The sequence below is a fragment of the Pelophylax lessonae genome, assembly GCF_965119305.1.
Source record: "Pelophylax lessonae genome assembly, chromosome: 11".
Taxonomy (NCBI): domain Eukaryota; kingdom Metazoa; phylum Chordata; class Amphibia; order Anura; family Ranidae; genus Pelophylax; species Pelophylax lessonae.
The window spans coordinates 68,444,464-68,732,821 of record NC_138778.1 but is presented as its reverse complement, the minus strand read 5'-3'; the positions used below and the strand labels follow the sequence as shown (position 1 = coordinate 68,732,821).

The window sequence follows — 288,358 nt, the reverse complement described above, 5'->3', positions numbered from 1 at the left end:
GTCATACCCTGCTTTAAGTAGACTCACTTTATATACAATCGTGAGTAAGGACACAGCTTGTTCAGCTTGCCATGACACTGCTCACAAACCATAAGTGACAGGGATAACAAACTTAGGGAGCAACGAGAGGGTACCCAGGTACCCAGAACTACACCATATCCATTTTGTGGCTGGCCAGCTTGTCTAGGTAATCTATCATGTCATAGTCCTGGATCCCCTTAACATGCTCCCACATGGTTTGGGAGCAAGGCCATGTCAATGTGGCCAAAATTTACAATGGAGCTGGTGTATTTTCATGCATTGAGAAAAGAAAAAAGGGATTGCTTCACTTTAAGTACATTTTCGGTTTACATACATGCCCTGGTCCCATTGTGTACTTAAAGTGGGGTATGCCTGTATATAGATAGATTTGATTCGTTTCTACTTTTACACAAAATGAAACACAATTATCTGTGACAGATTGCTCTGACGCTTTGGAATCTGTCTAGATAAAGACAAATGTATTTACCCTTTTCATATATGCAAGATTAGAAACATTATATTCCCTAAATACATAATGCCAAAAATTATTGCCTTACATACATCCATACACACTGCAAGCTCTGCACCGTTTGTCTTGTCGGAGACTCGCCATCATAAGCTGGATCTGCACACAGCAGCTAATTTGTTCACCTGAGATGGAATCAGTGCTCACAAAAATATGGACTGGTCATGTCTTCAAAGGATTGCATTGGACAAATCACCTCTAAACGAAATACATGAGTGTATAATCACTTGTCTTAATGGATCACATTCCCAGCACACGCATCTCACACCGCCATATGTGTTTCAATGGGGGTGTCCATTGCAAGTTAAATACGCCCCCAGATCCCATTGCTTTGTTAATTTACAGATATAACTGGAATCTGATGGCACTGCTGTCCACCACTATGCCATCAAATTCTGCTGGGGAACTTTAAAAAGGATTATGTGTGATTGTGTGGATAATTCTGACGCATTAAATTCACATCTCCCACATCCCATGTGCTCCTCTTGCAGGAATAGCGAATCCAGGGTAATTCAGCACAGCATAATGAACAGACACACCCAATCAGACAGCTCATGTTAAAAGGGACCTGAAAAGCAATCTGCATGGCTTGCTTTTCCAAGCATTGGCTAGTTTAGTGAGCCTGGACTAATAACAGTCACTGTAATGCTACCCATACTGCTGTCCTTTTAACATGGTGACAAAAGTTGATACTTATGCTACATGTGTGTAAAGTTACTTGCACCCTGCTAAATGGACAGCAATAAGGTTGTAAATACAGTGACTGTAATTAACATGCCAAGGGCTATGAATTGTACATGTATTCTAGCTAAATATAGCAGCTTCATTAGGAAATATTTAATTTACATCTCTCTTATCTCCATCTCTGCTGCATGTTATTTTGGCAGATGAATTCTATCCCATTAGCAGAGGAAGCACAAGGCTGTGCAGTGATGGACAGTGCACCCTGTGTACCCATTGGCTAAGGAGGCAGCAGGAAGTGGATCAGCCTGCCTCCTGTTACCTCCTCAGCCAATGAGTAGCTGAAAGGCTCTTAAGTCCCTTCCTCCTAACATCTCCTGAGTCCCAGGCCTTCCAGCTAGTTTAGTGTGCTTACTATGCATTTATCCTTCGGCGCTTCTCCTGCCTTATGTGTCAACTGGCTACTGTCTCCTGCACACTTCATGGATGGTGGGTCAGGGGCCCCTACAGGCACTCTGGCCCCCTACATGTGTATTGGCTGCCCCCCCCCTGATGGCGGCCCTGGGTGTGTAATGAAAGGACAATTGTCAAAATGTCTAGATCATGTAGAGGAAATCATCAGTTGGGGCAACCTATGTCATGGAGGTGGATTTTGACATCGATGTCTATGTATCCCCAGAAATGGTATTCTTTGTTCTACAAAATCTCAAAGACGACCTAGCATGTTTTTGTAAGACTGTACTTTTTTGGACATACTTGGACTCAAACATACATTGCTCTTTCCACAGCTCCTCCTCCTCTGGGGGTATGATCAGGTGAACGTGCATCTTCACCAAAAGTACAAAATGATGTGTCGTCTCCGGATGAGGCTGCTGCGGAGATTCAACTTCCTACCTCTTGTGGTTGATCTTCAGCGGGCCTGGAGTGATGCCAAAAGGCGCTCACCCAGGCTCCTGAAAAAGGCTGTGGAGCAAATCTCCGGTAAGTAAAAATATACATGACATGTGACCAGATAGGTTATAATTTTGTGGGTAGGTGGACATGTGTTTAGGTATGCAACAACACAAATACCAACAACCCCCCCCCCCCCTCCCCTCCCTCTCGCTCCTACCTTTCCTACCTCCATCAAGTGTCTCTTCACAACCTTTAATACTACTATGTACAGGATTTTTTTTAATGTTTATTTTTTCTCTTCTGCTTCTAGCAAAAGCGGACGGGCGACACCCTTTTGTACTTTTGGTGAAGAAGGGGAGGAGGAGGACTGCCACATTGAACTATGCCTTCAGACGCAGCGAGCCATTTGAGCTGCTACAAATTGTGGATCGTAAGTAGAAAAATTTACATTTTAGAAATGTCTAATCTCTAATCCCATTTCCCAGAGCCCCCTTTACATCGGAGTCTCCAGACTTACTACACTGTAAGAGGGAAGTGTGAAGTCTCTGATGTAAGGAGAGTTCAGGGAACCATTATTTGAGTGGGAAAGCTGGGAACTCTGGTGTAAAAGGGAACTCTGTGGTCACCAAAGCTCCCCCATACATCTGAGCTTACACAGACCCCCTTATACTTCCCTTCCTCAGTCCACCACAGTCAAGGGCACAACAAGTCCCAACGCAGAAGACTACCTGCTTGGACTTGTACTGCTCTCTGTAGGGGACTAAGGAACTACTGCCTGCTATGCTAAGACTTGTAGTGCCCTCTGTTAGGGACTAAGGATTCCTCAGTCCTCCACATTCTAGGGCACTATAAGTCCCAGCATAGTGGGCTGTCATACCTCAGTCCCTCACAGCTCAGGGCAAAAACAACAGAGTTAAACATCTAAAGGACAACTCCAAACCAAACTAACAATAATGGACAGAGTCCATATGCTCTATAATGTCAAAGACCCGCTACCCCTCACCTTCCACCTCGGGTGCTGTCATTGTGTAGGGCAGAGTGCTCCATCTCCACCATGTTTGGCTTTCATGTCAGATATGCAGGACTTGCTCAGCTCCACACTCTTCCCTGGCAACTGACTCTGGCGTCATTGGGGGTCTTTCCTCCTCTAGAAAACACCCAGGGGCCCTCTCCTTGTCCCCCAGCCACCCAGGGCCTTCTTCTCCTCCTCCTCCACCAACCATTTTCGGACTCTTTCAAATTCCCTGGGGCTACTCACCCCTTTGCATAGTAGACACCACAAATCTATGAGCAGCCTGCAAAATATCAAGTCTGGGCCTGGTTACCTGTATGTTACGGGTCCAGGGCGGAACTCTCCTCCCAGAGCAACAACCGATGATAGCAGAGTGAGTTGACCAGGCAGTAACTTCCTACTGGTGCAGGTACACACCTACCGATTCCTCAACATCTTAGGATAACATGATCAGACGGCCAATCCCCAGTCAGAGAAGGAGGAGTAAGTGTCAGTGGACAACAGACACCTGGCAGACGCAGTGAAGGGACTGCAGCACACTGCTGCAACTTTTAGATCCGAGGATTGAAAGCAATCTTTGACTTGGGCAATTTCCCTGACTGTGCCCTTCGAAATGTTGGTGCTCCGCCACTGGCTGCAAGGCCCCTGTAGGTGCGAGCCCTTAGGCGACCGTTTAATTTGCATGGTGCCCTCCTGTTTTAAAACATGCTCAATGCATCTCATTGGTGTAAGTGCACTTCTATGTTCTGAATTGTAGGGGCATTGAGTATGGTGCTAGCATGATGAGAGGTTACTGCCTATTTGTGTCCATAAATAATATATAATGTATTATTTTTGTTGTTTATTTTTTGGTTTATTTTTGTAGAAACCAGTGATGAGGATCTGGAGCCTCAGAATTCTCAGGCCCAGTGTAAGTAATGTGGATGTGCTGTTGTGTTGTGTATTAGGTCGAACTTGGAGGAATGATTGTTTGTTTTGTTTTCTTTTGTGGTTGATGTAACTTCAGCAAGAGAGGAGCCTCAGGCAGGGCCAAGTCGCCTGGATCCGGGCCAGGAAAAAACTGTTGGCCAAGAAGAGGCCAATTGGTCGGACTCGGATGAGGACCTGGGCTCTCCTCAAATGGGAAGTAAGTATTCTACATGTGTTTGTGTGTTCAATGTGTCCTGGGAAATATAAGGGCTGTAATATATATATTTTGACATTGGGGTTTTGTAGCAGCTGACATTGAGGATGTTTGTTGTGGAGGACTGGGGAAGAGGGGCCACTGCTTACCCAGTCCACTGTAACTACTACCTTCAATGTTTCCAAATCGATCAAATAGCTTTTGTTCAAGGATTGTATCCGTGTCTTTGTGTTTCTAGGAGATACGACACCATCCCCCCATGAAGGGACACCATCCCCCCATGAAGGGTCTCCCCCATCCTCCCCCACTCCAGGCTCCCCTGAACTAGTCTGTAAGTACCTAAAATTAGATTCTCACATGAATTATGTGTGCTAGGATGATGTGTATCTAGGATAATCTAAGTTGGAGTCAAAGCAAGTGTAGTTTTGCTATATGTGACAGGAAGGTTGGTCATGAAACACTCTTGCTTAACCTTCATGTTTAAAAGGTGGTTTTGGGGAGCATTACAGGACATGTTATATTTTGTAAGTTATCTCAAGCCACCCTATTCTAAATTGGTGTTAGTTTCTCTACATTGGAAATGGTGTGCTTTGTACTTGTAAATTTATTGGGGACATTGTAATTTAATCATGTCCTGATTTAGTCAACACTGAAAATGTGTGTTTATCAATCTTTCATAAATACTCTTCCTCGGTAATGTACCACATTCCAGTTCACAATTTGTGTTCTTTTTGTGCAGTTTCTCCTGAGCCAGCAAGCCCATCCAGTTCGGGGGCCCAAAAAAAACGTGATGATGGTAAGTTGTGTGCTTTTGCAGTAATGTGTCTACTTAGTAAGTGGAGAAATGCTAACTGTGTATGTCCCCGATCAGGCTTCAAGTTGTTCTAAAGGCAGCAGGTTCTTTATGTGAATGCATTCTATGCATTAGTATTCCAAGTGATAGGTGTGCATATTCCCCCTAAGACTTGCTGGGACCATTTTCTTACTGTCTAAAATTTTGCACAAATACTTGTCTGGAACAGACTCCCCCTCCTCCTTAACTGAGGTTACAGCATGCCAATATTGCCTCCTGATGCTGTCACTCCTAATCATTGAGACCATCGGAAGGGAGGGGGGCAAGGCTGGCTCACAGCCTAGTGCCTGAACAGGCACAGGGTGCTTGGCTTCATCTCATATCTCATGTGCCTCCATAGCAAACTGCCTGCTGTGGGGTCAACCAACAGGAGGGAGGTGCCTAGAGGTGTGTACAGGGGCCATGTAAAAAGGAGGATTGTTATTTCTCTCGTCCCCAAAAACCTAGAGAGTGTAAGTCTAACCTGATTAGTTTTCCGCAGCCCTCCAAAAATGATGTTTCCAAAACTTAGAACAGGCAGGGCTGAGGCACCAAAAACATCCGAAAAACACAATCAGCACAAAAGCAGGGAGTACGTATCCTTAACGCTACAAGCTTCACCCAGAAGAATGACGCTTGCACTGTACAAATCTGCATCACCACCATATCAAAGTCTAAATAAAACTTTCAGGGAAATGTGGAGGGGTAATGAGTGGGTGTTAGAGCGTTTTCATGACAGCGTAACCTACAGTTAGCGTGAGTCCATTTGTTGATAAACTTTTTCTTCTCTCTTAACACAGCTGGGATGGCGGAAAGGAGATCAGGGGAGCAGACACATCTGCTCCGTCCAGAACTGGCCCTCAAAATTCCTAAGGGTGAGTCTCTACTATGTGTCAGGTTCAATCTATAGACAGTAAGAGGGAGAGAGAACGCTCCACAGATTCCAATGGTGATAGAGATAAATGTGTGCACATGTATCGTGTTGACCAATTGAACCCAAAACACCTTACATTCTTCAAAATGATTGCTTGTGTTTACATGCAGAAAAGCCTTTTACTTAGCTTTGGTGGAACTGCTACTAACATTCCAAGCCATCTTATGTAACCTTTTGAACAATTTGCTGTGAAAGTTTGAGTTTAAGGTTTACAACAGCAATTTAGCATATTTGCTTCAGAGTGTTGATAAAAGCCAACCAATAGACTCCTAAGCATATTTGTTGAGGCACATTAATTACAATCCTTGTTTGGATCATTTTGCATAAAACTAATTGTCATGTTTTTTTCTACCCAGGGCACACCCACCTCACCTACGAGGTCCTCCTGGATTACATGAGGTGGTGCGGAGACCGAATTTTATATTTGGAACACCTTTGTGGCATGGATCCAGACCCTAAGGAGCCATTCGTTAGGAATGTGACACCTTTAAAAAGATCCTAGTTTTTTATTTTTTTATTTGTTTGTTTACTTTTACAAAGAAATGTCACATTTGTCCATTATAAACAAAAATCTAACAAAAAAATTACAAAAAAACCCTTGTTTTTGGGACCAAAAAAATTAAAAAAAAAAAAACCCTTGTTTTTGGGACCAAAAAAAATAAGAAAAAACCCTTGTTTTTGGGACCAAAAAAATTACAAAAAAACCCTTGTTTTTGGGACCAAAAAAATAAAAAAAATTACAAAAAAACCCTTGTTTTTGGGACCAAAAAAATTAAAAAAAAACCTTGTTTTTGGGACCAAAAAAACCAAAAAATATTTAAAAAAAAACCCTTGTTTTTGGGAACAAAAAAAAACAAAAAATTTTTACAAAATACCCTTTTTTTTGGGAACAAAAAAAACAAAAAATGTTTACAAATAACCCTTGTTTTGGAAACAAAAAAAACAAAAAATGTTTACAAAATACCCTTTTTTTTTTTGGAACAAAAAAAACAAAAAATGTTTACAAATAATCCTTGTTTTGGGAACAAAAAAAGCAAAAAATGTTTACAAAATACCCTTTTTTTTTGGGAACAAAAAAAACAAAAAATGTTTACAATAAACCATTTATTTTGGGAACAAAAAAAAAACAAAAAATGTTTACAATAAACCCTTTTTTTTAGGAACAAAAAAAACAAAAAATGTTTACAATAAACCATTTATTTTGGGAACAAAAAAAAAACAAAAAATGTTTACAATAAACCCTTTTTTTTGGGAACAAAAAAAACAAAAAATGTTTACAAATAACCCTTGTTTTGGGAACAGAAAAAACAAAAAATGTTTACAAAATACCCTTTTTTTGGGAACAAAAAAAACAAAAAATGTTTACAAATAACCCTTGTTTTGGGAACAAAAAAAACAAAAAATGTTTACAAAATACCCTTTTTTTTGGGAACAAAAAAAACAAAAAATGTTTACAAATAACCCTTGTTTTGGGAACAAAAAAAGCAAAAAATGTTTACAAAATACCCTTTTTGGGAACAAAAAAAACAAAAAATGTTTACAATAAACCCTTTTTATTGGGAACAAAAAATGTTTACAATAAACCCTTTTTTGGGAACAAAAAAAACAAAAAATGTTTACAAATAACCCTTGTTTTGGGAACAAAAAAAACAAAAAATGTTTACAAAATACCCTTTTTTTTTGGGAACAAAAAAACAAAAATGTTTACAATAAACCCTTTTTTTTGGGAACAAAAGAAACAAAAATGTTTACAATAAACCATTTATTTTGGGAACAAAAAAAACAAAAAATGTTTACAATAAACCCTTTTTTTTTGGGAACAAAAAAAACAAAAAATGTTTACAATAAACCCTTTTTTTTGGGAACAAAAAAAACAAAAAATGTTTGCAAAATACCCTTTTTTTGGGAACAAAAAATGTTTACAAATAACCCTTGTTTTGGGAACAAAAAAAACAAAAAATGTTTACAAAATACCCTTTTTTTTGGGAACAAAAAAACAAAAATGTTTACAATAAACCCTTTTTTTTTGGGAACAAAAAAAACAAAAATGTTTACAATAAACCATTTATTTTGGGAACAAAAAAAACAAAAAATGTTTACATTAAACCCTTTTTTTGGGAACAAAAAAAACAAAAAATGTTTACAATAAACCCTTTTTTTTTGGGAACAAAAAAAACAAAAAATGTTTACAAAATACCCTTTTTTGGGAACAAAAAAAACAAAAAATGTTTACAAATAACCCTTGTTTTGGGAACAAAAAAAGCAAAAAATTTTTACAAAATACCCTTTTTTTTGGGAACAAAAAAAACAAAAAATGTTTACAAAATACCCTTTTTTTTGGGAACAAAAAATGTTTACAAATAACCCTTGTTTTGGGAACAAAAAAAACAAAAAATGTTTACAAAATACCCTTTTTTTTGGGAACAAAAAAACAAAAAATGTTTACAATAAACCCTTTTTTTGGGGAAAAACTAAAAAAAATTGTAAAACAAAAAAAATTTATAATAAAAAAAAAAAAAAAAGTATGTTGCTCGTTGCAACACAAATGTTACATTGGAAATTTAGTTCATTCTATTATATATTTTAATATATTTTTTGTACGCTACAGTTGGTAGACACCTACATGTGTTATTAAAAAGAGTTTCTTTTATTATCAAAGTTTTCTTTTTTGTGTACACATCGAATGTCTTTTGTGTTGTATTTGTTTAGTCGAGTGGTGTGGTCTGTAATTGTTAGTATGTTGGCTTTGGTTTATGTTAGCCTTGAGACTTGTTTTGAAGCTACATTTGAAGGGAGACCTTTTCTTGGGTCATTATGTGAACATTGTGTTTTCCAAATTTACATGAAATCATATGTTTGGAGATAGAGAAGCACGTGTGTATAAATGCCTACATTAACCAGGGCCATTACTTGGCCACCAACACTCCTAAAAAACCAAAGATCAAACACAAACTAATCATTTTGCATAAAATTTAATTTCATCACCAAAATAAACACTATAAGAAATCATATTGTGCCACCCTCAAATTAAACAAAAAAATGGCCCCACAAATTGGCCAATGTAACAATCATTAACAAAACTAACACAAATAAATAAAACAAGATAAAATTAAGTTGGCTGTGGTGGTGGTGGTGGTGACTGAAGCAGTGTGGTGAACACTGGAAAGGTTCCTGCCATCAAATGGTGGGCCAATAGTCCCATCTGCTCTGGGGTTAGCCTTAGAGTTGTGGTGTAGTGGCCCATTAGGATCAGATCTTGTGTATGAGGCTGCTGCTGATGCAGGGTGTTGAACCCTGGAAATGTCCCAGACTGAAGATCTTGTGCCAATAGTCCCATCTGCTCTGTGCTCAGCCTAAGAATTTGGGGAACGTGTGCCATTACCATCAAATTTGTTAGTTTCTGCCCCGAGGCTATTTGATGCTGCTGGTGGTGCAAGGGTTGTGAAGATGTGTGGGGAGTGGTGGTTGATTGGTTGTTGTGGTCCACGGTGCGGGGGGAAACGACATGTCGCATTGGTGAGAAAAAAGGAGGACGGCCTGGGGAGGAGTGAAGTGATAAAGGTGTGTAGGGAATGTAGTCAGGTGGAAGGGGTATTGTGGAACCAGTGCGCATTGAGAATGTGCTGGAGGATTGCTCATTGAGGGGTGTGGGAGTCCGAACGGAGTGTGAAGTGCTAGGAGTGGCTACAGGAGGAATTGTCCCATCCCCAGCTGCCTGACAAGTGGCCAACACTGGCATTACCCTCCCACTACCACAACCTGCAGTGGCAGGTGAGTGAGATGTTTGGGAGGGCTCTGCCAATGGGGCATCTTCAGATCCAAACAGGCATTGGCGTGTGGCCAGCACCTGAGTGTCAACACTTTGCCGATCCCGTTGATGCTGGTCTGCTAAACTTACCAAGCTGTTACGCATATCCTGTTGAACCTGTACCATTGTTGCTACAGATTCCTGTATGAGCCCGAGCAGACGTACTACCTCAGTAGATTGCTGAGCACGCCTCCTTAACTCATTTTGGATCTGATACTCATCAAGCAGCCTCTCGGCTACATCCAGCATAGATGGACGAGGTTGGGTAGGTGACAATACCTCTGCATCGAAGGCTACCTGAAAGCAGAAGAAATAGACCAAATCATTATCAAACATCATGACTAAATATTTCAGATTAGTTTGACAACTTAACACCCCAAGCAGAACGTTGAAAAGTTTGATGTGCTTCTAATAAGTACTTGTTCATTGTAATATTATCCAAGCTAGCAACACTTCTGATAATGGGTACATATTATATTGGTAGGACTAATATGACAAAGGCACAAAAGTTTCGACATGAAGGTGTTCCCAATTAACCCTGGTGTGGTAGGTTGTTTATGCTTTTGGTAAATCTGTTACTACACCAATGACTTTCTACATCTACGTATGTTGTCTAAAATCTTGCCATCAATCGGCTACAGGACAACCCAACCAAACGATACACATGAATTTGGACCTGGAAAATCAAAGACTGGCCGGACTTTAAAGGTCCTGGATGTTTTTGGAACATTAGTGGCACACCAAATTATAACATAATTCCCTGATGGTCAAGATAGAACTCTTGTTGTGCTGGTGCATCGCCAGAATGTCATAGCACTAATTTAACACACACAATGTAAGCCACATCTAGCCCAAAATCATTACTACCATTGAAATGTTACATGTGCACCTTGTTCCCTTATATCACATACCACAGCACTGGATGCAGAATCGTCGCCAGCTCCTGATCCAACTCCAGCTGCTACGTCAAGAGGGGCCTGATGTTCTTTGAAAAAAAAAAAACATGTTTAGTACATAACCTTAGGCAGTAATGATTATGGCCAGATTGCCCTCCTAGCGTCAGGAATGAAGCATTGAGGCCAAACATTCAAAAGTGCTTTCCTGGGCTCATAGGACACTTGCTAAACCCTCCCAAAGGTTAAGAAGGCTTGGTCTGCCTACTAATGACGGCACCCATTAATGCTGTCAACGGTGTTTTGCAGGGTAAACATCTAAAAGGCAACACTCTTTCATAAGAAAAAACATGTGTGTTAATGGGGTTAATAAGATTCCAAAAAACATTATTTTGCTAGACATACCAACACCTTCCTCCAGGCCTTGCTGCACTGGGTGTGTTCCCTGCTGCGGATCTTCTGTAAAGGACATAGCAATATGAGCTATCTTGTAAAGAATAAAATATACATCTACATTGTTTGGCACAGTATGATATGGGACCTACCAGGAGGAGGGTCAGCACTGATGTCAACACCTGTGAGTCCGTCTGGGTCGCCAAGCTGCATGGACTGTGGAGGGGCTGAGATCCGTGCTACAGATGAACAAATTGCAGGTTGGGGAAAACCAAAAAAGGACAATTGGAAGGGCAAGTATCAAATTTATTCATGTCACACATAGGATAGTAGTTCATCTTTTCAAAACAACTCACACAATTGACATCCAAGATAATATCCTACCTCGGTGCAAAGCATCCGAATCTAAGTCCTCTCTGGGAAAGATGGTATCGGGTCCTATGATCTGCAAGAAAGGTAATTGATAATCCCAGAGAGAACTTCGTGCACGTTCATCCAGCCGACCTTGTCGGTCATAAAGACCCTCCGCAGCCCATGCAATTAGCTTCCTCCGAACGGACAAACAGATGTCGCTGACCTTCTTCCGCACACTGTCACGATGGCGAGGTGCTTCACCCAGTGCATTTACAGCATCCCGGATTTCATCCCACAATCTGTGCTTCTCTGTTACCGAGTGAGCCGCGGCCCTGGTCCCATGTATCGCCTGATATCTGGCCATATAGGCGTGGACCAGGGCACAGCACTGATTGTGGGTGAAACGGGGAAGCCGGGATAATGTGGACAAGCTGACTCTGGTGGACGGACCCTCTCCAGGACTACTGTCAGAAGAGCCAGCTTGTCCACTTGGTGTGTTACCACCTCCCCCGGCTTCCTCCTCCGGGATGGGGATGGTGGACTCCCTCATGGATACAGCTGGAGCCTCCCTCACACCAGAGCCAGACGATCTGCCCCCCCTGGCCACCCTGGCCACCCTGCCCCCCCTGGCCACCCTGCCCCTTCTCCTCAGCCTTCCAGTGGGTGGGGCCATGGGAGCACGAGGTGGGCAGAGAATCTGGCTGTCCAGCAGCAGCAAAGAGCCCCAAACTCCTAAATCTGAAATGACAAAAGAGAAAACAGAAAAAAACATGATTTGCAGATTGCTCTTCATATACAGTATAATTAGTGAACAGTTACAGAACACACTTACCTAATGGCACAAACAGACTTGGTGGAGGTGGTGGTGGCACAAAAAGCAGAAGAGGCTGCAAAGAAATGGGAAAAAAACACATCAGAAAACGCATATGGGCACAAATCACACGAGGCCCTCCAAACACTTACCTAATGGCACAAACAGACTTGGTGGTGGTGGTGGTGGTGGTACAAAAAGCAGAAGAGGCTGCAAAGAAATGGGAAAAAAACACATCAGAAAACGCATATGGGCACAAATCACACGAGGCCCTCCAAACACTTACCTAATGGCACAAACAGACTTGGTGGAGGTGGTGGTGGTACAAAAAGCAGAAGAGGCTGCAAAGAAATGGGAAAAAAACACATCAGAAAACGCATATGGGCACAAATCACACGAGGCCCTCCAAACACTTACCTAATGGCACAAACAGACTTGGTGGGGGTGGTGGTGTAATATTTTATAGGCCAAAGGAGGCTGCAAACATTAAACATACATGAGAAATCGTATGACCTACATACGTGCACATAATAAATTACAGTTATCAGGAAAGCAAAAATGGTGTATTTGGAAGCTGGGAAGGTAAGGGGGCAGGTTTAGATGCCAAATCTAGACTGCACACCTTTAACAAACATGAGAAAACACATGTCAAAACCACATGCACATGGGGCCAACTGCCAATGATTAAAAGACACTTGAGGGGTTCTCAAGCTATTTTGGGTTGGAGGGGATTCACCATAGACAACTTAAGCACACCCAAGATAAGTACAAATTCTCTCCTTCAGTAAACAATAAAGGTGAGCAAGAACACACAAACAGACAGATCTATATATATATATAGATATATATATATATATATATATAGATATATATATATATAGAGAGAGAGAAATTTTTTTCTTTTTTTTGTGAGAGAGAGATACAATTGTCTTACCTCCAGATAATGTACGTTGTGGGTCGCAGGGTCTTGCTAGCACATAAGAAACATCGATCTATAACATCCAGCAGCCATATTGGCCATGTGCTCCTTTTATAGCTGGCTCACAGGTGTGATAATTAGCGGCCGTTTCTATATATATCTGCGCATTCGCGAATTTGCGCGTTCAAAATGGAGGACGATATCCCAGACGCATTAGATGGTGCAATGTTGGCTTTCATCGGTGCCTTATTTGAGGAGGCCCTAGCACAGGAGGCAGCAGAAGGTGGGGAAGCAGCAGCAGCACCTCTAGCAGCACCACCTCCAGCAGCACCTCCAGTCCGTGTGCCCTTACCTCGCCAGCCACGCATTTTTGCTCCAAGGATCTATTTGGACAAGCTGCGGGATTCTGATGTCAGGAGGAAATTCCGGCTCGAGCGAGGAACTATTCTCCACCTCTACCAGCTCATAGCAGACAAAATTGACCCGGACACACAGCGCGGCCATGCGGTGCCCGGCATGGCCAGATTGCTGGCCACTTTGTATATTTTAGGGCGTGGCAGCTTCCAAGCCACTTCGGGAAGTATCATGGGCATTAGCCAGCCCACAGTTTCAAGGGTGTTCATGTTGGTCATTAATGCCCTAGTCGATATACTGCCCAATTTTATCCACTGGCCACAGAATGAAAATGAGTGGAATGACGTCAAGTTGGGTTTCTACCTGCGGGCACACATGCCGCAAATCCTAGGGGCAATCGATGGCACCCACATAGCCATTAGGCCATCAAGGAGCCACGAAGTGGAGTATCGCAACCGCAAGCAGTACCACTCCGTGAACGTCCAATTAGTTGGTGACGCCAAACAGCGCATCATGAGTGTCAACACTGGTCACCCAGGGTCGTGCCAGGATTCCAGTATGTTAAGAACAAGTACTCTGTACGAAGTGTTTGAAAGTGGCCAAATGCCCCAAGGGTGGCTTATTGGTAAAGTATTTTGTCTTAACAACATAAAATGTAAGATTACATAGACATAGGAATAAGCTACATCGTTGTACACCCTGATTTAAGCATCATCTAAAGTCACATGATATGAAGAACTAATTTATATTTTTCTTATTTTTCAGGGGATGCTGGTTACCCGCAGCTGACGTGGCTGATGGCTCCAATCAGGTACCCCCAGGGCCGAGCAGAAATGAATTACAACAGGGCCTTGCGGAGAAGCCGGAGTATCATCGAGATGACCATAGGTCTTCTCAAATCCCGGTTTCTCTGCTTGGCCCAGCCTGGGGGTGAACTCCTGTACTCTCCTACAAAGGCTTCCAAGATCATCCTGGCGTGCTGCGTGTTGCACAACATGTGCGTTGCCCGGGATGAATCTTGGGAGCTGACGGAGGAGAGGGAGCCAGAGGTCCGTCAGCCGGCGGCCCCCAGGCGGCGGAGCACCGCTGCAGGTATGGCCACCCGGAATACCCTGGTTGCTAGCCACTTTACATGTAAGTACTGTAACCGGTCAAGATAGGGCATGTGTATTAATTTGCTAGTTAGCAGAGGTGCCACTCACAGGGAGACAGAGGGTAATTATCATCTGCCAATGACACTTGCCATTGTAGATAAAGTGTAGTCAACATTGGTAAAATTGTGTTACTGGAGGAAAAACATGCACCTCTAACCATAAACATGTTGGTATTGTGAATAGTGGAAAGGGCTGAGAAGAGCTGGCAGGTGTTTATTTGTGTCTATGCCACCTGTGTAGTTATTGATAACATGAACGGCTGCTTGGTATCTTATGGTGTTCTAATTTTCCAGAACGTGCACATCTTGGAATCATGGCACGTACCATGAGAAGCCTGTGGTGATGGGCTGTCTGGCGTCACAGGTGTGTATTCAAATGTTTACATTAATGATTTCTCGTTTGTGTAAGTTGGCAGAAAATGTGTTATTTCACTCATGATGTCGAAATTAAATGAAGTTCTGAATAAAGCAAAAAGGCATTAAGATGTGATTTTCATAATGAAATGTGTTATCCTTTGTTTTATTTTTCCAGGAGTGGTACTGCTTACGGTTGTAGGTGGTAGAAACCCACCTTGATGGACTCCACTCATCTTCTTTTGTGGTCAGTGGATATTTGGTAAGGCACATGGCCAAAAGCAGCATTGATGACCAACATGAACACCCTGGAACTTCCAAAGTGGCTTGGAAGCTGACCAGCAACCTGGCCATGCCTGTCCCCTATGAGCTGGTAGAGGTGCAGAATGGATTCTGAACTCTGCCTGAAGTTGTGGAAGACATCAGAATCCCGTAGCCATGGAGCAAAGATCGTGGGCTGGCGCTGTAAAGGCACACGGACTGGAGAGTGACAATATTATCTTGCTGCCTTATGCTGTCATTCTATAATAAATAAAGAGTTTAGAATTGAACATGTGTTTGTTGTTTTGTGTGGGTGCCTACAGACAAAAGGGCCATACACACTGTAAGATTTAGAGAAGACTTTATCCTTCAGATTGACATTTTCTATCTAGTGCAAGGGCCTGCCTGATTGCATACAAATTGAAAGTGTTGAGGTTTGACCTCATATTATATGGTTTGGTTAAGTCTACAGGAAAAAGTCTTGAAAAATTCTTAGTGTATGGCCCATTAAGCTGCCAAGGCCGGAGCTTTGCACTTTGCATGCTGCTTGTACTGGTGATGTGAGGGGTTGTAATGTAGAGTAGGGATGTGACAGTGTTGTGTTGAGGTGTGAGGCAAATGTAGTGTTGGACTATGAGGGGCTGTGTTGTTGAAATATGGAGAGAGTCCAATATCAGACACCTATGTTTATTGGTCAAGAAATTGTAAGAACCATGGTAAATATGTAAAGAATTGCATCTCAAGAAAACTAGGACCACACTCCTAAAATCAAAATTGTGTTGGTTCCATTCATGTGCTTGAAATTTGGGTAGGACACCCCCCCCCCCTCCACCCCCCCCCCCCCAAATTCCAGATAATTTAAAAAAACTGTAAAAAAATATGAGAGTGAAAAGAGATCCCAAGTGTAGTGATTGTTGGGATTTGAACCCATGACGTTGTTAACTGCAGTGAAGTTGCAAAGCACTTAGCTATTGTGCAGAATAAAGCTGTATGGAGGAAAAAAAGGAGTGTGTTAAGGCTAAAAAGCACATATAGCTAAAGTACTAAACATTGTATGGAATCTGGGAAAAAGACCATGGTAAAATTGTGAGGTTTCATCTTGACCTGAAGTAGTGTAGGGGTTTGGTCACTTGCCTTTGCTATTTTCAATCATAAGATCGATTCGACACACAGACAAGATCATAAAACCACTTAAAATGCTGTAAGTTTGCAAGCGCTTCTGAGTGTAACATTATTTAGCAATATATATGATGTAATCCGTTACATTTTTGAAATATAAACAAAAAAGAAAATAAAAAAGTTAGGTGGAGATGGTAAGCCTCGAACCTACAGCAGAGGGAGATGAATTACAGACGTGATGTGTGCACTAATCCACTAGCCCACATCGATATGTGAAACTGCTATAAGCACGAATACATAAGTTTGCGAATTTGCGAAGCCGCGATCGTAAGTGAATACCGCTGACGGCGGGATTCATTATTGCTATTTCACTAGCCAATTCGCCGCAGCGCCAGTTAATTGATTTCAAAGCGGCGAAACTGAAACACGTCATGGATGTCTGAAGCTGCAGTTTCTTTAAATCCGGCCCTTAGTCTCCAGTTGTTCATTTTATACTGTTTCTCTGTCATCTTAATCTCCATTATCACGGGCACGTGGTCTGAGACTGTTTTCACTTCAATTGATGGTTTACCCACCTTATCTAATAATCTATGTTCAACAAATATGTAATCCAACCTTGAGTAAGAGTCATGCATGGGGGAGAAGAAAGTATAATCCTTTATATTTGGATGTTGAATCCTCCATATATCAAAAAGTTGATATTGATGTAACCATTTCTTCAATATTTTTAGTTGGCCCTCTCCCCTCCTCCGTGCATGGCCCGATGTATCCAACGTCGGATACATCACAAAATTTAAATCCCTAGCTATAATAATCTCGCCCTCTCTAAATTCCATAAGATCTTTTACTATCTGTTTTAAGTAGTATATTGGGTCTTTTTTTGGGCAGTACACATTCGCCAGCGTATATTCCGTCCCATCTAATGCTCCCTTCAAAAACATGTATCTACCATCCGGGTCTATCTTTCTATCTTTTTCCTTAAATTTTTAATTTTTTTGCGTATCCCATTGCTACTCCTTTGGCTTTATTATAATCCGAATCCCCATAATACCATATTGGGTAATCCTTTGAATATAGTTTTGTTCTAGATTCACGGGAAATATGAGTCTCCTGTAGGAAGACAATATCTGCTAAGTAATGTCAGAGTTCCCTGAGGATTTTATGTCTCTTTGCAGGAGAATTAAGACCTTTGACATTATATGTCATAACCTTCATCTCATTCATGACCATTTTAAATATTTATTCCACTCTATTTCTATCTCCTCGTCCATTTTCTTCTTTCATCAGGCCAGGTTCCTCAAACCAAACTGAAAGCCGAGGGATATCTCCTACTAGGAGACCCCTCGGGAAGCACTCCCTTCTATCTATATTTATACTTAGCCTGGCCATAGTGTCATGGTCTTACCTTCTTGCTGTTCTCCTTCGTTTGACATGTGCTGGCGGCCATCTTGGTTTCTGGGTTTCTTGTAGCCTCCCACTCTGCGGCTCCTGCTTCCCACTGGGAGGAGCTGGATGCCTAGCTCATATATATAGGAGGTCTGTGGCTTCAGTTCCTTGCTTGGTCCTCCTGTGTTCACATGCTTCTAAGACTGCTGCTGCTTCTGGTTCCTGATCCTGGCTTCGTCTGATTACCCTGCTGGTTCCTGATCCTGGCTTCGTCTGACTACCCTGCTGGTTCCTGATCCTGGCTTCGTCTGACTACTCTCCTGGCTCCTGACCTCTGGCTTCGCAAAGACTCTGCTTCGGTTTTGCCATCCGTTTGGACTTTTGCTTTACAGCTTGATTTTCAATAAAGCCTTCTTATTTTCACTTATCTGTTGTTGTACGTCTGGTTCATGGTTCCGTGACATTAGGACCAAGCCATGAATTCTGACGGTACAGGGCCATCCTCGCTACCCACGCTGGTTGCCAGACTTGATCAGCAGGATCACCTGTTGGGTCAGTTCGCCGTGGCGTTGCAAATCCTGCTTGAACGCACGGCTCATTTCGCTCCCGTTGCCGATGGGTCGGTTGTCGCTCCTGGGCCCGCTCCTACTGCCGCTCCGGTTGTTGCGCCAGAGTCTACCCCGACACCTGTTGTTGCGCCTGCGGTGTTTCGGGGTATGACCGGTTCTACCCCCCTTCCACAGCGCTTTGGGGGAGAGCCAACTCAGTGCCGAGGTTTCCTCAACCAGGTGGGCATTTATTTCGAGTTGCTGCCACATGCCTTTCCTACTGAGAGATCAAAGGTGGGCTTCTTAATTTCGCTGCTCTCGGACAAGGCCTTGGCCTGGGCCAGCCCTTTATGGGAGAACAACAATCCGGTGGTTGCCGAGTTTTCCGGTTTTGTTGCTTCTCTTCGGAGGGTATTCGATGTGCCGGCTCGTGCTGCCTCTGCTGCGAAGCTCCTTATGTCCATCAGACAGGGTTCACGATCCGTAGCTGAATACGCCATTGAGTTTCGTACCCTGGCAGCAGAGGTGGGCTGGAATAATGAGGCTCTGGTCGCTGCTTTCTCTCATGGTCTCTCGGATGCCTTGAAGGATGAGGTTGCAGCTAAGGACCTACCAGTGGAGCTCGAGTCTCTTATTTCTTTCCTGATTTTGATTGACACCAGACTCAGGGAGAGACCTTCCTTTAAGGAGAGTCTGCGGAGGCCTCCTAACAGATTGGCGCCTACCTTTGCTGTCCCACCCGTGCCTCCCTCTCCTCCCACGCCTCCTGGGGTTGACTTGGCTGGGGGTGAACCCATGCAGCTGGGCTTTGCTCGCCTGTCCGAGGGGGAGAGGGTACTCCGAAGACGCGAGGGTCGATGCATGTACTGTGGTCTCGGTGGGCATTTTCGGTTGGCATGTCCGAACCGTCCGGGAAACGCTCGCACCTGAGATCCTGTCGGGGGCAGATCTTGGGTGGAGTCTCCTCGTCCCTGGTTTCCCGTGTTGACAAACCACTGATCACTGTTGTCCTCTCCTGGGTCAGGGGCTCAGTGACGACCCAGGCGTTGGTGGACTCTGGTGCTGGTGGTTTGTTCATTGATAGTGTGTTCGCTGCCGCCAATTCCATTCCTCTGCAGGCCCGAGGTTCCCCACTGGCTCTTGAGGCGATAGACGGCAGACCCCTTCTGCCGCCACACGTGACTCATGAGACCCTTCCAGTGGGGATAGCCATTGGTGCCGTTCACAGAGAGTCGGTCTGCTTCCAGGTTATTTCGTCTCCACACTACTCGGTGGTCTTGGGGTACCCCTGGCTCCAGAAGCATAATCCGACTTTCGATTGGAGATCGGCCGAGATCCTCTCGTGGTCACCACAGTGTGGGGCTAGTTGCATCCATGGGCCTGTCAAGTTGCTGTGTACTTCCTCGGACTCTCTGTTGCCTCCTGAATACGAGGAGTACCGGGATGTATTCGATAAGGTGCGCGCAGTTGCCCTACCTCCGCACCGCCCATACGATTGTGCCATCGAGTTACAACCTGGTGCCGTTCCTCCTCGTTGCAAGGTCTATCCACTGTCGGTAGCGGAGAATGAGGCCATGGAGGAGTACGTGAAGGAGGCGCTTTCACGCGGACACATTCGCAAATCCTCGTCCCCGGCAGGGGCTGGATTTTTCTTTGTGAAAAAGAAGGGCGGTGAGTTGAGGCCTTGCATCGATTACAGGGGTCTCAATCGCATCACGATCAAGAACGCTTACCCGATACCCTTGATTTCCGAGCTGTTCGATCGCCTTAAAGGGGCCACGGTCTTTACCAAACTCGACCTGAGGACGGCATATAACCTCGTAAGGATCAAGGCGGGCGATGAGTGGAAGACCGCGTTTAACACCAGGACCGGTCATTATGAATCCTTGGTTATGCCCTTTGGGTTGTGCAATGCGCCCGCAGTCTTTCAGGAATTCATCAACGATGTTTTCCGTGACCTGTTGCAGCAGTGTGTGGTGGTCTATTTGGATGACATCTTGGTATATTCTGAATCCATGGAGACCCACATTCTGGATGTCAGATGAGTGTTGCAACGGTTACGAGAGAACAAGCTGTTCGGTAAGCTTGAGAAATGCGAATTTCACCGATCCCAGGTAACCTTCTTAGGTTACATCATTTCCGCTGAGGGGTTCTCCATGGATCCTGAGAAGGTTTCGGCTGTCTTACAGTGGCCCCAGCCCAGTGGTCTTCGCTCCCTGCAGCGCTTTTTGGGCTTCGCCAATTATTATCGGAAGTTCATCAGGGACTTTTCCATGCTAGCCAAGCCTCTCACGGATCTGACCAGGAAGGGCAGTAATTCCCAGGTCTGGCCGCTCGAGGCCATCCGAGCTTTTGAGGCTCTAAAGTCCGCCTTTGTGTCGGCTCCGATTCTGTCGCATCCCAACCCTGGGTTGCCCTTTGTCCTCGAGGTGGACGCGTCTGAGACGGGAGTAGGCGCCCTTCTGTCTCAGCGTAGAACACCAGAGGGTCCTCTGCTTCCTTGTGGGTTTTACTCCCGGAAACTGTCTTCCGCGGAGTGCAACTATCAGATTGGTGACAGGGAGTTATTGGCCATCGTGCAGGCCCTTAAAGAATGGAGGCACTTGCTCGAGGGTTCGGTGGTTCCGGTCCTCATCCTGACGGACCACAAGAATCTAAACTACCTTTCTGAGGCCAAGAGATTGACACCACGTCAGGCCAGATGGGCTCTGTTCTTGTCAGGTTTTAATTACGTGGTCTCCTACCTACCCGGTTCCAAGAACATCAGGGCGGATGCCTTATCACGGCAGTACTCCGACCTGTCCAGGGAGGAGTCGATTCCGACTTCGGTCATACCTCCGAATCAGATCCTGGCCGCCATTCGCACCAGCCTAACCTCTCCCCTGGGTGAGCAGATTTTGGCGGCTCAATCTTGTGCTCCCTCTGGGAGACCCAACGGCAGATGTTTTGTGCCTGAGGAGTTGCGCACTCGGTTGTTGCGAACCTACCATAACTCCAAGATCGCGGGGCATCCTGGAAAGAATCAGCTGTCCTGGGCTGTTTCACGTCTGTTCTGGTGGCCTTCCCTACGTTCCGACATCGCCGCATATGTAGCGGCATGCTCCGTTTGTGCCCAGAGTAAGTCCCCTCGGCACCTTCCGTTGGGCCTTCTGCAACCCATAGCCACCAGGGAGCGCCCATGGTCACACCTGGGGATGGATTTCATTGTGGACCTCCCTGCATCCCGAGGCCATACGGTCATTCTCATGATTGTGGATCGGTTTTCCAAAATGTGCCACTGTGTTCCTCTCAAGAAGTTACCCTCTGCACAGGAGTTGGCCACGATTTTTGTCAGGGAGGTTTTCCGGTTGCACGGTTTGCCCAAGGAGATTGTGTCGGATCGGGGGAGTCAGTTTGTGTCCAGGTTCTGGCGCGCCTTTTGCTCCCAGTTGGGGATTCATCTCTCCTTCTCCTCGGCCTACCACCCTCAGTCCAATGGGGCCGCAGAACGATCCAATCAGGCCTTGGAGCAATTCCTTCGTTGCTATGTCTCCGATCACCAAGACAATTGGGTTGACCTCCTGCCTTGGGCTGAGTTTGCCAGGAACACGGCGGTGAACTCTTCCTCTGGGACGTCTCCCTTCATGGCCAATTATGGGTTCCAACCTGCCGTGTTACCGGAGGTATTCTCTCCCCAGGATATTCCGGCTGTGGAGGATCACCTTTCCGTCCTACGTGCTTCTTGGGTACAGATCCAGAAGTCCCTTGAGGTCTCTGCGCAGCGCCAGAAACTCCAGGCTGATCGCAGACGAGCGCCTGCTCCTTCCTACCAGGCCGGAGACCGTGTATGGTTGTCCACCCGCAACCTCAACCTTCGAGTGCCCACTCCCAAGCTGGCGCCTCGCTTTGTTGGTCCCTTCCGAGTGCTTCGCAGGGTAAACCCGGTAGCCTATGCCCTTGCGCTTCCTCCTGGCATGCGGATCTCCAACGTGTTTCATGTCTCCCTGTTGAAGCCACTGGTGTGTAATCGTTTCACTTCCTCGGTTCCTCGGCCTCGTCCGGTCCAAGTGGGCAATCGTGAGGAGTATGAGGTGAGCAATATCCTGGACTCACGCCTGGTCCGCGGTCGGTGCAGTTTTTGGTTCATTGGCGTGGTTATGGTCCAGAGGAGCGTACCTGGGTTCCCTCCGCAGATGTCCATGCTCCTGCCTTGCTCCGTGCCTTCCACGCATGCTTCCCTCAGAAACCGTTCTTTACTCCGCGGAGGAGGGGCCCTTGAGGGGGAGGTACTGTCATGGTCTTACCTTCTTGCTGTTCTCCTTCGTTTGACATGTGCTGGCGGCCATCTTGGTTTCTGGGTTTCTTGTAGCCTCCCACTCTGCGGCTCCTCCTTCCCACTGGGAGGAGCTGGATGCCTAGCTCATATATATAGGAGGTCTGTGGCTTCAGTTCCTTGCTTGGTCCTCCTGTGTTCACATGCTTCTAAGACTGCTGCTGCTTCTGGTTCCTGATCCTGGCTTCGTCTGATTACCCTGCTGGTTCCTGATCCTGGCTTCGTCTGACTACCCTGCTGGTTCCTGATCCTGGCTTCGTCTGACTACTCTCCTGGCTCCTGACCTCTGGCTTCGCAAAGACTCTGCTTCGGTTTTGCCATCCGTTTGGACTTTTGCTTTACAGCTTGATTTTCAATAAAGCCTTCTTATTTTCACTTATCTGTTGTTGTACGTCTGGTTCATGGTTCCGTGACACATAGACTCCAGAGGGAAAAAAGAAATGCCGGGTAATCTAATAAACACATCTCATCTAATATCTCAGGGTAGGGGATTTTTACTCTCCTCTTTCCCCCCTTTCTTCCTCTCTCCCATCCCCCCTCTCCCCCCCTCCCAAAAGGCCACAATATAACCCTGGAACCAGCAGGAGATCCACATTTTTTTTCTCCGCCATTGATTCCTATAGTTGGGATATTACTCTGTCCACGTACGCCTGTTGGGTCCCCTCGAACCCCCCCCCCTCCAATGTGGTTACCTTTCTACTGAACCAAGGATTGACCCTCCATCACCCCTATCTTCTGGTCCCCATCATCCCTTGCCAGAGATGAAAATGAGGGGAAGAACAGAGAGCCAAACCCTGAGCAAGCAACGTTAAGAACAACACAAACAGTCCCCACTTTTTTCTTCCCTTTTCTCCTATACCTATTCCCCCTGTCCCCCTGTCCATTCTCCTACTTCTTTTTCTTGTTTAACACTTTCAACCATGGCCCACGCCCTCCTCCCTCCGCTCCAAATGTTTCATTTTCTGTCCATCCTGGTAATGTCGTACTAAACATGCCGGAAAACCCCAGCTATATCTTATATATCTTATATTTTTTTCCCGTAATTGTTCCAACAGAGGTTTCAAGGTCCGTCTTCTTGCTAATGTCTCAGGTGCTAGATCTGTAAAGATTTTTAGCTTAGCTCCTTCATAGTCCACCATTGGAATTCCCCTCAATTTCTCTCCAATTTGTACTTTATCTTCAAAATATTGGAATCTAATAATTATGTCTCTGGGTAATTCCGTCGGTATGTTTTGGGGTTTACGAATTCTATAGATTCTTTCTATTTTAATAATTTTCAGGTGGTCTATCCGAGAGTTGATTGAACCATTTGCTCATTTTACTCCTCGAGTACCCTCTTTCTTCCTCTGGAAGACAATGAATCCTCAAAGTCTGTTTCCTATTACGGTTCTCTTGAGCTTCTACAGTATCTTGTAACTTATTTTTTTTTTTTCTAAGTGTAAACTTTTTACCTGTTCTCTTAATTCGGTTACTTCAGTCAAGTATCGCTCATTTTTATCCTCAACCTCTTCTATCCTTTTAATCATATGGCCCATATCTTCTCGTAGAGTCATCATTTCCTCTCTAATAGTGATCTCCAGTTTTTTAAACATCTTAGATATACCAATTTTTGTTGGTAATTGTAAATTTCTATTCTGTTCTTCTATTCTACTCCTTTCCAACTCACTCTCAAGTTAAATTTCTGATGTTTGATTTGGGGATTCATCCTGAGGTTGATTCACTGAAGCTTCATTAATATCCAAAGTTCTTTTTCATTCAGTCTTTTATTACATATATGAAAAATGTTATAGGAGAGTTACAAAATACCTGCATTCTCAGAGGGGTATGGGCCATTTCTATACAACAAATTAATCAGGGCCTCCTATGACCACATTAGAGCAGCTGGAGTTGTAACTGCAGCATTTGATAAGTCAGGGAAAAACCACGCATGTATATGTGTTAACTGAGCTTACCAGATAATAGCACTGCTAATCTGGTAACACGAATCTCCTGCTTTGAGTAGGTAGTTGAAAAGTAACTAAGGATATTCTAGCCAGGCCCAAACCCCATATAAAATACGAAAGAAGGGCATTGATCTCCACAAAGATAGTTTTGGGGAGGTATACCGGAGCCTAATTCAAAACAGAAAAAGGTAGCCCCACTGCTCCACTGCCGCACACCTCACCCAGCCCGGGTGGTAAGCAAGTGAAAGAAGCCTCAGCTCAATTCATCCAGACCTCAACTCCAACATGTTTTACCCTGCCCCCAAGGCTTAACCACTTAAGCCCCTGAAGATTTTACCCCCTTCCTGACCAGGGCCTATTTTGCGATTCGGCACTGCGTGACTTTAACGGACAATTGCGCGGTCGTGCGACACTGTACCCAAATGAAATTAACGTCCTTTTTTTCCCACAAACAGGGCTTTCTTTTGGTGGTATTTGATCACCTGTGTGATGTTTTGATCATGCGCTATAAACAAAAAAAGAGCAACAATTTTGCAAAAATAACAATATTTTTCAAACTTTTTTATATGAAATTCCCCCCCAAATAATGTAATAATCTAAATTTTTTAACACTTTAGGCCAATTTGTTTTCTGCTACATATGTTTGGTAAAAAAAATCGCAATAAGCGTATTTTGGTTGGTTTGCGCAAAAGTTATTGCGTTTACTAACTAAGGGAAAGATTTCTGTCATTTTTTTTTTTAACGAGTAATGGCGTCGATCTGCGATTTTTTTTTGCTGGACTGCGACATTGCGGCGGACAGATCGGACCCTTGACTGACATTTTTGACACATTTGGGAGTACCAGTGACATTACTACAGTAATCAGTGCTATAAATATGCACTGTTACTGTAAAAATGACACTGGCAGGGAAGGGGTTAACTTTATTGGAGAAGGAGGGGTTAAGTGTGTCCCTAGGGGCGTGCTTCTAACTGTGCAGGGATGTGGCTGTTTGTGTAACAGCAGAGAAATGCGATCCTGCATAGCAGGGCCGTATGATCTCTGCTCTTACACAGGGGAGAATGACAGGCAGCTTTGTTTACATTAGCCGCCCGCCTTTCTCCCGCTGCATCCGACGATCGCGAGTGACCGGCGGACATCGGGTCCATCGGTCACACGCGTGGACTGCTTAGGGAACGAGCGGGGGAGGGAGCGCGCCTCCGGCGGTGCGCGCTCACCCCTATTGGCTCACAGGCTAGTGACGTACCGGTACGTCACTTTGCCTGTGAGGGGCTGACCGCCACCGTATATAGTCGTGCAGCGGTCGGTAAGTGGTTAATAGTGGAGATGAGGGTCTGCTAATGGCAGGGGAATAAATACCATCATCAGCCACCTGAATATTGATGTGGGTAAACCACTCAAAAAATGGAAGGGACAAGTAACTGAAAAAATCCACTGTTTGGCATAAGTCCAAGCCCCTGAAAAGCAGCCATAGACAGGAAATTCATGTATGGTATAGCAATAATGAGAACTAATAGATAATTTAGAGGTATGCATGTACTGGTGCAAAAAAGTAAATCAAAGCTAAAAACAATGGGTAGAGAAAAAAATAATTTTGTTGCATATGAAATGCAAAAAAGAAAAACATTTCCAGAGACTACCAGAATAAATTTAACAAGCGGGGCAAGTAAATAATTTTGAATATGTTAATTCTACCCCGTAGTTTCAAGGGTAAATTAGACCATGTGAGGAAAGTAGGCTTAAGCCTTCGTATCAGAGGAGAAATATTAATTATTATATAAGATTGTAAAAGCTGCTGCACCTCTACCCCCAGATATCTAAATGTAGGGACCACTTGGAGGGGGATCAGTGGGGGCAGTACCGTCTGGTACATTACATGGTTCGAAAGAGAATATATTGAACCTGCTTCAGTTAACCTTAAAGCCGGAGAATTCCCCAAAATGAGTGATCATTTCCTACGCTGTAGTTAAAGATTTTTTGAGTCTGCTAAGTATGGAAGCATGCCGTCTGCATATACATAAATTCTTTCCTCCAAGCTACCAATTCTACACCCACGAATGAGCGGATTTTGTCTAATCAACACTGCCAATGGCTCAATCGCTACTGCAAATAGAAGGGGCGACAACGGACGCCCTTGCCCGGTACCACGGTGAACGGAGATGTAATGTAGTGTAATGTAATGTAGTTGTTAACCCGAATTCGAGCAATTGGTTGATTTTAATTCATTTTGACCCATGTAATAAACCTTCTACCAAAACCAAACCATTAAAGGAACGCAAAAAAATAGGGCAATTAAATCGAGTCGAATGCCTTGTGCGTGCCTTGCATGACAATTCTAGTATCAGGAGGTTCCATGGGAATCTACAGATTAGTAAACAGATGACAAAGGTTTATTGCTGTCGACCGACCTGGTATAAAACTGGTTTGATCTGGGTGTATTGATTACAGAGTTGAGGTGTCGTGCCAATACTTTAGCCAACATTTTTACATCAACATTGATGAGAGATATCAGTCTGTAAGACTCACAGTACCTTTGATCCTTGTTTGGTTTTGGTATCAGGACTATTAGGACCTCACAAAGTGAGGCAGGTAGTAAATTCTGATCACAAGCTTCCTTGTACATGAACAGCAGTTTAAGAGTGAGATATTCAGCATATGTTTTATACCATTCCATGAAGTGTCCGTCTAGACCAGGGGTTTTATTAGAGGCAAATGTGGAAATAGCTGCATCAATTTCTTCCGTTATTAATGGGAAGATCCAGTTTGGCAGCATCATCACTGGATAGACCTGGAAGTGAAACACTATTAATGTACGACAGCAGCTCTTCTTAAGTGTATGGGCTCTGGACCTATATAAATCAGTATAAAATTACATAAATATTTGGGTGATTGTCTAACATAGTCACAATGGAGGTAGGAGGGTTCTCAGCTTGAGATAACTAGGCAAGAATTCTGCTGTTTTTGTCTCCAAATTTGAAGCAACGTCATTTCTGGTACAATAGTTTTTTGGGTCTTTTCTATCAATACCAACTCTAATTGTCTGTAGCACATTCTCCGCTTCTGATAATTAGGGAAAGAGGGATTTTTAATGTATTCCACCTCTGCAGCCATAGACTCCATTTCATGAGTTGCTACTTTCCAATCTCTATCATCTCTGAGTTGTTTTATCACCCCTGCAATGGAGCCCCTTAGGGTTGGTTTAAAAGCATCCCATGCTGCGCTCCCTGGATGTGCCAACCTCATTTACAGACCAATAGTGCCAAATTTCTTTGGCTGTAGTGCGGGTAAAAATCTCTTCTATTATCCACAACAGCCTCAGCCGCAACGCCTTATAACCTTCACAGGCCAGGAGGCTGAACCGCAACAGCAATGGAGAGTGATCTGAGATTGCGCTTGGTAGATAACAAATCTTAAGCACCCTAGGTAGTAATTTAGGGGAACTAGGCACACATCAATACAGGAGAGGGAGGGATAGCTGGCAAAGTAGCAAGAATATTCCGGAGTATTTGGGTACTTTCATCGCCAGCAATCTACCAGATTATACTTAGCTACACATGAGGCTAGAGGCGAGGGGGCTGTAAGATCAGCTTTAAACCTATCCATAGCAAGGGAGAGCGGTGCATTAAAAACCCTGCTAGCAACTGGGACATTGATACCTCCCAAAAATTGATTGTGAAAGGTGGGGATACATATACATCGAAAAAAAGTGTATAGTGAGTTATCAATTTGCAAGACAACAATTACATATCTACCATAAGGGTCAGTAACCATTGTTTTGCGCGAACAGCATAGGGATTTAGCAATTAATATCGTCACCCCTTCTTGCATAATTAGAGTATGTAGAGTTAGAATCCTAGAACCAGGAAGATGTGTCTCTTGAAAGAAAATTGAATGTGGTTTGAGTTTCTGCACATAATTGAAAACTAGGGATCTTTTAATCTTTGAGTTAAGATCAGGTATGTTCCAAGAAAGGACTATTAACATGGTTAAGGTAATTTATTAAGCATATTACACATACACAGTAGAACATTATACCGATAGAGGCACCTAGGCCCTCCATCTCTATATTAACTGTGCTCCTTTCAAACCTATGTGCAGGTATATATCCATCAGACCCCAGCAGCATAAAAATAGCAAATAAAAAAACAGTACTATAAACAACAACCAAAAACTATGCAGTATGCTACTCCACCCACCTGGCTCATAAACCCAACTTTTACGAACTTTGTCCCTCGACGTACAAACCAAACTTGGGGGATAACGGTTAGCATCCTCCTACTGAAGGACCATTCAACACAAGAAAAAATAAACAATTAAGTACAGTGTAGGCCTCAGGTACTGACATAACTGCAAAAGAAATAACAGCAGCCCCCTCTGCGCTGAAAGGATGTATACAAAAATGTTTCAGCACCAAAATCCGAGGGTCTGTAATAATGTAGGAGTCAGTGGAACAGTAAACTTCACCGACACTCATGATACAGAGCAAAGGAAGAGCACATCGATTTGTATACTGCCTCGGTAACGGCCCAATGAATCCAGCCACTGATTAGCCTCTCCCAGAGTAGAGAAAATTTGCACCACCCGCAGCATAGCTGGGTACAGAAGACTATAGGGAAGATGTCGCTCCCTCAGCCTCTTCTTCACACCCTGGAATGCTGCTCTCTGCTTCTGTGTCGCTGCCGAGAAATCTGGAAAGATAGTGATCACATTATTATTGTAGGTAAGATTCGCTAGCTCATGACCCTTCCAAAGAGTCGCATAATATTTGCGGAAATTAAGAATTCATGATAGAAGAGGTCTCAGTTGACTCTCCGGGGGGGCTCAAAAGGGGACCCTGTGGGCCCACTCAATTGCGAACAGTTTGTCAGAAATTCTTCGGGTTGTCTGTCTTCCGAGCCTTCCACGAAACCCCATGAAGCGTAGATTATTCAGGTGAAGCCAGCCCTCTAAGTATCCAGACCTGGCTGCCTGAGATTTTTGTTCTTCCTGAATATCTCTGTTAGTGGCAGGAATAGGGAACAATTATCCTCAACAGAGCTGATGCGCTGCTCAGCATTGGTAATGCATTGCTGCAACTTATGCACATCTTCTTTTAGCAGGGAGAAATTGACACGAATAGTCTCTATGTGATTATTGAGAGATGACTGACATGTTTTAATAGCCTCCATAATTTGTGACAGAGTGGGCTCCTTTACCTGCAGGGAAGATGCCTCCACCTCCTACTCTAGGGGTCCTGCAGACAAATCATCCAGCAGGGGTGAAGCAGGAGAGTCTCCTTCCAGGACTCTGCATGTGCTTGTTGAGAGCAGCCTCCGGAGAGCATGCTGTGGCCGCCATCTTGGCTCACCTACGCAGCTGAGGCCACTTCTCCTCGGGTGCTGGAGGCATGTCTTTCCCCTTAACCATACCAGGAGGTGGGCAGGAGTACACCAATCCAGATAAGGTAAGAATCGGAACTAGATGCGCAGGATCACTGCAGGATTTGGAGTCAGTCAGGGACCTGAGAGAGAACTCTCCTCACATCCCGAATGCTGGACATGCCCCCCCCCCCCTCAATTTTTTTAAGCACTTTTAGCAGCTGATTTAACTGCTTTAATACTGGGCAATACTTCACCCCCTTCCTGTCCAGGCCATTTTTTAGCTTTTAACAATGTTGCACGGTAATGCAACACTGTACTCAAACAAATTTTTAATAATTTCCTTCACACAAATAGAGCTTTCTTTTGGTGGTATTTAATCACTGCTAGGTTTTTTATTTTTTGCTAAAAAATACCAAAAATTCTGAAACCAAAAAAGGTTTTGCTTAGTTTCTGTCAGAAAATTTTGTAAAGTAATTATTCTCCTTCACTGATGTGCGCTGATGAGGCTGCACTTATGGGCACTGATAGGTTGCTCTGATGGGCACTGATGAGGCAGCACTGAGGGGTACTTATGGGGTGTCACTGATGAGGAGGTACTAATGTGCAGGACTGATGGGCACTGATAGGTGGCACTGATGGGCACTGATAGACAGCACTGATGGACAGGCACTGAAAGGCAGCACTGATTGGCCTAACTGATGGCCACAGATTGGCTCACTGATGGGCACATACTGGTGTCACTGATGGGCACAGATTGGTGTCACTGATGCGCACAGAGTACCATCACTATCGGGCACTGCTGGGACTGCATTGTAATCAGGGCACTGATGATCAGTGCCCTGATTACCTTTACACATCTTCCCTGTGAGGAGAAGCCGCTGATCAGCTCTCCTCACCTCACACTCTGTCAGTGTGAGGCGAGGAGAGCAGATAAACGGCACTTCCTTGTTTACATGAGATCAGCTGTGATTGGACACAGCCGATCACATGGGCAAAGACCCGTGACCGTGGCGTGTCCCAGGATCGCAGCTAAACTGGGCGCCGTCATATGACGTTGTGACAGAAAGAGAGCTGCACCGATCCGCCGTTATTTGACGGTGAGCGGACAACAAGTGGTTAATCACTTAGGCCTGATTCACACTGATGCAATTTCAGATGCAACTTGGGTTGCATTGAATTGCATGACAATAAAAAATAACATTGCTTCCATGGGTGCCTGTTCACATCAATGCAACCCTGCTGTGATGCAATTTGCAAGAAAAGAGTTCTGTGCTACTTGGTGCATTTTACAGTGCGATTTGGCCCCAGAGAATATCCAAAACACAACCAAGGTTGCATCAAAGTCACACTACATAATTGCTCTACAAATTGCATCACAATTGCACTGCAGTAGTGTGAACTGAGCTTTACTGAGTATGCAGATTCTTAATCTTTTAATCTTTGCCTATGTTCCAGCTGGACCTTGACCACTGCCCCAGGTTTCTTTTTCAGAGTGGCTTTTTTTTTTTTTTTGTGCTCAATGTGTAGCAACCTTTCTAGTTAGGTTCTGGAGAGAGATTATAATTTGAAATTCTTTCTGTTTACCAGATTGATTGCAGGTAAATCTATATTGTTCTCTGCCTACCAGATAGCAGGATCTGCTAGTGAGGTCTGCTCAATTTGCTCAGGTGCAACTCAGTTTCTCTGCAGACTGTTTCACACTGGTCCAATAGGGAGGCATATTGGACAGTGGGAGGAAACCTGACAAATGAGTGCATAGGCGTTTAATACAGCCCTGAGCTGAGCTCGAGCTGTTTTGCAAGGAGGAATGGGCAAAAATTTCAGTCTCTCGATGTGCAAAACTGATAGAGACATACCCCAAGCGACTTACAACTGTAATCGCAGCAAAAGGTGGCGCTACAAAGTATTAACTAAAGGGGGCTGAATAATTTTGCACGCCCAATTTTTCAGTTTTTTATTTGTTAACAAAGTTTGAAATATCCAATAAATTTCGTTCCACTTCATGATTGTGTCCCACTTGTTGATTCTTCACAAAAAATTACAGTTTTATATCTTTATGTTTGAAGCCTGATATGTGACAAAAGGTCGCAAAGTTCAAGGGGCCGAATACTTTCGCAAAGCACTGTATTTTTTCACTTCATTCATTGTATTCACTGGCCAGACATGGCCCTGTACATATGTTATTTCCCTTTTCCCCCTTTCCAAGTTTGTTGGACACTCCACGTACATTTTTGTATAGGTGTTTTTGTAGGGACAGATGCCCAGAGCCAGTGAAGACATGGCTCAGTTTGGCGGGGATGGTGGGTCTTTCAGCTGGAGAGCAGACTCCCGGAGCGAGGGGGCGGCTGCCTCCCCCTCTGTAGAAGTGCCATGCGTCCTCAGGTGGTTGACCTGAGGGCCTAAAGAACTAGAGAGGAACTGAACCCGGAGGTCCTGTAAAGCTGACTGGAAAGGGAGACACTGGAAGAATCTGATTCTGCAGTACAGTGAGTTCAGATCTGTGTCAAGAGACCTGAGGGGGGGCACCCCTGAAGCTAGAAGAGTTAGTGGATGGGTGTCAATAAAGGGGATGCTAGTGAGTATCCTGAAGAGAATGTACATCACCAAGTCTTGCTGGAGAAAGTGCAATTAGACTTAACCCTTTCCATACATGTTTAAGCAGCGTGACTGCTTCCACAAGCAACCTGGTGAGGCCAAGTGAGAGTTGTCCTTTTCCAATGTACATAGTTCCAGTTGGAGTATTCCACGATTCCCTACTCGCATCCAAGTTCCACAATAAATACTAAAACCAATACCCCTGGAGACTGTTTATTGAGCAACGAGCCATTGGGAGTAAGGATGAATGTGTGAACTGTACCCTAAGTGACTGCTGGTAATCAAAGGAGGTCCAACAAGTCATCATACAGCAAGCCCTACGGGGACAGTGTTACAAATGTGTTAAACTAAAAAACCCTGAGGGTTTTATACCAATATAACACATGCTAAAAATACTAAGCCCTATTTTTTTACATTTCATTCAAGGAAGTCCTAGAATTACATATTGTGTATGGTCTGCTTTCTCAAAGGATTTATATTTTTGCTTTCTTTAGCCTGTTCCAGAGCTGCTATTTCCCCTACTCCTGTCCTTGGATATCTCCTTTAGCTAGATCGTCCAAAAGGAGATGCCTGTACATATGGGCTCCAGGGTGAGGTTGTGACAATCCATTAAAACACACAGCGCCTGGCAAACTATGACCCATCTTCCTCCTTCCAGTTCCTGACAGACAGCTGCTGGAGCCAATATATCCCTTATTCCCACATTCCCTCTGCAACCAGGAGGATCAGGGAAACAGCAGTTTGTTTGCGAAGGGCTAGAGATGAGTACAATAATGACTGTCTGCAGGCAACAGTGAAGCCTGGTAGATGTACCTTGCAAGTTTGGGGCAGAATTTCTGCAAATGGAGTTGGAGAATTGGTCAGGATCAATAGTATCCTCAATGCTGAGAAATACAGGCAGATACTTATCCATCATGCCATACCATGAGGGAGCCATGTGATTGGCCCCAAATGTATTCTGCAGCAGGACAATGTAATGGGAGTGATGTATTGGCCCCCATAAAGCCTTGATCTTAACATCATCAAGTGTGTCTGGGATTACATGAATAGACAGAAGAACTTGAGGCAGCCAACATCCACAGAAGATCTCTGGTTAGTTCTCCAAGATGTTTGGAACTGCCAAGCTCCTTCAAAAATCGTGTGCAAGTGTACCTAGAAGAATTGATGCTGTTTTAAATGGAAAGGGTGGTCACGACAAATATTGAATTGATTTGGATTTCTCTTCTGTTTATTTAATTTCCTTTTTTTTTTTTAAATTAAAAAACTATTAACACTTTCTGAAAGCATTCTTCATTTACAGAATTTTTTCACATCTGCCTAAAACTATTGCACAGAAGTGTATACGTGTTACAACTTGAATAACATTAAATGATCTATCTAGACAGTCACCATACTGCCTCAAACAGGTTAAAAAAAGACCAGGATCTAAGTTTCTCAAATGGGAAATTCCACCGTTGTGCCATTAATCCATCCACAGATTAGTGGCATAATTTGCGTAGGAGAAGGTTTTCATTTCGCTGTTATACAAGTAAGGATTAGCAGTAAATATAATGGGGAAATCTGCTGATCTAGCGCCTGTACTAATAAATACAAACCTTAGATTCTCCTCAAGTATTGCAAGCAGACATGACTCACAGTGTGACGAAGAAAATAAAATTGGATTGTATGTGTATGGATAGGAAGGCCAACTGGGGCGACTGCCTGTATAAATAAGAGAAACAAAAAAAACAATAGAGCATGATGGGTGTATATAACTTTGGAATAGCAGCAGCTGGAACATGATTTTTTCAGTTCCATTAAAGTTTTTTATCACATTCAAGAATTTCACAGTTTTTCACAAATTTTGGTGGGTTTAGCTTTAGCCTGCGGTAACACCAGGTACAATTTAAAGTAGTGCGATTTAAAGCCCAACTTCAACCACCACTTTAGCAGTACTTCTGTGAGATTTGTAACAATTTGATATGACTTCAATGCTACTTCAGTGAGAGGGGATGTCCATGTCACAGGGAGGAACAGTGATATTATGAACAAAAGTTTAACTAGCAAAAGGTTAATATTTAACTTCTTTCAGGCTCAAGTAGTACTGATATAGACACAGGTACGATTTGCAGAACGATGTACATTATAGTCTATGACAGTGAAATTGTGCTGAAGTTCTGAAAAAAGTAATACATGAATTACTTCTCAAATTGCACTACTTGAAATCATACCGGTTAAGACACTGCCATAGAAACACATTCGATGCTACTTCAGGTACGATTTGTAACTTGCATGTCGTACTTGAAGTCGTACCAGTGTGACTGGGGGCTTAGAGACAGTCAGGACACCTGAAACATGCTGCATGTATTTTCAATATCTAGTAGGTGCATGATAAGTAGGTAGGATAGGGTAGAATAGAGGAGGCTTAAAACCTTCCCTACCAGGTTAGTGTTTCCTGTTTGTGTATAATTCAGAACATTTTATTTCATTTTCTGTCCCAGAGATGTAACAGGACTTTTGAGGAAATGTCCCCAAGTGAGAGAAATTCCCTGTTCAGACAGTTGTCCCTAGAAAAGGTGTCCCCAGTGGAAGTTTTCTAATTACTATTTGTCCTGGGGAAAACTCTAAAAGTTTTGGATTTCCCCTCACTTTCTGTTTTGGTGACGGTTCTTACCAGTATAAATAGAGTGGTTAACTTCTCCAGTGGGGAAAAAGGTAGTAATAAAAACTTGACAGAAGGTATGACCCTTCCCCACTTTATCAAAAACTAAAAAAAAAAATGTTTTGCCTAGAAACACAATTTAAAGAGACCCTGTTATAGATATAACTTTTTGAAGTACAACTTAAGGCAACATTTTTTTTTTTTTTTAGTTTTAGGATGAAAAGGGATTGGAACACCTATCATGTTTTTATTGCTGTCTGTGACCCCATTAGAAGAATTCACTCTCTTTAGTTCTCCTCTCTTTTCTGGTTTAGGTTGTGGGACAGAAAGTGAAGGGTGCTGTGTTCCCAATGTGACACAGATGACAAAAAAAAATGATAGGGGTATAACTAGTGATCAACTGATATCGTTATTTCGTTGCCGATACCGATATTTTAGGGATCGCATATCGATACCGATATTGGCCGATATTTTTGTACATTTAAAATTTTGCAAAATAAACACAAATTTCGACACAAATCTCTTACTGAACATGTTAATCTGTATTTATTAACATTTTTAAAATTAAGGGCTCGTTCTTCACACCTTAACTGCATGAAAACTGATAGAAAAAGTGCACTTGCAGGGATATCAGTTTCACATCATCTGATTGTGCATTAATGCATAATAAACTGCGGCAGTAGTGCACTCACTCACTGCAACTGCAATTTGAAATCACTACTGCAGTGCAGTCAGTGCAAAACTGCTAGAAAAAAAAGCTAGGCAACAGCTAGACAGTGGACTGGATTGGAGTCAGTGTACTACCGCTGCAGTAAGGCACTCACTGCAACTACTGCAGTCAGTGCAAAACTGCTATAAAAAAGCTAGGCAACAGCGAGACAGTGGATTGGACTGGAGTCAGTGGACTACTGCTGCAGTAGGGCACTCATTGCAACTACTGCAGTCAGTGCAAAATTGTTAGGAAAAAAGCTAGACAACAGCTAGACAGTGAATTGGACTGGAGTCAGTGGACTACTGCTTCAGTATTGCACTCACTGCAACTACTGCAGTCAGTGCAAAACTGCTAGAAAAAAAGCTAGGCAACAGCTAGACAGTGGATTGGACTGGAGTCAGTGGACTACCGCTGCAGTAGGGCACTCACTGCAACTACTGCAGTCAGTGCAAAACTGGTAGAAAAAAGCTAGACAACAAATAGACAGTGGATTGGAGTTGGACTGGAGTCAATGGACTACTGCTGCAGTAGTGCACTCACTGCAATGATTTACTGCAGTCAGTGCAAAACTGCTAGAAAAAAAGCTAGGCACTACACTTTTCAATACTCCCAGTTAAGTAGAACAATATTATACTGCAGAAAGCAGAACATTTCAGCATGTCCATGGTCACCTGTTAAACGGCTTCTGTTTTGTTCATATAATGCTGCCACTTCATTAACATGCTCAGGAGGAGAGGACGGAGGAGCAGAGAGAGAGAGGTTTCTCTTACGTCTTCCGACAGTCGCCGCCTCTTCATATTCGTCACATATGGGGGGTATTAGACTTTGCTCCGAAGGAGTAGCTAGGCAACAGAATATGTTAACATTAAAGCTTTTAACATATCCCACCCTCAAGGGGTGGTCCCCTCAGTCAATACCCTCCTACTTCCTGCAACCATATCTCAGTTTCAATGTCTAGCTTGTCAGGAGTGGCTGGCTCTCTCTGTGCTGGGGCTTTGTGCCCCAGACTCTTTCTTCTTTTTTGATTTTTTGTTTGAGTTTTCTCTCTACCTTTACTTAGCTGTTCTTTTTGTCAGCGTTAGTTAGTTCTTCGGATGAAGAGGATCATCATGCGGGCTGGGTCTCGGGCTGATCCCCCTGGTCGCAGGTCGTGGGTCAGTGGCTTCCCAGCCTGCCATCGAGCGTTCAGCCAGGTAACGCTCCTGGCACAGTGAACGACCCATCCCTGTTCGGTGCAGGGATGATTGGTGAGGTGGCTACCTCACTGGACGCTGTGCGGTTTCTTAACCCCCATTCTGTGCGTCTTGTATGCGACTCTCCCTGCCTCATGTGCAGCGGCTTGTTCGCCTGTGCGGGTCCCCCACGCCATTGTGAGGTAAGTGTATCTATGTGGGGACCTGTCTGTCTGGGGGGGTGTCAGTCTGGGACTGTGTAACCTGCCTCTGTTCACACTGTTTGTCTCCCTATCACTCGGCTGCATGCTGTGGGCTGCAAGGGGGGGGGAGCTGTATGACACTGTGTGTGCCAGCCTTGTCAGTGTGAGAAGCTGTGTGCTGTGGGGCATGTTTTGGGCATGTTTGGGCACTATACAGCGATCGCTGCGGCGATCTGACATGTTTTTTTATACATGGATGACATGTGTGCATTACTGTACTGTGGAGCGGCGGTTACGTCGCCAAACGGCGCCATTTTGCCTACACTCGCTCCGGCCGCATGTTCTACATGCATGGCGGCCATTTTCTTGTAGCCTCCCATAGGCTTTCATAGAGCGCCCTGGCAGCATCACTTCCTCTTCTCCAGGAACACCGATCGAGGCAGCAGCGGCGAGGGTCTCCTCAGGTTATATCCTTCTTATCCATTGCCTGTGTCAGTTTTATTGTCCCTGTGGGGGTCTCATTGTGCTTGTGTGTGGTGCGGTGGGCTGCGCTCGCCGCGCTTGTTAAAGGGGCAGTTAACCCTTTATTATCCGGCATTTGTAATAGGGGCAATGGATTCTCAGGAGGGCAAATTTCCTACCGCCTTGGTGGAAAGCCAGGGGACCGCTGTTTCCCCCCCAGGGGGGGATTTAGCCAATATTGTGGCTGGCCTTGCTGCTCAGGTGCAGATGCTGGTGGCTGCTCAATCTACTAAAAGACCCAGAGTTTCTCTTTCCTCTGATTCTGAGGGTGAAGGTGATGGGGCTGTTATGGCGGGGGCCTCCTTATCGGGGTCCCGCTCCTCCCTGGACCTAGTGGGGTCAGAGGTGGAGGCTGAAGTTGAAGGGGTTGATAATTCTCCCCCTGGCTCGCCTGAAGAGCTTGCAATCATGGATGAATTGATTGCTTCCATAAAACAAATGCTGCGTTTGCAGGATGAAGTGTGTCCCCCCGCTGCCTTGGCGGCTTATGGGACGCAGAGAAAACGCAGGACGCCGCAGGTTTTTCCCTGCAATGATGATTTTCAGCGCGCTGTTAAGGAACAATGGCGCAATCTGCGCAAACCTTTTGCTGTACCAAGTAGGTTCAAGCTGCGTTATCCTTTTTCGCCTTCCACTGATGAAAGGTGGTGTGTGCCACCCCCAGTGGATCACGCAATTGCGGTTTTAAACAAATCCACTGCGATTCCTGCAGAAGATTCCCCTGTGTTCCGTGATGCCACGGATAGGAGATTGGAGTCTCTTGCCCGTCATACTTATTCTGTTACGGGTTCTATGCTTAAGGCTCTGTTTGCCTCTCTCATGGCGGCCCAGGCGGTCGCAAGTTGGACGCAGATGCTTAGGCGCGTCCTAGTGGCCGATTCGGCCTCGCCGGCGACCCTGGATATGGTGGATCACATCCTCCAGGGTGTCATGTATCTGTGTGATGCGGACTTGGACCTAGTCCCGTTGGCTGCACGTGTGCACAGCGTGGCGGTGTTGTCTCGCCGCCTGGTTTGGTTGAAATGTTGGTCGGTGGACCAGTCTTCACGTAAGACCTTAGCCAATCTGCCTTATGATGGGTCTCGCCTTTTTGGGGAGTCCTTGGATGTGTTGATTAAGGGGATCACCGGAGGTAAGAGCACTCTCTTGCCCCATTTCCCCAAGGCTAAGGGGGCTTCTGGGAAGAAGCATGCTAATTTTCGGCCCCCTCAGGGGTCCTTTCATGCCTTTCGGTCGCACTACAAGGGCAAACCGTTCAAAGGTCAAGGCTCTCAGAAGAAGCCCTGGTCTGGAAAACAGAAGTCCGGTCAATCCGGATCCGCAGCCCATAACAGTGCGGCCTGAAGGGGCGCCCTCACCCAGTTTTGGGGTGGGGGGACGCTTGCTCGGTTTTCTTCAGCCCTGGTTGGCCCGCGTGCGGGACAAATGGGTTCAGGAGATCGTTCGATCTGGTTACAAGATCGAGTTTCTCTCTCAGCCGGAGAGCAGATTTTTTCCCTCAAATCTTCAACTGTCTCCAGAGCGTTTACGGGACCTGCACCTGGCGGTGCGGGACCTGAGGGCTCAGGGAGTGGTAGTTCCGGTGCCTCATCGGGACAGATTTCGGGGGTTTTATTCCAATCTGTTCACCGTGCCCAGAAAGGAGGGCAAGGTTCGTCCAATTCTGGACTTGAAGGCTCTGAACCGCTCTGTGCGGGTTCGCAAGTTCCGCATGGAATCCCTGCGGTCAGTGGTGGCTGCCCTGGTTCCGGGGAAATTCATGGCCTCCATCGATTTGAAGGATGCGTATCTTCACATCCCCATTTTCGAGGGTCACCAGAGGTACCTTCGATTTGCCATTGCGGAGGATCACTACCAGTTCGTGGCGTTGCCTTTTGGTCTCGCCTCGGCTCCGCGGGTCTTCACCAAGGTGCTTGCACCGGTTCTGGCATTATTGAGGGCCCAGGGCATTTCTGTCCTGGGGTATCTGGACGACATTCTGGTTCGGTCTGCGACCAGCCAGGGTCTGGAGAAGGACATGTCTGTCACGATGCAAACTCTACAGGAGTTTGGTTGGACGATAAATTTTCCAAAGTCGACACTGAGTCCGTCGGTTCGTCTTCCCTACCTGGGAATGATTCTGGACTCGGTGCAGGCGAAGGTCTTCCTGCCGGAAGACAAACTCAGAACTCTTCAGGAGGAAGTCAGGTCCCTCAGGGACGTTCCGCACTCATCTCTGCGGACGTGCATGAGATGTCTGGGATTGATGGTCTCGGCCTTCGAGGCGATTCCCTTCGCCCAGTTTTACACGCGGGGTCTCCAAGCGGAGATCCTGTCCATGTGGGACGGGCGTCCTCAATCTCTGGATCTTCAAATCTCGTTGAGTCATCGCACCAGAAGAGACCTTCTGTGGTGGCTCCAGTCCCCGATGGTGTCCGGGGGCAAGTTGTTTCGTCCTATCTCGTGGACGGTAATCACCACGGATGCCAGCCTGTCGGGCTGGGGTGGTGTTCTGGGCGTTCTGTCCGCCCAGGGGACTTGGTCGGAGGGGGAGTCCTCCCTTCCGATCAACATTCTGGAATTGCGTGCGATGAATCTCTGTCTTCATCGCTGGACGGACCAGCTGCAGGGCTGCCCGGTTCTGGTGCAGACGGACAATGCCACGGCGGTGGCCTACATCAACCACCAAGGGGGCACCAGGAGTGCCCGAGCGGCTCGAGAAGTGGCCGACATTCTGTCTTGGGCCGAGACTCATGTCCCGGCGATAACGGCGGTTCACATTCCGGGGGTGGAACTGGCAGGCGGACTATCTGAGTCGCCAGACCCTGGATCAGGGGGAATGGTCTCTTCACCCGGCTGTCTTCCAGATGTTGTGCGCGAAGTGGGGTCTTCCAGATGTGGACCTATTCGCGTCTCGTCTCAACAACAAGGTGAGGAGGTTCGTGGCAAGGACGCGCGACCCTCGGGCAGACGCGTCGGACGCGTTAGTGGCCCCGTGGCATCAGTACAGGCTGATGTATGCGTTTCTACCGATTCAGTTGCTGTCCAGGTTCCTTCGCAGGTTACACTCGGAACGCAGCGCGGTGATTCTTGTGGCACCGGACTGGCCTCGCCGGTCCTGGTACGCAGACCTCGTGAATCTGGCGGTCGACGCCCCGTGGCGTCTGCCTCTTCGAGACGATCTCCTGTCTCAAGGACCGATATACCATCCTGCTTTACAGTCGCTGGCTTTGACGGCCTGGCTGTTGAGACCGAGGTCCTGATGGAGAAGGGTCTCTCCCCAGAGGTCGTTCATACCTTGATCAACGCGAGGAAGTCTTCCTCGGGGAAGGTTTATTACCGTACTTGGAAGGCCTATTTTGCCTGGTGTGAGTCCAGGGGGTTTTCACCCCGCACGTACTCGGTTTCCCGAGTGCTGTCCTTCCTTCAAACGGGTGTCGATCAGCGTTTGGCGCTGGCTACGATGAAGGGTCAGGTGTCTGCGCTGGCCGTTCTGTTTCAACGTCCTGTGGCTTCCAACTCCTTGGTTGGCACTTTTGTTCAGGGAGTGCGGCATCTGGTTCCTCCTAGGAGGGATCCTCTGCCCCCTTGGGACTTGAATCTCGTTCTATCTGTGTTACAACGTGCTCCTTTTGAACAGATCAGGGAGATCTCGTTGTCTATGTTGTCCAAAAAGGTCGCCTTTTTGGTTGTGATCACTTCAGCTCGCAGAGTGTCGGAGCTGGCGGCTTTGTCCTGCAAGTCTCCGTATCTGGTTGTTCATTTGGATAAGGTGGTCTTGCGACCTAATCCTTCTTTTCTTCCGAAGCGAGTTTCGGAATTCCATCTTAATGAGGATATTGTCTTGCCTTCGCTGTGCGCGAAGCCTAAACATCCAAAGGAGGTGAGATTACATTCTTTGGATGTTGTTCGGGCGATAAGGGTTTACCTTAAATCGACTGAGTCTTTTCGAAAGACGGACTCCTTGTTTGTTCTCCCAGAGGGTCCTCGGAAGGGCATGGCGGCGTCGGCCTCTACCATCGCCAAATGGATCAGGCAGACCATTGAACAGGCCTATGCTTTGCAGGGGAAGGTTCCCCCTGTGCCTGTGAAGGCGCACTCTACTAGATCTCTGAGTACGTCTTGGGCCTGTCGTCATGGGGCTTCTGTAGCCCAGGTGTGTAAGGCGGCGACCTGGTCGACCGTGCATACTTTCACAAAATTCTACAAAGTAGATGTTCAGGCATCGGCGGATGCTTCCTTTGGCCGCAAGGTTCTTAGTGCGGCAATTCCCTAGGGTCCCTTGTTGGGGACCTCTGGCTGTTGGGATAAGTTTTTTATCCCCTGGTTATTTGTCTTTTCCTGGGTTGTTGCTCCTGTTGAGCACTTGTTTTTCCTGTAGCCCAGCTGGTTTCCTTCCTTTGGTAAGGTTCCTTTCTTTGATGCGGAGACTGGATTGCCTTTCGGCGCGGATGCGTTTCCCACCCCTCATGTTTGCACTGCTTTGGGACGTCCCCATATGTGACGAATATGAAGAGGCGGCGACTGTCGGAGGACGTAAGAGAAAACGGAATTTTTGTAAAATCTTACCTGTAAAATTCCTTTCTCTGAGTCCTCCGACAGTCGCCGCCCCCGCCCCTCTTTTGGGGTTTGGTTGTATAGTCTACTGCTATTCCACTGAAACTGAGATATGGTTGCAGGAAGTAGGAGGGTATTGACTGAGGAGACCACCCCTTGAGGGTGGGATATGTTAAAAGCTTTAATGTTAACATATTCTGTTGCCTAGCTACTCCTTCGGAGCAAAGTCTAATACCCCCATATGTGACGAATATGAAGAGGCGGCGACTGTCGGAGGACTCAGAGAAAGGAATTTTCCAGGTAAGATTTTACAAAAATTCCGTTATCTTCTAGCATGGGAAGCAAGTCTTTTGTAGCGTGCCTCATTCCCTTTCTACCACTGAAGAGGATCACTTCTTCTGTCAATTACTGGTTCCTTCAAATAGAGATGAAGTTCATCATCCAGGCTCATTATTGCAGATTCAGAAGAAATTGAATCCTCCGCATGAGGCCCCAATAAAACACTGAAAATGTCCTGATCAATATGACCACAATGAAGATGATTTGTGATATAATTACTCGCGCCAAGATGTAAAAGGTCAGATATGGGAAAGCTGCAAGTATTCAAAGACACTAACTAAACAGGTAGTAGTCTCAAAATTTTTTTGAGCACGTTTATTGCACTTTAAAGAACTTTCCACGGACTATCCTCTGATGTATATTTATTGAAAATTTTATGGAATTTTTTATGTCTATTTTCATTCATTTTTAAGTCATATGTTTGCACTATTTCTCAAGTTTGCACTTGTAATTTAGTGGAAGACACATCACATTTGGAGTCTAATGTTTATACCTTACAATTTATTTAATATTTAATATTTATTTATCACTGAAGGTTAATCACATTTTAGCACGTGCACTTTCTGGGTTTAATTTCATAAGGTTAGCGCAATATATACACCCATTCACCTATCAATGAAGATGATTCTCTTCTGTTTGTTGACATATTTTTGGACGTTTTTCAGTTTTTGCAGCAAGCTGCTCTTTCAGATTATAAAAATGGTGTTCTGGACTTGTCTTTTTGGCAGGAACCTCCTGCACACCCTGTTGAATATCTTCTGTCAGCCATTGTTTTGCCTTAGCCACTACATTATCAGAAGAGAAAGCATGGTTCTTGTATCGAGGATTCAAAAGACTGCAAGCACAACATTTTTAATCTCTTCATGCTTCTCAAAACTTATATCAATCAAAGCTCTTTGGCTTGACAGACCATCATTTGAAAGTTGGAGGGTGTTGTGTGACATGACACTGATATCTGACATATCAGAAAGCCTCATTCCTTTCCGCATGTTTGTGTCAGGATTACCTGATCCGAGGCCGAGGTGCTGAGAAGGCTCCCCTTGCGGCTCAGTGCGGCACACCCCTGGAGATGGTACAGAGGGTGTAGCGCTCCAAGTGGCACGGGTTACCTTGTGCCAAGGAATAGTCTCTGGTAGCGGGAACCGTGGTAAGCCGAGGTCATGCACAGGAGACAACCAGAATAGCCGAGGTCTTGAAGCAAGCCGGGGTCATACACGGTAGGTAACTGAAGCACGGTCAGAGGAAGAAGCCAAGGGTCAAACCAGGAGCAGGAGATCAAACGGAATCAGGAACAAGCCGAGGTCACAACAGGAAGTCCAAAACAGGAAGCACAGGAAGCTGAGAGGTAATCCAGCAATGAGTCTGATCCTATGGCCACCTTTTTATAGGCCAGCAGAGGGCAGTGTCAATTGAGGCAGGAATGACCATTGCTATTACTGGCAATGTTGCCAGTTCTCCTACAGCCATTTCCCTGACGGGCCAGCAGAGGGCTGTGTCGATTGAGCCAGGAGCGTCCATTGCTATTACTGGAAATGTTGCCAGTTCTCCTACGGCCATTTCCCTGACAGTGCCCCCCCCCAAGGGGCAGCCTCCGGATGCCCAGATGGGCCAGTCTCTCTGAGTGTCTGTTGTGGAATTCCCGGATCAGTCTAGGAGTGTGTACATTATCTGCAGGCTCCCAGGAATTTTCGTCTGCAGAATACCCCTTCCACTTGATGAGGTACTGGGTTTGTCTACCCTTCTTTCTGAAGTCCATTATGGCCTCCACTTCATACTCCACTTCGCCTTCCACCAGGACTGGAGGAAGAGGCAATTCATCCCTACCAGAAAAAGGGCTGGGTACAACTGGTTTTAGCAGAGATACGTGAAATACTGGGTGAATCTTATAAGAGTTGGGTAAAACCAGTTCAAAAGCCACAGGATTGACCTCCCTTTTGACCTCAAAGGGTCCAACGAATCTTGGACCCAGTTTCCGGGATGGGCAGGAAAGTTTAAGATTGGCTGAGGAGAGCCACACTTTGTCCTCTTTTTTAAAGGTAGGTTTGTTTCTTTTCTTTTTATCATAGAACCTTTTGTAATCCGTTTGAGCTTTCTGGCTGGCCTCCTGATGGAATAAGTAGTTTGTCTGGATAGAATCAATCCGGTCTTGGACTGCAGGGACAGATGCTTCAGGAAGGGTATTGGGCAGAAAAGAGGGATGGAACCCATAATTCGCCCAAAATGGGGACTGGTTAGTGGCGGTATGTACCGAATTGTTGTATGCAAACTCCGCACATGGGAGAAGGGATATCCAGTCGTTTTGGGCAAAAGTACAGAAACAACGAAGATACTGTTCTAGAGTCTGGTTTGTTCTTTCTGTCTGGCCATTGCTTTGGGGATGGTAAGCAGAAGAAAGACATATTTTAATGGACAAAGTCTTACAAAGATCCTTCCAGAATCTGGAGGTGAACTGTACTCCTCTATCGGAAACAATATTATCTGGAAGCCCATGTAGTCTGATTACTTCCTTGATGAAAATGTTCTGGGGCTGATGGGGTGCCAGTCATGGGCAGGAAGTGGGCCATTTTGGTCAGACGATCCACTACCACCAAGATGGTAGTAAAACCCCCAGAGGAAGGTAAGTCAACAATAAAGTCCAATGAGATCATCTTCCAGGGTTGCTCAGGGATGGGTAGAGGCCTTAACAGACCCCAGGACTTGGTGTTGGACCCCTTGTTGCGCTGACAGACAACGCAGGAGCTAACATAAGACTGGCAATCCTTCCTTAAACTGGGCCACCAGAAAGAGCGCTGGATAAGCTCAAGGATCTTTCGTACACCAAAATGTCCGGCCAGCTGATGGTCATGGAAAGTCTTTAGAACTTGGAGTCTGATTGGTTGGGGAACGAAGACTTTGTCCTGGTGCCAAAGAAACCCGTCTCGACTCTCCAAGGGGGGTATTCCTGTGTCTGAATACTGGGTGGATGCCTGTTGAATTGAAGATTTTAATTCTGGCTGAATCAGGAAAAAATTTTGTGCTGACAAAATGGTACTTGGTTCCACAGGCTCGGGGGTATCAGGGAACATTCGGGAGAGGGCGTCTGCTTTCCCGTTTTTGGAGCCTGGTCGGTAAGTTATGTGGAAATTAAATCTCGAGAAAAATAAAGCCCACCGGGCCTGTCGTGGTCTTAGATGTTTAGCGGCCCTCAGGTATTCTAAATTTTTATGATCCGTGAAGATCATAATTGAGTGGGCAGCACCTTCCAATAAATATCTCCACTCCTCCAAGGCGGTTTTAATGGCCAACAGTTCTCACCCACGTCGTAATTTCTCTCTGAGGGACTCATCTTTTGAGAGAAAAAGGCAATAGGGTGGAGTAGGGCCTTAGGTCCTTGGCGCTGAGACAAGATGGCTCCTGTGGCTATTTCTGAGGCGTCTACCTCTAATACGAAGGGTAAAGCCGGATCTGGGTGCTGTAAGACTGGTGCAGAGGTGAACAGTCCTTTGAGCTTGTCAAATGCTGCCTGAGCTTCCGGGGACTATTTGAATCTGGTCTGCGTTGTACACCCTTCTTGTCTGAAGGGGCTGGCCATTCAAGGATAGCTTTCACCTTTTGTGGATCCATTGCGATTCCTTCGGTAGAGATGATAAGACCCAGGAATTGGATGGAAGTCTTTTCGAATTCGCACTTTTCTGCTTTTATGTATAAACCGTGCTTCCTTAGAGTCGCAAGGACTTTTTTCACGTGGGCTCTGTGGAGATCCAGGGTAGCAGAGAAGATGAGGATGTCATCCAGGTAAACGATTATCAAATAGTCCAGAAATTCCCGGAAAATATCGTTTACGAAGTGCTGGAACGTGGCTGGGGCGTTACATAATCCGAATGGCATAACTAAATATTCAAAATGTCCGAACCGGGTCCTGAAAGCTGTTTTCCATTTGTCCCCCTCCCGGATACGAACAAGATTGTAAGCGCCCCGTAGGTCAAGTTTAGTAAAGAGTTGGGCGGTTCGGAACCTTTGGAAAAGTTCAGGGATGAGGGGAAGTGGGTATCGGTTTTTAATAGTGATTTTGTTAAGTTGCCTGTAATCCACACATGGCCTTAGTGAACCATCCTTCTTCCCGACAAAAAAAATTCCAGCTCCAGCGGGGGAGGAAGAAGGGCAGATGAATCCCTTTTCAAGGTTCTCATTAATATACAGCCGTAAAGTCTCTAGTTCAACCTCGGATAATGGAAATATACGCCCGAAGGGTATCTCGGCAACGGGAAGCAGTTCAATGGGGAAGTCGTAAGGCCTATGAGGTGGGAGAACATTAGCCTTCTTCTCATCATAAACATCCAAAAACTCATGATAGACTGTAGGTATAGTCTGACCAACATCTGGAATTGATTGGATGGTTGAACAACTGGCGGGACTGCTAACCCCGGGAACGAAGCAGTGTTGCAGGCAGTAGGAAGAGGGAAAGGAAATCTCCTTCTTGGCCCAGTTGATCTGTGGATTATGGGCCTGCAACCAGGGAATTCCCAGGATGACGGGGAACATGGGAGAGCAAAGGATGTCAAAACAAATGAATTCCTGGTGGCCAGAGTCTGTTATCATAAGGATGGGCTTAGTTTCCTGGGTGACAAGTCCAGAGCTGGGTAGGGAACCATCGGCCAAATGCACTGGTCGCTGACGTTTATTGCAGAGGGGTACACGGAGTCTTCTTGCCAAAGTCAAGTCCATAAAACAGCTGCAAGCCCCCGAATCAACTATGGCTAGGAGCTGGACCTCCTCTTCCGCCACCTGTAGTGACACAGGAAGAACCAGATGAGACGGAGAAGATCCTGAAACTTGGAAGTAAGAAGAACTTTGTGGGAGGAACTTACGGGGTCTCACAGGGCAGTTTCATAGGAAGTGTCCGGACCCTCCACAGTAGAGACAAAGATTGGCTTGTCGGCGGCGTTGTCTTTCATCTGCACTCAGTGAAGAACGCACCAGGCCAATCTGCATTGGTTCATGCGCTGCATGTGTAGCTTGAGAAGGTGTTGGTGCTGGAGTGGAGTAAAGGGGTAAGGGCCCCTAGGCAACATCCAGGTTGGGCGAGAAGTCTGTGAGCGCTCAGACTGATGCTCCCGGAGGCGCCTATTGAGCTGGATAGTAAGTTGAATCAGTCCTTCCAGTGCAGGGCAGTGACCTGCTGGCACAGAGCCTCGAGTGGGGAAGCACCTCTGTCGGCCTCTGACATGGCTGGAATATACTGTCAGGATTACCTGATCCGAGGCTGAGGTGCTGAGAGGGCTCCCCTTGCGGCTCAGTGCGGCACACCCCTGGAGATGGTACAGAGGGTGTAGCGCTCCAAGTGGCACGGGTTACCTTGTGCCAAGGAATAGTCTCTGGTAGCGGGAACCGTGGTAAGCCGAGGTCATGCACAGGAGACAACCAGAATAGCCGAGGTCTTGAAGCAAGCCGGGGTCATACACGGTAGGTAACTGAAGCACGGTCAGAGGAAGAAGCCAAGGGTCAAACCAGGAGCAGGAGATCAAACGGAATCAGGAACAAGCCGAGGTCACAACAGGAAGTCCAAAACAGGAAACAGGAACACAGGAAGCTGAGAGATAATCCAGCAATGAGTCTGATCCGATGGCCAACTTTTATAGGCCAGCAGAGGGCAGTGTCAATTGAGGCAGGAATGACCGTTGCTATTACTGGCAATGTTGCCAGTTCTCCTACAGCCATTTCCCTGACGGGCCAGCAGAGGGCTGTGTCGATTGAGCCAGGAGCGTCCATTGCTATTACTGGAAATGTTGCCAGTTCTCTTACGGCCATTTCCCTGACAGTTTGCTCCACTGTCTCAAAGTAGCACAAGCATCACTCTGTCTTTGTTGATTCCCCACTCTTCAAGCATGCCTAGAAACATTTCTCTACTGTACTCAGTGTGGGATCCTTGCATCACTTTTGTATTCAACACCAATTGCCTTTTTGTCCATCCGCTGTCAATGAAGTGGCATGTAAGAATCATTAGTGACTCTGACTCTGTTTGTCCTGATGACCAGCAGTCAGTCATGAATGAGAGTGAGTTGAAAGTAAATGGTGCGCTAAATCCAAGTAAATATGAACAACTCAATGTACATAAATAAATATGAATAAATATGACCAAAACATAAAATGTTTTAGGCCCAGGGGCCACAACATAGAATGGGACACATATAAATAACAGTTAGACCATAGCCAATACATCCTAATTTTACACAATAAGATTTGTAGTTTTTAGGCTCTTAATAAACATAAGACATCTAGTAAACATATAGATATTTTAAACATTTTAAGGTTTTAATATTTTAACATCCGAATGTTTTTTATAATATTTGAATACATTGATGGATTCATTAGAATACATCTTATTGTGTACTGATCTACTATAGATCTACTATAGATTGTGTACTGATCTCACTATGTGCTGCAGCCGGACACGAGCACTATAGGAATTCCTCACTGCTTCATTGTTTGTTTCATGCGATATCAAGTCAGCATACATGTAAGTGCATTTGTGTATATAATAAATGTTTTAAAAGGGTAATGCACTATTAGTGGTTATTACTTTACATGTCCATGCTGGAATTGATGATAATAACCCTGTTGAATCCTGCCAACTGACCGCATTGATTCACCTGGAAAGAGACAGTTGGACTATCTCCAGGAGTTTGCAGAGTGCTGTTTACACACCGTTCTGGTAAGAGGCCATGCTGGCTATTGCATACACGGTGAAGAGCACTATTTCTTTTGTGTGGGCACAGGAAATTGGTTTTTGAAATACTTCAATGATTGGCACTTACTTTATATCCGTCCGGTAAGGAGGAATTTCACCAGGTGGAGGGATTTCAAAGTCACCATTTGAATTTATCACGATCTGTCAATATTTGCGTATCACCAGAACATATAATTTGAAGAGTTACATCACGTTGTGTTTGGGACTTTTTTATGTTTTGGTCATATTTATTCATATTTATTTATGCACATTGAGTTGTTCATATTTACTTACATAGTTACATAGTTAATGAGGTCGAAAAAAGACATCAGTCCATCCAGTTCAACCTATGATGTGTGTGTGTGTTTGCTTTTAACCGTACATTGTATACCCCTGTATGTTGTGGTCTCTAAGGTGCCCATCTAATAGTTTTTTGAAACTATCAATGCTCCCTGCTGATACGACTGCTTGTGGAAGAGAATTCCACATCCTTACCGCTCTTACAGTGAAGAACCCCTTACGCACTTTAAGGTTAAACCGCCTTTCCTCTAGTTTTAGTGAGTGGCCACGTGTCTTATTGTATCTCCTTTCTCTGAATAGTTTGTTCCTTATGCTAGGGTCGCCAGTACAGTATTTGTACATTGATATCATATCCCCCTCAATCGTCTCTTCTCCAGAGAGAATAGGTTCAGTGCTTGTAGCCTTACCTCATAGCTGATGTCCTCCATTCCCCTAATCATTTTTGTTGCCCTTCTCTGGACTTTCTCCAGTTCCAGCACATCCTTCCTGAGGACCGGTGCCAAGAACTGGACAGCATACTCCAGATGTGGCCAGACCAGAGTCTTGTAGAGTGGGAGAATAATCTCTTTATTTCTGGGGTGAATCCCCTTTTTTATACATCCCAGTATTCTGTTGGCTTTGCTTGCGGCGGCTTGGCATTGCATGCCACTGCCAAGCCTGTTGTCTAGCAGTACCCCCAAGTTCTTTTCCATCCTAGACTCACCCAGAGGTTTCCCCCCTAGTGAGTAGCTTGCTTTCTGTTTTCTGGCAGCCAGGTGCATTACTTTACATTTATCAACATTAAACCTCACCTGCCATGTGGTTGCCCACCCCGTTATTTTGTTCAGGTTCGCTTGCAAGGTTTCCACATCCTGCATAGAAGATATTGGCAAGCTTAGTTTAGTATCATCTGCAAATACTGAGATTGTACTAGATATCCCCTCCTCTAGATCATTTATGAATAAAGTAAACAGGATTTGTCCCAGGACAGAACCCTGGGGGACCCCACTTTCCACACCCGCCCAATCCGAGTACTCCCCATTAATCACCACCCTCTGGACTATCCCCTGGAGCCAGTTCTCTATCCAGGTACTCACCTTATGGTCCATACCTACCTTCCTTAGTTTGTACAGTAAGCGTTTGTGGGGAACGGTGTCAAAGGCCTTTGCAAAGTCCAGATACACCACATCCACAGGCTTTCCTTTATCTAGGTGGCAGCTCACTTCATCGTAGAAGGTTAATAGATTGGTTTGGCAAGAACGATTTTTCATGAATCCATGCTGATTACTACTTATAATACCGTTTTCATTACTAAAGTCTTGTATGTGGTCCCTTAACATCCCCTCCAAAATCTTGCAGACTACTGATGTTAGGCTGACCGGCCTATAGTTACCCGGGATACATCTCGGCCCCTTTTTAAATATTGGTACCACGTTGGCTTTTTTCCAATCAGCTGGCACCATACCCGTCTGTAAACTATCCTTAAAGATCAAGAATAATGGTCTGGCAATCACCTGGCTGAGCGCATTAAAAACCCTCGGGTGCAAGCCATCCTGTCCCGGTGATTTATTTGTTAAGTTTCTCTAGTTTAGCTCTAAGTCTATCTTCTGTTAGCCATGGTGGCACTTCCTGAGGTGTATTATTTAGTTCGGCCTTACAAGCAAGGTTCGTGTAGCCCCCCGATTCTTTTGTGAAGACTGAAGAGAAGAAATTATTTAACACTTCCGCCTTTTCTCTGTCCTCAGTGGCCATATTTCCTTTGTCATCTTTTATGGGGCCAATGTGTTCTGGCCTCCCTTTCTTACTGTTTATATACTTAAAGAATTTCTTGGGGTTCTTTTTACTCTCCTCAGGAAAGGGGGGGGAGGGCGGGACTTTAAATGAGGCACATGGTGGGGTGAACCACGTGTCTCCATCCCTAATTTCATTTAGAAAAAAAGCCAAAAGGCAAATTGTTGGGACTTTGTATGAGAGACATGACAGTGACAAGGCTGGTAGGTAAAAATATAGTATTTATTAATTGTATATATATATATATATATATATATATATATATATATATATATCATATAGTTATAATATACAAGATAAACATAATGCATGGTATATATAAAAACTGGAGTAGTACAAATGATGAATGGTCCCCAAGCCAGCTTGAAAGAACCAGCATAGCGATAAACAATAATAGGAGTAAATTGAGTATAATCATTACATCCATAACTGACGCATTTCGTGGCCTAATATCGCCACTTCTTCAAGAGTAGGTGTATGATCCATATCTATAGAAAAAATAATACGTATAAAAGTATTTTGCAATTTTGCATAGCATGATGGTCGTTAAAAGCTGAGAGGGGAGGGGAGAGGGAGGGAGAAACCCCCACAATCTCACAACTTACATGGTGGCTCCGGCAGTAGCTGGCAATGACGGTGAGACATGAACCCAATGCCTCCTCCTCTCCTCCGCTATATGTCTCTCGTATTCTATTTTAGCCGCCCTGATTTCATCTTTACATTTCTTATTACACTCTTTGTAATGCTTAAATGCTGCCAATGACCCCTCAGTCTTGTATTTTTTGAAGGCCTTTTCTTTAGCACTAATATACATTTTTATGTTGGAGTTTAGCCACCCACGGTTTAGTTTTGCTCTTTTAAATTTATTTCCCTTTGGAATGCACTGGCCAATCCCCTTGTTAAGTATGCTCTTGAAGCACTCCCATTTTCCTCCGTGTTCTTTGTTTCCAGGGTTCTATCCCATTTGATATTTTCTAGCAGCGAGCGCAGTTTAGGGAAATTGGCTCTTTTGAAATTCAGTGTCCTTATATTACCCTTGTGTTTCCTATTACTGTAATTAATACTGAAACTAATTGACCTATGGTCACTGTTTCCTAAGTTGTCCCGTATTTCTATATCCGTGAGCAGGTCTGTATTGTTGGTAATCAGTAGGTCAAGTACCGCATTGTTTCTTGTCGGTGCATTCACCATCTGACCCATGAAATTGTCCTGCAAAACATTTAGGAACTGCCGAGCCTTGGCTGAGTGCGCGGTTCCTTCTGCCCAGTCTATATCTGGATAATTAAAGTCCCCCATTATAATGACATTTCCCATCCTTGCTCAGGAAAAGTGGTTGTTGGGCGCTTCTGACCAGGCAAGAGAGAAGGGAGTCCACCGCTGTAAGGGGGGCGCAGGGGATGCTCCAGATTCTTGTTAGGAGACTGTCCTGAATGACAGGGTACGAGGCAGCACTGGCGGGAAAACTCCGAGGAATCCGCTGGCACAGGTAGAAAGAAAAGAACAGGCGCCACTGTAAATAGCCAAACAATTTATTGCACAAAATACATAATGACTTACACATAGGTAAGCTGCAATCCGTATCGCAGCGTCTCCAGCGCACGATCCGGCCGTCCACCGGTCCGGAGGTGACGTCACAGGAAGCTGGTCAAAGACTTGGTTACACCGGAAGCCGCAAATGGAACGCAGGCTCCCGGAAATGACGCAACGCGTTTCGGAGCATGCGCACTCGGCTCCTTCCTCAAGCGTAAGTGACTGCCACCTGGTGCCAGGTTTAAATACGGCAGTCTACGATCAATTAGCATTAAAATCAACACAAGGGGCGGCGCAATACTCTGCAGGACCAGCTACACAGCCAGCACTTCTGGAGAGTCCGCACAATACATTTATAGACTGCCGTATTTAAACCTGGCACCAGGTGGCAGTCACTTACGCTTGAGGAAGGAGCCGAGTGCGCATGCTCCGAAACGCGTTGCGTCATTTCCGGGAGCCTGCGTTCCATTTGCGGCTTCCGGTGTAACCAAGTCTTTGACCAGCTTCCTGTAAAGTCACCTCCGGACCGGTGGACGGCCGGATCGTGCGCTGGAGACGCTGCGATACGGATTGCAGCTTACCTATGTGTAAGTCATTATGTATTTTGTGCAATAAATTGTTTGGCTATTTACAGTGGCGCCTGTTCTTTTCTTTTTTCCCATCCTTGCTGCCAATCCTATCTGTAACATGAGGTCCGCCTCACCCTCCTTCCTCTGGTTGGGGGGCCTATAGCATACGCCCAATATTACCTTCCCCACCGTGCCTTCCCTTTGAAGCTCTACCCATAGGGATTCTGCCTCATCCATAGCTCCATTATTAATATCATCCCTCATATTTACCTGTATACTGTTCTTAATATACAGACATACCCCTCCCCCTTTTTTACCTTCTCTATCCCTGCGATAAAGGGAATACCCCTGAATGGTCGCCATCCAGTCATGGGAGCTGTCAAACCAAGTCTCAGTTATCCCCACAAAATCTAAGTCCTCCTCAAACATCAGCAGCTCCAGCTCTCCCATCTTGTTGGCCAGGCTTCTGGCATTGGTATACAAACCTCTTAATTTTGATCGGTTACATATATCCTCATTTGATGTTTTTAGGCTGCTCTCTTGATTTTTACCCATACCCACCCTGGGTTTAGGAGCTCCGAACACCCTACCGCTAATGCCCCCAATTGTGCCCTCTGAATCTTTCTTTCCACTGGCTAATTCTACAACTGTACCCTCCCCCCCGTCACCTAGTTTAAAAGCCCCTCTAACTTTGTGGCCATCCTCTCACCCAGTACGGCTGCACCCTTCCCATTTAGGTGCAATCCGTCACTACCAAAGAGCCGGTGGCCGACTGAGAAGTCGGCCCAGTTCTCCAGGAACCCGAAACCCTCCTTACTACACCAGCTCCTCAGCCACTTGTTAACTTCCCTAATCTCCCGCTGCCTCTCTGGTGTGGCTCGAGGTACAGGTAGTATTTTGGAAAATACTACCTTGGAGGTCCTACTCCTCAACTTAGCTCCTAAGTCCCTGAAATCGTTTAGGACTCTCCATCTTCCTCTGCCTATGTCATTGGTACCCACGTGTACCATGACAGCTGGGTCTTCCCCAGCCCCACCCAATAATCTGTTCACCCGATCCGCGATGTGCCGAACCCGAGCGCCCGGCAAACAACAGACTGTTCGGCGCACACGGTCTTTGTCACAGATTACACTGTCTGTCCTTTTAATAATTGAGTCCCCTACCACCAGCACCTGTCTTTCCTTTTCCTTTCTCCCGGCCTCACTGGAGGAGTTCTTCCCCTGGCAGCTAGGGGCGTCGCTCTGCTCCAGCAATGCTGGTCCCTGACTGGTTTCCCCAACATCACACAACGGGGCGTATCTATTGGGGTGCTCCAGCCCAGGATCAGCCTCCTTGCCTTGTCCCCTTCTACCCCTCCTAACTGTCACCCCTCTACTCTGCTCTGATGCCTGCACCTCCGATACTCCGCCCACCTCTGTGCAGACCCCTGCCTGCACCTGACTGGTACGATCCTGGCTCTCCTCCGGTATGGACATTCGTCTCAGTGTTGCCAGCTGCGTCCCTAGATTCAGGACCTGAGCTTCCAGGGAAGCAACGGGCTTACATTTTGCGCATTTGTATTCACCCTCGATCACATGTCCGAGGAACGCATACATATTACAAGATGTACACTGCTTCCTAACTCTACCTTCTCACCCTCTGGTACTCCGCTACACTCGCTTGACACTCAGTTGCACAACACTCACAATCTCACAGCCCGGTCAGTCGCACAACACTCCCAGTCGCACCACCCGGTCAGTCGCACAACACTCACAGTTGCACAGCCCGGTCGGACGCACAACACTCAGTCTTACAACCTGGTCAGTCGCACAACACTCACCGTACACTCAGGTAGCAATAGGTACTCCCAGACACTCAGGTAGTAATAGGTACTCCCAGACTCTCAGGTAGCAATAGGTCCTCTCAGACACTCAGGTAGCAATAGGTACTCCCAGACACTCAGGTAGCAATAGGTACTCCCAAACACTCAGGTAGCAATAGGTCCTCTCAGACACTCAGGTAGCAATAGGTCCTCCCAGACACTCAGGTAGCAATAGGTCCTCCCAGACACTTAGGTAGCAATAGGTACTCCCAGACACTCAGGAAGCAATGCGTACTCCCAGACACTCAGGTAGCAATAGGTACTCCCAGACACTCAGGTAGCAATAGGTACTCCCAGACACTCAGGTAGCAATAGGTACTCCCAGACACTCAGGTAGCAATAGGTACTCCCAACACTCCGGTAGCAATAGGTACTCCCAAACACTCCGGTAGCAATAGGTACTCCCAGACACTCAGGTAGCAATAGGTACTCCCAGACACTCAGGTAGTAATAGGTACTCCCAGACACTCAGGTAGTAATAGGTACTCCCAGACACTCAGGTAGTAATAGGTACTCCCAACACTCCGGTAGCAATAGGTACTCCCAGACACTCAGGTAGCAATAGGTACTCCCAGACACTCAGGTAGTAATAGGTACTCACAGATACTCAGGTACTACACTACACCCTCAGTCACTGTTCAATCTCAGTCACCAGTCTTACTTACCTAGTGTGTGTCCCTTCAAGCCTGTCACTAGCAGTTCCTGACAGTGATTCCTCTCTGTCGGTCAGTCTCCTCTCAGCACCCCGCCTCCCTCGGTCACTTCCCGGTCAGCTAGTCTCCTCTGCTCCTCTCTGTGGGGAGGGGGGGGTTCCCGCACCGCTCGCCGCAAGGGAGGGTCTACTGCATGCCGCCCGCAACAAGGGGGAGGTTACCGCACCACTCGCCGCCCGCTCTTACTTCGGTGGGGGGGGTCTTAGCACCGGACGCCGCCGCCGCAACAAGGGAGGGGGGGTTACCGATCCGCTTGCTGCCCGCTTCCTTTCAGGGGGGAGGGGGGTTCTAGCCCGGACTGCCGTCGCTCTTCTGAGGGGTGGGGGGTACTCACACACACGATCTGTCACACACCCGCTCCTCTCACATGCACGCAGCCACTGATCCCGCGCGCTCTGGTCCACAGCACCACCTGCCGGTTTGGATTTAGCGCACCATTTACTTTCACATCATTTATTTATATTTTTCTGGTAGCAGCTTTATCACAGACCAGCGCACTTTTCTTTTTTACACAATGAGAGTGATTTGCCAGCATTCTCTGGTTGAAGCATAGCCTTTACTTTCTCAATAACCATAGAGTTTGCTAAAGACAACAACATCATCAGCAGTAATCAGCACGGGTTTACAAATGGGCGTTCTTGTCAAACCAATCTCTTAACATTCTCCGAGGAGGTGAGCTGTGAGCTAGATAGGGGGAGACCAGTGGATGTGGTGTACCTGGATTTCGCTAAGGCGTTTGATACAGTTCCCCACAAGCGCTTAATTTATAAAATAAGGTCTGCAGGTATCGACAGCAGGGTTTGCTCTTGGATACGGAACTGGCTAAAAGGGTGTATCCAAAGGGTGGTAATAAACAGCGCATACTCAGACTGGTCTGAGGTGGTAAGCGGGGTCCCCAAGGCTCAGTCCTGGGACCAACCTTGTTCAATTTATTCATAAACAGCATTGAGGACGGGATCAGTAGTTCGATATCAGTTTTTGCAGATGACACAAATTTGGGCAGGGCAATAACTGCACAGCATGAAGCAGATATCCTACAGAATGACCTGGACAAAATAATGGAGTGGGGAACGACATGGCAAATGAGATTTAATGTGGAGAAGTGTAAGGTTTTGCACTTGGGGACTACTAAAAACATAAAAGCACAATACACGTTAGGGGGGGAACCCTTGGGGGAATCAAAAATGGAGAAAGATCTGGGAGTCTTGGTCGATGATAGATTAGGCAATAGCATGCAATGTCAAGAGGCAGCTACCAAAGCCAGCAGAATATTAGCATGCATAAAGAAAGGGATGTATTCCAGAGAGAAGACTATAATCCTTCCACTTTATAAAACTCTGGTCCGACCACATCTGGAGTATTCTGTCCAGTTCTGGTCGCCAGTCCTCAGGAGGGATGTGTTGGAGCTGGAGAGAGTCCAGAGAAGGGCAACTAAACTGATTAGGGGATTGGAGGACCTTAATTATGAAGAGCGTCTGCAATCACTTGATTTATTCTCCCTGGAGAAGAGACGCCTGAGGGGGGACATGATAGCAATTTATAAATATCTCAATGGGGATCTCGGCATAGAAAAACAGCTATTCAATCGAAGGGATTGCATGAGGACTCGAGGGCATACAATGCGATTAGAGGAGAAGCATTTTAACCTCAGGCAACGTGGGGGGTACTTTACTGTTAGGGCTACAAGATTGTGGAATTCTCTACCACAAGAGGTGGTTTCTGCGGGTAGTATGGTGGCTTTCAAAAGACTCTTAGACGTACATCTCAAGGATCAGAACATTCAGGGCTATGTGAGATGATTACAGCCACACACACCTACACAGGTGGAACTGGATGGACTATTGTCTTTATTCAACCTCACCTACTATGTAACTATGTAACCTTTTGGTGAATCTTTCCCAGCATTTCGGTTCGATAATACTTCTCGCTCTTCAGTGTGTAGCTGTGTAGCTTGGCTCAAGTATGGACATCAACCGCTTAAATCCTGAGTCAGACACCATTGTAGATGGCTGGTTATCAGTGACAATCATCTCTGTGATTACTCTGTTATTGATGCCTGGGATAGTGGAGGAGGTATTTCTAAATCACATTGATATTCATTTTGTTTTTTCTGTGCTGCATGATATAATTGATTATGATGAACTCTTAGATGGGCCCAAAGATTTGATGTATTTTTGTTTTTTGCAGTTACTGATCCCATGCTAATATTGTTTGTGCATGTGTTGCACACTGCTGCTTTTCCTGGAGATGGTTGAGATGAGAAATAGTCCCATACCACACTTTTACTTTTTCTATCCTCAGCCATCTCCATTGCAATTTGAAAGAGACAAAAAAGTAAAAAAAAATGGCCGGCTGGCTGCTGGCACCCTGCCCTGCTGTGGGTGGCTTGCTGGCACCCTGTTGTGGGTCGGTCGGTGGCTGACGACTGGCAGTGTGGGTGGCTTGCTGGGACCCTGTTGTGGGTCGGTGGCTGATGCCTGGCAGTGTAGGTGGCTTGCTGAGTTGCTGGCACCCTGTTGTGGGTAGGTGGCTTGCTGGCACCCTGTTGTGGGTCGGTGGCTGACGCCTGGCAGTGTAGGTGGCTTGCTGAGTTGCTGGCACCCTGTTGTGGGTAGGTGGCTTGCTGGCACCCTGTTGTGGGTCGTGGCTGACACCTGGCAGTGTGGGTGGCTGGCTGGCACCCTGTTGTGGGTTGGTGGCTGACGCCTGGCAGGGTGGGAGGCTTGCTGGCACCCTGTTGTGGGTTGGTGGCTGACACCTGGCAGTGTGGATGGCTTGCTGAGTTGCTGGCACCCTATTGTGGGTCGATGACTGACGCCTGGCAGTGTGGGTGGATTGCTGGCACCCTATTGTGGGTCAGTGGCTGATGCCTGGCAGTGTGGGTGGCTTGTTGAGTTGCTGGCACCCTGTTGTGTGTCAGTGGCTGACGCCTTGCAGTGTGGGCGGCTTGCTTGCTAGCACCCTGTTGTGGGATGGCTGGCTGCTGTCACCCTGATGTGGGTCGGTGGCTGATGCCTGGCAGTGTGGGTGGCTGGCTGGCACCCTATTGTGGGTTGGTGGCTGACACCTGGCAGTGTGGGTGGCTGGATGGCCTGGCACCCTGTTGTGGGTCGGTGGCTGATGCCTGGCAGTGTGGGTGGCTTGCTGGCACCTTGTTTTGGTCGGTGGTGGCTGACGCCTGGCAGTGTGGGTGGTTTGCTGCCTGCTGGCACCCTATTGTGGGGTGGCTGGCTGCTGTCACCCTGTTGTGAGTTGGTGGCTGATGCCTGGCAGTGTGGGTGGCTTGCTGGCACCCTGTTGTGAGTCGGTGGCTGATGCCTGGCAGTGTGGGTGGCTTGGTGTCACCCTAATGTGGATGGCTGGCTTGCTGGAACACTGTGGTGAGTGCCTGGCTTGGTGTCACCCTGTTGTGGGTGGCTGGCTTGCTGGAACACTGTGGTGGGTGGGTGTATTTCTTGCTGGAACACTGGTGGGTGGCTGGCTTGGTGTCCTGTTGTGGGTGGCTGGCTTGCTGGACACTGTGGGGGGTGTGGCTGGCTTGTTGTCACCTTGTTGTGGATGACTGGCTTTCTGGAACACTGTGGTGGGTGGCTGGCTTGCTGAAACACTGTGGTGGGTGGCTGGCTTGCTGGAACACTGTGGTGAGTGGCTGGCTTGGTGTCACCCTGTTGTGGGTGGCTGGCTTGCTGGAACACTGTGGTGGGTGGCTGGCTTGGTGTCACCCTGTTGTGGGTGGCTGGCTTGCTGGAACACTGTGGTGGGTGGCTGGCTTGGTGTCACCTTGTTGTGGGTGGCTGGCTTTCTGGAACACTGTTTTGGGTGGGTGGCTGGCTTGCTGAAACACTGTGGTGGGTGGCTGGCTGGCTTGCTGGAATACTGTGGTGGGTGGCTGGCTTGGGGTCACCCTGTTGTGGGTGGCTGGCTCGGTGTCACTCACCCTGGCTTGTTGTGGGTGGCTGGGTTTCTGGAATACTGTGGTGGTTGGCTGGCTTGCTGGAACACTGTGGTGGGTGGCTGGCTGGCTGGAATACTGTGGTGGGTGGCTGGCTTGGGGTCACCCTGTTGTGGGTGATTGGCTTGGTGTCACTCACCTTGGCCTGTTGTGGGTGGCTGGCTTGCTGGAACACTGTGTGGTGGCGGGTGGCTGGCTTGGTGTCATCTGGGTGGCTGGTTTGCTGGAACCCTGTTGTGGGGTGGTTGGGTGGCTGCTGGCACCCTGTTGTGGGGTGGGTGGCTGGATGCTGGCCGGCCTGGCACCCTGTTTTGTTGTGGGTCGGATGGCTGGCGGCTGGCACCCTGTGGTGGGTGGCTGAGGCCAGAGCCTGTGGGTGGCTGGCTGTGGCTGGCACCGTGAGCACCGTGACCAGACTGCAGCTGGCTGCACATGAGCTGTCCGAGGCGCGGTGTGGTGAAATTACGTCACGTATGTGCCGCGCAGGCGCGGGAGGCGGTCTTAGAAGGCAGAACGTGTGCAGCGCAACATATGCAATGACGTCACGAAAATATCTACAATATCGGCAACTTCAGAGGCCGATTACGATATATCGGGGAAGGTGCATTTGCCGATTATCGGTTGATCTCTAGGTATAACCCTTCTTTACTTGATTCAAAATGAAAAATAAAATTTAGCCTTTAGTTCTATTTTAACCAGTTGCCAACCACTCGCAGCAGTTTTACTGTGGCAAGGTGGCTTGGCTGTGTGAATCGGCGTACCTGTACATCGGTCACACCCACGGGTAGGAGGCGCGCACACCTGCAGTGATAGGCTTCGCTCCAGGACCGATTACTCGTCAGGTCCAGGCCAATGATTTATGGCCTGGACCTGCTGACCTGGACTGGACAAAAAAAAAAAAGAACATTGCATGTATGCCCATCATTAGAAGTGGGGGAAGCTGGGAGTTCTAATGGTGGGCATAACCACACACTTTCTGGCAGAGATTTCTTCATCCCCATCAATCGATGTGAATGGAGAAATATGTTAGGTTCTCTTTTTTAGTTCAGCCCACAGGCTGCATGAAAAAAAGAGAACCTTACAATATACAGTGACTCCGGAAAGTATTCACAGCACTTCACTTTTTCCAAATTTTGTTGTTACAGCCTTATTCCAAAACGGTTTACATTCATTATTTTTCTCAACATTCTATAAACAATACCCCATTATGACAACGTAAAAGAAGTTTGTTTGAAATCTTTGCAAATTTATTAAAAATAAATAACTAAAGAATCACATGTACATAAGTATTCACAGCGTTTGCCATGACACTCAAAATTGAGTTCAGGTGTATCCTGATTCCACTGATCATCTTTGAGATGTTTCTACTTGATTAGGGTCCCACTGTGGAAATCTCAGTTGATTGGACATGATTTGGAAAGGCACACACCTGTCTATATAGGGTTCCACAGTTAACAGGGCATTTCAGAGCTAAAACCAAGCCATGAAGTACAATGAATTGTCTGTAGGCCTCCGAGACAGGATTGTATGGAGGCACAGATCTGGGGAAGGTTACAGACATTTTTTTCAGCATTTAAGGTCCCAATGAGCACAGTAGCCTCCATCACCCGTAAATGGGAGAAGTTTGGAACCGCCATGACTCTTGCTAGAGTGGGCCGCCCTTCTAAACTATTTGTAAATGTTTGGGATAGAAGGGCCTTAGTCAAGAAGATGACCAAGAACCTAATGGTCACTCTGACAGAGCACCAGCATTTCTCTATGGAGAGAGGAGAACCTTCCAGAAGAACATCTCTGCAGCACTCCACCAATCAGGCCTGTATGGTAGACGGAAGCCACTCCTCGGTACAAGGCACATGGAAGCCTGCCTGGAGTTTGCCAAAAGGCACCTGAAGGACTTTTAGACCATGAGAAACAAAGTTCTCTGGTCTGATGAAACAAAGATTAAACTTTTTGGCCTGAATGGCAAGCGTCATGTTTGGAGGAAACCAGGCATCGCTCATCACCTGGCCAATACCATCCCTACAGTGAAGCATGGCGGGCATGTTTTTCAGTGGCAGAAACTGGGAGACTAGTCAGAGGATTGAGGGAAAGATGAATGCAACAATGGAATAAAGTTGTAGAATAAAGTTTTGGAATAAAGCTGTAACATAACAAAATGTAAAAAAAGTGAAGCCCTGTGAATAGTTTCAGGATTGACTGTATGCCCGACAAGGACCAGCAATGTACTGGTACGTCTCTAGACTTTGAATGGTCATAATGGAATGATGCCTGCAGGTTTATGCATCATCTTGGTATTGTTTTTTACAGCTGGCAGTCGGCTTTCATGTATATGCAATCCTAGCGGCTAATTAGGCGCTAGACTGCTTTTACGCGGCTTTCCACGGTTTTCTCAGGCTCTCCTGTCCCTCCGGGTAACCCGAGACTGCAGCTGGTGGTTCCGTCAGCTGACCATAGAGCTGATCAGAGACCAGAATGGCTCCAATCATCTTTATGGCCTAAGATATCGGAAGCTTTGAGCATTTCATGACTTCGGTTTCACCGGATATAAACAGCACCTTTGGGAAATTGGGAAAGCATCTTATCACACCAATCTTGGTGTGGTCAGATGCTTTAAGGGCAGAGGAGAGATCTAGAGTCTAAAAGTAACTACCTATGCCCATGGCTCATCTATGCCATGGGTATATGTGGAATTACACCCAAAAATACATTCTGCTGCTTCTCCTGAATACAAGGGTACAACATGTGTGAGACTTTTTGGGAACTTAGCCGTTTTGCGGGACCCTGAAAACCAATCACCGCCTTCAGGCTTTCTAAGGGCGTAAATTGCTCATTTTACTTCCTCACAACTTGTCACAGTTTTGGAGACCCTTAAATGTCAAGATGACATGGCATCATTTTTTTTCACCCTTTTCCCAAAACTTAAGGCAAAATATAAAATATTCCATGGAATCAACATGCCTCTGCATAATACACAACATGCCTCTCAGAAAATAGCTTACGGTGTTTACTTTCTAAAATGGGGTCATTTGTAAGGATTTTGTGCTGTCTTTGCATTTCATGGCCTCCAAAATTGTGATAGGTAGTGAGGAGTGAAATCAACAATTTACGCTCCTCAAAAGCCTGAAGGGAGTGATTGGTTTTCGGGGTCCTGTACACGGCTAGACTGCCGAAAAGTCTCACACATGTGGTATCTCCGTACTCAGGAGAAGCAGCAGAATGTATTTTGGGGTGTCATTTCACATATACCCATGGCATGTTTGCGCAATATATCATTTAAGCAACAACTTTGTGTAAAAGAAATAAATAAATTTGTCATTTTCCTGAAACTTGTGGCAAAATATAAAATATCCCATGGGTTCAACATGCCCCCCAGCAAATAGCTTAGGGTGTCTACTTTCTGAAAAGGGGTCATTTGGGGGGGAGGGGGGTTTGTGCTATCTTGGAATTTCATGGCCTCCAAAACTGTGATAGGTAGTGAGGAGTGAAATCAACAATTTATGCCCTTAGAAAGCTTGAAGGCGGTGATTGGTTTTTGGAGTCCTGTATGCAGCTAGACTACCAAAAAGTCTCAAACATAGGGTATCCCCATACTCAGGAGAAGCAGCAGAATGTATTTTGGTGTGTAATTACACATAAACATGGCATGTGTGAGCAATATATCATTTCAATGACAACTTTGCGTAAAAATGTATTTCTTTTTTTTATTGTAATTTTTCAAACACCTGTAACAAAAAAACTGAATATTCAATGGGCTCAAAATGCCTGCCAGCAAATTCCTTGGGGTGTCTAATTTCCAAAAAGGGGTCATTTGGGGGGGGAGGGGGGGTTGTACTACCCTGCCATTTTAACTCTTCAAGAAATGATGCAGTCAAAAAGTAAAAGCTGCGTAAATTCCAGTATATACACCATAGTTTGTAGATGCTATAACTTTTGCGCAAATCAATAAATATATGATTTTTTTTTGTCAATGACATGTAGCTAAATACATTTTGGCCTAAATGTATGACAAAAATGTAGTTTATTGGATATTTTTTTATAAGAAAAGTAGAAAATGTAGGCTTAAAATTTTCATTCTTTCTTTGTTTAAATCGCACAAAATAAAAATCCCAGTTGTGATCAAATGCCACCAATGGAAAGCTGTTTGTAGGGCAAAAAGGACATACATTTTGTTTGGGTACAGCATTGCATGACAAGCAGTGCCAAATTGCAAAAAATGGCCTGGTCATCAAGGGGGTAAAACCTTCCGGTCCTTAAGTGGTTAATCCTTGTAATAGTAGAATGTGGTTCTAAAGGCTGAATTTAAAAACTTTCTGTGTGCAATGGAACTCCCCCCAATCCTTACCTGAGCTCCCTTGGATCCAGTGATATTCACGATAGCCTCGGCTGTCCCGGGACTCAACCTCCCCATTAGCTGAGCAATCCAGGAGCTTTTGAAGGAAAAGAAGTAGAATATTCTGCAATGGCAATGAGTCAATCACCTGATCTCAACCCGATTAAGCATGCATTTCAACTGCTGAAGGCAAAACTAAAGGCAAAAAGACTCACAAACAAAGAACAACGGAAGACAGCTGCAGTTAGAGGCTGGCAAAGCATCAGAAAGGAGGAAACTCAGTCTTTGGTAATGTCCATGGGTTCCAGACTTCCGGCAGTCATTGCCTGTAAAGGATTCTCAACAAAATATTAAAAATGAACATTTTATTTATGATTATATTAATTTGTCCAATTACATTTGAGCCCCTGAAAATGGGGGGACTGTGTAAAAGAAATTATTGCTGTTCCTAAAGTTTGTACTTGATATTTATGTTCAACTCCTTGAGTTAAAGCTGAAAGTCTGCACTTCAAATTCATTTGGATTTTTCGATTAAATTTTATTCTGGTGGCATACAGAGCCAAAAGTATGAAAATTGTGCCTGTGTCCAAATATATATGGACTGTAACTATAACTGTATGTCAAAATTCAATAACTGTACAGGAGCACTTCAACACAGCTGTCAAATTTTGCTGTGTGGGTGTGTCCACACAGCCGCTGCATCCGCAACCACTTTCATAGGCTGCCTGCATACAGCAATAGTTCCACAGAAAATATTTGCTTAAGAAAACTGTATACAATTGGACATGATACAAAACATACTGAAAAATAGATTTTGGGTTTACATGTAGTTTGAGGCCTAGGGCATCATTGTGTCCTTTATGGATAGGACTATGGACATAAGTGTAACTACCTGTCAAAGTGTTTTACAGCTGATGTCCTGTACTGTGTAGCAGGGTACTGTTGGCAGCTCTAGTGGCACAGACTGCTGTTAACAGTGTTACTGGATTAGTGCTTCTTATAAGATATACAGTATATTTATTAAAAAAAAAAAAAAAAACAAGATAAACTGTAGCTAACTGAACTTTGGAGCACCCAATTACAGTGTATCTTTTTTTTTTTTTTTTTATTACCTGGAGTTGCTGAACTAAACCTGAAAGCAGAAGAAAAACAAAAATGTATTTTTTGCTGTTTTTTTTCCTATATACTGTAGGTAGCCCTATTTAACCTCTTCTATTTTTTTCTCTCCTGGTTTACTTCCACTCTAAAGCAGAACTAAAGTTCCACTGTAAAAAAAACTTTGAACAGGCAGGATTTTATTTCAGGAGAGACATGCAATGTCTCTTCTGCAAAAAAAAAGGACCTACCTGACTACTTGCTGTCTACTCCAGCACTTTAAACATATGCAGCTCAGCTTTCTGTGCAGAGATGACGGCATCCTGCGCAGGAGTGACATCATTCCCCAGCCGGTCAATGAAGAAGCCCAAAGACTGACACTCAAAAGAAGATGCCGGTGCTGACGGGGGACCATTGGACAGGTAAGTACGCAGAAAAAGTATAATGTACTAAAGTATAATAAGCTAGATGGAACTATAGTTAGGCTTCATGTACACACAGACTTGGTTGAGCGCCGGCTGTGGGAAAACGCAAAGCGCAGCAAAATCGTTTTGCTGCCGGCTGTCAAAGCGTTCCTATCCTGAATGAGATTCTTCTGCATTCAGAAGAAGGAGGTTAGGGGAGGTTGAACCTCCTCTAACCACAGCAGCTTCTAAATTGTAAAAGCCTATGTGTACATGGACTTGTAGGCTTTTATAGAGTTGAGCAAAAAAAACGCCAAAATCTCCTAAGCTTACATTTAGAAGCTATAGTGTACATGAGCACTTAGACTGCTGCACTTTAATCAACTCTGAATACAGGATAAAACAACTAAGATAATAAAATGAAAGAAAAATGCACTGTCTGATAATAAACCAAAAAATATCAATATTGAGATATTATTCATATACTGCACAATAATACTATAGAAACAAAATGTTCATCTCCCCATGTGCAAAAAAGCAAATGAATGTATGGAAAACAATTCATCAAATACAAGAGGAATAAAGAAATTTTAGATAACTGTGCATATAATCATCTCATATTTAAAAAAAATTCTGATATGATCTGATATGGCCACAAACCTGGGCTGTGGTTTTGAGGGTCTGTGGGCAGGGGGCTTATCGGAATCTGAAAGCCCCCTTTAACAAGGGGGCCCCCAGGTCCCGGCCCCCCCCTATGTGAATGAATATGGGGTACATTGTACCCCTACTCATTCACCAGAAAAAGTGTTGAAAATAAATTAAAAAAAGACACAGTTTTTGACAATTCCTTTATTAAAAATAAAAAAACAATGGCCCCTGATGTAGATTCATTGTCAAGCACAATGCCCACTTCCACTGTTGGACCCAACAAAAGAGAGAAATTTCTCCACCCACAACAAAGGCTAACTGTTGTGTGCCTGCTCCGCCATCTGACAATGATAAAATAGGTAAGGGGGGGCACCTGGCGACGTCACCTGGTGGCACTGCTCCCATGTGACATGACTGATCCAGCATGCAACGTTCAGTGACATCACACGGGGGCGGTACCACCAGGTGTACCCCATGCTCATTCACATGGGGGGGACTGGGATCTGGGGACCCCCTTGTTGAAGAGGGCCCCCAGAAGAGGGCCTTGTCCCCATTAACACCCCAAAGCACCCCCAATGTTGAGGGCATGTGGCCTGTTATGGTTCAGGAAGGGGGGCTGCATGCTCGGATAAGGGTCTTGTATGTTTTTTGGGGGGGGCCCCATGCCATTTTTTTTTCTTAATTTTGGCATGGGGTTCACCTTAAAATTCATACCAGACTCTAGTATGGCTTGGAGGGGACCCCCAACCATTTTTATTAACATTTTTGTTTTGCCGGAAATGGTATCTTTTTGCCTGTAATTCAAATGTCATTTTTCTTTTTTCCATATACATGTCAGTTTTGCTGCAGCAGGTTCTACACACAGTACAGATACAGTACTTTACAGGTAGACTAAGGGAACCCCCCCAAGGCACTATATTTAAAGGAATTATTCATTTTTTATTATTTTTCTTTAAGGATCATTAAAATCACTGCTCATGTAAAAACTATATTTAAAAAAAAAATGTTTGCATTGAGGTCCCCCAGGTCAGTTACTGGCCCCATACCCTTTTTATGACCAATAAGTTGCATTAAAGCCTTTAAAATGGGGACTTTCATTTTCAAGTTCAGGTCTCATAGACTTTATAGGAGTTCACAACTCAGGTCTGAACTTTTAACATGTTCGGGAGTTCTGGTGCAAACCCAACCGGGGGATGTTCGCCCTGACTCTAATCCTGAGCCAACAGGTAAGAATATAGGACACATTTTACATTGGCTCATAAAGTTTGTCAAAACATTGGTTTGACATGTTTTACTGTGAGTTAGTCTAATGTGCAATATTATTTCATGAAATATAAAAATACATTTTAGAAATTCATGAAATAGCAACTTTCCGTTCTGTGTTCATGTATCAGTTAGGATGTAATGGTCATACCTAAGAACTCTGCAACACTGTAAGTCTGAGATTCTACTGGGGGCTAACACTATTGAAATATGTTTCACCGAATTAGGGACATGGCCATAATTTGAGGAAGGAGTTGATAGTGAGCAGCTCGAAGACTTAGGCTCCTTTAACACGAACGATCCGATCAGATCCGCCTGTTGGTTTTTTTTTTTTGCGGATCTGATCGGATAATCCATGCATCCCTATGGGGCAGCGGATGTCAGCGGAGACATGTCTGCTGACACCCACTGCCATCCGCATCCGATCCTGTCCGTGAAATCCATCCAGGTGATCGGATCGGATCGGATGAGAGCGGACAAGCGGTCCGCTCTCATCCGATTCCCCATAGAGAGCAGCGGGGCTCTGACACCTCCCTCTCTGCACACAGTGCAGAGAGGCACGCAGCGGACCGTGTGAAAGAAGCCTCACACAGCTTTATATTATTCATAGAGCATTCTATACACCCAAAAGATCATCTCAATTTGGGCGACGGCCAGGCGCATCCTGCCCTAGATGTAGGGTTGCAATAGGAGATTTGATTCATATGCTATGGATGTGCCCCAAGTTGCATAGATACTGAGAAGGGGTATTGGATAAAATAAATATGGTATATGAATTAAACTTGCAGATGGACCCGTTATTATGTATACTGGGACATCTGGGGTGGGATGTGGAGCCAAAACCCAAATGGATTGCAGTGTTAAGATGTCTACAAGAAAACAACAAGAGAAGGGTGCACTGATCTTTTGCATTACCACTAAAAAATGTATTAAAATCAAAGAAGGGTAGCGTACAATATACTCACTGGTAAAATTTTTAAGTGGTAATGCACAAGGTTGGTGCGCCCTTCTCTTGTCGATTTCTTGCAGTGCCTTTTGGATAACCTTTTGGATAACCTTGGTCCTGAGGGGGGCAGCAAGACCACTTCATTTGTGCCATAAAACCACCTAGAACATTTACCTTCCTGCATACCACTCGAGCACAGGAGAGATATTGTTCTTTTGTTAACATGTCTATACCAGGCAAGAAAGGGAATTACATCAAATTGAATAAAATCGAAACCAGAGGAGAATAAATAATACAATAGTGAGGGAAAAAATATTTTATAAGAGGCGGGGTGATATAATAGGATTTAAAAAAATATGGAGAGTATGGATTGCTACCTGAGGTTGAAAATGCATAGTAAATCTGTGTTGTGGTTAAACAATTTCTGATTGGTGGGGGATGGGGGGGGGGGGGGATGAATCCGCAGCATTGTTAGATATGTTATTTTTTAATGTATTGTATGGAAATGTTGTATATTGGTAAAAAAAATAAAGATGAATTGAAAAAAAAATATTGATCCAATACCAAACAGCACTAAATTGTTTTCTATATGAGCAAATATGCGGGCAATAATCAGTCAACTGTGACAATACATGGGCAACAAATGGGCAACTGTGGTAATAAATGGGCAACAAATGAGAACCACAGTGCCCTGTTTTAATATGGCACTGTAGACTTCTTCGTCACTGTACTTGTACAAGTTTAAAATAAGTTGATCTAAATTCATTTAAAAATTTAGTTAATGCGTGTTTACCAATTACAGTTGTTTTTAGGTAATGTATCCAATAGGATTTTATTTGAAAACTTTGTTAAGGGAACTTTCACCCTGCCCATTCAGAGCAAAGTGACAGTGTCATTGTACCGGGCTCCAAAACTCGTGGCACTTACCTTGTCAGTGTTCCCCCACCACTCCTACCTTTTTTGCAGTTGGAAACAATACAACAGCCGACACAAGGAATTGTATTGTCAGCTGCAGGAACAGGCAAGGTGATGGTTTCTCTTTAAAGGTTCATCTGTACTGAGAATACACGTAGGTTGCCATTGCTGGCCCCTTCCTAAAATGTTATTTGCATGACCTCCATGTTGAACCATCAGCTGCCATTCGTCTACGTCTTGACCCAGAGGCAGCATGTAGACCAAAAGTTATAACTTCCCTTTGACTTCACTGGTTTCTTGTTCCAAAAAGAGGACACTGGTGCCACAGACAGCTAGGCAACTAGCTAGCAATAATAGCCTCCATATTTTTATCAGTAATTTTTGCTTTTCAAAGTGTGTTCATACAGTATCTCACAAAAGTGAGTACACCCCTCACATTTTTGTAAATATTTTATTTTATATTTTCATATGACATTTTAACTTAGGGGTGTACTCACTTTTGTTGCCAGTGGTTTAGACATTAATGGCTGTGTGTTGAGTTATTTTGAGGGGACAACATATTTAAACTGTTATACAAGCTGTACACTGACTACTTTACAATGTAGCAAAGTGTAATATCTTCAGTGTTGTCACATGAAAAGATATAATAAAATATTTACAAAAATGTGAGGGGTGTACTCTTTTTTGTGAGATACTGTATAGTAGAACTGTTAATAAACTGTCCAGAATTAGCCCTTTTACGATATACATTAGAGCAGTTGTAATAGACGAACTCTAACAACCCTGAATAAGCATAGCAATATTAACAGAAGGTATTTCGATTGCCTTTTATATGAAGAGGCTATATGTGACTGGACCTCCATCTGCCAAGTCATGGTGATACATGTCATAGGTGACACATGTCATCTGCCAAGTCATGGTGATACATGTCATAGGTGATACATGTAATCTACCGAGTCATGGTGATACCTGTCATAGGTCTGCACTCAATACCCAAAATAGAGAAATATAATAATTACAAAATGGTGGTACAGCACATAAATTGCACTCAATTGTTTAAAGACTGAGTTGTTGTTGCAGTAGTACCTAGCAATTGCTAGAGCAGGGCAGCCACAGAGTGAATCAATGCAGCCAGTGGGATGTCTTTTTTCTGGATTGGGATGTCTCTTTGCTGAGTATTTTAGAATGTCTCTTTGCTGAATATATGCGTCCATCTCTTTGCTGGATTGGGATGCCTCTTTGCTGGATTGGCTGTCTCTTCGCAGAATATATGAGGATGTGTCTTTGCTGGATTGGATTCATTTTCATATATTAAGTTGTAAGAGTGCTAAAATAAAAGTGGATGCACTGAAGGACTTGGGGGGATGGCCAGTGGGTGGATTTAGTGGGATGGCCATTGGACCGGCCCTGGGGGGCCCAGGCCTAAAGATGTGTAAGGGGCCAAAAGATTTCTGATGGCTTCCCTGCCTGTGGTATTAGACAGTGGCGATGGCCTATCAGGTTCTTAGTGCTTTCTGGTGCATTGCTAGAAAGATTTTACTTCAATTCCTGTCCTGCTGACAACAATTTTTTAAACAGGAAATGAGGGGGAATTCTCCAACGGGTACACTGAGAGAAACAAAATTACCTTTCTTTATTAAAGCGGAGTTCCGGGCACAGAAACCATTTTTCAACAAACATACCCCCGGGACAGTCAGGGCTAGTACATTCCACAATGGCTAGCCTCTGATCTGTCCCGGTTCGCACTTACCTTTTAGAAGAAATACTCACTTTTAAAACTTCTTCTCCAGCGTTGCCATCTCTGTTGTGGGCAGCTGAAGCCAGCGCGATCCTCTTCTGCGTCCTCTTCCGCGTCTTCTTGTCCCAGAATGCGCCTGCCCCTCTTGTCACTTCCGGTGCGGCGCCGCATTCCTCCACAGCTTCTGGGCATGCCCAGAAGCTGTTTAGCGGGGAATGCGGCTTCGCCCCAGAAGTGACGAGCGGGGCCGGTGCCGTCACATTGATTCATGGGAGCGATGACGTTCAGCTCCCAGGAATCATCGCAAGACAGGAAGTGACGTCGGAGCCGCGGCACCGAGGGAGGAAGTAGAGAATAGGTGAGTATATTCAATCTCCAATTACAAGGTGAGTGAAAAAAAAATGCCTAACTCTCCAATTCCTTTTCAGGTGAGGGAGACCAAGCGGATGGGCACAAAAAAAAAAAGTTTGTTTTTGTGCCCGGAACTCCGCTTTAAATTAGAAGGCTAGGAGCCCTTTATCTAAATCCTAGTGAAGGACGAGTCCCTATCATATAGTTACATAGTTAGTGAGGTTGGGAAAAGACATCAGTCCATCCAGTTCAACCTATGATGTGTGTGTGTGTTTGCTGTTAATCGTACACTGTATACCCCTGTATGTTGTGGTCTTTAAGGTGCCCATCTAATAGTTTTTTGAAACTATTGATGCTCCTTGCTGATACGACGGTTTGCGGAAGAGAATTCCACATCCTTACTGCTCTTACAGTGAAGAACCCCCTACGTATTTTAAGGTTAAATCGCCTTTCCTCTAGTTTTAGTGAGTGGCCACGTGTCTTATTGTATTCCCTTTCTCTGAATAGGTTTTTCCATATGCTAGGGTTGCCAGTACAGTATTTGTACATGGATATCATATCCCCCCTCAATCGTCTCTTCTCCAGAGAGAATAAGTTTAGTGCTTGTAGTCTTTCCTCATAGCTGATGTCCTCCATTCCCCTATCCCCTATCCATTTCCCTATCCTACTGTTATTAATTCACATGCACAGTACCATATAGATAGATCTGTGCTACTGTATGTGTGAAATGGACAGCTTTCAGTATATTAGTAGGTGGACCTGTTTATTAAAATAGAATGTATATGCAGCTTTAGTAACTTTCGTTATACTTAACCCTGCCCCTATTGGTCTGGGATTCTATAGCTAGTTTTAGCTCAGGGCTCAAAAACTAGCATAGGCTAGAGCCAGGTTAGGTATCCAACAGCCCATTTGGTAGTTAGAGGTCTGGTTGCATGGCACATTAAAAATTAGGACTAAGATGCAGAGAAGATAGGCTGACCTTATGATACTGGAACATCCCTTTTTTCAGGCAGACCCCCAAAATGTAAAGCCATGCCGACAGATATTCTTCTGATTGGATGATGTCACAGGGCTTCCCCCAGCCAACAATTTAAGGCTTGCAATGGCAGGAGTAATCCTCCTGCTGACTTTTCAGAGCTATCTTCAGACTTGATGAGAAGCCAAGTGGAGTTCCCACATGGGATTTCTTTCATGTGCTCTGCCTGCATTTGTAATGTGAATGAACCATTTTTAACTTTTACTTATGGAATAACAGAAAATTGTATCAAATACCATTATTTTCCTTTCCTGATGGCAAATTATGGCAGGATACATGTGATATAGCTCTGCCCCATCTCCACCCACAGGACCAGTTTTAATCTATAAAAGGAAAGCTAGAGCAACCTTCCACCATACTCTGTAAAAAAAAAAACAAAATCAAAAAAGGGAGGGTTTGCAACTGGCATCAGGAAATGAAAATTATGATTAGTATTTGATTTTCTGTTTTCCTGACACCAACATGGCAGCATACATGTGATAAATAAGATTCTAAACAGGGATGGCTAAAATGTATAATCAAACTATACTACAATGGACATGGAAGCCTGAACCGGCATACCTTTGAAGTCCACTGACATACAAGCCCCTGGATCTTCCCTGTAGTGGCTGAGGCAGGTTCACTGTGGCAATCAGTCTGCTGCTTTGCAAATGGTCTCCAAAGCCTTTTGCATGCGCTGCCCCAAACATAAAGACATAGATATGGACCTAGCTGAATGAGAGTTTACCACTTCCCAAGGCTCTTGCCTGGCCACAATGTATGTTTTCTGGATGACCTTAACATTTCAAAATGATAAGGTTTTGCTGTAGCTTCCTCCTCCGAACTTGCCTGATGGAAACAGGAACAGCCTCCCTGAGGCTAGCAAGAGGCTTGAAGTTAACCATTTTAGACACTTGGCACATCCAGCTTGTGTAGAATAAGTATTGTCTCTGCTGGAAAGGATAGAATTGCCACTTTGTAAGATGAAAGCAGAAGCCACTTTGGGAACAAATGTGTTCGAGGGGCAAAGTCCCCCACTTGTCTGGAAGGAGTACGATGTCGGACTCTAAAGCTCTAAGTGCTTGCAGATCTGATATACTGCCCCCTGAAATTATCGGCTTAAGTTAATATTGGCTGAAGTTACCAATGGGGAACATTATTCCTCATCAAAGTCTCAGGACCGACCTAAATGCATTCCACTGGAAGCTCTCACCCCCATTTTTCCTGGTGAAAGCTGAAATGTCTGAAATTTGAGCTCTTACAGAAGTAGGCTAAGCCACAAATTCAGATCAGTGTGAATAAAACAATAGCAACTGGGCAACCTCCGGGTTTCGAGGATGGAAATTCAAATGCAAAGACTGTGAACCTGTTCAAGACTTTTATAGTATATAGCATTTTTTATTGGCAACATTTCTGGAATAATGCAAGGCTTAAACCATTGCCAGAGAATGTCCCAATTCCTCCAATCCTTACCTTTCAATTTCCAGTCCATCCTGGGACAAGTGTTGTGGCATCACTGATATCTGAAGTGCTGGGTCTAGACTGGGTTCCATGGTTAGGTAAATCCAAGGCCTGTGGGCCAATTGGGCATGCCTGCTATCCCAGTGAGACTCTCTGACAACAGTCTCCTTTGGAACTTCATGGCCAAAAGCAGTAGAGGAGAGGCATCTGCTATTCCTTGAGTGAGTGAGAGCATCCACTTCTTCCACCAACGGGGGAGGGCAGCGAGAGAGAGGCACCTTGTTAATGGATAGGGATGCAAACGGGTTCAGCTGAGGGAGGCTCCATATTTGAGTGATATGGACAAGAACCGTCCATTGGGAACCAAAAACACCTGCTGCAACATGCCCTTTCGATATTCTGGGTGCCCAGAAGGTACACTGTCTTTAGCCCCTGAAGATTACTTTTGATCAGGGATATGATAGTTATACTTCTTTTGGAACCTGCCATTGGTTCTCCTTTGTTTCTGAGTATATTACACCGATGCTCTGTTGACCCATGCAACTGCTTGTATTTTCTGTACATTGTTGACTACCCTGTCTGCCTTGCATTAAAAAATGACTGCAGGTGGCGATCCACCCTGTAGCACTGGCATTGGTGATGAGAATGGTCCAGAATAATGGATCTACTGGACAGGATCAAGTGAGAGTCCCCTGACATACCCATTACAAGAGGCTCCTTCGTATCTGAGGAGAAGCACTTTCGGCTCAGGTGCTGCCTTCTGTGTTGCAAAAGGGAAATTTTTTGCAACATCCAGAGAATCCATTGTGCTTAGGGTAGGATAGGGATGCAAGACACCATTGTTTCCAGGAGATGCACTGGGAAGCTGACCACACTGACACTCATTTTCACACTCTGAAGACTCTCCTTGCTGCTTTGCCCATCCTGAAGAGGAGAATAAAAGTACTCGCTTGAGCACTGAACTGGGCTTCCGTATCGATGACTGGTTGGGCCTGCTCCAATTGTCTTGACACCTTCTATGCAGCCTAAAATTCTTAGGCTGGCCAGAAGAATCCACTTAATTAGTAGGTGATCTGGACTATAGGTCAACAGTATAATACCATCTAAGTAATGATGGATTTAAAGCACCCCATTTTCCTCAGAAAAGCTACACAGAGATTAGGACCTCCGTAAAGGTCATCAGTGAGGTGGAGAACTCTGAAAGGAAGGCACAGACTGGAAATGTCCATTTCCCACTGGGACTGTTTATTTAAATTGAACACTGGTCTCCAGCCTCTGGTCTTCTTTGCACGGGACACCAAGGAATAAAAGCTTGTTAATTTTTCTGAGAGAAGGCTTAAAATTATTGCAATTTGCAGTTCTATAAAATTCATGTACTTAAAGAAAGAAAAATATATAAAAAATAATTCCCACACTACTATCACTTCTAGTAGTATAATCCAATACCAAAAAAAAAAAAAGTGAGAAAAAACCCATAGGGAGCTGCTGCCACTAGTTATTGCTAGATATGCTAATCACTATACCAAAAAAAATATACTGACTTTAAATTGGGAAGCCCTCCTTATTCCAAAGTACCATACCATACAGTGGGATAAATCATAAATGAAAACCTCCACAATAATGCAAAAAAACATAATTTTTTATGATTTAGGTAATAATCTTTTGTCACATTACTGTGGAGGTTTTCAGGTATGATTTATCGCACTGTATGGTATGTTACTTTGTAAGGCCTCACTATTTTAAGTCAGAATATTGATGTACTGAGAGAGAACTTCCACCCCTAAGGGGAATATGCTACACTGGCCAGAATGAAGAAATGCTCTGGAGGGTGATGTCTAAACCATGAAAAGTAACCGCGTTTTATCGCAGAAGGCACCCATGGATCCTAAAAATTGGCTTTACCATCTGTGCGCACACCATCCTTCCTGTAGGGGATGAAAGGACCATGCCTGTGCATCCTTCAGAAGGGTGCCTTTGCAGACTCCTCCATCTGCTCTTTAAGTTTTCCAATCTTGAAAAAGGCTCTTTAGTCCGGGAATGTAAATTGGGCCAAGAACTCACCAGAGCCTTCACCTCCAGTGAGGAGGAAGGCCAGACTAACCACTGATTACTCTTGGAGAAGTCACATCCAACTTCTGGTCAGAGGAAAAAAGCCTGACACCATAAAAACACTTACAACCACCCTGTCTGAGGATGGGTTTACTGGCCAAGGTCTGGGCTTTATAGCCCTCTTCATTGTCACTGATTTGGAGATACATTGATAACACCAAATGCTACTTCATCCATGAAAAATGCTGAGCACTTGAGTTTACCAAGAGCACTAATAACCTGCTCTTTTGACAATACATGATGATGGTGACCTCGAAATTCTGGTTCTCAAGACTCCCAACTGCAATGCTCTTGCCATGCAGTCCTGCGATCAATGGCTTACAAGTGCCTCCTGCTTCTCGACATGAATCTCTCAGATCTCCATCAATTCCTAGATCGAAGATCGCCAACAGAAACTGAATCTTCCCTAGGAAGAATAACACTCCTGACAAAATTAATAATGACAGCATCCACACCTTTTGCAGTAGGGTGCAGTGCTGTAACGTGTGTGTTACTTGTTTCCAAAGATAGTGTTGCGCTATCACATAAATTATCAATTAATAAAGAGTGCATAAATCATAATATTATCAAAGTATAGAGAAAAATTCAAACTCAGACAGTCCACCTTAGACAATGAAAGCAGCTTACCAAACATTTAGACCCCACATCTCAAGAGTTCTAACAGCACTTTAGAATGATAGATCCGCCTGGATTGATAGCTCCAGCTCCCTCTTTCACAGTTCAATGTGCCTCAAGCCTGAGTCTGTTGTCCCTGGAAGACGTCCTGTCGAACAAAACATACGCAGGGCAAAGCGATACGAAAAGAAAAAGGCAGCGCTAACTCCAGCACCAGGATTCAGCTCAGGTGCGCAAAGAAACACATGCAGCATGGACTCCAGCATTCAAACACCAGCTTAAGTGCACCACTAGAGGTTTTGACATCTCTCTCATTAGAGGACTCCTCAGCCCCAAAAGACTACCAGCAGGGGCTCCCCACCTTTTTGGTGGATTTAGCAACCTAAGATGCAGGACTATGCCTGGGAGAGGCTCAACCCAGGTGGATTCTGACTAACTCGGCAGGTAGGGACTTATCACAATATCACAGTCTTGCAGGTGTAGATCCTAATAGGTTGGGGGGTTGCTTTAGCTTTCCTTTTATAGATTTTAACAGATCCTGTGGATGAAGATAGGGCGGAGCTATATTACATGTATGCTGCCATGGATTAGCGTCAGGAAAAAGTTTTACAATACTGCAAAAAGCTGCACCATCTCTGTTCCTTTTCTTTTGCAGACATCTCTTATCTCTAGAGGAGCGGCAGCCAAACAGCAAAACCCTGATTGAGACTCTATCCAGCATGTACCAGATTATTGATTTCCCTGGGAAGAGATACCTCATGCCTGGACTGTTGTGACCTGTTGTCTGTGCTGTGATGTTGTTTGTGTATGTTTTCATACACACATTTGCTTCCTATTTGTGTAACACCTAGCCTCCTACAAGACCAATTGACTGCCGACATGTTTGCTGGGATTTAGGGGGTGTCAGTAATAGCTGTTGTATCCTATGTGGTGCATACAACTTCCACAGAACCAATTTTATTTGGATGACAAAGGGGTGACAGCAGAGCCCACACCCTCTTTGTACACATTGAATCCTGGGACTCAGGAATTCCACTGCAGCAGTTGCTAGTGTTGTTCAGAGAAGTGTCATATGTAATAACATCTTTAACTAGAAAATGTACAATTTCTGGGGAATTTGTGTGAAGTGTTCTTGCTGTGTGTTTGGGAGTGGCAGCAGATTGTGTGGTAGGTGTGTGGGGTGTGTGTGTAGTGTGGTGTGTGTGGTGGATGTGTGTGGAGAGTGTGTGAGTATGTGGTGGTGGGGGTGTGTGTGTAGTGTGTGTGTTGTGTGTGTCTGGGGGGGGGGTGGTGTGTGTAGTGTGTGTGTTGTGTGTGTGGGAGTGGCAGCTGTTGAAATTTTGGCAGTTGGAAACAAACTGTCACAAATTCAAAATTAGATTTTAAATAGGGCAGAGACGAGCGGTTAAAAGCAAACTGCTCAAAATTGCTCACTTTACTGGCAGTTGCCATCTTAAAATGGTTGTACTTTTAAAAACTATAGATCCTACATCCAAGAGCTTTATATTGTGAGAATCACAAGACCCAGACCTACATTTTGATGCATAGTATGTCTCTGAAATATTAAAAATGAAGGCACAGTCACAGTTTAGAAATTGCCCTTCAAATTTGAGGTGGCTAGAGTGGAGTTTCAATGCAATGGGCAGCGTGAGTTGCAAACAAATGGTCATATTGTGAAAACTATCAGGACTATGGCTTAGCCGTGGAAGCAGGGATAGCTGAACGTTTTGATATAAGATTTGTGTAGGTGGGCTTGAAAATGAGGGAGTGGTGGCAGTTTAGAAATCATGTCCTGATTTGTCAGCTCCCACTCTAGTTTTGAACATTCCGCCATTCATTCCTATGGGACCAATTTTGCCACAAAAACGCCGATATTTCGTGAACCATTCGGCGAAACGTTCCACAAAGTAATAGCACACCAGGGATGTTAGCATTTGCCAGTGACTTTTGTAAGTCTTTAGCTGATACTCTAGGATTCTTCTTCACCTCATTGAGCAGTCTGCACTGTGCTCTTGCAGTCATCTTTACAGGACGGCCACTCCTAGGGAGAGTAGCAGCAGTGCTGAACTTTCTCCATTTATAGACAATTTGTCTTAACGTGGACTGATGAACAGCAAGGCTTTTGGAGATACTTTTATAACCCTTTCTAGCTTTTTGCAAGTCAACAATTCTTAATCGTAGGTCTTCTGAGAAATCTTTTGTGCGAGGCATCATTCACATCAGACAATGCTTCTTGTGAAAAAGTAAACCCAGAACTGGTGTGTGTTTTTTATAGGGCAGGGCAGCTGTAACCAACACCTCCAATCTCATCTCATTGATTGGACTCCAGTTGGCTGACATCTCACTCCAATTAGCTCTTGGAGATGTCATTAGTCTAGGGGTTACCATACTTTTTCCACCTGCACTGTGAATGTTTACATGGTGTGTTCAATAAAAACATGGCAACATTTCATTCTTTGTGTGTTATTAGTTTAAGCAGACTGTGATTGTCTATTGTTGTGACTTAGATGATGATCAGATCACATTTTATGAACAATTTGTGCAGAAATCCATATCATTCCAACGGGTTCACATACTTTTTCTTGTAGCTGTATATGTGAGATAACAGTAAGTGGCCTTGCCAAGCAAGAACACATTATTATCTGGATAATAAAGAGTTATCTACCAGGGGTAATTTTGTCAACGAACATATTTTCATCATAATTTTCATCAGCGGCATGTTTCCAGTGACAAAAACGAAACGGACCCCAAATTTTCGTCAATTTACAAAAAACTGACGAAAATCAATTCCAATTTTCATCAACGAATGAAAACGTAACCAAAATATGAGGGATGGGCGCTTACCCACTCCCGATTTTCTCAGAGCTTCGCCTATAAAGCCCATGAGTGTTTCCCCTCTCAGAAAGCATGGTAGCGACCGTAGCGTGCTCAATGGTGTGGCGTACTTAGCGCGGTGCAGCATTACAGGCCTCCTCAGATGACCATCCAGAGCACTGTACAGCATTTACAGGCCTCCTGACCATCCAGAGCACTGTGTGTAGCATTACAGACCTCCTCAGACCACCGTTTAGAGCACATTGTGCACCATTACAGGCCTCCTTAGATGACTATCCAGAGCACTGTGTGCATTACAGGACTCCTCAGACCACTGTCTAGAGCACTGTATGTGCCGTTACATGCCTCCTCAGATGACCGCTCAGAGCACTGGGTTTGCCATTACAGGCCTCCTCAGACAGGGCCGGACTGGGAATAAAATCCAGCCCTGGAAATAATTTCATACCAGCCCCATAGTATTATTATACCGGCCCAACAGCATAACGCCATTATTTTCTTGTTTATAAAAGGGAAAACCCATGCATTTTAAAGCACATTTGAAAAGTGTATTATATATAGATAAGACAGATATGTTCTGGCAATATATGCTACAGCATAGCAACACAGGACAGATGGTCAGAGGCTGCATATTGGATGGAACAGGAGACATCTTAGGCTGTGCGGACATTATACAGGAGAGGTCAGGGGCTGTGCGGACATTATACAGGAGAGGTCAGAGGCTGTGTGGACATTATACAGGAGAGGTCAGGGGCTGTGTGGACATTATACAGGAGAGGTCAGAGGCTGCGGACATTATACAGGAGAGGTCAGAGGCTGTGCGGACATTATACAGGAGAGGTCAGAGGCTGCGGACATTATACAGGAGAGGTCAGAGGCTGTGCGGACATTATACAGGAAAGGTCAGAGGCTGTGCAGACATTGCACAGGAGAGGTCAGAGGTTGTGTGGACATTATACAGGAGAGGTCAGAGGATGTGTGGACATTATACAGGAGAGGTCAGAGGCTGTGTGGACATTATACAGGAGAGGTCAGAGGCTGCGGACATTATACAGGAGAGGTCAGGGGCTGTGTGGACATTATACAGGAGAGGTCAGAGGATGTGAGGACATTATACAGGAGAGGTCAGGGGCTGCGGACATTATACAGGAGAGGTCAGAGGCTGTGCGGACATTATACAGGAGAGGTCAGAGGCTGTGCGGACATTATACAGGAGAGGTCAGAGGATGTGAGGACATTATACAGGAGAGGTCAGAGGATGTGAGGACATTATACAGGAGAGGTCAGAGGATGTGAGGACATTATACAGGAGAGGTCAGGGGCTGCGGACATTATACAGGAGAGGTCAGGGGCTGTGCGGACATTATACAGGAGAGGTCAGAGGCTGTGCGGACATTATACAGGAAAGGTCAGAGGCTGTGCGGACATTATACAGGAGAGGTCAGGGGCTGCGGACATTATACAGGAGAGGTCAGGGGCTGTGCGGACATTATACAGGAGAGGTCAGAGGCTGTGCGGACATTATACAGGAAAGGTCAGAGGCTGTGCGGACATTATACAGGAGAGGTCAGGGGCTGTGCGGACATTATACAGGAGAGGTCAGGGGCTGTGCGGACATTATACAGGAGAGGTCAGAGGCTGCAGACATTATACAGGAGAGGTCAGAGGCTGTGCGGACATTATACAGGAGAGGTCAGAGGCTGTGCAGACATTATACAGGAGAGGTCAGAGGCTGTGCGGACATTATACAGGAGAGGTCAGAGGCTGTGGACATTATACAGGAGAGGTCAGGGGCTGTGCGGACATTATACAGGAGAGGTCAGGGGCTGTGCGGACATTATAGAGGAGAGGTCAGAGGCTGCGGACATTATACAGGAGAGGTCAGGGGCTGTGCGGACATTATACAGGAGAGGTCAGGGGCTGTGCGGACATTATACAGGAGAGGTCAGAGGCTGTGCGGACATTATACAGGAGAGGTCAGAGGCTGTGCGGACATTATACAGGAGAGGTCAGAGGCTGCGGACATTATACAGGAGAGGTCAGAGGCTGTGCGGACATTATAGAGGAGAGGTCAGAGGCTGCGGACATTATACAGGAGAGGTCAGAGGCTGTGCGGACATTATACAGGAGAGGTCAGAGGCTGTGCGGACATTATAGAGGAGAGGTCAGAGGCTGCGGACATTATACAGGAGAGGTCAGAGGCTGTGCGGACATTATACAGGAGAGGTCAGAGGCTGTGCGGACATTATAGAGGAGAGGTCAGAGGCTGCGGACATTATACAGGAGAGGTCAGAGGCTGTGCGGACATTATACAGGAGAGGTCAGAGGCTGTGCGGACATTATACAGGAGAGGTCAGAGGCTGCAGACATTATACAGGAGAGGTCAGAGGCTGTGCGGACATTATACAGGAGAGGTCAGAGGCTGTGCGGACATTATACAGGAGAGGTCAGAGGCTGCGGACATTATACAGGAGAGGTCAGAGGCTGTGCGGACATTATACAGGAGAGGTCAGAGGCTGCGGACATTATACAGGAGAGGTCAGAGGCTGTGCGGACATTATACAGGAGAGGTCAGAGGCTGTGCGGACATTATACAGGAGAGGTCAGAGGCTGTGCGGACATTAAAGTGGAGAGGTCAGAGGCTGCGGACATTATACAGGAGAGGTCAGAGGCTGTGCGGACATTATAGAGGAGAGGTCAGAGGCTACGGACATTATACAGGAGAGGTCAGAGGCTGTGCGGACATTATAGAGGAGAGGTCAGAGGCTGTGGACATTATACAGGAGAGGTCAGAGGCTGTGCGGACATTATACAGGAGAGGTCAGAGGCTGCGGACATTATACAGGAGAGGTCAGAGGCTGTGCGGACATTATACAGGAGAGGTCAGGGGCTGTGTGGACATTACACAGGAGAGGTCAGAGGCTGCGGACATTATACAGGAGAGGTCAGAGGCTGTGCGGACATTATACAGGAGAGGTCAGAGGCTGTGCGGACATTATACAGGAGAGGTCAGGGGCTGTGTGGACATTATACAGGAGAGGTCAGAGGCTGTGCGGACATTATAGAGGAGAGGTCAGAGGCTGCGGACATTATACAGGAGAGGTCAGAGGCTGTGCGGACATTATACAGGAGAAGTCAGGGGCTGTGTGGACATTATACAGGAGAGGTCAGAGGCTGCGGACATTATACAGGAGAGGTCAGAGGCTGTGCGGACATTATACAGGAGAGGTCAGAGGCTGCGGACATTATACAGGAGAGGTCAGAGGCTGTGCGGACATTATACAGGAGAGGTCAGAGGCTGTGCAGACATTATACAGGAGAGGTCAGAGGCTGCAGACATTATACAGGAGAGGTCAGAGGCTGTGCGGACATTATACAGGAGAGGTCAGAGGCTGCGGACATTATACAGGAGAGGTAAGAGGCTGTGCGGACATTATACAGGAGAGGTCAGAGGCTGCGGACATTATACAGGAGAGGTCAGAGGCTGTGCGGACATTATACAGGAGAGGTCAGGGGCTGTGTGGACATTATACAGGAGAGGTCAGAGGCTGCGGACATTATACAGGAGAGGTCAGAGGCTGTGCGGACATTATACAGGAGAGGTCAGAGGCTGCGGACATTATACAGGAGAGGTCAGAGGCTGTGCGGACATTATACAGGAGAGGTCAGGGGCTGTGTGGACATTATACAGGAGAGGTCAGAGGCTGCGGACATTATACAGGAGAGGTCAGAGGCTGTGCGGACATTATACAGGAGAGGTCAGAGGCTGCGGACATTATACAGGAGAGGTCAGGGGCTGTGCGAAGTTAGTTTGGATAAAAAAAAACGAGGGCTGCAAGGAGCCGCTAACCTGCCAAAGGTCAAATACACATTTCTAGCTTTGCAGAGGAAAAAACTTTTATTTTCACATTGCCCACCCTGATGGGGCCGGTACAGAGCTGGCGACATCTAAGGGGACAGCAGTAATGCACACTCTCAGGCTCACCTGCAATCACCATCATGCTGCTGCTGCTGGCGCAAGAAGTTTTGTGTGGGAGGAGGGATCGGTGTTGGTGCGCCCATGTCAGTCTTGCAGGCACAGGCAGTCAGTTGATCCACCCCGCCGCGCAGCCTCTCTGTGACGTCAGCCGCTGTAGAAGAGTAAATACGGACAGACCGTCCGTCACTCTATCTGGAGCGCAGCGGGGGCGGGGCTGCATCGGCATCATCACAGCGGCGCGGCCCCGCCCCAATGCTTAAAGCGGCGCTGCGGCACTATGTTAAAGCGGCGCTTCGGCCCCATGTTGAAGCGGCCCCAGGGCCGGCGGCCCAGCGGGAAAATTCCCGGTATCCCGGTAGGCCAGTCCGGCCCTGTCAGAGGCTGTGCGGACATTATACAGGAGAGGTCAGAGGCTGCGGACATTATACAGGAGAGGTCAGAGGCTGTGCGGACATTATACAGGAGAGGTCAGGGGCTGTGTGGACATTATACAGGAGAGGTCAGAGGCTGCGGACATTATACAGGAGAGGTCAGAGGCTGTGCGGACATTATACAGGAGAGGTCAGAGGCTGCGGACATTATACAGGAGAGGTCAGAGGCTGCGGACATTATACAGGAGAGGTCAGGGGCTGTGCGAAGTTAGTTTGGATAAAAAAAAACGAGGGCTGCAAGGAGCCGCTAACCTGCCAAAGGTCAAATACACATTTCTAGCTTTGCAGAGGAAAAAACTTTTATTTTCACATTGCCCACCCTGATGGGGCCGGTACAGAGCTGGCGACATCTAAGGGGACAGCAGTAATGCACACTCTCAGGCTCACCTGCAATCACCATCATGCTGCTGCTGCTGGCGCAAGAAGTTTTGTGTGGGAGGAGGGATCGGTGCTGGCGCGCCCGTGTCAGTCTTGCAGGCACAGGCAGTCAGTTGATCCACCCCGCCGCGCAGCCTCTCCGTGACGTCAGCCGCTGTAGTAAATACGGACGGACCGTCCGTCACTCTATCTGGAGCGCAGCGGGGGCGGGGCTGCATCGGCATCATCACAGCGGCGCGGCCCCGCCCCAATGCTTAAAGCGGCGCTGCGGCACTATGTTAAAGCGGTGCTGCGGCCCCATGTTAAAGCGACCCCAGGGCCGGCGGCCCAGCGGGAAAATTCCCGGTATCCAGGTAGGCCAGTCCGGCCCTGTCCTCAGACCACCGTCCAGAGCGCTGTGTGCGCCATTACAGGTCTCCTCACACCACTGTCCAGAGCACTGTGTGCATTTGCGGGCCTTCCCAGACTGTCCAGAACATTGTGCATTACAGGCCTCCTCAGGCCAGTCTTTTAAGTTACTTAACTGTACCTCTATCAAAAAAACTGGAATTGCGCTGGCTCCTGCATTGCACAAGTGTAAACCCAGCCTGAAGGTAACAAAAATTTAAATATGTGTTAAAATAGGCAGAAAACTGCACAGCAGGCAGGAGTAAATATAGAAGCTGTGCATTAAATCAAAATTTATTACAAAAATAGCACGCTTTTATTTACCTCATCTCATGTGGTTGCTTATATTCCTTACATTGCAGGGTGGAATGAGGTGTCTCCATTATCTTGCCCACCCTTTGCAGGTAGTGGATGATCATTGTAATGTATAATTCAAAGCTATTACAATGATTCTGCCTAATGACAACTGAGATAAGATATCAACCACACAGGGAGTTGGAGCAAGTTGGCCAATTCATAGACTTATGCTGGCCATACATCTGATGAAAATTCGTTCGAAAATCTGTCATTTGGTCCGATCGTCCGTTTTTCGTCCAGTTAATGTGCACAAATAGAAAATCATTTTCAACTTTTTAGAGCTGAAAAATCGAAGGAACAGTTTTGAAAATCTGCCGGCCGAACGATAAACGAACGATAAATTGAAAGGTTAATGTGTTTCTCGGCCAACCTGTTTACACTAGGTATATGTGACCAACTGAATTAATTTATGTCCATTGAACGATTTATCTTTCGAAATTCGGTCATTACATGATGGCATGATCGATTGGCTCTCACTCCTGAGTTTTCATTTTTCGAAAATGAGTACGTCCAATATTTCGGCTAGTGTATGGCCAGCATTACACCGTGAGAAGGAGTATTAAACCCCACTACTGTGTCTTGCAAGCATAACCTGCCTAAGTGATGCCTACCCACATGTATCTATTCCCTTACAAATATATACAGAAGCAAAGACCTTTAAGCATGTATATTATGTTTACTTACTTCAAGCTGTTCCCTTTTACAAGTTTATTTGATAAAATACAGTATTAAAAAGACTTTACATTACCAAATAGACTTTCATCCCATTGTGAAGGGAAGCCCTGGGAAGAAGCTGGATACAAAGTAGTAAAACATCTCACACATAACTCATTTTTGCTGCAGCTCTGCCTCTTCTACAAATACATCCTTTGAATGCTTTGCTTTGAAATGGGAAATTATCTAAATTCCCTTGTATTTGTGACAAATAGCTAGAGGCTCTAGAAAGCTGCTCTCAAGCCAACATCTCAGAAATGCTCAAAAATTAGAGTTTTTAGCTTACAGTAAGGGAAACTCACATACTGCAAATCATGATTTTGTATTTGTTGACATAGACCACATTTTCACTTATCTCATCTCTCATTGTGCTATGTTTCGCGTTGACAACAGCTATTTATTTTGCAAGTCATTGAAGATGTCATGCTTTGCCTATTTTCCTTTCATGTGCTGAAATCCCCCCTCCCCCCCCCCCCCTCATATATACAGCACTCTCTAACGCTGTTTTTTGTTGGGAACTTTGGCACAACTATGAAAATCTGGCTACAATGCCGATCCTAGGGTCACAGATGCCTGGGTGCAGAAAGATTTCTTGCGCCCCCACATGGATGTGGTATTCTAACTCCTCCCCTTACAAATGGTTTTATAGCAATGACTGCAGCCTCACCAGGGCCCATGAATGCAGCCTCATCAGTGCAGCCTCACCAGTGCCCATCAGCACAGTCTTATCAGTGCCCATCAATGCAGCCTCACCAGTGCCCATCAGCATAGCCCCACCAGTGCCCACCAGTGCAGCCTGATCAGTACCCATCAGCACGGCCTCATAAATCCTGGGCACCACCGAGCTGGCCAACAAGGGCTGGAGGAAACTGGGAAGGGGGTGAAGTAGAGTGGGCAGGGACTCCCAAATCCTGTCCACCAAAAAGCTAATCTCCTGCTATGCAGCTGTTTAGAAAAAAAAAACTTCTCCAGGTCCCCTGTGTTTAGTGGGGACCTGGAGACAGAAAGTGGACTATTTCATCACTTATGGCTTTAGGCAGATTAATCCGCAGCAGCTCTCGCGGCCGGCCCCATTGTAATGATATAGAAGAGGCCAGCCTTCAACTGTGTAGCACGCTGCTGCAGAATAATCCACCTAAAGCCGAAAGATGGGCGATCTGCCCAGTGCAGGAGGGTTGGCGATCCTCCAGTGGCCCTGCTGACACCCTCCCCCCTAATGTGTGGCACTCAGGAGTGACCGCCTCCCTGTTGGTAAACCAATGCTTATAGAACAGCTATCTGAGAAGACAATTCTTTACTCTAATTCTTCAGCCAGCTAACTTGGGGCCTAGTCTTACTGCTGGTGCACAACAGTACAGTCCTGATAAAGTCTGCATGTAGTAAATATGACTGCTTGTTAGATGGCCAGTCCCTAAGTCCTCTCTTTCTGCTAGAAATCATAGATCAATGGCAGCAATGCCCTCTCACCAGTCTCAGTAATACAGCAACTTGGGTCTCACTGTTCAGATTTAAGCTCACTTCTGGATCTGCCTAGAGCGAATCTGATCCTCATTCCTCAGCACACAGGTTAACAGCACTTTGGTTTCTGACTCAGGCTAAATGCTTGTAGCAGGTTAGTATGCACTCAGGAATAGCAATGTGCACACTCCAGTCTCCTCACAGTAAGAGAAAGTTATTTCTCTAATGTTAAGAGTGTGTCTGGCAGTAGAAGTCCATACTCCATCTAGCAAGATCCTCTTCACAGACTACACTTCCCAGAGTTTAGTGCAGCCTGCATCAAAGTCTCTAAAGTCCTTTATGGACACTGGCTCCCTCTGCTGGATAGATGCTGAACTGAACTGATAGCCAGCATAAAAGTCTTGTATAGAAACACAGAGCAGCTGAATCGCAGTATCTTTATAATGGCTCCTTCTCTAGCCTATTACATGGCTACACAGTTAAATTAAAGAGGAAAGAGAAAAAATCACAGTATTTATCAATGTTACAGAACAAGGGTCCACGTTTAAAAAGAGTTAAGTTTAATATTCCCACTTGACGTTGCATTGTCACCAGACTTGTATAAAGTACTCGAAATTTCTACTTGAGTAAAAGTACAAGTGCTCGATCAAAAAGTGACTTAAGTAGAAGTGGAAGTGCTCGCAGAAAAAGTTACTTAAGTGGAAGTACTAAAGTATTCAACATTTTTTTTACTTAAAGCGGAGTTCCACCCAAAAGTGGAACTTCCGCTTTAGGGAGTCCTGACCCCCCGACATGCCACATTTGGCATGTCATTTTTTGGGGGGGGGAGCGGGTACCTAGTTTTGACAGGTACCGGCTCCCACTTCCGCTCGGAGCGCCGCGGCGCCCTGAGCGGAAGTTCTCCTCTCCCCCTCCCTCCCTGCAATCTTCTGGGACACGTCAGAGGTCCCAGAAGATTGCCGGCCAATCACGGCGCGCAGCGCGACTCGCACATGCGCAGCGGGTACCCGGCTGTGAAGCCGCAAACTGTAACAGCCGGGTGCCCACAGCAGTGATGCCGGCGCCGAGGGAGAGGATCGAGGCTTCCGGCGGCCGCATCGCTGGACCGTTGGACAGGTGAGTAAATGGCTGGAACTCCGCTTTAAGTATTGCAAGTAGTTTTTTCAAAAAAATTGCTACTTAAGTACTAAAAGTAAAAAGTATCAGTAGTTTTGAAAAAAAAATTCTACTCAAGTACTGAAAGTAGAAGTAGAAGTACTGTGTTATGTAGTTATTAAAGAAAGAAGTCAAAAGTTTGAACATCATATTGTTTTTTATTATTTCAAATGATTTATTCAAATGATTAACCTAAAGGACAATCACAATTCCTTAGGCTGTAACTTTTTGTAAACAAAAAACAGATAAAGTATGTCCCTCCCTTCCCCTTTTAAAGCATCCCGCCTTCTCTTCCCTGCATGTTTTTTTTTTCTCCACAGCTTATTGGTGCGCAAAATCATATATAAACCAATGTAATATACAACAATATATTCCAATAATGAAATAAAGGAAGAGTGTATGAAATCTAAGTCAATAAAAAGTTCAAAATATTGTGAATCTTCAAATATATTTATGTGACAAAACAAGATGAATATAATTTCATATCTGCTGTTAATGGGAAAGAACCTCCCAACCAGGGCCGGCCTTAGGTGTTCAAGCGCCCTGTGCGAGCTGATCCTGTGGCGCCCCCACCAGCACCCTGCACATTTTTTCTTGCACTTTTTTTGCACTTCATTTGACTTTTCTTTTTATGATCACTACAAACTTAGCCCCCCTTACATTAGAGACCCCCCTTACATCAGAGACCCCCCAACGGAGCCCCCCTTACAACAGAAACCCCCCAACGAAGCCCCCTTACAACAGAAACCCCCCCACAGAGGCCCCACTTACATCAGAGACCCCCCACACAGAGCACCCTTACAGCAGAGACCCCCCAGCCCCCACAAAGAGCCCCTTTTACATCAAAGACCTCCCACACAGAGCCCCCCTTACATCAAAGACCCCCCACACAGAGCCCCCTTACATCAGAGACCCCCATACAGAGCCCCCTTTACATCAGAGACCCCCCACACACAGAGCTCCCCTTACATCATAGACCCCCCCACAGAGCCCCCTTACATCAGAGCCCCCCCACACAAAGCCCCCCTTACATCAGAGACCCCAACACAGAGCCCCCTTACATCAGAGACCATCCCCACACAAAGCCCCCTTACTTTAGAGACCCCTCACACAAAGCCCTCCTTACATCAGAGACCCCAACACAGAGCCCCCTTACATCAGAGACCATCCCCACAGAGCCCCCCTTACATCAGAGCCCCCCCATAGAGCCCCCCACAGAGCTCCCCTTACATCAGAGCCCCTCCACACAGAGCTCCCCTTACATCAGAGCCCCCCACATCAGAGCCCTCCCACACAGAGTCCCCCTTACATCAGAGACCCCCCCACACAGAGCCCCCTTACATCAGAGACCCCCACACATCAGAGACCCCCCACACAGAGACCCCTTACATCGGAGACCCCCACACAGAGCCACCTTACATCAGAGACCCCCCACACAGAGCCCCCTTACATCAAAGACCCCCCACACAGCGCAACCTTACATCAGAGACCCCTCACACAAAGCCCCCCTTACATCCAGAGACCCCAACACAGAGCCCCCTTACATCAGAGACCATCCCCACAGAGCCCCCCCTTACATCAGAGCCCCCCACAGAGCTCCCCCTACATCAGAGCCCCTCCACACAGAGCTCTCCTTACATCAGAGACCCCCCTTACATCAGAGACCCCCCACACAGAGCCCCCTTACATCAGAGACCGCCCACACAAAGCCCCCCTTAAGTTACATCAGAGACCCCCCCATGTTTCCCTTAACCAAGATGGCCGCCAGTGCCTCGATCGCACTGCGCATGCGCACGTGCCTCTACTGCGCGGCCGCCGGAATCCCCGCCTCCCAGCGCTGAGACGTCAGCGAATGGAGACAAGGAGGGGAGGAGCGGAGTGGCCGAAGGCCGCCACACATGTCATAGCGCCGAGAGGCGCATGTGGGAGCACTCCACGCCGGCCCAGCGGAAGCCTGGAGCGGAACAACGCTACCCAAATGGCCAGAGACCAGGTACCCATGAAAAAGGGGGGTATCTTTACCTTTGCCTTCCTATAGAAAAGGGGAGGGGAGGGGGGAAGGCAGAATAGGGAGGATAATTGAAAGAGTAGGAGAGAGCAGTAAGGAGGGAAACCAAACAAAAAAGAAAAAGGGAAAGGCAGAGAAAAGTAACGAGTAACGATGCAGCACAAAAAAAAAATATCGGAGTAGAAGTATCAAAATCATCGAAAAAATGTAGTGAAGTAAAAGTAGAAGTAGGAGAAAAAAATTCTACTTTAGGAAAGTACAGATACCGCATTTCGGTACTTAAGTACAGTACTTAAGTAGTTCTAGTTCGTTACTATACATCTCTAATTGTCACTACTAGTTACTAGAGTTTGGCGAACAGTTCGAGCTGAGCAAATGTTCACCTGGAACATGGCCTGTTCACCTGTTCCGCGAACACACAGCGGGATGTTCGCACTGCACAGTGCATTTTAAGCCGTTTGGGCCAAGCTTTGCACAGTAAATAGATAGTTAAGGAGCGGGCACCTTTAACAACGGATGAGTCATCAGCTGCCAACAGGCTTCCCCATTGACAGCTATATGAAAAAAAAAAAACTATTGCTGGGAATAGAAATATGTTTAAAAAAATGGCGTGGGAGTCCCCCCCCCTCCCCACCCCCAATTCATACCAGACCCTTGGGGAATGCCAAAATTAAAAATATAATCAATACCAGACCCTTATGCAAGCATGCAGCCTGGCAGACCAGGAAGGGGGGGCACATGCCCCCCCCCCCCGCCTAAACCATTCTAGGCCACATGCCCTCAACATGGGGGGTGGGTCGGGGGCATGGGGCGCTCTGCTCCTCCACCCAAAAGCACCTTGATCCCATATTGGGATGGAGACAAGGGCCTCTTCCCTACAAACCTGGGCTGTGGTTGTGGGGTCTGGGGGCAGGGGGCTTATCAGAATCTGGAAGCCCCTTTTAACAGGGGGGCCCCCAGATTCTGCTTCCCCCATGTGAATGAGTATGGTATCCATTCACCAAAAAAAGCATCAGAAAGAAATGAAAACAGAAAAACAATTCCCTTTTAAAAATAAAAAACAATGTCCCCCGATGTAGATCCATTGTCAATCATGATACCCGCCGCCACCGCCGAACCTGAGAAGAAAAAAAAGCTCTGCCCATAATAAATGCACCAGATTCTGACAGGCCCCCTGCCTGCAGAGCCCCACAACCACAGCCCAGGGTTATTGAGAAGAGGCTCCAGTCCCCATCAACATGGTGACAAGGTGCTTTGGGGTGGGGAGGACCCCACATAATTTTTTTTTTAATTTTGGTGTGGGGGCTCCCCCTCCCCTTTGGGTCTGGTATGGATTGGGGAGGGGGAACCCCCACGCCAGTTTTTTTAACATTTTTCTATTGTTGGCAATTTAAATGTCATTTTTTTTCTTTAAATGTCAGTTTTGCTGCAGCAGGTTCTATACACGGTACAGATGCGCCACTTTACAGGCAGACTAAAGGGACCCCCCAGGCACTATATTTGAAAGGAGTTTTTCATTTTTATTGTTTCACTTTAACCCTCCTCTTATGTTAGGGTCAGAACCGACCCCTTTTTAGGTTTTGAATGTCTATAAGTATCACATAAATTTGTTTATTGCATCAAGATTTTTTTACTTTGTCAGGAACAGTGTTGGTCATCTTACTTTAAAAAAGTAATTAGTTACAGTTACAAATTACTTCTCCCAAAAAGTAATTGAGTTACTGACTCAGTTACCACATTGAAAAAGTAATTAGTTACTCAGAAAAGTAACTGCGACTTTTTTTTACTATTCTATAATGCAATTACGTTCTATGAGATCTTTAATAGTTGTGGCGGTGTGGCACACTGTGGGGGTCTGAGTCCTGAGTCCTCCTGACTGTGAGTAACTGTATTTTGTTTTGTTTTTTGGTACCTGCTGCCTGGAGTGGCTGGGGGTGGTGGCGGTGTGGCACACTGGTGGTGGTGGCGGTGTAGCACACTGGTGGTGGTGGCGGTGTGAAACACTGGGGGTGGTGGCGGTGTGAAACACTGGATGTGGCGGTGTGGCACATGGTGGTGGTGTGAAACACTGGTGGTGGCGGTGTGGCACACTGGTGGTGGTGGCGGTGTTGCACACTGCTTGTGAGTGTCCTCCTGACCTGACTTAATTTTTTTTTTTGGTATCTGCTGGCTGCTGCTGTCTCAGTCTGGACTGGCTGGCTGCTGGTGTTGGTGGCACACCAGTGAGTGGCACACTGGTGGTTTTGGTGGGGGTCCTGACTGTGTCTGTGAGTGACTGAGTCTGTAAGGTTTTTTTTTTTTTTTGGTACCTGCTGTGCTGGTGGTGTGTGGCACACTGTTGTTGTCCGGGTCCCTCTGGGCCTCTGGCTCCATCCTCCTCCAGGCCTCAGGCCTGCCTGTCTGTGCCTCAGCCTCTCTCCTCTTCTGGTGTGTGCGTTGGTGGAGTCGGTGGTGGACTTCTTGCTGCCCTGTTGTGGTGGACCGGTGGTGTTATATATATATATTATATATCGATGACCTGTGCAACAAGCCGCTTGGCTGCCTGGTCGGGTCGCCGATCCGCCGCCCGCCGGACTCTATGGCCTGCCCTCTATGGCGCGCTGCCTGTTGGCCTGTTGCTGTTCTCCTGGCTGTGACTGTCCCCCGACGAGACGATCGTGACTCACTCGCTCCTGAGTCTCCTCCTCTTCTCTCTCCACTCCAGTACCGCGGACAGCGGTCATAGAGGAGAGGGGAATACAATTACATCTACTGCCATCTAGTGGCGGTAGATGTAATTGCAGTAACGCAGCCGAAAGTAACGACAACGGCGTTAAAGGGAAAGCAAGAGTAATCTGATAGATCACTCGTTACCCTGAAAAGTAACTGCGTTAAGTAACGCCGTTTACTTAAACGCAGTTACTTCCAACACTGATGACAACCATATGGTTGTCACCAAAATGGGAATAGAGGGGAAATCGCCCAGTAGTTCTGGTGACCCTGGTGACAACCAGGTCAGATGTTAAAAAAAAATCACAGTAGTTAAAACCCTCACTTACTCCATCCAAGATGAAAATAATGGTTTGCATTGCCTCTATTTTCCCTGTGCCACCACTAGAGGGCAACTTTGATAACACCTTGAAGATCTTCACCTTCACAATAGGAATGGGTCTGCTGACTTGCTCTGCTTTTGTAAAGGTCTCCCACTGTGAGAGTGAGCAATAAACAGCATATCAGGATATTATGCAAGTGCGGGATATTTTCTCACCTGCATCCAGCCCCCTATCTTTACAGCTCGTCAGCTTTCGTCTCAGTTATTTCCTTTGGTTCCTTTATAACATTACTGTTACGCTGTATACGTTTAAGAAGAAAAGTGTTTTTTCCTGTTAAGTCATGTGCAGCTGGTGGCTGTCCCCCGACGAGACGATCGTCGTGACTCACTCACTCCTGAGTCTCCTCCTCTTCTCTCTCCACTTCCTGTACCGGATAGCGGTCATAGAGGAGAGGGGAATACAATTACATCTACTGCCATCTAGCGGCGGTAGATGTAATTGCAGTAACGCAGCCGAAAGTAACGGCAGCGGCGTTAAAGGGAAAGCACGAGTAATCTGATAGATTACTCGTTACCCTGAAAAGTAACTGCGTTAAATAACGCCGTTTACTTAAACGCAGTTACTTCCAACACTGGTCAGGAACCTCTATTTAAACAATGTAATAGAAAAATAATCCTTTTCACTAAATTATAAAATACTGTGGTGAAAATTAAGACGTTCATGGTGTTAGGGTCAATTCTGACCCAGTTATAATATAGGATTTTAGGACACTAATAAGTGCCAAAACTGAAATCATAAACACTCTCTCTGCTTAGTAACACTAACAGCCAATCCCCTCTCAACCCTGTGAGCTGTAGTTAGGGAGGGGCCTTTTCCTGCTTGTCTGCTTCTCTAAATAAAGTGAAGAAACATAGGACAAATACATTTCAGAGTTGCTGACTTTATTTTACCATTTTTTAAATTTAAAAATGAGAGGTATGCTATCAAAAGAAAGGTCTAAGGGGTCACACCAAAAATATTAAAACCAATATTTTCAAGGATAAAGAAGCCTAACAAGGTAACCAAGAGGTAAGAAACAAATTTGATGATAAATAATTATTCAGAGGGTATTTTATGGCTGATTTAAAACACGGGTCAAAACCGACCCTAAACATCATGGATAGTAACGGAATTCTAATATAAGAGGAGGGTTAAGCATCATTAAAATCGCTGCTTGCCTGGGCTGGGCTCCCACTAGCTCCTGATCACTGGCTCATCTGACTTCCCATTTTGGCTTCTAACCCCTGGCTTATGTTTTGACTACGTTTACTGTTCTGTACCATTTTTTACCATTACATTAAAGGTGTGATTTCATTGCATTTCTGTCTTAGTCTGATTCATGGTTCCTGACACTACTCCTGTAAAAATGATCTTTTAAAAAAAAATGTTTTTTATTGATACATGTCCCCCATGGCAGTACCTGAGCCCCCATACCCTTTTTATGGCCAAAAACTAGTATATTAGCATTCAAAATGGGATCTTTGGATTTTTCAAGTTTGGGTCCCATAGACTTTAATAGGGTTTGCGGTTTGGGTCCAAATTTTTTACATGTTCGGGAGTTCTGGTGTGACCTGAAGCGGGGGGTTGTTCGGCCCAACTCTACTAGTAACACACACTGAACATGAAAATACAACATCTTAATTTTGTGTGCAATGATTTCTACTATTACTTTTTCTCTGTCTATTATAAAAAGCAATGGCACATGCTATATATAATGTCACATTGCAGGCAGTTTGATTCCAGCTAATGTTAATATCATTGTACTATAAAGAAAAACAATGGGCTTAATTTACTAAAGGCAATTAGACTGTTGACGTTGCATGTACAGTTGCACTCATTTTCCCCAGAGCTTACTGAATGTGGTAAAGCTCTGCTAATTTTCACCATCCACTCATGTGCAAACAAAAATGCTGTTTTTGTTATCTTCCTTGCACGCGATTGGGTATTCTCTACAAAATGAAGCTTCACCACATTCACTATACTCTGGGGCAAATGAGCACAACTGCACTTGCAAAGCGCACAGTCTATTTGCCTTTAGTAAATCAACTTCTGTGTATCTTCTCATTGCAAATCTAAAGTAGTCCAGCAGAAGAAAGATGTATGCAAGTTCTCAACTGAATATTCAGCAAAGAAATGTAGTTAAAATGTATTCAAATGTTTAACATGTATCTGTAGCACCCTCCTAGGTAGGTGCTAGAGAAAAAGTTAGTTATGAGTCCTGTCTGCTTACCAGAAGGACTGCAGGTGAGGCAAGGTAAGATGCGACTGCACTCTCCGCTCACTTCTAAACCCCCCCCCCCCCCCCCGTTCTCTGTTCCCCTCTCATCCATGTCTCTCTCCCCCCTTCCATCCATCTATTTATCTCATTTTCCTTCATATCACCCCCCTTCCATCCATGTCACTCCCCCTTATGTCTCCCTTCCACCCATATCTCCCCCCCCCCGTGTCTCTCTTCCATCCATGTCCTCCTTCCACCTTTCCATCCATTTTTCCTTCCCTAATTCCATCCACATCTCTCCCCTTGCCAAGCTCCCCCTTTTCATCTATATCTCTTCCCCCTTGCCAAGCTCCCCCTTTTCATCCACATCTCTCCCCCTTGTCAACATCCCTCCTTTCATCCATATCTCTCTCTCCCTTGCCAACCCCACCTTCATCTATATCTCTTCCCCCTTGCCAGCCTCCCCCCTTTCATCCATATCTCTCCCCCCACCAACCTCCACGCTTAATCCTTATCTCCCCCCCCCCCTGCCAACCTCTCCTAAGGTTCACGCATGCTCCAAAACCGGTTACCGCCCCCCCGCGTCATCACATTCATGCGGCCCTCCAGTGAGGTATGCGCTTTACCACTGCCTCGATCTGACTGAGTCCCCTTCTTGGTTCTCCCCTAGTGTCATCTCCCGGCTGCTGGGCAGCCTCAGGGACGAAAACACTGCGGACCCGGAAGGACACTGAGCTATGAAGATAGACGCTTACCTCCATGTAAGTTTTTAATATGCGTCAATAAAATGATTTACATCTGCTACACTGAGTGACACCTTTCTCTCTTTTCTGCATATTCGAATATACAGTGATTGTGAAACAAATTTCCATTACTTTTCCAAAACTTTGTGGGTTAAATTATTTTCCAAAACTTTTCCAGGCCTGGAAATTGCCATTTTAAAATTCCATGACTTTTCCAGTTTTTTCATGACCATACGAACCCTGGGGAGGGAACATTGGCATTGATGAGCACAGAACAGAAATGGGAAATTTTCAAAAAAGACTTTATGCAAACTCACTGCAAAGTATATTCCCATGGGTAAAAAGTTTAAAAAGCTAAAAATAAAACCTATGTGGCTCACGGCTAAAGTTAAAAAAGCTATAAATAAAAAGAAAAAGCTTTTAAAAAATATAAAAATGAAGGAACACTATCATTGTTTAATTGTTACAAAGAATATAACAGAATATGTAAAAAGGAAATCAAGGTCGCAAAAATTCAAAATGAAAGACAGATTGCAAAAGATAGTAGGACAAACCCCAAAAAATTCATCAAATATATTAATAGTAAAAAGGTTAGGTCTGAGCATGTAGGCCCTTTACAAAATAATCAGGGTTCAATTAATTGATCTCTACCATGCTCATGTGACCAAGGAAAGCAATGAAAACTTTCTTCTACCTCTAAAAATATTTCTTCTGTTTGGGGGAAACACATACACTGATCAGTCATAACATTATGACCTCTGACAGTTAAAGAAAATAACATTGATTTTCTCATGACAATGACATCTGAAACTGGGTGGAATACATAAGGCAGCAAGTGAATGTGTTGTCCCTGAAGTTGATAAGTTGAAAGCAAAAAAGTGAACAAGTATGAGCATTTGAGTGACTTTAAAGTGGATGTAAATCCCATTCATGAAATTTGGCCTGGGCACATATATCTGTAGTGTTTACTTATCTCTCTCCAACGCCCTAAGTCCTGTGTCTTTCTGCAGCTCCGTTCCTTTGGTCTAGTGACTTTCCTTCCTGGTCTATGGGGGGGGGGGGGTAGGGTTGGGCCTTTCTTCCAATCAGCTGTCAAAACAGCCCTGGAAATTATTTCATACCAGCCTCATAGCATTATTACCAGCCCAAGAGCTTAACGTCATTATTTTCTTGCTCATAAAAGAGAAAACCATGCATTTTAAAGTACATTTGAAGAGTGTATTATTTATAGATAAGACATATATGAAAGCATATAGGGCTTTATAAGAGCAAATGCTGGTACAGGAGGACATGTCAGAGGCTGCGGACATGGTACAGGAGTAATGGCGGCAATCAGCGATTTTTAGCGGGACTGCGACACTGCGGCAGACAAATATGACATTAAGTGACACTTTTTGGGGACCAGTGACACCAATAAAGTGATCAGTGCTAAAAAAATGCCAGGTTTTTCCTGATGCGCAACGAGGTTGGGGGGGGGGGGTTAAGCATGATTCCCTACCATCCTAGGGGTTGGTGTCTGGGTCAGGGATGTGCTCTGGGCTCCCTGCGGTGGTTGTTGGGCTGGGGGAACGGATAGTTTCGCATCTGCAGTTACGCGCCTCACGTGACCGGATTCGGCCACAAAATCAGGCCGCGGCTTTGCAGGCTACTAGTCTGAAACTATAGGAGGCGGCCCCTATGAGAGTGGCTGAAGCCACTGCCTCCTGTTTGGGCATCCGCCCTCCCCTCCGCTGTTCCTGGGTGGTCGGCTCCACTAGGGCTCATGTCCAAGCTGCTGGGCACCCACAAATATTTAGGTTGCGGCCAAGTCGGGCGCCTCCGATGGGGCGGGGGGGCAGCCCCAGTGTGTTTTTTGCTGAAGCCCCAACTCTTCCTTTGGGCATCTGCCGGGCTGGGATCTGTCCACTTAGGCTAGCCCTCCCCAAAAATGTAGGCCGTGACTTGCAGCCTGCTAGGCCCTGTGGTAAGCTTTGCGCCTCCCTTGTAATGAGTTGCGCTGTGGGGGCGCTTCATTATTTTTTTTTTTTTATGACAGCCTTGCCACCATTATTGTGTGGGGCACCTGCCCTTTTAGCACTAAGGGACCATCAGGGTACCCTTCCTGCGCCTCCGTGTCACAGCGGGTGGCCACCTTTTAAGGGGGCTTTTTCCAATTATGCTCTCTATGCAGGGCTCGGAGGGCAACCCCCCCCCTTGTTTTTTTGCGGGGTCCAGTGGGTGGTCCATTCGTGGGCCCTTGGTCAGCGTCCCCTTTGCGGGATCGCAGTTGGCTGCCTCCCCGATTGTTATGTCTTCTGGGTGAGCTTAGTATATGGCGACCCTACTAAATCTGTGTCCACACACCCTGAGTGCTCAGATAGTGAGGTTAAATCCTCTGCTCCTATTGCTGTGCATAGAAGGCACTAGTGGATGCACTGTTTGTGTCAGTGCTTGACACTTACAATGGAGGTTGCGGGTGATGCTGCGTCAGAGGCGCCATTCCCTTTTCCTTTTACTTTGACAACATTGTCACAAAACAGTGTGGTTGTCCAAAACGCAGTGGTTCCTAAACGTTTTTTGCTTGCGGTGTCCTTATGAGGATTACCTGTGTTAAAGCTGGACGGTCCCACTGTAGAGGACTCGTCGGTTTCCAGGTTACATAAAGCTACCTTCATTCCGGTTGAGGAGTCCCCGGCCTTTGAAAATCCAGCTGATGGGGGAGGGGGTGGAGGCTCTGGCTCGGCATATGTTCGCTGTGGCTGCTTTGGCACTTAGTCAGGTATTTATTATTGCCCTGGTGTCGCAAGCTCTGACCGAGTGGGCTAAACTTCTACGTCGGGACCTGGAGGGGAAACTGCTTCCCCCTGTCTTGTGGAGCTGGAGGATCAGTTGGTTCAGGGGCTACAGTTTATCTGTGATGCCTCTTTGTATGCGGCTCCTTTGATTTTTAGGCTGTTTGTATCAGCAGTGGTCCTTTGGCGTATTATCTGGCTGAAACACTGGTCTGCGGACCAGACTTCTAATAAGGCCTTATCTGATCTCCCCCTTTTCAGGGATTGCTTGTTTGGAGTTTCCTTGGATGACCTCATTAAGGGTCTCACGGGGGGGGGGGTGGAGTACTCTACTTCCACAGGCTACCAAGGGCAAGGAGCCCCTGTTGTAGAGGTGGGCCGTACTCCTCAGTTCATAAGAGGATTTTTCATCCCTCAGGGTCTCAAGAAAAGGGATCAAAAGTCAGGGCCTCCACCAGTGGTTCCGAGAGGACCTGGTCTGGCAAGCCACGAGAAGGCTCTTCAAGACCTGTGGACAAGGCTGCTTCTGCATGAAGAGGTGCCCTCACCCGTATTTGGGGTGAGGGGACGTCTTCGCTGGTTTCCAGATCCATGGACCTCTCTGGTATAGGACACGTGGGTCCACTAAGTTATTCGGTCAGGCTACTAGATCGAGTTCAATCTTATCCCTTGGAAAGGTTCTTCCCTTCCAACCTGCACTTGTCCCCAGATCACTTACGGGTCTCTTTGGGGTAGTGTAAGACTTGTTCCTTCAATGGGTGATTGTTCCGATTCAAAACCGTTTTCAGGGGTTTTTACTCAAACCTCTTTACAATTGCCAGGAAGGAAGGCAAGGTACGTTCAAATCTGGACCTCAAGGCGCTAAACTGCTTGTGCGAGTGCAGAAGTTCCGTGTGGAGTCCATTCACACGGAAGTGGCCTCCCTACGTCAGGGGGATGTTTTCTGGTTTCTATCAACATCTAGGACTCCTACCTGCACATTATAATATATGCCAGTCACCAGCACTTCCTCTGTTTTGCCGTGGGCGAGAAGCATTAACTGTTTGTGGTGTGGACCTTTGGTCTCACCTCCATTCTTTGGGTCTTCACAAAAGTGTTGGCCCCGGTGCTGACATTGTTTGAGTCGCCAGAGGATCGCGGTACAGGGGTACCTGGATGATCTTCTTCTGTGGGCTGAGTCTCCGGCTGCTCTGATGGACAACTGGAGATTGTGCTGCATACTCTGAGGGAGTTTGGTTGGATTCTGAACCTTCAGGAGTCTGCTTTGGTTCTGTCCACCAAAATTGGACTATCTGGGTCTGACTCTTATTTTGGAATGAGCCAGTGTGTTTCTTCCTCTGGAAAAACTTCAGACATTGCAGGAGGAAATTCAGCTTCTGTTGTTTAGCAGACGGTCATCCCTTCAGGCTTGCATGTGGGTTCTGGGCCTGATGTGTCCACCCTCGAGGCGGTCTGTTTGCACAGTTCCACACAAGATGTCTGCTAAAGAGATTCTGGTGAAATGGGACAAGGATCACCGGTCTCTGGAGGTGGCTTCGTTCTCTTGCACTTCGACAGGGAAAATCCTTTTTCCCTCTGTACTGGACGGTTGTCACCACGGCTGCCAGCCTGTCCGGGGGGGAGGCGTTCTCAGCACAGATGTGCTCAGGGGGTCTGGACTTTGGCATGGTCCAGACTACAGATTAATGTTCTGGAAATCCAAGCGATCAGCCGTTGTCTGGTTCATTGGACAATTCGTCTTCAGGGACGTCCAGTACAAGTAAATTTGGACAATGCCACGGTCGTGGTCTATATCAATCACCAAGGGGGCACAAGTAGTGTTCTGGCAGCTATGTAAGTAGCTGGCATTCTAAGGTTGCCTGACCGGTTCATTCCAGCCCTCTCAAATTTCTGCCATGACTCCTGTGCAGGATCAAACAGAAGGGATTCCGTCCAGACTGACCTCACCGGTCTTGGTACGCCGATCTGGGTACAGCTGGTCATCGATGCTCCTTGGGGACTTCCTCTCATGGAGGATATGCTGTCCCAAAGACCGATCTTCCATCCTGCTTTACAGTCGTTGGCCTTGACAGCTTGGCTGTTGAACGCCAGGTGCTGAAGGATGGAGGTTTGTCTGAGTCAGTGATTCCTACACTGTTAAAAGCTAGGAAATCTTTTAGTAAGATCTACCATTGTACTTGGAAGATGTACATTGTGTGGTGTGAGTCACTTGGGGTTCATTCTCGCTCCTTCTCGGGGGGGCTTGGATCTTAACCTTCCTTCAACGGGGGGTTGAACAGAAATTTGCCTGGAGTACCATCAAGGGCCAGGTATCGATTTTGGCGGTCTTTTTTCCAACAACCTTTGGCCTCACACTCCCTGGTGCATACCTTTTTTCAGGGCGTCCGACTTTTTATTCCTTCAGTGCAGGCTCCGTTGCCGCCCTGGGATCTTAATGTGATGCTTTCCGCTCTACAGAAGCCTCCCTTTGAAAATATTCGGGAGGTTTCCCTGCTCGTGCTGCCCCAGAATGTCAGAGAAATGGCTGTGGTGAGACTGGCATTTCCGCCAGTACTTGTGATGGGCACATCAGGTGCATTCCCGCACACATGCGCACCGGCAGAAGATTGGCGAATGGGCATATGCAGGTTTGCCGTGGTGTGTGTTTGAACGTGCATGCGCAATGGTAAACGCATGATGTCATAGATTTGTTGGCCTATATAAGACCTCAAGTTGCTGGATTGTCATCAGCCTTCCTGTGTCCTGAGCATCTGCTAACCTACCTTGGATTTCCTGTTGTGACTCGGCTTGTTCCTCACCTGTCTGCTCTCCTCTCCCGGCTCCGACTCTTGGCTTGTCTCACCTACCTCGCTCCAGTTGGCTCAACAGTGAATGACCTCGGCTTGGGCTACAGGCTTGTTACCTATCTGCCTGCCCTCCGGTATATGACCTCTGCTTGTTTCACGGACTCTGCCATTGCCTTCTACCTGCCTTCCTGTTGTGACCTTGGCTTAAGTTCCTGTTTCCGCTTCCTGCCTGTGCCCTCGGACTGATTACCTGTGCTTGACCCTCAGCTTGCTTCTACACCTGTTTCCTGGCTGCACTAGTTATCGAGTCCATTTGAAGACTTCCAGAAGACTTCTGTTCAGCATCCTTCAGGTGACCACCAGTCTACTCCGCTGACCCTCTTGGCAACCAGTGCTTCTTTGGCACTCCTGTTCCATCCTCAGGGGTGTATCGTACTCAGCCGCAAGGGGAGCCCTCTGTGCATTTCGGCCTCGGATCAGGTACTTGACACAGAAGATGGCCTTTTTTGGTGACTATCACCTCTGCGCACAGGGTGTCAGAACTGGCAGTGGTATCCTGTCCATCTTTTTGGTGATTCACAAGGATAAGGTTGTGCTTCGCCATTCCGTCATTCTTTCCTAAGGTGGTCTCTGACTGTCATTTGAATGAAGACATTGTGTTGCCTTCCCTGTGTCCCAGGCCAAACATCTGAAGAATGTGGTCCGGGCAATTAGGGTGTACCTGGCAGCTATGGAGTCTTAGTGTCTCCTGGGCTTCCACCATCAAGCGTCAGTGGCGCAGGTTTGCAAGGCCGCCACCTGGTCGTCGGTGCACACTTTTAGTACATTTTTAAAAAGTGAATGGGTTGGCATCTGCGGATTCTTCTTTTTGCCGCAAGGTTTTGCTGGCTGCTGTTTAGAGGACCTGGTCCTCTTTGAGGGTATATTGCTTATTTCATATGAGCTCCAGTTGTTTATGGTTTAGCTCCATGTTACCTGGTTGGCTATGGTTAGCCTTGGAAATTTTTTTCTGCTTTTATCCAACCATTAATGTTTAACACTGCTTTGGGACGTCCCAATGGTTAGGAAGAATCAGGAGCTGTGTCCCCCAATGAACGAAAAAGAAAATGGTATTTTTGACTTTGCGTAAAATCCATTTCTCCGATGTTTATGGAAAGACACAGCACCCACCCCTCTGTGGTGTTGGCTTTCTTCTGACACTGCTTGTAACAAAACTGAGTGCCTATAGCTGAGAATAGGTGTATACCCCCGGGACAGCCCATAGGCGTAGTCAAGCTTTTTCCTGCCTAGTGTCCTACTCCTGTAGGGGGTAGTATAACCCAATGGTTAAGACGAATCAGGAGCTGTGTCTGTCAATGAACATCAGAGAAATAGATTTTATGGTAAGTCAAAAATCCCATTATCAGTTTTCTGTGTCCATTTTCATTAGTATGAGGACCCAAAATAGAATAATTCTCATACTGTTATTTTAGCCTCATTTTTTTTTTTTTTTTTAATAAAAAAATGCACTTACAATCTATGAAAATTGAATTTGCCTGTGTACATTCCAATAGATGCAGCCTCTGTGTACCTTTGTACCTCCAACAAAATACATTTTTCATACATTGTGGGTGCATCTTTTTATTTATTTTTATTAACCACTTGCCTACAGTGCACTTTCACCCACTTCCAGCCCAGGCCAATTTTCAGCTTTCAGCGCTCTCACATTTTGAATGACAATTGTGCGATCATGCTACACTGTACCCATATGAAATTTGTATCATTTTTTTCACACAAATAGAGCTTTTTTTTGGTGGTATTTAATCACCGCTGGGTTTTTTATTTCTTACAAAAAAAGACAGTAAATTTTGAAAATATTTTTTTTTTCTCCTTCATTGATGTGTGCTGATGAGGCGGCACTGATGGGCACTGATGGGCTGCACTGATGAGGTGGCACTGATGAGGAGGTACTAATATATTGCACTGATAGACGGCACTCAGCACTGACGGGTGGCACTGAGGCGGCACTGACGGGTGGCACTGATGAGTATTGATGGGCAGCACCATCAGAGCCCACAATCAGTGCCCATAGTGCTGCCAGTCAGTGCTCATCAGTGCCTAGATGAGCAGGCACTGATGGGCACTGACTGGCAGCATTATGGGCACTGATTGTGGGCACTGATGGTGGGCACTGCGGGCACTGATGTTGGGCACTGATTGGCACTTTATTTTGATTTTCTGTAATCAGGACACTGATTATCAGGTGCGCCGTTATATGATGGCGTCTCAGAACAATGGATACACCGCTCCGCCGTCATTTGACGGCAGGCGGGTAAGAAGTGGTTATAACATAACAGTAAGCACTATGAGAATTATTCTTTTTTGGGACCTATACGGGAGAAAAACCTAAGAGGAACCAGTATGACAACGGATTAACATTGAAGAATCCTATGCACCAATAATGAGAGATCCTTATTAACTTGAAATGATACATACAAAAGAACATAATAACCCTATGTAAAAGGGTAAAAGAGTGTTTTGACCTGATATATATTACTGCATCATGCTGCATGGTGAGTTGGTGTGGAAGGGGGGCCCCATAATATTACTAGCAGCAGCACTAAGATTATGCTGCATGGTGACTGGGAAGGTGAATGAATACAGAATGAGAACTATTCAGTGGGGAGTTATTTGATAAGAGGCATTTACCTTTGATCCAGGAGAATGGAGCTTTATAATACAGAGAGAACTCTCCACCATGCTTTCCAGAGGCCTTAACAAGAACAGGAAGTGAGAGTTGAAAGCTTACTCTCTAGTTCCTGCTGACCACTTTCTCCCACAGACCTGCTTTACTCTGAGTGCAGTTTCTGCTACTCATGCTGTTTGGTGAGTTTTCCCCAGGGCTGGATTTACATTTTTGGAGATGTAGGCACAGAAATCTGATTTCTCCTTCCCCACCCCACCTCAATAAAAAGAATGAAAAAAGAAATTGAAGAAAATTGTTTTTTTTTTTTTACATGTAAGTAAGTGATGGGAGATGCATTTTATATATATATATATATATATATATATATATATATATATATATATATATATATATACACACATACACAAAAATGCAGCTCTCATCATTTATATATTTATCTTCCAGGCCTGCCTAGTAATGGCACGTGGCAGCAGTGCAGCTACAGGAGTGGCAGGGATATAACACTTAATATCCCGATAACTCTTAATTGGCTACTGAAATTCTCTCCGCCCCATTACCCTTCAGCAGGTACAATGGACTGGGAAAGAAAAAAAAACGTATTATATATATATATATATATATATATATATATATAACAATTGTAAAGACAGGCACCCTGTTATGGAGTGCACTTATAGACAGATGCATACTGTGTTGAGTCTGCCACTGTTTGGTATATGTCAGTCAGAATTATATCTGTTTGTTTACAGCCAAGCTTAACATGGGCCCATCAGCCTTTTTGAGCAGTTGGAATAAATTAAAAGTGTAGTGAATGTTGAACCGAAGAGGCAGCTGCTGTGGGCCCCTGGATATGATTGGGTCATGGGCAGATCAGCCACTTTTGCTCTATAACTAGCCTTGTGTATGAAGAGCTAAGAATGGGTTAGCTGGGAGCTTGGAACAAAATAAGTTTGAGGGAAAAAAGAAGGAACAATTGTATATAAGCCTTGATGCTCAAACCCAAACAAAGCTATCTAGCCAGGGCAGTGAATAGAAAATATAACTAGTACAGGCAGCATATTTGTGGAAGCAAAAAGAAAAAAAAACAAACTTTAAACCATAAATATACTAACACAAAAAAGCAATGTTTCAGGTCACACGGATCCTTCCTCAGGCTGGGAGCATATGTATCAAACTTAATATTCCATGTGGACTCTGTGGTCACGAGGATAATGATGGATTCAGCAATAAGTGTACAAGGCTATAAACGATATTTAACTAATGCCAGTGTTCAAGTTTCTAAACAAACTATACGACGATGGAGAGTCAGGTAAGCCACATGATTGGAGGGTATAGTAATGAAAGATTTATTGACCATATAATTGGGTATTAAAATAATATGGACTCTGCTTTCCTATTAAAAAAACAGAACTGCTAAGCATGAACATCTTGTTGGAATAGTTGATGATGCTACCAATGGATCATCAGGTCAAAAGCGAATGCCCATCTACAACAAAGGCAAAATATGTTTTCTTTGGCAATACCAACATTATAGGTACAATCATACTACAAAAAACATTAATATAACTGCTGAATGAGACAAAACATGATAAGTGAATTGAGCTCTCCATTTGTGCACATTTGGATATAAACTTAAGGGTCTTTTCTATATCCTTCATAGTAAGAATTAAACAAATCTCATTGGAAATATCTGTGGAAATCAGGGCCGGATTCCCCACAAGGTCACAAAGGCCGTGGCTTTGGGGCAGCAGGGAGTAGAGGGGCCGCACAACTTGACAGTCTATTAAATAGATTCCACCAAATCTCCATCACCTCTGCAGTTATTAGAGATCTCAATTCCGCAGGTAGAGCACTGTCAGCGAGCAGGATTCCCACCTGACAGTGCTGCATGTAAGCATTAGCCAACAGTGGCCCCCCTCCACTCCCCGCTCCAACACTGCATGGAAACATTAGCCAACAGTGCCACCCCTCCACTCTCCGCGCTAACGCTGCATGGAAACATTAGCCAACAGTGCCACCCCTTCACTCCCTGATCTAACGCTGCACAGATATATCAACATAGCAAACAGTGCTTCCCCTCCACTCCCCGTTCTAACGATGCATGGAAACATCAGCCAACAGTGCCACCCCTCGACTCTCTGCACTAAAGCTGCATGGAAACATCAGCCAACAGTGCCACTCCTCCTCTCCCTGCTTTAACGCTGCACGGAAATATCAGCCAACAGTGCTGCTCCTCCATTTCCTGCTCTAACTCTACAATGAAACAGCAGACAGTGCTGCTCCTCCTCTCCCCGCTTCAACACTGCAAGGAAACAGCCCACAGTGCCACCCCTTCACTCAATTTCAACACTGCACAGAAACGTCAGCTGACAGTGCCACCCCTCTACTCCCCACTCCATTGCTGCATGGAAACATCAGCATCGTTAAAGCCCCCAATCGCCATGGAGGTAATAGAGATTCAGTGCGATCCACCCAAAAGACCGAAGCTGTCAGTATTTAAGTGGCTGCCCATAAAATAAATCCATGACTATCACCTGCAGTGATTAAAGGCCTCAATGCTGCATACATTGAATACAGCACCAAAGCAAGGAGCAGAGGGGTGGCATCTCAAAATTCCACCTACTGACAGCACCCAACTACCGCAGGTTTGGTGGGAAGGGGGGAGTGCTGAGGAACCTGGCTTTGGGGCATTGGGGCAGCAGAGAGATTAAACCAAACCCACCCCCCCCCCCCCCCCGGAATGAGTAAGGGGTAGTAGTAACCCCCTACTTCTTTACCAATTAACAGTGAAATGGTAAATAAACACACCTCACCATACTACAAAGTCCTTTATTAAAAAAAACAAAAAAAAAAAACACCCGAATGTAAACAAAAAAGTAATACATTTATATTTCTTATATACATATTTAGCCTGATTTATACAGACTTTTAGAATAATTTTGGACATGAAGCAAACTTTGTGTACACTGCACCATTAGAAAACTTAGATATTACAACACATTTTGCATCATTTCTCATATCAGTTTTTGAATAAGGGATACTCAGCTAGTATTAGTATTTATGCATTTTGTTAATGCTATTTGTATGCTCTTAAATACACTTCAATTTCGCTATGGTTTGTTTTATAGAAAGGAGTGACAGTGTTACCAGTTCTGCTAGAGGAAAGAAAAAGAAAAGAATATGACTATGAACAGGTAAAAGCAGTGAATGGCAGCAGCAATGGTTTTAAAAGTAAGTTTATTGCACAGAGAAGTGTAGCAGAATTCCCAGCCATTTTGCTGGATATGGGTCCGCCAGGGTTACCGCTAGCAACAGCAGCACAGTTAGGCATATTCTCCAAGTGTAAGCACTGAGACAAGAATCAGTCCAGTATCTTTGGGTTTTTAGGTATATTGAGAACTTGGATGGGAGAAGGGATGAGTGGGATACTCTTCTGGCTCAACTATGCACAATATTAGGGGGACAACTGAAAAAATGCCTGCCGACGCTGACTTGATGCTGGCTGAATGCCGGTCAATGCCAGTTGGCGCTAATGAACGCTGACTTGGGGTCTGTTAGCACTGAACTAACTCCTGTCACTTTCTTGTGGCACAAAGTCCTTGTAGAAGCTCCCTTAACATTTTCCTTTGAGGTAGCTTCTTGTACATCTGCTGCAACGCTTAACACTTCAGGGCCCACACCGGCGCCCTCTTTACACATACACTTCTCTTCAGGGCTTAGAGTCTGGCACCCCATTTCTCAGCCTCCTCCTGGTTAGCTGGCTCCTGGATCCCTCTGACCTTCTGGAGTGGTCTCCTATCCTAGTCAGAACCCTGGGCAGTTTACAGCACTCACTACACTGCTTTCCTGGAAACTTCTGCCCCAGCAGCTCCACTCGGTCCACAGCATACTGGATCCCTCTCTGCAGCTCAGCTCAACCTTCTGTCCTCTAGGCCGACCACCAAGGACACTTTTCCTGACGCTGACAGGAGGAGACACAGCCGTCACCCTCCTAATGGGACTTTGCTTCCTGCCAAAGACGCCATGTCATGTGCTTCCCTCAGACTTATATCACCTCCCAGGATGCACTGCGGCAGATACAAGCCCTGGTGTGCTATTGGCCAGGTTTCCTCCACTGTCCAATGAGAGTCCTCATTGGACACAGTGGGGAGACTCCCCAAGCTCCACAGGCACACCTGAGAATGCATGACAGCCTAGCTGAACAATCAAGGCCCCCCTGATAAGCAGACAAGGCCACCCATATACTTTTCCAAGCACCTACCTAGTAGGGTGCTACAGAAGAATAATGTACAAAATGGTCTGAGCGACAAACAAAGAAAAAAGTAGAGCCAACGGCGCTCAAACATCACATTTGTCAGTATATAAAGCATCCATTTATCATATACAAAACAATAATTGAATATAAAAAAAGAAAAAAAAAGGTATATCCAACATTTGATCACAGGCAGAGATCAAAACAATTCGATACAAGTTGTCTAGGAGTACTATTATATCCAACCTTCCTGCACCAGATTAAGATAGGAGAGTTATGAACAATCCACAAACTTGATTATTAACTTAATTGTTTGGTCAGTATGGTGTTTTTCGAGCCCACCCATATATTCCAAACTTTGTGGAACCTACAGGGGGCATCCTCTAGCCTCATATGTTAATTTATATAATGGGATGGCCTGATTGACAAGAGTAAGCCAAAAAGCTACATTGGGGGGGGGGGGGGGCGTGGACTTCCAGTGTATGGTAATGGCTTTCTTAGCATAGAACAATATCAATCGTATAAGTAGCTGCGTGTTCTTGGGGAGAGATTCAGGAGTCCACCTTAATGCAGATAATGCACTCTGTGATGAAGCGCAATATTCAACTACAGCGGAGGACACTGATGTTTATAATAGTGCAACTACTGTCAGCAGAAACGATAATACCTGTATGTTTACTTCATGCATGACAGCAGAAATGAGGACAGTACTTTCATCAGCCAGAATGATCACATTGTAACGCAAGAGCAAGGTGCACTTTTAATACAAGCTCTTCAGCAGACACATGGCTTAATTTTTTCTCCTGTTGAAGACATAACATCACTGATAAACACTCTGAATAGAAGCAACATTGTCCCTGCCTCTAAGTTCCTGTTAAACAAGCCTTTAAAAAAACAAAACATTGAAACACACTATTTCTGTCCCGACTGCTCTACCTACATTGGTGTTCCGATGTCGTCTCTCTCCTGATTGAAGACCTCAACAGGAACCTCCTACTGTTTGACCCCTAAAGCCCCACCTGTTCCCTACACTCCACCAATCCAGTAAGTGTCCTTATACTAGTTGCTTTAAACCCCTATTAAATTACTGCTCCAAACCCCCTTTTAACCCTGTCATGTCGGCCCTTCGTCTAGGTTTTCTTTTTCCTTTACTCCGGCCCTTGCTGATTTAGGCTCCGTTTCCACTATCGCGGCTACGAAGTCATGCTACTTCTAGCGCAACTTTGTAGTGTAAGTTGTTTGCGGCTTTCAGTGCGACTTGTCCCTCATTCAGAGATGTTAGTAACTAAGTCTAACTACTTCACTACTGTACTTAAGTACCGAAAGGTGGTATCTGTACTTTCCTGGAGTAGAATTTTTTTCTCCTACTTCCACTTTTACTTCACTACATTTTTTCGATGATTTCAATACTTCTACTCTGATATATTTTTTTTGTGCTGCGTAGTTACTCGTTACAATTATAAAAAATGACCACTGCCAGAACAGTAGATGGCAGCTTTCATGAAGTTAAAAAAAAATGTGTATAATGTCATGTGTAAATCAGCGCATACTAAAATAAATGCTACTGTATGTATAAATAAAATGGTCTACATATCTGCTGTTAAGGGGAAAGAGAACCTCCCAACCAAGGAGAGTTACATAGTTACATAGTAGGTGAGGTTGAATAAAGACAATAGTCCATCCAGTTCAACCTGTGTAGGTGTGTGTGACTGTAATCATCTAACATAGCCCTTAATCTCCTGATCCTTGAGATGTAAGTCTAAGAGTCTTTTGAAAGTCACCATACTACCCGCAGAAACCACCTCTTGTGGTAGACAATTCCACAATCTTGTAGCCCTAACAGTAAAGAACCCCCCACGTTGCCTGAGGTTAAAACGCTTCTCCTCTAATCGCATTGTATGTCCTCGAGTCCTCATGCAATTCCTTCGAATGAACAGCTTTTTTTCTAAGCTGAGATCCCCATTAAGATATTTATAAATTGCTATCATGTCCCCTCTCAGACATCTCTTCTCCAGGGAAAATAAATCGAGCGATTGCAGCCGCTCTTCATAGGTAAGGTCCTCCAATCCCCTAATTAGTTTAGTTGCCCTTCTCTGGACTCTCTCCAGCTCCAACACATCCCTCCTGAGGACTGGCGACCAGAACTGGACAGAATACTCCAGATGCGGTCGGACCAGAGTTTTATAAAGTGGAAGGATTATAGTCTTATCTCTGGAATACATCCCTTTCTTTATGCATGCTAATATTCTGTTGGCTTTGGAAGCTGCCGCTTGGCATTGCATGCTGTTGCCTAATCTATCATCAACCAAGACTCCCAGATCTTTCTCCATTTTTGAGTCCCCCAAGGGTTCCCCTCCTAACATGTATTGTGTTTTTATGTTTTTGGTCCCCAAGTGCAAAACCTTACACTTCTCCACATTAAACCTCATTTGCCATGTCGTTGCCCACTCCGTAATTTTGTCCAGGTCATTCTGTAGGATATCTGCTTCATGCTGTGCAGTTATTGCCCTGGCCAATTTTGTGTCATCTGCAAAAATTGATAACGAACTACTGATCCCGTCCTCAATGCTGTTTATGAATAAATTGAACAAGGTTGGTCCCAGGACTGAGCCCTGGGGCACCCCGCTTACTACCTCAGCCCAGTCTGAGTATGCGCTGTTTATTACCACCCTTTGGACACGGCCTTTTAGCCAGTTCCGTATCCAAGAGCAAACCCTGCTGTCGATACCTGCAGACCTTATTTTATAAATTAAGCGCTTGTGGGAAACTGTATCAAACGCCTTAGCGAAATCCAAGTACACCACATCCACTGGTCTCCCCCTATCTAGCTCACAGCTCACTTCCTCGTAGAATGCTAAGAGATTGGTTTGACAAGAACGCCCATTTGTAAACCCGTGTTGGTTACTACTGATGATGTTGTTGTCTTTAGCATACTCTACGATATAGTCCCTTATCATCCCCTCCAAGAGTTTACATATTATTGATGTCAGACTGACAGGCCTATAATTTCCCGGGATATGTCTCTGGCCCTTTTTGAATATCGGAATCACGTTAGCCTTCCTCCAATCCCCTGGTACATCTCCTGTCCTAATACTGTCAGCAAAGATCAGGAACAGTGGTCTAGATATAACCATACTGAGTTCCTTGAGCACGCTCGGATGTACGCCATCCGGGCCTGGTGATTTGTTTGTGTTAAGTTTATCCAGTCTTTCCCTGATTTCCCCCTCTGTTAGCCATAGTGGCAAGTCCTGTGTATTACTACTAACCATACAGTCATGGTCAGTGTACCCCTCCTTTTCCTGTGTAAAGACTGACGAGAAAAAAGCATTCAGCACGGTTGCTTTTTCAGTGTCCTCTGTAACCATCCTCCCATCATCGTTAATTATGTGTGCAATATGCTCTGCCCTAGTTTTTTTGCTGTTGATATATTTAAAGAATTTCTTTGGGTTTTTTTTACTATCCTCCGCTATTTGTCTCTCAAAGTTGATTTTAGCCATCTTGATTTCGTGTTTACACTTCTTATTTTCCTCCTTGTATTGCTGGAAGGCCGATACTGTGCCCTCTGATTTATATTTCTTGAAGGCCAATTTTTTTCCCCTAATAAGTTTTTTAACGCTACGGTTTAGCCAGCCAGGTTTGGCTTTGTCTCTTCTAAATTTATTCCCCATAGGAATGCACTGCAAGATGCCTTTGCTTAATATGTTCCTAAAGCATTCCCATTTTTCCTCAGTGGTCAGGGATCCCAGGGTTTGGTCCCAGTTTACCCTTTCCATCAATGAGTACAATTTTGGAAAGTCTGCCCTTCTGAAGTTTAGGGTTCTTATGTTCCCCACTTGCCTTTTTATATTGTTATTTATACTAAATGTGATCATCCTGTGATCGCTAGAGCCCAGGTTGTCCTGGACTCCTACCTCCGAGATTATGTCTGGGTCATTAGTGATCAATAGATCCAGGATTGCATTCTCTCTAGTAGGGGAATCCACCAACTGTGACATGTAGTTATCCTGTAAGGTTTCCGTGAATAGACGGGCCTTATGCGAGTGTGCAGTCCCCTCTTCCCAGTCAATGTCAGGATAATTGAAGTCCCCCAATATGATGACTGATCCCAGTTTTGCCGCTTTACCTATTAGTGCTAAAAATTCCAGCTCTACCTCCTCACCTTGGTTAGGTGGCCTATAGCAAACCCCCACAACTACTTTTCCCTTATCTTCTTCCCTATCAAGTTCAACCCACACAGATTCTAAATCCATGCTCATCCCATCCGTAATGTCACTCCTTTCTAGCACCTTTATATTGTTCTTGACATAGAGACATACCCCTCCCCCTCTTTTTCCTACCCTATCCTTCCGGTACACCGAATACCCTTGGATATTTGCCAGCCAGTCATGTGAGGGGTCGAACCAAGTTTCTGTTATTCCCACAAGGTCTATGTCCTCCTCATGTACTAACATGTCCAACTCATCCATCTTATTAGCTAGGCTCCTGGCATTAGCATATACCCCTCTTAGTTTTACGGAAGTTAAACGTGATTGGCGGTTATGTTTATTTTTGTTTGGTCTGCTGTTTTCCCGCACAGACCCGCCAATTGATGTTGTTGACCTACTGTCGCTGCTGACCCTACAACTGTCTTCAGTCCTCTGCTCCCTCCTGACTGATTCTACTTCTGAGCCCTCCCCCCCGTCTCCTAGTTTAAAAGCCCCTCCAACTCGGTGGCCATCTTTCTCCCCAAAAGAGCTGTACCGTCCCCATTAAGGTGCAGCCCATCCTTACTAAAGAGCCGGTAGCCGACTGAGAAGTCAGCCCAGTTCTCCAGGAACCCAAACCCCTCCTTCCTACACCAATTCCTCAGCCACTTGTTAAGTTCCCTAATCTCCTTCTGCCTCTCCTGTGTGGCTCGAGGTACAGGCAGTATTTCAGAGAAAACCACCTTGGAGGTCCTTTTCCTCAATCTATTACCTAAGTCCCTGAAATCATTCTTAAGGATCCTCCACCTACCTTTAACTTTGTCATTAGTGCCCACATGCACCATGACCGCTGGGTCATCCCCAGCCCCTCACAACAATCTGTCTGCCAGATCTGCGATGTGCCGAACTCGGGCGCCCGGTAAACAACAAACTGTTCGGTTCACGAGATCTTTTTTACAGATTGCCCTCTCTGTCCTCTTGATAATTGAGTCCCCCACTACCACAACCTTTCTAACCTTTCCTGAGTTACGGCCCCCCTTCTTCCTGGAGCCGTCCCTCCCCTGGCAGCTGGGGGAGGGTGCATGCTCCAGCTCTGCCACCCCTGAGTTGATATCCCCCTCAACCTGCAACTCGGCAAACATGTTAGGGTGTACCAACTCAGGACTGGCCTCCCTGACACTCCTCCCCCTAACATTCCTAACAGTCACCCAGCTGCGTACCTCTGCTGCTTGCGTCTCCTTTATTCCTCCCTCCTCTATGCTGACCCCTGCCAGCGCCTGATGGGTAATGTCCAAGCTCCTTTCCAGGTTGTAGATGCCACGCAGTCTTGTCACTGTGCTCTCTAGATCCACGATGTGGGCTTCCAGAGCAACAAGTCGCTCACATCTTGCACAGCAGTATTCGTCCTCGATTGTTTCATCAAGGAACGCATACATGCCGCAAGAAGTGCACTGAGTGGCATCCCCAATCCTGTCGGACATTATTACCCACTACTCTATGGGGATAATATTAACGGCCTGCTCTTCCTTACCTACACTACCTCTAACTTCCCTGGTACTAAACCTGGGGTACCCACCAGTCGCTAATACCCTCACCAGTCACTAGATACTCACCAGTCGCAAGGATACTCACCAGTCGCAAGGATACTCACCAGTCGCAAAGATACTCACCAGTCGCAAGGATACTCACCAGTCGCAAGGATACTCACCAGTCGCAAGATACTCACCAGTCGCAAAGATACTCACCAGTCGCAAGATACTTACCAGTCGCAAAGATACTCACCAGTCGCAAGATACTCACCAGTCGCAAAGATGCTTACCAGTCGCAAAGATGCTTACCAGTCGCAAAGATACTTACCAGTCGCAAAGATGCTCACCAGTCGAGTCACAAGCGTACATAGACCTTTTTTCTGGTAGGAGGCTGATTTTGCTTTTTTCACTGGAAGTTGAGAGCACAGGTTTTGCAGTTTTGTTTCACTGGAAGAGTCTATTTGGATATTATTTTGCACTTACCTTCATCCGCCGGGTAAGGGGGAAATCCACAAGGTGGTGGGAGTCTGCACCTATTATTTGGAATAGCACCTGTTTGATTCCTGCACCTTTGAAAATATATTCATCTTGTTTTGTCACATATATATGGTATTATGGCATTATATATATATGGACTTTTTATTGACTTTGATTTCATATACTCTTCCTTTATTTCATTATTGGAATATATTGTTGTATATCACATTGGTTTATATATGATTTTGCGCACCAATAAGCTGTGGAGAAAAAAAAAACATGCAGGGAAGAATAGGAGGAATGCTTTAAAGGGTTAAAGGAGGGACATACTTTATCTGTTTTTGTTTACAAAAAGTTACAGCCAAAGGAATTGTGATTGTCCTTTAGGTTAATCAATTGAAATAATAAAAAACAATATGATGTTCAAACTTTTGACTTCTTTCTTTAATAACTACATAACACAGTACTTGTACTTTTACTTTCAGTACTTGAGTAGCAAATTTTTTTTAAAAACTACTGGTACTTTTACTTCCAGTACTTGAGTAGTAAAATTTAAAAAAAAACTACTTGCAATACTTAAGTACAAAAAATGTTGAATACTTCAGTACTTCTACTCAAGTCACTTTTTGATAGAGCACTTCCACTTCTACTCAAGTCATTTTTTGATCGAGCACTTGTACTTTTACTCAAGTATGGGTTTCGAGTACTTTATACAAGTGTGCCCTCATTATAGAAGGAAGTGCCACTGAAGTCGGCCCTAAAGTAGTGCACAAACTATTTTTCAAGTCGCTGCGACTCAAGTCGCAGCAGTTAGAACGGGGCAAATTGAAATAAATGGCTTTTGACTTGCTGTGTGACTTGACATGTGTCAAGTCGCACAACAAGTCGCAATAGTGGAAACGGAGCCTTAGACATGTGCAGCTGCAGTTTTTGTGGTTCCATGTAAAGCCTATTTTATGTACATGCCGATTAACCACTTAAGGCCCGGAAGATTTTACCCCCTTCCTGACCAGGGCCTATTGGCGATTCGGCACTGCGTGACTTTAACGGACAATTGCGCGGTCGTGCGACGCTGTACCTAAACGAATTTGACGTCCTTTTTTTCCCAGAAACAGAGCTTTCTTTTGGTGGTATTTGATCACCTGGGCGATTTTTTGATCATGTGCTATAAACAAAAAAAGAGCGTCAATTTTGCAAAAATAACAATATTTTTCACATTTTTTATATGAAATTCCCCCAAAAAAAAAGTAAAAATCAAAATTTTTTTAACATTTTAGGCCAATTTGTTTTATGCTACATATGTTTGGTAAAAAAAAAATCGCAAAAAGCGTATTTTGTTTGGTTTGCGCAAAAGTTATTGCGTTTACTAACTAAGGGAAAGATTTTTGTCATTTTTGTTGTTTTTTTTTAACGAGTAATGGCGGCGATCTGCGATTTTCTTTGTGGGACTGCGCCATTGCGGCGGACAGATCGGCCCCTTGACTGACATTTTGACACTTTTGGGGTTACCAGTGACATTGCTTCAGTAATCAGTGCTATACATATGCACTGTTACTGTAAAAATGACACTGGCAGTGAAGGGGTTAATTTTTTTTTGAGCGGGAGGGGTTAAGTGTGTCCCTAGGGGCGTGCTTCTAACTGTGATTGGATGTGGCTTGACGTGTAAGAACAGAGATCAACGGTCCTACATAGCAGAACCGTATGATCTCAATTCTTACACAGGGGAGAATGACAGGCGGCTGTGTTTACATTTGCCGCCTGCTTTCTCCCTCTGTAACGGACAATCGCGAGTGCCCGGCTGACATCGGGTCCTCCGGGCACACGCGCGGGGGGGGGGTCCGTGAGCGAGTGGGAGCGCGCATCCGGCGGCGCGCGCTTGCTCCCTAGAGCCTCACAGGCTAGCGATGTAGACCTAAGACGCTTTGCCTGTGAGGGGCTGACTGCCGACGTAAATCGTAGTTAGGCAGTCGGCAAGTGGTTAAGACACAACTGCAGACCATGTTAGAGAACACTGATTTGCACAATATTATCTGTGCAACCCGTAAAACCAATAGCAGTGGTTTTATAATGAATATAACAGACAGTTAAATACCGCTCTATTACAGAAAAAATTCAAGATCGTTTTCTAACACTTTCATTCAACTGTGATGGTGTCCCAGTTTTCAAGTCATCTAAGTCCAGTATGTGGCCTACTTTGTGTGTCATTAATGAAGTACCCCTGTCAGTTCGTAAAAGTAATGTTTTAATGGTGAAAGAGTAGGGCATGGGTTGGCGGACCTTGAGTGAGATCAGTCACTGTACTCAATATCGAAATATACAGCTATCAAATATACATTTATTAACCATTTCATGATACACATAAGGATGTACAATGAAGATATCAGTAATAAATGTAGACATAAATTAAAGGAGAACAAGACATAAAATCACTAAATTCATATATACATATCAAGGTAATAACCATATCATAAATAATGTATATCATAAAAGGTTTTGTCAGTCTCCAAATAATGATAAATCTTCAAAGTGTAAGCTTGACGCGTTTCGTGGCTCATAGGCCACTCATCATAATGTTTTAATGGCTTCCCTGTGGTTTGGTCTGTCTGATAAGCCACCAATGAGTGTTATCCTCACACCATTTGTCAATGAAAATAAAACCTTATCAAGAGATGGCTTTATTTGGAAATATAACGATGATACCATGTAAATGAAGGTGTTTGTACTATTGTTCCTATTTGATGCTGTTGCCCACCCCTTAGTCCAAAAATGTAACCAATTTACTGGTGCTTATGGTTGAGGTTTCTGTTTGCAAGAAGGCAAAGTTGTCCAAAGAGGAAGAGGTACTACACGGGTCTAAAAATTTGAGTGGCCACATCTAAGACAGGCACAGGAAACCCTTCATTATGCAGAGATGGCTACACATCAAGGCAAACCAGTATTTGGTGTAAAAGGCATCTCACTCTTGTTTGACTTGCCCTATTTCAATATTATTGGCTGTGTGGTACCAGAGTACATGCATTGTGTACTTTTAGGAGTTGTAAGGCAACTAGCAACACTCTGGTTCGATACCAAGTCCCCTTCCAAAGACTTCTACTTGGGGATGCAGCGTAATGAAATAAATCGTTAGATACAACCTCCATGCAATTTTGCACGTGTATTACGATCTTTAGATGTGCGCAAGTTTTGGAAGACGCATGAGTGGCATGCATAGTTGTTATACTATAGTGTACCTGTTTTGTGGGGACTAATGTATGAACAATATTTTGTGCATTGGCGCAGGCTTGTTTGGGGAATTGGACTGTTTTCCAGTGAGTGTGTAAGTACTCTGGATTTAGCCAGTGCACAACAAATGTTGGAAAAGTTTGTTTCTGACATGGAAACACTCTATGGGCTTGAGCATGTTTCTTTCAACATACACTCTTGTGTTCATATTACTCAGGCATTGACAAATCGGGACCCACTATGGGCACAGTCTGCATTTCAGTTTGAAGCATTCAATGGTGTACTGTTACGATTGATAAAAAGCTCAAATGCTGTTGTCCTGCAGATATGCAATTCCTATCTGAAAATCAGATGTATGCCTCTTTATGAGAAAGAAATCATGCATAGTGCTATCATGCCCATTAAAAGATTGTATACAACCATGAAAGACAACAGCAAAGAAGAAGTGTGTTATTTGAAAGATTCAGTCCAGGCTCTTGGTCCTTGCAAGATACGTCCAGTCACATTTTATTGCTTTGCACAGTGTTATAGAAGTTGTTAAACAAAATATGATCGCAAGATACTACAATCGCGAGGCAGTAAACAAAGACGTTTTCCATGCAAGCTCAAACAAGCGAAAAATATTGCGGGTAGTTACACAGTAATTTTAAATAATGGAGATTTCTTTACTGTTGAATCTTATCTTGTGCTGGATAATTCCAGTACTTGTTTTGCAATTGGCAGGTTTTTGTCAGTTGCTCGTGACCGTACTGCTATTAGCAGGGACAAAGAAGTCAAACTGGGGCATTTAATTCTCATGAATATAGTTCATGGTCATCCTGTGGCAATACCAGCTTCATCCCTCAAGAATAAATATGTGTTTATTAAAACAACAAATGTGCAATACGCTGTAGTGGGCTTGCCAACTAATCCATATGACCTAAATGGATGATGTCCAAATATGAGTGAAGAACTGCACTCCGGAGTGAGGCTTTTCTCTTATATTTGGATTTATTGCATGTCAGGCTGTGGCGTACCTTTGGAGCCGGCGCCCAGACAAGATCCTCAGAATGTGAAGGTTCTTATTCATCCAGGTCATGTTATATCAGTAAAAAAAAAAAAAAAAAAAATCAAAGCAACTGGACTTGTTGTATTTTTCTTGAAGACATTTTGCTGGTCATCCGACAAGCTTTCTCAATTCAGAATGACTGGCAAATAAATTCTCTTAGAATGGAAAGTGGATGTGACCAGTGTATTTGCTTTGTATTAAATGGATGATGTCTTTCAAATCTTATAAAAAAAATAAAATATGTTATTTGAATCTTTTGGTTTTAGTTGTTTTTAAGCTTTAACCACTTACCCACTGCTTACATTGCTGCTACTGCAGCAATGTGGCTCGTTATCGTCCAGCGACGTAGACCTACCAGGCATACATTAACCCCTCCCTCTCCAATAAAAATTAACCCCTTCCCTGCCAGTGTCATTTTTACAGTAACAGTGCATATATATAGCACTGATTACTGCAGTAATGTCACTGGTATGTCACTGGTAACCCCAAAAGTGTCAAAAATGTCAGTCAAGGGTCCGATCTGTCCGCCGCAATGTCACAGTCCCGCAGATCGCCGCCATTACGCATTAAAAAAATACACACCAAAAATGACAGAAATCTTTCCCTTAGTTAGTAAACGCAATAACTTTTGCGCAAACCAATCAAAATATGCTTATCGTGATTTTTTTTACCAAATATAGGTAGCAGAAAACAAATTGGCCAAAAATTTTAAAAAAATTAGATTTTTACATTTTTTTGGGGGGGAATTTCATATAAAAAAATTTTAAAAATATTGTTATTTTTTCAAAATAAACGCTCTTTTTTTGTTTATAGCGCATGATCAAAAAATCGCACAGGTGATCAAATACCACCAAAAGAAAGCTCTGTTTGTGGGAAAAAAAGGACGTAAATTTTGTTTGGGTACGGCGTCGCACGACCGCGCAATTGTCAGTTAAATTCGCACAGCGCAAAAAGTGGCCCAGACGTAAGACAGCAAAATCCTCCGGAGGTAAAGTGGTTAAAAGAGTAAAACAATTTGTATTAACCACTTAAGGACCGCCCGCCGCAGTTTTGCCGCGGCAGGTAGCCCCTCCTGCCCAAACAGACGTAGGACTACGTCGGTCGCACGTCTACTGCTAGGGGGCGAGCGCGTGCTGCCTGTGGCACGCTCCCGCCCCCACTCGGCATCGGGGACTCCAATGCACAGGGCTGTCGGCTCCGATTGCCGCCGGCCACCTGCAATCGCTCCCCGCTGAGAGAGCAGAGCTGTTGTAAACACAGCCGACCATTCTTCTCTCTAGAATGATCACAGAGCGCCTGTGATCCTTCTATATAGGATCACAGTTCTCTATGATCATTTCAAAAGCCCACCCCCACAGTTAGAAACACTCCCCTAGGCTTACATTTAACCCCTTCCCTGCCAATGTAATTATTACAGTAACAGTGCATATTTTTAGCACTGATTACTGTAGTAATGTCACTGGTCCCCCCAAAAGTGTCAAAAATGTCAGTTAGGGGTCCGATCTGTCTTCCACAATGTCGCAGTCCCGCAAAAAATTGCAGATCGCCGCCATTACTAGTAAAAAATAAATAAAAATTACATAAATATTTCCCCTAGTTTGTAGAGACGTGATAACTTTTTCGCAAACCAATCAAAATACGCTTTTTGCGATTCTGTTTTTTACCAAAAATACGTTGCAGAAAACAAATTGGCCTAATATGATGAAAAAATTAGATTTTTACTTTTTTTTGGGGGGGTTGGTGGGGGGGGGATGTTTTATAGCAGAATGTAAAAACAATATTTTTTTTTCAGAATTGCCGCTCTTTTTTTTTATTTGTAGCGCAAAAAATAAGAATCGCACAGGTGATCAAATACCACCAAAAGAAAGCTCTATTTGTGAGAAAAAAAAGGACATCAATATTATTTGGGTACAGCGTCGCACAATCACGCAATTTTCTGTTAAAGTAACGCAGTGCCGAATCACAAAAAATGGCCTGGTCATTAAGGGGGCAAATTCTTTCTGGTCCAGAACTGGTTAAAAATGTATGTTAAAATATGTTTTAAAAATATATTTTCTAGTATATTTCTTTGCAAATTACATTTTTTGGAATGCATTTACAAAGATGTTTAAAGATAAATGTTTAAATGCCTTTTTTATATATTTAAAAATGTCTGAAAAATATTTTCTAAAAATACATTTTCAAATATATGTCTTTGAACATAAATTGAATCTACATTTTTGGAATGCATTTACAAATATATGTAAAAATATATGTTAACATGACTTTTATATGTTAAAGAAAAAAATCTGAGGAATATATTTTAAATATATATTTTAAAATATATGTCTTTGGAAAATATATTTAAATTACATTTTTGGAATGCATTTACAAGTATCAAGCAAAAGGACAGCCGGCAACTCTGTAAATCTTCCAATTCTTTATTGTCACGCCTCAGTGAGTAAAAAGACAAAAGACAAGTAAAGCCATCTTGTCTTTTTACTCACTGAGGCGGGACAATAAAGAATTGGAAGATTTAGGGCTCTTTTACACAGTCCGCCTCCGTAGGCGGATCCGTGCTGCTCAGCAGGGTATCGTAAACACAGATCCCCGCTGAGCAGGAAGGTGTCATAGCCTATTTTTGTAAGTATTTTATTATATCTTTTCATGTGACAACACTGAAGAACTGACACTTTGCTACAATGTAAAGTAGTGAGTGTACAGCTTGTATAACAGTGTAAATTTGCTGTCCCCTCAAAATAACTCAACACACAGCCATTAATGTCTAAACCTCTGGCAACAAAAGTGAGTACACCCCTAAGTCAAAATGTCCAAATTGGGCTCTATTAGCCATTTTTCCTATCCGGTGTCATGCGACTTGTTATGCTAGGTCTCAGGTGTGAATGGGGAGCAGGTGTGGTAAATTTAGTATTATCGCTCTCACTCTCTCATACTGGTCACTGGAAGTTCAACATGGCACCTCATGGCAAAGAACTCTCTGAGGAACTGAAAAAAATAATTGTTGCTCTACATAAAGATGGCCTAGGCTAAAAGAAGATTGCCAAGACCCTGAAACTGAGCTGCAGCATGGTGGCCAAGACCATAAAGCGGTTTAACAGGACAGGTTCCACTCCGAACAGGCCTCGCCATGGTCGACCAAAGAAGTTGAGAGCACATGCTCAGCGTCATATCTAGAGGTTGCCTTTGGGAAATAGACGTATGAGTGCTGCCAGCATTGCTGCAGAGGTTAAAGGGGTGGGGGTCAGCCTGTCAGTGCTCAGACCATACGCTGCACATAGCATCAAATTGGTCTGCATGGCTGTCGTCCCAGAAGAAAGCCTCTTCTAATGATGATGCACAAGAAAGCCCGCAGTTTGCTGAAGACGAGCAGACTAAGGACATGGATTACTGGAACCATGTCCTGTGGTCTGATGAGACCAAGATAAAATAAGCGTGTGTAGTGGCAACCAGGTGAGGAGTACAAAGACAAGTGTGTTTTGCCTACAGTCAAGCATGGTGGTGGGAGTGTCATGGTATGGGGCTGCATGAGTGCTGCCGGCACTAGAGAGCAATGGTTCATTGAGGGAACCATGAATGCCAACATGTACTGTGACATACTGAAGCAGAGCATGATCCCTTCTCTTCAGAGACCGCAGGGCAGTATTCCAACATGATAACGACACCAAACACACCTCCAAGACGACCATTGCCTTGCTAAAGAAGCTGAGGGTAAAGGTGATGGACTGGCCAAGCATATCTCCAGACCTAAACCTTATTGAGCATCTGTGGGGCATCCTCAAACAGAAGGTGGAGGAGCGCAAGGTCTCTAACATCCACCAGCACCATGAAGTCCTCATGGAGGAGTGGAAGAGGACTCCAGTAGCAACCTGTGAAGCTCTGGTGAACTCCATGCCCAAGAGGGTAAGGCAGTGCTGAAAATAATGGTGGCCACACAAAATATTGACACTTTGGGCCCAATTTAGACATTTTCACTTAGAGGTGTACTCACTTTTATTACCAGCAGTTTAGACATTAATGGCTGTGTGTTGAGTTATTTTGATGGGACAGCAAATGTACACTGTTATACAAGCTGTACACTCACTACTTTACATTGAAGCAAAGTGTCATTTCTTCAGTGTTGTCAGATGAAAGATATAATAAAATATTTACAAAAATGTGAGGGGTGTACTCACTTTTGTGAGTATGTACCATATATATACATTTTTCTAAATATATTAGAAATATATTTTTCTTCCATATGGGGATGCAGGGGCTGTGGGCATGGTACAGGAGATGCAGGGGCTTCGGGCATGGTACAGGAGATGTCAGAGGCTCTTACTGGGCTGTGATGAGGAGTGTGCCACCGCTGGATGGAACACCGCTGCTGCCTTACATTTAAAAATGGCGCCGCCCTTCACTGCGCATGCGCCCAGCTGCCCCAGAATGGCCGAGCGTGTACAGGCTTTCCTGAGCACCGGCGCATGTGCAGTTGACAGGTCAGCCCGGGCCTGGCTGCAGCCAGATTTTTTACGGGCACTGCTGCCCTTAAAGCAGCCCCAGGCCAAGCGGCCATGCCGGCCCACCGGGAAATTTCCCAGTATCCTGGTAGGCCAGTCCAGCCCTGCACACAGTGCCTGAACAGGAAGGAAAAATTCTGAAACCATGTTCACTTTCTAAACAGTGTAGAAAGCTGAAGACAGCAGATATAGAAATAAACATATGTAGGGAGATTTGTCTCATCTCTGTGTATCATCTGAGGCTGTTCACTTCACTGGGTATATGTGAGGGTTTACATCCACTTTAACCACTTGCCTACAGTGCACTTTCACCCCCTTCCTGCCCAGACCGATTTTCAGCTTTCAGCGCTCTCACATTTTGACTGAGAATTACTCAGTCATGCAACACTGTACCCATACAAAAATTGTGTCCTTTTTTTCACACAAATAGAGCTTTCTTTTGATGGTATTTGATCAATACTGGGTTTTTTATTTTTTGTGCTATAAATAAAAAAAGACTGAAAATATTGTGAAAAAACGCATTTTTCTTTGTTTCTGTCATAAAATTTTGCAAATGAGTAATTTTTCTTCACAAATTTTGGCCAAAATGTATACTGCTACTTACCTTTGGTAAAAATAACCCAAGTAAGTGTATATTATTTGGTCTTTGTGAAAGTTATAGAGTCCACAAGCTATGGTGCGAATCATTGAAAATTGATCACACTTGATCACACCTGATGTACTGAAGGCCTATCTCATTTCTTGAGACACTAAAAAGTCAGGAAAGTACAAATACCCCCCAAATGACCCCTTTTTGGAAAGTAGACATTCCAAGGTATTTAATAAGGGGCATGGTGAGTTTTTTGAAGTTGTAATTTTTTCCCACAATGCTTTGCAAAATGAAGATTTTTTTTTTTTTTTTTTTTTTTTTTACAAATTGCCGTATTAACAGGTTATTTCTCTCACACAGCACATGTATACTTGCAACTACACCCCAAAACACATTCTACTACTCCTCCTGAGTATGGAGATACCACATGTGTGAGACTTTTTCACAGCCTGGCCACATACAGAGGCCTAACATCCAAGTAGCCCCGTCCGACATTCTAGGAGCACAAATTACACATATAATTTCCTGACAACCTATCGCACTTTTGAAGGCCCTGGAGCACCAGGACAATGGAAACCCCCATAAAATTACCCCATTTTGGAAAGCAAACAGCCCAACGTATAATTTTTGAGGCATAATGAGTCTTTTGAATATGTCATTTTTTTCCACAAGTTTTTGGAAAATGTGGAAAGAAAATGAAAACACATTTTTTTTACACAAAGCTGTCCATTTATGCAATATTTCTAACACATAGCATGTACATAGCAAAAATTGCACCCCAAAATACATTCTGCTATTCCTCCTGAGTATGGCGATACCACATGTGTAACACTTTTTCACAGCCTGGCCACATACATAGGCCTCACATCCAAGTAGCGCTTTACACAAAGTTGTCCATTTATCCACTTTAAGACTGGGCCTATTTTTGACACTTGGTGTTTACAAGCTAAAATCATTTTTTTTTGCTAGAAAACTACTTAGAACCCCCAAGCATTATATATTTTTTTTTAGCAGAGACCCTAGAGAATAAAATGGAGATCGTTGCAATATTTTTTATCACACCATATTTGCGCAGCAGTCTTCCAAATGCGATTTTTTTGAAAAAAAATTCACTTTTTTGAACTAAAACATAAGAAAACAGTAAATTTAGCACAATTTTTTTCCATAATATGAAAGATAATGTTACGCCGAGTAATTAGATACCCAACATGTCATGCTTCAAAATTGTGCATGCTCACAGAATGGCGCCAAACATTGGTACTTAAAAATCCCCATAGGCAACATTTTAAAAATTTCTGCAGGTTACTAGCTTAGAGTTACAGAGGAGGTCTATGGCTCAAATTATTGCTCTCGCTCTAACGATCGCGGCGATACCTCACATGTATGGTTTGAACACCGTTTACATATGTGGGCGGGACTTGCGTATGCGTTTGCTTCTGCGCGCGAGCTAACGGAGGCAGGGCGCTTTAATTTTTTTTTTTTTTTTTTCCTATTTATTTTATTTATTATTTTTTTATTTTTACACAGTTTAAAAAAAAAAAATGTTTTGATCATTTTTATTCCTATTACAAGGAATGTAAACATCCCTTGTAATAGAAATAGGCATGACAGGTCCTCTTTATTGTGAGATCTGGGGTCAAAAGGACCTCACACCTCACAACTACACTAAAAAAGAAAAAAAAAAAAAAAATTGTTGAAAGAGGAAAAAAAAAAAAAGCAAAAAAAAAAGCGGCCCTTTAAACCGGTTGCTAGGCAACGTCTTTTGACGTAGCTCCGGTCCTCCAAGACCATAGAGTTGAGTGAGGGCCATCTTGCCCTCACTCGACTTCCTGTCTCTGAGGATCCGGGACCGGATAGTTTTCCCCGCTGCCGGCGGGTCCGGTAAGCTGGGAAAACGTCTGGGACGCGGCAGGAGGGGGGGGGCACCTCTTCCCCTGCACCGTAAGGATAATTCCGCGGCGAATCCGCCACTGGGACCACCCTTATCTGAAAGCCGACCGCCCGCCGTTTCAAAAAATACTGGGGTTATGGGGGCTATCTGCTGCCATAACTCCAGTATTTAGCTTTTAATGGCCGACGCATATAGTCGTTAGGCGGTCAGTAAGTGATTGCATGTATATGACAAACAGGTGACGATGACTGATGGGGTGACAGCTGACGATGACTGATGGGGTGACAGGTGACAATGACTGATGGGGTGACAGGTGACGATGACTGATGGGGTGACAGGTGACGATGACTGATGGGGTGACAGGTGACGATGACTGATGGGGTGACAGGTGACGATGATTGATGAGGTGACAAGTGACGATGATTGATGGGGTGACAGATGACAATCACTGACGGGGTGACATGTGACGATGATTGATGGGGTGACAAGTGACGATCACTGATGGGGTGTCAAGTGACGATGATTGATAGGGTGACAGATGACGGTGACTGATGGGGTGACAGGTGACGATGTTTGATGGGGTGACAGGTGACGGTGATTGATGGGGTGACAGGTGACGGGCGATGGTCACTGATGGGTGACAGGTGACGGGCGATGGTGCACGGCGGTACTGATGGCAGTCTCTGGTGACCGGTGAACTTTAGGCTATGTTCACATGTGAGCGTAGCGATCATGGGCAGAATCACTGCGATTCTGCCCGTGATCCAGAAATCATTGCAAATGGTGGGACGCCTGTGCGTTGCCCGTGATTTGCAATAGCACCCCAAACGCTGTGCGATGTTGCAGCGATTTCCGCCTGCCGAATCGAGGTAACATCACGCAAACAACGCATGACGCCCCAAAGAAACTCTTGTACCTTTTTTGGGCGTCATGCGATGTTTGCGCGATGTTACCGCGATTCGGCAGGCGGAAATGGCGGCAACATCGCACAGCATTTGGGGTGCTATTGCAAATCACGGGCAACGCACAGGCGTCCCGCAATTTGCAATGATTTCCGGATCGCGGGCAGAATCGCGGTTATTCTGCCTGCGATCGCTACTCTCACATGTGAACGTAGCCTTATGGGTGTCAATTTCTGGGCACTGATGAGGTGACTGTTGGGTGACAGGGGACATTGGGGGGGGCTGAGGACTGTGTGTGGGAGACCTTTATTTGTGTGCTTTTTACTTTTTACAGGGGTACAGAGCAGTAACTCAATGTTTCTAGCTCTTCTCCCCTCACACTGGAAGCTGTATGAGGAGAGAAGAGCTAGTAACACTGAGTTACTGCTCTTTGTTTACATTTTGTGATCGGCTGTGAATGGATTCACAGCCGATCACATAGTAAACAGTCACTGTCAGTGACTGCTTACTACCGCCGGTGACAGCTGTGTTCCTACGGAACACAGTGCCACCGACATGACCGCGCTGCGCGCTCCCGATCGCGCATGCGCGGTCATCTCCCGGGCGCCTCCATTGTGATCGGCTGTGTCATTGGAACACAGCCGATCACGTGGGAAACAGCCATGCCTATTGGCTGTTTCCCCCCTGCCGGTGACCGGCTGTGTCCCGGGGACACGCCGACACCGGCAGTGCACGGCGGCGCGCCCGCGATCGCGCGCCTGCCGTGCATTTACTGGGTCACGTCATATGACGTCCGCCCAGGATAATAGCCGCACCGTCCCGTCGTCATATGACGGCGGGCGGGCGGTAAGTGGTTAAGAAGACCAAATTGTAACAGATATTGAATTGAAAAGATGGCTGGGTCAGAGCACTACAAAAAGTAGTCCAAGGAAGGAAAACCAATGAACTGGTGTCAGGGTCATGGATACCCAAGGCTCATTGATGCACGTGGGGAGCAAAGTCTGGCCCGTGTAGTTTGTTCCAATAGAAGAACTACTGTAGTCCATATTTCTGAAAAAAGGTAATGGTGGTTCCAATAGAAAGATGTCAAAACGTATGGGGCTGTGTAGTCGCAAACTGGTTGGGGTGTCCATGCTTACCCATGTCCACAGCCAAAAGTGCCTACAATAGGCACATGAGCATCAGAACTGGACCACAGGAGCAATGGAAGAAGGTGACCTGATCTGATGAATTCAAGAATGATTTGACGAACACAACGAGTTTGAGGCATTGTCTTTGCCTCCAAACTCTCCAGATTTCAGTCTAATCAAGGATCTGTGGGATGTGCTGGAAAAACAAGTCAGATTCATAGAGGCCCCTTCTATAACTTACAGGACTTAAAGAATCTGCTACTGAGGGCTTGGTGCCAGATACCACAGCATGCCTTCTAAAGCCCCGTGCACACGCACCGATTGTTGGCCGTAAATTTTCGGCCAACGTCCGATCGGCCGATTGTCGGCTTGTTAGTATGATGCTTCCGACAACCGACTGCGACTTTTCGGTCGAACAAAATCTGGTGTGCATGCTATAAAATTTTTGTTGGCCGTCACCAGAACGGCCGATTGTTCGTCAGTCAGTACAGATTTCGGCCGACAAAAGTCAGATGAGCAAGACTGGGCATGCTCAGAGAAGAAAAAACACACGAAAAGTAGACCAGAACATGACATCACTTCTGCAGTTGATTGTTGTCGGCCGACAAAATTTGTGTGCAGTCTAGAGCACATTTCAACCAACACAACAACACTGGACAAAAGACGGCCGATCGGTCGCCCAACAATCGGTACGTGTGTACGGGGCTTTAGGTGTAGTGGAGTCCATGCCTTGACGGGTTATGGTAAGGGGTCATAATGTATGGATGCACAGTGTAATTGTAGCACTTTATTATTCTGCAGACATTGTTCTGTTCATCTGGCAAGCCACTCTTTCACTGTCTGGCCATGTGAATTATTGCTGGGTGTTGTTGCTAACAGAGTGCAAATTAGTGTTAAGAGTTTCTACTATAAAAAAAAAAAAAACATAAATACAGTAAAGCTAAAGATTATACAGGTTTGTTGTTTTCATTACAGGTTCCTTGCTTTTTGGGATTTTTATTAATCACTGCACTTTGAGTTCATTAGACAATGCTTTATATTGGATGAAGTATTTTAATGACTACAAAAACTTTCGTTTATTAGATTTGCGTGTAACTATGCAACAATGAGCATGTAACAACAAAGCTCACAGTATGTGTATGATATAATCCAGGAGAGCACATATGCTAGTTATTACCATAATTGCAACCTATAACTTTGATAAAGGAAACAACGAGAGAACAGAAGACAATAAGAGAAAGACAAAATGATGTGCATTGTGGAATATGCAAAGTGCTGTTGGGTTTATGTGGATATTGGCACTCTTTGCAGTTGCTCAAATTTCAGTGTGTTCTGTCACACTCTGTATGGATCTGCCAGGGCCTTGGCATTTCTGCTTTTCTCAGTGGTCATTCTCCTCTGCTTCTATCCATTCCCTCTCGTCATCTCTCTTTATCCATCCAGAACAAAGTATAACTAAAGGCAAAACTTTTTTTTTAGTTTTGGATAGAGTGGAGAGGGATTGGAGCACCTGACAGTTTTATTGCTGTCTTTGCCCCTGTTAAGGAGATTCATCCTCTCTATTTGTCCTGTTTCCTATTATCATTGGAAGTAAAAGTAAAAGAAATCTTCCAGTGGGGACACTAGTTCTGGTGATCTGGGGGTCCCCAATAAGTAATAGGGGAGACATTTTTCAATGGGGACACTAGTTCTGGTGACCTGAGGGTCCCCAAGGAATTCCCTTAATTTTCAGGGATTTCCTCTCACTTTCGGTTTGGCTATGGGACAGGAAGTGAAGGGAAATCTCCGTGATGGTACATAGATGGCGGGAAAAATCTGTCAGGTGTTATAACCTTCCCTTACATAGTTACATAGTTAGTGAGGTTGAAAAAAGACATCAGTCCATCCAGTTCAACCTATGATGTGTGTGTGTGTCTACTGTTAACCATACATTGTATACCCCTGTATGTTGTGGTCTTTAAGGTGCCCATCTAATAGTTTTTTGAAACTATCATTGCTTCCTGCTGATATGACTGTTTGTGGAAGAGAATTCCACATCCTTACTGCTCTTACAGTGAAGAACCCCCTGCGTATTTTAAGGTTAAACCGCCTTTCCTCTAGTTTTAGTGAGTGGCCACGCGTCTTATTGTATTTCCTTTCTCTGAATAATTGTTTTCCATATGCTAGGGTTGCCAGTACAATATTTGTACATTGATATCATATCCCCCCTCAATCGTCTCTTCTCCACAGAGAATAAGTTCAGTGCTTGTAGTCTTTCCTCATAGCTGATGTCCTCCATTCCCCTAATTATTTTTGTTGCCCTTCTCTGGACTTTCTCCAGTTCCAGCACATCCTTCCTGAGGACCGGTGCCCAGACCGGGCTCCCTTAACCACTTAAGCCCCGGAGGATTTGGCTGCTAAAAGACCAGGGGGTATTTTGCGATTCGGCACTGTGTGACTTTAACGGACAATTGCGCGGTCGTGCGCCGCTGTACCTAAACGAATTTGACGTCCTTTTTTCCCACAAACAGAGCTTTCTTTTGGTGGTATTTGATCACCTGTGCGATTTTTTGATCACGCGCTATAAACAAAAAAAGAGCGTCAATTTTGCAAAAATAACAATATTTTTCACATTTTTTTTATATGAAATTCCCCCCCAAAAAAAAGTAAAAATCTAAAGTTTTTAACATTTTCGGCCAATTTGATTTATGCTACATATGTTTGGTAAAAAAAATCGCAAAAAGCGTATTTTGATTGGTTTGCGCAAAAGTTATCGCGTTTACTAACAAAGGGAAAGATTTTTGTCATTTTTGTTGTTTTTTTTTAACGCGTAATGGCGTTGATCTGCGATTTTTTTTGCGGTACTGCGACATTGGAGCGGACAGATCGGACCCTTGACTGACATTTTTGACACTTTTGGGGTTACCAGTGACATTTCTACAGTAATCAGTGCTATATATATATGCACTGTTACTGTAAAATTACACTGGCAGGGAAGGGATTAACTTTATTTGAGAGGGAGGGGCTGTGTGTGTCCCTAGGGGCGTGATTCTAACTGTGATTGGCTGTGGCTTGAGCTGTAGGAACACTGATCAACAGTCCTACATAGTAGAACCGTATGATCAGTGTTTCTACACAGGGGAGAATGACAGGCAGCTTGTTTACACAAGCTGCCTGCCTTTCTCCCTCTCCCCCGACGATCGCAGAGTGAGCGGCGGACATCGGGTCCGCCGGTCACACGCGCGGGGGGGTCAGTGACCGTGCGGGAGCGGATGCGCGCCGCCTGCGGCGCGCGCTCGCTCCCCAGAGCCTCACAGGCTAGTGACGTATATATACGTCACTTTGCCTGTGAGGGGCTGACTGCCGCAGTATATGTACTTGCGGCGGTCGGCAAGCGGTTAATCTATCCAAAATGAAAAAAAAAAGTTTTGCCTACAGTTCTACTTTAATGATAACAAATATGGGCACAAAAAAACAGCACACTAATAAAAATGCATAACAGAAATATACACCTTCCTAGGAAGACTATTGTATCCAAATCTATAGGCACAGATGCAGTGGTGTATTTAGGCTTTGTGCTGCCCTAGGCCTGACTAAACTTGTGCAACCCCTAATTTAAATATGACCCACCCCTTCCTGTAAAGGCCACACCCCCTTCCTGTTTATGACCCACCCTGTCATCTGTATACCACAGACCATAGCTACAGTCTATCAGTGCCCATCAGCATAGCTTCATCAGTTCCCATAAGTTCAGCCTCATCAGTGCAGCCTTATCAGTGCTGCCTCTTTACTGCCCATCAGTGCAGCATATCAGTGTGGCCTCATCAGTGGTCACCAGTGCAGCCCCATCAGTGGCCACCAGTGCAGCCCCATCAGTGGTCACCAGTGCAGCCCCATCAGTGGTCACCAGTGCAGCCTATCAGTGCCCATTAGTGCAGCTTTATGTCACGGGATTAGTAAGATAACTCTTTTAAGATATTTGGACTTGTGTTTCCTGCCACTGATTGTAATTATAGGATGATTTCACTTATTTGTATAATAAATAGGAAGTCCATAGTCATTATACAAATAATGACATTTTTTTTTGCTGCCCCCCTGCAAAGTGCCGCCCTAGGCCTGGGCCTTGTTGGCCTAGGCCAGGATACAGCACTGCACAGATGTGCTAGTGTTAGGCTCCATGCACACTGGCTTAAAAGTCGCTAGTTGTACAGAAGTTTTGTGTTCAGCCTATAGAAGCAGCTCAATGTTAACCTATGTGTCTATGCACATTAGGATGATTACAGGCATATTTCGAGCTCAGCATTTAGTGGCAGGAAAAAACCCTTCTGGTTTGCATTTCTGATTGGAGTTCTCTGGCAGAAAAATGCTAAACTCTCCTAAACCTGCTCTATATGAGCGTTTTTTTTTTTTTTTTTTTCCTGCTAAGGGAACTGGCGTTTTATTTTAAGCCCAGTGTGCATGGATCCATAGACAGCATTCAGGAGTTTAGGGGAAGGAACATTGAAAGTCCTGAGCCAGTTTATAACTAAGGAAACAGATGGGAGGAGCTGTTGCTGTCAGTAACAGGAGAGAGATCACAATATACGATTGCGAGAGAAAGGCTGGTGTAGAAAACATGAGCTGAAAGAGGAAGTGAGACGAAAGTGAGAAAACAGTTAAAGTAAGTTGTGATAAAAGGACAGTGCAAATGAATATCCTATATATGGTGTGTTCCTTTTGCTGAGCACCGTATTGGTATATACTGTATCAAAAGAAAATACAGAGTATTCTGTTAATGAATATTTAGTTGTCTTTGCTGTCCTTAGCATCAGCATTTTTCTGTCAATTTTAATGCATTCGCATTTAAAAATTGACTGTATATTAAAATCATATTTTTTTTGTTTGTGGGTGACCTACTATATCTGTATGCGTTTAATATGATTTCATCAGTACACAAACTGTACAAACGTGGTGTTATTTTTCTATACTATCCCCTATATGTGAAAACATGGTGTGGCCACATTGGATAAGTTCCCAAAAGTAAAAAATGAGTGTTGTTATTCTGCTTGGTTTCCCTTAAATATGTTATCCAGATAGAGCTCAGTAAGATGTTGGTACCAAACTAGTGTTTCTAATGCTTTAGTACAGTAACATGTGCTTTAAAGTTGAACTTTAGGCAAATATAAAGGACACAAATGAATGTAGCTTAGTCCTAGTACAGCATAGCTCAGACTGGTAGAGGGAAAAGCAGCACAGGAAGCCAATAAGCTTTGCTTAAAGTGGTAATTAGGGAATTATTTTAATTAGATGGTCATAGCAGGACTTACAGTACATGCTCTTGTTGATTTATTTTAATTCTTCTCCTCTGTGTTTGTTCCTCATACCCTAATGCTCAACTTCAGGTATCTGGGTGCCCCCTGTGGTCTGCCAGTGCCTATGGAATCTCTCCAGAGCCCCCACTTTGTGTGCTCTCCTGTTTTGAACCACAAGCTTATGTGCAGCCGCTCTTAGTGCTGCAGGACCGAGGCAGAGCTTGAGGAACACAGACCAAAGCCAAGGCTCAGGAGCAGCTGTCAATCACCACTGTGGAGGAAGGGGAGAGGCATGACTTTGGTTATGTGTCTCTTGTGCTGCTTGGGTATGCAGTGCTGGGATTGGTTGCAGATACAGCGCATCCAGAAAGTATTCACAACATTTCACTTTTTCCACATTTTGTTATGTTTCAGTCTTATTCCAAAATAGATTAAATTCCTTATTTTCCTCGAAATTCTATAAACAATACCTCATAATGACAATGTGAAAGTAGAAAGTTTGAAATATTTGTAAATTTATTAAAAAAAAAAAAAAAAATGAAAAAATCCAATATACATAAGTACTCACAGCCTTTGCTCTATACTTTGAAGCACCTTTGACACCAATTACATCCTCATGTCTTTTTGAGTATGATGCCACAAGCTTGGCACACCTATTGTTGGGCAGTTTCTCCCATTCTTCTTTGCAGAACCTCTTAAGCTCCATCAGGTTTATTGGGGAGTGTCAGTGCACAGCCATTTTCAGATCTCCCCAGAGACGTTCAATCGAGTTTAAGTCTGGGCTCTGGCTGGGCCACTCAAGGACATTCACAGAGTTGTTCTTTGGCCAGTCCTTTGTTATCTTGGCTGCGTGCTTAGGATCATTGTCCTGTTGGAAGAGGAACCTTCACCCCAATCCAAGGTTCAGAGCGCTCTGGAGCAGGTTTTCATCAAGGATGTCTCTGTACGTTGCTGAATTCATCTTCCTGATCCTGACTAGTCTTTCAGTTCCTGCCAATGAAAAACATCCCCACAGCATGATGCTGCCACCACCGTGCTTCACTATGGTGGTATTTTTGGAGGTGATGAGTGGTGCCTGGTTTCCTCCAGACTTGACACCTGCCATTGAGGCAAAAGATTTCAATCTTTGTTTCATGAGACCAAAGAATTTTTTTCTCATGGTCTGAGAGTCCTTCAGGTGCCTTTTGGTAAACTCTGGGCGGGCTATCATGTGCCTTTTACTGAGAAGTGGCTTCCGTCTGGCCACTCTACCATGCTGGCCTGATTGGTGGAGTGCTGCAGAGATGGTTGTTCTTCTGGAAGGTTCTCCTCTCTCCACAGAGAAATGCTGAAGCTCTGTCAAAGTGACAATTGGGTTCTTGGTCACCTCCCTGACTAAGGTCCTTCTTACCCGATCACTCAGTTTGACCAGGCGGCCCACTCTAGGAAGAGTCCTGGAGGTTCCAAACTTCTTCCATTTACAGATGATGCTCATTGGAACCTTCAATGCTGCAGAAATGTTTTTGTACCATTCTCCAGATCTGTGCCTCCATACAATCCTGTCTCAGAGGTCTACAGACAATTCCTTGGACTTCATGGCTTGGCTTGTGCTCTGACATGCACTGTTAACTGTGGGACCTTATACAGACAGGCCTGTGCCTTTCCAAATCATGTCCAATCAACCTTATTTACCACAGGTTACCACAGTGTATTGGCAAAGGCTGTGAAGTCATGCTATCAGCATCTTGGCTTTAACACTTTCGCTGCCACCAATGTATGTCATACTAGAGCAGCAGCAGGAGGTTTTACATACACATCCATTCACTGATCTCCCCTTCCTACTGAGAACCGGGATGTGATGTGAAAAATGTCACTTCTGGGTCTGCCTATCACAATCTGCACTCTATGGAGGGCAGTTGAGACATCAATGGTCTAAAAGACCGCTGATGTCTCATTAAAGATAATCTTTTGCAAAAATGATCACATAGGTGAGTTTTTGTTGCCCATGTGATAAAAAAATAAAGTTTGTTAAAAAAGTTATCACCAAGCACTTAAACCCCCCCCCCCCCCCCCCAAAAAAAAAATGTTGAACCCTCCTCCACATACATAGACATAAAACATAAACACACATTAATGTGTTATATTTCAATATGTCAATATGCACATTGGAGTTAGAGCAATAATTCTAGGCCCATTATTTATGATTATTCTAAACTGATGACCTGTAGGGGCTTTAAAAAGTCACCTATGCAAAATTTTGGGAACCAAAGTGTGTCACCATTTCACATTGGCATGCAATTTTAGGGTTGGGTATCATCTACTTTGCGAAACCTCATCTTTTATATTTAGAAAAAAAATACTAGATAATGTATTGCATTTGTGTGTCCTAAAATTAGCTTTAGTGTATTTTTTACTTACATTTTTGCACTTGATAAACCGTTGCGCTAATACTGTGTGAAATGAAAAAACTGGTACTACCACTATTTTATTCCCCCATGGTCTCTGCTTTTACAAAATATCTAATGTAGATGTTAAAAAAAACACATAGATGACTCTTACAGCAAAAGAGTTAATATCACTTTAGGTGCAAGGAGCATGTACGGGAAGAGAGGGTAGAGTGAAAGAGAGATGGGCACATCAGTCTGCTGCTTCTCCTTTTACTGCCCCGTCACAGACTGGGGGAGGGAAAAGACCCATAAGTGTTAATTATATGTATTCCATCGCTTTGCCTGGAGTTCAGCTTCAACGATTAGGACAACTGAAAGCACACAAGGTTTATTGCCTCTGGCTGTTTATGTCAGGAAGCGGATATGTCTGTTTTTTGTTTTCTCTTCTAGACTATAGTTTTTGTTGCCTATTTCCAGAGCATTAAAAACACTGCAATTGCCTAAATGTATATTTCTGGTTTTCTTCTGAAGGTCAGAATACAGTGGTTACGACATAGTTCGGTTTGTTGTTGTTAACATGCACAGGTCCAGGGTGTTCCCTATGACACCGCAGAATTGTTGAATGTGCTTAGGGTGATGTCCTAACTGCCTATTACTGTCTGTTATATGATTACAAAAGAAACACAGCCTTTACATTCACGTAGTCAGCCCCGTAAAAGTTATAAGAACATTTCTTAAAAACCCCAGCCTGGTGCAGAGCACAGTTCAGTGACCAGAAATATGCTGGGCAGAATAGGTGGGAGAGAGGAGATTTAATTTGCAAAACCTAGAATGGCACAGAGGTAAGTGTATTTTACAGGTTACACTTACCTTCATTAGAGTTTTAGAGCTTATTTTTCTGGAGTTCCTCTTTGAATCTTTTTACTATGGGCAGTACAGTCTAGATCAGGAGTGGCCAGCTTTCTTAATATGAGGAACCTGCAACATCATCAAAGGGCTGAACATAAAATTCAGTAAATAACCATGTCAGAGACAGCAGACAAGACCGTGGCCATAATAAAGGAGATGACCAGCGATTACAGACATGGTACAAGAGATGGCCAAGGACTGCAGACTTGATACAAGAGATGGCCAGGGACTGCAGATATGGTACAAGAGATGGCCAGGGATTGCAGACATGGTACAAGAGATGGTCAGAAACTGCAGACATGATACAATATATGGTCAGAGACTGCAGACATGGTACATGAGGTGGCCAGAGACTGGATACATGGCACAAGAGATGGTTTGGGACTAGATATGGTACAGGAGATGATCAGAGACTACAGACATGATACAGGAGATTATCAGAGACTACAGACATGATACAGGAGATTATCAGAGACTGCAGACATGATACATGAGATGGCCAGAGACTGCAGACATGGTACAGGAGATGAAAAGAGACTGCACACATGATACAGGAGATGGTCAGAAACTGCAGACATGGTACAGGAGATGACAAGAGATTGCAGAAATGGTACAGGAGATGATCTGAGACTGCAGACATGCTACAGGAGGCTGTCAGAGACTGTGGACATGATACAAGTGATGGTCAGAGACTGCAGACATGATACAAGAGATGGTCAGAGACTGCAGACATGGTACAGAAGATGGTCAGAGACTACAGACGTGGTACAGTAGATGGTCAGAGACTTCAGGCATGGTACAAGAGATGGCAAGAGACTGCAGACATGTTACAAGAGATGGCCAGGGACTGCAAACACGGTCCAAGAGATGGTCAGAGACTGCAGACATGGTACAGGAGATGGTTAGAGACTACAGGCATTCTGCAGAAGACTGCCAGAGTAAGCATGCTATAGGAGTTGTTGGAGACTAGAGACATGCTTCAGTAAACAGTCCTGGATACAGTAACTGGAGAAATAGTACATTAGTCTGCATATTAGTCCCCAGGGCCGCATTGGGCATTAGGGGTCTAGGTGATTACCACACCGCACCATTTTAGTCCTATGCTCAATTTTCAACAAAGGCATAGATATGGAGTTGGTATGCTCCACCCATGTGTGTGTAGGTTTCATGTGGGTGTGTCAGCTTCCTGTCAAAGTAAGAGTAAAATAATACTGGTTGGTAAATCAGCCCTATTGTGCATATATTATTGTTGCTGTAGCATTCAATTTTTAGCTCCTTTGTGGCCAGGGACTAGTGAGAATGTAATATTTTAATTATTTATAATCCACTGTAATGACTGATCCCCTGAGGGAGGCAAGATGAGCTCCAGAAGCAGTAACAGCAGTTGTTACTTTACTGCAAGATACTTATAACCATAGGATCAATGTCGAAGAACTCTCACATTGTTCCTCGCCACTCCTGGTTCTGAAATGACACAATGGCAGACACTGTGGACTTACCTGGCTGATCACTATTGCCTACCCTGACAATGGTCAATGTCTGAAGCACTCCCTTCTGCATTTTTCACTATATCATCAAATATTCAGTAGAGAAGAAGAGCAGGTTGGCCTTAGCTCTCATCTTAGTAGCCTTTGTTCTTTACTCTATAGGACACACAAAACCACAAGAAGGCACCTAGGGAAGCCCCTGCCACTCTCACTGTGCTTCCAAAGCACCACCAAAGACCAAGAGAGCCTTTTGTTAGGTGAGCGGCCTACATGCTGCTAAGTATATGTCTTATAAATAATAATTACAGTGCTGAAAATACATTCTCCCAGCATTATATCATAAAGAAGAAAATCAAGCAACACAGTTCCACTGAACAAATTGGAGTCCTTAGATCAATTCCAATTCCTCCAATTAGGTAAATTTTCTAAAGCGAGAGCACAGCAGCAGCTTCTCTCTTTGAGACCCTCTTTGTAATAATTAGTTCCGATTGAACTCATTTTCTCGTTCAATACTTTTATTGAGTTTTATAAAACAGCCATAAAGCAAGTTACAAAACAAAAACAGAAGTAGAAATACTGTTATTGTTACAGAAGTATTATAAATGTTATACTGTATAGTGAAGTTTGCACAAAAGGAAGGAACAAAAGAAAAAGGTAGAATTATTAATATGATATTCTGAGATATTAAGATTTTGAGAAGGTATTCAGAACATGGCTGTGGGGAAAAAAAAAAAAAGGAAAAGGAAGAAGTCAGCAGGGTGTGGGTAGGGTAATGTGGGTAAAGGAGAGGGCATCGAGAATAGAACTTGTACCACAAAAGTTAATACAAAGTAAATAAAATATACCGTAAGTCTTAACTACCAAGCATTTAGTACCTGTTCCTCAAAACCCGGTGATAGGCCATGTTTAATCCAACGGTCCCAAATGCTTATAAAAGTACTAAATTTATCGCAATCCATGGCTTCCATTTTTGCATGTAATAATCCATTATTCATCCTATGTTTAACTTCTACAAGTTTCAAAGAGGTAGTCTTCCAAGCTTTGGCTATGGTTTGTTTAGAGGCATTAAGAAGCTGAAGGAATAATTTGAATTGTTTTCGTAGATTGAACTCATTTTCAAGTGATCAGATCTCTGCACTGTACCAAAGACCCGTTGGACTCTGCTTGGTTGCATTTCACTTTTACACCTTTGTATTTTGAGTGTTTCTTATGAATGTTTTGTAATACATTTACTGTAAATATTTCTTGCATGGTTTTTCTTTTTTATTCATTAAACACTTCAGCTCCAGAAGGTTTTACCCCCTTAATGACCATACTATTTTTTGTGATTTGGCACTGCGTTACTGTAACGAAAAATTGCGCGGTCGTGCGACGCTGTACCCAAATACAATTGATGTCCTTTTTTTCCCACAAATTGAGCTTTTTTGGTGATATTTGATCATCTGTGCAATTTTTATTTTTTGCGCTATAAACAAAAAAAGAGCGACAATTCTAAAAAAAAAAAAAAAAAAAAAAACAATATTTTTCACATTCTGCTATATAACATTCCCAAAAAAAAATAAAAAAAATCTAAATTTTTTAACATTTTAGGGCAATTTGTTTTCTGCTACATATTTTTGGTAAAAAAAAAAATCGCAATAAGCGTATTTTGATTAGTTTGCGCAAAAGTTATCGTGTCTACTAACTACGGGAAAGATTTATGTCATTTTTATTATTATTATTTTTTGTTACTAGTAATGGCGGCGATCTGCGATTTTTAGCGGGACTGCGACATTGCGGCGGACAGATCGGACCCTTAACTGACATTTTTGACACTTTTGGGAGGACCAATGACATTACTACAGTAATCAATGCTAAACATATGCACTGTTAATAATGACACTGGCAGGGAAGGGGTTAACCTAGGGGTGATCAAGGGGTTAAATGTGTACCTAGGGGCGTGTTTCAAACTGTATGGGGGTTGGGATTGTGAAATGATCACAGAGACCTGTGATCCTATATAGAAGGATCACAGGCGCTCTGTAATCATTCCAGAGAGAAGAACGGTCAGCTGTGTTTACAACAGCTCTGCCCATCCTTCTCTCTCAGCGGGGAGCGATCGTGGATGGCTGGCGGCAATTGGAGCCGCCGGCCCTGTGCATTGGTGTCTCTGCTGCCCAGTGGGGGCAGGTGCACGACCGACATAGGGCTATGTCGGTTCACGCAGGAGGACCAGCCTGTCACAGTATATCTGCGACGGGCGGTCCGAAAGAGGTTAAAGCATATACTCTCGTACTACGCTTGTGTTTCTTGCCCTCTTTTAGGTGTATTGACCAGCACCGCTTTGGCACACTTCAGGTTGTAGTAGTTAATCAATTTTATTTAGGTACAGCGTCGCACGACTGTGCAATTGTCCATTAAAGTAACGCAGTGCCGAATCGCAAAAAAGGGCCTGGTCATTAAGGGGGAAAACCTTCCGGTCCAGAAGTGGTTATCACAGGATAACATGAACAATTTAGTCAAGTAAAGTAGCAAATGCCCTGCTTGTAAGTGAGAGGACATGTTGGGAAAGGGAGTAACGGACTGTTAAGAGGAGCAGCTGCGATCTCTTTGACGAGTAGGTCAAACACAACTACTGGGCACCAGCTACTTTTAGTTCTGTAATATTGACCACAAATCCCTGGCCCGTCTGCCTGTTTTTATTGTTGGGAAGTTGTAGAGAAAAATGGTCGGGGAACCGAGTGAGACTGCCTTTAATTAGCACAGATGCATGACAACCGGCCAGGGACACCTCCCCGGGACTGAAGAGACCAAATAAACATAAATAAATGCCTGCTTTGAGTACTAAACTGGGACCTACACCAAACGGGGAAAGGGACAACATGTCTGACATGCCTCTGAACATCTGGCCGGTAACTGGTAAACGTCATAAACGTGACTGCCCCTGAGTTTTCTGAATACCACTCAAAATAGCTTTGAGGGCTGCAAAAATGGAAGGACTACCAGGATCCTGCAGGGACCTGAAATGCTGAATACCTGAGAGATATAACTTGATAGTATTGAGAGATAGGGACGATTCACTATGGCAATAGGCAGCGAAAGCCATCACATGTTTGACATCCCCAGGGAAACTGCAAGGGTATAGGGACATGAACTTAACGAAAGTCTTCCAACCCATAGTGTAAGCTCTGATTGTGTTTCTGGATAACAAAATATTGACCAGGTTAACCGCCTGAGCCCAGAGTGCGACTAATCCTTGACCAGTAGGGAGTAAGGTGGTACTGTCATGCCCACCGGATTTGCTTCAGGGTGCTGTAAGAACAATTTTGGGAAATTAAAATGAGATAGGCCCTCTGCTAGAATACTGTTGTTATCACTGATAAATTCACCAAGAAAATAAAATTTGTAAGTAAGGCCTATCTATGTCAACCTACGCATGAAGGACATGATGAGGAGGGAGCCAGATCTAGCCTTATTGATAATTTCAGATGTAGCCAAATTATGAGTAAAGAAAATCACTGTGTTGCCAGACCAACCAGGGCCCCATGTGACTGCTGCAGCAAGTATCAGGTAGACAAAGCTGAAGTCTGAGCAAAGCTGGGAATGTTGAACACTTCTGGGGGCCAACAGCTAGCCAAAAATGGCTGCAAAACCCACTGAGGCTGCAGCATCTAAAAACACTCTTGGGGACCTAGTCGTAGGTGGTGGAATGAACATGGAAATACCATTCCAGTCGCATAGAAACTGGTCCCACTTGAGCGAATCGGGTCGTGCCTCAGCTTGCAAACTCATCAACGAGTCAGCGTTCCAGTGCAGGGGAAACAAAACACCTACCCTGTGGAATGATCCTCATCACAAAATTAGGCATTCCTAAAAGAGACAAGAAAAAGGAAGTGTGCTGTATAAGGTATTTACTGGCAGATGAAAAAATGTTTTACTATCCAAAGTTAAAACAAGGGCAGAAGATTTAATAGATGGAAAGATGAAAAAATGATTAAAGCTTTGCTTAAGGGAACTCTACCTCTCTGGATAAGCTACTGTAAAGTAAAATGTTTTACATTTCTGTCTGAGTGTGGTAGCGAGTGTTACAGACAGCTTCTGTTAACCAGTTGCTAACTGCCCACTGCAAATATACTGCGGCAGGGTGGCTCGGCTGTGCAAAATCACGTATATCTACGTGATTTCGTGCACGTGGTCTCAGCGCCACGCGCGCCGCCGGAGCCTCGTTTACCTTGTGATTAGACACAGCGGGAGGCAGCCCACGGGAGGAGCAGCGGCGATCGCCGTCGGCCTTTTCGCAATCGTCAGAGAAACTGACAGAAGACCTGCCTGCTTATGTAAACAAAGCAGGCGAGTCTTCTGTCTCACAGGCAGAGAGAGATCAGGAGTTTCAGCTAAGCTAAAACCTCGATCTCTCTGTGCTTGTCACAGAGCCCTTCCCCGTCACATTCAGTAAGCATTGTTAGGCATACATTAACCCCTTTGATCACCCCCAGTGTTAACCCCTTCCCTGCCAGTGTCATTTATGCAGTAACAGTGCATATTATTTAGCACTGGTTACTGTATTAATTTCACTGGTCCCCAAAAAATGTCAGTTAGGGGTCCGATCTGTCCACCGCAATGTCGCAGTCCAGCTAAAAATTGCTGATTACTGCCATTACTAATAAAAACAAAAAAAATAAATAAATACACTTTTTGGGATTTTTTTTTTTACCAAAAATATGTAGCAGAATACAAATTGGCCTAAACTGATAAAAAAAATTTGATTTTTAAATTTTTTTATTGGGAATGTTTTATAGCAGAAAGTAAAAAATATTGTTTTTTTTTAAAATTGTCGATCTTTTTTTGTTTATAGCGCAAAATCTAAAAACCGTAGAGGTGATCAAATACCATCAAAAGAAAGCTATATTTGTGGGGAAATAAGGACATCAATTGTATTTGGGTACAGAGTCGCACAACTGCGCAATTTTTCATTAAAATAACGCAGTGCCGAATCGAAAAAAATGGCCTGGTCATTAAGGGGTAAAACCTTCTGGAGCTGAAGTGGTTAAAGGTGACTACCCTATGTGGGAAGGGTAAGCTGATCAGTTGACCTTGCCACAGCGATGGCTACCCTCAATCTATTGGTGCATAGGATGTTGTCCAGCAAGCGTGAAAATCTCTGTTCCTGAGAGTGTGTACATAAATGTGCCTTGCAAAATGCTGCACACCAGATCAGTGTTCCTAAAACTGCTGTCAGCCATACGTAGGCTTTGTTCACATGGGCGTACGTAAGTGCACCCCCTTGCGAGGACCGTGTTGGCTCCCAAAGGGATGCACAGGTGTTCTGTGCATCTGTGTGCAAGCAGTCCCATTCATGTCAATTGGGGCACCGCTCCCAATTTATCAATCATATGGGTATGTGTCCCCGAGAGCAGGCAGTGTGAGTTTAGGGACAAGCACCCATATGGCTGTCAAATTGGCAACCACTGCATCCCATCTGATATGACAGCCTGCACGGGGATGCATGGAACACCTGTGCATTTCCTTACAGGCAGACACCGCCCTCACTTGGGTGTGCGCTTAAATATGCCTGTGTGAATGAGGCCCTTGGAAAAAAAAAAACAAGATACAAGGTACGACTCTGGCAATTTGGCTGCAATAATAGTACTTTACTTAATACACTAAAAACAGACATTAGATCCAAAACTTTGCACATCTTTTCCTTCCTTATAACTTTTATTGTTTTAAGAGACAGTGCAAAATCTGGTGCACCTTTGCATAGAAACCAATCAGCTTCCAGGGTATTTGTCAAAGCTTAATTGCAAAAGCTGGAGTTAGAAGCTGATTGGCTACCATGCAGAGCTGCACCAGATTTTGCAATTTCCAGTTTTAGTAAATCAACCCCACTGTTTACAATTGTCTTCACTAGTCAGTGCAAGTGCAGTGTTAAAGGAGAACCTATCACACTGCCTGATAAAAATAACTGACATTCACACCCCGTACCAGCTTTCCAGGAAGATACTGACACCAGGGTTAAATATAGGTAGGGAGATCCACGTCATTGTTGTAGCTTACCATCTTTTAGAGAAAATAATCTCATATTTTAAAGATAAACATTTCTGATCTGTCATTTATAAAGATTGATTACAGTGAATGTAGGCTTTGCCTAATCAAGTAATATTTTTTATTTTTTTTTGGGGGGAGGGGAGAATGCACCAAGCTACATTGAATTTATAAATGCGACCAGGTCAACTTATTTAAAGTTTATCTAAAGAACAAAAACTTGATAGTATTGCAGTTTACTGATCCTTAGATGTGGTGGTTGCATTCCTTTTCTTTTCTTTTTTTTTTTCTCTCTTATTTTAAGCTAGTAATCCTGTCATTAACACACTTCCTGTCCTAGAATTTAACCCTTGCAGTGTAAATGGAACCCTAAGGCCCCTTTCACATGGGGCAGAATCTCTTTGCTGATCCCCACTGAGCAGGCGGATGACAGGTCCGTGTCTGCTCCACTATACAGAGAGCGGACACAGACACAGCCTGCTACTTTCTATAGGGCGGTTGGATGTAAACGGACTGCATATCCGGTTCCATCCAAATGTCATCCGGTCAAATCCCCTGGACAGATGGCATGTGTGGATGCCGGCGGGTGACAGTGAGCACATGTCTGCTGACATCCACCACCCCATAGAGAACAATGGGTGGTCCGATGGGGTCGGCCTGATAAACGGACAGGTCCACTGGTGTGAAAGGGGCCTTATACAAGGGAGAATTTTTAGGTTTCATCTAGTTGCGCTTTAACAGACTAAATGCGAGCAATTTATTGCTTAGAGTTTACATACACTTTAACTACTTGCCGCCTGCCCAGCAGAGCGGTGCGCCTCTTGTTCTGGGAGGACGTCTTATGACAGCGCACCAGAACAGCTACTCTCGCGTGCCCTGGGGTCACGCAGCGATTTTGGCCACGCTCTGCTCCTAGGACAAGGCGGAACTCCGATCTTGGTAAAGAGCCAATCACAGCTGGTTGAAGTGCCGTTTATCGGCGCTCCTCGACTCACACTGTGAGAGTGTGGCGAGGAGAGCAGATCAGCAGCTCCTCCTTAAAGGGGAGTCAAGGACAAGTAATCAGGACACCGATCATTAATGCCCTGATTACAGTAAAGCAAAAACAGTGCACATCAGTGACACCCATTAATGCCCATCAGTGACACCAATCAGTGCCCATCAGTGACCCCAATCAGTGTACCAGTGACCTCAATCAGTGCCTATCAGTGATGCCAGTCAGTGCTCATCAAAGCCTGCTCATCTGTGCTGCCCATCAGTGCCGCCCATCAGTGCTCACAAGTGCCACCCACCAGTGGTGCCTATCAGTGCCCATCAGTGCCACCTATTAGTGCTCACCAGTGCCGCATATCAGTGTCACTTATTAGTGCCCCTCAGTGTGACATATTAATGCTCCTCATCAGTGCCCTTCAGTGCCACCTCATAAGTGCCACCTCATCAGTGCCCATCAGTGCAGCCTATCAGTGCCGCCTCATCAGCGCACATCAGTGAAGGAGAAAAATTACTTCTTTACAAACTTTACTGACAGAAACTAAGAAGAATTTTTTTTTTCAAAATATTGTCTTTTTCTATTTTTTTTCAGTAAAAAATGAAAAACCCAGCGGTGATTAAATACCACCAAAAGAAAGCTCTATTTGTGTGAAAAAAATTATACAAATTTAATTTGGGTACAGCATTGTATGACAACTCAATTGTCATTCAAAATGTGACAGCAATGAAAGCTGAAAATTGGCCTGGGCAGGAAGGGGGTGAAAGTGCCCTGTATTGAAGTGGTTAAAGGAGAAGTTCACCCTAACACTAAAATCTCTGAATATACATGCATCCATGATCTAAGACTAACCCATCTAACCATGTAAAGAAGAAATCGCTATACATACCTTTTTTGAAGCCGCTGCAGTCTGGTCTCAAGCGTCGGAAGCTCTGAAGAGGAGACAGCTGACAACAGCGGCAAAATAAATTGCAAGTTACGTCACCATAGGTGTGCACAGCCTTTGGCATTAGGGTGTGCACCCCAAAGCTTAAACACACACTACCGATCACTCACGATGTTCATTCAGAAAGGGAAGGGGCTGGTAAATTACATATTTCCTCACTCATCCTAAAACATCCCCGAAGCAACAGCCCATAGGAGAGGGGAGGAGGGAAGCCTGCAGCGCTGTGGGTGGAGAAGGATGGAGAGCCAGGTCAGTAGAGGGAATCTGTTCTGCACAGGGTGATTAGGGTGTGCCCTGGCACATCTGGCACACTTTCTGCGCATGCCCATGGATGTCACCCACATAGTTACTATGGGGCTTCTGTTGCCGCTGACAGCTCAGCATGGGACCAGATCTCCTTAAAAAAAGGTATGTATAGTGATTTCTACAGGGCTAGATAGGTTAGTGTTAGATCATGGATGCCTGTAGATTTAGAGATTTTAGTGTTAGGGTGGACTTCCCCTTTAATATTGGCTTTAACCATAAAACACATGAAACATCTGCACTTTGAACTATAAATATAACTTAGGGCCCGTTCACACTAGAATGTGGTGTGGGACACCTGCATTCTGTGTTGATTTCCCACAACCTGTTCAAACTGCACTGGCCTTGTGACCAGGTGTCGGTGCGAAGTTAGCAACACCACAAATGCAGGTCGCAATCGCAGTGCGAATGTACCATGCGATCCAGTTGCAGTGCATTTCAGAAAGTACTGCCTGCACTACTTTAGGTGTGGTACAGTGCGATTTCAGTGAATCGAACCGGAACACGCTCAATTTATTCATAAATAGCATTGAGGACGGGGTCAGTAGCTCAATCTCAGTGTTTGCAGATGACACAAAATTGAGCAGGGCAATAACTTCATATCGGGAGGCAGAAATCTTGCAGAATGACCTGAACAAAATAACAGAGTGGGCAACTACATGGCAAATAAGGTTTAATGAGGATATTGCACTTAGGGACTAATAACGCATTGGCAAAATACACGCTGGGGGGGGGGGGGGGTGGACCTCTGGGGGTATCAAAAATGGAGAAAGATCTGGGAGTCTTATGCCTCGTACACACGCAACGATTATCGGCCGACCGATCGTCCGACTTTTGTCCAGAGTGGTGTTTTGTTGGTTGGAATGTGCCTAGACTGCACACAAATTTTCTCGTCCAACAAAAATCTACTTCAGAAGTGATGTCATGTGCTGGTTTACTTCTCTGTGTTTTTTCTTCTCTGAGCATGCCCAGTCTTGCTCATCAGATTTTTGTCTGCCGAAATCTGTACTGACTGATGGAAAATCGGCCGTGGTGTTGACGGCCAACAAAAATTTTATAGCCTGCACACCAGATTTTTTTCGGCCGAAGAGTCGGTTGTCGGAAGCATCATACTAACAAGCCTAAAATCGGCCGATCGGACGTTGGCCGAAAATTCACGGCCAATAATCGATGCCTGTGTACGAGGCATTAGTAGCAGATAGACTTAACAATAGCATGCAATTTCAAGCTGCGGCTGCCAAAGCCGGCAGAATCCTAGCATGCATAAGGAAGGGGATGTATTCCAGACACAAAACTATAATCCTTCCACTTTATAAATCACTGGTCCGACCACATCTGGAGTATTCTGTCCAGTTCTGGTCGCCAGTCCTCAGAAGGGATGTGTTGGAGCTGGGGAGCTGGAGAGAGTACGGAGAAGGGCAACAAAACTTATTAGGGGATTAGAGGACCTTAATTACGAAGAGCGTTTAGAAGTGCTTGATTTATTCTCCCTGGAGAAGAGATGCCTGAGAGGGGACATGATAGCAATTTACAAATACCTCAATGGTGATCTCAGCATAGAAAAAAAACGATTCAGTCGCAAAGAATGCATGAGGACACGAGGCCATACAATGTGATTAGAGGAGAAGCGTTTTAACCTCAGGCTAAACGGGGATTCTTTATAGTAAATACCAAATGGTGGTAACTGCGGGGAGTATGGCCTACTTTTAAAAGACTTCTGGGCATACATCTCAATGATAAAAACTTTCAGGGGTATGGGAAATGATCACACCTACACAGGTTGAACTGGATGGACTATTGTCTTTATTCAACCTCAACTACTATGTAACTATGATTCTGTGGGATTCACATGCAGTTCCTACTGTGAATGGGCCCTTAATGCCGGTTCACATTTGTGCGATCACAGAGATCGCATGTAATTCGGAGAGCACTGCTCCTAAAATTACATGCGATGTCTGTGCGGTACAAATTCAGCCATACAGTTTGTATGGCTGAATTCGCACCGCAATCCCACTGAAACAAGCACAGAACCTTTTTTTTGGTCCACAGCAGAATCGGTTTGCATGGTGGTTCACACTAGTGCGATTCGATTCTGTGCGAACTTTCAGATCGCACTGCGATATGTGATCTGATCTGGGGGTGTCGTTAACCTTGAATTGACAACCCAAGCGTATCGCATATGGCAGTGTGAACTGCCTGTTGTGAGTATGCGATGCGGGAACACGCTGTATATTCGCAGCGTTCCCGCATCGCATAAATGTGAACCGGCACTTAAATGGGCCCTTATTAATGAATAAAAACAAGACTACTCTAGAGTACAAATTGAATTTGTGATCTGAGTTCACCTTCGGTTTCAATGTTGCAGTTCCCTGCTTTCCCAGGATAATAAATTCTAGTGCATATATAAATATTCTGCAGCGTCATTCTTGTTTTTCCCTATGAACAATTCCTCTGTCATTACTAAGCTTACTCCCCTAGAACTTCAATTTCCTGCATTTTCTCCAGGCTTCTTTCTTGAATCGCCCTCCTCTTCTTTCCATCGTCCTTTCCCCCTCAGACCCTCTGTCTACCCTCCTCCTCCTAATCTTGTTTTCCTCCTTCCTTCTCCTTCGTTTCTCTGCAATCCCCACCCCTTCCCTACTTCTGCCTCTCCGCTGAGTTTTGTCTCTGTTCCAGGGATAGGCATCTTGCACCGAGCTCATGACCCGTGGCACAGAGGCAAAAAAACCTACAGCAAGAGAGAGGGAGAAGAGGCAGGTGAGCCTACAAAAGAGCACATCACACCAGTAATACAAGGAGGGAGAGGAGGCGGAATCATTTTCCATAATCTCATTCTTTCTAACAGCTGCATAATCCTTTCCTTTCATTCTTCACGGATCTATTTCCCCTTTCCTGCCATTATACACAACTCTGACTAATATGAACCTTATCGGTTCACTACAATCTCTCTCATTGTATGTAACGTGAGCGCCTGAACTCCATGAGTAATGACCATGCGTGTTTTAATATAGCAAGCGTAACCTTTTCCTTACCAGATGCCTTGTGAACACTCATATGGCCTCTTCTGCACCAGACCAGGCAGCGGAAACATTTCAAAGTAGATGTGAATATGGATTTGGACGTGTGGGGTATTATTTAATGAAAATGGCCAAGTAGAAAAAGATATTTGAAATTTGCATCCTGTACTGTATTGATTACAGATCACTTTTCTCCAAAATATATAATGAAAGTGACACTGAACTCTGGTTTTAAAAAATTCTATCCAAGCATGTAATATTAAGGTGTTTGTAAAGGTAAATTTAAAAAAATAAAAATAAATAAATAACAAACACTTCTATACTTACCTGCTCTTGCACAGAATGGCCTCAAACCTCTTCTTTTCGGGTCCCACGCCAGTACTCCTGGCCCTTCCCCTCTATCCAGTGTCCCCACAGGAAGCCCCTTTCCTTGGGGGCATTCGTGAGTGCTCGCACCCGAACCCCGCTGCTGCCTCCATTGACACAGACCGCGGGACTCGCCTCGCTCCCTTGTCTGACTTTGATTGACAGCACTGAGAGCCAGCAATGAAGGCCCCTTGAACCTCCTTTAGGGAAAGGGAGCCTTGACTGCTGGAAACATGGCATCACAGCGGGTTTGAACCTAAAAGGGAAGTTAAGTAGCTCCCTTGGGATTGGCTACAAAGACCTGAGGTGACTGGGGGTGGAGTTCTGAGGAGATTCAGCTGTTACAAGAGTTGAACAACCATCCCCCCCCCCCCCCCCCCCCCGCCCGTTGTGATGTTTTGTCACAGCTTTATTGGCGGTTTTGACCTTTGCCAGCAATTGATGTTGCTTTATGGGCTATGCCCTCAAGTTAAATTCTGGGGTCAGTCTAATGTCTGTCTGGCACTGATGGTAAGGACAGGCCTCTTAGACTATGTAAGTTTATGTTTTATGGGTGCTCACGGTAGAACTGTGACTGGCATTGTCGGGTGCTCACAGTATAACCGTGACTGGCACTGTTTGGTACATTTGGAAAGTTGTTACTTTTGCAAAGTTCAATAAAGCTGTGGCCTTGCCCTATTTCCAACTTAATCAGTGCCTGTGTCTTTTTGGGGGGCAAGGTATTGGTTTATTAGCTGCTAATAAATGAGCCTATGCTTCTCAGCAGTCAAGCCAATGAGACCCGGAAGTGAGGGGAGAGAAGAGCTGCAAACGTCCCTGAATCGGATTGAATGAGGGCCAGGCAGTGGAAATTTATCAAATAGATGTGAATATAGATTTGGATTTGTGGGGTGTTATTTATTGAAAATGGCCAAGTAGAAAAAGATATTCGAAATTTGCATCCAGTACTGTATTACTGTATTGATTACAGATACCTTTGCTCTAAAATATACAATGAAAGTGACACTAAACCCTGGTTTTAAAAAATTATTTGCAAGCATTTATTATTAAAGTGATTGTAAAGTAGAGCTGCACGATTAATTGTTAAAAAATTGTGATCTCGATTCACCCCTCCCCCCTCACGATCTTAAAACCGCATTTCCTCGATTCATACAGAGCAGAGCTGTTCTCTGCTCACTCACAGCTGTCAAAAAAAAGAGTCTTAATGTGTATCAACATTTTTAGGCTCCATTCACACCTAAACATATCGTTTTCAGGCGTTTTTTCTTGCTTTTTTAATGCGTTTTTTTGTGCTTTTTTTCAGGTGTTTTTTCGTGCTTTTTTTCAGGCAGTTTTTTGCAGGTGTTTGGAGGCAGGCATTGACATCTAACAAAAATGCTTGTAATCTGCCAAAAAAGAAACTCATGTGCTTTTTTGAGCTTCAGGCATTTTGCTTCAGGTGACAAAACACTGCGATGTGAACAAGGGTCATTGAAATGAATGGGATTTTGCTTGTTGGGCGTTTTAAAACTTTAGAGATGAGTGTTTTACGAGCTGAAATACGCTCAGGTGTGAACAGGGCCTTAGGCTGCATTCACATGTCAGCGTATTGATCGCGGGCAGAATCGTCGCGATTCCGCCCACGATCCGGAAAGCATTGCAAATTGCGGGACGCATGTGCGTTGCCTGTGATTTGCAATAGCACCCCAAACGCTGTGCGATGTTGCCGCGATTTCCGCCTGCCGAATCGCGGTAACATCGCGCAAAAAAAATCGCGGGACGCATTACGCCCAAAAAAGTACAAGAGCTTCTTTGGAGCGTAATGCGTCCCGCAATTTTTTTTGCGCGATGTTACGGCGATTCAGCAGGCGGAAATCGCGGCAACATCGCACAGCGTTTGGGGTGCTATTGCAAATCACGGGCAACGCACAGGCGTCCCGCGATTTGCAATTATTTCTGGATAGCGGGCGGAATCGCGGCGATTCTGCCCGCGATCAATACGCTGACATGTGAATGCAGCCTTAAGGCTGCGAGATAACTATAAACACAATGATTTACAGTGTATCATTTTGTTCTTTTAGATCAAAGGAATGAACTTCCGTCTGTAAAGGAGGGCAGTTTAACCTCTTAAAGACTAAGCCTTTTTCGGACACTTGTTGCTTACAAGGTAAAATCAATATTTCCTGACAGACTCCATGGCAGCATACGTTTTGGGTTTAGCCCCACCTCCAATCCTACCCTATAGGGCCCCACTCCAATAAATCTTTGCTCCTGTTCAGCATCCATGTTCTTTTTTTGTCCTCCTCCGGTTGCACCTGGAGGGTGCCCAGTTCCTATCAGAGTGATAATTGGATGTGGACTGGGGAACATGGGTCGCCTTACTTCGTTAAGCCCTGGCTATTAGCAGGGTATGGAGTGGACAATAGAAGAAAGGCTGGTGCCTGATCCCCAACAGGCAGGCTAAACTACTGGCCTAAAAGCCCAGCTGCTACGAGTGACCTTATTTTGTCTTGAAGTCCGGTGTGAGCTTCCTGGTCCTTGGTGTATTGCACAGGTTGGGTAAATGACCTCCATGGCAGCAGTCTGTGTATATTTGATTGCTTTTTTTTTCTCTCTCTCCTCTACTTTATTTTTCTTCCCTGGTGGTTCTTCCCTGGTGCCTAGTGGTTTACGGTGGCCTGTCCACTTCCGCATCCCAAGCCGCCGCCGTGTGTTTCTTCTGTGCATGCATGGCCACCTCAGGATTGAGGCTTGGTTGTGCATGCGTGGTTGGCGGCAAGATGGCGCGGTCGCGCATGCACAGTATGATGCCAAGCAGTGCCACCTGAAATGGATTCAGGCCTAGTGTCCTGCAGGAATGGTCGTGGGCATAGCGGCGCTAGGAAGGTGGCAGCAGGTAGGACTTGCTTCCTAGATTTATGGAGCTAACCCCCCCCCCCTCTCTGATTTTTTATCTGCCTCAGTTCTGCAGGTCAGCGTCCAGAGATGGAAGCCTCCTGTGGCCAGCCCTCTTACAGATACCTGGTAGGGTCATGTGCTGGGGAAGTGGTTGTAGGGTGTGAGGGGGGGGGGGGGTGTCATGTCTCTTGCTCCCTGTTTTTGTGTCTTCTGTCTTTTCTTTTTTTTGCAGCCCTTCTAGGTCTAATCCCCATCTTCCACGCAAGGAAGACAACCATTCCAAATTGCATCACCGGCATTCTTCTTCGAGGTCCAGACGCAGGTCTCTGTCTGGCTCCAGGCTCCTTAGAGACCAAGCCTCCTTAACAGGCTACAGGACAGGGTGCTGGGGATGCGGCTCTTGAGTTCCTGATTCAAGGTCTCTGTGCATGTTGTTTCATTCAAGCTGCGGGTGAAAGAGAGAGCACGGACCAACAACTGGAATCCTTTGTGAAGCGGGTCCTTAAGGATTCTCTAATGGAATTGGGGGTCAGCCATGCTCAGAGCCCACCTTAAACCCTCCATGCTCTCCTCTCAGAGAGGCTCAGGGCCAAGACACATTGGGGTCATCGCAGCCAAGTCACCCTTCGGCCATGTTCTCGGACAGTGACTCAGGGGCTGAGGATACCTGTCTGGGATTCGACTTTGGACTGGTCCCTCCCTTAGTTAGGAAGATGAGAGAAGCTCTAAGCTGGGAGGATCCAGTGGTCTCTCTGCCTAAGCGAAGGAAGTTCTCCAAGCAACTAAGTAAAGAGCGCCTACATTTTCCATTTTTGGGAGAGTTGGGTGAAGTCATCACGGATGAGTGAAGTAGAGTGAAAAGAAAAACTTAATGCTCTCGAAGATGACGAAGCTGTATCCCTTTAAGGAGGAAGAGATGAAATACCAGGAGTCTTCCTTTCTCATGGATGCACATGGCTGTGATGAGGTTGGTCAAGCATGTGACCCTTCCATTGGAGAATACAGTTTCATTCAAGGACCCTCTGGACAGGTGGATTGACTCCGACCTCAAGCCAGTCTATCTAAAAGTTGGCATGGCCTGCAAGCCGGCCTTAGCCGTAGACAACAACGAATGATCTCTCCATAAGGAAGTCTTTGAGTGGATTCTGACCCTGGGGATCTCTCCAGAGGTCGACCTCTTTGCGTCCCCTGCAACAAAAAGTTACCAAAGTATTATTTAAGGGTTCCGAGATCCCCAAGCTCTAGGAGTGGGTGCCCTCACAGACCAATGGAGGTTCCGCAGAGCCTACGCCTTCCCTCCGGTTCCAGTGGTTCTCCCGTTCCTGCGGAGACTCAGGACTGAAGCGGCAGTGATAGTGACGGTAATCCCCTTTTGGCCCAACAGGCCCTGGTTCCCTCTTCTGATGCTACTCAGTGTCCAGAATTAAATTCCTCTGCCCCCCAGACCAGATCTGTTGTCACAGGGCTCTATTCTGCATCCATGATGGGAGGGGAGGAAAGGAAGTTTTGGTAAATTAATTGTACCTTTTTCTCTGTATTCTATAGAATTATGGATGGTGTATTATTTGAGGTTTTTTATCAAATTTTGTAATAATTAAAATATTGATAAATAAATAATAAATAATAAAAAAAAGAACATGGATGCTGAACAGGAGCAAATATTTATGGGAGTTGGGTCCAATAGGGTAGGATTGGAGGCGGTGCTAAACCCAAAACATATGCTCCCCTGGAGTCCATCAGGAAAGGAGAATTATGGTAAGTATTTGATAACAATTTTTCATTATTTTTTTTGGCTAGAAAATTACTTGGAACCTCCAAACATTATATATATATATATATATATATATATATATATATATATATATATATATATATATATTGTACATGTGTGTGTGTGTGTGTGTGTGTGTGTATATATATGTATATATATACAGTCAGGTCCATAAATATTGGGACATGGACACAATTCTAATCTTTTTGTCTCTATACACCACCACAATGGATTTGAAATGGAACAAACAAGATGTGCTTTAACTGCAGACTTTCAGCTTTAATTTGAGGGTATTTACATCCAAATCAGGTGAAAGTTGTATGAATTACAGCAGTTTGTATATGTGCCTCCCACTTTTTAAAGGGACCAAAAGTAATGGGACAATTGGCTGCTCAGCTGTTCCATGGCCAGGTGTGTGTTATTCCCTCATTATCCCATTTACAAGGAGCAGATAAAAGGTCCAGAGTTTATTTCAAGTGTGCTATTTGCATTTGGAATCTGTTGCTGTCAACTCTCAATATGAGATCCAAAGAGCTGTCACTATCAGTGAAGCAAGCCATCATTAGGCTGAAAAAAACAAAACAAACCCATCAGAGAGATAGCAAAAAACATTAGGTGTGGCCAAATCAACTGTTTGGAACATCCATAAAAAGAAAGAATGCACCGGTGAGCTCAGCAACACCAAAAGACCCGGAAGGCCACGAAAAACAACTGTGGTGGATGACCGAAGAATTCTTTCCCTGGTGAAGAAAACACCCTTCACAACAGTTGGCCAGATCAAGAACACTCTCCAGGAGGTAAGTGTATGTGTGTCAAAGTCAACAATCAATAGAAGACTTCACCAGAGTAAATACAGAGGGTTCACCACAGGATGTAAACCATTGGTGAGCCTCAAAAACAGGAAGGCAAGATTAGAGTTTGCCAAACAACATCTAAAAAAGCCTTCACAGTTCTGGAACAACATCCTATGGACAGATGTGATCAAGATCAACTTACCAGAGTGATGGGAAGAGAAGAGTATGGAGAAGGAAAGGAACTGCTCATGATCCAAAGCATACCACCCCATCAGTGAAGCATGGTGGTGGTAGTGTCATGGTGTGGGCATGTATGGCTGCCAATGGAACTGGTTCTCTTGTATTTATTGATGATGTGACTGCTGACAAAAGCAGCAAGATGAATTCTGAAGTGTTTCGGACAATATTATCTGCTCATATTCAGCCAAATGCTTCATAACTCATTGGATGGCGCTTCACAGTGTAAGGTTCTGGCACTCTCAGTGCCTCCTATCACATTTATTCCGGGTGATTTCCATCTACCTAGACAGAAGAAACACATATAGGTGTGTTTCCCTTTAAGGCTGAAGCTGTCATCACCCAGCGCCGGACTAGATGGCTATTTAGGGCGTCGGTTCTCACTCACATGTGTTCGTTCAAACACCAGTACCTGGATACTAATCTTGCTTGAAGCTTCCATGCTTGCAAGCTCTCCTCGCTGACGAACCTCGCTGCGCTGATCCCTGCATCCTGCTACTGGATCATCCGCATCTCCTGAGTGATCCTTCGGCTATCGCTATTAGTGCTAAGTACCCCACAGGGGAAATCTCTATAGACTTGTACTAGGCTTACACTATTTAGCTCTGCATAGCAAGGACTGTCTTTTACATCTGCATAACTAGATTGCTAGCTCTTGAGGCTACTGCTACTATTTCCTGCACTGGGTTGATCTCTCCTGTATGCACCTGCTACTCTGTCATCTGTTATCATACATGATCGCTAACCCTTCCTGCATCCATCTGCACTGTCTCACCTCAAGTGTCTGTCACCTACCACTTCCACTCAAACCTATCCCTAAGACCTTTATCATTGTCTTACCACATGTATATAAAGTCACACTAGGAACCAGCTTAATTACTGTGTGTATTTACTTGCTGAAATAAGACCTTCCATACATGATGAGTCATTGAGGTTGGGAATGGTATCTCAGCATATCTCTTACATGACTACTGACGTGGAACTATTTTTGCAGCTGAAAATCCACACCTTATAAGAAACGCAAGGAGCGTTACACACAGTGCAGATGGACAATGACCCGAAGCATACTGCGAAAGCAACCAAAGAGTTTTTTAAGGGAAAGAAGTGGAATGTTATGCAATGGCCAAGTCAATCACCTGACCTGAATCCGATTGAGCATGCATTTCACTTGCTGAAGACAAAACTGAAGGGAAAATGCCCCAAGAACAAGCAGGAACTGAAGACAGTTGCAGTAGAAGCCTGGCAGAGCATCACCAGGGATGAAACCCAGCGTCTGGTGATGTCTATGCGTTCCAGACTGCAGGCTGTAATTGACTGCAAAGGATTTGCAACCAAGCATTAAAAAGTGAATGTTTGATTTATGATTGTTAATATGTCCCATTACTTTTGGTCCCCTAAAAAGTGGGAGGCACATATACAAACTGTTGTAATTGCTACACCGTTCACCTGATTTGGATGTAAATACCCTCAAATTAAAGCTGAAAGTCTGCAGTTAAAGCACATCTTGTTTGTTTCATTTCAAATCCATTGTGGTGGTGTATAGAGCCAAAAAGATTAGAATTGTGTCCATGTCCCAATATTTATGGACCTGACTGTATATACTGTATATATATATTTTCTTTTAGCTTAGACCCTAGAGAATAAAATAGCTATCATTGCAATATTTTATGTCACACTATATTTGCGCAGCGGTCTTTCAAACGCAGTTTTTTGTGGAAAAAATACACTTTAATGAATTAAAAAAACTAAACAGTAAAGTTGGCCCAATTGTTTTGTTTGATGTGATAGATGATGTTACGCCGAGCATCGTGATCTTTATTCTAAGCAAAATAATTGTGATTCTCATTTTATCCAGAATCGTGCAGCTCTGTAAATGTAAAAAAATAAATAAATAACAAACATGTCTATACTTACCCGCTTTATGCAATGGAATTGCACAGAGCAGTCGCAAACCTCTTATTTTCCTGTCCCCCGCCAGTGCCCTGGAACCCCCCCTCTGTCCAGTGCCTCCATGGGAAGCGCTTCCTGTGACACAGACAGCAGGACTCTGCCCCCGCTTCCTCATCTGCCTTTGATTGACAGCACTGGGAGCCAATGCCTCCTGGTGCCCCAGCAAAACCAGCGAGACCCGGAAGTGAGGGAAGATAAGAGCTGCAGACATGCACGGCAATGGATCGAATGAGGGCATGGGAAGTAAAAGTAAAAGAGGGGTTAAGGGGGGATGCTGGCACATAAACACATTTTCTGCCCTAATGCAAGGAATGCATTAGGGTAAAAAAATGTTTAGACTTTACAACCACCTTAACTTAAAGTGATTCTGAAGTCTAGTTTTTTTTTTTTTAATAACAAACATGTTATACTTACCTCCTCTGTGCAGTTGTTTTGCACAGAGCAGCCCGTATCCTCCTCTTCTCTGGTCCCTTCTTCGGCTATCCTGCCCCCTCCTTCCTCTTCTGAGCCCTTACAGCAAGCAACTTGCTATGGGGGCACTCGAGCCGAGTCAGAGCTCCCTGTGTCTATTCAGACACGGAGCCGCGACCCGCCCCCTCCCTCTCCTGATTGGCTGAATCATTTTGATTGACAACAGCCAGGAGCCAATTCTGCTGTCTAAGCCAATGAGAAGAGGTGTACAATGCAGCTTATACACTCCTGCAACATCGCTGGATAAAGACAGGCTCAGGTAAGTAATAGGGCGGCTAAGGGGGGCTGAGAAGGGCTTCTTCATACAACGTTTTTTTATCTTAATGCATAGAAATGCATTAGGATAAAAAAAACTTCTGATTTTACAATCCCTTTATCCACTTCCCGCCCAGTGTCATATGACATCCTGGACTTTGAGTGGGGATATCTAAATGATGCCTGCAGCTGCAAGCATCATTAGAATATCTTCTTTTTTTCCTGGCGATTCCCTGCACTGTAAGAACAATCATAGTGGCTGTTCTCGCCCGTGCAATCGGTGAGCCAGAGAATGGTCCTCAGTCATCTCTATGACCTTTGGGGGCCGGGCATGACGTTATGATGTCATGTCTAGCCTCGGCAGTTGTAAATACTGCCGTTGTCTCGGCTGGGAAGCCAAGATTGTTTTTTTTTTTTTTTTTTTTTTAATCGTGGCAGTATTTCCAGGCATTGGGCCTGATGTGGGTCTGCCATAGTTAAGCTTGTTGCCCAAATGTGAGGTCTGAGACAATGAACAGCATCTTTGGTTTTTAGTTTTATTGTAGGAACTTGGAGAAGGGAATGAGTGGGACACTCCTCTAGCTCAACTAGGTACAAATCTGGGAAACTTGAGAAAAACACCGCCTAGCGCTGTCTTGGTGCCGGCTGAAGGCCGACCAACGCTTACTGGTGCTTGTAAATCTGGCTTGCGGTCTGTGAACTGAAACTTGACTTTTGCTACTTCCTCACAGCTCAAAAGTCCTTTACACTGCTCCCTGTAGTCTTTACTGACTGAGGTAGCCACTTGCAATGCTGCTGCAACACTTAACACTTTACACGTCAGGGCCCAACCGCTGGCACCCCCTTTACTCTTCAGGGTTATCACTGGCACCCCCTTTACTCTAATCCTGCTCCGGCTTGCTAGCTCCTGGATCCCTTTGACCTTCTCCGGAGTGGTCCCCTCACTCACGACTCAGCATGCTTTCCTGAAACTCGACCCCAACGCTCTGCTGGTCCTAAGCACACTTGGATCCTTACTGCAGCTCTGCTCAGCCCTGTGTCCACTCAGGCCAGTCGCCTGGGACACCCAATTCTTCCTGACAGGAGGAAAGACAGCCATCACCTCCCTCCTGGGACTCTGCTTCCCGCCAAAGACAATCTGACATGCAAGCCCCACGGACTTATACCCCCTCCCAGAATGCTGTGCAGCAGAATCTGCCCTTCTAGGATGGATACAAGCCCTGGTGTGCTATTGACCAGGTTTCCTCCACTGCCCAATGAGATCCCTCATTGGGATACAGTGGGGAGACTCCCCAGCACAACAGTAACACCTGGGAGCACATGTCAGCCTAGCTGAACAATATGGCCCTGCTGTTAAGCAGGCAAGGCCCCACTATAATTTACCTAGCCTACCTTGGAGGGTGCTTTATCCACCCCCCACCAAATTGAGTCATGTCTCCATTGACTCCGAAGCAGCCGGCTCCTATCAAAAACTTCAGCCAAAATCTCAGGAGTATCCCACAAACCTGGAAAAGGGAAAGAACAAATTTACAAATAAATTTGGTGTAAAAATATAGATATACATTTCTCTACTGTCCAAATATACAAACATTTTTAGGTGCATGAAACTGATGCATCCCCCACCAAACAAACTCGTTTGGTGGGGATTTTTTCCAAATAATATACAATTTATATTCCCTCACTGTCTATCTCTACTGTGAGCCCACCTGTAGAGAGAATGGAAGAAAAAGTTAGTCAACTGCATACATGAAGAAATGCAAGACTAACTGACTGAGCAGTTGAGTGAGAAGACCCTCCTATCAAGGGCGACCTTCCCACTCCCTTCCCTGACTAGCTCTGCTGGTCAGTGCCTTGACTCGCTGGGTCCACTTCTCCCCTCTTCTGTGGAATTTGTACCCTAACACTGGCTATCTATGCAGAGTCCTTTTCTTGAAGTGAGACACAGCGCCTCCTGGCTGTTCCACAGAGAACTTCTTATCAGGAAGAAGGGCAAACCATTGGAGCCAGAATGGCCTGCAGTTCTGCTGAGTCAGGGAAGTAGAAAGGGGTTTCTCAGAGCACCCCCCACCAAATCTTCTGAATACACCATCACTTGTGTCAGTCACTTGTCTCATTTTCTTGCTTGAACTGTGTAAAGTCTCTCACACAGTATTTGTAATCCACACATAGATCCTGGCCCGATGGCCCAAAGGATCTGTCATAGCAAAGTGTAAACAAGGAGGGGAAGTGGGCGCTGGTGCAAGTGTATAGGGTAAGTGATGATAATCAATAAAGTGGCAATGTGCACAACATGTATGAGGGTGTATTAGAGCCCATTCAGACAGTGGCGACACGACTTGCTGGGGCGACCTATGAAGTCCTATACTACTCAATGGCAGGCGACCGACCGCGACTCGTCAGGCGACCAAGTCGCCTGACAAGTCGCGCTAGTGTGAATGGACCCTTAACCTCAGAAAGAGTGTTTAAATAAATACAAAATATATGAGGGTGTATGAACCTCAAAAAAGGAATGTATCAAAAAGAAATAAATAATATATTTGGATATCAATCACACAAAATTAATTTCACACAGGTAAATCATTTCATAGAATAAATATATCATAACAAAATCCAGATAGTTGATAGAGAACCGTGCATAAATTAATGTATAAATATAAAGTGCTTGAATAATACAGTGGCTTAAAAAGACAGTGTAGATTTCTTAAAAAATTAGTAAAGTGCCTAGAGTCCTGCCATAAGGTGAGTAGATCTTGTGCAAGGAAATGTCAACGTATTCTCCTTAGGACCCTGGCCCGATGGCCCAAGGGGTCTGCAAATGAACATAACATCTTGTAACAGGAAAGAACTGTAGAATTCAGCATTATATTTTTTCTTGCACAGTCTTTTTGGTAAATTTTGATGGCTAGCCAGCCATGAATGCACAATTTGAAGCTTTGAGAATAACTTTTCTTGTTCAAATATAGTAGTCTGGATCATAGGCTTGCGCACAGGGTGTGCCGGTTGTGCCTGGGCACACCCTAATCACCTAGGAGAAAGATCTCCCTCTGACCTGCTCTGCCATAAGAGTGCCACACACTTCTATTTCACTGTGCCAGCAGGGAGAGTAATGTACCGGGGCCATATACATGTAGGCGCACAAACATGTATGTGTATTTAAACTTTGGGGTGCACACCCTAATGCAATAGGCTGCGCACACCTATGGTCTGGATGAGGAACCCGAACATAAGCACCTTGTTCATCCTTGACTCTCACAGACCAGGCCTGGCCTGATCCATCTGGGCGGCGGACTGCCACCCTGTCTATGTAAATTGAACGCCCATAGTTCCATTGGGCCTTTACAGCAGTAAATCTCTCTTTCAGCTCAGCTTCTGGCGAATCTCTATAGGGCTGTGGAATAAAGAGTAAGTCCCATATAGCCTCATCGCACCAAAAGTCTCTTTGCTTTTCTATCAGTATCATGACTTCTCTTGGGGCATAAGGGTAATTGTACCCATGCTCTAGCGCCACCTTGCGCTGCATCCACCTCTGCATTCTGCACAGTATGGGAAGGGTTCTCCTGTTGCCCCTCCCAGTCAGAGAAAATGGAGTTTCCACTCGCTGAATTCAATTTTCATGAGCTGCATTTTGATCCCGAGCCCGAGTTAAATCGGGAATCCTTTTAACATAGGTTTCGCAAAACCCCAACTTTTGTGCCAACTCCCCTCTTTCCATTGCTTCCTTGGCCTCCTTATCAAATGGGACAACCAATTCAGGACCTGGGGAGCTGCTCCCAGCTTTTAACCCTCAGTCCCACTCTATCTCATCAGCTGATACCCAATCGTCCATTCCTACCTCTATGGATTTGTACTTGCATTGGAAGGACGGGGATCCTAGGTTCACAGCACCAGCCTCTTCTTCCTCATCACCAGTACTCGTGGGTGAGGCTTTAATGGCCGCAGGCCTGGTACACTGTGGAATTGAAATAGGAGCAGACCCTGCTACTGCTGCAGGTAAATGCATCTTCACCCTCCGGCCGCTTGCACTGACATGCATCCTCTCCCCAGAGAGCTTTGTGAACCGAGTCCCCCTTGCAGATAATGCTGGCCCACTGTCCACTGGCATGGCCTCCAGTTTCATCATAAACCGCAGCATGCCCCTCCCGCTTCCGCGGAGGAACTTGGACTCTGTACCGATCACCTCCTGAGTGAGCCCAGACTCCCAAGTCACATACAATTTCTTGGGCCGGCCCTCACTCCTCTCTGCCCGCAGCAGCAGATAGCCACATTGCCCACACTGGACCCACGCTTGCACTTTCAAAAAATATTTTTTGAGAAAGAAGAATATAATTTAGGCCTTATTCACATTATTGTGATTTCTCCTGCATTTGCCATTACTCTGCCATGCATGACAATGTAAATAACACGGTGCCCATTTAATCAATGCAAATGGCGCAGTGCCATTTTTGAAAAAGTGTAGGTGTTTCTTTGGTGCAGCATAGGGCATTTTATGGCCCCATAGACTTCAATGGGAGCACATAAAAAAGTGCATGTAAAACGCATCTAAAATGCATTTTAGTGTGTTTTTAGCAGAGTTTTGTGTTTAATATTCAGTCTCCTCCTACAAAAAAAGAAAGCCCGAAAAAGGCACGTAGAAACACGCTACAAAAAATGCACTGAAAAACACATGATTATGCAGCAACACTTGTAAACCTAGACTAAAGATCTACAATTAGGAAATTCTAATTTATATTAGAATTAAAGGCAATACTTTTTTATATTTTGGATGTAGTTGAGATGGATCAGATCACCTGTCAGGTTTTTTTTTTTCTGCTGTCTGTGTCCCTGTTAGCGAGATTCCCCCCTCTCTATTTGTATTTGTTACCTTTATCACAGAGAATCAAAGTAAAAGAAAACCCCATATTTTGGGTTGTCCCCAGAACAGAAATAGAAGATAAATCTTCCAATGGGACATTAGTACTGGTGACCACCCGGACATTCTTTTCTCTTTGAAGGGATTTATACTCACTTCCTTTTTTGGCTATGGGACAGGAAGTAAAGAGAAATCTCACCAATGGGAAACATAACAGTTAAAGTGATATTAAAGGCAAGTTTAAAAATAAAATAATAACAAATATGTTATACTTACCTGCTCTGTGCAATGGTTTTGCATAGAGCAGCCCCGATCTTCCTCCCCTGCCACCACTCCTGACCCCTCCCTCCTGCCGCGTGCCAAAAGAGAAAGCAGCTTGCAATGGGGCACCCAAACAGGCGTGCTCCCGAGCCGCTGCTCTGCGTGTCCAATCAGACATAGAGCCGTTACTTGGCCCCGCCCCCTCTCTCCTCATTGGCTCACTGGCTTTGATTGACAGCAGTGGGAGCCAATAGCTCCCGCTGCTGTCTCAATCAATAAGGAGTAAGAGTCCCGGAGAGCCGAGGCTCTCATGCACATCACTGGATCACGATGGGGCTTAGGTAAGTACTGAGGGGGCTTTGAGGCTGCTGCACGAAGAAGCTTTTTTACCCTCATGCATAGAATGCATGAAAGTAAAAGCTTTGAGCCTTTGAGCCACATTAAAAAACTGTCAGGCATCATAAATCTCCCTTACTCTATCCAAAACAAAGGTTTTGCCTTTAGTTCTACTTTAAAGCATCATCATATTTGAATTACTAGTGTTTGTTTGTTACACATTTTTGTCACCGTCTCCATTAAAAGTTTTATGCAGCTAATAAAATTATAAGAAACGTCCCTGCTTGTACCTCACCAGGTATACAGAGCCTATCTCCACAGATGTTCAAATAGTTCCCTTCCCCTTTTTAAATGGTAACAAATTGGAAAATAGCAAAACCTTTTTTTATTTATTTTTTTGATAATGCATTTGACAATGTGGCTGCAACATTTGGCCAATAGAACAATACAAGAATACCGGTATTCATATAGAAGTATAGTTGAAAATTGGAGTAGTGATACTGGGTCTAGGGATGAACAATAACCAGTACAGGGGGGTAACTACAGGGGTTGCAGGGGTTGCAATTGCAACCGGGCCCCATGCTCCAGGGGGCCTGTGCAGCTCCCCTGTACACCTGGATAGGAGGGGCAGCAGGGGCAGCATGTAGAGAACTCATTGTCCTTTTTCCTCCTGTAGCTGCAGGAGGAAAATGGAGGAGATTGGTTCCTCTGTATGCTGCCCCCGCCACTCCTCCTATCCAGTTCACTTGTGTTCTGCTGTCTCTGGGCCCCTGTGTGCTCCCCTGGTCGCCCCCTCCCTCTGTGCCCCCTCCCCTCTCCTGCCAGCTGCTGCAGGGGATGTGTCACAATAGAGACCCAGGAAGGGGTCGGTAAACATGTAATTTACCAGCTCCTTCCTTTTCTGAATGGACAGAGTCATAGTCAGTGACATTATAAAAAAATTTAATAAAAAATAATACAATTAAAATGACAAAAAATAACAACTACTGACACCAGTGGGAGAACTTCCAGGATCGCAAAGGTCACACTTGCGACCGTGCCCTGGCATTCCACCACCGGGAGGCCCCAAGATGGCAGGAAGGGGGCCCACTGCAGAACTTGTGAAAGGGTCCCACTGCGGGATTGTAATAAAGGGCCCCACAATGAGAGTAAATGGCCACAGGATCAGTGGGAAGAGCCTCAGGCTCAAAGGGAAGGGGTCCGGGGGGCCCTTTATGGTTTCTTGCACCAGAGCCCTGAAGGTTCTAGTTACGCCTCTGAAGCAGTACAAGTTAAATGGATAGTAAACCTGTACTGAACCATACTAAACAAAGTAACTGGTTCGCTTTACTGAGAGGACTATAGGCAGCATGCATTTAAAGTGATATCCTCATTCTCAATAACTCATCCACACACATCCACTATTATAATGGCCTGTAATCTATCTTTCCTTAAATCATTTCTTAGTATGTTTTTCTGCCTCCTTGTCACTTTTCCAGGGTAACAAAGATGCATCAAACCTATTCCCCATTAAATCCTATGTAACTGTTTACACTGCAGATGCGCTGCACTCTGAAAAGTCCTGCATGCTGCATCTTTGATGCAGTTTTTCAAAAGAACACCAAAAAGGCACCTTCCATTGTAAGTCAATAGGAATACATCAAAATGGTATCAAAAGACAATTAGTGTGAGATGGCCCATAATCCATAGTCCATCTCCAGAGAGCAAGAGAGGGTGGCTATGTTCCAACATACAGTGAGACCATGGAGAAGGAATGTAGTCACCTGCCAACCGGAAGACTAATCACAGCAACAAAAAATGAATATAGAGATTTGGAGGAGGCTGAGGGCAATATAAGGGACTGTTTGAGTTAAGAGTACAAACTTGAATATAATTATTTTTTAAACCAAAGTTTAGTATAACTTCTCTGCCACCCCTATCTACTGCCAGGCCACCTGAGATTCTTATTTGGGCTATATACATTTCCCTGCCTCAAATGACAATGGCCTGGCCATTATTTGCGTCTTCAAGAAAGGAAGGGGATAGGTTACGTGTTCCACTATACTTGAAGTGGTGGTCTTGGTCTCTTGGTGGTTTAGGCCAGCAGGGGAACACAAGAAGGATAAGCACTGGCTCATAATGGTCCTTTCTGTAAAATGACCTTGTTACTTTGCAAAGTATGGCCAAATTACAGGTTTATGATTCTAGTACCCTACCCTACCCTCTAATCACCCAGATCCAGGCCGATCTTGTTGACTGGTCACATGACTATGGAATCAGTTCAAGAGAACCAGTCATCACTGAGCTTATGCAAGGATCCTAATATTCAGCCTTAAATAATAACTGTACAGTCTTATGAAAGATGTTTACTTGTGTCTTTATTAACCGCTCGCCGACCGCTGCACGACTATTTACTGCAGCGGTCAGCCCCTCACAGGCAAAGCGACGTAGGACTACGTCGCTAGCCTGTGAGGCTCTAGGGAGCGAGCGCGGACCCCCCCGCGCGAGTTCCCGGCGGACATCGGGTCCGCCAGGCACACGCCGGGCACTCGCGATTGTCCGTTACACCGGAAGAAAGGCAGGCGGCTAATGTAAACAAAGCCGCCTGTCATTCTTCCCTGTGTAAGAATGGAGATCACACGGTTCTACTATGTAGGACCGTTGATCTCTGTTCTTACACTAGTAGCCACAGCCAATCACAGTTAGAAACACGCCCCTAGGGACACACTTAACCCCTCCCTCTCCAATAAAGTTAACTCCTTCACTACCAGTGTCCTTTTTACAGTAACAGTGGATATGTATAGCACTGATTACTGCAGTAATGTCACTGGTAACCCCAAAAGTGTCAAAATGTCAGTCAAGGGTCCGATCTGTCCGCCGCAATGTCACAGTCCCGCAAAAAAAATCGCAGATCGCCGCCATTACTCGTTAAAAAAAAAAACAACAAAAATGACAAAAATCTTTCCCTTAGTTAGTAAACGCAATAACTTTTGCGCAAACCAATCAAAATACGCTTTTTGCTATTTTTTTTACCAAACATAGGTAGCATAAAACAAATTGGCCTAAAATGTTAAAAAATTTAGATTTTTACTTTTTTTTGGGGGGGAGTTTCATAAAAAAAAATTTGAAAAATATTGTTATTTTTGCAAAATTGACGCTCTTTTTTTGTTTTTAGCGCATGATCAAAAAATCGCACAGGTGATCAAATACCACCAAAATAAAGCTCTGTTTGTGGGAAAAAAGAACGTCAAATTCGTTTAGGTACAGCGTCGCACGACCGCGCAATTGTCCGTTAAAGTCACGCAGTGCCGAATCACAAAATAGGCCCTGGTCAGGAAGGGGGTAAAATCTTCCGGGGCTTAAGTGGTTAAGCTCTACATACATCAAGTTTTGCTGACAAGGTTCAGAGGTCACCTGAGGGCTGATATTTGCTGCCCTGTAAACTGTCTGAACCCAAACACTGCTTTCCAGCTCCTGAGAATACATAAGAGTCAAGACCCATAGTTGTCTACATTCTCAATCCATTTAGTAACACTGTAATGCACGCTCAGGAGCTGGGACACAGGGTGTAAGGTCAGGTAGTATACTGGCAGGTGGCCCTTGACTATTGCCTTCAAAGGTGAAAGCAATAAATGGTCCACTTGTGTGTCATATAGGATGTCAGATGTGACCAATGTAAGAATAGACCAAGCACTAATTATACGCATGTGCTAATTAATTAAAGATTGCTTAAGTGTAATAACAGGTTCTAATTTAGTATTCAGTTGCCTGACAGGTAGTAATTACCCAAAAGTTCCACTAATATGTATGGAGCAACACTGTGTTACCAGCAGCAGGTATAAAAATGCAGCGAAACTCACATTAAAGTGAACTAAAGGCAACACTTTTTTTTCACTTTGGATAGAGTAAGGGAGGGTTATAACCCCTGTCGATTTTTTTTTTTTTTGCCATTTGTATCACATGGGGAGATTTCCCTTCACTTCTGGTCCTATAAGTGAAACAGGGTCTGAGAAGTAGTCCCTCAAAAGTGAGAGAATCCATGGTTGTGAGAAGAACTAGTGTCCCCATTAAAATATTTAATCTCTATTCCCGTTCTGGTGACAACCCAAAATTTGGGATTTTCAGTCACTTTCACTTTCAATGATAATAGTAAACAGGACAAATAGAGAGGGTAAACCACTGTTGGTGGTGAATACAAATAAAACGCTGCCTGGAGCACTCATTAGGAGAGCCTGACTATGCCCTTTCCTGCCAGAACCATCATTTACAGAAGCCATACTACAGCTCCTGTGAATACTAATCTATAAATGGAGGGGGTAGAGCTATTAATCATCTGTCTTCAAATGGCGCACCACTGTTCCACAAATACATGTATTGCATACAGTTGCGGTGTGGTCCAAATCATTTTGGTGGAGGAGGGATTATGGTGTGGGGTTGTTGTTCAGGGGTTGGGCTTTGCCCCTTAACTCCAGTGAAGGGAATTCTTAAGGCGTCAGCATACCAAGACATTTTGGGCAATTTCATGCTTCCAATTTTGTGGGAACACTTTGGGGATGGCCCCTTCCTGTTCCAACATGACTGCGCACCAGTGTAAAAGCATTTTAAGGTCTTTAAACACACTTTTAAAACAATAGAAACTCATTTAAACACATTAAAGATACTGAGAGACATAGCAAGAGCTATGGAAAACACAAAAATATTTCATTTTTAAAGATTTATATAGTAAAATAACATTACAAAAAAAAAAACGCAATATACCGGGACCGCAAAAACTGAACCGCGATGGAGCGGGGGTTTACTGTATACATTTTGATATGCTCTCATTTGGATTTACAAGTATCACATCTATATCTGGGATAGGGTTTTGCTAGAAAAGGTGTCTTCAGGAAACATGGACTGTTTATTTCTTGCAGTAAGTTCCAGCTAGAGGACCTTCAGTCCATGACCAAAGTAGGAGACTGAGAGTGAATATGCTACTGGAATTGCAGCAGTTACTGGATTCCACTATGTAAGCCTGCTCTGAGACAGCAGAGGATCGATTTATATTCTGTAGATTCACCTGGATCACTTTTAACTAAAAGCCAGAAGTTAGCTGTAAGGCCTCATGCACACTGGATGTTTCTGTATCTCTCCTAGATGCCTTTCGTTCTGGCAGCGGCATTTTTGGAGAAAAAATGCCTAAGGACTCTTTCACACGGGCGATCCGATCAGATCCGCCTGTCAGTTTTTTAGGCGGATCTAATCGGATCCTCCATGCAGCTCTATGGGGCAGCGGATGTCAGCGGAGACACCTCCGCTGACACCCGCTGCCATCCGTATCCGATCCTGTCCGTGAACTCCGGACGGATGGAAACCCTATTTTTCCATCCGTCCAGGGATCGGATCGGATGAGAGCGGACAGGCGGTCCGCTCTCATCCGATCCCCCATAGAGCAGCGGAGACGGAGCTGTCATCCGCCGGCTCAGCAGCGATCGGCGGATCGATCCCTGCTGAGCAGCACGGATCCTCCTACGGAGGCGGACCGTGTGAAAGAGCCCTAACGCTTGTAAACGCGTTTAACGTGTTTAGGCACGTTTAGCCATGTCAAGCGTTTAGGTGTTAACTAACCACTTGCCTACTGGCACTTAAACCCCCTTACTGTACCATTGGCCCAAAATGGTACAGGACCCTTTTTTTGGTCCACATTGAAATCAGGTTGCATGGGTGTTCACATGCGATCCAATTCCTGTACCATTTCGCACTGCGATCTGCAAACCGATCTGGGGATATCATTAGCATTACAATAACGTAACATTGACACCCGCAGCGGTTTGCAGATTTCAGTGTGAACTGCCTGCGAATGAGGTGAGATGGACCCGCACAGGGATTGCAGGGTTTCCCGCATCGCTCCAGTGTGAACCCAGCCTGAGTCATGATATGAACAGATATTGGGACTTTGTCTTATGTAAAGAAGTAACTAGACTGTAGAGTAGGGTGACCAGATATCCCTGGTTTCCGGGGACAGTCCCCAAACTGAGGACACTGTCCCCGGACCAAGTCTGTACCCCGGTTCTGACCCCGGATTCGGAGGTGGCGCCCATACCTATTCCTGACAGCCTAGTAGGACCTGCAGCAGTGTGAACATCCATCCAGCACAGGCAGGGATTGGTGGGCAAGCCAGGGACGTACAGCTGCAGTGACAGAGACATTGAGTGATACGCAGGAGTGCAGGTAAGAAATATTGCAGAGCTGAAATGTGCAAATTGTGGTAAACCCCCTATGTATAATATTATTATTAAAATGGAAAATATGTACATCAATTGTATATTTTATTATGATTATATATAGGAGGTTTCACCACTATTTGCACATTGCAACACTGCAATATTCCTTTTGCAGAGGGGGTGACACCATCACTACTATATTGATATTGATTGGTTGATTTGCACCAGATAAATATAGTGTATATATATATATATATATATATATATATATATATATATATATATATATATATATAGTATCTCACAAAAGTGAGTACACCCCTTACATTTCTGTAAATATTTTATTATATCTTTTCATGTGACGACACTGAAGAAATGACACTTTGCTACAATGTAAAGTAGTGAGTGTACAGCTTGTATAACAGTGTAAATTTGCTGTTCCCTCAAAATAACTAAACACACAGCTATTAATGTCTAAACTGCTGGCAACAAAAATAAGTACACCCCCAAGTTAAAATATCCAAATTGGGCCCAAAGTGTCAATATTTTGTGTGGCCACCATTATTTTCCAGCACTAACTTAACCCTCATGGGCATGGAGTTCCCCAGAGCTTCACAGGTTGCCACTGGAGTCGTCTTCCACACCTCCATGACAACATCACGGAACTGGTGGATGTTAGAGACCTTGCGCTCCTCCACCTTCCGTTTGAGGATGCACCACAGATGCTCAATAGGGTTTAGGTCTGGGGACATGCTTGGCCAGTCCATCAACTTTACCCTCAGCTTCTTTAGCAAGTCAGCGGTCGTCTTGGAGGTGTGTTTGGGGTCGTTATCATGTTGGAATACTGCCCTGCAGCCTAGTCTCTGAAGAGAGAGGATCATGCTCTGCTTCAGTATGTCACAGTACATGTTGGCATTCATGATTCCCTCAATGAACTGTAGCTTCCCATGCAGCTCCAGACCATGACACTCCCACCACCATGCTTGACTGTAGGCAAGACACACTTGTCTTTGTACTCCTCACCTGGTTGCTGCCACACACGCTTGACACTATCTGAACCAAATAAGTTTATCTTGGATTACTGGAACCATGTCCTTTGGTCTGATGAGACCATGTCCTTAGTCTGTTTGTCTTCAGAAAACTGTTTGCGGGCTTTCTTGTGCATCCTCTTTAGAAGAGGCTTCCTTCTGGGACAACAGCCATGCAGACCAATTTGATGCAGTGTGCGGCATATGGTCTGAGCACTGACAAGCTGACCCCCCCATCCCTTCAACCTCAGCAGCAATGCGGGCAGCACTCAAACGCCTTTTTCCCAAAGACAACCTCGTGCACTCAACTTCTTTGGCTGACCATGGCGAAGCTTGTTGAGAGTAGAACCTGTCCTGTTAAACCGCTGTATGGTCTTGGCCACCGTGCTGCAGCTCAGTTTCAGGGTCTTGGCAATCTTCTTGTAGCCTAGGCCATCTTTATGTAGACCAAAAACTATATTTTTCAGATCCTAGGAGACTTCTTTGCCATGAGATGCAATGTTGAAGTTCCAGTGACCAGTATTAGAGAGTGAGAGCGATAACACCAAATTTAACACACCTGCTCCCTATTTACATCTGAGACCTTGTAACATTAACGAGTCACATGACATCAGGGAAGGAAAATGGCTAATTGGGACCAATGGGGACATTTTCACTTTGGGGTGTACTCACTTTTGTTGCCAGCAGTTTAAAGGTAGAGCAAATTTACTCACTACTTTACATTGTCGCAAAGTGTCATTTCTTCAGTGTTGTCACATGAAAAGTTATAATAAATATTTACAAAAATGTGAGGGGTGTATTCACTTTTGTGAGATACTGTATATAAATATAGATATAAATGTTAATTTTTTAGGTTTTATCATTGCACTTATAAGTCTATTTGTAGAATTGTATAAAGGAAGTGCAGGGTTGTGCTGCATTTTTTGGCTTTTTATTGGTATACAGAGGCCAGGACATACTGATCACCATTGTACGCCATGAAAAAAACCTCCACATGCTGACCATGCCTACTTGTTGGCCACACCCATTTTTGGGCACACCCACAGGTGTTCGGTAGCACGCTCACGTTTACCTCAAGCACCACCATAGCACCCCCCAAAAAAATTGTCTGGATTCGCCTCTGCCCGGAGTGGATTAGAATTTTGTCGCCCCATCCCTCCCTCCAAGTTTTTTACTCTATCTTATCTTCCTAACATTTGGTAGTCATTGCTCAAAAATTCTGAGTATCTTTTTTTTTTTTTTCTAATTAACGAAATGTGAGAAATAACGTATATACAGTATATCATACAATAATTCCATAAACACATACCACATACACTGCATGTATCATTTGAGGAAAATATGCTTACAAAATAGTTTACCATTTGCCAATAAAAAAATATGTCCCCGGATTTCAATTTAAAAATCTGGTCACCTTACTGTAGAGTAATTATGATTAGGTAAAAAAAATGAGCATATCCTCTTGTTATCTCACTAGGTGTTATCAAGGTTATACTGCTTAAAGGTTAAAGAACACTTTGTGTTCTGCTGTTGGCATGGGTTTCGGAATCATGAAGGTCCTGGAACATGCAGTGTAAATTTTGAATGATAGAGCAGTGATTATTTGTAGTTCCTATTTGTTTTAGTCTGCAATGTTTTTAAGCTCTAAAATGTCAATAGGAATGCACTGTGAACACATTACAAGCAAATTCCAAATATATTTTAAACATGTTTCAAAATGTATCTCAAGCACAAGCTTTTTTCTCTAAAACTACCAGGACAGATAAAGAGATCTTCATAGCAGGGGCACAGATAGCAAAAAAACCTGACCCTCCTTAACTCTACCCAAAACTAAAAAACACAAAAGAATTTTGGCTTTAGAAAGACTTTAAAAGCTACCGTGGATCCAGAAAGTATTCACAGTACTTAGCTTTTTCCACATTTTGTTATGTTACAGCCTTATTTCAAAATGGATTCAATTAATTAATCCGCTTGCTTTTCGTCACCTGAAAAATAAATGGATAGTTACGATTTTTTTTTTGTTTACTTACCTTTTTATTGAATAAAAATATACTCACCTTTCTTCCACTTCCTCCCTCTGCGGCCACGGCCCACGCCGTCACTTCCGGTTTGCGATGATTCCTGGGAGCTGAACGTCATCGCTCCCAGGAATCAATGCGCCTGCACCAGCCCCGCTCGTCACTTCCGGTGCGGCGCCGCATTCCCTGCTAAACAGCTTCTGGGCATGCCCAGAAGCTGTGGAGGAATGCGGCGCCGCACCGAAAGTGACGAGCGGGGCCGGTGCAGGTGCATTCTGGGAGAAGAGGACACAGAAGAGGACGCAGAAGAGGATCGCGCTGGCTTCAGCTGCCCACATCCGAGATGGCAACGCTGGAGAAGAAATTTTAAAGTATTTCTTCTAAAAGGTAAGTGCGACCCGGGACAGTACAGAGGCTATCCATTGTGGAATGTACTAGCCCTGACTGTCCCAGGGGTATTTTTATTAAAAACATTTTTTTGTGGCAGGAACTCCGCTTTAAGGTTGTTCAACTTGATTGGAGTCCACCTGTGGTATATTCAGTTGATTGGGCATGATTTGGAAAGGCACACATCTGTCTATATAAGGTCCCACAGTTAATGGTGCATGTCAGAGCCCAAACCAAGCCATGAAGTCCAAGGAATTTTCTGTGGACCTCCGAGACAGGATTGTATTGAGGCACAGATCTTGGGAAGGGTACAGAAACATTTCTGCAGCATTGAAGGTCCCAATGAGCACAGTGGCCTCCATCATCCGTAAATGGAAGAAGTTTGGAACCACCAAGACTCTGCTTAGATCGGGCCGTCCGGCCAAACTGAGTGATCATGGGAGAAGGGCCTTAGTCAGGGAGATGACCAAGTACCTGATGGTCACTCTGACAAAGTTCCAGTGTTTCTATGTGCAGAGAGAAGAACCTTCCAGATGAAGAACCATCTCTGCAGCACTCCATCAATTAGGCCTGTATGGTGGAGTGGCCAGACAGAAGCCACTCCTCATTAAAAGGCACATGACAGCCCACCTGGAGTTTGCTAAAAGACACCTTAAGGACTCTCAGACCATGAGAAACAAAATTCTCTGGTCTGATGAAACAAACATTGAACTCTTAGGCCTAAATGGCAAGCGCCATGTCTGGAGCAAACCAGGTACCGCTCATCACCTCATCAACCCTACAGTGAATCATGGTGGTGGCAGCATCATGCTGTGGGAATGTTTTTCAGCGGGAGGAACTGGAAGACTAGTCAGAATCGAGGGAAAGATGAATGCAGCAATGTACAGAGAGATCCTTGCAGAACGCTCTGGACCTCAGAATGGGTTGAAGGTTCATCTTCCAACAGAGCAACGACCCTAAGCACACAGCCAAGATAACAAAGGACAACTCTGTGAATGTCCTTCAGTGGCCCAGCCAGAGCCCAGACTTGAACCCGATTGAACATCTCTGGAGAGATCTGAAAATGGCTGTGGGGCCCGATGCTCCCCATCCAGCCTGATGGAGCTGGAGGGGTCCTGCAAAGAAAAATAGGAGAAACTGCCCAAAAATAGGTGTACCATGCTTGTAGCATCATATGCAAAAAGACTTAAGGCTTTAATTGGTGCCAAAAGTGCTTTAACAAAGTATTGAACAAAGACTGTGAATACTTATGTACTTTGTGATTTTTTACGTTTTTTATTTTTAATAAGTTGCAAAGAGTTCAAACAAATTTCTTTCCCTTTGTCATTATGGGGTATTGTTTGTAGAATTTTGAGGAAAATAATGAATTTAGTCAATTTTTGAATAAGGCTGTAACAAAGTGTGCGAAAAGCAAAGGGCTATGAATACTTTACAGATTCACTGTATATAGCCATGTAAAAAAATAATTACACCCTATGGAAATTGTTGACTTTGATATCCTTGAATACAAACTCAAGGAAAATGTGTAACTTCACTTATTTAACAAAAAACATTTAATGGATGTAATGGTGTATTGTGTAAATAATAAATACACCCTTGGCATCAGAAGCTGCTATTACCTTTAGTAGAAGTTACTTCTTGTAGGAATTTTGTATAAATGCTCGCTGTTCTCTGTCATAAATCCAAATACATTTTTGACCACTTCCACGTGAAGAATTCCTTCAGTTGCAAGATTTTTGTGGATTTTCTTGCCATAACTGCTCATTTCAAAATCCTCCCTAAAAACAATAAATGGGTCCATAACCCTCTGTTTCTTCTTTGTGAGCCATGCCTTTGTGAATTTGCTAGTGTGCTTTGGACCACAGTTGTGTTGAAATCCGCATTTCAGGTTCAAATTCAACATTTGCACAGATAGCCTCACATTCCCATTAGGCACACTTTAATACGATGTAGAATGTATCAATGACTTGACGACTGATGACTGCAGGCTGTCCACAGCCTGAAGCAGAAAAGCAATGCCATACCAAAATATTTACATCACCATGCTTCATAGTTGGCATGAGGTTCTTCTGTCTTCAGTTTGTGGCAAACATGTCTACTGTTATTGTGACTAAAGAACTCTACCTTTATTTGATTTGTCTTTAGCATTATCATTGCCCTAGTGGCTGTGGCATTTGCCTATGTAAGAAAATGGGGGATGTTAAAAAATATTATGGACAATAATATATCTATATTATAAATCAACAAACACTTCTTACCATTCCATAGAGGAAGGTCAACAATGAAACGCACATCACAAACTGTAGGTTTCTGATGTCCCTGCGCACTCCCAACCCCCCTGGGAGAACACAAAAGCTCCACGGGAGGAACTCCCCAGGAGGATTACCAGCAACAATACCATCAAATAATAAAGCCCCTGCACTATAGAGGACAAGTACATATAGAACCAAAGACAATGCATTCAAGGGAATTTAACAATTGCTGGTCTCTTTTATTTCTTCAATGGATTGGATAACTCAAGCCCCATTTGATGTGATAACTATTCCATATTAATTGCATATTAATTGCAGACTCTCATTGCTATTCAGAGTCATAGCCTCTTGCAAGTATTCTCGTTAAGTGTTATCTTCTGACATCACACATGGACATGTGGCAGTTGGCCAGCTTAGCGTAACAAAGCCGTATGACCCCATGGAGACATGACTGGCCTATTAACTTACTAAACCTGTGTATCTGTACCTGGAGACAAAGAGGTGATCCTAATTATAATGTGCAACCATGAAAACAAAGGCAACACAGGAAATCCATTGTTTTTCTTGAGAAACAGAAGGCAATCTTGTACAAATCCAAACCAGATCCTCACACCTCCATAATTTTACCCATGCCTCATATAAATTCTGTATAAATATAATATTTGCATATTAGTGAAATAGACTTCGTTTGGATGTATCAAAAAACAAGATATCATTATTGCACCTCACCCTTATTTAATGAATGAAGAAATAGCAAGAAATCAGGGGTGCATATGCCATTTCTTTATTCATAATATTTATAATAAAAAATATAATATTTTTATTTTAATATTTTCATTACAAATATATATTTTTTGGAAATTTAATTTCTTACACCTATAGGTTCAATGGCAAACTCTAGGCTTGCGTTAATGATATTTTTGGACCTCAAAGGCTTTTTCTCAACACACCTCTCCTGCAGGTTGAGTTGGTGCAAACCCTTTCTGGTTGTAGATCCATACACTTTGACCTCAACTGTTACAAAAGTTATCTAAACACCCTGTGATGAAATTTTGGGTAATTGGAGACTACTTCTAGAATCAACAGTCAGCTCTTGAGCCAGCTAGTCCTGCACATATTCTCAGTTGTCTGCAGTTTACGCTACATGTACATTAAAGTAGAATTCCAGGCTTTATATAGCTAGTCTTAAAATGTTCCCTCTGCCTTCCCAACATCTTTTCTGACTAACCTGTGTAAGAAAGATCTGTCACTGTAGCCGGGGAGAGTGCAGATTGAGGACAACTAATGGACCATGGGAGCCTATGGGTGACTTCAAATCTCCCAGGCAAACCAACTGTTGTCAAGTACTTTCTCCTCTCCCCTGCAGCCAGCGCTGGCTAGCACAGGATGACACAGGGAAGATCACATGACCAGACCGGAGCAGGCTGAAAAAAGGTAAGTATGCAGTCTTTCTTACACAGGTTAGTCGACATAGGTGTTGGAGGAGCATTTTTAAGACTTAATTAAAAAATTAAAACTTAATTTTTAAGAGTTAAAGCTTGGAGTTCTACTTTCATTGTATCACAGTGTAGTAATTGATTTCAAATCAATCCGGATCTAATACTTTTTAGTTCCAATATGTTTAAAGTCATCCATTTTCATGGTGTGTACTTACTTTTTCACATAGTATATGCCATGTGCGTCAAATTCAACAATATTGATCCAGCGATGTGCACAAGAGCCAGTCGGTGAGCCAGTGAGAAGAGAGGGGGGCGGGAGCCGAGTAGCAGCTCTGTGTCTGAATGGCTCGAGAGCGCGCCTGCTTGGGTGCCCTCATTGCAAGCTGCTTGCTCTGGGGACATTTAACAGGAGGAAGGGGACAGGAGCACTGTCGGGGGACCTGAGAAGAGGAGGATCAGTGCTGTTCTGTGCAAAACTGCTGCACAGAACAAGTAAGTATGACATTTTCTTTTATTTTGCCTTTAATATCACTTTAAATCATGTAAGAACACTGAGGTTTACATAGTAGTTAAAGTGTTATACTTACCTCCTCTGTGCATTTGGCTTTGCACAGAGCAGCCCTGATCCTCCTCTTATCGGGTCCCTTGTTGCTGCTCCTAGGCCCTGTCTCCTATCGAGTGCCCCCACAGCAAGTAGCCTGCTATGGGGGCACCTGAGCTGAACGGCAGCTCTGTGTGTCCACTCAGACACAGAGCTGCCGTTTGGCCCTGCCCCTCTCTCTCCTGATTGGCTAACTGACTTTGACAGCCGCGGGAGCCAGTGGCACCACGGCTGTATTTCAGCCGATCAGGAGAGAGAGTCCCTGACGGCCGAGGGACTCGTAGACATCTCTGGACAGGAGTAAGTATTAGGGGGTACTGGGGAGGCTGCTACACCCAGAAGGTTTTTTTTTCTTAATGCACCTTCTGACTTTACAACTCCTTTAAGGTTGAATAAAGACAATAGTCCATCCAGTTCAACCTGTGTAGGTGTGTGTGTGTCAGTGACCATATTCATTTCCCATATCCCTGTATTTTGTGTTCTTTAAGATGCCTGTCCAAAAGGCTTTTAAAAATATTTAGGTGGAAAAAGTGTTGAAGACATATATTTAGGTGATGTTTGGTATATTATCACTGGTGGTTTAATCCTCAATCGAGATGGAACAAAAATGTAACTTTGAATGGGGGGGGTCAGGACTGGTCAATGAATATATAACCGTAGACCCCATAAAATGAAAAGCTAAACTGCGCAATAAAATAGCAAAAACAACACAGAATAGGATGAACTGACTCAAGGGTATGCAAGAAAAGGTTGTCTTCGTATGTGTGCAGCTCGCTTTACAATGGGTTTTCCATTAAATATCAAAAGAAACGGAGATCATTCAAAATATACAGTATGTAGACCAGTAGGAAAACGTCAGCCAATATAATTAGGGAAATTTGTAAAAGAAAAACATTGTTTTCCTTGGCATGCCCACCTCTTTTGGCTCTATTCCCAGTACTTCCAGGTCTGGAACAGCGACTCTCACTGCCTAAATAACCTAACTGTATATAAAAATGACTCTTTGTGTACTGCCAATGTAAAAAGAATATCTGGCCAATAACTAAATAGGAAAAAGGTGCATCCTTGATTCTGCACCCTATAGGCACATGCCTATTGTACCTAGGGTTGCCACCTCATCCCTTTAAAACTGAGCACCTAATAATTACACAGGTTCTGTGGCTAATTAAGGTGGTAATTAAGCTGACTTAGTGCCTTATCTGCATTAGCCTCAGAACCTGTGTAATTCATATGTTTTCAGTTTTAAAGGGATGAGGTGGTAACCCTAACTGTACCTAATGGCAAACCCAGCTATGAGTGCACCTTTTCAATTTAAGTAAACACAGCAATGAAAAATACAGTACCATCAGTGCCTCCATTGATTCAATTTATGTTTTTCTGCAAGAATCTGCATCTGACTTTTCCATGCTATACTTCCCTGCTCTGGCACTAGTGTTTTCCTTCAGAGTTTAACTGAAAGCAGATGATGACCCAAAATTTGGGCTCTCATTTATCCTCCTCCTCCCTGCCCAAACTAATTTGCAACATTTTTTCTTTGGAGCAACTACCTTTATTTGACATGTACCTGCTCCCATTTCCTTAATCTTCACATAGGCGAGGAGGATGACATAATTTCAGCCCACCCTTAGCCTCCTGGAGTACATCACATGTTCCAGGAAGCTGCAGGACCAGTCTCATTACCTTGCTGTACTTTGCACATACACATCAGGGAGTATAGAAGAGTTTATATCAAGACATCCCTCGTTTATCAAGACAAAATGTATAAACAAATTCTGCTTGTCTTGCAAAACGCTCTCAAACCAAGGTACTCTTAATCCAATGTTTACTGTATACACATATATATATATATATACATTACAGACCAAAAGTTTGGACACACCTTCTCATTCAAAGAGTTTCCTTCATTTTCATGACTATGAAAATTGCAGAGTCACACTTCAAGAGGTAGTCACCTGAAATGGTTTTCACTTCACAGGTGTGCCCTGTCAGGTTTAATAAGTGCGATTTCTTGCCTTATAAATGGGGTTGGGTTCATCAGTTGTGTTGTGCAGAAGTCAGGTGGATACACAGCTGATAGTCCTACTATCAGAATTAGTATTAGAATTAGAATTTGTATTATGGCAAGAAAAAAGCAGCTAAGTACAGGAAAACTAGTGGCCATCATTACTTTAAGAAATGAAGGTCAGTCAGTCCGAAAAATTGGAAAAACTTTGAAAGTGTCCCCAAGTGTAGTCACAAAAACCATCAAGCGCTACAAAGAAACTGGCTCACATGGGGACCGCCCCAGGAAAGGAAGACCAAGAGTCACCTTTGCTGCGGAGGATAAGTTCATCCGAGTCACCAGCCTCAGAAATCACAGGTTAACAGCAGCTCAGATTAGAGACCAGGTCAATGGCACACGAAGTTCTAGCAGCAGACACATCTCTAGAACAACTGTTAAGAGAAGACTGTGTGAATCAGGCCTTCATGGTAGAAAATCTGCTAGGAAACCACTGCTAAAGAAAGGCAACAAGCAGAAGAGACTTGTTTGGGCTAAAGAACACAAGGAATGGACATTAGACCAGTGGAAATCTGTGCTTTGGTCTGATGAGTCCAAATTTGAGATCTTTGGTTCCAACCACTGTGTCTTTGTGCGACGCAGAAAAGGTGAATGGATGGACTCTACATGCCTGGTTCCCACCGTGAAGCATGGAGGAGGAGGTGTGATGATGTGGGGGTGCTTTGCTGGTGACACTGTTGGGGATTTATTTAAAATTGAAGGCATACTGAACCAGCATGGCTACCACAGCATCTTGCAGCGGCATGCTATTCCATCCGGTTTGCGTTTAGTTGGACCATCATTTATTTTTCAACAGGACAATGACCCCAAACACACCTCCAGGCTGTGTAAGGGCTATTTGACCAAGAAGGAGAGTGATGGGGTGCTGCGCCAGATGACCTGGCCTCCACAGTCACCGGACCTGAACCCAATCGAGATGGTTTGGGGTGAGCTGGTCCGCAAAGTGAAGGCAAAAGGGCCAACAAGTGCTAAGCATCTCTGGGAACTCCTTCAAGACCGTTGGAAGACCATTTCAGGTGACTACCTCTTGAAGTGTGACTCTACAATTTTCATAGTCATGAAAATAAAGAAAACTCTTTGAATGAGAAGGTGTGTCCAAACTTTTGGTCTGCACTGTATATATATATATATACAGTATATTGCTTTGTGGGGAACACTGTACTAGACTCCATGGGCTGGTAAGTACCTTTTTGTTACAACAACATTTTTTGCTGCCTATTTTTAATTTTTACCTACCCCGGGTAAACATCAACTTTAAAGCAGTGTTCTACCCAAATTTCCATGTCATTTTTTTTGTGCGGGAGTGGGTACCAAGTTTTGACAGGTACCCAGCTCTCACTTCCATTCAGGCCACCTAGGCGACTCCAGCAGAAGTTCTCCCCTCCCCCTCCCTGCAATCTTCCGGGACACATCACAGGTCCCAGAAGATTGCCCGGGCATTGAGAGGGCGCAGCACGCCTCGCGCATGCGCAATGTGCACCTGGCTGTGAAGCCACAGCTGTCACAGCCGGGTGACCACACTTGTAATGCTGGCACCGGAGAGAGGTATAAGAGAGAACTGAGGGTTCGGGTGGCCGCATCGCTGGATCTTGGGACAGGTGAGTGTGTGTTTATAAAAAGTCAGCAGATACACTTTTTGTAGCTGCTGACTTTTTAATAAACACAAAAACGAATGGAACTCTGCTTTGAGGACAAAATGATGAACCGATAAGGTTGTTAGGTGCCAATAACTGTCTTTTATTATCAGTGCCACGGGGACGCACTAGTTATGTAGCATAAGATGCTGAAGATTCTAACAGCAGCTTTATCTCCAATGGTATTATTCATGTATTTTATAATGCCGTGATTGCTTCAATGTTTTCAGTATTGTGACAGCATCTCTTTAAAATGTATTTCCATATGTGCAATGAAATTTGAGAGCCCCCTCGCCATATATTTTTTATATAATTAAGTTTTCCCATTCACACAGTACACCTAAACAAAAATATAAAAAATATTACTTACCTTTTTAGCTGTTATCGTGGAGCATGTTTATACAGTATACATATACTATTGTTCAAAATAGATTGAAATATGCAATTAGGGGACAGACTTTTTTTTTTAAAGCATTAGGGTCCTTTCACATGATGCGCCTTCCGGCGCGGTCCATTCTCTGCTCAGTGGGGGATCGATCCGCCGATCCCCGCTGAGCAGGCAGGTGACAGCTCCGTCTCTGCTCTGTGTGCAGAGACAGAGCTGTCAGATCCCTGCTGTCCTCTATGGGGAAATCGGATGAGAACGGACTGCCTGTCCATTCTCATCCGATCCGATCTGCTGGACGGATGGAAAATAGGGTTTCCATCCGTCCGGATTTCACGGACAGGATCGGAATCGAATAGCAGCAGGTGTCAGCGGAGATGTCTCCGCTGACACCCGCTGCCCCATAGGGATGCATGGAGGATCCAATCAGGTCCACCTGAAAAACTGACAGGCGGATCTGATCGGATCATTCGTGTGAAAGGACCCTTACTATACGATGTACAAGCCAAGTTTCAGATCTCTAACCCTTTGTTAGGGCAGACATTGTGCACATTGAGTTTACAGCACAGTACAGGCAAGGATAAAGTTCTATTAATCCCTCAGTGTTTTTTTTTTTTTATTTAACACATTGAGAGCAATAAAGGAAACATTCCCCAGTAACCTATTTGCTAGTTTTCTTACCCCAGCACTTGCAGTTTACAACTTTCAATGCTGCTGACTTCTGCACTCTCAGGGGTGCTTCCTTGAACTTCCTGCCTTCACTGGAAAAAATTAACAGTGGACAGTGCAGTCTGGAGGCAATCTGATAGCTTTTTTTTCCAAAACAATTGCGTTTGAAAAACTTCTGCGCAAATACCATGTGACATAAATAATTGCAAAACCCACTAATTTATTCCCTAGGGCCTCTGCTTTAAAAAAAATATATACGTATATAATGTTCGGGGGATCTAAGTAATTTTCTAGCAAAAATACTGATTGTTACATGTAACCAAAAAGTGCCAGAAAAGACCTGGAGCTCAAGTGTTTAAAAAAACCAAAGGTTTAAAGTAAAACTAAACTTCCTCCCATCAACATTTGCTATTTTTAATCCTTATGATGCTAGCATTAATAAATAGATAGCAAAGTATATCATATTTACTTGTTTAAAGCAGTTTTTTTTCAGTTACTTCCTCATTTCCAGGCCTAGACAAAATGATACTGAAAAGAAAAAATGCAGAGGGCGCACCAGCCTAGCGCATTACCTTTAAAACTATTTATTGTTTAAAAACGTATGTACATCATACTCACAAAAATGGATAAATAATAGGCACAAAGTAAGTACGATGATAAGTCCACCGAAAAAAAGAGCTGTATTTAGAGGACTACATCTTACCACGGTTTGTACCAGTGAACTAGGCCCTGTGGACTTTTTCGGTAGACTTTTCATCGTACTTACTTTGTGTCTATTATTTATCCATTCTTGTGAGTATGATGTACATATGTTTTTAACCACTTTACCACCGGAGGATTTTGCTGTCTTACATCTGGGCCACTTTTTGCTATTCGGCACTGTGCGACTTTAACTGACAATTGCGCGGTCATGCAACGCCGTACCCAAACAAAATTTACGTCCTTTTTTTCCCACAAACAGAGATTTCTTTTGGTGGTATTTGATCACCTGTGCGATTTTTAATTTTGCACTATAAACAAAAAAATAGCGACAATTTTGAAAAAATAACAATATTTTTCACATTTTTTTATATGAAATTCCCCCCCAAAAAAATGTAAAAATCAAAATTTTTTTATAATTTTAGGCCAATTTGTTTTCTGCTACATATTTTTGGTAAAAAAAAATTGCAATAAGCGTATTTTGATTGGTTTGCGCAAAAGTTATTGCGTTTACTAACTAAGGGAAAGATTTCTGTCATTTTTGGTGTTTTTTTTTTTTAACGAGTAATGGCGGCGATCTGCGATTTTTTTTTGGCGGGACTGCGGCATTGCGGCGGACAGATCGGACCCTTGACTGACATTTTTGACACTTTTGGGGGTACCAGTGACATTACTACAGTAATCAGTGCTATAAATATGCACTGTTACTGTAAAAATGACACTGGCAGGGAAGGGGTTAATTTTTATTAGTGATCAAGGGGTTAATGTATGCCTGGTGCTTACTAACATGTGTGGGGGGAGGTGACTGAGTGACACAGGGACAGATCGCAGGTTCAGCTATGCTGAACCCTGCAATCTGACCCCCCCTGTCACTTAGGATATCCGCCCGCTTGTGTTTACACAAGCGGGCGGATCTCCACACTCGATTCCCTGACGATCACCGTTGCTCCTCCCCTGGCCCGACTCCCGCTGTGACTGAATACAGCGGGAGCGAGCCTCTGGTAGGGTGCGCTCGCGTGCCGCCGAGAGAGGGGAATGTCTGGCGACGTAGGTCTACGTCGTCAGACGTTATCGAGCCACTTTGCCGCAGTAGCAGCTCAGTGAGCTGCGGTAAAGTGGTTAAACCATAAATAGTTTAAAGGTAATGTGCTAGGCTGGTGCGCCCTCTGCGTTTTTTTCTTTTCAGTCTCCTTTGAGGTTTCCCCGACCCTTTATGAGTGGCAGCACAGCAGGACGATGACAATACCAGCTAAGGTCGGTTTCCAGCTTTCCAAGTCGCATAAATAACCCCTCAAGCGCAGGAGCATCTATTTTCTTTCCTAGACAAAATGATATCATACATCCTAGGAGACTTCATGAGGGGAGGAGAGGTTTTCTCAGCTAAGCACACATCTTCCTGCCTGCATGCCTGAGCTAGGGGCAGATGGATTCCAGGAAGTAAATGCTACATGAATCATCTGCCCTTATTCAAGATGGCAATGGCCAGAAATGCTAGGGGGGACATGGATGAATTAGGGGGGGGGGGGGTGGCTTTGAGTAATAAAAATGAATTTAATAGCATTTTCAGTTTGGGGTGCTCAGATGCTGTTTAGTTCAGTTAACATTACTTTAATTACGATAGGCATACCTCCCACCCCCATCCTTAACATTTTAAAGAAAGGAAAAGCTGGGTAGGATTTTTCAGCAATCAAAAAGTAAAAAGGTAAGAAACAATATTTATGCTATGTACAGTAAATGTGAACATACTGTATAACAAAAACACTGCTCAAAAAATTAAAGGAACACTTTGAAAACACATCAAATCTCAACAAAAAAGAAAAAAAGAAAAAATATCATGCTGGATATCTATACTGATATAGACTGGGTAATGTGTTAGGAACGAAAGGATGCCACATCAATTATTTGATGGAAATTAAAATTATCAACCTACAGAAGGCTGAATTCACAGACACCCCAAAAATCAAAGTGAAAAAATGATGCAGCAGGCTAGTCTATTTTGCTGAAATGTTGCAAAATGGTACTCAGTAGTTTGTATGGCCCCCATGTGCTTGGATGCATGCCTGACAATGTCAGGGCATGCTCCTAATGAAACGATGGATGGTGTCCTGGGGTTTTTCCCCCCAGAATTTGGACCAGGGCATCACTGAGCTCCTGAACAGACTGAGGTGCAATCTAGCGGCATCAGATGGACCGAAACATAATGCCCCAGTCCCCGAGGTGTTCTGTTGGATTTAAGTCAGGTGAGCATGGGGGTCATTCAATGGTATCAATTCCTTCATCCTCCAGGAACTGGCTGCATGCTCACGACACATAAAGCCAGGTATTGTTGTGCACCAGGAGGAACGCAGGACTCACTGCACCAGTGTAGGGTCTGACAATGGGCCCAAGGGTTTCATCCCAATACCGAATGGCAGTCAGGGTGCCATTGTCTAGCCTGTAGAGGTCTGTGTGTCCCTCCATTGATATGCCTCCCCAGACCACCACTGACTGACCACCAAGCCGGTCATGCTGAATGATGTTACAGGCAGCATAACGTTCTCCATGGCTTCTCCAGACCCTTTCACGTCTGTCACATGTGCTCAGGGTGAACCTGCTCTCCTCTGTTAAAAGCACAGGGCGCCAGTGGCGGACCTGCCAATTCTGGTGTTCAATGTCAAATGCCAATCGAGCTCCACAGTGCTGGGTAGTGAGCACAGGGCCCACTAGAGGACGTCGGGCTCCCAGACCACCCTCATGAAGACTGCTTCGGATTGTTTGGTCAGAGACATTTACACCAGGGGCCTGCTGGAGGTAATTTTTTAGGGCTCTGGCAGTACTCTTCCTGTTCCTCCTTGCGCAAAGGAGCAGATACCAGTCCTGCTGATGGGTTAAGGACCTTTCATTGGCCCGGTCCAGCTCTCCTGGAGTAACTGCCTGTCTCCTGGAATCTCCTGCATGCTCTTGACTGTGCTGGGAGACACAGCAAACCTTCTGGCAATGGCACGTATTGATGTGCCATCCTGGAGGAGATGGACTGCCTGTGCAACCTCTATAGGGTTTAGGTATCGCCTCATGCTACCAGTAGTGACACTGACCCTGGCCAAAATGAGTGAAAAACAGTAAAAAAAAAAAAAAAGGAATAGGGCAAAAAAATGTCAGCCTCCCCCATTAAAACCATTCCTGTTTTGGCGGTTGTCCCGTGGTTGCCCATCTAGTGCACCTGTTAATTTTATTAACACCAAAGCAGCTGAAACTGATTAACAACCCCCTCTGGTACTTAACTGACCAGATCAATATCCCAGGAGTTTAATTGAGTTGATGCTATACTCTGATTAAAAAGTGTTCCTTTCATTTTTTTGAGCAGTGTATATAATAGGTGTTATCCCAATGTGGCTGCAAAATGTTAAATACACTTTAAGAACTGGTTTGGGGTTTAACAAAACAGTACAAGGAAGTTAGGGTTTCCACGTGACAAGTTATATGCTGGTCTGGCAGATAAAAATCAATTTGTTGCCAATGTTTTACCAGGAAAGAGATCACAGGGCTGATGTAAAGTAATAAGCAATGAGTGTCTATATATATATATATATATATATATACAGCCCTCAAATTTTCTACTCGCCTGCTCTCATTTTGCGAATGGAATATTATGTAGGGCGAGCTCCGAGAGCGAGAGGAAAGGAAAACCAGCCACCTGACGGACTGGATAATGTCAGAGCGCGGATCATCCAACTGTAACAGCTTTAATTGTAATTGCCGGGCGCTCGCTGACACACACAGTCCCACCTCCTAGCCCGGCTTCTTTGATGGACAGAACACCTGGCCAACCAGGACGTTTGACATCTATCAAAGAAGCCGGGCTAGGAGGCGGGACTGTGTGTGTCACCGAGCGCCCGGCAATTACAATTAAAGCTGTTACAGTTGGATGATCCGCACCCTGACATTATCCGGCCAGCAGTGGCATACCAATGGGGGTGTCAAGCCGGTACTCATGCCGATCATCTCCTCATGTTAAGGCAGCTGCTCCCTCCATCTGTGCTGCGCTGCTCGCGGGGGCTGGAAGAAGGTGAGTGCCCAAGGATTGAGCAGCCTCTCTGTGTGACTGGATAGGAGGAGCGGTGGGGCGGCTGCATATTGAGGAATTGATCTTTCCATATTCCTCCTGCAGCCGCTGGATGCCCGATTCTCCTCTCTGCAGGCATTCAGCGCTTGCAGGAGGAATATGGAAAGATCAATTCCTCTATATGCAGCCACCCCACCGCTCCTCCTATCCAACTTTTTTTTTCATTTGCTGGCTCCCCAGTGCTGTACAGCCCCCCCCTTCTCCAGCCCCCCCAGTGCTCTTCAGCCCCCCCTCTAGCCCCCCCAGTGCTCTTCAGCCCCCCCTCTAGCCCCCCCCCAGTGCTCTCCAGCCCTCCCCAGTGCTCTTCAGCACCCCCTCCAGCCCCTCAGTGCTCTTCAGCACCCCCTCCAGCCCCTTAGTGCTCTTCAGCCCCCCCAGTGCTCTTCAGCCCCCCCTCGAGCCCCTTAGTGCTCTTCAGCCCCCCTCCAGCCCCTCCCCAGTGCTCTTCAGCCCCCCAGACCCTTGATGGGCACTGATGAGGCTGCACTGATGGGCACTGAAAAGGTTGTTATTAATATTTATTTTTGGAACTTCTGCATTAATGCAAAAACATTTAACAGTGTAATTTTATGAGATAATTTATGAGGGCGTGTTTAGGGGCGGAATTAGGGGCGGGGCAGAGTAGGAGTTGGGTGGGGCAACTGGTGGCAAGTAACCCTTAAGGCCTGGCTAGTAGCTCAGGACTTTAAATTTTGAGCCCTGTATATATTTTTACATATATATATATATATATATATATATATATATATATATATATATATATATATATATTCATGGTTTTTTTCTTAGAGATAAGGTGCAGGTACCCCCTCTCCCCCCCACTTCTAAATCACCCCTTTTCTCTGCCCCCTACCTTTGAGCACATCCATTGGTTCTACCCCCAGCCATCTCCCAGTACCGCTCCTTTTAGAGAATACAACATAATTTTTTGGTGCTGCAAGGTAATTTGTGTGGAATTTGTTTACTATAACAAGAAAAGCAGTAAAATAGATGGCTTCAGCAACAAAAGATCCCCCAGCAACAATAGATGCTTACACCAAAACAAAAGATTCACTATAGCAACAATAGACCCCCCCCTCCCAGCAAAAATATATCTCCTAGCAGCCAACATCAGTAGACCCTTCAGGGCCCAGCAACAATAGACCTCACACTCAACAGTAGATCCCCCCAGCAACAATAGACCCCTCCCTCAACAGTAGATCCCCCAGCAACAATAGACATCTGCCTCAACAGTAGATCCCCTAGCAACAGAGAATCCCCCACCAGCAACAACAGACCCTCCCAACTATAGACCCCTTCCAGCAACAATAGATCCCCCAACAGCTAGCATCAATAGATCCTCCAACATATCCCAGCACCCCTTGCTATTACATACATGCAATGTTAGAGGTGCCGGAACTGTGTTCCCGCTGAAAAAAGCCAGCTCACTGGATATTTTCTTTTTTTTTACCCTTTCTCTGTAAACCTTATAGATGGTTGTGCATGAAAGTCCTAGTAGATCAGAAGTTTTTGAAATACTCAGACCAGCCCGTCTGGCACCAACAACCATGCCAAGTTCAAAGTTACTTAAATCCCCTTTCTTCCCCATTCTGATGCTCAGTTTGGAGTACTTCATCAAGTCGTCTTCACCATGTCTAGATACCTAAATGCATTGAGTTGCTGCCATGTGATTGGCTGATTTGCAATTTGTGTAAATAAGCAATTGAACAGGTGTATCTAATACAGTGGCCGGTGAGTTTTTATATATACAGGTATAGACAGTATCTCACAAAAGTGAGTACACCCCTCACATTTTTGTAAATATTTTATTATATCTTCCACACTGAAGGTAATGACACTTTGCTACAATGGAAAGTAGTGAGTGTACAGCTTGTATAACAGTGTTAATTTGCTGTCCTCTCAAAATAACTCAACCCACAGCCATTAATGTCTAAACTGCTGGCAACAAAAGTGAGTACACCCCTAAGTAAAATGTCAAAATTGGGCCCAAAGTGTCAATATTTTGTTTGGCCACAATTACTTTTCAGTACTGCCCTAACCCTCTTGGGCATGGAGTTCACCGGAGCTTCACAGGTTGCCACTAAAGTCCTCTTCCACTACTCCATGACGACATAACAGAGCTGGGGGATGTTAGAGACCTTGCGCTCCTCCACCTTCTATTTGAGGATGCACCGCCGATGCTCAATAGGGTTTAGGTCTGAAAACATACTTGGCCAGTCCATCACCTTTACACTCAGCTTCTTTAGCAAGGCAGTGTTCGTCTTGGAGGTGTGTTTGGGGTTGTTATGTTGGAATACTGCCCTGCGGCCCAGTCTCTGAAGGGAGGGGATCATGCTCTGCTTCAGTATGTCACAGTACATGTTGGCATTCATGGTTCCCTCAATGAACTGTAGCTCCCCAGTGCTGGCAGCACTCATGCAGCCCCAGACCATGACACTCCCACCACCATGCTTGACTGTAGGCAAAACACTTGTCTTTGTACTCTTCACCTTGTTGCCGCCACACACGCTTGAAACCATCTGAACCAAATAAGTTTATCTTGGTCTCATCAGACCACAGAACATGGTTCCAGTAATCCATGTCCTTAGTCTGCTTGTCTTCAGCAAACTGTTTGTGGGCTTTCTTGTGCATCATCTTTAGAAGAGGCTTCCTTCTGGGATGACAGTCATGCAGACCAATTTGATGCAGTGTGCAGCGTATGGTCTGAGCACTGACAGGCTGACCGCCCCACCCCTTCAACCTCTGCAGCAATGCTGGCAGCACTCATACCTCTATTTCCCAAAGACAACCTCTGGATATGACGCTGAGCATGTGCACTCAACCCCTTTTTGGTCGACCATGGCGAGGCCTGTTCTGAGTGGAACCTGTCCTGTTAAACCGCTGTATGGTCTTGACCACCATGCTGCAGCTCAGTTTCAGGGTCTTGGCAATCTTCTTATAGCCTGGGCCATCTTTATGTAGAGCAACAATTCTTTTTTTCAGATCCTCCGAGAGTTCTTTGCCATGAGGTGCCATGATGAACTTTCAGTGACCAGTATGAGAGAGTGAGAGCAATAACACATAATTTAACACACTTGCTCCCCATTGACACCTGAGACCTTGCAACACTAACGAGTCACATGACACTAGGGAGGGAAAATGGCTCATTGGGTCAAATTTGGATATTTTCACTTAGGGGTGTACTCACTTTTTTTCCAGCGGTTTAAACATTAATTGCTGTGTGTTGAGTTATTTTGAGGGGACAACAAATTTACACTGTTATACAAGCTGTACACTCACTACTTTTACATTGTAGCAAAGTGTCATTTCTTCAGTGTTGTCATATGAAGAGATAAAGCAAAATATTTACAAAAAATGTGAGGGGTGTACTCACTTTTGTGAGATACTGTATATATATATATATATATATATATATATATATATGTGTGTGTAAGAATGTAGGAATGTAAGAATTGCATTTGTTGTTAACCGGTGTTGGTAACCAAGGGGGGGGGGGGGGACCCGCAGAGTGGATATTTGGCAGTCCTTAAGGGGGCAGTGCTATATTTTGGGGCATCGCTCAGGATGTACCCCTGGGTTACAGCAACGGTTGCTACCGGCAATGGCCAAGTGGTCGCACCAAGTAATGCCATGACTTTTGAAGTAATGTGCTGGAGTGTGAGTGAAGAAAGTAATATCTGCTCTACAGTAATCAGTGAAATTGCGTTGATAAGTCATGACCACCGTAGTGGTTGCTATGGGCAACAGATGGACATTTACCAAAGAAACAGTATGTTTTTCCAACTAAAGTGCTGAAGAGTTGATGGAGAAGGAATGTGCTGTATTGTACAGGAGAACTGTGTCTCCTTTACAGTAATCGGTGCAAGTGTGCTTTCAAGTGTTGATGGAGAAAGCAGTGACCTGGGACGCAGGGATCGGTGCGTCGGGGGTCATGTCTGTACATGTATTGTGAAGAAATATGTGGACCGTGCAGTAAATGACAGCGGGCCAATTTTCATTGTCAGTACAGGAGATCGTTGGCTTGTGAAGGAAGAAGTGCAACTGAGGCTCAGGTACAGAAGGGGCAGATGTGGCGTGTGTCGGTGAACACAGTCTGCAATGCAGTACCATTCGTGCTGGCTGAACAGAGTTGTGGCAGCGGCGAAGGGGTTTCTGCACCGCACAGGAAAGTGCGCACTAAAGAGATCTGCCTTACAGGAGGAGCCACCGCCAGAGAGTCAGCTAGTCTGGAGTCGTGGGCGAAGTCATCGCCTGTGAGCCGCCAATCCGAGTGGAGGAAGAGAGCTGAGACACCACTTCCACCATCGGGTGTAGCTGAGGAGCAGACACGTGTGTGGAGGAGCAAGATGGCAGATGCTGGATTGAGCCGGAGCACAGGGGCTATCCCACGTGTTGGCGGAGTACCTAAAGGAGCAGGCGGAATCACCAAACTTGATCCTGTGGGACACAGGAGTGCGATTGGTGCCCATCGGGGATGATGAGAATGAGGGGGTTGTCATTCATGTGCAGTGTGCCAGGAACTTAGGATTCTGTGAGGCCTAACTCGTACCTACACCCGGGCTCGGGATCAGAATTAGGCCTATGCCAGTCTCATCCAGAAGGAGGAGACCCTACATACCCCGCCTGGAAGAGGAGACTGACAGAGACTTCCAAGGTTCTCTCGATGCCAGCAAGTATCCTGTATAGACCCCAGGACAAAGTGATTATAGAGTCAGCTCAATATTGGCAAAAGGAGAAAATCCCATCAATAGAGAGCGTTCTTGATATAAATTGTATTTATTAGATAGCTATCAAATGGATATAGAACACAAAATATTTTGACATAGTCACTGCAACAATTACTGAAGACAAGACAAAACTAAAAACAACAATTAGAAATGGCCGGTACCGGATGCTGCTTGCATCTAGAGGGATATCCACGGCTGCCGCCGTATAAACACAAAATTGAAAATGTTACCCTCTAAATGCAAGTCCCCTTGAAGCTCGAGCTGCATTGAATTGTGGAGGTATATGGGGGAGAACAAGATTCCTATTTGAAGTGGAATTAAGGAAAAAGGGAATTGGGAATAAAGTTTTGAATAAATCCAGTGTTAATATATAAATTCCATTCCATGAAAAGCACCAATGGATTCATCATAAATGTCCAAAATGATGGGGTAAATTATCTTCTCATGTAAATTGGCTGATTGAAAACCTACATCCACTCCTCATTTGAAATGTGGGCACAGCAACTGTGTATATGTACGTCTGAGATAAAGTAACACTTCACAATATCAGTGATTCATTAACAGTGAGGTAGTTGTATCCGTGATAATGATAGCCATAACAATGGTAGCTGTTGCTACATATGTGCAGTTATTTGAAGGGCTCTCACGTATATAGTTGAATAAATACCTCTAACTGGTAGCTAAAGATGTCTTGTCTTTTCCTTTCCAAGGGACGAGTGAATGCAGTGCAAATAAATGCTTGAGGTGGAAGTTCTGATGTTAATGTCTCTACCAATTCATCAGTAGTGAGAAGATAGTGTAGCGTTCGCCACGTTCTCCGCAGCCCGCCATCTGACGGGGACCTAAATTGCGGTATCACGTCCACTAGTGATGTCAACGCGTTTCGCAGGGGAATCGAATAGCTTCATCTGGACCAGGACACCTTCTTATCTGTGAAGGCTAATTGGAACTTGGGGCGATCCATTCATATTGACCGTGTGGAAGTTCATCGCCCAAACGGAACAGGCCAGGCTTGGGCTGTTCGAGTTCAGGATTCTGCAGGGAAGATTGTTCAGATACACCATCCTGACTATTACTGCTGAGGATGCAGAATTACCATCTCTGCTGGGAGAGTCTAGTGTTATGAGGCTAGTTAGCCTGGATGTGCATCAAGTGATGTGAAGTTGCTAAAAAGGGGCTAGAGTGCCCGAAGAGGTTTCACCAGTTTAAAAATATGTTGTTGGGGCCGGAGGCCCTATTTCTAAATTCCCTTTACCTTCTATCCTTGCAAGAGGAATTGGGATCCAGCGAAACAACTACTACTGTGCAGTTTCATGTGCTAGTTTACAAAGACTTCCTATTTAAAGAACTTTGGTCAGTACTCTGTGCTACAGCTTTATACAGTAAGCTGTGTCTACAAGACACCTTGCCAAGATCCCTTGGGCCAATGGGCCAGGATCACTTGCTGTTACTAGAGATAGTTTGCGAAGAGTTTGGGCCAACAGGCCAGGATAGTTGAGGTACAGAAGAAGAGGACGCTTTTCAAAGATACTTTGCTCAAAGGACACTTTGTGAAGATCCTGTCAGGCCACTGGGCCGGTTGAAAGAAATTTGTGTGAGTTGCTACCTTGGAAAAAGGAGGTAGAGGCTCATTGTCTCTTCAGAGAAGGGGATGTCAGAGTGAAGGACCCCTTGAAGAGATTCCCAGAAACTCACAAGTTAGACAAGTTTGCTCAGGCTCCAGCAAAATAGCTTGTCGCAGAAGAAGATGTGTTGCCTCTGTGTTACAGAAGGAGAGTACACTGTGAACACTAGTCGGGTGGACTCCGCATTTCTTCATTCTGAACTTGTTGAGAGGGACTGTGCATATTATTTAGTCAAAAATATGATTCTCAGTAGGAATCAGTGGTGACGTTTTAGATAGTCAGCTTGGCAGGATCTGTTTGTTGTCTATTACAGGTACACAACAGAACGTTGAGTCAAGGGTGCCCTTAGGGGCCCTGGAGTGATGAAGATCTCTATGAGAATGTCACAGTTAGAGATAATGTCGGTGAGAAGGTCGCCTCTAAGGAGAGGGCAGTCTCACCATGACTAGGTAACAATGTACATTTTTGTGCCTAACCTTTGTTCCCCTTGCAGGCTTGCATGGGACTTCCGGGTCTGGATAGGTCCTCCACTACTCAATGTACATTTTTATACAATGTAGATATTGTATTCAGTTAGCTAGATAGGGTAATGTCTTAACCTGTCAAGCAGATTTTTGTTTGGTGGGGGAGGGCATTGGTCTAAATTCACCTTGTACATAATGTACATAAATGTGTGAATATTTGTACAGAGTCATATATTTTTCTACGTAATTTATTGTATTCACTGGCCACATATGGGGTATGCCCCTTGGCCCTGTACATATGTTACTTCCCCTTTTCTCCTTTTCCAGGTTTGTGGGATACTCTGTAAATTCTTTGTACAAAGAATTTTTGTAGGGGCGGCTGCCCAGAGCCAGTGATCACATGGCTAATTTTTGGCGGGGAGTGAGTGTAGTACCCTACTAGGTAGATTCTAGCGAGAGAGTATAGTTTTGAGCTCGGTCTGCTTACCAGAGGGGCTGCAGGTAAATCTATATTGTTCTCTGCCTACCAGAGAGCAGGATCTGTTAGTGAGGTCTGCTCATTGTGTTCAGTATGCAATTTATTTAGTCTGGGGAGTGTTTCATGCTGGTCCAATAGGGAGGCATGTTGGACAGTGAGAAGAAACCTGATGAATGGGTGTATAGGCTTTTGATACAGTCCTGATGATTGGCAGAGGGCAGGTCACCTCGGTGCATGCTGGGATACTGTATAAAAGCCAGGAGCACATGTGCTCTGGGTCTTTTGTTGGACAGCAGAGTCCCAGAGGGAGGGAGGGCTGCCTCTTCCTCTGTAGAGGTTCCATGTGGTCGCAGGAGCGCGACCTGAGGGCCAGAGGAGCGGTTGAGAGGAGCTGAACCCAGAGGTCCTGGGAAACTGACTGAGAGGGGAGACACTAGAGACCCTGTGGCCGCAGTATCATGAGTACAGGGACTTGTGTCAAGGGGCTTGACCTGAGGGGGGCCACCTCTGCCGTAGTATAGTCAGAGGACAGGTGTTAGCAGAAAGAGCGTGCTAGGGGGAGTATCCTGAAGATACAATAGTATATTGTCCACCAAGTCATCTTGAGAGAAAGCAAGAGACTTAATCTCATTCATCTAAAGGGGCAGGATAAATTAACAGCCTGGCTTTTCCATATCTACAAGTGAAGTAGAAGATAGAAGTCCTCAGATATTGTGAAAAGTTAAATTGGAGTATCCCACTATTTCCTTCTCCTATCCCCAAAATAAACAACCAAAACAACCAAACACCCCTGGACTGTTTAATGGAGTGAAGAGCCAAGAGGAATGTAAGAATTGCATTTGTTGTTAACCGGGTGTTGGTAACCAGGAGGGACCCGCAGAGTGGATATTTAGCAGTCCTTACAGGGGCAGTGCTACATACACTTACTGCCACAGATTTAGCCCTCAGTCACATGTGTGTACTGATCCATATGCCTGTGTGAAGAGGTCTTCCACTGCACAGGATGCCCAGGTGTTTTCAAGTAGATGTGCGCAAGCATCCTGTTCAAATCAATGACAAGAGGCCAGCTAGGGTGACCACATTTCCAAACTGCCATTCAAGGACCCCCCCCCCCCCCCAGCATGCACCGGTCGGTGACGTTACAAGGGGGCGGTGCCACTATATGATATCGCCTGGTGGCACCGCCCCTTAGGAAGTGTCACTTGACTTTCAATGCAGTCGGTGGGTGGGCGTCCTTGAGAGCGGATCGGGGTTTAAATGCAACTTTAGTGCCTTAGATAGAAAAGGCATTTGTTTAATGTGTGTGAGCCTAGCATTGCAGTTTCAGGCAGACACATAGATTCAAAGAGTGTAGGTGTTCTTTCAATGCTAGGCTAACAAATGCTCTTTTTATCTAAGGCACTAAAGTTGCATATTAAAAAAAAAAAAACATACTTTAGACTACTAAAGGAATACAAATGTGTGAAAGCGCCCAACTATAAAGGGTAGGGGGGCTTACCCACCTCTTGTTGTGCTTCTCCAGGAGAGGCAGGGCGCAGCGCGCCGGGATGACATCATCAGCAATCGATGCATCCGTTCTCTGTGCATTGATGCAGAATTGGGAACAGCTGCATTGGTTGTGTCAGCTTCATACCGTGACACTGCATTGTCTCGGAATGAAGTGTCCCAGGACCCGGGACCGACCTGCAAAATGCTGGACTGTCCTGGGCAATCTGGAACACGTGGTCACCCTACAGCCAGCTGCACAGGTCTCCACGTGCTTCTCCGGAGTGTACACATATGCGTGTCTGATGCACAGATCAGAATGCAGTCTATCTGTCTGTCTGGGAAGTGCATGGAGATCTGTGCAGGTCTGTGCAGTTGGCCATCGGTTACTGATTTGAACAGGGACACCCGTGATGGCCCCTTCACACATGCTTATGGATCAGTATGCCTGTTTGAATGAGGTCTTGTGCTTACCACCTCACATTCCCAGTCCGGTGAAACTGCAGTCAGAACGAAGTGAAGGTCAATCTAGATACACATACAATTTTTGTTGTTAAATTTTCTTTAGATTTCCCTTAACCTCCCTGGCGGTATGATTCTGTCAGGAATTCTGTTCCAAAAGCGGTACAATTCTTTTCATGGAAATTTGGCGTTATGTATTATAGGCCTACAATTCTTAGTAATTACTGACTTAAACCTGACCAAAACAAGACTCTAGTAGACATCCCAGATGTGATAAATTTGAAACACAAACAAGTGAATTATAATTGAATCAATAATATTATTTTATTATTTAATATATAATATATATAATAAAATTGTATTATTGATTAGATTATAATTCATGCGCTATATATTATATATATATGTGTGTATATAGATATATATATATATATATATATATATATATATATATATATATATATATATATACGTGTGTGTGTATATATATATATATATATATAACGCATGAATTATAATCGAATCAATAATATAATTTTATATATATATATATATATATATATATGTGTGTGTGTGTGTATATAGGTATATATATATATATATATATATATACATATATATATATGTATATATATATATATATATATATATTTGCATATATATATATATATATATATGCATATATATATATGCATATATATAATATAAAATGTGTTATGTGTTTTGTGCAACGTTTTTTTTTTTTATTTTTTTTTTTTTTTTTTTGAATTTCCCTCCCTAGTTCCGCTCCCATGCAGCATTGCTGCTGCAGGGAACGGAACTAGGAAGTCCTCCTACCGACAGACGAGCGGCGGAGATCTCGCTGGCGGTCACAGCAATGAGAGCTCATCGCTGGATCGCCAGGATAAGGTAAGAGACGCTCCGCTGCGCTGTCTGCAAAGCTCTGCCCATTGACCCCGAGCGTGACTCGGGGATACCGCTAATAGCAGAAAATTCCTACCCCGAGTCACGCTCGGGTTTACCGCTAAGGCGGTTAACCATGTAGTGCAAGGGCCTGCCTGATTTAATACAATTTGAAAGTGTTTAGGTTTGACCTCCTATTATATGGCTTTGGTAAATCTAAAGGAAAGTTGTACAAGAAAATTGTATAAAAATTGTATAGTGTGTCGCCAGCCTCACAGAGCTGGAGCTTTACATACACTTTAACCCAGTAAGAGTTATCGTTGACAGGAAGGGAAATCCACATTTATATCTTTTATTGTACAGTCAAGAGTGATAATGAGGCATGTATGCTAGATCTGCTAAAAAGCTGGGCCAAAGGTAATACAGGGTAATGCATATGGATTTCCAACAGCACTGTGTACTAAATTACTGGCTATGGCACGACAGAATTTTAAAGGGACCATCTTTTAAAGATTTTTAAAAAGACCAGTTTCTACTAATGTGAAGCACCCACAATGTTGCGGGTTGTCAGAGACCTTGTGAAAGGGTTTGAAAGGGTTTGGGGCCAATGTTGTTTTATTCAAGATATAGTAAGCATTTTTTTAACTTAAACATAATCATGCCATTATGTAATAATGACTCTTGCTCTATTGATTTGTGAACATTATGAGTAACATATTTGGTAGATTAGTGTTGTTGGTCATATACTAGCTTTATGTAACCATCAAAGGGATTGTAAAGTCTGTTTTTTTTTTTTTTAAATAACAAACATGTCATACTTACCTACTCTGTGCAGTTGGTTTTGCACAGAGCAGCCCAGATCCTTCTCTTCTCAGGTCCCTGGCTGGAGCTCCTGGCCCCTCCCTCCTGTCTAGTGCCCCAAGAGCAAGCAGCTTGCTATGGAGGCACCCGAGCCGAGTTGCAGCTCCGTGCGTCCATTCAGACACGGAGCTGCTGTTCGGCCCCGCCCCCTCTCTCCCCTGATTGGCTAACTGACTTTGATTGACAGCCGCAGGAGCCAATGGCACCACGGCTGTGTCTCAGCCAATCAGGAGGGACAGTTCCAAACGGCCGAGGGACTCGTGTTCATCACTGGACAGAGATGGGGGTGAGGTAAGTATTAGGGGGTGCTGGGAAGGCTGCTTCACACAGAAGGCTTTTTATCCTAATGCATAGAACGCATTAAGATAAAAAAAAACTTCTGACTTTACAACTTCTTTTAAGTCTTTAACCCCTTGACCTCCGGGAGATTTACCCCCCTTCATGACCAGGCCATTTTTTGTTAAATTGCACTGCGTTACTTTCACTGACAATTGCGCAGTCGTGTGAAGCTCTACCCAAATAAAAGTTATGTCTTTTTTTCCCCACAAATAGAGCTTTCTTTTGGTGGTATTTGATCACCACTGCAGTTTTTATTTTATTGCGCTATTAACAAAAAAAAGAGACAATTTTGAATAGAAAAACAATATATTTTACTTTCTGCTACAAAACATATTCAATTAAGAAAATGTAAAAAAAATCTAATCTCTTGATAAATTTAGGCCAATATTTATTCTGCTACATAATTTTAGGGAAAAAAAATCCCAATAAGTGTAAATTGATTGGTTTGTGCAAAAGTTATAGCATCTTCAAACTGTGGGATATATATTGGAATTTGTATCTATTTAATTTTTTTTACTAGTAATGGCGGCGATAAGCAACTTATAGCGGGACTGCGATACTGTGGTGGACATTCAGACATTAACTGACACTTTTTAGGGGCCAGTGACACTAATAAAGTGATCAGAAATCTAAAAAATATGCACTGTCACTGTACGAATGACACTGGCTAGGAAAAGGTTAAACATCAGGGGCGATCAAAGGGTGAACTGTGTGCCAAGCCAGTGTTTTGGTGTACTATGTGAGGTTCCGGGGAAGTAATAGCTTTTATTCCCTTCTTTGCAGGAAAAGAAAATCTAATACTTCCCAGCTGACAGCACAGGGCTCTGCCTTGTTTACATAGGCAGAGCCCTTTCCTGAGTAAATTTGTGACGATTGCCGGATGTCGGCAGTTATTCATTGGTTTGCACCAGGTGATTGACATCTACTGTGTGCAATCACAGCACGACTGAGTGACCGGCGGCACACGCACCCCCTACCCAGAAGTGTCATATCACGTACTTGGTAAGTGACCTGGCGCAACCAAGCTGCCTTGCCGTTGTATATCTAGGTTATATGGTCAGCAAGTGGTAAAGAGTATCTAATTTCTGGGAGATGTGAACAAATTCAGGCAGAGACCAAAGGCACCCAGTATTAGCTTTGGTCTCCCTGCAGATCGTTTCCCCATTACTGTCTTACCATGCCTTGTTCTGCACTGTCTCTGTGTGGAGGTGGCTATTTTGGCAGAGCCATGGCTTTGTCATGTCAGTCTCCAGCAAGGAGAACAGTGAACAGCACAATAGTGACATCACTAAAGGCCCGTACACACGTGCAGATTGTCGGCCGAAAAGATTCGGCCGCCGAACGATCGGCCGATTTTCGGCTTGTTAGTATGATGCTTCCGACAGCCGACAGCGCACTTGTCGTGCAAGCATTAAAATTTTTGTATGCCGACACCAGAACGGCTGATTGTTCGCCAGTCAGTACAGAATTCGGCCGACAGACAGCAGATTTGCAAGACTGGGCATGCTCAGAAAAGAAAAAAGACCAGGAAAGTTAACCATCACATGACATCACTCCTGCAGTCGGCTGTTGTTGGCCGACAAAATTCGTGTGCAGTCTTTTGCAGTTTTCAACAGACAAGACAGCCCTCAGACAAAAGACGGCCGATCGGTCGGCCGACGATCGGTACGTGTGTACGGGGCTTAACTCTCACGTCAAATCTCCTAAGACTAACTGTCAGCGGCAGCAGTTTTTAGATCTCACTCTGCGGATATACAGTTATGAGGCTGTGATCCTGCCAGTCCCTGTGCTTTGCAATATCAAACTGATCTCATTCGGCATGGAGGAAGCACATCGTTTCCAGCGTGGTGAGTTTTCTGCCTGTGCTGGGAGCACAGCCTACCTGTTCTCCAATGGCGAAGACTTGTGCTGACACTTCCCCCTGCACAGCTCTTCACTGAGAGGATCAGTGTATTGCTCTTTCTCTGCCTCCTGCTGACATACCCCCCTGTACTCATCACTCTTCACCCCCACATCTCTAAACCTCTTATGCAAGTGAGAACAGAGGTTATGTGATAACTTAAAAAATATATATATATATTTATAATTTATATTTATAAACTAGACAAGGGTAACTCCTACACATCAACAAATCCAACAATGCAAACCATTGTTGAAGCACTTTATATTTATTTATTCATATTTATATTTGCCAAAGATCACAATGCTTGTATATTTATTATACACAGTGCACTTTAGATGAGCGCGGCTTTGTACACCTATTAGGTGTATTTATACCATTTTTTACGATTCAGCTGCAGCCCCTTTATATGGCTCCCACCTATACATAGCACTTTATGGTTTTATCCTACACATCTAATTTAAAATAGGTTTTACACGTTTATATATAAATTTGCCATTTGCACAGGTACTGTTGGCGATTAACGCCAATATATAATTTTTTGCACAGAGTAGTCAGGATCCTCCTCTTCTCGAGTCCCTGGCTGAAGTTCTTTGCCTCTCCCTCCTATCGAGTGCCCCCACAGCAAGCAGCTTGCTATGGGGGCACCTGAGCTTAGCTGCAGCTCTGTGTATCAATTCAAACACGTAAATGCCTTTCAGCCCTGCCCCCTCTCTCTCCTGATTGGCTGAGTTTGATTGACAGCAGCAGGAGAAAATAGCGCTGCTGCTGTGTCTTAGCCAATCAGGAGAGAGAGACCCGGATGGCTGAGACACTCGTGGATATCGCTGGATAGGGATGGGGCTCAGGCAGGGGCGTAACTACAGGGGTTGCAGAGGTTGCAATTGCAACCGGGGCCCATGCTCCAGGGGGCCTGTGTGGTCCCCTGTACACCTGGATAGGAGGGGCGGAGGGGGGAGTATGTAGAGAAATCACTGTCCTCCTTTTGTGAAAGGGTCCAGCTGCAGGACCGTAATAAAGGGCCCCGCAACAAGAGTAAAGGGCCCCAGGATCAGTAGGAAGAGCTCCAGGCTTGAAGTGAAGGGCCCTGGCCAGGGGTCCGGGGGGGGGGGCCCTTCATGGTTTCTTGCACTGGGGCCCTGATGGTTATAGTTACGCCTCTGGGCTCAGGTAAGTATTAGGGGGGCTGCTGCACACAGAAGGCTTTTTTATATTAATGCATAGAATGCAATAGAACTTTACAACCCCTTTAAGCTCACCACAATCTGATTGTACAGTCACCTTTTAGATCTGACAACAACTATTTAATGCAAGAGCCTGCCTGATTGGATACAAATCGATTGGATAGATTAGGCAGGTCCTCATATTACAAAGTTTTGGTAAATCAATGTTGATTGTGCAAAGTTTGTACGTTCAGACTGTAATTACTTTCAATTGTGTATATATAAATACGTATAGTGCACATTCTCATCATCCTATTGAAAAAACAACTTGTAAAGAAAAAAAACTAAGACAGGAAAATGTGTTCCGTTCCGAGCAGTTGGCTGGATTCATGTTTTGTGTACACAGGTCATGGGAAATGCTGCTTTTAGTAAATACTGGATGAAATGGCAGATTGTGTGACCTCTTGATAACTGTGTGTAAGGAGTGATGCCCACTACGCCCCACCCTATACCCCGTGGAACTCAGTCTACGCCCTTGTATTACACAGATGCTGTGTCACGATTACCTGACGCCAGGTGTCCCTGGGATCCAGGTAAAAGGGAGGGGTTGTCAGAGAGGGCTCTGCAGGCGAGCTTAGAGGGAGGAAAACAGTTATCACAAACTCCACAGGTAAAAGAGAGAGAGGAAGAAAGAAGGCTTCAGGGATAGTGACCAGGAGATGACTCCACCAGTAGAAGTAATGTGGTGGTGTTAGTGTACCGCTGTACGTTGGGTTGTGTTGGTGCGTTGGATTGCAGAGGTATGCAGAATAAAGAATGCTCTATAATCTATAATGGAGAGGGATGGAGAACAATAAGTGTGGGATGTGTTTGTATGGGAGATGGTTGTCCTCTTTCAGTTGTGCAGTTGATGTCATTCTCTAGTCTTTGGGGTCAGTCTGTATGTTAGCGTTAAGGAAATACATGAGAATAGAAAACCAGCATGTTCACTATGAGGTTTAAGTTCAAGTTCCTGTTTGTACAAAGTGTTATCTATTTTAAGAATTTCCCCATAAACTGCATTGTGGCGTGCAGAAGTGCGTCTGTGTAGGTAATAGAACAACTTCACAAAATCCTTCACTTTATATGGCTGATGATTTCTAATCTCTTGGTATGTGACATTTTATATATGTGACTGCAATTCTTTATCCTATATATGTGACTGCAATTCTTTATCCTATATATGTGACTGCAATTCTTTATCCCTATTTGTAGATGTTTATTCATAGGGCTCTTTCACACTGGCGTTCCGTGTGTCCGTATATCATCCTATTTTTTTGCGGATGATATACGGACATAATGCATGTCAATGGCATTGCGGATGTCAGCGGATGATCATCCGCGGACATCCGATTTTCGTCCTTTCAGTTCTGTTCCGCTTTTTGGAACGGAACAGAACCCTATTTTTCTTCCGTTTAAAAAACGGAACGGATGCAAAAGCGGATGTCAGCGGTGTCATCCGCTGACATCCGCAATGCCCATAGACATACATTATGTCCGTATATCATCCGCAAACGGATTGGATGATATGCGGACATACGGAGCGGATGACACAAGTGTCATCCGTGTCTGTGCAAAAAAAAAAAAAGGCGCCGGAGCGGAAGAAAAAAACTGAGCGGCCGTGTGAAAGAGGCCTTAGGTGATTTTATTTTTTGTTCCTAGTTTAGAGAATATGTAAGCACTATTGATCCCACTGATGCCTACTGTAAATGATGGTAGTAGATACATTGTGATAACTGAGTTTAACCACATGCCAACTGCCCCACGTACATATACTCTCCTGCGGGAAATCACATACCTGTACATGATTTCGCTCTTTTGGGTCTGTGGTGCGCACGTGCGCTACCAGTGATCAGCTCCCGCTGTGATTGGACACAGCAGGAGCCAATCAAGGGGTCCAGTGGATCCGATGTCCTCCGGGACCAGCCTATCGTTCCCGAGAGAGGCAGGACCGCTTCCAGCGATCTCCATACCGACACTGAGCAGCCAGTGCGGCCATCGGCCGGATACATTAGAGACGCACATACAGCCAGACCTTTCTTGGACATACAGAGTGGAAGTATCATGTTTTACAATCACTGTTTTTACTTTACCATGTGAGTACCCGTTTTTACCTTTTTTAAACTGCATCCATACTACTGCACTTAGAGGCACTGTGTTTTTCCTCCTCTTGTAGAACGGCAGTCTGCCTATGTAAGGCAGATCATCGTTCTGTGACAAGGGAAGACAGAGATCCTGTGTTTCTGTCTTCCCATAGGTAACGCATCCCCCACACCATTAGAAAGAACTCCCTAAGGACACATTTAACCCTTTGATCTCCCCCTTATGTTAACCCCTTCCCTGCCAGTATCATTAGTACAGTGACAGTGCATATTTTTTTTTTTAGCACTGATCACTGTATTAATGTCGCTGGTCCTCAAAAAAGTGTCACTTAGTGGGTCATTTACTAAAGCTGGAGAGTGTATAGCTCTGCATAGAAACCAATCAGCTTCCAGGTTTTCTTGTCAAAGCTTAATTGAACAAGCTGAAGTTAGAAGAGGATTGGTTCCTGGGCACAGCTGTACCAGATTCTGAGTGCACTAGTTTTAGTAAATCTACCCCTAATGCCCCATACACACGTGCAGATTATCTGCAGACTTTTGTCTGCAGACTTACCAAAACCATATAATATGAGGTCAAACCTAAACACTTTCAATTTGTAATAAAAAGAAAAGAGAAGGCGCCTGGCCCTTTAAATAAAAGATTGTTGAACCTGCTGCCCTTTTAATTGTAATAAAACAATAAATAGGTATATATCATAGGTAAAAAGGCGCTGGTAATCTTAATATATCACGTGTTATAAAAATTAATAGGTGATTTAAAGTGTAATATATGTGATTAAAAATTGCTACAAATATATATATGATCTACTATTGGTGCAATTAGCAAAGAAAAGTGCATACCAGTGCAATTTCAATTCAGAAGTGTTTGTGCTTCTCAAAGTAAATTAATCCACAAAGGTGTGGATCAGTGAACCAATAAATAGATATATAAAGAATTCCATACAAAAATCACATAAGAATATATAAAAATATAAATATATAAATGTGCTCCAAGTAGTGTTTAAAAATCCAGGCAATAGCATGCAATCAAAATTGTGCTTGGTGGATTCTTATTAATCCCTTCACAGTGCTCCAGGTGCTGGGATGTGACAACCGTCAATTAAGAAGTGCTTGTGCTTCTCAAAGTAAATTAATCCACAAAGGTGTGGATCAGTGAACCAATAAATAAATATATAAAGAATTCCATACAAAAATCACATAAGGATATATAAAAAAAAAAAAAAAAAAAAAAAAAAAAAAAAAAAAAAAAAAATCACATAAGAATATATAAAAAAGTATAAATATATAAATGTGCTCCAAGTAGTGTTTAAAAGTCCAAGCAATAGCATGCAATCAAAATTGTGCTTGGTGAATTCTTAATAATCCATTCACAGTGCTCCAGGTGCTGGGATGTGACAACCGTGGCCTCTTACCAGCTAGCAGCAGGTCACAAGGACCCCCAACGCCTGTGATCCCTTTATTGGGTGGATCAGACCTCTCCTCGATTGCTTGGATCTCTGGCTCCTATATTACTCGAGTTGGACCATGTAGTCCCCCCATACACATAAAGATATAGAAGAACAAATAGCCTCCAATAGTGAAATACTGTTTTATTCTCCAAAAAACATACACTATAAGGTGACAATTAGCCTCTTACTATTTGTTGTGCCCTCCTGGCACTGGGCAATTCGGCAGTACAAAATTGTTTTTTTGGGTCTTAGGAAGATATTCTCCGGGGATCTGCAGCACCCTGTATCTCCTTTCCCCCTTTCTTTGTATTGCAGCGGTGGATGTGTATCCCAGCCTCTGTTCCGAATGCCTCTGTGTGTTACTTCCGGGTTAGCATTGACCACAATGCATTTCGCTTAACGAGCGTCCTCAGGCAGTCTGTGCTGGCCCTGTCAGTCACATCTTAAGTATCGCTATCTCTATTATGATTGGCCGGTGTTTAATTTTGCTTTTGTAGCGCCATTCATTTATTTTTATTGACATTAAGTGCCGATTCATAAAAATCTACAGCAGCCACCGGGAAGACCCATAATCAGTGGCATAGAATCTTTATATGCTAGGATGGGTGAATATTTGGATACATTTTTTCAGCCTATAGCTGCTATTGGAAAATCCTTTTTAAAGGATACCAAGGAAACATTAACCTCACTAGTGGACATAAATATCACCGAAAATACAATATTGGCATCGATCGATGTGGAATCATTATATACGAACATCAGACAGAAGGATGCATCAAGGGCTATCAAATGGGCCTTAGAAAAATACACCAATTTAAAGGAACCACAAAGAGATTTCCTATTGGAAGGCCTGAATATGGCTATGTCAAATCATCATTTTTGGTATAAGAATGAGTACTATAACCAAATAAAGGGTGTAGCTATGGGAGCACGTTATGCTCCCAGCGTAGCAAATATATTTTTAGCCAAATGGGAAGAGGAGGATATCTACTCAAAACTTCCACAACAACTGAAGTATTACCGCCGATATCTTGATGATATCTTGGTTGTGTGGGAAGGATCGCAAGAATCCCTGGAACATTTCTTCAAGAAAATGAATAAAAACAAATATCAGATCAAATTTACAGGTAATATGGACAAAAATACAGTGCAATTTCTCGACTTGGAGATCTTTAAGCACAACGGCACTTTAAACACCAGAACCTTCTTTAAAAAGGTGGATACTAATGGCTACATCTCTAAGAGGAGTTGCCATCACCCGGCTTGGATACAAGCGATACCAAAAGGGCAATTCACCCGAATTAGAAGGAATTGTACAGATTTAAAAGACTACAATACACAGACAGATAAATTAATAGAAAGATTCAGAGAAAAGGGATACAAAGAGAAAGACCTGAGAATCACACAAAAGAAAATATCCGAATTGAAGAGAGAAGACCTCCTAAAGAATAAGAAGAAAAAGAAGAAAGAAAACCCAAACTTTGAACTAGCTTTTATTACGGGATTCAACACCCAATACAAAGAGGTTGAAAAATGCATAAAGAAAAATTGGCACATCCTATTAAGGGATGACACTTTAAAAACACTCCTCCCAAAGAATCCAAAATTTATTTATAAAAGAGCCCCGGGACTACGGAATATCCTATCAAAAAATGTTCCAGACCCACCAAAAAAACCACAAATGTTTTTCGCAAAAAATGGCTTCTATAGGTGCAGAAGATGTAAAGCATGCAGGACAAGCAGATTTAAGAAAAGGATTGAACACAAGTTCTTCTCCGCGGACAATCGGGAATTTGAGATTAAAAAATTCATCACCTGCGACACTAGATTTGTTACATACATGTGTACTTGCCCTTGCGGATTAAAATACATCGGACGCACGACCCGCACTTTAGCAATTAGGATAGGAGAACATGTCGATAACATAAAGAAAGGCTTCAAAAAGCACAGCCTGTCCAATCACTTCAGAATTTTCCACAACCAAGATCCCTCCCTCCTTTGGTTCTGTGGAATTGACAAAATATTCAGTCATTGGAGAGGCTCAGATATGCGAAAAATGATATCGCAGAACGAAACCGCATGGATCCATAGACTAAAAACATTAAAACCCATGGGGTTAAATGCAGACATAGACCTTAATTGCTTTTTAAATAATTTTTAGGAATTTAATTGATTATATCCCTTGCCTTTAGATAATATATCTCATATTTATATTTTATATATCCATTTTATATATATATTTTTTTAATTACAAATTATGGATTTTTATATAGATAATATTATTTTAAAAAATTTATAATGTACACTGTACCTTTTTAATAAGCATATGTCCCTATAAATTAATATCTATGTCCATAAGAATGATAAAATAAAAAATAATTGTTCCTATATATGGCCACTAGATGGAGTTATAGTCCCGAATTACACTAAAAAGAATGTAGGAAAAATTAGATGACCACTAGATGGCGTCAATTAAAGATATATATTTTTTTATTTTTTATTTTATAATGTCTAATTTCAATTTTATTTATAATGTTTTATTAATAAAGATTTAATACTAGATATAAATAGTTTTATAATTGTGGGAAATACATTATGTGTTTTTAAGAATTATTGGATGTGAATTGCTGTTTGTATAATGCGGGGAATAGGAATATACCCGGGCGATTTGCAGCAAATGTCAAATACACATAAAATAAAAGGGTCACGTAATAAATCGATACCATCCTGTTAAATATACAGATCGGCACTTAATGTCAATAAAAATAAATGAATGGCGCTACAAAAGCAAAATTAAACACCGGCCAATCATAATAGAGATAGCGATACTTAAGATGTGACTGACAGGGCCAGCACAGACTGCCTGAGGACGCTCGTTAAGCGAAATGCATTGTGGTCAATGCTAACCCGGAAGTAACACACAGAGGCATTCGGAACAGAGGCTGGGATACACATCCACCGCTGCAATACAAAGAAAGGGGGAAAGGAGATACAGGGTGCTGCAGATCCCCGGAGAATATCTTCCTAAGACCCAAAAAAACAATTTTGTACTGCCGAATTGCCCAGTGCCAGGAGGGCACAACAAATAGTAAGAGGCTAATTGTCACCTTATAGTGTATGTTTTTTGGAGAATAAAACAGTATTTCACTATTGGAGGCTATTTGTTCTTCTATATCTTTATGTGTATGGGGGGACTACATGGTCCAACTCGAGTAATATAGGAGCCAGAGATCCAAGCAATCGAGGAGAGGTCTGATCCACCCAATAAAGGGATCACAGGCGTTGGGGGTCCTTGTGACCTGCTGCTAGCTGGTAAGAGGCCACGGTTGTCACATCCCAGCACCTGGAGCACTGTGAATGGATTATTAAGAATTCACCAAGCACAATTTTGATTGCATGCTATTGCTTGGACTTTTAAACACTACTTGGAGCACATTTATATATTTATACTTTTTTATATATTCTTATGTGATTTTTTTTTTTTTTTTTTTTTTTTTTTTTTTTTTTTTTTTTTTTTTTTTTTTTTTTATATATCCTTATGTGATTTTTGTATGGAATTCTTTATATATTTATTTATTGGTTCACTGATCCACACCTTTGTGGATTAATTTACTTTGAGAAGCACAAGCACTTCTTAATTGACGGTTGTCACATCCCAGCACCTGGAGCACTGTGAAGGGATTAATAAGAATCCACCAAGCACAATTTTGATTGCATGCTATTGCCTGGATTTTTAAACACTACTTGGAGCACATTTATATATTTATATTTTTATATATTCTTATGTGATTTTTGTATGGAATTCTTTATATATCTATTTATTGGTTCACTGATCCACACCTTTGTGGATTAATTTACTTTGAGAAGCACAAACACTTCTGAATTGAAATTGCACTGGTATGCACTTTTCTTTGCTAATTGCACCAATAGTAGATCATATATATATTTGTAGCAATTTTTAATCACATATATTACACTTTAAATCACCTATTAATTTTTATAACACGTGATATATTAAGATTACCAGCGCCTTTTTACCTATGATATATACTTTCAATTTGTATGCAATCCGGCAGGCCCTTGCACTACATAGAAAAGGTAAGTCTGCAGACAAAAGTCTGCAGATAATCTGCACGTGTGTATGGGGCATTAGTGTTCCGATTTGTCCTACAACGTCGCAGTCTCCCTAGAAGTCTCTGATCGCCACCATTACTGGTAAAAAATAAATAAATAAAAATATCCTATAGTTTGTAGACGCTATAACTTTTGCTCAAACCTATCAATATACGCTTATTGGGATTTTTTTTTTACCAAAAATAAGTAACAGAATACATATTGACCTAAATTGGTTAATTTGATTTTTTACATTTTTTTTATTGGATGTGTTTTATAGCAGAAAGTAAAAAATATTGTTTTGTTTTTTAAATTGTCAGTCTTTTTTTGTTTATATTGCAAAAAATAAAAACTGCATAGGTGATCAAATACCACCAAAAGAAAGCTCTATTTGTGGGTAAAAAGGACATAAATTTTATTGGTGTACAGCCTTGCACGACCGCACAATTGTCAGGTAAAGTGTTGCATTGCAAAAAATGTCCTGGTCATGAAGGTGGGTAAACCGTCTGCATTTAAAGTGTATCTAAACCCAAAAGCAAACATGTAATATGTTGCAGCTTACCAATTCAGAGATTTGGTGGCTGCATTAGTTTTCTTTTTTTAAGGCTTTTTTTTTACTTTATTTCTATCCAGTGATTCAACCAGTAAGTTTGCGGTTTTTCAACATCTGATAACATACTAAGCTATCAAGCAAAAAAGTAAAGACAAAGCATTTACCACTGACAGGGGTGCTTACAATAAGCAGCTTTTATTTATTTATGTAAAACTTTTATCTCAAAAGAAAAAAAACTGTTGCTGTAACTGCTTATAAAGTGTTAGCTTGAATTCAAATTTAAAGTGTTACTAAACCCAGGAACCTGCATTCACTATATCTGGTCTCCCACAGTACACAGAACATGGAAATGCAATTATTTTAGTAAATATAATCTGATAAATACCTTTTCTCATCAGCAGTTAGAGCAGCCTTGTGACTTGTATTACTGTCTGATTAAAGCTTTCAGGAGGAGTTTTCATTTTTCCCTGACCCTCTGTCTGGACAGTGCTGATTGGCCCTGTGCTGATCACATGCACATTCCCAAGAAAAAAAGAAACTCTCTAGCAATACACACTAAACTGAATATGTGCAGTCTGACTTCTAATGCTCTGTTCTATCAGGAAATGATCTGGAGTCAGTGGAAGAAGACAAGGATCAGAGAGACAGGGTCACACAGCCTTTATACACAATGTGGAGGATTAACCCCTTAGGTTCCACAGTGAGTATAACGAGCATGCTTTACTGCATATACAGGCCGATTTTACTGTTGTGGGTTTAGAAACACTTTAAAGTGGTTCTAAATGTTCAAGACATATCATGGTGTACTTACATGTGCAATAGTTTTGCACAGAGCAGCCCTGATCCTCTTCTTTTTGGGTCCCCTGCCGGCGATCCTGGCTCCTCCCCCCTGCCGGGTGCCCCCAATAGTAAGCGGCTTGGCTACCGCTGCTGTGTGAGCCAAAGGAGACAAAGACCCGAAAAGTCACTGCTCCTAAGCACATTGCTGGATCTAGATGGGGTTCAGGGCTGAGTATATCCCCTCCCGAGCTGGGAGGAGCTGCATCCAGAAGGTTTTTTTAACTGAATGCATAGAATGCATGAAGGAAAAAAGTCTTCTGCCTTTAGAACCACTTTAATTTGTTAGTCGACTCCAAATCTGATAGTGCATATATGGCAGCCCATAGATAAGTCAATTTTTCAACCTGCTGGTTGAACGAAAAAACTCACCCAATTCTCCCATCCACACTTGATGTTGTTGAGGGAATCCTCCCTGCTAAGCTATTGTATTCTGACGGTGGAAAGACTTCCCTACTGTCAGAGTACACTGATCCGCATTGCAGACTATAGCCTGCAGTGTTGATTAAGCGGGGATAATCCATCAGGTTGTACAGAAATTAATCAGTAGATTGACTTCTGTACAACCTCCCTACCCGCACATAGATCGAATTTCAGCTGGTCTCTGCCTAACCGACCAAATTTCTATCCATGTATGACTGACTTAACACTACCCTTCCCCCAGACTGACAATGCTGCTGTCCAAGAGTGGCCCTCTTTCCTCATAAAGGAAAACAATTCTAAAAAAAGAAAACGAATGCAGCCACATATATAAGGATTGGTAAACTGCAACATATTACATATTGTTTTTCAGTTTGGATATAGTTTAATTATGAGCGTAAAACGTAAAGTACAACATGTGATATAAAGACAGCTATCATTATTGCATAGTCAGTCATGCTACACATATTGGAGAGTTTTTACATCTGGGATTTTATTGTTCTGTATGTCAGATGGTGACAGATAGTCATGATAGGCTTGGGATGCAGGGTAGGAATAGAAATAGGACCACATTTCAGTCTCTTTATGTGTATAAGGCCTCATGCACACAGAGCCAGAGGCGTAACTAGAACCTTCAGGGCCCCGGTGCAAGAAACCATGAAGGGCCCCCTGGACCCCTGGCGCCCTGGGGCCCTTTACTCTAGTTGCGGGGCCCTTTATTACGGTGAGGGAAGGGAGAATTCTGAAGGGGGGGCAGCACAGAAGGGGGGGGAACCAGGGGAGCACACAGGGGCCCAGAGACAGCAGAACACAAGTATACTGGATAGGAGGAGTGGCGGGGCAGCGTACAGAGGAACCAATCTCCTCCATTTTCCTCCTGCAGCTACAGAAGGAAAAAGGAGGACAGTGATTTCTCGACATGCTGCCCCCGCCACCCCTCCTATTCAGGTGTACAGGGGAGCCACATGGGCCCCCTTGAGCATGGGGCCCGGTTGCGATTGCAACCCCTGCAACCCCTGTAGTTATGCCCCTGCACAGAGCGTTTGTGCAGCCATTTTTGGGAGCGTGAGGCGGGTTTTTTTTTTGCAGCATAAAAATGCCTCTCCATATGAGAAGCTGTAAGTGGCTTAGACATTTTCAAGCTGCTAAAAAAAAAACCCAGGGCCAGTGTCTTCTGAGGACTGGCGTTACAGCTGTAAAAACGTCTGATGCTACTAAAGGCTGCTAAACGTGGATTAATGCCGGATACAGTGATAAGCCGCGTCAAGCGTTTTTTTTTGGTATGTCAAAATCAATGTTTCGACTTGTGCACTTAGGATCTTGAAGGGGAACCCCACTCCATAAAAAAATGCATGACCCACCACCCCCCCCCCCCCCCAAGATCCATACTAGGCCCTTTGAGTTTTGTATGGATCTTGAAAGGAACCCCGTGCCAAAATGGAAAAAAGAAACTGCATTGGGTCCCCCCAAGACCATACCAAACCCTTCAGTCTGAAGCGAACCCCCATGCAAACCCCCCCCACCCGCCCAAATGGCATGGGGTCCATACCAGATCCTTATCCGAGCAGGCAGCTCGGCAAGGGGAGAAGTAGAATGGGCCCCCCCCTCTTGGACCTTACATGGCCACACGCTCTCAACATGGTGGGGGCTGGATGCTTTGGGGCAGAAAGGATCTGCACCCTGCCCACCCCATAGCACCTTGTCACCATGTCGATGGGGACAAGGGCCTCTTCCCAAAAACCCTGGCAGTGCTTGTGGCGGTCTGCGGGCAGGGGCTTATCAGAATCTGGAAGCCCCTTTTAACAAGGGGGCCCCCAGATCCCAGCCCCCCCTATGTGAATGAGTATGGAGTATATTGTACCCCTACCTATTCACTCCAAAAAAAGGCAGTGTAGTGTAAATAGAGACAAGAGACGGTTTTAAAAAGTCCTTTATTAAAAATCTTCCTCCAATCGTCTCCCTCCGGAGTTATTCCTCTGGTCTTTTGCCTCTGGTCTTCTGCGCCACTGCTGTTTTCTCTGTTGCCGGCCCGGTCCTCCTCCCCCGCTGCCAGCTCCCCTCTCTGACGGTTTTTGTATAGCCATGGGGGCGTGTAGCCCATACTCATTCACATGGGGTGGGCTGGGATCCCGGGTCCCCCTTGTTAAAGGGGGCTTCCAGATTACAATAAGCCCCCTTCTCATAGACCCCCACAACTACCACCCAGGGTTGTCGGGGAGATACCCTTTTCCCCATTGACATGGGGACAAGGTGTTTTGAGGTGGGGGAGTGCAGAGCCCTCCTGGCCCAAAGCACCCATCCCTCATGTTGAAAGCATGTGGCCTGGTACAGTCAAGGAGGTGGGGGCGCTCCCTCATCTCCTCCCCTTTCTTGACCTGCCGAGCTGCATGCACGGATAAGGGTCTGGTATCGATTTTGGGGGGGACCCCATGCAGTTTTTTTTCTTTTTAATTTTGGTGCGGGGTTCCCCTTCAAGATCCTCAGAGCACAAGTCGCATCATCTTGATTTGACTTAGATGCAACTTCTTTTCAAATCAGTTGGCTGATAGGGAAACACTGATCTTGAATAGAGTCAGAGAATTGCTGCTAAAAGCAGTTTTTGGACCATGCGGGAACACCATTAAATGCAACGTAACAGACCTGACTGCTGTGGATGGACCCTTGGTGGTTTTTGGCGCAGGGGTCTCAGCCTCAGATATATGGATACACAAATTTTGAAATGAAAACCTGTTAACATGACATGAGTGGAAAATCTCTAAAACAAGCCTCAAATAGCAGGAGACAAAGGTTTTAATTCCTTGCCCACCCCGACTCTAACAAAAACAAAGAAAAATCTTTTGCTGGACTTACACTTGCACCTAAAATAATTAATTTATCACAACTGAAAAAGTGATCCTTAAGGCACAAATACATTTACAGTTTATTTCTTTATATAGTCATGTAATTCTGTATGATTTTATACCGATTGCTTAAAAATGCCCTAAGATACCTTTCTTGCTTACTAAAAATGCAGTTCCTTCCTTCCTGATCTGAATTCTGGTATAGGTAAAATAGGTAAAGCTGGTTATACAATGGCAGATTTTTTTTTACTTTCAGCTAAACAAAAATAAATCGATGAATCCCCCTGCAGGGCTACACATATGATACATTTTATTTTTACAGTTAAATTTTGTTTTGCTAGAGAAAATTTGCTCAAAATGATTTAAATACCATAGTTATTATATCACCTTCACAACTTTCCAGTAGCGATTCCATTGAATATATTTTGAGTTGTTAATTATATTTTAAGACCCTACTATGGAAGGGAGGTGCGGCCAGGATCAAATTGGAGCAGCTACAGTAGTCCAAGGATATGGAGGGGTTGGCTCTCCCGAACCCGTGGTTATATTATATAGCGTCTCAGCTCCAGCATATGGTGGGAGAGTTAGTTGGGACAGCCTTTAACTCCACGTGGACCATAATGCTTCAGTTTAGTGGGGCACCCACTTTAAGAGAGAGATTGGAAGCACAACTTTTCTCCAAACCTAACAAACAATATCCAACATATAGACTTCTTCAAAAGATATGGGATGAAGCCAAACAGCTTCATAAAGTACTTGGTTATTCCAGTTACAGCCCGATATGGGACAATCATACTTATCCTGAACTTAATAAATTACAGCATGCTGCCAGGTGGCGCGCCCTGGGAGTGACACATCTCAAATATATTTTTGACAATGGTGTATTATTATCATTTGCACAATTACAGACAAGATTTGGTATTCCCACAAACATGTTATTCTATTATATGTGGCTGAAACACACTATATTGGCCCAGAAGTCAATGGAGAACATAAAGCTCTGGCCTACCCCAATCTTTTCTCTAATGCGACAATCTAGCTCCACCAAAGGTTTTATATCGAACTGTTACGCCACCCTTTTGGGAGTATATCTGTAGAAGTTTCCTAGTTCGGCTTGCAATAAATGGGAGAAGGATGTTGGTGAGATACCAGGGGAGCAATGAGAAGAGGCTCTAGAAACTATCCGGTTATGCTCATTAAATGTTTCACAACGAGTATCTCAGCTTTATATACTCCTTAGGGTTCTCCAGGCTGATCTGATCCATCTGCTGTGGAGATGTCCCAAACGTCACCGCTCTTTGAGGACAGTAGTTGCTACAAATTATACAACATTATAGATATCCGTTCTAAGGCTCCATTCACACTGCCGCGACTTGTCAGGCGACTTGTCAGCCTGACAAGTCGCGGTCAGTCGCAGTCCATGCACTGCTATAGGACCCGTTCTAATAGGAACGACACAAGTCGCTCCGACTTAGAAAAAGGGTCCTGTACTACTTCGGGGCGACCTCGGAGCGACTTGCATTGACTTCAATTATGTGAAGTCCGTGCAAGTCGCGCCGAAGTCACGGTGCACGAGACTTCACAGGTCGCCCCCGAAGTCGTGCAGGAGTCGTGCCGCTTCAGTGTGAATGCGGTCTTATGCAACCTAAACATTGTGTGTTAGGCATACTTGACACTGTTACTCAGGATACATTTTTGAGGGAAGCAGCAGCAAGGGCCTTATTCCAGGCCCCTAGACTTATACTTATACAATGGATCTTAGCTGATCCTCTTACATCTAAAATGTGACTTGACCAGATGGGTGACATATTACACTTTGAAAAACATATATACCAGCACAGGGGCACTCCATCTAAAATTTGAAAAGGTGTGGGGTAGCTGGCTAGCTACTACTGGTCTGACTTAGACAGATTTAATAATGGAGAGATTAATCCTCTAAACCTTACATTTATTGGGGGTATTCGCACTCTGGTAGAACGGTCAGCCTTGCTCCTTTTTCATTTACTTATTGATTTTCTGTTTATGCCTGGGGCTGTGGGCAACTCTGATAGGGGGATATAGGTGGTGGATGGGTAACTTCAGCATATTTACTATGTTACTTGCTATTTTATTTTTTACCTGCTATGTATTGAATGGTGATATATGTAATTCTTTGACTGCACCAACTGTCTGTAGCTGAAAGTGACATTTCAATAAAAACTGTTACTTGATTTAAAAAATAGATATATTTTGTCTTGCTTAATGTGCATCAGCACAAATTGTTATTACATCTTCTCTTTGTGCAGGTTACATCTCATGAAGTAGCCTGTGTGAGAAGGCAAAATGGAAACCCCGGATGGACCATGGGCATGGTGTGTTCTGGCTGCTTCAATGGTGACCTATGCAATGACCTTAGGATTTCCTTCTTCCATTGGTGTGTTTTATACAGACCTCCAGAACTCTTTTAGTGCTACCAACCAAGAGACCTCCTGGTTTCCATCAATTATCACAGCTGTTCTACATGCTGGAGGTTAGTATGTTCTCTAAGTTGACATAAATAGTAATGATTCATAATGTATTTCTTCACACAGTATATTTTAACAATTTAAATTTTTCTTTTTTAGCAATTTAATGTATTTTATTAAAAATGTGTTAAAAAAGTAAGCAAAGCAAACTTTTCCTGAATGTCACCACGGCTGCCAAACAGACCATAGCGAAGGCCTGGAAAACTTCCTCCCTTTGTTTCCTGACCATGAAAAATAGAGTCACTCAAGCTATGATCCATGCTAAAACTGAAGCTATCCTGCTGGATAAACTTATACCTTACGAACAGCTCTGGAAACCATGGATTGACAACTGTCTTCCGATAGGCTTTGATGAATCCCTTGTACTAGCTTGACCTATGGTCACCGATTCCCTACTGGTATTGTCAATCTGAACCTCATCAGTGGCCCGGGTCTCCCTCCGAGCACCCTTCCTCCCCTGCACATCCCCCCTCCACTGTTTTGCCCCTCCTTTCCCCCCTATCCTTCTTGCCCCTCTTACTCTCTTCTTTTTCTCCCCCCCCCATATTGCCTTGAGTTGGCCGCTACCTAATTTGTTTCCCTGTTGTGGCTGGACCACCAACTTTTGCTGTACTATGGCCTCCCTTTTTGCCCTACCCCCACCCGCCCTTATGCACTGTGTTCATCCTTTGTACTTGTATACCGGGGCACCCAGCTTGCCCCTTTCCTATTCCTAAACCTGTTTGTTATGCTACTACTTGCTGTTAATAATGTCATTTTGACGTGTATTCATCTGTTATGCACCACTATTACCTATTGGTATTGTTTTGTACTACATTCCTTCTGCTTTAATAAAAACCATTTGAACAGAAAAAAGTAAGCAAAGCAATAACACAAGCCTACTCAGATTAGCCATGCAAGCAGTGAGCAGCTCTGGCACTATGTGTGAAACCAATTGAAGCAACTGGTTGCAGCATGGGAAGGACAGCAAGTGTAAAGAAGATTCTTTGGGTCTTACTGGACTCTTGTGACATTTGTTTGGACCATGTAGCTGAGATGACTCCATCAGTTTTCTGTATGTACATAGAAGTTTGTATAGTGTCTGCATGCCATTTTCCATAATTTGCTTTATTGCCTCTTAAAGTATATCTAAAGGCAAAACCAAAATTTTAGGTTTATATAGAGTGATGAGAGGTTATAATCCCTGTCTGGTTTTTACTTGCTGCTCATTGACTGCTTTCAAGCTGTTCCTCCATATGGAGAGTTCAGTACTGTTTCAAATATAGATAGGTGAAATCATTGTTTTCTCTGAGTAGATTCCAGTTTTTTTTAATATTTAAACTTTATTTAATTTTCCATATAAAAAGATTATCACACACAAAAACAATACGCAGAAAAAAACATACCCATGCAATCTTCCTATATTCTACATTTTCCTCCCCTGACCTCTACCTTACCCTAATTGCGCCACCCACTCTTCTACCTCCTCCTCTCCCAACTCCCTACTCCATCTTGCTTGTTCCTTACATATTCTATCTTTTATATACACATATTTCTTCGTTTTCTTAAATTGTGCCAATTTATCCCATATGCTGGCAAATCTTTCTGCCTGATCCTCTTCCCTACTACTTAAATACTCAATTTTACAGTATATATTTGCTCAATCCTTTTAAACCAATCTCTAATTGTGTTTTTTCTGGGTCTTGCCATTTTTTTGGCATTGCTCCATTTGCTGCATTTAATAAATGTGGCACAACTGTAGTTTTATATTGGTTTTTTTTTTTAGTAATGCTCATGGAATAGACAGAACCATGGGTCAATAGGGATCTCCATTCCTGTTATTTACTCTATGTACCGTTGTACCTCCTGCCAATATTCCCTTATCTTTCTACAATTCCACCAAAGATGTGCCATAGTACCATTTTTGGTTACATCCTCTCCAACACCGGAGCGATTTTTCTGGCTGATATGTTTGTGCCTTATCAGGTGTAATATACCATCTTGCCAAACATTTTTAGTTAATTTCTATCATGTTTATATCCCCCGCCATCTATGTACAGCCCTTAATACTTTGCTCACTTGTTGCTCTTTCATACGTGACCCTAACTCCTTTTCCAATTTTTCGATGAATGGAGGTATTTTTGATCCCTCCAACGTCATAAGTATTTTGTAGATCCGGGATATAATATGTTTCAATTTTATCCGTGATATACATATTTACTCTATTGGATTTAAATTCTCCTCAGATCTAATTGGTTGTGGTAGTGTTGTCACAAAATGTTTTAAATGCAAATACCTCCATTCATTTAATATCATGAAATCTCTTTTGTGCCTAAATTCCCCATATGAAGAAATGTTCCCTTTTGCTATATATATATATATATATATATATATATATATGTATGTGTGTGTGTGTGTGTGTGTGTGTGTGTGTGTGTGTATATATATATATATATATATATATATATATATATATATATATATATATATGTATATATATAATCTTTTAGCTGTGTATTTTTAATCCATTTCCCATAATGTGCCCCGTTTCTGGGTAAAAAAAAATGTTCTTCCCGCTAGTGAGATCAGTGGCGAATTATATTCCCAATTTGCATATCTGTAAATGATATCCCATGCTTTAAAAACATAAATCGTCATTTCATGTGTATTTTCATCCAACATTTTATATTTTTGAGGTATCCATACAGTCAGGTCCATAAATATTGGGACATCAACACAATTCTAATCTTTTTGGCTCTATACACCACCAAAATGGATTTGAAATGAAACAAACAAAATGTGATTTAACTGCAGACTTTCCGTTTTAATTTCAGGGTATTTACATCCAAATCAGATGAAAGGTGTAGGAATTACAACAGTTTGTATGTGTGCCTCCCACTTTTGAAGGGACCAAAAGTAATGGGACAATTGGCTGCTCAGCTGTTCCATGGCCAGGTGTGTGTTATTCCAACATTATCCAATTTACAAGGATCAGATAAAAGGTCCAGAGTTCATTTTAAGTGTGCTATTTGCATTTGGAATCTGTTGCTGTCAACTTTCAATATGAAATCCAAAGAGCTGAAGCAAGCCATAATTAGGCTGAAAAAACAAAACAAACCCATCAGAGAGATAGCAAAAACATTAGGTGTGGCCAAATCAACTGTTTGGAACATCCTTAAAAATAAAGAACGCACCGCTGAATTCAGCAACATTAAAAGACCTGGAAGACCACGGAAAACAACTGTGGTGGATGACCGAAGAATTCTTTCCCTGGTGAAGAAAACACCCTTCACAACAGTTGGCCAGATCAAGAACACTCTCCAGGAGGTAGGTGTATGTGTGTCAAAGTCAACAATCAAGAGAAGACTTCACCAGAGTGAATACAGAGGGTTCACCACAAGATGTAAACCATTGGTGAGCCTCAAAAACAGGAAGGCCAGATTAGAGTTTGCCAAACAACATCTAAAAAAGCCTTCACAGTTCTGGAACAACATCCTATGGACAGATGAGACCAAGATCCACTTGTACCAGAGTGATGGTAAGAGAAGAGTATGGAGAAGGAAAGGAACTGCTCATGATCCAAAGCATGCCACCTCATCAGTGAAGCATGGTGGTGATAGTGTCATGGCGTGGGCATGTATGGCTGCCAATGGAACTGGTTCTCTTGTATTTATTGATGATGTGACTGCTGACAAAAGCAGCAGGATGAATTCTGAAGTATTTAGGGCAATATTATCTGCTCATATTCAGCCAAATGCTTCAGAACTCATTGGACGGCGCTTCACAGTGCAGATGGACAATGACCTGAAGCATACTGCAAAAGCAACCGAAGAGTTTTTTAAGGGAAAGAAGTGGAATGTTATGCACTGGCCAAGTCAATCACCTGACCTGAATCCGATTAAGCATGCATTTCACTTGCTAAAGACAAGACTGAAGGGAAAATGCCCCAAGAACAACAGGAACTGAAGACAGTTGCAGTAGAGGCCTGGTAGAGCATCACCAGGGATGAAACCCAGCATCTGGTGATGTCTATGCGTTCCAGACTTCAGGCTGTAATTGACTGCAAAGTATTTGCAACCCAGTATTAAAAAGTGAAAGTTTGATTTGTGATTGTTAATCTGTCCCATTACTTTTGGTCCCTTCAAAAGTGGGAGGCACATACACAAACTGTTGTAATTCCTACACCGTTCACCTGATTTGGATGTAAATACCCTCAAATTAAAGCTGAAAGTCTGGAGTTAAATCACATCTTGTTTGTTTCATTTCAAATCCATTGTGGTGGTGTATAGAGCCAAAAAGATTAGAATTGTGTCCATGTCCCAATATTTATGGACCTGACTGTATATTCCTATTTTTATAATTGTGTTCCACTTAGTGTGTTTGGTATCTTCACCCAACTTTTGTCACTCTTCGTATTTATCCATTCTATCATTCGTTTTAATACTATAGCATTGTAATATCTTGATATCTGGTGCAGATAAACCCCCTTGTGGTTTGCCCTTGCTTAGCACTGAGAACTTTACTCTTGGCTTCCTGTTTTGCCATATGAATTTTAGGAACATTGACTTTATTATTTTAAAATATATTTGGGGTAGGGCTGTTGGTAATATCTGAAACTTGTGCAGGATTTTTGGGAGTATTGCCATCTTTAACATATTTATACTATACGTCCCATCCATGAAAGTGGTCTTGTTGAGTTTTTTTTTTTTATATTTCTGTTTTTATCTCATTTAACCATGGTATGTAGTTTGCCTGGTATAAATTCCCTAGGTACGGTGTTAATTTTATCCCAAGGTATATTAGTTCTTTTCCTCCCCAAGAAAATGGGAATTCCCTCTAAAGTGCTAGCTCCTTTTCTTTACTCAGGTTTATGTTCAAGATTACCAATTTTGCAGGGCTCGTTTTTAAATTTGAAATTTCTCCATATTTTTTAACTTCTTTCTTTAAATTTGGGAGCGTTGTTCTAGGGTTAAATATATAAAATAGGACATCGTCTGCATATGCTGCTATTTTATGTTCTTCCTCTCCTATCTTCACCCCCTTTATATCCATTCTGTTTCCTATAGTGGCTCCAGCGACAGGACATATAATAGGGGTGAGAGTGGGCAGCCTTGTCTTGTTTTATTGAACATTTCGAAGGGTGGAGATAGATTTCTGTTCACCTTCACTAACGCTGTGGGATGATTATATAATGTTTTAATCCACTGGCCCATTTTAGGACCTATTCTGACCTGCTTTATCATGTCCAGCAAAAATCCCCAGTCTACCCTGTCAAAAGCCTTTTCCGCATCTATTGACCAGAGTACCCCTGATATATTTAATAATAATAATGTTCTTACACCATTGTCTTTGTCCTCCCTTCCTGGGATAAACCTAGTCTGATCCACATGTATCCAGCTGGGCTTCACTTACTTTAATCTTGTGGCTAGAAAATTGGCATATAATTTTGTATCGGAATTTAACAGCACTATTGGTCTATAATTGGAACATAGGGTTACGTCTTTCCCTTCTTTCGAGATAATTGTGATGTATGCCTGCAAAGATTCTTTCCTCATCCTCTCCCCCTCTCCTAATTTATTCATATACAGTTTCTCACAAAAGTGAGTACACCCCTCATATTTCTGTAAATATTTTATTATATCTTTTTATGTGACAACACTGAAGAAATTACACTTTGCTGTGATGTAAAGTAGTGAGTGTACAGCTTGTATAACAGTGTAAATTTACTATCCCCTCAAAATAACTCAACACATAGCCAATATTGTTCAAGCCAAGCCTGACTTGTTCCATTAGGGCGGAGGACCTCCACATGGTCTATGTAGATGGCCCACAGGACCGAATTCGGTGATTCCATCAACTTCTCAGGTACTCCGCCAACATGTGGGATAGCCCCTGCACTCCTCCACACACGTGTCTCCTTCTCAGCTACACCCAATAGTGATGTCTCAGCTCTCTTCCTCCTTTCGGATTGGCAGTCTGTGGGCGCCACAACTCCATGTGAAGGATCTGTGTTAGGCAGATCTCTTCAGCGAGCGCTTTCCCACGTGGTGCAGTAACCTCTTTGCTGCTGCCACAACTCTGTCTAGCCAGCATGAATGTCACTGCATGGCAGATTGTGTTCACCAACACACACACACCTGCCCTTTCCATCTGTACCGGAGCATCAGCTGCATTTCTTTCTTCCCAAGCCAGCTGACCTCCCATACTGTTTGGGAAAATTGTCCCGCTTTCATGAATTGCACGGTCAACACTTTTCTTCTCAGTACATGTACAGACCCGACCCCCGACACGCTGATCCATGTCCACTCTCCTCATCCACACTTGCACCGATTACTGTAAAGCAGACACAGTCCTTTTGTACAATACAGTGCATTTCTTCTCCATCAACTCTCCTGCATTTTACTTGAGAACAATCTGGGTAAATGTCTGTTCGTTGCCCATAGCAACCATCATTACTAACTTGACTCGTCAGCACACTTTCACTGATCACTGTAGAGCAGACATTATCCACTTTACTGACACTCCAGTACATTACTTGGGAAAGCATGGCATTACTTGGTGGGATTTCTCAGTGTTTGCCGCTAGCAACTGTTGCAGTAACCCTGGGATGCATCCCGGACGAGCCCCCCAATGTGGCACTGCCCCTTTGAGGGCTGCTGGACATTACACTCTTGGGTCCCCCTGGGTTACCGTAGAGTATTTACATTATACATAATTTATTTTGTCGATTTTTCTCCTTTGTCTCTGCTGACTTTGCACGATTTCCTTGTTCTTTTTCCACTGCCTGCTTGTTTGACGCTCCCTTTTTATCGTTCCTGGGCTAGAGCTTATTTTAGGGGACTTTGCGACTGCCCCTCCTCTTGCTGATTTCCCTCTCATATTTGTGGATCTCTTCTTATAACATCTTGATATCCTAGTATCCTTTTGTCCTCCCCCCTCTTTGCTCGACACCCCTTCTTCTTTTTTTTTCCCTATAAACCCTGCATATGTAATATGAATGTATGAGAATAGACTAAACTGTTCCAGAAAAAAAAGAGAAAGTTTTGTCCTTAGTTATCTGCAGGATGTTAACATCCAATATCAGTCAATAAAAGTTTAGAGACAAAAAAAAAGAATCACTGCTTATGTGCTGGGGTTATTAGTCTGTGTGGGGTCTGTATGGGGTTTGCTGCCATCTTCCATGGCAGGGGGGGGGGTCTGATCCTACTTTAATTTGTGGTTATTTGGTCTGAGGGAGCTTCAGGAGGGCTTTGGTGGGATTACCGTTTTGTTTTCCTCTATCTGCCCGCTGCTCTGCTATTGTTCTCTTGCCGGAGCCAGTTTCTCTGCGCTCCCGCAGGGACCCAGCTTTCCCGGCCAAAATTAGTTGAGCTGGACAGCGAGCCGAATCCTCTACTCGCAACCAAATAAACAATATATAAGAGCACTGTAAAAAAATAATAAATATATAAAAGCGGCTGCTGACACCAGGTGATAGCAGATAGCAGAATGTGAAAAATATTGTTTTTTCTCCCAGAATTGTCACTCTTTTTTTGTTTATAGTGCAAAAAATAAAAATTTCACAGGGGATCAATTACCACCAAAAGAAAGATCTATTTGTGGGGAAAAAAATTACATTAATTTTATTTCGGTACAGTGTCACACGACCACGCATTTTTCCATTAAAATACGCAGTGCCGAATTGCAAAAAATGGCCTGGTCATTAAGAGGGCAAGTCCTTCCGGTCCAGAAGTGGTTAAAATTAAAAAAAAAAAGGTAAAACTGACCAAAATGTATCTAAACTTATACATAATCAAGGCCCTAGTTCCCTGCGGTTTTGGGGGATTGAAAAAGTGGAGCGACATTGGAGGGGGGGTAATTTTATCAGGCAGCTCAGTAAAAGAGAATCCTTTTGGATTTATGAGACGAAAGTCTTAGCACATAGAGGACTCAATATTGAGTTTGACCTTAACTGGTTTATTAGTGATAGTTATATTTATTCTGTATGATTAGGGGGAATGGTATATTTTGTTTATCTTATGTTAATAATATTTTTGTATTAAATGTATTTTATTCTGTGATTTTAGATATACCATATTTGCCGGCGTATAAGACGACTGGGCGTATAAGGCGACCCCCCTAATTTTCAAGTTAAAACATAGGTTTTGGGCTATACTCGCCCTATAAGACTACCCCCCTTCCGGGGCAACGCATTTTAAAAACATCAGATTTGATTTAAATACCAGAATTTTTATTAAAATGGTTATGACTTACCGGTACTTAAAATCCTCATCATGTTCATCATCTGACATCATAAGTTCATCAATGACATCTTGTGATACAGTTGTAAGACAGTCATCGTATGGATCTAATTCTGAATCAGATGGTATGGCTTCAGCTTTGGCTTCCCCTTCATCTTGCCACAAGTAGTCATCCTCCATACCATCCAATGAATTTGATATGCCACACTTCTTGAAAGACTTGATTACTGTTTCTGCATCAATATCATTCCAGGCTTTTATGACAAAGTTACACAAAACATCCAACTGTGGAGCACGCAGTGGCTGTACCAATGATGTCAATCCTGCAGGAATAACTGCCGCATCTGTGTTTATTCTTGCCAGCCTTTTCTTTGTGCTGGTAGTTAAATGAGCCCTGAACATATCCCACACCAGTAGGCTACGTTCTCAACAAAGTCCACCTGGTCGGCTACTCCATACTTTATCAAGCCATAGCTTTATCCCTTCTTCATCCGTCCAGCCTTTTTCATTCACATGTACATAAACTCCAACAGGGAACTTCATTTTCAGCATTGTTTTTCTTTTAAAAATAATCATTGGTCTTCGTTTGGTGCCATCAGCTGTACATGCTAGTACCACTGTAAAACTGTACTTCTCATGTCCTGTTGTTTTAATTAACACTGTTTTTGCACCGTTTGAATCTTCCATTTTGTTTCAAACCACACTGAAATTCATAGTCGTTTCATCCATATTTCTGATATTACTAACGCATAGCCATGTTCCTTACGCTGTTTTATTACATGTTGAAGGAAATTACTTACTTTGCCGTCGAGATCTGCAGGTAATTTTTGTGCAATTTTGGTCTTTTGCCTTAATACCAGATTATGCCTTTCCAAGAACCTAGCACACCAGGATACAGTGGCCTTAAATCCTTTGTTGTGATCTGGGTTAGATTTGGCCCACTGAAGTGCAAACAAACGTATGTTGTTTCATGTCCCTACATAACCATTTTGATGATGCTCATGCATCATGTCTGCTACATGCTTTTTGAGTTCTGGCCAATGCGGGGTGCCTCTCCTTGATGCACACTTACTCCTTGGCATACTCTTTAAAGCATCTTCCTTTGCTTTCCAGTCTAGGACAATATTTTCTGTTACCCCATATTGTCTTGCAGCAGCACAGTTATTATGTTCCTTGGCAAAGTTTACAACCTTCAGCTTGAAACTTGCTTAATATTTACTTCTTCTTGCTCGCGGAGCCATGATGGGGTCTTGTCTAGCAGCCATTTACACCCACTAATCTGTCAACCCAAAACGAACGTCCCTAATCTCTCAGTTGGATGTGCGGTAATAATGTATGTACGGTAGCGGAGTATAAAATGTGAAGGCGAACATACCCATTAATCTCCAAGCAGGGTAAGTACACAAACATCCCTGTTAATCTCCAAGCAGGGTAAGTACACATATTACCCTATTAATCTCCAAGCAGGGTAAGTACACAAACGTCCCTATTGATCTCCAAGGTAAGTACACAGGGTATAATCTCTCAAAGTGCTATCTGGATGTGGGAGAATAATGTATCCTATTACCCTATGTACCGGTTTACCCTATTAATCTCCAAGGTAAGTACACAGAGTGTAATTTCTCAAGGTGCTGGCTGGATGTGTGGGAATAATGTACTGGTATGTACCCTATTAATCTCCAAGGTAAGTATCGTAAGTAGGTATAATCTCTCAAAGCGCTGGCTGGATGTGCGGGAATACTGTACCGGTAGGTATCATAGCTTCAAGCTACATACAGTATACCGCGCTGAGCCAATCACGGTGAGCGATGTATTTTATTATTGAATACTGTCACGGAACCATGAACCAGACGTACAACAACAGATAAGTGAAAATAAGAAAGCTTTATTGAAAAACAAGCTATAAAGCAAAAGTCCAAACGGATGGCGAAACCGATGCAGAGTCTTTGCGAAGCCAGGGATCAGGAACCAGCAGGGTAGTCAGACGAAGCCAGGATCAGGAACCAGCAGGGTAGTCAGACGAAGCCAGGATCAGGAGCCAGCAGGGTAGTCAGACGAAGCCAGGAACAGGAACCAGAAGTAGCAGCAGTCTTAGTAGCATGTGAACACAGGGGGACCAAGCAGGGAACTGAAGCCACAGACCTCCTATATATATGAGCTAGGTATCCAGCTCCTCCCAGTGGGAAGGAGGAGCCGCAGGGTGGGAGGCTACAAGAAACCCAGAAACCAAGATGGCCGCCAGCACATGTCAAACGAAGGAGAACAGCAAGAAGGTAAGACCATGACAGTACCTCCCCCTCAAGGGCCCCTCCTCCGCGGAGTAAAGAACGGTTTCAGAGGGAAGCGTGCGTGGAAGGCTCGGAGCAAGGCAGGAGCATGGACATCTGCGGAGGGAACCCAGGAATGCTCCTCTGGACCATAACCACGCCAATGAACCAAAAACTGCACCCGACCGCGGACCAGGCGTGAGTCCAGGATATTGCTCACCTCATACTCCTCACGATTGCCCACTCGGACCGGACGAGGCCGAGGAACCGAGGAAGTGAAACGATTACACACCAGAGGCTTCAACAGGGAGACATGAAACACGTTGGAGATCCGCATGCCAGGAGGAAGCGCAAGGGCATAGGCTACCGGGTTTACCCTGCGAAGCACTCGGAAGGGACCAACAAAGCGAGGCGCCAGCTTGGGAGTGGGCACTCGAAGGTTGAGGTTGCGGGTGGACAACCATACACGGTCTCCGGCCTGGTAGGAAGGAGCAGGCGCTCGTCTGCGATCAGCCTGGAGTCTCTGGCGCTGCGCAGAGACCTCAAGGGACTTCTGGATCTGTACCCAAGAAGCACGTAGGACGGAAAGGTGATCCTCCACAGCCGGAATATCCTGGGGAGAGAATACCTCCGGTAACACGGCAGGTTGGAACCCATAGTTGGCCATGAAGGGAGACGTCCCAGAGGAAGAGTTCACCGCCGTGTTCCTGGCAAACTCAGCCCAAGGCAGGAGGTCAACCCAATTGTCTTGGTGATCGGAGACATAGCAACGAAGGAATTGCTCCAAGGCCTGATTGGATCGTTCTGCGGCCCCATTGGACTGAGGGTGGTAGGCCGAGGAGAAGGAGAGATGAATCCCCAACTGGGAGCAAAAGGCGCGCCAGAACCTGGACACAAACTGACTCCCCCGATCCGACACAATCTCCTTGGGCAAACCGTGCAACCGGAAGACCTCCCTGGCAAAAATCGTGGCCAACTCCTGTGCAGAGGGTAACTTCTTGAGAGGAACACAGTGACACATTTTGGAAAACCGATCCACAATCATGAGAATGACCGTATGGCCTCGGGATGCAGGGAGGTCCACAATGAAATCCATCCCCAGGTGTGACCATGGGCGCTCCCCGGTGGCTAAGGGTTGCAGAAGGCCCAACGGAAGGTGCCGAGGGGACTTACTCTGGGCACAAACGGAGCATGCCGCTACATATGCGGCGATGTCAGAACGTAGGGAAGGCCACCAGAACAGACGTGAAACAGCCCAGGACAGCTGATTCTTTCCAGGATGCCCCGCGGTCTTGGAGTTATGGTAGGTTCGCAACAACCGAGTGCGCAACTCCTCAGGCACAAAACATCTGCCGTTGGGTCTCCCAGAGGGAGCACCAGATTGAGCCGCCAAAATCTGCTCACCCAGGGGAGAGGTCAGGCTGGTGCGAATGGCAGCCAGGATCTGATTCGGAGGTATGACCGAAGTCGGAATCGACTCCTCCCTGGACAGGTCGGAGTACTGCCGTGATAAGGCATCAGCCCTGATGTTCTTGGAACCGGGTAGGTAGGAGACCACGTAATTGAAACGTGACAAGAACAGAGCCCATCTGGCCTGACGAGGTGTCAATCTCTTGGCCTCAGAGAGGTAGGTCAGATTCTTGTGGTCCGTCAGGATGAGGACCGTAACCACCGAACCCTCGAGCAAGTGCCTCCATTCTTTAAGGGCCTGCACGATGGCCAATAACTCCCTGTCACCAATCTGGTAGTTGCACTCCGCGGAAGACAGTTTCCGGGAGTAAAACCCACAAGGAAGCAGAGGACCCTCTGGTGTTCTACGCTGAGACAGAAGGGCGCCTACTCCCGTCTCAGACGCGTCCACCTCGAGGACAAAGGGCAACCCAGGGTTGGGATGCGACAGAATCGGAGCCGACACAAAGGCGGACTTTAGAGCCTCAAAAGCTCGGATGGCCTCGGGCGGCCAGACCTGGGAATTACTGCCCTTCCTGGTCAGATCCGTGAGAGGCTTGGCTAGCATGGAAAAGTCCCTGATGAACTTCCGATAATAATTGGCGAAGCCCAAAAAGCGCTGCAGGGAGCGAAGACCACTGGGCTGGGGCCACTGTAAGACAGCCGAGACCTTCTCAGGATCCATGGAGAACCCCTCAGCGGAAATGATGTAACCTAAGAAGGTTACCTGGGATCGGTGAAATTCGCATTTCTCAAGCTTACCGAACAGCTTGTTCTCTCGTAACCGTTGCAACACTCGTTTGACATCCAGAATGTGGGTCTCCATGGACTCAGAATATACCAAGATGTCATCCAGGTAGACCACCACACACTGCTGCAACAGGTCACGGAAAACATCGTTGATGAATTCCTGAAAGACTGCGGGCGCATTGCACAGCCCAAAGGGCATAACCAAGGATTCATAATGACCGGTCCTGGTGTTAAACGCGGTCTTCCACTCATCGCCCGCCTTGATCCTTACGAGGTTATATGCCGCCCTCAGGTCGAGTTTGGTAAAGACCGTGGCCCCTTTAAGGCGATCGAACAGCTCGGAAATCAAGGATATCGGGTAAGCGTTCTTGATCGTGATGCGATTGAGACCCCTGTAATCGATGCAAGGCCTCAACTCACCGCCCTTCTTTTTCACAAAGAAAAATCCAGCCCCTGCCGGGGACGAGGATTTGCGAATGTGTCCACGTGAAAGCGCCTCCCTCACGTACTCCTCCATGGCCTCATTCTCCGCTACCGACAGTGGATAGACTTTGCCACGAGGAGGAACGGCACCAGATTGTAACTCGATGGCACAATCGTATGGGCGGTGCGGAGGTAGGGCAACCGCGCGCACCTTATCGAATACATCCCGATACTCCTCGTATTCAGAGGGCAACAGAGAGTCCGAGGAAGTACACAGCAACTTGACAGGCCCATGGATGCAACTAGCCCCACACTGCGGTGACCACGAGAGGATCTCGGCCGATCTCCAATCGAAAATCGGATTATGCCTCTGGAGCCAGGGGTACCCCAAAACCACCGAGTAGTGTGGAGACGAAATAACCTGGAAGCAGACCGACTCTCTGTGGACGGCACCAATGGCTAACCCCACTGGAAGGGTCTCATGAGTCACGTGTGGCGGCAGAAGGGGTCTGCCGTCTATCGCCTCAAGAGCCAGAGGAGAACCTCGAGCCTGCAGAGGAATGGAATTGGCGGCAGCGAACACACTATCAATGAACAAACCACCAGCACCAGAGTCCACCAACGCCTGGGTCGTCACCGAGCCCCCAACCCAGGAAAGGACAACAGTGATCAGTGGTTTGTCAACACGGGAAACCGGGGACGAGGAGACTCCACCCAAGATCTGCCCCCCGACAGGATCTCAGGTGCGAGCGTTTCCCTGGACGGTTCGGACATGCCAACCGAAAATGCCCACCGAGACCACAGTACATGCATCGGCCCTCGCGTCTCCGGAGTACCCTCTCCCCCTCGGACAGGCGAGCAAACCCCAGCTGCATGGGTTCACCCCCAGACAAGTCATCCCCAGGAGGCGTGGGAGGAGAGGGAGGCACGGGTGGGACAACAAAGGTAGGCGCCAATCTGTTAGGAGGCCTCCGCAGACTCTCCTTAAAGGAAGGTCTCTCCCTGAGTCTGGTGTCAATCAAGATCAGGAAAGAAATAAGAGACTCGAGCTCCACTGGTAGGTCCTTAGCTGCAACCTCATCCTTCAAGGCATCCGAGAGACCATGAGAGAAAGCAGCGACCAGAGCCTCATTATTCCAGCCCACCTCTGCTGCCAGGGTACGAAACTCAATGGCGTATTCAGCTACGGATCGTGAACCCTGTCTGATGGACATAAGGAGCTTCGCAGCAGAGGCAGCACGAGCCGGCACACCGAATACCTTCCGAAGAGAAGCAACAAAACCGGAAAACTCGGCAACCACCGGATTGTTGTTCTCCCATAAAGGGCTGGCCCAGGCCAAGGCCTTGTCCGAGAGCAGCGAGATTAAGAAGCCCACCTTTGATCTCTCAGTAGGAAAGGCATGTGGCAGCAACTCGAAATAAATGCCCACCTGGTTAAGGAAACCTCGGCACTGAGTTGGCTCTCCCCCAAAGCGCTGTGGAAGGGGGGCAGAACCGGACATACCCCGAAACACCGCAGGCGCAACAACAGGTGTCGGGGTAGACTCTGGCGCAACAACCGGAGCGGCAGTAGGAGCGGACCCAGGAGCGACAACCGACCCATCGGCAACGGGAGCGAAATGAACCGTGCGTTCAAGCAGGGTTTGCAACGCCACGGCGAACTGACCCAACAGGTGATCCTGCTGATCAAGTCTGGCAACCAGCGTGGGTAGTGAGGATGGCCCTGCACCGTCAGAATTCGTGGCCTGTGGTACCGTGCGTTCAAGCAGGGTTTGCAACGCCACGGCGAACCGACCCAACAGGTGATCCTGCTGATCAAGTCTGGCAACCAGCGTGGGTAGCGAGGATGGCCCTGTACCGTCAGAATTCATGGCTTGGTCCTAATGTCACGGAACCATGAACCAGACGTACAACAACAGATAAGTGAAAATAAGAAAGCTTTATTGAAAAACAAGCTATAAAGCAAAAGTCCAAACGGATGGCGAAACCGATGCAGAGTCTTTGCGAAGCCAGGGATCAGGAACCAGCAGGGTAGTCAGACGAAGCTAGGATCAGGAACCAGCAGGGTAGTCAGACGAAGCCAGGATCAGGAGCCAGCAGGGTAGTCAGACGAAGCCAGGAACAGGAACCAGAAGTAGCAGCAGTCTTAGTAGCATGTGAACACAGGGGGACCAAGCAGGGAACTGAAGCCACAGACCTCCTATATATATGAGCTAGGTATCCAGCTCCTCCCAGTGGGAAGGAGGAGCCGCAGGGTGGGAGGCTACAAGAAACCCAGAAACCAAGATGGCCGCCAGCACATGTCAAACGAAGGAGAACAGCAAGAAGGTAAGACCATGACAAATACAAAGCCTGCTCGGATTGGCGGAGTCAGAGAGGGGGGCTGATGTTACTCTCTCCAATCCGAGCTGGCTTTGTAGGATATTAGGCTCCACCCCCTATACGCGTTGCATCATCCGTTGACTTCGTCAGTAGGGGTGGAGGCAGCAACGAACCACCTCTCATTATATATGTTGCCGTATGACCTGCATCAAAGCTCCCGCAGGTGATTGGTAATGAAACCAATCACTCCCGCACTACCTACAAAGATGCGGCATCGGGAGGCAATATATCAGCTATTATTACGGGGATACCTATCAGTCCAAGTGATAAAAACAAATACAAAAAAATATATAATTGATAATAAAAACTAAAATAAAACCCAGAGCCCGCATATCAAAATGCCATATCTCGCTGTATATTGTAAGTACACTACTGTATTTTCCGGCGTATAAGACGACTTTTTTAACCTTAAAAACACCCCCCAAAAATAGGAGGGTCGTCTTATATGCAGAGTATAAAAATCTCCAAGGAGGGTACACAGGGTGTAATCTCTCAAAGCGCTGGCTGGATGTGCGGGAATACTGTACCGGTATGTACCCTATTACCCTATGTACCGGTATGTACCCTATTACTCTCCAAGGTAAGTAAGTAGGTGTAATCTCTCAAAGCGCTGGCTGGATGTGCGGGAATACTGTACCGGTATGTACCATAGCTTCGGCTACATACAGTATACTGCGCTGAGCCAATCACGGTGAGCGATGTATTCTATTATTGAATACAAAGCCAGCTTGGATTGCCTGAGTCAGAGAGAGTAACATCAGCCTGCCTCTCACACTCTGCCAATCCGAGCCAGCGCTTTGAGAGATTACACCTACTTACTTACCTTGGAGATTAATAGGGTACACACCGGTACATAGGGTAATAGGGTACATACCGGTCCCCACTCCTTTCCTATAAAAGAGCTGTCACAGCTCAAACAGCTCATTACGCTTGAGGCTTATGAAGAGGCGGGAGCGTCTTTTTTTTTTTTTTTTTTCGGGTGCGGCGGGCGACGTAATTGACGATAGATTTACATCGGGGGGGGGGGGGGGACACTATATATTTTCTTTTAATAAAGGACTTGTCAAAAACTGGCTTTTGTGTTAATTTTTTGTACACTTTTGTGTATTTTTTTGTACCCCATATCTATTCACGTGGGGGGGCAGGATCTGGGGGCCCCTTTTTTTAAAGGGGGCTTCCAGATTCCGATAAGCCCCCCCTGCAGACTCTGACCATCACAGCCCAGGGTTGTCCGGAAGAGGCTGTTGTCCCCATCAACATGGGGACAAGGTGCTTTGCACCCTCCCCATGTTGAGGGCAAGGAGGTTGGTATGGTTCTGGGGCACTCGTTTGTCCCCCCCATCCTGGCCAGCCAGGCTGCTTGCTCGGATAAGGGTCTGGTATGGATTTGGGGGGGGGGGGGAACCCCACGCCGTTTTTTTTTTTTTTTTTAATTTTTGCATGGAGTTCCACTTAAAACCTGTACCAGACCCAAAGGGCCTAGTATGGATTTTGGGGTGGACCCCACGCCATTTTTTTTTTAATTCTCTCATAGGGTTCCCCTTAACCACCTAAATACAGGGCACTTTCACCCCCTTCCTGCCTGGACCAATTTTCAACTTTCAGTGCTTATTGGCATCTATAGGAAATCTTGGTCAGCTTGACATGGCACTGCTCCCTATCTTTAACATTGGCGTTTATGGGAAATCTCGGTCAGCTTGACAAGGCACTGCTCCCTGTCTAACATTGGCACATTAAAGCATTTTCGTCACCTCTACACATAACCCATATAAAGAGTGCAGCATTGTGTAAACATCAATTCCACCACCACCGGAGTAAAAGCAATAATTCTAGCGCCATAGTTTACAGTTAACTCTAAACTAATAACCTGTAAAGTCTTTTAAAACCTCACCTATGAAGAATTTTAAGTACTGTATTTTTTTCCAATTCCACAAGCATGCACAATTTAAGACTTGACATGTTTGCTATATATTTACTCGACGCAACCCCATCTCAAAAATATTCTTGTGTTTGCTTGCACTAAAATCCATTTTAGTGCATTTTTTCCTGAAAATATGCACTTGATAAGTTCATCCGGAAAGAAAAAAAGGAATCAGCTGGTATGGACACGGGGGTTATGATTTTAAGGAGTTGTAAAGACAGGAAGGTTTTTTATCTTAATGCATTCTATGCATTAAGATAAAAAGCCTTGTATCCCCTTTCCTTTTAGGGTATTTCCCCCCCCCCCCTCTACTTTACTTTACTTTTCTGTCCGCCTTGTCCCACCTTCTCTTTTTTTCCCTCCTATTCACCCTCTGTGGCTTATATTACTCTTTTTTTCCTTCTCTCTCTCCCCACCTTCTTCCCTCCTAGGTGGCTTGTAGCATCGGCGGGCCGTGCAACTCCACTCAAATTCAGGTTTTTTTTTTTCATAAATCTTTTTATTGAGTTTAAAACATAACATACATAGAAAAAAAAAAACAGAAAGCATTACAGTCTTCTCAAAAGTCGGAGTCCGTGAAGTTAAACAACATCTGGTGTGTATAATACCTCAAACAGTCGTGTGGGAAAAGAACAAAGAAGAGAAATCATCATATAACAATGCATACAATACAAAAAATTTGGAATAATACAAATTGTACATATTAGAACCTTGGGCTAATCGCCCATGGACCGTAAGATTGGGTAGGCGAGGACCCTAGTCCAGGAGTGTTAATTTCGTAGGTAACCATTTGGTATATAGCTGTTATAATCATATTGGACCACTGGTGGAGCTGTTTGTCTGTTTGCGAGGTATCTTGATATTGACTCATCCCCTCACCCTTGGGCACCCCTAATGGGATCTATACCTGTGCCCATGGGTGAGAGGGAGAGAGTAGGATTGCCCTTGTGGTGGAGAAAAGAAAAGAAAAACAAGAATGGGGGAATAATCACTCACCGCTCACTCCAGTCTATCCAAGGTTGCCAAGATCGCAATATGCGATGCATAGAGTGATTTTTAAGAGACAAGGTACGTTCATATGTATAGTGTGTGCCAGTGAGGTCAATTATTCCTTGTATTGTTGGCGGTAGTTCTTGTTTCCAGGCCTTTGTGATATTGAGCCTGGCTGACAATAATAAGTGTGTCATGGTGTGTCTAATCTGCTTAGGGAACCGTTCAATCCCCAGTGACAAGAGTGCCAATCCAGGGTCTGGTAAGATAGATATGAGTAACCATAGACATGAGTGTGAATGTGGCATTCCAGTATTCTTGTAGTCGTGGGCATTGCCATAATATGTGAAACAGGTTGCCATTGCAACCACGGAGCCTCCAGCATTTGCCATCGTTTTTTGGGTCAAATTTGTGAATTCTGGATGGTGTGAGGTACCAGCGGAGGGAAATTTTTATGGAAAGCTCCCAGGGGTTGGAGCAACTAACTCGAATTCAGTTTAACTGTAATGCTTGCCATTATTGCCTCGCCAATGTATACATGTTACGAAATTGTTGTATTTCTCAGTTATACACACGGTTTTATACTTTTGTACTGTTTTGAAAACTTCAATAAAATATGTTTAAAAAAAAAAAGATAAAAAGCCTTCTGTGTCTAGCAGCCTCCCCAGCACCCCTAATACTTACCTGAGCCCCCTCTCTGTCCAGTGATGTCCATGAGTCCTTTTGCCATCTGGGACTCTCCCTCTTAATTGGCTGAGATACAGCTGGGGCGCCATTGGCTCCCTCAGCTGTCAATTAATGTCAGTGAGCCAGAGAGAGAGAGAGAGCCAGAAAGGGGGCAGGCCCGAAGGGCAGCTCCATGTCTGAATGGACACATGGAGCTGCAGCTCAGCTCGGGTGCCCCCATAGCAAGCCGCTTGTTGTGGGGGCACTTGATAGGAGGGAGGGCCAGGAGCAGCAATAAGGGACCCGAGAAGAGGAGAATCCAGGCTGCTCTGTGCAAAACCAACTGCACAGAGGAGGCTAGTATAACATGTTTGTTATTTTTTATTTTATTTTTTTTTAAACTAGACTTTACAATCACTTTAACAACTATATAGTTACAAGAACTTGGTCAAATTCAGGAGCTGGTTAGGCCAAGTTTTTTAGATATACAGTTTTTAAATCACAGCCCCAAGCACATTTTCATTATGCACCTTAAAGGAAAATCCTGAAAAAAGAAAACACATGCAGCCACCACATCTGCGGAGTTGTGAGCTGCAATACATTACATTTTTGCTTTAGGTGTTAGATACACTTTTTTATACCTGTGGTGCCTAAAAATATATGAAAAAAACCCTTTGAAATTACACTTGATGTAGAAGTAGTGTTGGCAGCGGACTTAGAGAACATTGGAATGTATACTGCAGGTGCTGGAGCACTTTGTTCTTTTACAGACCTTTGCAGCCTGAGAACAATAGAATGCATTCACCGACATAAGCCGTGTACACAGTGTCAGCATTTCAACATATCAAGTTATTCCATGGTCATGGAAACATTTAAATGTGTTTGTGACACTTATAAAATTATTTGCATTTTACTATTTATATTTAAAGTGGATGTAAACCCTAACAATGAACTTCTCCTATTTGCTCCTATTTGTTCCATTAACCACTTTACCACCGGAGGATTTTGCTGTCTTACATCCAGGCCACTTTTTGAGATTGGGCGCTGTGCGACTTTAACTGACAATTGCGCGGTCGTGCGATGCCGTACCCAAACAAAATTTACGTCCTTTTTTTCCCACAAATAGAGCTTTCTTTTGGTGGTATTTGATCACCTGTGCGACAGATCGTATGTTCAGCTATGCTGAACCCTGCAATCTGTCACTGTTTGTCACTTAGGAGATCTGCCCGCTCTGTTTACACAAGCGGGCGGATCTCCAAACTCGATTCCCCGACGATCGGGGAAGAGCAGCGGCGATCGCCACCGCTCCTCCCCTGGCCCGACTCCCGTTGTGACTGAAAACAGCGGGAGCGCGCCTCTGGCGGCACGCGAGCGCCGCCTACAGGGGGAGGAGTCCAGCGACGTAGGTCCATGTCGCTGGACGGAATCGAGCCACTTTGCCGCAGTACAGTCAACGTGACTGGTCGGCAAGTGGTTAAAGAAACCACTGAAAGGGTTTGGTTACTGTTATCTGTTTGAAAAGTAAAAAAAAATATCTGTTGATCCTGCCAGAAATCTTGTGGGCTAATAACTTCCTGTGCTCTTTGTGCCAACCATTATCAGTTCTATTGTTCTTTGTTAGCTCTGATATATGGGGTTGATTATTGTTTAAGGAAAGCAGTGCCCGCATCCCTAGTAACTCAAATGTATGGACAGAACCCCCTCGGACGGGATTTTTAAGGGCGTGAATATCAAGGTGATTTAAATTTAAACAATATACTTTATTAACATGTATATAAAAAACAAGGCATTTTCATACACAAATATATCAGTGCGGTTCATACACAGTAAAACCTTGGATTGAGAGTAAATTGGTTTAAGAGCGTTTTGCAAGACAAGCAATGTCTTAATATACAAGAAGCGTCATGTCACAGCTGAGTGTAAAAGAGAAGACAGGCGCCTCTAAGTGTAGCAATATAGTTACATTTAATGAAGGTATAAAATGTAGCAACTCACATGGTTGATAATTGAAACAGGAACATCTAAGTATGCAGGCAACTGGAATAAAGCTGTCCACATAGACCGTCCTCCACAGCGCTATCGACGTCATCACTTCTACGCTGCGTTCCACGAGTGCTTCAAACCTTGCTTTCAGATCGCTCTACTGCAGGGTAGTCTTCCTGGTCACGAATGCAGACTGACAGTGGTAAGAGCTGGCAGCAGGGCTTTTATTCAGCTGGAACTTGGTGGAACTCAGTTCCATCACCTCTGGCTCAGGTCCTCTGCTTTCTTCTCGGCACTATTACTTGTAAACACAGAAGTCCGGCTTTTGTGTTTACAAGTGACAGCTTGTGTCAGAGAAACCTTCAGCTGCAGACTGGTCGTCACATGACAAGCACCACATGACTTCCACATGACTTCCTGGCTGCCTATAAAAGCTGAGCAAGTGCTCAGAGGAATTGCTGGTTTGTCTTTCAGCTTCCTGTACCTGAGTTCCTGTTTCCTGTGTGATCGTTTACCTGCTGTGACCCGGATTGACCCTGACCTACTCTGCTCTTCTCCTGGACCCGACCTTGGCTTGTTTTACGGACTTTGCTTTTGCTTACCTGTGTTTGACCCTCTGCCTGCGACCCGGATTTACCTTCAGTCTCCTGTGCCTTGACCTTCTGCTTGTGACCTAGTCTTGTCTCCTATCTCCAGTGCCTTGACCCTCAGCCTGTGACCTGGATTGTCTGCTTACCTGTGTTTGACCCTCAGCCTGCTCCGGACTTTTACTGCTGGATCCTGATCAGTCTCTGTTCCAGCTCTACAGGACCTCCACGCAAGCTCTACCCTGCCTGCTGGTAGCTTGTGCCTCTTTGTGCCATCCACCCTCTGTATCACCTCCAGAGGGGCGGAGTGCGCTTAGTCGCAACAGCGAACCGCTCTCGGCATCTCGGCCTCGGTGAGTACCTCTATTCTGATAGCTTGTCTCCCAAAAGCTCCAACAGATCTGATCTCCTGAGCGGCTCCCACTTGGTGCAGAATGGGGACAAGGGAGATGTAGGTGCCCAGAGTGAGAGCAGATGCTGACACCCCCACTGGATGATCTCTCTGCAAGTTAAAAAGGTGGAGCCACCTACAGTGTGCAGGGAGGTACTAAAGCCAGCTGGGTGCTTCAGCTTAATACAACAATAATAGTAAGACATGTGGAAGATGGTGGAGCTTTTCAGGTGGGGGGGGGATGAGGGGAAGATGGTGGCAGTAGAGGGGGGGTTGCATGCAGAGGTCAAACCTGAAGAGGGGTGACGGTGAGATGTGGATGGAAGATGCAGAGGTTAGCAGCTGTGGAAGAAGACTTAACTGTTCACTCTATATACAATGCACCCCTAAACTCTGAACTCTGTACTTAATGCACTCCTGGTATTTAATGCTCCTTTAAGACCCTCCCACTCTTAGTAAGATTTGACCACCCCAGTATTTGATGCGGTTTGAAGGGTGTGTTGGGGTTCGACGGGGGGTTTTGGGGGGGTCGTGCTTGATTTCCTGCGCCTATTATCTGAGGAAAAAAGCTCTGGCCGGCAGTGAGGAGGATGGTCTATGTGGACAGCTGTACCCCGGATGCCTGCATACTTAGAGGTGCCTGTTTTAATCATCAACCATGTGAGTTGCTAAATGTTGAACCTTCATTAAATGTAACCATATTGCTACACTTAGAGGCACCTTTCTTTTATACTCTGTAGTTCCTGCTGGATTTTGCTTCTAATCCCCTTGTAGAGGCTGCCATCTGTGGATGGACATTTTATGGTTACACAACCTATCACATTGCTATAATCTTTTTATATGGACTGAAACTGAAGGACTTATGACTGAATGGTTGTGGAACGAACCATCTAAATTTTCATTATTTCTATGGGAAAATTTGCTTTGATATAAGAGTGCTTTGGATTACAAGCATGTTTCCGAAACAAATTATGCTCACAATCCAAAATTACTGTATAGTACTATTCATGGGCGTCCGAAGGTAGGGGCAAGGGGGGGAGGGCAAATGCCCCCCCCCCCCTGGAATCTCAACTTCTCCTTTCAAGTGGTTAAGTCACTTTATACAATCCTGTCTGGTCTGTTTAATAATCCTGTGTGCCTGTGCCCCTGTGTCTGTGTTTTAAAATAATAAGCCGTTCTTTACCAGTTTTCAGAGGGCCGAGCGCCGCTCACGTGACCCGCTATATCCTCTCCCTGTTTGATGGCTGCCTGCAGCAGGCGGGGGCAAGGATTCCTCACTGATGTAAGTAGGGAGGGGAGGAGAAGAGAGGCGGCGGGTCACATGAGCGGCGAGTGGCGCCCTGAAAACTTGTAAAAAATGGCTTATTTTTATAAAACACAGACACAGGGGCACATAGGATTATTAAACAGACTGTAGACAGGATATAAAACTTTAAATTAAATTACAGCAGCAGGAGGGGGGGCGGGTACTGACACAGGAGCAGACCGGCAGGGAGAGAGGGGGAGAGAGGACAGGAGGGCTGCGGATGATGGAGGCAGGTAAACTGACCATAGTGTCAGAGCTCAGCAGCCATGCTATACCTTGGTCAGTTTACAGAGGGGAGGACATAGCCAGGCAGGATCAGCCAGGTATTTTAGGTGATAGAAGGGGCCAAATTACACAGCAAAGCACTATGCTGTATAACATGCTTTAAGGGAACAGGATCAATTTTTTTGTAGGTTAACAAATGCTTTAAAAAAATGCTGCTGTTTGCTCTTTAAAAATAAATACTGAAAATAAGTATAATAACTAAGCCCCTTCATGAGATTGTTGAAAAGGGGCGGAGCATGGTGACCATAAAATGATGCCCCCCCCTGAAAAAAGTTCTGCGGACGCCCATGGTACTATTACTGGATTTAAAGAAGTAACCACATTCATCTGTATAAGAACAGAGGTATGGACCCTACCTCATACCTCTGTTCTTATACAAATGAACGTGGTTACGTCTTTAAATCCAGCAATAGTACTATATATAAACTGCACTGATATTTTAGTGCATGTAAATGCCTTGTTTTTTTATATACATGTTATTAAAGTATATTGTTTCCCTCTGTTATGGACCATAGAAGAAGGGTGGGGTTTTATGGTCCCTTCTGTTGTTCTGATACAGAAGGGTGAGTTGGCATTGTCAATTGTGTTACTGGAAGGATCATCAGGTGAAATAAAAAAGAAAAAAGCCTGAAAAAAGAACATTAAAGCATCTACCCCATGCTATGCTGCAATTTATACAATTTTATATATTGTATATATTTATTATATATATTATGTGTGTGTATATATATATATATATATATATATATATATATATATATATATATATATATATATATATACTATATTGTAAAAAGTATTGGGACACCTGCCTTTACCATACATGCACATGAACTTTAATCCAGTCTTAGTCCGTAGGGTAGAATATTGAGTTGGCCCACCCTTTGCAGCTATAACAGCTTCAACTTCTCTAGGATGGCTGTCCACAAGGTTTAGGAGTGTGTCTATGGGAATGTTTGACCATTCTTTCAGAATCGCATTTGTGAGGTTAGGCTCGCAGTCTCCGCTTTAATTCATCCCAAAGGTGTTCTATCAGGTTAAGGTCCAGACTCTGTGCAGGCCATTCAAGTTCCTCCATCCCAAGCTTGCTCATTCATGTCTTTATAGACTGCTGTCTGTTTCAATGGACTTTGCTGCACCCCCTTTCCATTGGAGTTGACTGAGAGAAGCGGGATCCTATGGCTCCTGCTACTATCAATCTACCCAATGAGGAGGGAGACAGCGGCGAAGGTTACTGCTTTAATGCACATCGCTGGATCAGATCAGGGTTCAGGGGGACTGGGGGCTGATTCTGCAGCAGAGAAGGTTTTTTACCTTAATGCAATTAAGAACACATTAAGGTAAAAACAACCTTGAGAACCAGAAATGTTCAAGTTCAAATGTTCAACCTTTAACATGAAAAATGAAAAAATTATATCCTTCTATAATGTGTCCAAAGCACTGTGGGGTTGATTTACTAAAACTGGAGCGTGGAAAATCTGGTGCAACTCTGCATTGAAACCAATCAGCTTCCAGGTTTTATTGTCAAAGCCTAACTGAATGAGCTGAAGCTGATTGGCTACAATGCAGAGCTGCACCATATTCTGAGTCAGTGGCGTATCATCCTTGTGTGCAGGGGCCCTGAGGGGTGGGGGGCCACTATGACCCATACTGCACCCATGGATGATCGTTCCTGGTAGACAGTGGGGGATAACCGTGGGGGGTAAGGACAATTGCAAGCACCAATCTCCCTGTATAGCTATCAATGAAGCAGCTGACAGACGCTTTTTATCCTCACCCCCGCCCCCCGCCCCCGCGGCTGTCAGCTGAAAAGCTATACAGGGAGATCAGTGCTTGCAGCTTGCAACTGTACCGCCGCCGATCATTCCCAACTGTCTCCTGTGTTGTCCTCCTCCATCTCCGATCCCCGTGTTTTCCCCCTCCTGCCCCCCCTGTCCTACTCTCTTTCTCTGTCTAAAAGGGGAGATATAAGGGATCTGTTTAGACCCCTGATATCTCACCAAAGCCTCCCAACAGGGCTGAAAAAAATTACAATAAATAATAAAAAAGTAAATTGTAAAAAAATGACAAAAAATTAAATTGTAAAAAAAAAAAAATGACACTCCCCCCCCCCCTGCCCCACCTTACTGACACTGTCCACTCCCTCAACCCCCCCCCCCCCCCCCCAACGAAAAAGAACTGTGAAAAAAAATGAAAAACAAATGAAATTGTAAAAAAAAAAAAAAATAAGTAAATAAAAATAAAATACTACTGACACCATCCACTGCTCTAAGAAAAAGGCACTGTGAAAAACAAAATTGTAAAAAATAATAAAAAAAAATATTAAAAACTACTGTCACTGTCCACTGCCCTACTGACACTGTCCACTACCCGCCCCCTTCAAATCATTGTGAAAAAAGTATTACAAACATACATTGTAAAAAGTGATTCGAAAATAAATATGTAAAAAATAATAACAATTAAACAATTCTTACACTGTCTATTGTCCTACTGACACCACCCACTGGCCCCCAAAAAGCATTTTGAAAATAATAAAAAATAGAATTGTAAAAAAATAATAATAATAATAATAAATCCATAAAACTAAAGAACTACTGACACCGTCTGCTGCCCTACTGACACCATCCTGCAAACACTACTCACCAACATACACACCGCACTCCTCACCTGCACATTCTACACACCACCTTACACTCCGCACTCCTCTATTGCACATACTACCCTCCACCATACACTCTGCACTCCTCCCCTGCACATAACACCCACCTCCATACACTCCACATTCCTCTCCTGCACATACTACCCACCTCCATACATTCCACACTCCTTTCCTACACATACTACCCTCCTCCATACACTCTGCACTCCTCTCCTGCACATACTACCCGCCACCATACACTCCATACTCCTCTTCTGCACATACTACCCTCCACCATACACTCTGCACTCCTCCCCTGCACATAACACCCACCTCCATACACTCCACATTCCTCTCCTGCACATACTACCCACCTCCATACATTCCGCACTCCTTTCCTACACATACTACCCTCCTCCATACACTCTGCACTCCTCTCCTGCACATACTACCCGCCACCATACTCTCCATACTCCTCTTCTGCACATACTACTCTCCTCCATACACTCCGCACTCCTGCACATACTACCCACCGCTGTACACTCTTCACTTCTCTCCAGGAAATACTACCCACCTCCATACACTCTGCACTCCTCTCCTGCACATACAAACTGCCACCCTACACTCCATACTCCTCTTCTGCACATACTACCCACCACCATAACCTCTGTACTCCTCTCCTGCACATACTACCTACCAACTTACATCCTGCACTCCTCTCCTGTACATACTGTCTTCCTCCATACACTCCACTCATGGAACTCATCCTCAGCGGAGTGGATGCTGATCGCCATACTGTGGAGACTGGTTTGGGCAGGATTCGGTTGACTGACATAAATATATTTGCCCATTCATTGAGTAAAAAGTCAAAGCTTACTTATACTGTATCAGTGTGTTTTTAAAGGTATATACACGATGTCAGAACCTAGAGAACCTAGAGTGTCAGGTGGGCTGGACGGTTCACAGGGTCATAGTAGTGCTGAGGAACACCCAACAACCAGCAACTGTCAAGGGGGTAGTGCTACATAAGTGTTAATAGGATCACATCAACCTAGTGTATGTCCATCACCAAAAATTAAAAATTCATGCATTAAAAAAAAACGCCACCTCAATAGAAGAAATGCAAGCTTGACAGCTGCAAATGACCCAAACGGCTCAAAAGGGACAATCAGACTGAAGATTATCTGAAATGGCTCTAGATATTCTCGACAAGAAGCAAAAATCCCTAAGGGGGTCCTCCGCATAGCATCATCCCACAGGCATTCATATAAAAACATGGGAACAGACACTCTTCTGCAAGCGTGCCCCACTAGCACAGCCCACACTTCTATTCTTAATAAGGCTACTCTCTCTATCGCTCAAGGGTGCACAATGATATCACTCCACAGCTTTCCCTAGAGACCTAAACCCTAAAACCTAGAAGTTGATTGGTTACTATGCACAGCTGCACCAGATTCTGTGTGCACCCGTTTTAGTAAATCTCCCCCTATGTGCATCTTTTTTCCTGCAGTCTTTAGGCCGGTAAGTAAGTAAAGGTAGGTATTGCAGCAAAAGTTTTTTTTTTTTAATTTATACAGATGCAAGGCAGCAATTTAAAGGAAGAAAATCCTGGAGTTTCACTTTATTTTTGATTTCCATTAGAGATGCGCAAGTCTTCTATATATTACATATTAAATTATTAGAGATATGTACCTTCAAGGAAAGCTCTGGATCAGTTCACAGAATTTCCCTTGCTTATGCATATACAGTATATGCCATTTATTGTATTGTAATATTTTGAATAATACAAAATAAATGGAATTGAAATGTTCAAGAGATTCTGATCAGAATGTACCAGTGGCTAGAAATTTTTATTTTATGATCTAATTCATTCTTTTTAATATTTCTCATCTACAGGTCCATTATGCAGCGTAATGGTGGAAAGGTTTGGCTGCAGGATAACGGTCATGGTTGGTGGCCTCCTTTGTGGAATTGGATTGGTTGCCAGCTCCTTCTCTCAGAACATGATACACTTGTACCTAAGCGCAGGGATTGTTGGAGGTAAGGAGATGCTTGAACTTTATACCTTTCTTGAAAAGTCTCAAACCTTTGAGTACCAGAAACACAAGCATAGCCCTTGTAGAAGCCTGCCAGTGAATGGGTTACCAATTGTTTCTGTCCATGCTTGATCTAAGAGCTGACTAGGCTAGGCAATAAATACAGTCCTTGATAACAGACAGACTTTGAAAATAGTCAGTAATCATCTATGGTGGTCTGTTTAACAGTCTATAGTCCAGGGGTCCTCAAACTGCGGCCCGCCAGGGTCCTGAACCCGCCCTGCCGACGGGGATGTATCATTCATGTTTCTTTTTTTTTCATGAATCAACTAATTAGAGCCAGAGGCTCTAATAGGCTTCAGAAAATGGTGGACCCGGGGTGGACCCCAGAGTACTGCGCCCTAGCCCACCCATTTGTGTGACAATAGCGAATGAAAATTCGCTATTGTCACACGGATCCTCCTCCTCCTGGCCAATCAGGAAGCGGGTCCGAGACCCACATCCTGATTGGCCGAAAGGCGAGCTCATGCCATTGGCCGAGGAGGAGGCGGGAGGACTCGAGGAGACACGGGGGACTGAGGAGAAGCCGCCGCTGCAGGTAAGTGTACTGACTGGTATCTCTGCATTGAAGGGGGCACGCTGATCTCTGCATTGAAGGGGGCATGATAGTCTCTGCATTGAAAGGGGGCACACTGGTCTCTCTGCATTGAAAGGGGGCACGCTGGTCTCTCTGCATTGAAAGGGAGCACGCTGGTCTCCCTGCATTGAAAGGGGGCACGCTGGTCTCTCTGCATTGAAAGGGGGCACGCTGTGGTCTCTCTGCATTGAAAGGGGGCACACTGTGGTATCTCTGCATTGCAAAGGGGACACGCTGTGGTCTCTCTGCATTGAAAGGGGGCACGCTGTGGTCTCTCTGCATTTAAAGGGGGCACGCTGTGGTCTCTCTGCATTGAAAAGGGGGCACACTATACCTTGATTACTAAAGGCCCCTTTCACACTTTTGTGACCTCAAAGTCACGCAATTTTTTACAGCGTTTTTTGCCACAAAGCAATGCCTATTACATTTTTCTGTCTGCGCCCCCCAAAATTTTTTGAGCACCAGCCGCCACTATATAAATAAAACAATAAAAAATATGCGCATTGGAATTCGTTCATTTTTTTTTTCACATTATAGTCCGGCCCCCAACAGTGTCTGAGGGACCGTGAACTGGCCCCCTGTTTAAACGGTTTGAGGACCCCTGGTCTATACTGTGCTCGACAACAGACCATGCTGTGCTTGATGAAAATACATATAATTTTCTGGAGCTAGCTGTACAGTGCATGATAACAGTCCATGCTAACAGTTCATAATACCTCAATACTCATCCATGCTTTTCCAGTTAACAGTACATACAATTCTTGAAGTATGGCCATGCCCAGGAACAAAAATGTAATATAATGCAATCTTTAGATGCAATGGCTGCATTCGTTTTCAGACTAACAACATTCACCTCATGTGAAAAAAAGGAGTCTCATCTTTCCTCTGTGAACTACCAATCCCCCCCACCAATAGAGAAGAACAAATTTAACCTGGGTGACAACCATGACTCCTTTAGTAGAAGCATGGGAGAAGTGAGCGTAGCCACGCAAATATAGAACGTGTGTTATTCACAGGATTATCCAGCAAAAATTAAAGAACAAATCTTGAAAAAAGAAAACCAGGGTAGCCACCTTATTTAAGGACTGGTAAACTGAAATATATTACACTTTTGCTTTTAGGTTTAGATATGCATTAAAGAGGTCCTGTCACCAGGTTACACTTATTATTATTATACAGGATTTATATAGCGTCAACATTTTTTACAAAACACTACCATTTAAAGGGAGATGGCATACTATCAATACGATTCAATACAAGAGGGTTAGAAGGACCCTGCTCACAAGAGCTTACAAACTAAAAGGGAGGAGCAGGCAGGGCCATCTTACTGAATGGGCATGCTGGGCAGTTGCCCGGGGGCCCCACTCTCCCGCGGGGCCCCACCTGCCCAGCGATCCAGCCAAGCATTAGTCCCGATTCCCATGTGCATCCCGTCGCCAAACTTAGCACCACTTGGGCCGTGGAGGGGGAGCCCACAACTGAAGGAATGCCTGTCCGCCTCCACGGGAACAGGCACACACAGGACAGTCGAGTCTGACTCCGATCCATGTGTGTGTTCACCGGACCCAGCCGGACCCAGCCGCCGAACTTGGAAGCTGTCATTAGCCTGGCACTGCTGTACCAATAAATATTGCCTTATCGATAATTTGCATCTTTATTCTCGTGGATGATTGTGTAGGCAGGGCCCCAGTGCACTGCATTGCCCGGGGCCCTTTAATGCTCTTAAGATGGCACTGGGGGCAGGTGGTACAAAAGGTAATAACTCGTAGAGAAAATAACAGTTTGGTTTTAAGCTGGAGGCAGTTTATGCTTCCCTGAACAGATGGGTTTTCAGGGATCACCTAAAGGCGTACAAAGTAGAAGATAGTTGGACAGATTGGGGTAGGGAGTTCAAGAAGATGGCTCTGGAGAAGTTCTTGAGGTGAGCATGGGATCTGGCGATGAGGGGGCTAGAAACCACTTTTAACTTGAATGAATACTGTAAAAATAATTGCTTCTCGTACAATGGACACATTTCTGATTTCTTTATTGGTTGGTATCCATGTTCCACACAGTGTATGTAGCCTCATGTAGCCAAATAACAATACGAAAAAGATATGTCGTGGGTAGACACGTGTGTCCACCCTCTGTGGCAGTGCCTATCTACAGAGACTGTAACCAGGTTTTAAAAAAATCACGTTAAAAAGTTGATTTAGTGTAAATACTTAATTAAAGAGCTACACCCATCACCAAAATAAAAGACAACGTTAACCTTTATTTATCCTAGCACACACTGTCTACAAGCATGCAGACATAAACTACTGTATGGACTACAACTTACAGTGCATATAGTGACATACTGCATAAATAACTCCCAGCGGGTTGCCCATTGGAAAGTACCAGCCTGTGTCTGTTTTCCATTATGGGACTACTTGATGGCCCACTCTGCCCATATTGTGTAAAATATATATTTGCCAGGTGCATAGGAGACATTTTCATCTACATAGCCATCTATCCAGATTGTTATCTATAAGTCAACAGGGCAATACTGCAGTGATTGAGTTTGCATGCTCTTTGTTCTTTGCTTGCCATAGCGAAACACAACGCCTGTAAGATAGAAGACAGCGTACACAAATAATGGCAACAGTTATGAGCACAATATCACCTGAGTGACGCCATTTGTCTTCAACACATTAACTGTATTTTTTCATCCCTGATTTTGGCTAGTCATTATTGCTATTATTAGCTATTCCCGAGAGGTGATACACATTATGCAGTGTTGATGAGTCAATGGTTAAGGAGGTTACTCTTATTCTGACTCATTCATCCGTCTGGTGTGCTTACCAATTGCCATCTATGGAGGGGGGATTTTTGCTGTGGGGAGACAACGCTGTCTTTTATTTTGGTGATGGATGTAGCTATTTAATTAAGTATTTACACTAAATTAACTTTTTAACGTGATTATCAATAAAGTTTAATTTTTTTTAATTAACCTGGTTTATTCTGTTACAGCCTCTGTAGGTAGCCACTGCCACTGGGGTGGACACACTTGTCAATGTCTACCCACCAACATATCTTTTTCGTTCTAGCAATCCAACACTTCTGAGATGAATCTCAGGAATTGGTGACAGCCCCCTTCCTTTAACACCTATACCTTATTTTATGTTTGTGAATTAAACATTCACAAACCTAGAACCTTACGTAAAATGACAATAAATTATATTTTTCTCAGTGAATACTTATCTAGATTAAATTGATACCTTATTCTCTGGACGTTTAGTTCTAATGATATGATCTTTAGTTCCGAGGCTGCAGGTTTTTCAGGTTTGTGCACACCTTATTTACTATGCTATAAATGCTGCCCTCCTACCCACTTCTGGCTTAGGACACCAATGAGAGTATTGTTATTGTTTGAAACATGTTTCGCCAGATGGAATGTGTGTGTTTAATGTGTTTTTTACATCTATAGACTTACAGTAAATTCTTCTTCTCCAATAATGTTTTTAGAGCTTTTTAAATAATAATCCTACCAAAGCTATTAACGATGGTTGAACCAAATTACTTCAAAACCAGGTGTTTACACATTTTTATTGAGCTCATCCTTTCTAATTAAGTATTTTTGTGATGATGAATAATACATCTTTGACAAACAGAGCTTGTGCTCTATTTAGATATTGCAACCACAATGATTGCATGCAGACTATTTTCCAACTGGTGATGTTGGCATTCCATGCACCTATCGGGCAATGGAACAAGGCACAGAGTGGAGGCAATCGGTCAGTAAATTCTATAACAAAGTCACCCATACATTGTAAACTGGAAACAATCCTTCCTGTATGACGCACTCTTAAAGGGTAACTCAATTTTTGTGGAAAAAAAAAATATAGCTCTATATATATATATATATATATATATATATATATATATATATATATATATATATATATATATATATATATATATATATATATATATATATATATATATAACATCATATTCTAATATGTAACTCTGTAACATGTTCTAATATGTATATCTAACAGTTAACCCATGCAGTGCGGGCAACACAAGACATGTTGTAATTTAAAGCTAAACTCCAGGAAAAGAATTTTGTTCGCAATCTTGAAAATGGACTGTTCCTGATGCAATTTGCCCCCCAGAAACGCCATTTCCTGACTGTGTGATTGGCTCACTGTTTTTCTCAGACATCTGCATTAAGATGCAGGTCAAATTTTAGGAATACCCTGCAATAGGAATTCACGTTTTTCTTGAGATACTCTCAAATGGTTAAATACTTACAACGGGATGCCGACCCTGCCATTTAGTCTGCAAAGTGCATGGTTATAAACAAACAGCTATTTCTTCAGAGTATTAAAAGGTTGAAATCAGATACAAAGTGTGTTAAAACTCCTGCGAAGGAACATTGATCAGCCAGAAGGGATTGTTTTTTCCTCACCAAAAGTGGGTGATCCTGGCAGCAGGGCCGGGATGAGGGGTGGGACAAGAGACAGTTGCCCTTGGCACAGTGAAACAAAGGGGCAAAAAATGGATGCAGGGCGGTACACCCATTCTACGGCATATATTAATAGTGGGGGAGAGGGGCGCAATTCTGCATCCTCGCCCAGGGCGCTGGGTGACCCTGTCCCAGTACTGCTGGCAGTCTACTTTATGTTGCCCATTTTCCTCTTCTTTTCTATAAATACTTTTGGCAGGTTCAGACTTTTGAGTAGCGTTGCCTGACATGAGCAATGAGAACAACAGGATGGCATACAAAGATGCGGGCAAGCCTGCAGACCCCTAGTTAGCTTGTGACTTGACCTGCTGACATGCCCATCTTTCATACAGCCCTGTTGGGAGTAAATATATGCAGAGTGCTCTATCCCCAACTACAGCATAGGAATGCTGGAAATAGAACTATCTCCATGGAGCTAAAAAGCTTCTTGTGGCATTGGCTGAAGCTGATGAACAGAATAACAGGAGAATGAAGGAAAGGTGAGTAGATGCTGCTAGAAAGAGAGGATTAAAGAAAATCTGTTGCACTGACCTGCATGGGCAAAGCACAGGTTAACTTTACCCACTTCAGCCCGGGAAGGTTTTACCCCCTTCATGATCAGGCCATGTTTTGCAGTTCGGCACTGCGTTCATTTAACTGACAATTGCGCGGTCATGCAATGCTGTACCCAAGTAAAATGTACGTCCTTTTTTTCCCCACAAATGGAGCTTTCTTTTGGTGGTATTTGATCACCTCTGCAGTTTTTATTTTTTTGCGATATAAACAAAAAATGACCGACAATTTTGAAAAAACAACATTTCTTACTTTCTGCTATAAAACATACCCAATAACAAAATGTAAAAAAACAAATTTCTTCATCCATATAGACCAATATGTATTCTGCTACATATTTTTGTTAAAAAAATCCCAATAAGCGTAACTTGATTAGTTTGCGCAAAAGTTATAGCATCTACAATCTATGGGATATTTTTATGGAATTTTTACTGATTTGTTTTTTATTAGTAATGGCAGCGATCAACAACTTATAGTGGGACTGTGACATTGCGCCGGACAAATTGGACACTGTGTGACAGTTTTTACTCTTTTTTGGGGACCAGCGACACTAATATAGTGATCAGTGCCAAATAATATGCACTGTAATTGTACTAATGACACTGGCAGGGAAGGGGTTAACATTAGGGGCAAACAAAGGGTTAAATATGTTCCCTGGGAGTGCTTTCTATCTGTGTAAGGGGGGGTGCTCGCACTGTAAGAAGACGGAGACCCGTGTTCTTGCTTTGCAGAAACACAAGCTCTCTGTCTTCTCCTGTCACAGAACAGCTACTGTATATGCCTTTTTTACATAGGCAGACTGTCGTTCGGGAACGATGGGCGGGTCCCAGCGGTCATCAGATCCACTTGACCTGCTGATTGCCTCCCGCTGTGTCCAATCACAGGGGGAGCGGGTCCCCGGCAGCGCACGTGCGCACCCCAGTCCCTGCTTTTGAAATGATGTACAGGTACATGATTTCGCGCCAAAGGGCCGCCCTGCCGCAGTATGTGTACATGGGGTGGTCCTTAAGCAGTTAAGTAAGAATCTGAATTCTTTTGTCTTGTTGTGTAGGCATGCCTTGACCCTTAATTTAGCTTTACTTATGTTCCCTGTGCCTAACTCATCCTAAGTGTCAGAGGTGACCTGAAGCCTGATATTTACTGCCATCTTAACCACTTGTCGACTGCCGCCCGAATATATACGGCGGCGGTCAGCCCCTCCCAGGCAAAGTGACGTACCGGTACGTCACTAGCCTGGGAGCGAATAGGGGGAAAGCGTGCGCCGCCGGAGGCGCGCTCCTGCCCCCGCTCGTACCCGAAGAAGCCGGCGCGTGTGACTCGCGATCGTCGGGTAGAGAGGGAGAAAGGCAGGCGGCTAATGTAAACAAAGCCGCCTGTCATTCTCCCCTGTGTAAAACCCCTTCCCTCCCAGTGTCATTTTTACAGTAACAGTGCATATGTATAGCACTGATTACTGTAGTAATGTCACTGGTACCCCCAAAAGTGTCAAAAATGTCAGTCAAGGGTCCGATCTGTCTGCCACAATGTCGCAGTACCGCAAAAAAAAACGCAGATCGCCGCCATTACTCGTTAATAAAAAAAACAAAAATTACAAAAATCTTTCCCTTAGTAAACGCAATAACATTTGCGCAAACCAATCAAAATACGCTTATTGTGATTTTTTTTTTAGGTAGCAGAAAACAAATTGGCCAAAAATTTAAAAAAAAAATTATTTTTACATTTTTTTTTGGGGGGGGGGGGGTTTCATATAAAAAAATTGAAAAATATTGTTATTTTTGCAAAATTGTCGCTCTTTTTTTGTTTATAGTGCATGATCAAAAAATCTCACAGGTGATCAAATACCACCAAAAGAAAGCTCTGTTTGTGGGAAAAAAAGGATGTCAAATTAATTTGGGTACAGCATCGCACGACCACGCAATTGTCCGTTAAAGTCACGCAATGCCGAATCGCAAAATACCCCCTGGTCAGGAAGGGGGTAAAATCTTCCGGGGCTTAAGTGATTAAATAACTCAACATACACACTGCTTCTCAGCTCCAGATAATGCATATTGACAAATACGGCTAAAAGTTTGAGGACACTTGACCATCACACCTTCCTATATGATCCAAACTATTAAGCTCAGGTGTTTACGATGAAGGGTACAGTTAATGCTACACCATACAAAGATATTTAGACTATTGTGTGCTTCCAACCTTGTGGCAACAGTTTGAGGAAGGCTGTTTCCTGTTCCAGTATGACTGTGCCCCTGTGCACAAAGCCAGCTCCATAAGGACATTGGGCTTGACTTTGCAAAGTGCAGTTACACTCTGTAAGTGCAGTTGCTCCAGAGCTTAGTAAATTACGTAAACCTTCACTTTGCAAAGAATTCCCAACCACATGCAAGGAAAATAAAAAAACAGCATTTTTTCTTGCACATGATTGGATGATGGAAGTCAGCAGAGCTTCTACTTATTTACTAAGCTCTGGAGCAACTGCACTTGCAGAGTGCACTGTTTATTTTCCTTGAGTAAATCAACCCCATTGTTTTGATGAGGTTGGTCTGAAGGAACTCAGGTGGCCTGCGTGGGGCCCTGTCTCAAACCTTGCTAGACTGCTTTGAAAAGAACTGGAACGATGATTGTGAGCCAGATAGTCTTTTCAATATCAACCTTACCTCACAAATCCTCTTTTTTGGCTCAATAGACACAAATTCCCATGGCCACATTCCAAAATCATGTAAAAAAAGTGGGAGCTGCTGTTGCCACAAGTTGGATGTGGGCTGCATATTAATGTTTCTGGCTTTTAAACAGGATGTCCAAAAAACGTATATAGATGTAATGGACAGGTGTCCACCAATGTTTGGCCATATAGTATAGATTATGGCTGCATGGAATTGCCTGGCTGTACATGATGAGTTGTCTAATTTTTCTTTTATTTGTAGGTTTAGGGCTGTCTCTCAGCTTCCAAGCATCAGTCACGGTGCTTGGCTACTACTTTATCAAGCGGCGGACTTTGGCTAATGCTCTTGCCTCCACAGGAGCCTCCATAGGCATGGCTCTTTGGCCGCTGGTTTCCCAGTACCTCCTAGAGACAATGGGTTGGAGAGGATCCTTTATGATATTTGGTGGTATATTGCTTAACTGTTGTGTATGTGGAGCCGTAATGAGGCCAGTGAAAGCTCCACCAGCTGCCCCTGGAAAAGACACATCTTCTTCAACACACAATGGAACATCAGGTGGTGTAACAGAATTGGAACAGAGAAAAGGAATACAGAGATATATGGCTTTTGACCTACTGCTTAGACACAGGCGATACCAGATTTACACAATAGGTGTTACATGGATGGTTCTAGGCTTTGTTTTGCCACTTTTCTACCTGGTACCATATGCAACCAGCAATGGCATAGATGAAACCACTGCCGCACTGTTGCTCTCTCTTATTGGTTTTATCAATATTTTTGCACGCCCGGTGGCTGGAATCGTATCACAGCACAAGATGTTCTCAGGAAAACTCATTTACTTTTTCAGTTGTGCCGTAATTTTGAATGGACTCAGCAACCTGGTATGTGCCGCCTCAGCATCCTTTTCTGCCCTTCTGGTATATTGTGCCCTATATAGTCTCTCTATGAGTGTAATTGGAGCGCTGATTTTCCATGTGTTGATGGAAATAGTAGGAATGAAGAGATTCCCCGGAGCTTTTGGACTTTTTACCATTCTTGAAAGTGTTACACTCTTGGTTGGACCACCACTGGCAGGTAGGTGTTGAAACTAATTGTTGTTTTAGTAATAGAGCCATGTAGTTAAGTATGTGGTATATACAGGACATAATTAATTGATCTTTTTAATTTTTTGATTTGTTTCTAGGAAATGTAGACCAAACATTATATAACTTTGACTTTGCAGATTAGTTAGCCCAAAAAACTTCGGTATTCACAAATGAAGCCACTAATAAAGTAGTTTCCATGCTACTAGGATACATATTTTATTCAGAAGAAAAATCTGGATTTTTGTATGCTACAAATGGAGTTATAGGCACTCGCTGCATACAGGTTTACAGCTCAAACTTTATTATTTCTCACAGAATTAAATTAAAAGAATTGTAAAGTCAGTACCGTATTTTTCGGACCATAAGGCGCACCGGATTATAAGGCGCAGTATCAGTTAACAGTAAATTTTCAAACTATTTTCATATATAAGGCGCACCGGATTATAAGGCACACTTTTTTTGTGCAACGTTGATCCACACGGGTTTTATTGGCAGGTGCTCAAATTGCAAACATTTTTAATGGATCGGCGTAGCCTTTAAACGCAGCCTAAAAAGAATCAATACACTTAAAAAAAATACAGAGAAAAATCACTCACTTTTATTAAACTTTTAAACAGCTTTATTTTACAGCCGTCTCTATTCATCTTCCATGAAACCTTCGAACTCTTCATACTCCGTATCAGAGTTCATCAATCAATGTGAAACAGAAATTGTTTTGAGATCCCTTCAATACTCAAGGTTCATATATAAGGCGCACCGGATTATAAGGCGCACTGCTGGTTTTTGATCGAATTTTAGGATTTTAAGTGCGCCTTATAGTCCGAAAAATACGGTAGTTTGTTTTTATCCTAATGCATTTTATGCATTAAGATAAAAAGCCTTCTGTGTGTAGCAGCCCCCCTTGGCCCCCCTAACACTTACCTGAGGTCCCACTCTGTCCAGCGATGTCCACATGTGTCTCAGCCGTCCAAGATTCTCCCTCCTGATTGGACTTTACAATCGCTTTAAGTATTATTTAACCACTTTACCACTAGAGGATTTTGCTGTCTTACGTCTGGGCCACTTTTTGCGATTCGGCGCTGTGCGACTTTAACGGACAATTGCGCGGTCGTGCGACGCTGTACCCAAACAAAATTTACGTCCTTTTTTTCCCACAAACATAGCTTTCTTTTGGTGGTATTTGATCACCTGTGCGATTTTTACTTTTTGCGCTATAAACAAAAAATAGCGTTTATTTTGAAAAAATAACAATATTTTTAACATTTTTTTATATGAAATTCCCCCCAAAAAAATGTAAAAATCTAAATTTTTTTTAATTTTTGGCCAATTTGTTTTCTGCTACCTATGTTTGGTAAAAAAATTGCAATGAGCTTATTTTGATTGGTTTGCGCAAAAGTTATTGCGTTTACTAACTAAGGGAAAGATTTTTGTCATTTTTGGTTTTTTTTTTTTTTTTTAACGAGTAATGGCGGCGATCTGCGATTTTTTTTTTTTTTTTTTTTTTTTTTTTTTTTTTGCGGGACTGCAACATTGTGGCAGACAGATCGGACCCCTGACTGACATTTTTGACACTTTTGGGAGTACCAGTGACATTACTGCAGTAATCAGTGCTATAAATATGCACTGTTACTGTAAAAATGACACTGGCAGGGAAGGGGTTAATTTTATTGGAGAGGGAGGGATTAATGTATGCCTGGTGCTTACTGACGTGTGTGGTTGGAGGTGACTGAGTGAGTCAGGGACAGATCGGATGTTCAGCTATGCTGAACACTGCGATCTGTCACTCCCTGTCACTTAGGAGATCCGCCCGCTCTGTTTACACAGGCGGGCGGATCTCCAAACTAGATTCCCCTACGATCGAGTCCTCCCCTGGCCCGACTCCCGCTGTGACTGAAAACAGCGGGAGCGCGCCTCTGGCAGCGCGCGAGCGCTGCCTACAGGGGGAGGAGTCTAGCGACGTAGTACTACGTCGCTAGACGATAACGCGCCACGTTGCTGCAGTAGCAGCAACGTGAGCAGACGTTATGTGGTTAAATTAATACTTAAGAATTCATTAAATTAAAGCTAAACTCAAGCTAACACTATATAAGCAATTACAAAAAAAGAAAACAAAGGCAGCCACCACATCTAAGAAATGATAAGCTGCAATATAATACATGTTGTTTGGGTTTAATACTGCTTTAAGATGCATTTCCTAGCAGAAAATAGGTCAAAAATCACAACATGCTGGTGGATAGGACTATAAAGAGATAAAAATGGAAGACTTCATTTGGGCCAATACTTTTCTTTTTTTGCTCCTCTGACACTCCAATCACTCAGCAAATGGATAAAGCCTTGTGTGAGCTCCAAGTCGCTCTGTTTGAAACTTATGTAGGGCGCTCTGCCCCTGCAAATATGTGACAGCATTCAGCCCTAGTGACAGGCGCTCATATACCCAGTGCTGTATCAGACAGGGAAACAGGGACGGTGCAAGAATTTTTGTCTACTTAGGCGAACATAAATGGGTTTCTGTGAGCTTATCAAGCGATTTTTTTAGTGTGAAAGGCCCTTAGGCCTGAAGATTACTTAAAACCTCCAAAATATTATTTTTATTTTTTTTTAATGCGGATACCCTAGAGAATAAAGTTTTGGTAGCCCTAACTTTTTATGTTACACAACATTACATTAGCCCAACTGTTTATGAAAGGCGTAATTTCAGTAAAGAATACATTAACCTCCCAACCGCCCGCAGCCTTTTTACTGCGGCAGTGCGGCCCTCCTGCGCAAAGCGACGTAGACCTACGTCAGTCGCGCGCTTGCGGCTAGGGGGCGAGCGCGTGCCATCGGCAGCGGGGATGCCGATGCACGGGTCAGGCTGCTCCGAATGCCGCCTGACACCCGCGATCGTTGCCCGCTGAGAGAGAAGAACAGTCAGCTGTTGTAAACACAGCTGACCGTTCTTCTCTCTGGAATGATCACAGAGCCCCTGTGGTCCTTCTATATAGGATCACAGGTCTCTATGATCATTTCACACGCCAAGCCCCCCCACAGTTAGAATCACTCCCCTAGGCTCACATTTAACCCCTTGATCACCCACAATGTTAACCCCTTCCCTGCCAGTGTCATTATTACAGTAAGTGCATATTTTTAGCACTGATTACTGTAATAATATCACTGGTCCCCCCAAAAATGTCAAAAATGTCAGTTAGGGGGTCCAATCTGTCCACCGCAATTACTAGTAAAACCATTTAAAATACGCTTATTGCGATTTTTTTTTTTTTTTTACCGCCCTCGGCGGCCCACGATCACCCCCTAGCTCCTCCCAGGCAAGCGCCGTTCATGTATTGGACTTTGCCTGGGAGAGCCAGACTGCCGCCGTACATCTGCAGCGTGTGGTCGGCAAATGGTTAAGGGGGAAATCTTCCGGTCCAGAAGTGGTTAAAGTAAATTTCAGCGCATATAAATGCAATTTATTACCTAATTTTTTGGGTAAAAAAGAATAGATGAGGTTGTGCTGAGTAAACCCATATCAAACCTTAAAATTGCGTGGGTTCGCAATGCTTTATAAGCCCCTACAGGTCATCAGTTTAAAGTTACGCAGGAGCACTGGTGCTAAAATTATTGCTCTCATTGTTCCGTGCATGCTAATACATAACATGTGTAGGACAATCGCTATTTTCATATGTAGGTGCCCCAACGCACACATTTTTGTAGTTGGGGGGGCTCTAAAATAATTTTTTTCCATTTTTTCCTTATATGCTTAAAACCTTTTTGGTTTCATTTTTTATTTATTTTTACATAACTTTATTGCTATCACATAGGGGGCCAATAGCCCCCTATGTGATAGCATATACATTCAGGTCCATAAATATTGGGTACGTCGACACAATTCTAATCTTTTGGACTCTATACACCACCACAATGGATTTTACATGAACAAGATGTGCTTTAACTGCAGACTTTCAGCTTTAATTTGAGGGTATTTACATCCAAATCAGGTGAAAGGTGTAGGAATTACAACAGTTTGTATATGTGCCTCCCACTTTTTAAGGGACTAAAAGTAATGGGACAATTGGCTGCTCAGCTGTTCCATGGCCAGGTTGTGTTATTCCCTCATTATCCCATTTACAAGGAGCAGATAAAAGGTCCAGAGTTCATTTCAAGTGTGCTATTTGCATTTGGAATCTGTTGTCAACTCTCAATATGAGATCCAAAGAGCTGTCACTATCAGTGAAGCAAGCCATCATTAGGCTGAAAAAAACAAAACAAACCCATCAGAGAGATAGTAAAAACATTAGGTGTGGCCAAATCAACTGTTAGGAACATCCTTAAAAAGAAAGAATGCACCGGTGAGCTCAGCAACACCAAAAGACCCGGAAGACCACGGAAAACAACTGGGGTGGATGACCGAAGAATTCTTTCCCTGGTGAAGAAAACCTCCTTCACAACAGTTGGCCAGATCAAGAACACTCTCCAGGAGGTAGGTGTATGTGTGTCAAAGTCAACAATCAAGAGAAGACTTCACCAGAGTGAATACAGAGGGTTCACCACATGATGCAAACCATTGGTGAGCCTCAAAAACAGGAAGGCCAGATTAGAGTTTGCCAAACAACATCTAAAAAAGCCTTCACAGTTCTGGAACACCATCCTATGGACAGATGAGACCAAGATCAACTTGTACCAGAATGATGGGAAGAGAAAAGTATGAAGAAGGAAAGGAACTGCTCATGATCCATAGCATACCACCTCCTCGATGAAGCATGGTGGTGGTAGTATCATGGAGTGGACATGTTTGGCTGCCAATGGAACAGGTTCCCTGGTATTTATTGATGATGTGACTGCTGACAAAAGCAGCAGGATGAATTCTGAAGTGTTTCAGGCAATATTATCTGCTCATATTCAGCCAAATGCTTCAAAACTCATTATACGGAGCTTCACAGTGCAGATGGACAATGACCCGAAGCATACTGCGAAAGCAACCAAAGAGTTTTTTAAGGGAAAGAAGTGGAAAGTTATGCAATGGCCAAGTCAATCACCTGACCTGAATCCAACATGCATTTCACTTGCTGAAGACAAAACTGAAGAGAAAATGCCCCAAGAACAAGCAGGAACTGAAGACAGTTGCAGTAGAGGCCTGGCAGAGCATCACCAGGGATCATACCCAGCATCTGGTGATGTCTATGCGTTCCAAACTTCAGGCTCTAATTGACTGCAAAGGATTCGCAACCAAGTATTAAAAAGTGAAAGTTTGATTTATGATTGTTAATCTGTCCCATTACTTCTGGTCCCTTAAAAAGTCGGAGGCACATATACAAACTGTTGTAATTCCTTCACCTGATTTTGATGTAAAATACCCTCAAATTAAAGCTGAAAGTCTGCAGTTAAAGCACATCTTTTTTGTTTCATTTCAAATCCATTGTGGTGGTGTATAGAGCCAAAAAGATTAGAATTGTGTCGATGTCCCAATATTTATGGACCTGACTGTATTTGACAGGTTCTCCTTATGGAGATACCTGGGGGTCTATTAGACCCTGGAGGTCTCCTCTCTAATCCACTGAAGCTGATGGAACACGGATTGTGTTCCATCAGTTGCTTGCCCCAGCACTGATCCCGGAGAATGAAAGCTCCAGTCCAGAAAGTGACGTCATACACCTCTCTTCCCTGTCTGCATACAGGAGGGAGGCTGATTGGACCTATTTTTGTTGATATAATTTTTATATCTTATGAATGTATGTTTTATCATGCACAAGCTGGGATGTTTAATGATACATTGGATTGTGAGTACTTAAAGTAATAGTGCACCCTTTTTTTGGAGTTTTGGTTATTTGTCTTGTATTCAGACACTATAGTGCAGCTCAGGGGCGGACTGAGCCGGGGGGCAGGGAGGCAATTGCCCTCCTGGCCGCTCTGATGCCTCCCAAAAAGGCCACTTGCTCCGCACTGCTTCCACCACTGCAGACAGGCATCACACCCGCCAGCTGCCGCTACACTGTGTTGTACTTGCAGAGCTGCAGGGGAGTGGTACGAGTATGCTGTGTGTGCTCCTGCACCTAGCTGGCAAAAGTCCAACACAGTCACTTCCCTGTCAGGCGGAGTGATCTCCGCCCAACACTCTGCCTGACAGGAGCTTCCTATTCCCGGCCTGGCGTGATGTCATTTAGAAGCCAGGAGGCGGGAAGAAAGAGCAGAGGAGAGTGCTGCTGCTGCTGCTGTTAAGACCTGCAAGGAGTCATGAAGCCCTGTGCAACAGTGCAAGTTAGTTTGAAGAGGCTAATACACCTTACTTAAGACACTGTGAACTGGCTGAAGTGATTAAACTCGTTGGGTAATTTACAATGCTGTTTGTAATATGCAGCATGGAGGGGGTTAATGTACTGCTACTGGCCACTGATGCATTAGTGACCAGTGGCAGTTAATTAACCCCTTTGTGCTGCATCAGTGGCAGTGGTATCATCCGTGTTAATTAACCCCTTTGTGCTGCATTAGTTGCAGTGGCACCAGTGTCAGTGTTAATTAACCACTGTGTGGTGCAGCATGAAATGGTTTATAAACACTGACACTGGTGCCACTAATGCAGCACAAAGGGTTTACGTAATAACTGCCACTGGTTGCTAATGCATCAGTGACCAGTGGTGTATTTTATTTTTGTGATGCCCTAGGCACGACTAAAATCGGGCACTCCCACCATCTACATTTGTCCCACCCCAGCCGCAGTATACTGTTCTTGTCTCGGGGTCTGATGAGGAAGCCACAGCTGTTCACAGACTAGTGAATGGCTGCGGATTCCTCATCGGACCCTGAGACCAGTGGTGTATTTAGGTTTTGTGCTGCCCTAGGCCTGACTAAACTTGTGCAACCCCTTATTTAAATATGACCCACCCCTTCCTAAGGGGTTCTTCACTGTAAGAGCGGTAAGGATGTGGAATTCTCTTCCGCAAGCAGTCGTATCAGCGGGGAGCCTTGATAGTTTCAAAAAACTATTGGATGGACACCTTAAAGACCACAACATACAGGGGTATACAATGTACGGTTAAAAGCAAACACACACACACATCATAGGTTGAACTGGATGGACTTGTGTCTTTTTTCAGCCTCACTAACTATGTAACTATGTAACTATGTATTCCTGTAAAGGCCACACCCCTTCCTGTTTCTGACCCGTTCTGTCATCTGTAAACCACAGACCACAACCACAGTGTATCAGTGCCCATCAGCGTAGCCCCATCAGTTCCCCTAAGTTCGGCCTCATCAGTGCCCAACAGTGCAACCTTATCGGTGCCGCCTCATTACTGCTCATCAGTGCAGCAAATCAGTGTAGCCTCATCAGTGACCATCAGTAAAGCCCCATCAGTGGCTGCCACTGATTGTAATTATAGGAATATTTCACTTATTTGTATAATGACTAGGACGTCCATAGTCATTATACAAATAAGTGAAATAATCAGTGGCAGCAAACACAAGTCCAAATATCTTATAAGATTGGAGTAATCTTACTAACCCAGTGACATATTGCGATAGGACATATGAGGTGAGCAGGACCAAACTATTATTACCATCATATACAATTAAAAGTCTTAATTGTATATGATGCAATTCAATATGCTTGCTCAAGGACAAGGATGTTTAAAGAAATTAAATTATATTATTGACATAATGCCTGCCATACCTGGGAGCAGAGGAGGGTAGGTGGAGCATTAGGCTGCAGTGCCACACTTATTAGCATTGGGGGCCGTCGGGCCAGCTGTATTGGGTGTGGTTGGCGGCCTGCGGTCTGTCCGAATGTCCTCCCCCACTGGTATTATCATACTGGCAGGTAGCAGTGTGAGTGCTTTATGTGGGTGCCAGACTGATTTGGCACCTGGAACCTGCCCTCTGGCCCAATTCGCCCCATAAGACTGGCACTATACTAAAAGTGTAGCGTAAGCCGGCGAAGACCCTTTTCGTGCAGGAGCAGGGAGGAAGCTGCCCCCCCTGCAAAGTGCCGCTCTAGGCCTGGGCCTTGTTGGCCTAGGCCACGATACAGCACTGCCTGAGACATGAGGGCAGAGGATAGGGTCAGCAGGGCCGAGGATGTGGTGGCCACTGATCAGGAGCAATGATGAAGCTGCAATGATGATGCGACACTGATGGGCACTAATAGGCAGCACTGAAGGGCACTGAATGGGGGCACTGATAAGGCTGAGCTGATGGGCACTGGTGAGGCTGCATTGATGGGCTCTGATGAGGCTGCACTGATGAGGCTGAGCCAATGGGCAATTGTGAGGCTGCATTGATGGGCACTGGTCAGGCTGCATTGGTGGACACTGGTGAGGCTGCATTGATGGGCCCTGATGAGGCTAAGCTTATGGGCAATGGTGAGGCTGCATTGATAGGCACTGATCAGGCTGCATTGATGGGCACTGGTGAGGCTGCTTTGATGGGCACTAATCAGGCTGCTTTGATGGGCACTAATCAGGCTGCTTTGATGGGCACTGATCAGGCTGCATTGATGGGCACAAATCAGGCTGCATCGATGGACACTTGTGCGGCTGCATTGATGGGCACTGATCAGGTTGCATTGATGGGCACTGATCAGACTGGATTGATGGGCACTGGTGCGGCTGCATTGATGGCCACTGATGCGACTGCATTGATGGCCACTGGTGCGGCTGCATTGATGGCCACTGGTGCGGCTGTATTGATGGCCACTGGTGAGACTGCATTGATGGGCACTGATCAGGTTGCATTGATGGGCACCGATGAGGCTGAGCTGATGGGCAATGATGAGGTTGCACTGATGGCATACACAGAGAAAGAGACCCCCTAAATGGGACTGTAACGGGTACTGACTCATATGTATCAAAAAATAAAATTTCTATTTATACAAACAATATATACAAAAAATTGGCAAATGAGCATAATAATACACAAGTGCACAATGTAAAAACTTAAGAAATGACAAACTGTATACAATTCAGCTAAAATGTGACTGTGCCAACATGGAGGAACCTGAGGTTAGGTACTGGAGACCCTACGCATTTCAAAGCAAATCTTCCTCAGGGGTCTTTAGACCGTGGTTCCAATTTTTTAAATGTTCTATAAATAAAGAAACATGTTAGTTTACAATATATTTATTGATCATCACAATTTATTTTTCAGGAAATGTCATTTTCACTATTTCCATACACATACCATGTATTGCGTCACAGTTCTGAACAAAAGTCGCCTTAGTTTAAAAATTTTGATTGTTCAACACCACCAGGAGTAGCATGCCCGGAAATGTTCCAAGAGACCGCATAGAACGTCTTTACCCTCCCCAACACCACAGATAGAAGGGTGTGGGTTAAGACAGTGCTGAGTATGAGTATGGGGGAAGAGGGAGAAGGGGTCGGATCGTCACAGCATCACATGGGGTCCATAAAAAGACAACACTTGGTCATCCAGATTGCAATTCTGAAAAATTAAAGATATATATATATGTATAAAAAAGTGAGTGTAATAAACTGACCATTGCGCATAAACATGAATTGATGCGCAATTGTCAGACTTTGGGCATTTCACCTTTGTTTATCTAGCATATGCTAGATAAACAAAGGTGAAATGCCCAAAGTCTGACAATTGCGCATCAATTCATGTTTATGCGCAATGGTCAGTTTATTACACTCACTTTTTTATACATATATATATATCTTTAATTTTTCAGAATTGCAATCTGGATGACCAAGTGTTGTCTTTTTATGGACCCCATGTGATGCTGTGACGATCCGACCCCTTCTCCCTCTTCCCCCATACTCATACTCAGCACTGTCTTAACCCACACCCTTCTATCTGTGGTGTTGGGGAGGGTAAAGACGTTCTATGCGGTCTCTTGGAACATTTCCGGGCATGCTACTCCTGGTGGTGTTGAACAATCAAAATTTTTAAGGCGACTTTTGTTCAGAACTGTGACGCAATACATGGTATGTGTATGGAAATAATGAAAATGACATTTCCTGAAAAATAAATTGTGATGATCAATATATTGTAAACTAACATGTTTCTTTATTTATAGAACATTTAAAAAATTGGAACCATGGTCTAAAGACCCCTGAGGAAGATTTACTTTGAAACGCGTAGGGTCTCCAGTACCTAACCTCAGGTTCCTCCATGTTGGCACAGTCACATTTTAGCTGAATTGTATACAGTCGTCATTTCTTAAGTTTTTACATTGTGTACTTGTGTATTATTATGCTCATTTTCCATTTTTTTGTATATATTGTTTGTATAAATAAAATTTCTATTTTTTGATACATATGAGTCAGTACCCGTTACAGTCCCATTTAGGGGGTCTCTTTCCCTGTGTATGCCTACTATTTAGTAAAAGGATGAGGGCAGACTTACTCATTACTCCTCTTCTCATACCCAACCTCCACACCCATTTTTCAAGGTTGCACTGATGGGCAATGATGAGGTTGCACTGATGGGCACTGATGAGGCGAAGCTGATGGGCACCGATGAGGCTAAGCTGATGGGCACTGGTGAGGCTGCACTAATAGGCACTGAGGCTGCATTGATGGGCACTGATCAAGCTGCACTGATGAACACTGATTACACTGCATTGATGGACAATGATCAGGCTACATTGGTGGACACTGGTGAGGCTGCATTGATGGGCACTGATCAGGCTGAGCTGATGAGCATTAGTGAGGCTGCATTAATGGGCACTTATCCGGCTGCATTGGTGGACACTGATGAGGCTACATTAATGGGCACTGATGAGGCTGAGCTGATGATCACCGGTGAGGCTACATTTATGGGCACTGATGAGGTTGCACTGATGGGCACTGGTGAGCCTGCAATGATGCATTATTTTTGTTAAACCTCCTTTGTTTTATGTTACCCCATTGTATCATATTTGTCTTGCTTCATAACACCAATATCCATTATAAAACCAGGTGGGCATGGATGGTGAGCTGATTCGGTGGTTCAGTGGGCCAGTTGACTGGACTTGCCCCCCCAGGCCTCAGGCTGCCAGCCCTCCCCTGGTGCAGCTGTTAAGATATTCACACAGATATCTTGCATGGCACACTTATGCCACAGTACTTACACTTTTAGGGGTGCGTCACCCACAGAGTTCAGGGCTCAGATTCAGTGGAGGAATTTCAGGTGGCAGAGCCAGTACAGGAATCGCTGCTTGCAGGTAGCAAGGTTCCGTGGGATATGAAATAAAAAAATGTAATTCATTTAAATTAATTTAATTAGAAATTAAAAGTAAACAATAGAGCAGAAGCTGCGAAGCATGCAGGGAATCCAGGAAGCTGTGGAAATCGATGGCCATCAGACAGGCAGATCTCACAACATGCAATTAGATTTTTCAAGTATGCTTATATTGGATTGTTAACGATAACTCTTGTTTGTATTGTTTTACAATGCTGATCTTATAAAATGAAAATGTGTTCTCTGACCATAGATCTCCATTAACCACTTGACGTCTGCTCACATTGCTGCTACTGCAGCAATGTGGCTCGTTATCGTCCAGCGACGTAGACCTACGCTGGACTCCTCCCTCTGTAGGAGGCGCTCGCGCGCCGCCGGAGGCGCGCTCCCGCTGTTTTCAGTCACAGCGGGAGTCGGGCCAGGGGAGGAGCGGCGGCCATCGCCGCTGCTCTTCCCCGATCGTTGGGGAATCGAGTGTGGAGATCCGCCCGCTTGTGTAAACATAGCGGGCGGATCTCCTAAGTGACAGGCAGGGACAGATAGCATGGTTCAGCATAGCTGAACATGTGATCTGTCCCTGACTCACTCAGTCACCTCCCCGCACACACGTTAGTAAGCACCAGGCATACATTAACCCCTCCCTCTCCAATAAAATTAACCCCTTCCCTGCCAGTGTCATTTTTACAGTAACAGTGCATATATATAGCCCTGATTACTGCAGTAGTAATGTCACTGGTACCCCCAAAAGTGTAAAAAATGTCAGTCAAGGGTCCGATCTGTCCGCCGAAATGTCGCAGTCCCGCAAAATAAAATCGCACATCGCCACCATTACTCGTTAAAAAAAAAACTACCAAAAATGACAGAAATCTTTCCCTTAGTTAGTAAAAGCAATAACTTTTGCGCAAACCAATCAAAATACGCTTATTGTGATTTTTTTTTACCAAACATATGTAGCAGAAAACAAATTGGCCAAAAATTTTAAAAAAATGTGTTTTCTTTTACATTTTTTGGGGGGGGAATTTCATATAAAAAAATGTTAAAAATATTATTTTTTCAAACTAAACGCAAAAAGTAAAAATCGCACAGGTGATCAAATACCACCAAAAGAAAGCTCTGTTTGTGGGAAAAAAAGGACGTAAATTTCGTTTGGGTACAGCGTTGCACGACTGCGCAATTGTCAGTTAAAGTCGCACAGCGCCGAATTCGCAAAAAGTGGCCTGGATGTAAGACAGCAAAATCCTCCGGTGGTAAAGTGGTTAAATCCCACCCCTTTTGTCTTCAATTATAACTACAAAAAACCGTCTTACTTTGGACTTTACTGGTACCAGAAAGAGACAGCCACACATCTCTACCAGGCAGCGTTGTGTTATATGTTCTATGCTGAACTCATTTTTCTGCCTATGTTCTGTTGGTTAGATAGCTGTTCTGAATTTTCGTTAATGTGTCCACCTCTATTTCCGCAGGTTTCCTCGTAGACATCACTGGACAATATAGTTTAGTTTTCTACTTCACTTGTATTGCTGTGGCCTCATCTGGACTTTTCATGCTCATAGCCTCCTACATCATCGACAGAAAGGAGGCACAATCCAATCAAAAACCTGTGAACATATCAGAAGAAAAAGCCAATGACAATCACAAAAACATTATCTATAAACCTGCCAAACAGGAGAATTGTACACAAACCAACTTGGTATGAAGTATGACGTGTTTTTCTAAGACTCCATCTAGATTCCATAAAGAGGAATTGTGGACAATGTAACATCGGCACTTTAAGTGAGTACTGGGGGTAGTTGGTCCCAGTACGTCTCTTTTTTAGGCCTAGCACAATGCCTCCACTCCAAGAGAGTAAAGGTATGTTTAGAAGAAAGAAGCTTGAGCTTTTAGATAGATGGCTTTTTTACTGACAGAGGTACAAACAGGGAATAACAATAAGTATCTCTCCATGCCTCCAAAGTAAGCCAAGGCTTTATATCAATGGAATATGTTACACATTTCTGATTTAGACCTGCAGCCCCTAACATACATTGATATGGGTAAAACATAAAGATGAACTGAAATATTACTGAAAATTTAAAAAAAATAATTAAGATGAACTCAAAGCAGATATTAAAAACACCAATGGATGCAATTATGTATTTAATATATAAAAATATTTAATGTTTATTTAAATGCAGCTAGCAAAGACACCTGAATTTTACTTAATTTTTGGCCTCTAGTTATCCCCTGTACAGTAACTCTCACACCAGAAGTCAACCAGGTGTCCTGCACTCACATATGCTGACAAGGAACATGCTGTCTGGAGGAGAGAGCAGAGAGATGACTTCATCTGTGTATTGCCGCTCCTTCATTGTCAAATCACAGGCTGGGCCAAGGAGATTACCTAGCCATGTTGCCTAATTGTAACAGTGAAACGTTAGCAGTGAAACATCCGGTCACCAGGTTGGCTATGCTGGGTGGTAGACCTATATATACAGTACCTCACAAAAGTGAGAACACGCCTGACATTTTTGTAAATATTTTGTTATATTTTTTCATGTGACATCACTGAAGAAATAACACTTTGCTACAATGTAAAGTGTACAGCTTGTATAACAAATTTGCTGTCCCCTCAAAATAACTCAACACATAGCCATTAATGTCTAAACCGTTGGCAACAAAAGTGAGTACACCCCTAAGTGACAATGTCCAAATTGGGCCCAATTAGCCATTTTCCCTCCCCGGTGTCATGTGACTCCTTAGTGTTAGAAAAGTCTCAGGTGTGAATGGGGAGCAGGTGTGTTGAATTTGGTTTTATCGCTCTCACTCTCTCATACTGGTCGCTGGAAGCTCAACATGGCACCTCATGGCAAAGAACTCTCTGAGGATCTGAAAAAAATCTTTATACTCTACATGAAGATGGCCTAGGCCAGTGATGGCGAACCTTGGCACCCCAGATGTTTTGGAACTACATTTCCCATGATGCTCAACAACAGTGCCGAGTGCATGAGCATCATGGGAAATGTAGTTCCAAAACATCTGGGGTGCCAAGGTTCACCATCACTGGCCTAGGCTATAAGAAGATTGCCAAGACCCTGAAACTGAGCTGCAGCACAGTGGGCAAGACCATACAGCGGTTTAACAGGACAGGTTCCACTCAGAACAGGCCTTGCCATGGTCGACCAAAGAAGTTGAGTGGATGTGCTCAGCACCATATCCAGAGGTTGTCTTTGGGAAAAAGATGTATGAGTGCTGCCAGCATTGCTGCAGAGATTGAAGGGGTGGGGGGGTCAGCCTGTCAGTGCTCAAACCATACGCCTTACACTGCATCAAATTGGTCTTCATGGCTGTTGTCCCAGAAAGAAGCCTCTACTAAAGATGATGCACAAGAAAGCCCGCAAACAGTTTGCTGAAGACAAGCAGACTAAGACATGGATTACTGGAGCCATGTCCTGTGGTCTGAGGAGACCAAGATAAACTTTTTTGGTTAAGATGGTGTCAAGCGTGTGTGGCAGCAACCAGATGAGGAATACAAAGACAAGTGTGTCTTGTCTGCAGTCCAGCATGGTGATGGGAGTGTCATGGTCTGGGGCTGCATGAGTGCTGCCAGCACTGGGGAGCTACAGTTCATTGAGGGAACCATGAATGCCAACATGTACTGTGACATACTGAAGCAGAGAATGATACCCTCCTTTTGGAGACTGGGCCGCAGGGCAGTATTCCAACATTATAACAACCCCAAACACACCTCCAAGATGACCACTGCCTTGCTAAAAAAGCTGAGGGTAAAGGTGATGGACTGGTCAAGCATGTCTCCAGACCTAAACCCTATTGAGCATCTGTGGGGCATCCTCAAACGGAAGTTGGAGGAGCGCAAGGTCTCTAACATCCACCAGCTTCATGATGTCGTCATGGAGGAGTGGAAGAGGACTCCAGTGGCAACCTGTGAAGCTCCGGTGAACTCCATGCCCAAGAGGGTTAAAGCAGTGCTGGAAAATAATGGTGGCCACACAAAATATTGATACTTTGGGCCAAATTTGAACATTGTCACTTAGGGGTGTACTCACTTTTGTTGCCAGCGGTTTAGACATTATTGGCTGTGTGTTTAGTTATTTTGAGGGGACAGCAAATTGACATTGTTATACAAGCTGTAATCATTTCCTCAGTGTTGTCACATGAAAAGATATAATGAAATATTTTAAAAAATGTGAGGGTGTACTCACTTTTGTGAGACACTGTATCCCAGGACTAGATGGGGCAGATAATGATCGATAGAACGGCTCTTATATATAGAGTATACTTAAACTGTGTAGATAAGTGTTTGATTGGAGTTCAGCTTTAACATATTACCAAGCTGACCAAAGACTCCTCAACTATGAGTAAAAGTAGCACATGCCACATGGTACATTCCAATCCCAAAGTCTTATACTCCATGTTGAACTCCAGCCTTACCTTCAGTCTTGCACAGTTGTACAGGCTCCTCTTCTGTACTGAAATTGCTTACTCTGCTTTCACAGTATGCAGAAGAAGCTTGCAGCATGCCAGACAGACATACAGAGCCTGTCTTACTTCCTGGCTGAAGAAAATCTAACATCATCTAGCTCTTTCATCCTCCTGTCTCTGGCCCATCCTTTCTTTTATTGGATTTCAGTTTACTTTTAATCATGGATGCTCACCATCACATGTGGGCATTACCTAGGGCACTCTGCATGTCTGGCTTGGAACGCCCATTCTTCTATACTAGAATATATCCATCAAGACATTCTGATATTTGCCTACCTCTTCTCATGAGCCCCATGAGCCAACCCAATGCTTGCATCAGGGCTCCTGAGAGGAGTACTGAGGAAGGCTGCTGTGATGTTTTCAGGAAGCTATGAAAAACAAACAGCATCTTGCTGGTCCTTATCATTAGCCATGATCTGCCTGCATTCCTTAGAGAAGCACAAAGACCCAGTAATGATGTCATTGCGTCTAGAGGTTTGTAATGGAAAAAAAAATTAATTGGCATTTTGATGAAGGGGTAAATGAGAAAACAGGGAAGTTGAAATATAAGCAAATTACACTTCAAAAACTACACTGAAAAGCTGTCCATTATTAAAATACTATGCAATCTCTTTTTGTCACGTGGCATATATAAAATACCAAATATGTATTGCAGATTACTTGTGTAGCCTGCATTCCACTGCTCAGGAAAAAATGTATAATATAAACTAGAATGTACAGGTGAAGCTGTGCCAGTATTTAATGAAGCACAAAAAGCAGAGAAATTAGATTTAGGACATGAGAACCAGCAGTACCAGGACAAGAAATGAGGGAAGTGAGTGTCAGCAGAACAAGAAGACACAGACCGCACAAAAAAGTGCTTTGGCTGCAGTTGGGCATTAAAACTGTAAATTAAACGAAAGAAACGTATGCATAGAAATATATTTTTAAGGTGATTCCTATGGAATAAAACACTGGGAAATGCAAAAAAATCAATTTCACTGTTGACATTGCAGCATTAGCTTTGTAATCAGCAATGCATCCTACAATGCAATAAATTACCAAAGCTGTCATGCCAAACTACGTTGTATCAGAAAGCCACAAAAGGGTTTCCACCATGGACGAGATACTGGAAAATCCCTCTGTGTGTGGGAAACTTCCAATCAGTATGGCTTGGCCCTCAAGTCACAGGGCACTACTGAATGGCTGTTTCTGACCACATTTCGGTGTAACGTTCAGGCTGGCAATGTCTTGAAGCAGAGGCGTAACTAGAACCTTCAGGGCCCTGGTGCAAAAAAACATGAAGGGCCCCCCGGATGGGGGGGGGGGCAGCACAGTGGGGGGGGGGGGGGCCGGGGGAGCACACAGGAAAAATGAGAACAGTGATTTCTCTACATGCTGCCCCCCCCCCGCACCCCTCCTGTCCAGGTGTACAGGGGAGCTGCACAGGCCCGGTTGCAATTGCAACCCCTGCAACCCCTGTAGTTATGCCCCTGGCTTGAAGGTACTTATTTTTTTACTACTGTAGCACAATTCCCAGCCGCTTTGCTGGATATGGGTGCCCCTGGGTTACCGCTAGCAACAACAGCACATTTAAGCATTTCTCCAAGTATAAGCACTGAGACATTGATCAGTTCAGTATCTTTGGGTTTTTATGTATTTATTTGGTAACTTGGATGGGAGAAGGGATGAGTGGGATACTCCTGGAACTAAATTAGGCACATTTGGCGGAGACACTTGAATATCGCTGCTTAGCGCTGACTTGAGGCTGGCTGAATGCCTATCAACGCTGAGTTGACACTGGTTAACGCTGGCCGGATGCCTGTTAACCACTTGCCGACCGCCGCACGACTATACAGTAAATAGTCGTGCGGCGGTCAGCCCCTCACAGGCAGAGCGATGTAGTACTACGTCGCTAGCCTGTGAGGGTCTAGGGAGCGAGCGCGCGCCCGATGTCCGCCGGTCACTCGGCGATCGTCGGTGCAGAGGGAGAAAGGGAGGCGGCTGATGTAAACAAGCCGCCTGTCATTCTCCCCTGTGTAGAAACAGTGATCATACGGCTCTACTATGTAGGACCGTTGATCACTGTTCCTACACCTCAAGCCACAGCCAATCACAGTTAGAATCACGCCCCTAGGGACACACACCACCCCTCCCTCTCCAAAAAAGTTAGCTCCTTCACTGCCAGTGTAATTTTACAGTAACAGTGCATATATATAGCACTGATTACTGTAGTAATGTCACTGGTAACCCCAAAAGTGTCAAAAATGTCAGTCAAGGGTCCGATCTGTCCGCCGCAATGTCGCAGTACCCCAAAAAAAATCGTAGATCGCTGCCATTACGCGTTAAAAAAAAAAAAACAACAAAAATGACAAAAAACGCGATAACTTTTGCGCAAGCCAATCAAAATACGCTTTTTGCGAATTTTTTTTACCAAACATATGTAGCATAAAACAAATTGGCCGAAAATGTTAAAAAATTTTGATTTTTACATTTTTTGGGGGGGGGGGAATTTCATATAAAAAAATGTGAAAAATATTGTTATTTTTGCAAAATTGACGCTCTTTTTTTGTTTATAGCGCATGATCAAAAAATCGCACAGGTGATCAAATACCACCAAAAGAAAGCTCTGTTTGTGAGAATAATTCGTTTAGGTACAGCGCCGCACGACCGTGCAATTGACCGTTAAAGTCACACAGTGCCGAATCCCAAAATAGGCCCTGGTCAGGAAGGGGGTAAAATCTTCCGGGCTTAAGTGGTTAATGCTGAATTGACTTGGGACTGCTTTCTGACTAAATAAGTCCTCTTCTAGCTCCCCTAAGCACTCCTGTTGAGGTTGCCACTTGAATACACTGCTGCACTGCTGAACACTTCAGGGCCCGCACCGGCGCCCCCTTTCTCTCTCTAATCCTCAGGGCTTAGATACTGGCACCCCCTTTCTAAGCCACCACTACTGGCTAGCTTGCTCCCGGATCCCTTTGACCTGGAGTGGTCCCCTGTCTCAGGCAGACCCCTGGGCAGTTTCAGTCTACAGCACTCTGAATCCTTCCTGTAGCCCAGCTCAGCCTCCGGTCCTGTAGGCCGACCGTTCAGGACACCCTTGCTTGCTCTGACAGGAGAAGAGACAGCCGTCAGCCTCCTCCTGGGACTCTGCTTCCCGCCAAAGACCACCTGTCACATGCTCCCCTCAGACTTATATCTGATCCCAGGGTGCTTTGCAGCAGCCTCCACCCACTGAGGCAGCTATAAGCCCAGGTGCGCTATTGGCCAGGTTTCCTCCACTGCCCAACAATAGCCCTCATTGGATACAGTGGGGAGACTCCCCAGACTCAACAGACCACACCTGAAGCACATGACAGCCTAACTAAATGATTAGCCCCCCCCCCCCCCCCCCCGGATAAGCAGACAGGGCCACATATATACTTTTCCTAGCACCTACCTAGGAGGGTGCTACACTGCTACACTACAATAACCCACTTGCTTTGAAAAGCCATGAGCTTCTGAGAACTGAGCAACTTCAAGAGCATTGATTAGTGGGAGACCTTAGAAGGGGGAGATTTCCTGTTGAATGAGTAAATCCCTTTACTTTTTGAGACTAAGGCAGGTCATTGATGGTGCAATTTTTTTTTCTGCAACCGTAGGTTGCAGGAAAGCAATTTGCATGGTTCCCCCAATAACACAGACAGTGCTGACAGGGGAAATAATCCCTCCTGCCGAGCAATTATCTGCTGCCAGCAGGGGCGGGCGGGGGAAGCCGTCCCCACTGGGAGGAGACAGTGATTATCGATAGTGGCTATAGCAGCCGCTAGTGATAATCGCAAGTAAATTCAGCAGGCTGGTTGTACCAAGTTGATCGATAAGTCAACTTGGTACATTCAGCTTGCCCACACACAGTTCGAATCTCAGCCAGTTCCTGCTGAATCGGCCGAGATTCGAACCATCTATGGCCTGCCTTACAGAGGTAATAAACCCGAAACCAAAAGTGTAATATGTTGCCGCTTTACTGTTCTTAAATATGGTGGCTGCAATCATTTTCTTTTTTAATCGTTGCTTCCTTTATTTTCACCTGGTGATCAAGCCAATAACACACTTCCTGTCTTAGGGTATCGGCATTAAGGATAGAGGAGCATCAGAGACACCTTTGGACAGCAGCATTGTCAGTCTTGTAGTCTGGGTAGTGTTAGATTCAGAGTTAGGTGGACTTGACACTTTCCAATTGGTTATAGCAAATGTTTTTTTTTTTTTTTCCTTTTAGGATAAACGTATAAAAGCTGGCAATTGTAAGCATCCCGGTCAGTTTTGTTTTACAAATGTAAATAATAGGAGTAAGAATATAAAAACCCACTCAACCCAGCGCTAATATAATAGAAACTCTAAAAACAAAGCAGCCGCTATAAAAATCAAATGATATCAGAAAGGTGTATAATGAGAAACGGAGGAAGCTCATATACACTAGCAGCGCTAATTATATTATCTTATGTAAATAATACCTCAAAACAAAGGTTATAGAATTCAACATCAAAACAATAATTCTCTGTATAGGATGTCCATGCAAAGTGAGTATTGTCCGTAAATGTTAGGTGATACAGTTCATATACTGAGTGGGTTCCTGGAGTGCAAGCCCATGAACACCCAATGGTGCTTCCTGTTAAGGTGGACCACCGTCACCACACCTCAAAGTAAGTGCCCCCCTAGGTAGTAAAAACTCACCACAGGATGGCAAAAGGGACGCCTTATATGGGATGTATTCCACAATGTGGTAAACGAATTCCAGGTAATACCTCTCCGGATTAGCCAAAATCTGATATATAATCGGGACTTCCGTTCAGCATAGACTGCACCAGACACCACAGGATGGCATAGGGGGCGCCTTATATGGGATGTATTCCACAATGTGGTAAACGAATTCCCGGTAATACCTCTCCGGATTAACCAAAATCTGATGTATAATCAGGACTTCCGTTCAGCATAGACTGCACCAGACATCTCAGATCTTTAGGTGTTGGCAATCCTTTACTTACAATCCACAATATAATTCCCAAAATGTTGGGTCCAGTCCCCTCTAAAACGCCATCTTCCCATGTGGCATGGCGGGCTGAGCGGACTCCAGCTGCTGTAATCCGGGAACCTTTGCCGGACAAAGCCGCTCGCCCTCCGCACTCCCGGTGTTCTAAAATTTTGTCGGACCCGTGAAAAAATCGGACCTCGTCACTTCCGGTGGCAGAGCGTCAAGCGTCACCGGAAGTGACGAGGTCCGATTTTTTCACGGGTCCGACAAAATTTTAGAACACCGGGAGTGCGGAGGGCGAGCGGCTTTGTCCGGCAAAGGTTCCCGGATTACAGCAGCTGGAGTCCGCTCAGCCCGCCATGCCACATGGGAAGATGGCGTTTTAGAGGGGACTGGACCCAACATTTTGGGAATTATATTGTGGATTGTAAGTAAAGGATTGCCAACACCTAAAGATCTGAGATGTCTGGTGCAGTCTATGCTGAACGGAAGTCCTGATTATACATCAGATTTTGGTTAATCCGGAGAGGTATTACCGGGAATTCGTTTACCACATTGTGGAATACATCCCATATAAGGCGCCCCCTATGCCATCCTGTGGTGTCTGGTGCAGTCTATGCTGAACGGAAGTCCCGATTATATATCAGATTTTGGCTAATCCGGAGAGGTATTACCTGGAATTCGTTTACCACATTGTGGAATACATCCCATATAAGGCGTCCCTTTTGCCATCCTGTGGTGAGTTTTTACTACCTAGGGGGGCACTTACTTTGAGGTGTGGTGACGGTGGTCCACCTTAACAGGAAGCACCATTGGGTGTTCATGGGCTTGCACTCCAGGAACCCACTCAGTATATGAACTGTATCACCTAACATTTACGGACAATACTCACTTTGCATGGACATCCTATACAGAGAATTATTGTTTTGATGTTGAATTCTATAACCTTTGTTTTGAGGTATTATTTACATAAGATAATATAATTAGCGCTGCTAGTGTATATGAGCTTCCTCCGTTTCTCATTATACACCTTTCTGATAGTTTTGTTTTACAGCTTGATCTGTTAAGGGAAGGTAAAAATTAACCACTTGCCGACCGCCGCAAATACATATACTGCGGTGGTCAGCCCCGGCCAGGCAAAGTGACGTATATATAGGTCACTAGCCTGTCACTGGCTTGTGAGCCAATAGCGGGCGAGCGCGTGCCCGCCCCGGCTCGTTCCCTAAGAAGTCTGTGCGTGTGACCGGCGGACCCGATGTCCGCTGGTCACTCGGCGTTTGTCGGTGGAGAGGGAGAAAGGCAGGCGGCTAATGTAAACAAGCCGCCTGTCATTCTCCCCTGTGTAAAAATGGAGATCAGACGGTTCTACTATGTAGGACCGTTGATCTCTGTTTTTACACTAGTAGCCATGTCCCATCACAGTTAGAAGCACGCCCCTAGGACACACTTAACCCCTCCCTCTCCAATACAGTTAACCCCTTCCCTGTCAGTGTCATTTTTACAGTAACAGTGCATATGTATAGCACTGATTACTGCAGTAATGACACTGGTAACCCCAAAAGTGTCGAAAATGTCAGTCAAGGGTCCGATCTGTCCGCCGCAATGTCGCAGTCCCGCAAAAAAATCGCAGATCCCCGCCATTACTCGTTAAAAAAAAAAACACCAAAAATGACAAAAATCTTTCCCTTTGTTAGTAAACGCAATAACTTTTGCGTAAACCAATCAAAATACGCTTTTTGCAATTTTTTTTACCAAACATATGTAGCATAAAACAAATTGGCCGAAAATGTTAAAAAATTTTGATTTTTACATTTTTTTGGGGGGAATTTCATATAAAAAAAATGTGAAAAATATAGTTATTTTTGCAAAATTTACGCTCTTTTTTTGTTTATAGCACATGATCAAAAAATCGCACAGGTGATCAAATACCACCAAAAGAAAGCTCTGTTTGTGGGGAAAAAAAAGACGTCAAATTAGTTTAGGTACAGCGTTGCACGACCGCGCAATTGTCCGTTAAAGTCACGCAGTAAAAAATCGCAAAAAAAACCCTGGTCAGGAAGGAGGTAAAATCTTCCGGGGCTTAAGTGGTTAACAGATTTATTGGGCGGATCACTAGGGGTTAAAAAAGGGGGAAAAGACTAAAAAAAAGAAAATGAATGCAGCCGCCACATCTAGGAATTAGTAAACAGCAATATAATATCTTTTTGTTTTTGAGTGTAATCCTGCCATAAATTAGAAGGAAATGCATGTAAATAACTCACTAGTTACATGTTGCTCCCCCTAGCTGACCCACCCCACCCTGTGTACATTTGTAACAAATGGCTTAATGAATACTGTTTTTTTTAATTTTTCTATGCAGTCACATGACCACAAAGCTCTGCCCCCCCCCCCCCCCAGCTTGCTCCCTGCTCTCTATGTGGCTAGTAGGCAGAAAAAGGGTGACAATGTATGGTAGACCTGGGAGCTTTGGACACCGGCGTGATGGCGTCACAGCTCCCTAATATTCAGCACTGTTATCAGACCACCCACTGTACAGAAAAATGGCGGCGCTTTTCAGTCACGTGACCACATAGAAGAAAAAAAAAATAACAGTATAAAGGAAGCTATTTGTTACACATCGTATACAACATAGATCAGAGCTAAATGGGGCATATTTATCTAGTAAATCCCGGACGAGCCCCCAAATAGTTAAGAATTGTTACATTTTCTAATCATTAGTTGGGTCAAATTGACATTCGTTTTTGACCCTAGTAATGAGAAAATTAAAAAAAACAGGATGGAAACTTTTTCTGGAACAAACGAATTTCTAACAGTGAATGTGTTTTTTTGTTTAGGAAAGACCGTTCATTTCAAAATTGCTTTTAAAAGCAAACGAAATTTTGAAGCACTTTGAACAACAATTGTCCAGACTAGTGTATGACCAGCTTAGGTATGCTTCTACTTTGAAGAGATACTGTAACACCAATAAAAGCTGAATTACACACAACTTTGCTTACGGATTATCAAAATCAGAAGTTCTGGGTGTGTCTGGTGCCTATGAGTCCCCACAGTGGACCTGTATATGCTACTAGTGTTTGAGCTGCAGGGACAATCCTAGTGATGTAGAGGCCTGGGAAGGAAGGGAGGTCTCAGCAGGGGAGACATACACATTGGACATACCCAGATGGGCCAGTGACTCTAACGATGCAAGAGAACAATTATTTGATGTAACAAAGGCACTAATAGTAAAAATTATAGTACATTTTATAAAGCTGTCTGTAATTAAAATTTTTATTTGTGTGACAGGTTATTTTAAAGGTGAAAATGGAAGAAAACCAAACTGTGGCATGCATAAAGTCCACTGAAGAAGTCTAAGTCCTAAGTGAATTTCCCAATAGCTTTACCATTTAGTTGGCTCTACGATGGGGCAAATATATAACTGTTCAACAAAAAAGTAATATGGATAAATGCATCAGTCTTCATTTGTGTTGCTCATACTTATGAAGAATACTCTTAGCATCTCCTTAAAATGATTGTTACCCCTCAGTTGCCCCTTTCTATCTTCTACAGTACCTAGTCGATCTTGATTGGTCCTGACTTCCCCTCTGTGAGCTGATTATGTTTATCATGACTGCTGAGCCATGAAAGCGAGGACAGTTTATGTGCTTTTGTCATAACAGTTCCCCCCTGGGCATCTCTGCATCTCCCCTTCCCTCTGCCTGTCAGTTCCGTAGTAGTGAGCAGTGAGAACACAATCTCCTTATCTCCCCGCCCTTCCCCTCTCCTCTCCGCTCCCCCTCTCCTCCCCACCTCACCCCTCCCCTCCTGTTGCTATTTTGCCTGTAAAAAGTTACTACCAGTTACTGCCCCTCTGCAAAAAGGATATATACTAGACAGTGTGTGTGTGTGTTTTTTAATTCAGCAGCTAAATACCTCTTTTCATATCGCAGATGTGCTGTCACATGGCTACCCGGCTGATGTCAGAGGGGAAACTTAGCCCCTCTCACTGTAGTCCATACATCGGGGAGGGAGAGCAGCGGGCAGTCACGTGACTGCACATCGGCAATATGAAAAAAGCTATTTAGCTACTGAATTAAATTTAAAAAAACACTGTATAGTATATTTTCTTACTGCAGAGGTGCTGGCAGGAATTAATATTGACCTTTACAACCCGTTTAATTATTTTGTGCAATATGATATTTATAATGCACTACTCAAAATCATATATAATTTCGAAGCAAACTTTGTCTCACATCCATCCATGTACTGTAAATAGGTTTCTGTTATTGAAGAAAGCAATTTTTGAAAATAAAAGGAAGAATTTTCATTACGTTGCCATTTGCTGCCTGGAAGGGCTATCTGTTTAAAGCAAACCTGTAAATTGCTCACTCCAGAAGGAGAAGCAACTGGTATGCTTTTATGCCCCAGTAGATATACGTAGCCAATGGGCTCACTTGTAGGTATCAAAAACTGCAATATAGGTTTTAAAGTGGCCAAAAGATGATTGTAAGCTATGGGTGCCTGGGAAGTTAAGTAAATCCTGTTGCTTTACATTACATGGGTTCACTTTAAACTGAACTAATGTTTTTCCCCCATCTCTAGCAACATATAATCACCTATTCTTCTCTTCCATGCCAAAACATTTAGTTTGCGGAAGTAAAGAAAATAGTACTTTCGTGCAGTAACGGGACAAATTCTTCTAGTGCCAAGGACAAGGATGTGGAACAGCGGCCCCACCCCCACTGGTAATGCATGCCACATAATGGGTTTACTGCCCTATGTTTATTCTCTGCCCCTTGCTCTGCTGTGCCCAAGGCAGCTCTCCCTCTTGCCCACCTCTTGTCCTGGCCCTGCTTCCATGCTTGGAGGAGCTTGAAACTCCATACGTATGATAGCTTTGGTACTTGGTGATTGGCTCAATGATGTCACATACGGGTAGCATGAGTTTTTATCCTTGTGTAAGCTTTCACTGAAGCATCTTGGAATATACACAGTCCTGTCATTACTGATTCTTTGGTTTAACAGTGGTAGAACAGAAAAAGAAAATTAGGCTTTTGATTCAAAAGATGGAAAAAGAAAATGAAGCATCTTGGAATATACACAGTCCTGCCATTATTAATTCTTAGGCTGAACAGTGAGACAGCAAAAGAAAATAAAGCTTTTGCAGATGGGTAGAGGGGCTTTAAAATGAATTTATTGCTTTCCCCTATATGGAAAAAAGCACAAGCACTTCATTTGGATGTGGTCATTGGATATTTGAAATGTACTGGTTACTGGCCCCTGTTGAAATACTGGTGGCGACCATCTTAGTGGTGAGCATCTGAAGCCGGCACCAGTGAGTTTCATGTAGTGCAGCTGGTTTACCCAGCATGCACCTCCCGATCTTGCGCATGCGCATTAGTAACAGTGCCGGGTGCACAGTGTATCTGGAAATACCACAAGATTAGTTGATTAGGCTACCCGAAGTTTCCTGGGATAGATGACACCAATATCCCAGGAGACCACAAGATTGTCTGATTTAATTGCCTAGGTGGCCAGGACCAGAAGTGCTGGCAAATTAAAACTAAATAAGGTACTTATAAATAATGTAAAATGTTGATAATATCTAAGGATGGGCTTTATGTTCGAGTCTGAACACACGAACACCCAGAGCGATCGGCGGGAAGTTCGCCCACCGACGAACACCCCATGATGTACTGTGTGATCGCAGTGCATTAAGTGACCTGTATGCTTTGGCCAATCACAGCACAATGTCCTGTCAGAGCCATGAATGGCCAAAGGCAGGGTGCCTTTAGCAAATTGTCCACACCCCACACTATATAAGGCTGCTGCGTACACAGCAGCCATGTATAGAGTGTGACAATAAAGATTAGGCAGGTAGTTAGTGGATAGTGAGTTCAATCAGTTTAGTGCAGTAAGTGTAGTGTACAGGCATACTCCACTTTTAACCGGTTGCCGACTGCGCACAGTATATTTACTGCGGCAGTCAGCCCCGGCCAGGCAGAGTGACGTAGATCTACGTGGCTCGCCTGTCACTGGGTCTTGAGCCAATAGCGGGCGAGCGTCGGTAGAGCGGGAGAAAGGCAGAGCGGCTTATGTAAACAAGCCGCCTGTCATTCTCCCCTGTGTAAAAATGCAGATCAGACGGTTCTACTATGTAGAACCGTTGATCTCTGTTTTTACACTAGGAGACCTGTCCCACTACAGTTAGAAACATGCCCCAAGGACACACTTAACCCCTCCCTGTCCAATACAGTTAACCCCTTCCCTGCCAGTGTCATTTTTACAGTAACAGTGCATATGTATAGCACTGATTACTGCAGTAATGTCACTGGTACCCCCAAAAGTGTCAAAAATGTCAGTCAAGGGTCCGATCTGTCCACCGCAATGTCGCAGTACCGCAAAAAAAAATCGCAGATCGCCGCCATTACTGGTTAAAAAAAAAACACCAAAAATTACAAAAATCTTTCCCTTTGTTAGTAAACTTTTCCGCAAACCAATCAAAATACGCTTTTTGCGATTTTTTTTTTTACCAAACATATGTAGCATAAAACAAATTGGCCGAAAATGTTAAAAAATTTTGATTTTTACATTTTTTTGGGGGGGAATTTCATATAAAAAAAAAAGTGAAAAATATTGTTATTTTTGCAAAATTTACGCTCTTTTTTTGTTTATAGCGCATGATCAAAAAATCGCACAGGTGATCAAATACCACCAAAAGAAAGCTCTGTTTGTGGGAAAAAAAGGACGTGAAATTTGTTTAGGTACAGTAAAAAAATCGCAAAAAAACCCCTGGTCAGGAAGGGGGTAAAATCTTCCGGGGCTTAAGTGGTTAAAATGTATGGATATTTTGTAGTCCAGGGTCCCCTCTCAGTGCTTCCCAAGTTTGGTGCCCCTGTCACTTATGGTTTGTGAGCAGTGCCATGTCAAGCTGACCAAGATTTCCCATTGATGCTAAAGAGTACTGAAAGCTGAAAATTTGTCTAGGCAGGAAGGGGGTAAAAGTGCCCTGTATTTAGATGGTTATGGGGAACCCTATGAAAGAATTTAAAAAAAAAACGACGTGAAGTCCCCCCTAAAATCTATATCAGGCCCTTTGGGTCTGGTACAGATTTCAAGGGGAGCTCCACGCCAAAATTAAAAAAAAACAAAAAAAAAAACGTTGATGGGGACAAGAGCCTCTTCTCGAGAACCCTGGGCTGTGGTTGTGGGGGTCTGTGGGTGGGGGGCTAATCGGAATCTGGAAGCTCCCTTTAACAAGGGGGCCCCCAGATCCTGCCCCTCCATGTGAATGGATATCAGGTACATCGTACGCATACCTATTTACCAAAAAAGTGAATAAAGTAAAAACCACAGATCACCGTTTTTGACAAGTCCTTTATTAAAAAGAAAAAAATAGTGTCCCTCGATGTAAATCCAGAAGCAGGCTCCATACATCATACAGATGTGCAATTTTACAAGCATCAAGGGGACCCCCCAGGCACGATATTTAACCACTTCCTTACCGAGTCATGTAAAATGACGTCGGCAAGGTGGTTGTCTAGATCCGGGCCGCCGTCATATGACGTCGGCCCGTTCTAGCTGCTACTGCGCGCCCCCGGCGGCGCGCAGCGGCGCGATCAGGGATGAGGCTCGTCCCTCGGACATAGCCCATCCCTGATCAAGGTAAACAGCCAATAGAAATTGGCTGTTTACCACGTGATCGGCTCCAGCACGAGCCGCTCGTTCGCTCTGCAATGCGCGCCCCCGGGGGCGCGCAGAGCAGCGATCGGGGACGAGGCTCGTCCCTCGGACAGAGTCGATCCCCGATCTAGGTAAAGAGCCAATGAAATTGGCTCTTTACCACGTGACCGGCTGTGTCCAATCACAGCCGGTCACAAATGTCAACAGAGAACACGGTAACTAGCTGTCACCGTGTTCTCCTCCTCACACACTGATCCTGTGTGAGGAGGAGATTGTGGTAACAGCTAGTTACCAACTACAGTGCACCCCAACCACACTGATTGCCCCCCCCCCAATAAAGAGCACCTGTCACTAGCCCATCAAAGTACCCGAGTACCTGTCATCAGGTACTCAGATGACAGGTACTCGGGTACTCTGATGGGCTGGTGACAGGTATTCGGGTACTCTGATGACAGGTACTCGGGTACTCTGATGACGGATACTCTGATGACAGGTACTCGGGTACTCTGACGGGTACTCGGGTACTCTGATGACGGGTACTCGGGTACTCTGATGACAGGTACTCGGGTACTCTGATGACGGGTACTCGGGTACTCTGATGACAGGTACTCGGGTACTCTGATGACGGGTACTCGGGTACTCTGATGACGGGTACTCGGGTACTCTGATGACGGGTACTCGGGTACTCTGATGACAGGTACTCGGGTACTCTGATGACGGGTACTCGGGTACTCTGATGACGGGTACTCGGGTACTCTGATGACAGGTACTCGGGTACTCTGATGACGGGTACTCGGGTACTCTGATGACAGGTACTCGGGTACTCTGATGACGGGTACTCGGGTACTCTGATGACGGGTACTCGGGTACTCTGATGACGGGTACTCGGGTACTCTGACAGGTACTCGGGTACTCTGATGACAGGTACTCGGGTACTCTGATGACGGGTACTCGGGTACTCTGATGACAGGTACTCGGGTACTCTGATGACAGGTACTCGGGTACTCTGATGACAGGTACACGGGTACTCTGATGACGGATACTCGGGTACTCTGATGACAGGTACTCGGGTACTTTGAGTACCTGTCAACGGAGTACCCGTCATCAGAGTACCTGAGTACCTGTCACCTACCCATCAGAGTACCCGAGTACCTTCCACCTGCTCATCAGAGTACCTGACGCCTGAAGTACCCAAGTACTTGCCGCCTGCTCATCAGTACCCATCACTACTCATCAGTACTCATCAGTACCTATCACGTATCAGTACTGATCATCAGTACCCATCAGTACAGTATCACCTATCACCTATCAGTCAGTGAGTACTACTCATCAGTACCTATCACCTGCCTGTCACCTGCCCATCAGAGTACCCGAGTACCTGTCACCTGCCTATCGGAGTACCCGAGTACCTGCCACCTGCTCATCAGTACCAGAGTACCTGTCACCTGCCCAACAAAGTACCCGAGTACCTGTCACCCTTCATACAGCCACCATGTCCAAGTCCAAAAAGGTTTATATACGTCCTCCGTTTAAACCTAAATACCGGTGTTATGGTAGCAGATAGCTGCCATAACCCTGGTATTTTTTTAAACGGTGGACGGTTGGCTTTCCGATAAGGGTGGTCCCAGCGGCGGATTCGCCGTGGGATCACCCTTCCGGGATGGCGGAAGAGGCGCCCCCCCCCCCCCTCCCGACGCGTTCCGGTCCTTTTCCCCGCTTACCGGACCCGCCGGCAGCGGGGAAAACGATCCGGTCCCGAATCCTCACAGACAGGATGTCGAGTGAGGGCAAGCTTGCCCTCACTTGACTCTATGGTCTTGGAGGACCGGAGCTACGGAAAATGTTGTTGCCTAGCAACCAGTTTAAAGGTCCTTTTTTTTTTTTTTTTTTCATTTTATATTATAATTATTATTTTTTTTTTTTTTTTCTATCTTTTAGTGTACTTGTGAGATCTGAGGACTTTTTGACCCCAGATCTCACAAAAAAGAGGTCCTGTCGTGCCTATTTCTATTACGAGGAATATTTACATTTCTTTTAATAGAAATAAAAATTATCAATTTTTTTTTTTTTTTTTTAAACGGTGTAAAAATAAAAAATAATAAATAAAATAAATAGTAAAAAAAAAAAAAAAAAAAAAATTAAAGCGCCCTGTCCCCGTTAGCTCGCGCGCAGAAGCGAATGCATACAGAAACCCCGCCCACATATGTAAACGGTGTTCAAACCACACATGTGAGGTATCGCCGCGATCGTTAGAGCAAGGGGAATAATTTGAGCCCTAGACCTCCTCTGTAACTCAAAGATGGCAACCTGTAGAAATTTTTAAATTGTCGCCTATGGGGATTTTTAAGTACCAAAGTTTGTCACTATTCCGTGAGCGTGCGCAATTTTGAAACATGACATGTTGGGTATCTATTTACTCGGCGTAACATTATCTTTCACATTATGGAAAAAAATTGGGCTAACTTTACTGGTTTCTTATTTTTTAATTAAAAAAAGTGAATTTTTTCCAAAAAAAACTGCGTTTGGAAGACCGCTACGCAAATACGGTGTGATAAAAAATAGTGCAATAATCTCCATTTTATTCTCTAGGGTCTCTGCTAAAAAAAAATATATAATGTTTGGGGGTTCTAAGCAGTTTTCTAGCAAAACAACTGATTTTAGCTTGTAAACACCAAATGTCAAAAATAGGCCTAGGCAAGTGGCTAGGATGCATGATGATGCTCCTTGGATGTTCGGCCCCTCTATATGGCTAGGCTGTGAAAAAGTCTCACACATGTGGTATTGCCATACTCAGGAGGAGTGGCAGAATGTATTTTGGGGTGTCATTTTTGCTGTGTACATGCTATGTGTTAGGAATATCCTATAAATTGACAACTTTGTGTAAAAAAAAAAAGTTTTCATTTTTTTCCCACATTTTCCAAAAACCTGTGGAAAAAAATGATATGTTCAAACGACCCATAATGCCTCATAGAATATACGTTGGAGTGTTTGCTTTCCAAAATGGGGTCATTTTGTGGACTTTTCCATTGTATTGGTGCTCTAGGGCCTTGAAAAGTGTGATAGGTAGTAAGAAAGTTTTATGTGTATTTATGCTCCTAGAACGCCTGAATGTGCTTCTTGGACGTGGAGTCTCTTTTTGTGGCCAGGCTGTGTAAAAGTCTCACACATGTGGTATCGCCATACTCGGAAGGAGTAGCAGAATGTATTTTTGGGTGTAATTTTTGCTGTGTACATGCTATGTGTTAGAAATAGCTTATAAATTGACAACTTTGTGGGAAAAAAAAGAAAAAAAAATTTTTTCTTCATTTTCCCAAGAATTGTGGGAAAAAATTACAACTTCAAAAAACTCACCATGCCTCTTACTAAATACCTTGGACTGTCTACTTTACAAAAAGGGGTCATTTGGTCGGTATTTGTACTGTCCTGACATTTCAGGGCCTCAAGAAAGGAGATAGGCAGTCAGTACATCTGGTGTGATCAATTTTCAGTAATTGGTACCATAGCTTCTAGACTCAATAACTTTCACACAGACTAAATAATATACACTAATTTGGGTTAATTTTACCAGAGACATGTAGCAGTATACATTTTGGCCCAAATGTATGAAGAAAAATTTATTTTTTGCAAAATTTCATAATTGAAACTAAAAAAAAGTGTTTTTTTTTCAAAATTTTTGCTCTTTTTTTGCATATATCACGAAAAAAAAAAACCCCAGTTGTGATCAAATACCACCAAAAGAAAGCTCTATTTGTGTGAAAAAAATGATAAAAATTTTGTTTGGTTATAGTGTAGCATGACTGAGCAATTGTCATTCAAAGTGTGAGAGTGCTGAAAGCTGAAAATTGGTCTGGGCAGGAAGGGTGTCTAACTGCTCTGTATGGAAGCGGTTAAATGAATTTTTCATTTTTATTGTTTCACTTTAAGCATCATTAAAGTAAATGCTGCTTTCAAAACGATTGCTTTAAAAAAAAGTTTTTGCAATGATACATGTCCCCCAGGGCAGTACCCAGGTCCCCATTCACTTTATATGGCAATAACTTGCATAAAAGCCTTTAAAATTAGGACTTTTGATTTTTCATGTTCGTGTCCCACAGGCTTTAATAGAGCTTGCATGTTTGCTAGAATTTTTTACCTGTTCGAAATGTTCTGGTGCGAACCGAACAGGGGGGTGTTCAGCCCATCCCTAATAATATCCATTGATTATTTTAAGGTGGCTGGGCATTAAGTAAAGTAAATGTTGAAAATATGAAGCGGAGTTCCACCCTGGGAAAGTTTTTTTTTAATAAAAATACCCCCGGGACAGTCAGGGCTAGTGCATTCCACAATGGCTAGCCTCTGATCTGTCCCGGTTGCACTTACCTTTTAGAAGAAATACTTACCTTGAAAATGTATTGTCCAGCGCTGCCATCTCAGGTGTGGGCAGCTTGAAGCCAGCGCGATCCTCTTCTGTGTCCTCTTCCGTCTTCTTCTGTCCCACGATGCACTGCACCGGCCCCGCCGTCACTTCCGGTGCCGCAGCGTCATCCCTGCACAGCTTCTGGGCATGCCCAGAAGCTGTTTAGCAAGGTATGACGGCGCCTGCACCGGAACTGACGTCGGGGCCGGTGCAGGCGCAACGATTCCTGGGAGCGATGAGGTTCAGCTCCCAGAAATCATTGCAAGCCAGGAAGTGACGAATCACCGTGGCCGCCGAGGGGAGGAAGAGGAAGTTATTTGTGCCCGGAACTCCGCTTTAATGACCCACCCAGCAGCTGCCTTTACTCACCTTCAGGCTGCTCTGGCCTCTTTAAATCTGATATTGCAGGTCTGGATACCTACCTGGAATAAATTCCTTGCTACTAGTCCAGCCATTCTCAGCCAGAGTTCCTCCAGAGGTTGCTGAGGGTTCCTTGAGCTGTGGTTGATTTACCATCCATTTGACGGTGCCTGTGTTCCGTGAGAATTACCTACCCGTGAGAAAAACCTACCCCTCGTCACTTCCGGTGCACGGCACTGTATGTAATGCAGCGGTTACATTAAAACAACTGTGCTGCAATACGAGTCATCTCCGCTCCTATCCCTATCACTTCCCTGATCTCGGCAAGTAAATATAAAAGCGGCGGCGGGTGTATGAAAACATAAATGACGGAGCCGAGAGCCGCTTTTATATTTACTAGCCCAGATCAGGGAAGTGACAGGGACAGGAGCGGAGATGACTCGTATTGCAGCCCAGCTGTTTTATGTAACCACCGCGTGGGTAGGTTTTGTTCACGGTACACCGTGATCTTTTCATACTAGTGCGCATGCGCACTAGTCAGCTCCTTAGCTGTTCCATTAGGTATCCGGGGCTGTGAGCATGCGCACTGCTGCGCTGCTCAGCTGTTCCTGGCCGGAAGTGACGAGGGTAGGTTTTTCTCACGGGGTAGGTAATTCTCACGTTACACCTGCATAGTTCCCGGACCAATATTAGTTGGCAAAGCCATGGACT

The 288,358-nt window shown here is 44.3% G+C and overlaps 1 protein-coding gene and 1 pseudogene across 6 annotated transcripts; both read left to right on the top strand.

Moving 5' to 3' along the window:
- Positions 1 to 106,272: 106,272 nt before the first annotated feature.
- On the top strand, positions 106,273 to 119,570 carry LOC309567369 (annotated as a pseudogene). The gene is made up of 4 exons: positions 106,273 to 106,284; positions 108,104 to 108,206; positions 117,381 to 117,665; positions 117,999 to 119,570. The product of its transcript is annotated as an uncharacterized misc_RNA (transcript).
- A 13,666-nt stretch (positions 119,571 to 133,236) lies between these two features.
- Positions 133,237 to 267,870, top strand: SLC16A5 (solute carrier family 16 member 5). 5 transcript variants are annotated; one of them, XM_082272357.1, is made up of 6 exons: positions 137,085 to 137,173; positions 149,665 to 149,745; positions 216,672 to 216,895; positions 245,044 to 245,187; positions 253,786 to 254,598; positions 267,227 to 267,870. In XM_082272357.1, exons 3-6 carry the CDS (start codon positions 216,709 to 216,711, stop codon positions 267,457 to 267,459), a joined length of 1,377 nt encoding a protein of 458 aa, XP_082128483.1. In that variant the 5' UTR covers positions 137,085 to 137,173; positions 149,665 to 149,745; positions 216,672 to 216,708; the 3' UTR covers positions 267,460 to 267,870. The 5 variants fall into 5 exon arrangements, with proteins under 5 accessions (XP_082128482.1, XP_082128484.1, XP_082128483.1 ...); XM_082272356.1 differs by lacking the exons at positions 137,085 to 137,173; positions 149,665 to 149,745 and adding an exon at positions 133,237 to 133,334; XM_082272358.1 differs by lacking the exon at positions 149,665 to 149,745 and having other exon boundaries at positions 137,068 to 137,173.
- The last annotated feature ends 20,488 nt before the right edge of the window (positions 267,871 to 288,358 follow it).

What these genes read in the sequence shown, in the direction of transcription:
- SLC16A5 (XM_082272356.1), top strand. Translation starts at nt 216,709, where the DNA reads ATGGAAACCCCGGATGGACCATGGGCATGGTGTGTTCTGGCTGCTTCA. An exon ending in AAGCGCAGGGATTGTTGGAG is followed by an intron (nt 245,188 to 253,785) that starts GTAAGGAGATGC and finishes TTTTATTTGTAG; the next exon opens with GTTTAGGGCTGTCTCTCAGC. An exon ending in GGTTGGACCACCACTGGCAG is followed by an intron (nt 254,599 to 267,226) that starts GTAGGTGTTGAA and finishes CTATTTCCGCAG; the next exon opens with GTTTCCTCGTAGACATCACT.